Raw genomic sequence first — 274,080 nt, forward strand, 5'->3', positions numbered from 1 at the left:
AGGCACCTTGGACTACTTTTCGAGAGTGCTGGCTACATCGTGGATTATATATATATATATATATATATATATATATATATATATATATATATATATATATATATATATATATATATATATATATAGTCAATTAAAATAAATATATTAATAAAAGTTACTTATTAATTCGAAGATGTCTTTGGCATTTTTACTTTCTTTCTTCATTTTAATCCAGTCATATTTTTTATAATGTATATATATTTTTAAACTAGCCATAAATCACAGAGTCATATACTAGAAACATTGGCGCTTTCAGAACTTTGGAGAATAGACCTATAGCTGCATTATATGAGGATTACAAACGGCCAACCAGAGGCAAAAGTGTATTAGCATCAGACACTGGAGAAATGATTTCTCCTTATTCTTTGCTGATAATTACTAGAATTTTTGCATTGGTGGGAAGAGCATTATAGGAACAAATTAAAATGGCAAAAAGACCCATGACGTTTTGCAATTTTCAAGTAGAAGGCTGAGTAAGGTTCCAGACTGATGCACATTGTCAACATACAGCATGCATGTATATTGTATTTTCCAACATTTTTAGTTGAGAGCCCATTACAGATATTGTTGAACAATCAACACGACTCCTATGTACACCACTGACATGGTGGCTCTTTAAAATTGCAGATATCAATTGCCCAGGACATTCAAACAAACAAGAAGGTGACTATTATGGCTTTATTCTCATTAGGAGACAAAATGTAAAACAAGCAGCATACAGGCAGTGTGAAATGGAGTATGATAGGCTCTAAGACTAAGGGAGACTCCGCTGATATACTGGAAGCAATAGCAGAAAATATTGATTCAGAAGGCAGATACTTGGAGAACATGGACCAACATAGTGTGGGCTTCCTAATTGACTTTAATCGTTTATACTGGCAGTAATACATGTGTTAACTCATTGGGTTGAGACATCTTGTAAGATAACAGGACTGAGGCACAGAGTCAGCTGTTAGGAAGTGCAAAAAACAAACAAACAAAAAGTGCGTGTGTTGAAAAATAAATACTATTAAATAATTCCCAGTGTCTCCTGCAAAAGATGTGACCAAGATCTCTACTGTATTTCTTCTATTTAACCATATCCTTAAGGGCACAGTTCCCTCTTGGGATACATAAAAGAACTAGAAGTTATTTGCTCTTTAGTGCCACCATGCTAATACCATCAATGGACAGGTGATCCAGGGATATAACATTTGAGTTGACAGATCACACAGAATGGTTTTAAGACTGACTGGCTTGGAGTACCTGGGGAAATTTTTGTTCTTGGAAATACTTTTCCCCCCCTATATAGGCACCCGAGGGCCGCCTAAATCTACCAACCTAGGCACAAGCCCATTGAGTGCATATCTGATAAATATATATAGCCCTGATAGTGTCTATAAACTGGACAGTCAAGCCATAGTTGCATAACGGGAGCAATTACATGGGTCTATAAAAGCTGTCACTCCATACCGAGTCAGCAGACTGTGAGATGGGAACATAGGGGACTGAGTCAGCAGCTTATTGTCTTGTGTGTGGAGTTATCAGGAGGGCCTGTCCGACGATATTTGATCAAAAAATGTCCAGATATCTATTTGACAGGTTTAAAAACACCTTCAGATAAGGCCCACGCTGGTGCATTGATGTGCCTCTGTAAGGGTAAAGCTAAACTGGAGATTTTAATCAGATTTTGTGGGTATGATTTTATCTCATCTTGCCATGCAACATCACGCAACACTGCGCAATAGCAAAAGTCGGATCAGATAAAGTGAGATGGTGTAGTTTGTTAATGCATCTACATCTGACAGTTAATATATTTCAATAGAAAATTTGGTCAGACACCATCAGATTTTATCACGTCGTATGTAGAGGCCACATGCTGCATTCCCATCCAACAGTCGTGTTGCGTTGGATGGAAACATTTCCATGTAGTTTACACATCAGATTTTTGTATCAGTCCCATTATATATATTTTTTTCTTTTTATTTATTGTCTTTTCCAGTCCGATTATATTTTGACCCCTTCAACTGTAGGATGTGTTTTTTAGGGTAGGACTACACGGACGTTTTCGGCGAGATCCGATGTGACGTGACGAAACACCAGCGTCAAATCGCATGTGAAGAAAATAAGGTAAGCGAATGCATTGTTGGATGAAGTCACAGCATTGATCTGAACGCGACATGACAGTCGGACACAGATCCTGCACGCTGCGTCTGCATCCGACAGCTGTGTCGCGTCTCTTACCTTATTTCCGTTGCATGCAATTTGACGCCATTGTTTTGTCGCAGCGCGTTGGATTTCGCCAAAAACGCCCATGTAGTCCTACCCTCAATCTGACACCATCCAAGAAAATCCCCTGCGGAGTTTAGCTCTAATCCCACAGTATGATCTGATCGTTTGCCCTTGTGCAAAAGATTAGGTCAGTTTGATATGCTGGTGCATGGACAGCCACGTCCAAAGATCTTATGAATGTATGGCCAGCTTTATGCTGCAACTTTGTCAACTATCTGTTGAGGGACCCTTCCCTTGCTCACGGGATAACTTGGCTGTCTGTCAGAGGCCTTTATAAGACCCATAATTTTAAGATTTTTGACTTTGCCACTGTGGCATTCATGGGTGTGCCTGGTGCCAGAGGATATTTCCTTTTCTTTTACTCAGTTGCATTTTCTGCATTCTTATAGTGTCAGGGGGCACTGGGAGGATAATCGTTCTGGGCCTGGTTGCTTTTAAGTATTAAGTGGACCTTGGCCTGCTTCCTGGAATATCCGGGCCCCCCATGATTCGCCAAAGTAGGAGCCGAAGCCTTTTTTTTTTAAACCCCTGCCCACCAATTTTTTTTTTACTTTATGGGGGGGGGGCTTGCCCACAAATGTCTATTTTTAAACTTGTACTGATTTTTTTTTTTAACTTATTGGGGGGCCTGGACTCCTAGGCAACCTGGCCGGTCACAATCCCCACAGGTCTCTTGGGAGAATTTAGACTCACAGCTTAAAGGACAATTCACCTTCAGTAGCAAGACTGTAATAACTGGAAAAAAAACACAGAAAAGTGTTCAAACTTTTGTAATGAACATGGTAATTAGGGGTGTGGCCACAAAAAAGGGTGTGGTCAAAAAATTTGCCGCGCTGCATACGGCAACTCTTTTTGTCCCTTTTTTATTTCCAAAATGTTGGGAGGTATGGGTAGAGTATGAGGCAGAGAAGGTATGTGCCTTGCACCCCCCCAGCTTTGTGCCCTAGGCAGGGGCCTACCAGGTCTGGACTGGGTTTTAAAATAGGCACTGGCATTTCAAGTACATAGAGGCCCAAACAGCCCTCCCCATGCCCAATAAATAGTGACTGTATATGGCATCGTAAAGCAGCCCCTCTGGCATTTACCAGAACCCACAGATTGCCAGTCCGGGCCTACTCTGCCTACACTTAGTTCCAGCCCTGGTGGAAGTGGCCTGGTTATCAATGATTTTTTTAACTTGTGGGTGGGGGGGGCAGAGGTCTGGCCAAGGGCAGTGTAACCATAAGAAAGCAGACCATGGAAACCACTGGGGCCAGGGCCACCATCAGGTGGGGGACAGGGAGGACAAGTGTCCTGGGCCCGGGCATGAAGGGGGGCCCGGCAGTGCTACACTTTTGAAAGAGCCGGGTCCCCCTTCCGAGTGCCGAAGATTTGCGGCTATTTTTGAATCCGAACAGCCGAAAATGCGGAAGTGCCTAACTCCTGAAACGATGAAAAGACTCGAAGCCACGTAAATGGCCGAAGCCTAAGTCCCGAAGCAGCAAAAAGACCCGAAGTCACAAAAACAGCCAAAATTGAAGTTCTGAAGCGGCGAAAAGACCCAAAGTAACGAAAGGAGTCGAAGTTGAAGTCCTGAAGCCATGAGTTCAATTCTACTGAACACCAATTTGTGTTTTTTATCCCCTGGCCACCAAAGTATTATTTTAATATATTTAATAAGCCCCTGCCACCAATGTTTTTTAAAAAAATGTTTTTTAGGGCCCCAATTTTTTTAACTTGTAAAGAGGGGCCTGGCGCCAATGTTTTTTTAAAACATATTTTTTTGGGGAGCCCTGTCGCCAATGTTTTTTTTTTTAAACTGATAAGGGGGCCCTGACAATCAATAGCTTTATATAACTTGTGTGTGTGGTAGGGTTAGGGTTGCCACTTTTTATAAAAATCTCTACCGGCTGGTGGAGGGGGCGGGAATAAAAGAGCGGGCCCTGGCTGCAAAGGGGCGGGTCGCGACAATTAAGGGGGTGGATTCATGGCGCGTGATTGGCTGGGCCAGTCGTGACGTCAATGGGGGCGGGGTCACAGCGCGCGTTTGGACTCAAGCCAGCAGCAAAAAGGTAAGTTTTTACTATGCTGGAAGCAGGCCACGGGCATTTGTTTGATGTATTACAAATTTACCAGCAGCTACATTGCCGGTAAATTTGTAATACCGGCCTTTGCTGGTGTTTTACCGGCTAGGCCGGTAAAATACCGGCCAGGTGGCAACACTAGGTAGGGTTGCTACCTTTATGTCTGGCTGAAACTGGGTGGGCGGGTCCGTGATGTCAGTGGGCGGGGCTATGGCTCGGCGATCAGTGATTGGCCGATCGCCATGTCAATCAAGGGAATCCTGCCCGGTTTTCCTTATTTGGAAAACCGGTCAGGAAGTAAAGACCCGGGCAGCCCCAGGTCAAAACCGGACAGGTGGCAACCCTAGTGTGTGGGGGGTTCATTTTTTAGCGCAGATGTCTGTGTGGTCTTTTAACTGTAATGTGGAGTGGGTGGGGTCTGGGCAGGGCTCGGGCACCAGGGTGGGCCCCGAAAATGTTGTTTTACGGGGCCGTGATTTCTAATAGCGGCCCTTACTGGGGCCCAATAAGGAGCTCACACAGGGAGGCACTAATAGTTTTAGAATATGTTTACGAAGTCTTATTCACAAAGTTAAGGGGGCGAGGTCCTATAATGGCTTAGTTGTGTGGCACAGCAAATGCTTGGGTCACTGGTGGGGAAATATATTCGACTATACTATGATGCATTGCTGAAGAACAAATATACACTACATGTTAAACAGCAACAATATATTTGCCATTGGTAGAATTGTACGTGGAACGGCTGTCCTTGAAGTGAACAACCCGAATAGTGTAACGTGACTGAAATGTGTCCCGGGGCTGAGGAGGCGGAGCTTCTGTTTATTAGGAGTTGTGGGCCTGGCTCGTGCCTCGGTGTGAGTCTCCGCCTCCAGGGCTGCTTGGCTCAGTTCAAATCCAGTAGGAAGTCTTGTTTTGCACAGAGTCTTCAGCTGGGCGGGAACGCGGGGAGACGCACTGACAGCCATGGCTTTTGTATTCACTGCCATTAGGGTCCTCCTCGGGCTCTTCTTTGGCCTCAGCGGGGTGGTGAAAGTGACGGACCAGATATCGGCCGATGTGTACAATCAGATGGTGAGTGCGCTGAGGAGCTGCATCTGACACACTGTATGGCCCTGTATCTGGCACACTGTATGGCCCTGTATCTGACACACTGTATGGCCCTGTATCTGGCACACTGTATGGCCCTGCATCTGGCACACTATGGCCCTGCTGCATCTGACACGGGCGCGCATTAACCTCTTCACTGCTGACGCTCATATTCCTGGAACCTATTTAGCCCTCACTCGGTCACTCCAATCATTTATGGCTTATTAGGCAGTTGCTTTTCAAAGAAAAAGTGCAATGTGTAAACATTAGGTTTCTTTTGTTGCCCTCCCCTGTCAAATTTCAGTGTTATTTTATATCCCGATAATGTGGCATCCACTCGCTACATTGGAATCTTTCTTTTATAAAATAGGACATTTATTGCCAAGAAACTTAGGGGTCGATTTACTAAACACCGAATTTGCGTTAGCGTCCGATTCGCTCGCTTCGCAGGCGTAGATTTGCCAGGACAACGCTAATACATTAAAATCTGAAGTTGCGTCCAGGGCGCCGAACGCTAGCGAAGTTGTGCTAGCGTTACTGCAGCAAGCAAAGCGAAGTTGTGCTAGTGTTAGCTAATTTGCATACGGCGGGAAGTTAAAGTACAATGGACGTATAGGTTTTGGCAAATACATTACACTACACAAGCCTGGGAATAGAGTTGTTATATTGCCCTACACAGGAGCCCACTGTATAGCGTGTTTTGGGACTTAGAAACATTTTTCAACTATTTTTTGAGGAAGTCCTATCTACTCTATTACACTCTGCCTGGTCTGAGGTGGCGAAGACAACTCTGGCGCAAGAGGTAAAATCCGCATCTTATTGAATTTGCCTAGTTACATCCCTTCGCCAGAGTGCAACTTCGCCAGGCATGAGGGAGCGAATTACAGCTAGAGTCTATATCCTTTGATAGCGAAGTTACGCCTGTGCCCGTTAGTAAATCGGCAAAGTAACGAAATGACGTCACGCTGGTGAATCTTCGCTAACGTTAGTCAGTTCGCCCTTTAGTAAATCTGCCCCTTAGTTGGTTCTTGAGCAGAGAACACCAGATGGGGTTGTAGGAAAATATATCTATGTAATACATAAAAGCCATGAATATCTTGTAAATGATAGCCTTATAAACGGTGAGTAGTTATGGCATCCGTTTGTCACATGACTCACTAAAACTTGTGTACTATAATAAATAAAGTGCCCCTTGTTGTAAAATATGAGGATATTAGAAGTAACCTCGGAGTTCCATGACCTGTATAAAAGCACTCGGGCCTTGGGCCTTGTCCTTTATATGGTCATGGATCTTCCCGGTGACTTATAATATTCTTATATTTTACAATAGGGGGCACTTTATTCACTATATAATATAAATTGGCACCCGATCAAAATTTTCCATCCAGCCCAAACAACGTGGCAACTGATATCCAAGTCTTCTGGCGATATCGGTTGGCTCTTTTCCCACCATACACACACCAAATATCATATGAAAATTTGTTTTGTACGATACTATCTGTGCGTCTATGGCCATCTTTAGATCTACCAGGCAGCTGTTATCTTGTGTTAGGGAGCTCGTTACTCGTTACCTTCCCATTGTTCTGTTGTTAGGCTGCTGGAGGGGAAAGGGAGGGGGGATGATTTTGCACCAACTTGCAGTAAAGAGTGACTGACGTTTATCAGAGCACAAGTCGCATCACTTGGGGCAGCTGAAAACTGACAATATGTCTAGCCCCATGTCAGATTTCAAAATTAATTATAAAAAAAAAAATAATTTGCTCTTTTGAGAAACGGATTTCTGTGCAGTTTTTTTCCCATGACAGTATCCCTTTAGGGTAAGGATACACGGGAAGATTTGTCGCCCGCGGTTTTAAAAAGTGAGTCGCTGCGACAAGTCTATCGTTTTGTCTCAACACACAACCAAATGAAAGACGCCAGCTACTATGTACACTGCGTGATTTGGAATCTCCTGTAGCTCCAAAGCGCCCTTTTTGGAACGATTTGTCAGAAATAGCATGTACATAGAGAAATACTGAAATTTCCTAGACGCGCACACACATACAGATAAGTAGCCGTGATAGTATTCAAATTCTTACGCGTGCATAATGACGTATGCAAGTAAGGACGCCAGTAAAGGCCACGGCGGGAACACCCTTCAGCTCATGTTCCATAATGAAGACGTGGAGACAATAACGCCGAGACAACACAACGAGGACAACTCAGAGAACAATACTACTTCCGTTTACTGCTTGGGAGCAGCAAGTAGCGCAACGAACCATGGGATACAAATCGATCCGTGCCAAAAGTCGCTCGAAATCTTCCGTGCCAAAAAGACGATCTTCTTGTTGCTGCGACTTGCTTTTTAAAAACGTGGGCAACGAATCTTCCAGTGTGTCCTTACCCTTAAAGTAGAAAGCGTGCAGTTTTCTCTCAGAAATCTCATCCAGGAGTAATGGAATATGATTCTGGGGTGCAATTTTGTGCTTTGGGTGGTTGCTGTGGCATATGGGACATTTTGAACGCCACTGCCATTAGCTTGAAAATAGTGGTGATCCAAATTCCCCTCTCCACCTGTCACCACTCCCCATAGATATGGAAAATGCACATGTAGTGGTGACAGGAGGGCCTCCTCACTTTGGCAACTGTCTTGCACTACTAGTTTCAAAAGCAAAAACACAAACAGCCACCATTCTTTGATAAATGTCAGTGGATGTGCTTCCTGCAAATATCTCCTTTTTTCCTATGTGATTCCATCAGTTCCAAGGTGTTTTTACCTGATCCTTTCACAAAATCTCTGTATGACCAATGTAGGACACTGTAGAAATTGGAATAAAGATGCAGCTTTTGACAGCAGGGACAGTGACTCTAATGGGGTAATATAATAAAAATTTGTAACAAAAAATATTCTCAATGCGAAGTTATGCATTTGTGCGAACAAATTTTCCATTTGCGCAAATTTTATATAGCTTTTGCAAACCCGGAAACTGTTTAGCGACCACTTCCAACAATGGAAGAAGATTAACGAATTTTATAGTTTGTCCCAGTGCACAGCAAATGTAAAAAAATGTTGTTATGTTTGCTCCAAAAGATTACGACACCTTCTTAAAATTGGGCAATGCGCAATCAAAATTTGCATTGCAATCACAGTTTAAGGAAGAATATTGCATTGCTAAATGCAATTTTTTATTTTTAATTGTGTAAATTGTTTTGCTCTTTGTGACATTTATTACATTGCCCCATTAAAGTGCTTACTTGGTACACACTGTTTCTTTGCTTGTTATAGATATGTGGGGATCAATAAACACTGTACAGAAACGGGCATTACGAAAAGTGTAACGTCTGTGTATTTTGTGTAAGCAAGCAGCACATCTGACTCTTGAGAAGCACTTTTGATATGAGAAGTTGTAGGGTAGGACTACTGGGATGTTTTCAGCGCGATCCGACACGCTGCGACAAAACGCATGCAGCAAATCGCATGCGACGGAAATAAGAGACAGAAATGTCGGATGAAGTCGCAGCATTGATCCGACTTGACACAACTGTTGGATGCAGACGCTGCACACTGTGTCTGCATCCGACAGTTGCGTCGGATCAACGCTGCGACTTCATCCGACATTTCTAACGCTTACCTTATTTCCGACGAATGCGATTTGTCACATGCTTTTTGTCGCAGCGCGTCGTGTCGTGCCAAAAATGTCAGTCTAGTCCTACCCTATTGCGCTAAAATGTAGCCCCTACCAGCTAGAGCACTGAATGGGGTGTGTCAGTAAAACATAGCTATTGGCTCTAACCCTTTCTGCACTTACACCACTGATAGTCAGACTGATAGTCTGTAGGAGAAAAACTTGTTTTAGCCTCATTTAGCACTGACTGCCGTGTCCTTCTAGTGAATATTTAGCAAAGGATAGATTTCATTTCTGGTTATCTACATCATTTATAGCTGTTGATAAATGATGTGTGTCATCATAGGGCCCTAAGCTCGTTAGCAGTCTCTAATTGGAATCAGATCATTGTGGAGAGATGGTCTAAAGTTCAACAACAAATCAGATAACCACAGGGGCAGTTTGCTCCAGTTCTAGTAACCTACAGCAACCTAAAAGATATGTGATTTGATACAGCAGATGATTAAATAATATCTGCTTAAAGCAGTGTTGGACTGGGGTGGCTGGGGCCCAGTCTGGGAGCACCACAACCCCTCCATGCTCCACGCCACATTTTATACACTTAATTTCTTTCCTAACGCAGTCGATGGGGGAGTGCCGCAATTCTTGATGCAATTCTGACATCTCTTCTACAGTGTTCCATTTGGGAAGTTTTGTGCTGGGGTCATATGTTGACGTTCTTAATTTCCTCATACCTGATATTCATATTGCATCAACTTGTATTTTAGATTTTGTGGCCATTAAAGGGGATCTATAGTTGAAATCTATAATCTTTCTTAGGCTTTCTATTTGTAATTGCAATGCATTTTTTTACTGGTTTTGATGCTCTAATAGCCGTTACCTTGCTTCTCAATGTATTCTCCCGCAATCTGCTCAGTTCACTTGTACCGAAACCTTAAGGCCAGCAACCATCTCTTCGGCCTGACCCGCCCACCCACCAATAAAAAAACAGTAGGCGTTCTCCAGCACGATCCCATTGCGCTTGCTCGTTGGAATGCTAGACGCGCATACATAGGGCTGGTAGTGAGGAGACCCACACATTGACCTGTCATCTTTAAAAATAACCGCCTACTGTTTTTTATTGGTGGGTGGGAGAGTCGGGCAGAAGAGACGGCCGCTGGCCGTGAAGGTTTTCTGTACTAGTGAACTGAGCAGATTGTGGGGGAATACATTGAGAGGCAAGGTAACGGTTATTAGAGCATCAAAACCGGTAAAAAAAATGCATTGCAATTACAAATTTTAGCGCAATAGGGTATTTAGATTATAAGATTATAGATTTTGACCATAGATCCCCTTTAAAGGAGAAGGAAAGTCGTTTAGCACTTACTTACCTGAAACCCCGGGCCGATGCTCCTATCAGCAGAAAACTGCACCGGGCCGGGGTTATACCAGTGAGCACCACGGAGTGATCCTCTTCTGGCTATTTCTTTCTTCAAATTTCCCGGGGCAGATGTATACACCGTAGAATGAAAAAGCTGACTTTTAAGTTAAAGTTTGGCTTTTCTCTCTAATGCACAGCCGCAGCCATGCGAAGAAAGAAGAAGCCAGAAGTGGATCGCTCCGTGGCCGGTGCAGTTTTCTGCTGATAGGAGCACCAGCCGGGGTTTCAGGTAAGTAAATACATTCACTTGGGGTGCCTGACATTTGGCACCCCCAAGTGCTGAACAACTTTCCTTCTCCTTTAAAGCTTTTGGGTCAAACAAGTAATTACCTTTTGGTTTTAACAAGTCAACAAGAATATTGTCCCAGTTTGAATATCTTTTTATTGGTGCAGCCACATAGGAACGCCATCAGGATATTATTCCACAAACCAAATGCCGGCCTTGCCCACACTGCACTAGTTTATCGCTTTAGAAAGCCAAGTGCCTTTGTGCTGGAAGCCTAGTGAGACAAACAGTGCTAAGGTCACAGCTAATACTGGAACTTGGGACTGAACTTTATCAATTTAGTGTTTTGAAATTTGCAGAACTAAAGCCAATTTGCTTCAAAATGCTTTTACAAACACTAAAGTAGAGAACCGGCACAACATCAGTCATGTGGAAACCAGAGGAAATTACATCATAAAAGGGGAGATATGGGGTTCTGCTTACTTTACCCATAAGTCCCAAACACTGGAGAGAGGGCCAAAATATTTTGTAAACGAGAGAAGCACCCTTTAGTCCATTGTGCCAAACATGAAAATCGAAATAGGGGCTGACAAACCTGTGTGCGTCTGAATGAATACATATATTTTGGATGCCACAAATGCTTCCCCATTCTACACGCTGGTGTTGTTAAATGTCTCTGTTTACCAGCCTTCCAGAATGAACAACAACAATAGGGATGTGCCTAGAAGCTACAATAATACGTGTTCTGGTTAGAGAATAGCATAGCCATCTGTTAGCAACACATTACTGTCCTGTGCCTCCCCCATACTTGATATATTTTGGTGCTGTCATTGATCTCCAGGGCTTATTTTACTCCACCCACAGATTTTCCTTTTCCATTCTTCACATTGCTATAGCTTAGATAGAATTTGAAGAGGCCGTGCACGCAGCATCCCCTTGTGGCTAGTAATATACGGTACATGTAAATAATACACACTTTATTATTGATTGTCCTTAACAGCACAAAAGAACTGCAACCTTGGGTTTGTTCAGAACATGTGCATAAACACTATCTAAAGTTCCAGATATAAATTTTGTGTTTTTTACCTGATTCCACAGACTGAAAGGAAACCAATGATAGTCTGTCATGTGTTAAATCTTTCCACTCTTTGAACCTTGTACCAGGTAAGAAATCTGGTGTGAGGGTGCCCCCTTCATGTCTGTGGCCATATCATTTTAATTTTCAACTAAGAATAGGCCCTGCTACAAAATTCAGTTTTTACAAAGTTGGTCCTAAATTTGTCTTCTGGAAAGACATTCTAGGATTTTCTAATTTGGTAGGATTTGCTTTTATTCAGCACCATTAGAGGGATCAGGCCAGGCTTGCTGTTGATGTTCATGTCCCACAGGTAATCCCCAAACTGTTGCCACAAAGTAGAAAACACAGAATTGTTAACAATCTTATTGTTTCTTTAAAATTAAGGTTTACTTGGAACCAGGGGCCCAAGACGAAACCATGGAAAACAGCCCCAGACAGTAATTTATCCTCTACCTAACTTTACTGTTGGCATATTCATTTTGGCAAGTAGTGTTCTTGCTTCTGTAAAACTCAGACAAGCCCACCAGACCTCTAGACAGTGATGTACTATTTATCATTCCAGAGAATTAATTGTACTGCTCCAGAACACAGTTAGGATCCAACCCGTACTGCAGTTGAGCAGGCATTCAAGGACCAAACCTTCAGACAGACATTTAAAAGGAATATGTAATTTTATTCGGTACTTATGGCATAGCGTTACTCGTTTCATATATCCAAAGACACTTAATCATAGGCTAAACATACAAACATTACACAGCATATTGAAAAGAACCTCCACCAATGGAAAGACAGACTTAATAAACAGTTACCAATTAGAAATGAAATCAGAAAACGCCAATAGATGAAGCTATAGAGGGGTCATCTTTATACCATTCCTGGTGACACTGATATTGTGCATGATGATGCTTAGCTTGGGTGCATCTGCTCACCCATAAAAACCCATGCTTCTCAGGAATAGGTCTTGTGATGGTGTTGCTTACAAAAAAAATTGGAACTTGCCAATGTTTTAACAAGAAATTGAAGGTGATGTCTGTACTACTTAACAGTGAACTAAACCCTAAAAATTAATATGGCTAAAAATGCCATATTTTATATACTGAATTTATTGCACCAGCCTAAACTTTCAGCTTCTCAATCGCAGCAATGATCCAGGACTTCAGACTTGTCACAGGCGGTCACCATCTTGTAAAGTATATGCGACACTCACATGCTCAGTGGGCTCTGAGAAGCTAAGCTTAGGGCTGTTTTAAATTATCAAGCAAAAAATGAGGTTGACCTGTATTATAAGCTGATGCTACAGGGCTGATTACTACATTCTAATGCTAATTGCACTGGTTTCTAGTCTGATATGTAGTAATTATATGTATTAATTACTAATCAGCCTTATATTGTGACATTTATATGATATATATGCAGCATCTTGTGCATAGTAAGTGACAGCAGCACAGAGCATGTGCAATGAATCAGCAGAAAAGTAGATGGGGAGCTACAGGGGCATCTTTTGAGGCACAGATCTTTACTGCTAAAGGGTTGTGGTTGCCTTGGGCAGGTACAGAAACCCAAAGTATAATGTACAACATTTCTCGCCTACTTCTTTAGTTAGGCTTAGTTGTCATAATTGTTATTCAACAGAGCAGGAACCCCTACTTCCCCTTTTCATCTTTTATTTTTCTGACCATGTTTCTTTTCTCTTGTAGAAAACCCAGTTTATACAGTTTGCTGACGTTTTCCCCCTAAAAGACTTTGGGTACAAGCCAGACCCAGACCAGTATCTGTTGGTCGTGGGCTGGGTGGAGTTGGTGGCTGGAATCCTGTTAGCTTTTGGACCACAGATCCTGCAGGAGATCAGCAACTTTGTGTTGTGCATCATTATGATTGGTGAGATATGTTTGTATAGCCCTTGTTCCTTTGTGCACCATCCTTATATCACACTGTGTTTTGTTCAAATGTTATCTGACTTGGGCTACAGTAAGACTTTTAGTGGCATTCATCAATGGATAATTTGCTGCCTTGCTAGGTTACAATTACAAAATTCTGCAGTAGGGGTGCTGATGAGGAACAAACAGTTCACTACCTTTTGGGACACTATAATATCTTGTTCAGGTGACATTAAGCTAATGCTTTTTCTGAACTGACTTTGGTTGTTTTCCATGTAAATGCTGTTTTGATGATATAGCTTAGAGCAAAGGTAGGATCTTTGAGCTCCTCCAGTTGATGCTGAAGTACAATTCTGTCTGACAGATAATGGATACCATTTTTGCACCCAAAGGCGTGTAATGTGGTGTTATTTTCCTTACATCTCTAGCTCTTCATCACCGAATGTGTGGAAAGGAAATCTATAACACGAAAAGTAGCATTCAGTAGCAGATATGTATGGAAAGAAAGAATTAGACTTACATTCTAGTAATTGTCATCTCTATAATTTCATAGCCTGTCCAACATTGTAAACTATGTTTGTGTAATTGCTTCCCACAGGTGCCATTTATACCCTCCTAGTACTGAAGGAACCTCTTGCTATGTGTGCCCCTGCAACTGTCTGCCTTGGGCTCCTCCTCTTACTGACTGTGAGAGGGCATGGCAGCAGACCAAAATCCAAGTCTGAGTGAAACATCTCTCTGACCAGCGAGGGACCAATTCTCATGCACACAAAGTTTACAGTCTTGTGTTAATGTGTGGGAAGTTTTTAAGTGGATTTGTTGCTAGGTGACAAAAGCTTGCCTGCAAAAGGATATCCATGATTGCCTTATCTCTGCAACGTGTGAATCCCTGCAGACTTTCTATTGATTGTACATATGCACCACGGCTGAAGTCTCACCATCTGTTTCAGGTTTCTCTAACAGATATGAGGCTAGGAGTGCTCTCTGCAGTCATTTTTATAATAGGGAGAAAATAGAACCGTTTATCTTGTGCTTTCTTTCCCTGTGTTCCTTGCTTGGAGCTCTAGAAACCACTGTGGTTTTCTAACAATAAAAGAGTACTCCAGAAGTGACCCTTCATTTCCTTCTTTATTTGTATAAAGGATTACCAATTTTACAGCCTTATTACCCCTACCTGTTTTATCTAGATATAGACAAATTAACTTAGTAAAGATGATGATTGCTCATACAGTAATGGGAAGCGGGAAAAAACATATATATTGTGTTTATGTGCATTTTTAAAAACACAATTAAGCCAGTTATATTCTATTGATGTCAAGTGCAAGAAAATGCAGTATGCTGCGTGTTAACAAATGCAATGAGATGCAAATTGAGTACAAGGCAACTCTGAACACTCCTGGTTGAACACATGAGTACAACCAGGCAGAATATAATGTAATTAATTAGCGAATGTGTTTAGGTTTGCTCATACCTGCGTCTCAAACATATAAAAAAAAACATAAACAAAAAACACGTGTGTAAGAGCCCTAATTTTTTTTCTGAAACCCTTTGCTGAGGGATATAATAAAGCTAGTATGTGTGCCAATTACAACTGGGATTTTATAGTCATAATTCTTCTAAAAGGGGTTGTTCACCTTCAGACACTTTTTCCAGTTCAGTTGGTTTCAGGTAGTTTTACCAGAAATAAAGACTTTTTCCGATTACTTTCTATTTGTGACCTATTTTCTAATATTGAAGTGTAAAAGTATTATTTTTCACCTTCTTATGTCTTTATAAAACAACTTGAGGGTGGGGTGATTTGCTTTTCTAAATTGATACATTTAGTTGATATATTTCATATCTTTGTCCCTGCTGAGCGGAATCCCTGAGTTTTATTAAAGGCAGCTGTTAGAATTGATACAATAGTTGGTAATATTGCACAGATACTGCTGAGAAATGTATCAACTAAAGGTAGAAAATTGTAACAGTTCTGAATCTGCTCCTGGATTACTGAGCTGCCAGACTGAACCACCACAGACATAAATATTAAACTTTACATTTAAATGTTGGAAAAATTATAAAAAAAAAAGATAGCAATTGGCAAACAAAACTGAAAAAAGTGTTTGGAAGGGAACACCCCTTAAAGCGAGACTTCACAACACAATGCTTGGATATGCCAACATACTTGCAGAAATAAACAGACTTTTACTAAACAATAATTGAGAGATTTTATTCATTTCCACAAACTGATGCACTGATGCAAGTGATAAGCTTGCAACCTCTTGTGTCATCTTCTCATAACCCTTCATTAGAGATGCTTACATGTTTTTTTTTTAATGAAATTAAAAAGTTATTTTTAAAGACTAAGGGAGTAAGCTTTTCTTTTTTTTGGTAACCTTTTCTTACTCTTTAAAACAATCTTAAATACTATCTCAAAATAAATGTTCCGGTGGCATACTGTGATAGGAAAACTTTCAGATTAAAGGGCATGTTCACCTTTATTACAGTTTTTAAAAAGAAATAAGATATTGCCATTTAAATGATATTTACAACTTGGTTTAATTAAAAAGAAATTGACGGTCCCCTTAGTCACTGCTTTGAGGGGGAGCAGACTCAAAGTTTTTGATCTTTGGGGAAAATCACAAGAAGCAAAAAGAGTACAAGAAATACAGATCTTACCAATGTGAAATGGCAAGAGCTATATTCTACATATTTCTGGTGAACAATCTGAAACCAAATGCATTGAAAAAGTGTTTGGAAGGTAAACCCCTTTAAAAGGGTTGTTATCATCAACATAGTTGTAGGGGCTGATTCACTAACTTCGAGTGAAGGATTCGAAGTAAAACAACTTCGAATTTTGAAGTTTTTTTTGGGCTACTTCGACCATCGAATGGGCTACTTCGACCTATGACTTCGAATCGAAGGATTCGTAGTAAAAATCGTTCGACTATTCGATCATTCGATAGTCAAAGTACTGTCTCTTTAAAAAAAACTTCGCCCCCTAGTTCGCCATCTAAAAGCTACTGAAGTCAATGTTAGCCTATGGGGAAGGTCCCCATAGGCTTGCCTAACTTTTTTTGATCGAAGGATATTCCTTCGATCGTTCTATTAAAATCCTTCGAATTGTTAGATTCGAAGGATTTAATCGTTCGATCGAAGGAATTATCCTTTGATCGTTCGATCGAACTATCTGCGCTAAATCCTTCGACTTCGATATTCGAAGTCGAAGGATTTTAATTCCTAGTCGAATATCGAGGGTTAATTAACCCTCAATATTCGACCCTTAGTGAATCGGCCCCGTAGTGTACACTGTGGAAACATTTACTTCTGAAAACCTTTTCCATGCTTATTTGCTATAAGGATGTGCATATCCTGTTGATTTTGTGACATTTCCCCTCCTATCTGCAAAGAAATAGCAATCATGTCTGTCATTAATCATGGTTTATACATATTCACTTAGAATAAGAGCAGGCGCCTCACAAGACAAAACCAGAGTTCATGCATGTTCTCCCTGTGTCTGTGTGGGTTTCAGTGAGTCAAGTAGTTAGTGATTGACAGATTTCTCCTGCTCTATGGTGAGATTGGACACAGAAGGAGAACTCAATGCTTACGAGGGAATTCTGTGAGCAAAGGAAGCAAGGACCTGCAGACAGCAAGTAGGGCAGAAACAAAAGCAGTAACAATTTTTTGCAATGTTTGCACGTATTTTTTTTAGTGATTTTAACAGGTGGCGTAATAAGCACTTACGGGCCTCCCTGTCAAAATTCTTTGAAGGGGCCGGTGCGCATAGTAACACAGTCCCCCACCCCCACCCTGTTGCTTGAGCGTGCACATCCATCCAATGTGGCACGCGCGCAAAATTTTCTTTTAGAGAGTGCCGGAGGGAGGATTTTAGTGCACAAGTCAGTATACATTTGTCCTGCAGCAAGAACAATGGAGAGAGGAGGGGAATTTGAGAGTTACAGTTCCAATAGAAGTTTATGATGAGTTCCCATGACCAGCATTTGTCTGTAAGTAGAAGCACAGTTGGGAAAGGAATTGATTCACTTGAATTATCCACATTGAGATATTATAAACACAGAGAGAAGGTTGAATTTTTATGAAAATGTATTTCTCTGAACCACAAATGCCATGAAAGTTATTAACAGATCCAAAATTTAAAAAGTATGACTGAAAAAAAAAAATGAGCTAAAAAATATGAATACCTCGAAACACTAATAATTCACATTTTTCGGACAATTACTAGCAAAAAAAATCTGAAAACCTCTAAAATAGTGATGGGCGAATAAATTTGGCAGGCATGGATTTGCCGTGAATTTCCGTGTTTCGTCACCTACAAATGATTTTGCGAAACTGCGTCTAAAATTCGCTGCTGAAAAATTTGCCGCAACAAAGAAAAACCTTTCATCTGCCGAAATTGTTGCGCACCTAAAAATTGTTGCGCGTCAGAATTATTCGGACACCCATTGACTTGATTTTGATTTGGACAAAATAGTCGCTCATATAAAAGTTGTTGCTCGCATCAAAAATTGTCGCACTTAAAATTATTTTGATGCCCATTTCGTGAATTATTCGGCAAAGTGAAATGGGACCGATTCACCCATCATTACTCTAAAATTGATTAAAAATGGTCTCATAGGATCAGTGCAGCTCCCACTGACATACATTGGACCGTGACAACTTTTTGTTGTTTATACACTTAGGGGCCGATTCATCAAGAGTCGAATATCGAGGGTTAATTAACCCTCCATATTCGACTGGGAACTAAAATTGTCGACTTCGAATATCGAAGTCGAACGATTTTGCGCAAATCCTGCGATCGATCGATTCGAAGGATTTGAATCCAACGATCGAAGGAAAATCCTTCGATCAAAAAATCACAGGCAAGCCTATGGGGACCTTCCCCATAGGCTAACATTGACTTCGGTAGGTTTTATCTACCGAAGTAGGTGGTCGAAGTATTTTTTAAAGAGACAGTACTTCGATTATCGAATGGTCGAATAGTCGAACGATTTTTACTTCGAATCGTTCGAATCGTTCGACTTCGATCGAATTTAACGAATTCGATGGTCGAAGTACCCAAAAAATACTTCGAAATTCGAAGTACCCAAAAAATACTTCGAAATTCGAAGTTTTTTACATTCGAATTCTTCACTCGAATTTTGTAAATCTGCCCCTTAATGAGTCTAACATTTTTAGAGTTAGATTTATAGAAAAATGTTTAGAGATTCGTTGAAAAAAAAAAGATATTTGAATATTAGTAAACAGGCCCCAAAGAGGCTTATTTCATTTTACTGTTTTAAGCAATTATGTGGTTAAATGGTGATCACTGATGAATAATGGCATGTCGCACTGGGGTGATTTGAGATTGTTTGGTAACAGTATTATACTATATTATCTTTTTTCATTTCATTATTTTATTCTTTACACTATCTATACCCCACGAGACCTTTTCTGGGAGGGCTACAACAGAAAATGGCACTCCAGATTTTGTTCAGCTATAACTAACCCCAGCTGATTCCAGCTTGAGCCAGAAAAATGTAATGCACTACTGAAGCATCATGGTTGAGTTGTTTGCAGTAGGAAATAATGTTAGTTTGAGAAAGCACACTTACCACCATCTCAAAAAATTAATAAATAAATAAAACTATGTATATTTGTGTGTGTGAACAGAGATAAAATGTAAAATAAGTTCCTTCACTGCAGAACCATTGACATGATAAAATTTGTCTTTCTTGAGATAAAGGGTAGGGTTTGGTGTCTAAATTGTTTAGTTTGATCCTGAGACCTGTGATGTACTATATATTCTGGTGTTTGCTTGTGCCACTGCTACTCCCGAAGATTGAGAGTGACATAAAGACAAGCAAGAGTAGAATTATTATCTCTTACAAATATAGATTAATACATGTGTATCTTCGTCTGTCTTTTCTGTTAGGTCTATGATTGACTGGAGTCCCAGTTTGCTTCGTAAATAAAAAAGAAAATTTCCTAGGGAATTTCAAGATCTCCACATTTATTCCACAGCTATTTGATCAAATAGGGAAGGCATGTGTCTTCACCAAGTAAAAGTAAAGTAAAGACATGCATACTAATCCATATGAATGAAAATTTGCTTTTAGAAACCATTGAAAGAGTTTTCAGTCTTTGCTAATGGCATTTGGCATTTGTTATGCCCCTGTTTTTATTATGTTTTAAATTATTCTTTCTATTGTCTTCCTGATCATTATGTTGGCATTTATCTTAAAGTTAAGATGTTTCTCAAAAACTGTTTGATGAGCCATCAGTCACATGTCACCACTGTGTTGAAATGTAAAACAAACACATATTTGCTTAACAAAGGTGCTTTACATCACTTCCAAAGTCTCTGCAGATTGGGAGGATCTAGGAGACCACAATTTCTTTGGGACAAAGTGATGCATTTGGGGATAGAGTCAAGAGGCTAAAAAAAAAAAATCAGATCGGAGTTTAGTTCTCCTTTAAAAATGTATTTATGTTACTTGTTGTCAACTGTTTTACAAACATGGCTTATTTGATAATCTAACTATCAACATAATCTAACATATATCATGGTACCTAAGATTTTACTATCTCCAACAAAGGTAAATAATTTGTATCCACATTTTTTGAAAGGAATTGTATAAAAAAAAACCTAAGAATCCAAATATGCTTCTCTTCACCTATCAACTTTGGGCAGAGTAAATCTTCAAACTAGTTCCTGGAACTCTATATTTGAAGTTGTATATCCTTTTTATTTCACAAGATGAATAGTAGATTTTCTTTCAATGTTAGAATTAGCCTTGAAAAATTCCTTACAGTCAGCCATTCCTTTCATTGGCAGTGGTGTGTGTCTTTGGGGTGTAATTTGAGTTGTGTCAACAGTAACAGAGAACCTGGTCCTCTCTTTTTAATTGGAATCTATAAATCTATGTTATATGCCCCAAGCTATAAAATATAAAATGCACTACTAGTATTTAAAGGGGATAACCACCTAATTAAACAAAAAATACAAAGCATTTTTTCCAATATACATTAATTGAATGCAGTGTTGTTTGATAGCAAAGGTGCACACTATGTAACGTACGGTGTCCCAAACCCAGAACAAACCCCAAGGTCTCGGCTCACTCTTTTGCCTATAACCATGCCTTTTGCTTTAGAAGTAGCCCTCCACTAATCAGATACCGCCAGGTCTTAATGCAAGGTCACAGGCCCGGTCAAAAACCAACATAACGCAAAGGTAGCCAAAATACAAACAAAGGTCAGGACAAGCAGCAGACTTGGGATGATCAGGGACAGGCAAGGTCAAGGAACAAGATCAGGACACTAAACTATGGACTCCAGGGACTATGGAGATAGACCTACGTTGGGCAGCGTGTATTTTGCCGCAGCCCCTTTAAATACTTTAATTTTGCTCACGTCAAACCCGGAAGATGCGCCCACACGCTTCATTTACCGTTTGGCAAGCAAAGGGAGCGGATGCAGCTGGTGTCCCCACTGCACGACCACAGGACCATCAGGTATTCTCACAGTTTAGAAATCTATGATATATGCCCACTGAGAGATAAAATGCAATACAAGTATTTAAAGGGGATAACCAACTAATTAAAAAAAATTCTAGGCTTTTTTTCCCATTATACATTTTTTTCAATATACAATGACATTGACTGAACTGGGGCCTTCTGCCTAATTTCCTTTTAGCCCACTGCAGCCTCATGCCCTATTGTTAATCTTGATATAATCTTTTAGACACTATGGAGCACATAAAACTATTCGCTGCAAGGGAACACAGGAGTAACACCACAGAAAAATATAGGAGCAAACCCAGAATTTATAACGTTGTTTAGCTATGAGAGACCCACACAAACACTAGTGCAGATCCATCAGATGCCATTTAATTTACAATATTTCAGGACTACTGCATGCGGCAGAAACCCTGTGCAAATACAGGGAAACATACATAATCTATAAAAATGATGCCCTACTCAGAACTTAAACTCAAAGCCCTAGTTATGTGAGGCAATGATGTGGGGGCAGACCCACTCTAAGCATACGCAAAACCAAACAAACTGAGAAATTAGTGCTAATTAGTGTGTTAACATGTATAATGAAACTGTAATGAATTAAGTTAGTGGAGGACTGGCCAGATCTGGGATGACCTTGAGGTAATTAGCCAAATTAAATATAGTGTGATATATGGCCAAAGAATCCCCAAAATAATCTCAATATGTCAACATATTGATGAGGGATCGCCATTTGTGTCTTAAAGGAAAAGTTCAGTGTAAATAGATAGCCCTTGTAAAATAAATAGTGTTCTGGCTATTGTGTTAGACATCTAGTCACTGCAGCCATTTTTGGCTAACTAACTACATTAGAAACATTTTTTATTTGCACAGCCTATTTACCTAGTTTTTTTTATACTGAAGCATTGTGATCCATCCACACCAGACAGGGAAAATATTGTCATTTTCTCTATTAAAGAGTTATATTTATATGAAAACTAACAAATAGCAATTATAATGCATTAACTATGTATGAAAATTAATTTTGAGTTTCGAATTTGGAGATGTAAAGCACATTAATGTCTCTGTCAACAGAACAAAATTCTTTGGTTTATTCATTAAAGGGGTGGTTCACCTGTAAAGTAAATTTTATTATGTTATAGGACGGCCAATTCTAAGCAACTTTTCAATTTTGAATTTTTTTTTTATAGTTTTATAGTTATTTGCAGTGGCGTAACTAGATATTACTGGGCTCCACAGCAAATTATTTTTCAGGCCCACAAAATGTTTAGAGGTTGACTTGTTTCTCCAATATTTATTGAAATTGTATATGAATTAGGGCCTCATGGGGCCCCTATACTTCCTGGGCCCCCCTGCAGCCGCAGGGTCTGCTTCCTCTATAGTTACGCCCCTGGTTATTTGCCTTTCTCTTCTGACTCTTTGCAGCTTTCAAACGGGGGGGTCACTGACAAATGCTTTGTAAGGATTTAAATGTATTGTTATTGTTACTTTTTATTACTGATCCTTCTATTCTGGCCCTCTCCTATTCATATTCCAGTCTCTTATTCAAATCAATGCTTGGTTGCTAGGGTAATTTGGACCCTAGTTACTGGATTGCTTCAGATGCAAATCGAAGAGCTGCTGAATAAAAAGCTAAATAACTCAAAAACCTTCAATAATAAAAAATTAAAACCAGTTGCACATTTTCATAGAATATCACTCTCTACATCATACTAAAAGTTATCTCAAAGGTGGACAACCCCTTTAAATGCCGCAGTAAAAAAAAAAACATACAAGAAACAGATACTTATTCCACATGAACATTGGCAGATTGTATAATATGTTTTATACTTCATCATTATGCTGATTTACTGTGTATAAATCATTTTTTATGATCCCAAACACTATTCATGTATTATGGATGTCAGTCGGTTTCTTTTAGGACTTTTCATAAATATGATCAATAGAAAGAAATAACGTGTTACTATATAGGGAAATGTTCTAAAATATTTTAGGGAAACATTCAGTTATCACTTTATAAAATCATGATCATTAACATAGAAGCGACAGAGAAAATGAGATTTCACACAGAAGAAAAAGCAGACCAGAATCAGCGCAGTACTTATTTATCATCACAATAGTAATTTACCATGAAACGATTATTACGTTTCCACAGATATACAAGTTGACCAGAAAAATTATAACATAAGCTCAAACAAAAGCCAATATGGTACAAATAAGTGAAATAGTATAATGTGGTATGATTTTCTTGTGCAATATTAAAGGAACAGTAACACAAAAAAAATAATTGTTAAAATAGTGATTAAAGTGTTAATTTAGAAAGAATTACAACAACCCATTCCAGTAAGCCACAGTGTGATAAATTTCTGCATCCAGTTTTTGATGTATTCATTATTACACTGGCATTATGGGAAAACATTGCTCTGTAAATAAAAAATGGTGATACGTATGTGCTTCTGTGTCTTCCACTTTCCACTTGACTGCTATATAATGATCTTACAGAACAAGGTGCCAGAAATATAAATATATAGTCCACACTGCAATGGCTTAATAAACCAAACTGCCTCCATAGTCTCCTCTTCCACAGAGAATGTCTCTATATGACATACATGCTGCTGATTCTGTGTAATTGAATCATTGAATGAGGCATGTTCCAAATAATAGCAGTGTTCAAAATAATAATAGTTTGTTCAAAATAATAGCAGTGTGGAGTTCAATTAGTGAGGTCATTTATTCTGTGAAAAAACAGGTGTCATTTATGGCCCTTATTTAAGGAAGGAAGGCAAATATTGTACATGCTGGTTATAGTGCATTTCTCTCTGAAAATCTGAGAAAATGGGTCGTTCCAGACATTGTTCAGAAGAACAGCGTACTTTGATCAAAAAATTGATTGGAGGGGGGAAAACATATAAAGAATTGCAGAAAATTAGGCTGAGGCTGCTCAGCTAAAATGACTTCAAATGCTTTAAAATTGCATTCAAACCCTAAAAGATGTGGGAAAAAAATGAAAAACTACCATTTGAATGTATAGAAGAATAGCCAAAATGGTAAAGACTCAGGCAATGATCAGCTCCAGGAAGATCAAAGAAGGTCTAAAGTTACCTGTGAGCAGGGCCGGACTGGGAATAAAAAGCAGCCTGGGCAAAAAAATCAAAGCAGCCCACATGTAAACATGTGATGGTCTCGTACTCATCTACTCATATATTGGGGTAAAACTGCAAAAAAGCTGCCTTTCTCACTTAAGTGTAATTAATGTAAAATATGTTAAAGATTCTGCTGCCTGAGCCTTTATGTGGTCAAAGAACTTCAGTGACTTCTAATATCCTTATCATTTACAATAGGGGGTACATTATCCCTTATAATACATGAGTGATACTCAGAGTTCCCTGTATAACTCAGCCTGCAGCCTTGTGTCTTTATATGGTCACAGAACAACCCCTTAGTGACTTCTTTTCGGGAAGTTCAATGACACTAAGGTTTGGCCACTAGTAAGCCTAGGTACTTGAGCGTGTTTACCTTCTTAATTATCTTGGGAGCAGCTCCCCCTTGAACTAAATATAAAGCGGCCCCTTGGGCATTTGCCCGTACGGACAGATTGCCAGTCCGGGCCTGGTCAAAAGCATTACAGGTATGGGACCTATTATTCAGAATGCTCGGGACCTGGGTAATGGAACTTTCCATAATCTGGATCTTCATACCTTAAATCTACTAATCATGTAAACATTAAATAAACCCAAGAGGCTGGTTTTGTTTCCAAAAAGGATTAATTATATCTTAGTTGGGATCAAGTACAAGATAGTGTTTTATTATTACAGAGAAAAGGAAATCATTTTTAAAAATTTGGATTATTTGGATAAAATGGATAAAATGGAGTCTATAGGAGACGACCATGCCATAATTCGGAGCTTTCTGGATAAAGGATACCATATCTGAAATATTTTATTTGGACATAAGGCTAAAATAAAATGATCCTGTTGTTATAACTATTGCTTATGACATTTTGAGAGACTTACATTATTTGTATGACATGAATCATGAGCATATACACTTAAGTGGGGGTGAGGGTCATTTGTGACTTTATGTTCCTCATGCTTATCCTCTTGCTTACTTTGCTTATAATTTAGATTGGGGTATTCTAAGTTCTATGGCACTATACTCCTTATTTGACGTACTTTTATTTATACTGGCAAGGCATTTTAACATTAACTGTTTCTGTATTGTGGCGGTTCTGTGGCACCAGAGCAGAGAAAATATAGTGGATATATTGTTTACGTGTGGCAGGTTGGCTTACTCACTCGTTCCAGCTGCAGTTTTCACTATTCTGGTAATAGAAGGTTGCAGCGTGAGCCGTGTTAGGGCCAGATTGGGATCCATACGTCTATGAGACATGGTTACCTTCAGTGCAGGGACGTGCTTGGGACACGCATAGATGGAAAATACACACAACTGAGGGCCCAGCGCTAGGTGCCGCCGATATCTCCTGTACTCCCTCTGCATGTGAGCGCATAAGCGCGCATACACGCTTGTGAGTTTTTTCAGCAGGAGCGGGTCCGGCCCCCCAGTGGCAAACTATTGAGCATCTCCTGTGCGTGCATGCGCGCGCATCCACGCGCATCCACGCTTGCAGGTTTTTCGGTTACAAGAGGGAGTGCAGGAGCGGTCTGGGCTGGTGGGGCCTAAAAGAGCCTGGGTCCACCGGCCCAATGCGACCCTGTGCGAGCGGCCCACTTGAACTAACTATGCAGCGGCCCCTCGGGCATTTGCCCGTATGGACAGATTGCCAGACCGGGCCTACCTGTGAGTAATGTTACAATTAGAAGACACCTATGTGAAGCCAAGCTGTCGGCAAGAAGCCCCCACAAAATTCCATTGTTGAAAAGACATGCTGAAGAGGTTGCAATATGCCAAAGAACACATTGACTGGCCTATAGAGAAATGGCACATTTTGTAAATGTTCTTTTTAGGTCTAGGGGCCGCAGACAGTTTGTCAGACGACCCCAAAACACTGAATTCAAGCCACAGTACTCTGTGAAACATGGTGGTGCAAGCCTCATGATATGGGAAGCTACTCATACTGTGGCGTTGGGCCTATTTATCGCATACCAGGGATCATGGATCAGTTTCAATACAACAAAATTCCTGAAGAGGTCATGTTGCCTTATGTTGAAGAGGAAATGCCCTTGAAATGGATGTTTCGCAAGACAATGACCGCAAACACACCAGTAAATGTGCAAAATCTTGGTTCCAGACCAACAAGATTGATATTATGGAGTGACCAGCCCAATCCCTGGACCTTAATCCAATAGAAAACATGTGGGATGACATCAAAAATGCTGTTTATAAGTCAAAACCAAGAAATACAGAAGAATTGTGGAATGTAACAGGTGCCAGAAGTTGGTCGACTCCATGCAACACAGATGTGCAGCAGCTCTCAGAAACACTGGTTATACAACTAAATATTAGTTCAGTGATTCAAAGGAAAGCAAAATCTTGAAACATTTTTCAGTTTATACAGTGAATGTTTGAGTTTGTAAAGAATGCAGACACTACTATTTTTTGGAACAGCCTAATTTTCCCGTTTCTTCACTTTCTGTAAAGAAATATAACAAATTTGATAAATGTTTTTTCATGTTTTGATTTGGAATAGAATGTGTAGTGCTCCTAATGCATTTGTGTGTTAGCTTTATAAACTTTTTTAAACACGCTGCTATTATTATGAACACAACTATATATATATATATAATGTATAATGTAAAAGCCATGAATATCCTGTAAATTACAGTATATCCTTATCTTATCTCTTAGTGATGTCATCAGTTATAAATGTGGCTTAGTGATATAGTTTTTGTCATAAGACTCACTAAAACTTGTGTTTCATAATAAATAAAGTACCCCTTGTTGGAAAATATGAGGATATTAGATGTAACCTCTGAGTTTGGCCATATATCTGTGTGATACAGAAGGAGATTGGATATAACCAGTGAACAGATCTTCATTATAGGACACTAAAACACAGTCTCCTTACAACATATGAGCCAGAAACCTTTGGAAAAGATATACTTCTGCTAGTACTTATCTTAACATGTACAGTAAACATGTAACACAAGATTTGCATATTTAAATAATGATGGCTCTTGGCTTCTGATATTGGTATGGTAGTCAAACATCATATTGAATTTAGCACCCCCCTGATCAGATCAGATGGTCAGATGAACAACTGTGGAGCAGACAGTAGTCTCTGTAGTGGTGGATAAACACAGATCAGACAGGGGAAGCCAAATCAAATGTGAAACTTTCAGATGGCAGTAAGCAATGTTAGACAATAAGGCAGCATGTGGACATAATAAATATAAAACATATCAACACTAGCATCAACTATAAGTTCTTGTTGAAGAAGCCAAACTGTTATAGTAACTAGTCCTGGTAGGTGAAATAGTCTCCCTTTAAAGCTAATACAATTGACTACCTTAAATAATTAGGGGGAAACATTTACAGCTAGCCGCAATGAATCTTAAAATAATAGCCATAGACCAATCTCATGTTCCCATCCCCCCATGTTGATTCTCCTGATATCTTAATTCAGCTGTACAGTATTTCTGAACTACAGACACAATGCAATACTGCTGCCTCTCCTCTTTAGGCAAGCTCAACTAGACAGGTATACATCTATTGATGCATGTCCACAACAAGAAATGTCTGTGGAAATTAAATCAGGATTAAAGGCAAAGCATCGTTCTACCATCATTCAATATGAAGGGTTGTTTACTGGCACTAATGTATGCAGGGTCAATTCAAGAGATTCTCCTGGGACCTGTTTACTCACTGCTGCACAATATACAGAGTACAAGAGGTCATGCTTTTAAGGCTAGTAGAAAAGATGTTCACTTTCAATAAAGGAAAGGTTTCTTCATTATGAGAAGCAAAATGTCAGGGTTGGCATTGGAAGCAACACTCAGTGATTTCACAAATGATTGGCAGATTTTTGGAGTGCTAGGGCCCCCAGAATGATTCTAAACATGGGGCTGCAGCTCCTGGTTCATGGAGATATGTGAGCACTATGATAGAGTATGAAGTCGGTTACTCCTAAAAATGCTAATTCTGCCTCTTTGCAGAAAAAATGTATAATGCTTTAAAATCAAGGGGGGGAATTGTGTTCTGAGATTGTGTTGTGTGTGGTGCCGTCAAGTGTTCTTTAACTTGCTTGAATTTAAAAAAAATAAACTGGTATGAATTTGATGGACATGAGCAGGAATTACGTACATCATTCATACCTATGACAATCTTATGGTTAAAAAACATGTTTAAAATATCAATAGGAATCTTTTTTTTAATGAATCATATTGCTACTAAACCATAACTAATCAAGCCATGGACTGAATTGATCAGGTTGAAATGGTATTGATGAGCCTTGAGCAGGAAGTTCAAAAAAATCGTTCACAGACAGGTTATTCCATTTATTCTACCAAATCCACTATTCCACTATTAGGGAACAACAATGTTTTAAGGCTGTGGTTTTCTAAATTGACATTAAAGCCTTTCCCTCCAATAGTGCATATCTTAGAATATACTCACAGGGCCACTGGCAGATCAATATGCAGGTGAGGGATTTGACATATCAAGCTGTGATGCTGAATGATCCTGTAAGAACACACGCATGCGTTCCGTTCAGCGCGGGCGCGGTAATGCGCGCCGGCGCGTGACGCGGACGCCGGCGACGGTCGCGGACGCGACGGTCGCGGGCGCAGGAACGTAGGCGGAAACGCCTGTGACGGACGCGCTGACGTCAGTTCCGCGACGTCAGCGTGAGGACGCTAGTTTGGCGCCAAAAGATATGCATTTAAACCAGATCCAGACTGACATGCATTGCCTGGTTATTAGGTTTATTACTGAAACCCTAGCATCTCTTACTTCTTGAATTGCCTGTTGTGACCCTGCCTGAACCTGGACTACGATTTCTGCTGCCTGCCTCGACTCTTCTGCCTGTCTTATCGTTACGAACCTCGCTGCCTGCCCTGACCTCGGACTTCTTGACTACGGCTTTGTCTCATCCTCTGTACCGCGTTTGATAGTCTCATTGGCTACTCTCCACAACCCTGCTCCCTGTTCCACTCCAGGTGGGTAGTGGTTGTGTGAGGCGCTTGTGAGTTCAAGATCTTCAGCTCCAGCTCCTTCTCCGCCTGGATCACACCGGTAAGCCTGACAGATCCAACAGTGCTCCTGTGTGGACCTCAAAGGGATATTTAAAAGAGCTGTCTGGAATAAAAACTGCAACTGTAATGTTTAAGTTATAACACATAAGGCAGAAAAATGAAAGCTTATCTTTCGCTTACTTGTGGCCGTGGACAATTATAGAACCAATCACATGGCATAGTCAAACTGCATGATACAGTATATGGCTCAACATATCAGAATCACCTTTGTGGCAGAAGTTAAAGTTGTTCCCTTTATACAATTATTGCAAGGTATCACAGAGTTATGCTAGGGGAGGCTATGACATTTGTAGTTGGTCAGCCATCTGATTGGCTGCTAGGGATCACTAGATTTTTTTCAATTACTTTACCCCCTAAATATCAACAGCAGGATGCATTTATTAAACTGTCTCAAAGTTGTCTCCAACAACTAGTAAAATGCCCATCCATTCACTTTTCTTATCCCATACAGATCCCCTCAACCATCTGCTGAGTCACTCACCTTACCACCTTTTCTATCAATACACAACATTTTTGCCAGAATCCTTCTGCTGCTCTCTTAAAAAGAGAGAGCTGGCACTTCTACTTTTCTTGCCGTTCCTAGTTCTGGAAATATATTACCTTATTTCATACTAAAAGGAAGATTCCCTTAGATATAACGTTTCTTCAGAAAATCAAATCCTAACTTCACTACACTAAACCCACATACATATGATATACTAAAATTGTATAAGTGTACATAGTTCTAGATAAATAAAATTAAACATGAATCCACCATTTGCCGTCTGTGATCTCATTGTGCATATGTAGAGTATGTGCTGGGACAGAAAAAGAAGTTGGTGAGTTCTGAGAATAGGGACTTTCAAAAAGAAGGTCAGTTGAACCTTGCAAGAAATATTTTCTCAAAGGAGAAGGAAAGGGTTGATCACTAGGGACTGCTAATTTGTTACGCCAACCTCCAACTCCTATTTGCAGAAAAATACCCCTTCCCACAGTATTATCTTGGCAAGCGATGCAAAAAGGATCTCAGGGAAAGACAGAAGACACAGAATGGTGCTCACTAGGAGAGTACCCCAGGCCAGCACACATTCAGCATGCACATTTAAACAATGGTGGTGCTTAACAAATGTGAATCCCTCCAGTGATTGTGCCTTTCCTTCTTTTTTAAAGGACAACAAAAATTGCCTCCCCCAGAAAAGATCCCTCCAAAACCACATCTAACGTTCTACCTGTAGCTTGCCCTGTGCAAAGCAGCACTGTGGGTTTCAAAGCTGCCATGTTTTGCCATGTTCATGTATGATGTTCTTAGTTGTAGTGTAGTGTGCACATACATGTATGTCAGCGATCAATTCCAAAGATATTGCACATAAAACGTGATGCAGCCAAACACAGCAGCCATCAACCCCATTTTACAATGTGAATAGTTGGGTGAGTATAATCTGCCAAAGTTGTCATCTGGATCTTTGATACTTTTTTTATCTACACCCTAAAGGCCTCCACCATTTATAGTTTTTGAAGTCATTGAGATTCTACTCATAGCAGCAAGGCACAATGGGAACATTCTCATACATCTAAAATGCAAGAAAAAAATCATCTCCCAAATTTAGTAAACCTAGACCTCATAGTTATAGGGGCTTGACAGAAACACTGCATACATTTGGAGAACAAATCAAAGCATACAACTAGGCAGAAGTAAAGCTAAAGAATGTATGTGAAAAAAACATGAACATGAGCAATAAATTGCCCTGAAAACATTCATTTTACACCAGTAAAAAGAGCATATGTTACGGAACTGAGAAAAGATGAGAGCCATGAGGATAACTCAACAGAATTAAATGCTTTAGTTATGAGTAGAGGCTAGAAAAACTAGAATTGTTTCAATCAAAAACATGTACAAGCAAGTTCATATGTCCCATGTAAACTAAAGATAAGCCAGCAGCTTGGTGAAATACTTTGCAATGCCTTCCCAGGTCAATTATAACTATGAGTTCTGTATAAAATATAACAGTGATGCTTGTATGCATCAAAGGGCATACAAGCATCAGAGGCATATGGGATGATTTAGCAAGTTGACACGTGTAGTGAGGGAAAAGCATGTCAGTCACATAAAAATGAGCTGGAGAGAGTGCAGAGACGTGCAACTAAATTGGTTAGAGGGATGGAAGACTTAAATTATGAGGGTAGACTGTCATGGTTGGGGTTGTTTTCTATGGAAAAAAGGTGCTTGTGAGGGGACATGATTACACTTTACAAGTACATTAGAGGACATTATAGACAAATAGCAGGGGACCTTTTTACCCATAAAGTGGATCACCGTACCAGAGGCCACCCCTTTAGACTAGAAGAAAAGAACTTTCATTTGAAGCAACGTAGGGGGTTCTTCACAGTCAGGACAGTGAGGTTGTGGAATGCACTGCCGGGTGATGTTGTGATGGCTGATTCTGTTAATGCCTTTAAGAATGGCTTGGATAATTTCTTGGACAGACAGAGTATCAAAGGCTATTTTGATACTAAACTCTATAGTTAGTATAGATATGGATATATATAATTTATGTGAAAGTATGGAGGGGTGTGTGTATGGATGCTGGGTTTTTATTTGTAGGGGTTGAACTTGATGAACTTTGTCTTTTTTCAACCTGATTTAACTGATGTAATGTGTTAAGACATGTTAAGGTATTAGCATAGTAAAGTATGCCATTATACACAGGGAAGGTCCATATTTTTGCTTAACTTTGTCACATACCTGCTTTTAGTCCTGGCATCAGTGCAAGCATGCTATCCAATAAGTGCACTCCATCAGTGTTACCCAAATACCAACACTGGGTTGATAAAATATGTATATTGTTTTAGTATAGTGTCGTACAGTAAAAGACGGACATGACAGCTTGTTAATGTTAACAAGCATTGCCTGGTATTAATGTTGCAAATGATCTTAACTGTCAATCATATATTGCCTCCCTCACCTCTATACCACTTGCATAGCAATAACTTTCCATTCTGCACTCCAATTTTCCATTCCACTCCTAATTTTCCTCTCTCTGCTGTAACATAGTCTGTGTATGGGCCCATACATACACTCCTTGCATATAAATGAGATTTTGAGATGACTCAAAGCTTGCCTTGAGTTCAGCTCCCATAAATGTGCCTATCTTCTTGCTGTGATTGTAGACTCCAAAGGAAACTAGGAATAGCAAAGGAATAGCAAGATCTTTGATCCCCTTTACAGTTTGCATTGAGATCATTTCAGCATGATTTTAAATCATTCTAGCATGATTTCTTTTAAAAATATGATAGCTTACATGAAATATTAGGGGTCATTTATTTCATGGAAGGCGGGGTGAAATGTGCAAAAAAAGGGGCAAATCACCCCCCTTTTTTGCACTTTGCCTTTCAAGTGAGTCCAATTGATGCATTTCCTTTTGTTATATTTCAAAGCTAAAGACATGCAGCTACCCTCATGAATACAGAGCTTTGTGCATTCTGCAGGACTGGATTCATGGTGGGGGTGGGCAAGGTGTAAGCAAGTACTGTATGTACCCCTCCCATCCACTAACTTGTGCATCACTCAGACATGTATATTAGCAGCTGCAATTATAATATAGGCTGAAATAAAGCCTTATACTGCCCTAAGGATATGGCTGTCCTGCGCTCACTGATGCAACGCTCTGCAGCGTGCAAGATTTTTTTATTCAGCACAATGTGTAGACCGCAACCAAACCCTGGACAGGAGTGCACGCTTGCACCCCCAGTGCTATTTCAAATCTGTAACCATTTTTTAGGCAGATTTGTTCAGGTTATTCATTGTAGTCAGATAGTGCTTGTGCACTTCAGTTTTCAAGTGCCGCAGATTTCTCTATTGGATTGGATTGGATTCAGAGCTTTGAAGGAACCACTGAATTACATTGTAAACTCACACAATGCAGACAGATAAGCCTAATTCAATTTAGCAACTCAAGAAACCAGGCAGTTTCTAGTGAAATTAACCATTTTGTTATAGGTTCAAACACTGTATGGACCATGGCACAGGAGTACAAATCATGTCCCACCCCATTGCATACCAATACAGTATCTTTGGAAAGCAACATTTACCATGATTTTTCTGGATATCATAGATGGCCAGACAGGATTAATTATAAAAAATTCCCTTTTGCCAAAAGACTGTGGAAATATAATAAACAAATGGAATATAATAACTGGTATAGGAAAAATGGTTGTTGAGTCTGGTTGTTGAAATCAGCTCACTAGTTCCTAAACAGTCTGGCATTACCAAAACAGGTCCATGAATATCTCCATAGTTTATAGATTTAAATCTAGTTAGTGCCCAAAGTAATTTGGCAGTATGTGGAAAAATGTGATCTAGGTAAAAGCAATACAAAGGGAATTTACTGCTCAGAAAACTTGTTGTTGTAGGAAGCTACCATCAAATAGACTTCAAGAGTCAGCCATTGCAATAGATTTTCAACTCCCTGGGAAAAGAGAAGCTATCTTCTTAACTTTGTTTCAAAAAGCATCTCTGTCCTATGACTAAAACAGATTTCTCCGCCACTGCGAGAATGAACTCTGCAATATGTTCAGAGAACTAGCACTTATTTTGCAGGTTTTAATATCAAGCCATATGGCTGCCTTGTTCTACATTAGAAAGAGATTTAATGGCTACTTCAGTTCAAAGTCCTCATAAAATTAAGAAACGGCTGTTTAATTAAAATGCTTTGTTCAGACCTTCACCATGAGCTAAAACCTTGTCCTTATTCTTCCATTACATTTCCACATGGACTATTCATCGTTGAATACACAGGACAACTTCAAATGTCAGCATTTCAAATCTTCTCAGCTCATACAATGAACAATTCAGTTTTTTAAGGAAGGCTCTAAAAGGATGGTGTGTAAAAGCAAAGTTAATATGATGCACAAAAGCAGAACACTTCCAGGTCTTGCATCACTTCAAAAAAGAAGAATTGCCTCTTTTTAGGCCAGTTCAGTGTTTATATTATGGCTCTTAGATATAAAAGGATTAATAGGTAGTTATCCTTTTCTCTTAGTACTCTTTCCAAGCTGTTGGCCTGGCCCTACTGAGGGGTTTGGAGCAGGCTGGCTCACTCTGAATACCAATTACAGTAAGATTTGGTGCGAAGGTCTCCTAGATACAGGGCTGCCATCAGGGGGGGACAGGGGGGACAAGCGTACCGGGCCCGGGCATGAAGGGGGGCCCGGCAGCGCTGCATTTTTTGAAGATCCGGGCCCCCCTTACGAGCGCCCGAGCCGTACGTCTTGCCTCTTGCGTGCCGAATGTGGAAGTGCCGAAAAGCAAAAGCCGATGCGCCAAAAAGACCCGAAGTCACGGAAAAAGCTGAAGTCCCGAAGTCACAAAGCGCCGAAAAGACCCGAAGTTACGAAAACACCCGAAGCCGAAGTCCTGAAGCGTTGAAAAGACCCGAAGTCACGAAAGGAGGCGAAGTTGAAGTACTGAAGCCATGAGTTCAATCCTACTGAACACCAGTTTGTGTTTGTTTTTTTTTAATCCCCTGGCCACCAATGTATTATTTTAATATTCTATAGGCCCCTGCCACCAATCTTTTTTTTAAAACTTTTTTTTTGGGGCCCCAATTTTTTTTTTAACTCGTAAGGGGCCTCTTGCCACCATTGTTTTTTTTTTGTTTTTTTTTTGTTTTTTTTTTAAAAAAAAAATGAATTTTTTTTTTGGTGGCCCCAAATTTTTTTAACTTGTAAGGGGGCCCCTGCCACCAGTTTTTTTTTCAAATTTTTTTTTGGGGCCCCAATTTGTTTTTAACTTGTAAGGGGGCCCCTGCCACCAGTTTTTTTTTTTTTTTCAAAAAAATTTTTTTTTTTTTTTCAAATTTTTTTTGGGGCCCCAATTTGTTTTTAACTTATAAGGGGGCCCCTGCCGCCAATGTTTTTTTTTTCAAAAAAAAATTATTTTTTTTTCAAATTTTTTTTTGGGGCCCCAATTTGTTTTTAACTTATAAGGGGGCCCCTGCCACCAATGTTTGTTTATTTTTTTTTGTTGGGGCCCCAAGTTTTTTTTAACTTATAAGGGGGCCACTGCCACCTTTTTAAAAAAAAAAAAAATTTTTTTTTTTTTTGGGGCCCCAATTTTTTACAAGGGGGCCCTGACCATCAATAGCTTTTTACAACTTGTGTGGGGGGGTTACTTTTTTAGCGCTGATGTCTGTGTGGTCTTTTAACTGCTATGTGGAGTGGGCGGGATATGGGGTGGAGCTTGGTCGTCAGTGTGGGCGGGGCCCAGGGGGCCCCAAAAATTTTGTTGTACGGGGCCCCGTGATTTCTAATGGCGGCCCTGCCTAGATACATTTAAAAGCCCAGCATGAAGGACAGTTAGATGTTGGGAGAATACTGATATTTTTCCAACGTGTTTGATTTTAAATTTGATCTGGGAGGGGGAGTGAGTCATTTTCCCATGTGCAGTGAGCCCTGGCAGATTCCAGATTTGGCCAGAATCTGTTGCGCAAGGAGTATAAAAAGCTGATCTGCCATGGGCTCAGGGTCAATCTACTTCCTATTCACTCCAGAATGGAGTGAGTCTTTTCGGGTGGGGTCTTTGCAGACTATGAATAGAAACCACATGGGTGGTAATGCCCTTGGTGGGCTCGGGGATAACAGGACCCTGATAATCATTTGGAGCTTGGAGGCAGCAGAGAGAGTAAAGGAGCAGTCTGGTAATGGATTCCTGTGAAAGAGGCTGGGATGTGCTCACACTCCAGATAAGTGTTGGAGCTGGCTTGAAAATCCTGGGAGACGCTGTGGATACATGTCCCAGTTCTATGTGAGACCTCAGTGAGTTTTGGTCTGAGGAAAGGGTCTTGAAAGGCTCCAGTGTTGTCCATATGCCTGCTATGTGGGAGCAACTACCTCTGTACAACAAGAGAGGTATTTGAAGCAGGTAGTGCTACCTGGGGTAAAGAGCTCTTGGGACTATGTGTCCACCAGGAGTGGAGTGTGGGACTGTGTCCTGGGCAGAGACTGTGCCAGGAGCTGAAAGACCACATGGTTACCCCAGGGCAGGGTTTATAATGTTTAAATTGCTTGTAAAGTAATCTTACCTTTTCTTTATTCCAATATAAAGTTCTATATTGTTTGCAGCACCAGTGATTATTGTTTCCTAGTGGGGCCACCCATAGGTATATCCCCGGATCCCACTAGGTGGAAGCACTGCCAAAGCACAATGGGGATTCAGGACCTGTGCACGGTAAGATATTAATGATTACATCCTATAATACACATGGTGTCAAAATAGGGTTATATTTTTTATTCAGCCAGGTTATGAAAAGATCATGTATGAGCCCAGGCTTAATAAACAGCAATCTCCTTGCAGATAGTGCCTAAGATGGAATCAACTCAGGACCCAGTGTACATGGAGTTATACTCCCTATATTTATTTAATTTGCCGCTGGCTTCAGAATAACATAGATATAGGAATACACAAACAAAGTTTAGCACTTATGCTCATTACAATGTGGAGAGGGAGGTCACGCAATCTGTTTGTGGCGTCACACAAGGCATTATAATAGTTAGTTGTGAGAAGAGGGCCAAAGCATCATAGCACAGCTGTAGTTTCATAGGAAGCAGATGGACAAGAATGTACAGTTAGGTCCATAAATCTTTGGACAAAAAAACTTTTTTTTCTAATTTTGGTTCTGTACATCACCACAATGATTTTTAAATGAAACAACTCAGATGCAGTTGAACTGCAGACTTTCAACTTTAATTCAGTGGGTTGAACAAAAAGATTGCATAAAAATGTGAGGAACTAAAGCCTTTTTTTAAACACAATCACTTCATTTCAGGGGCTCAAAAGCAATTGGACAATTGACTCAAAGGTTATTTCATGGGCAGGTGTGGGCAATTCCTTTGTTATGTCATTATCAATAAAGCAGATAAAAGCCCTGGAGTTGATTTGAGGGGGGGGTGCTTATATGTGGAAGATTTTGCTGTGAACAAACAACATGCCTTCAACGGAGCTCTCCATGCAGGTGAAACAAGTCATCCTTAAGCAGGGGCGATCCTGGCCCCTCCTCTGCCTGAGGCATCAGCATTTGCTGCTGCCCCCCCGTATATTCACTCTTAAAGTACCAGGAGCAGCATTTTTGCTGCCCCTGATACCTAGTGGGGCGCTGCCGCATGAGGCGACAGCCTCAACTCGCCTCATTGGCGAAGCACCCCTGTCCTTAAGCTGCAAAAACAGAAAAAACACATCCGAGAAATTGCTACAATAATAAGAGTGGCAAAATCTACAGTTTGGTACATCCTGAGAAAGAAAGCACTGGTGAACTCAGCAATGCAAAAAGACCTGGACGTCCACAGAAGACAGCATTGGTGGATTATCGCAGAATCATTTCCATGGTGAAGAGAAACCCCTTCACAACAGCCAAACAAGTGAACAAAACTCTCCAGGAGGTTCTTCCATAAAGAGAAGACTGCATGAAAGTAAATACAGAGGGAGCACTGCAAGGTGCAAGCCACTCATAAGCATCAAGAATAGAAAGGCTAGATTGGACTTTGCTAAAAAACATCTAAAAAAGCCAGCACAGTTCTGGAAAAACATTCTTTGGACAGATGAAAACAAGATTAACCTCTACCAGAATGATAAAGGTATGGAGACACATGAAACAGCTCATGATCCAAAGCATACCACATCATCTGTAAAACATGGCGGTGTGATGGCGGCAGTGTGATGGCCCTGGGACACTAGTGTTTATCCATGATGTGACACAGGAGAGAAGCAGCCGAATTAATTCTGAGGTGTTCAGAGACACTGTCTGCTCAAATCCAGCTAAATGCAGTCAAATTGATTGGCAGACGTTTCATAATACAGATGGACAATGACTCAAAACATACAGCCAAAGCAACCCAGAAGTTTAATAAAGTAAAGAAGTGGAAAATTCTTAAATGGTCAAGTCAGTCACCTGATCTGAACCCAATTAAGCATGCATTTCACTTGTTTAAGACTAAACTTCAGACAGAAAGGCCCACAAACAAACAGCAACTGAAAGCCGCCGTAGTAAAGGCCTGGCAGAGCATTAAAAAGGAGGAAACCCAGAATCTGGTGATGTCCAGGAGTTCAAGACTTCAGTCTAACATTGCCAGCAAATTGTTTTCAACCAAGTCTTAAAAATTAACATTTTATATTCAGTTTTTTAATTTGTCCAATTGCTTTTGAGCCCCTGAAATGAAGTCACTGGGGGTCATTTATCAACACTGGGCAAATTTGCCCATGGGCAGCAACCCATGGCAACCAATCAGATTGCTGCATTCATTTTTCTACTTGCAGCTGGCTTTAAAAAGCTAATCACTGATTGGTTGCTATAGGTAACTGCCCATGGGCAAATTTGTTTGTGTTAAAAAAAGGCTTTAGTTCCTCACATTTTTATAAATAAAAAACTCTAGAATAAAAAAAAAGCATTTGCCCAATGGCAAGTGAAGGCCAAATAGCCCCAATAATAAGAGCCAAAAATAACTAGATAGGTGGGTGAATAAAGAAAAATAAAGGTAGCAGCAAGAGGAAACCTGGAATAATGAATAATGTATTCCCAACACCAGCTCTAAAAGATGGAATTCAAATGTTCAAGGTAAATTAATTAAAGGTACTGACTTTCTGGATTAAAGTTTAAGTGTAGCTGCTACATATGGATTTGTTGGAAGGTCTGAAGAATACAAAACATAAACATACACTATAATCAATGGCTTATAATAATCGCATGCTAATGTTTGTCCTTTGGTTACCGTGCTGCATTTTTATTACTGAACCTCTCTAAATAGGGCCGATGACGCATGTTCCTTTTTAGAATGGGAGGGGGACAAAGCATTCAAAATTCACCCCCTACAACATCACCTGAAAGCACTGGTGCCTATTCTTGACAGACAACTATCTCTCAGAAAAGCTGACGTGTTTTCAATCAATAATCACCTGTCAAGAAAGTGCACCAGCATTTTCAGTCTATTGGATTCGATTTGACCTTAAACTTTATGTCCCATTCACATGGAGCTATAAACCCCCTGGTTGATAAAACAATTGAAATCACTCTACGTGCCATTAACATAGGACTAAATAACATATATTGTGTCTTAAATCCCAGATCTCAAAATTACATGCCTGCAACAAATGTAATGCCACAAACAACACGTTTCATCTGTGCATTCATAAATATGATTAATTCTGGTCACATATTTCCTTCATCGGGAATCTAGGTTTGAGTACTGTGCAATAAAGAAATGTATTCTCTCTTGGCTATAGATGTTTTATTTTGACAGTAAGAGAGAGAAGAAGTTGCGCGCGACTGAATTAAATCTTATAAAGAAATTCAGAGATCCCTCTAGGTTATGGATGTTTTATTTTAACAATGAAAGAGAGGAAAGTTTGCCTGCAATTGGAGTAAATCTGAACAAGCAGATGGCTTTTATATGAATTTTGGTCTATGGAAGGCTCATGGATTAGAGGAAAAACAACTTTTAATACAAAAATCTCTATTAAAAGGGGAGCTGTCACCTGAAGAAATAATTCCAAACCCTGTGATGTTAGTCATATTAACAAAATAAACTTCACTTAGCCTATATAATCTATTTAAACCTTGTTTATTTTAGTCTTACAATTCACAATCACAGCAAGAAGGCAGGAAGGTGAGGAGGTGAGTAGATGAAGAATAATAGTACAGAAAGTGGGCCCCTGATCTAAGGTTTTTTGGTGGGCCCCTGGTGTCCCAGTCCGACACTGTACTAGTCTGCTTGAGGTCTCCAATTTCTCTCAGAACTGTGCTTTCCACAGCTGCACCCTAGGCTGTGTATACTCTGCTTACCCTGATTTCCTCTTTCTCTGTAATAATAATACAGTACCTTGAACCTCGATCCAAACTTAGATATAATTAATCCTTATTGGAAGCAAAGCCAGCCTGTTGGGTTTAATTAATGTTTAAATGATTACACTCAAATTTAAGGTATGACAATCTAAATTACGGAAAGATCCCTTATCCTGAAAACCCCAGGTCCCAAACATTCTGGATTAAAGGGATTCTGGATTAAAGGGTCTATACCTGTATAAATTATATATTAGAAGGGGCTTTGGGGATATCAATAGCCTTTTCTTACAATCAATAACTTACTCTAGTACCTTCTTTGCTTGATGTTACCATCTTTTTCACTTACCTGAAATGATGCCTAAAGGGCACAAAACGTATTTTATTTATTTAATTACATTTATGTAATTTAAGTAAACAAAAAAGATGACTACAAGGGCCCTCAGTGATAATTTCATTTCTGCTTTGATATCAAAAGGGGGCCAATGTTTGCGTAATATATTTTCATGATGGTGTCCTTAGGTTTATATGAGCTGATTTTAGTACACACTTCATATTTCCAATAGGTTAAGTAGTCTATCCACTTTTTCAGGAGCCTGCGTAGTTTAGAAAGCCATGTTCCATTTCACTTCATATAAGAAATGAAACTGAACTGGAACTGGGTGCCATCAAACCCTCCCCTTACATTTCATGATGGCAGGTTAAACAACAACTATGTACCAACCATTTCCAAACCTAAAAAGATTATCTTATTGCAAGGTTAAAAAAAACTTTTTTAGCATGGCTGGAGAAAAGGGGGCTCCAAACAATGCAGGAAGACTGGGGCATCCTCTTAGAGGGATCAGCTGGATTCTGAAAGTTGCAGTTCAAAAACAGATAAAGCCAGCACAGTGTGCATTCCCGATTTATATATGGAAAGTATCTCAGAATGGTTACACAACAGTATATATATTTTTATCCACATTATTCCCCTCTAGGAGCTTATCTGATGTGTGAAGCCCTTTTCACATTATTCCCTATATGCCCAAAGTCACCCCTGTTTGTTACAGTGGAAGATAGCCTGTCAAACAAATTACACTGGACGTGCAGTTTTTATGAAGGGTATTTACATTTGAGTGTACAAGCATTCAGCCAAGTAGCACAGAAAGAAAATGACAGTAATTGTTGTATGACTTTGGCAGAGTAGACATGCTATATGATCATATAGTGCTATAGCTGTAGAGAACATGCTAATTGGCAAGTGCATCTCTGGGGACTAGAAGTTTTCAGTGATGATCCTATACTACCCATTAAATATATATCAATATAAATCATACATCATAGTAGACGAAACATATAAGATGCAGCATGTATTATGCATGTACTTTGTGATTGATGTCACCAAATTCATTCATTGCATATTCCTACACAAGGATGGCTGCAGATATACTAAAAGTGCCATGCAAGATAACATATTTTAGGGAAATTAAACCCTCCCCAACAGCACACTTAAAAAGTAGGAATCCCAAATCTATTTTTTAGTCAATAGATTATATTTTATGACATATATATATAGTTACCATGAAATTCTGGCTTGCTGATATTATACTGCAAGAAAATGGACAGGTTGTTGTGGAGGCCTTTTAATAAAGGTTACATTTAAGTGGTTTTAGAGGTTTTTGAAACCACGATGAAACTCTGTTTCTTTAAAACCACAAATACCATAAAAAATTTGAGTATAAAAATACAAACAATAATATAAAAAACGCAAAAAAAAAAAATGTCTCTAAAAACTCTAATATTTGAGGGTTTCAGATAATTATTAGGGGGAAAAAATCTGGAAACCTCTAAAGCTCCCCATAGACGCGACGATTCTTCTTGCCGAACGACTGATTTTAGGGAAGTCCGACCAATCCTTTGAAATTATCGTGCGGTTAGTGGGATTCGAACGATCGACTATCTTACGATTTTTCGGCCGACATCTGTCAGGAAATTGATCAGCCAGGTTAAAAAATCTTTGTCGGTCCCAGTGCAATCTATATATGTTTGCCGGGCCAAGCAGGCAGCTCCACTTTGTTTTCCTGGCAAATTGGTCTTTTTAGTTGATGGTCAGTTCGTACGATCGTTCTGAGAAAATCGTGGTCTCACAATGAGGATCGGATCTTTTAAAAATCTCAACATCTATGGCCAGCTTTAAAGCTCCAAAAGATTATGCCACCATCAAGCATGTTCACAATGCGCAATTAAGATTTATAATGCAATAAAAGCCTAATGAAGAGTATTACATTGCAGCATGCAAATTTTTATTCACAAATTTGTTCTCTTTGTGAATTGTATTACATTTACCCCTTAGAGATATAAAGAGGTAAAAAAAAACGTTAATTTTTAGAGAAAAAATATGATTTGTGAAAGAAATAGAAATCCAAATTTTAGTAAATCAGTCCCATAATGCTAAAAAAATTATTTACGGTTTTCAGCTCCAATCAAAGGTACAATAAACAGGGAACATTGAGGCTTATTTATTAAAGGTTGGATTTTAGTGGTTTTAGAGGTTTTTGAAGCCACGACTGTCATTGAATTTACTTAAAGATCCAAATATAAAAAGAGTGAATGAAAAAAAGCGCTTAATAATGCGGTAAAAAATTTGAATACCTCGTAATATCTATGAGTTTTTAACTCCTAGTGAAAAAAAATATGAAAACCTGTAAAAGTCCGATTTGATTTAAAGTCGTCCAATCAGATCAGCGCAGCTCCCACTGACTTCTAAAGGACCTCGACAACTTTTACTTGGCAAAGTTTTGCATTAGAGCTTTCGTGGTTTATACACTTACTACATCTCAAATTCTCAGAGTTTTTAAGACAAAACCACAAGTTTCTCGAGATTCATTTCCATTTCGTTCATGCAAGCCTCAAGGAGCTGAAAATGGTTTTGTCAAGGAATATTGAATCAATAATCAAGGCCCAACCTTGATGGACTACAACTTTCAATGCTCCTATAAAAATGCTGTATGTACAGTATGTTTGTGGAAAATCACAAGAAACTTTTCCTGTGCCATTAGACGTAGCCTCCCCAAACATAATAATCATGCTCAGCTTATTACTATATCTGTATATTTTGAACGTTAACTACAATTTTTGTGGAAAAAATGATCTAAAAATGTGATTTAAAAACGAGCTTTTAAAACTTGAATTTTCAAGATTTATTTATTCAAAAAATCTTGAAAATGTAAACGAAAAGCTCCCCCACATAAAACCTACTGGGATGCTTTAGAAGTCAGTGAATCTTTTTCCAGTTTAATATTTTTTTATGTTCGAGTTAAAAAAAATACAGGAAAACACAGTTGAATGAGGTTTTTTTCCTCTTTCTTTTCACCTATAATGTACCTAAAAACCACCTTGTATCCTCACCTTTCCTCTGTCTATATAATCAGTGCAAATTCTCATCTGTCTGTAGTTCTGTGATGCCTCCAGGAATATGATTAATGCTACACAATACAGTTACTTTTAAGAAATTATGTCTGGACTTGATCAGGCCACAAAGGACTATCTTTAGCAGAACAAGCTTGTTTTTCTCAAGTTATACTTATTATAGCACAAAATATCAGAATAAAGTTTTGCAAGACTAATTTTTCCTGGCTTTTGAGAAACTATTTGGGGGATATTGCCATTATAATGAATGTAGGCATCAATCTAAGAATATGTTTTTTATCTCATTTTACTTTCAAATGACTCTAAGAAATGGCAATTTAAAAAAAAAAAGAATATTTATCGAAGTTTAATACTGAAAGCTCTGTTTGGATGCTGCTATGCTATAAAAAAAAAAACAGCATTTAGGATGATAAATCCACCTTTATGTAATTTATTCTCTCAAAAGTAATATCTTCTTGTTTGCCAGTGATATGAGACTTCATTGTTATTCTAATATCATTCAGCACACAGTCACATTTCTCTACTCAGTTCTATTCCTGTCCCTGAAGGTACATGGTTGGCAGATGGGACAATAAAGAGTGAAGATAACTTAAAGGGGATGTAAACCCTCTGTAAAATGTTACATTTCACCCTCTCATTCTTAGACATAGTCAGATGCAAGATGTTTCACCAAGGGAAAGGCTGCTTATGAATCAATATTGCTTGTATTTGACGTAAAGAAATTATGATGCTGTTTTGGTTTCCTGATATTGCACTATAATCAGACATAAAAGAGGAGGACACTTGCTATTAAGATGATCAATGAAGTAATCTCATTATCATCCTGTTGATTGAAATACCTTATTTCCCCCTCAAATGAACTGAGAATCCTAGAGGTTCACACAAAAATATGTAACTCTGGATGTTTTATTATTACAGAAAAAAGGTAATCTTTTGATTAATATGAAGTGTATGGGAGATGGCTCATATAAGGGATCCCATACATGTACAAAAAAGAATTATATTTTTAACTTATTCGTTTAATTGGCTTCTTTTTACTTAGTTGTAGTACTTGACTATAAAACACATTTTAGGTCACATTAATATAATAATATATATATATATATATATACATCCAATATACATCCAATATTTAGCAATAGTTTCAATAAAATCTAGAAGTGTAAATATCTTTTGTTCATCCAAAATCTCACCCTAACTAGCCTTAAGTTTGGGACCCCAGCCACTGCTCCTGGCCTTTTAAATGTCGTGTAGTATTGTGGGCAGATATGCACAATACTGCATGTTCAAGGGCTGGACTATAACAAAATAAAAATGTCACATGGAAATGTCTGACTTATTCTGACTTATTCTGAAATACAGGTACGGAATCTGTTATCTGGAAAACTGTTATCCAGCTCTGAAAGCTCTGAATTGCATGTCTCCCATAAACTCCATTTAATCCAAACAATTGCAATTCCTTCGATCTAGGATTAATTGTACTAAAGTATATTTAATCCTAGATGGAAGTAAAACAACCCTATTGGATTTATGTACTGTTTAAATTATTATTGAGTGGACTTAAGATATGGAAATTATGGAAAGATCTGTTATCTGGAAAACCCCAGGTCCAATATCTGTGCTGAGCTACAGAATAATGTGGCCTAAAAAAGTACATAGCTGTCCTACAGCAGCTTCAACCTTTTTTACCCGTGAGCCACACATAAATGTAAAAAGAGTTGGGGAGCAACACAAAAATTAATATGTTGTTGAAGGTGCCAAATAAAGACTGTGATTGGCCATTTGGTAGCCCCTATGTAGTCTGGCAACCTACAGGAGGCTGTATTTGGCAGTGCACCTGGTTTCCATGCAACTAGAGTTTGAATTCAAGCCAGGAATTCAAAATAAGCTCATATTTTAAGCCCACTGGGTGCAACATCCATTTGTTGGTGAGCAACATGTTGCTCACAAGCCACTGGTTTGGGACGACTGCACTACAGCATGCTAGCAGCTTTATTAGTTCTAGTGCAGTCAAACTAATGAAATTAAATCTTGGAGTCTTTACTAACGGACATATTTATCGCAAATTAAATACATCTTAATGATTGCTAAGAATGTTTCATTGCTTATCAGTTATCAAATTTGAATAATATTAGGGTTGATTCCACAAAAAAATACTCAATATAGCTGGACGAAAATGTTTACAACCTATTAAAGTGTGCAAATTACTATCAACACAATGCAATAGTAGTTTTCTGTTGCTTGCATTAATTGTTATATTTTTCAATTTACAGAAGAAATATTTGGTTCAAGATTTGAATATGGAATATCTGGAATTTTGGAGGTCACAACAGCCATTAAAAGTATATGAAAATGTAGGGATGTGAAATAGTTAAGCTTTTTGTCTGCCCTGTAGGAGGGAGGAGTTGCTATTTAGTTCTGAGATGTTATGGGGTATTCTTCTCCTTAGCATAATGGCAGGTGGGAAGATTTGTGGTCTGTAGTTAAACAAAGCAAATTGTCAGTGGGAAAAAATGTGAAGCTTAGTTTTTCAAAGTCACCAGTTTCCCACTGGTAATTTACTTTGCTACTGCTGGGAAAGCAATTTCGGGAGATTTGTCATCAGCGCAGATTTAAAGGGGTGGTTCCCCTTTAAGTTAACCTTAGTATGTTATAGAATGGCCAATTTTAAATTTTCAATTGACCTTAATTTTTTCTTTTTTTATAGTTTTTGAATTATCTTCCTTTTTATTTTTCCTTCTTCTTCTTCTGAGTGTTTTTAGCTTTCAAATGTGGTGACACTGACCCAATCTAAAAGCAAATGCTCTGTAAAGCTAAAAATGTATAATTATTGCTACTTTTAATTACTCATATTTCCATTCAGGGCCTCTCTTATTCGTATTCCAGTCTCTTATTCATGTAAATGCATGGTTGTTAGGGTAATTTAGACCCTAGCAACTAGATTGCTGAAATTGCAAATTAGGGAGCTACTGAATAAAAAGCTAAATAATTCAAAAACACATACATATAATAACAAACTAAAACCAATTGCAAATTGTCTAAATTGCAAATCTCTCTACATCATACTAAAAGTTAACTGGTGGTGAACAACCCTTTAACTGAATGCAACAAATATCCCTATCTGACATCACCCGTACATGATAAATGGGGTGGGATCACCATGCCTCACGAGGAAACTACGGACGACTTAGCTGATATGCTAATATGCTAAACCATAATTTAAAGGATAACTTGGCTTCATAAAATTCAAATAATTTTATTAATAACTGTTAAGAAACAATTGCACCCAACTAATTTATTCACCCTGAAAGTTCTACAGCAAAATCCACTAACTCAGCAAGAGCCCATCCTAAGAACAATAGTCACATGTAAGCTTGGTCTGCAGGAAGTTGCCAATCAACTGGCAGAGTTGAGAGTTGATAAAACGGTAAACCCATATTACCCCCTGTCTGAGAGACACAGAGCACAACACTCCATTTATTATTAGTCTTAAAATAATAACATCAATGGAGTTACTTTGGATGTCCGGGCCCCCCAGGCCTCGCTCCCATGAAGTTGCAGGTCACTAATGATAGGCAAATTTATTCGCCAGGCATGAATTCACAGAGAATTTACACATTTTGCCCACGAATGTTTCCGTGAAACTGCGATGAAAAATCGGTGGCGAAAAATTTGCAGTGACAAAAAAAATGGTTGCGTCAAAATTGCAGCTCAAGTCAATATTTTGTGCATCAAAATTATTTTGATGCTCACTGACTTCAATGCGTTTTGTGAATTTTTCACCGTTTAGTGAATTTTTGACCTGTTTCGCGAATTTTTCAGCGAAGCAAAATGGGACAGATTCACCCATCACTACAGGTCACCTGTAGGGTGGTAGGCAGACGGTTTGTAAAGGGCAGAGTAAGACTGAGATACAAAATAGGGAGACCCAACCCCCCCCCCTACAGACCCAATAAATAGGGAGGGTCTATGGCATCTTTCACCTGTCCCTTTGGTATTTGCTGGAATCCAAAGATTGCCAGTCCAGCCTGATTATGGGGTGATTGTGGTTAAAGTTGAGGGAGGAGGGGTTAGATGTGGGAGAGCCCTGGAGGTCTGGTTCTCAGGTGGGTCCTTGGGTCTGCAAAGCAACACCAATCTTATTTAATGGTGAGCATCCTGGCTAACACACATGGGGGCACATTTACTTAGCTTGATTGAACGATTAGAAGGAAAAATACTTTGAATTTCTAACTTTTTTTTGTCTACTTCGACCATCAAATTGGCTAGTTCGACCCTTGACTACGACTTTGACTTCGAATCGAACGATTCAAACTAAAAACCGTTCGACTATTCTGCCTTTCGATAGTAGAAGTACTGTCTCTTTATAAAAAACTTCCACCACCTACTTCGCCACCTAAAACCTACCGAGCATCAATGTTAGCCTATGGGAAAGGTCCCCATAGGCTTTCCTAGGTTTTTCTGATCGCAGGAAAATCGTTTGATCGATGGATTAAAATCCTTCAAATTGTTTGATTCAAAGGATTTAATCGTTCGATCAAAGGATTTTCCCTTCGATCGTACAAACGAAGGAAATGCGATAAATCCTTCGACTTTGAGATTCGAAGTCGAATGATTTTACTTCGACGGTCGAATATCGAGGGTTAATTAACCCTCGATATTCGACCCTAAGTATAAGTATAAGCATTTTCATACAAATCCGTCACTTCAGCTTTTATCACTAGTAGGTTCCTGGCAATGAATACCTAAAATACTGTAATTGTATCTACTGTAACAGGTCTTCAATTGTATTTTGCTGCCATGGGACTGAGAAAATGTATTATATTATGTCATTCTGAGTCAGGATCTCTAGCATAAATCTGGTCAAGCCACTTTCATACTGATATTTTCAATTATTTTATAATACATTTTTCAACTTTTGCATGTGCTTAGGGGAGTTTCTTTAAAAGAAAGGGAATATTTATGAAAAGCTTCCCTGAGACATAATTCATGAAGGGAGCCTTCTGAAGATAGGCATGTTGCCAACTAAGAAGCATATTTAAAATGTTCTCTAAAAACACAACTTTAGAATAAAATGTACATTGCAATTTGGATGCCATGGTATGTCATGTAAAATCACACAATTGAAAAAGCTATGTAATGATTTTATGGGCATGTGAAACCAAGTATAAAAATAAAAAAATGTTTTAATTGTTTATGCCAGGTCTAGAGTGGTGTAAAACAATGGCATAATTTTATGCATTATTCTGACACAAAAAGATATGCTCCTTTATAAAATGTACAGATTAGCTCTTTGTAATGAATTATGTCTGTGATGGTGATGCATCCTATTAATTGATGCAGGACAATTACTGAATGTTATACATATGACATGTATTTTACACCACCTTTTATAAATTTTTTGGTGTAAAATATTTTATTCCCCTTTCTAAAACTTCCCCCAAACCCTCAGGCAATAGGGTGCATTCACATTGCCCCAAGCAGTGATCAAGGTGCAAAAAAACAATTGGCCAGTTTTTTGCACTTTGGCCACTATGTGAGGCACTGTGCAAATAGCCTCAGGCCTCTGTGCTGCGTTTCAGATCACAGCGACCTACACATTGCAAATAGATTAGAGTGTGGCCTGTGTTAGGGCTTGCTTAACTCTAAAGGAGACTTCATCTTCTCCCCTCCCCCCACCTGCCCCTAACATGAGCTTCATTTGCATGACCAAGTTAAGGTGGCCATACACGGGCCGATAAAAGCTGCCGACAGACCGTGTCGGCAGCTTATTGGCCCGTGTATGGGGGCCCCCGACGGGCTTCCCCGATCGAGATCTGGCCGAAAGTCGGCCAGATCTCGATCGGATGGGATTAAAAATCCCGTCGGATCGCGGCCGCATCTGTTCGTTGATGCGGTCCCGCGATCCGACCGCCCGTTTGGCGAACGCTAGGATCCGATCGTTGGGCCCTAGGGCCCACGATCGGATCAGCCCGATATTGCTCACCTCAAGGTGGGCATATCGGAGGGAGATCCGCTCGTTTGGCGACATCGCCAAACGAGCGGATCTATCCGTGTATGGCCACCTTTAGAGAGCAGCATGAGGCTCATCCAGAGCTCTGTGCAAAGAGCAACAACCATGGGGGGTGCAAGCGCTTTTAGATGAGCACTAAGGGGCATGCTATTGCACTCAGGGGCGATCCTGGCCCCTCTGCCGTCTGAGGCAGCAGAAGTTGCTGCTCCCCCCCCCCCCCGAAAATTCGTTCTTAAAGTACCAGGAGCAGCATTTTTGCTGCCCCTGGTACCTAGTGTGGCGCTGCCGACTGAGGCGACAGCCTCAACTCGCCTCGTTGGCGAAGCACCCCTGATTGCACTTGTAAATGACCCCTAATATGTGTACCAATTATTGCATTTTACTCCCATCCAAGGACAGCAATGAACATAATTCCATATTCCACTTAGTATTCTTTTCTAGTAATTAATTTTCCTTATGTGATTACCAAACTTATTGCAGAGAATATGGTTACAAGGCTCTGTACAAAATGAACACTTACTACCTTTATTCCACATGCACAGGTATATTACTTGAATGGACACTTTTATGGTTACCTTTTATGTCTGAAACTATAAATATGCCCTGTCCCAAAGGAATAGTTTGTTGAAGTCTCTGTATCAGTACTTATTACTACTATTAATTATTTACCCCTGGCCCTTTCATAAAATCACCTTTACAGTATTTTCCCCTGTTAAATCAGTTTCATACTGCATATTCAAAAATCTACTTGATGTTTCATTATTTCATTTAATTCAGTCTGAAATACAGGGATTTCCCCCCATAAGCATATAAAAGAAGCAATGCAACCATACTGTCACAATCAGTACTCAATCTCCCTCCTTTTACTTTCAAGTACTACCCACAAACTCCTTTGTTGCCAATGACTTCTCTTTTCAAAGGGTTTTATTAGATCCGTAAAGAGAGGAGATTTTTGTTTTTGGGTGGGGGAAGTGCTCTGCTGTTCGCTTGCATTGAAAAAAGGGTGCTGTTCACCTCAGTGGTGCTGAAAGACATTGGGCTGTAGCAGGCAGAACAGTTTCTGCAATGCAAGAAGATTCTGCCTGCAGATAGAAACATCTCCAGATTCCAGCATCTTTCCACTTGTTACTGTCACGCCACTGACACTCTTAGGGCAGGAATTTGCTAAATTAAGGCTAATGACTCAGTAGTAAATGGAAACACCCAACTTTGAATCCATCTGTGCTACCAGATTGCAGATGCCTTTGTCAGCAAAGACAATCACATGTTTGCTGAGGTTTAAAGAAAAAACAATCGCAAAGGTGATACTTTTTCCACCTCATTGTAGGGTATGTAAAAGTGTTTTTTGCTATTATGGTTATTTGGTAATGACCGAAATCAGATGTTTAAAGCTGACATTTATTAATTAAAAATAATATATTTCCTAATTCTACAACAAAAACTCCACACTGGGCAAAAAGGTAATTTTCTCATATTTCAGCTCCAGGGTAACAAAATGAATGATCTCCACCATATTGATAGGAGTATTGGCAAACATCATATCAGTTAAATAAATTAAGTCACATTCATATATCTATTTAGTATCAGCTAATCTGAAAATAAACAATGTGAGAAACAACCATATATTATATAGAGAGAAAAAATGGATGTCGTGATCAATATTTGTTAGCTCCTAAATATTGAGAAAATAAATAAAATGACAGTGAAAAAAATAAATACACAAAGGGAAACATAGAGCTCCAAGGCCTGACAAATAACACCAGCAAAGTCTTAACCATTAACCTCTCTGAAGAGAGAGCCAAAGTACACTAGAGCTGAAAAATTAAAGTCAATTTTATAAACCAAACAGAAAGCAGTGAAATCCAATATTATAAGTGTGTTTGTAATCCTTTGCTAGATCAATAGGAGAAAGACTTCACCATGTGTGGAAAGAACTGCTGAACCTTCTTGAAGTAGCTTTAGAGTATGTGTATATATATATATCTATATATATATCTATATATATAGAGATATATATATATATATGCACAAATGTGATTAGTTTATATAGAATATTTCTATAATACAAGCAAATCTGTGCATCTGTGCTTCTGCTAGAGCTAATTTATAGTTGGAATTGACTTAGTGGAGGAAATTCCGTAAATAGTAGGTGAAGGGGTGGGGGTATTTGGGTGATCTGATAAAACCTGATGGTCTCATGTGGACTGCTTGCTCTCTCTCTCTCTCTCTGTACAGTCAATTAGTGTTAATTATGCAGATCTCTTGAGCCCAAGTGCATATTCAGGAAAGCGATAACTCAACCAACATCTTCATGCTTCATTCCACAACAGTGTGAGGAAAGTGCAGGCAGCTTTGTTTAGGGAGAAACTTGTGCTGCACAATTAAACGTACCAGCTCTGCATACAGAAGGGATGGAATCAAAGCACTTGTGTTCTTTCTATCACAAATAGAATATTTTCCATGCTCTTTTCAACACATTTTCATCTTTGTAACGTTGTAAATCAAAATAATTAGAAATATGTTAATCAATAACTTTAAACAGGTGAGCATGTACAATTAAAATGTAATTGCTTCAATGCAAAAGCATAATGCAGGAATTTCACTGTACTTGTCTAAGCATGCTGGAATTTGAGTGCTGGGTTCCATCAAAAGTATGTTTATTTAATTTGACCTTGCATCATCTTTTGGCCTGGTTAGAATATGGATACTTCAGCTTAAAATTTATATAATTTTCAGCTTTTGGTATTATAAAAGGGTGTACATGCTTTTTAAAATGCTCCTATTGTACTCCGCAGCTGTTTAAAGAAAGTGGAGCAAATGTTTTTACAAACTTAACATACAATTTAAAATCACTACATCAGCCATCTTGCTGTTATCTAATCTATATGGACTATTGACTAGCAGCACAAATTACCCTGTTTTTAACTCATAATACCATATTTCTACCTACCATTCCATATATGTGTTGCAGAAAAAAACTATGTACAATGCAACTTGTGCTATACGGTGCTAGATTGTTCCATCTGTCACTAGCTGTGTTACTATGGGCTTCTGTGCATACAGACTCAATAATGGCACATGCATACGGGCTGAAGTAGGAGTATCTATTGGCCCAAAACGCAAAGTGGGCAGTCTTAGCAAAGGCAACCAGCAAGGGAAAGCAGGGTTCTCAGTGGAGTATCCTAATGCTTTTATAGAAAAGTGGGAAAAGTGTTGCTTTAAAAATGTAACTCTGACTTTGCTGAATTGTAGCTAATATGAGTAAGCTGTGGGATACAGTTAGCAACTGTGAGTAAACCATAGCTGAGCAATGATATTAACATCCCCTTTATGGAGGAACCGTGAAATCCATATTTGGTTCAACAAATTCACATTTCCCCCACTTCAGAATAATTTTTTTTGAGTGATTTCAGACTGAAAGATATGTGATCCAAACAAACACATAAGGGCAAATTCACAAAAGCGCGAAGCGGCTAAAGCTAGCGCAAATTCGCCAGCGTGACGGCATTTCGTTACTTCGATGATTTACTGATGGGCGATGGCGTAAATTCGCTAGCGGAGTGGACCTACTCTAGCGCTACTTCGCACCCTTACGCCAGGCGATTTGCTCTATGGCGAAGGGAATAACTACGCGAATTCACTAACTTGCACATTTTACTGAACGTTACCGCCAGACTTGCCTTCGCCACCTCAGACCAGGCGAGGTGCAATAGAGTAGATAGGAATTGCTTCAAAAAAAGTTGAAATTTTTTCTAAGTCCCAAAAAACGCTGAGTCTTTTTTAAGGGTGATAGGCTGATAAATTTTTTTGGGGGCACCCTCCTTCCCCCCTACATTTCCTAACATATGGCACCTCAACTATACAGTGGGCACATGTATAGGGCAAAATAAGAACTCTATTTTATTTTATGAAGCTTTCCCAGGCTTGTGTAGTGGAATGTATTTGCTGCTATATATACGTCCATTGTACTTTAACTTGGAGCCCTATGCAAATTAGGCATCGCTAGCGTAACTTCATTTAACTTGACAAATTAACGCTAGCGCAACTTCGCTACCTTTCGCCTCCCTGAGCGCAACTTCGTATTTTAGTGAATTAGCAGCGCCCTGGTGAAGTGTGATGAAATGCGGCAAAGGCTGCACTAGAGCAACTCCACAGGTTAGTGAATTTGCCCCATAGTGTGGTATAAAGTCATCAGTGTGACACAGTGCAGCAGCACCAGTGCCTGACACACTCCTCGTATGGGTTAAAGTAGATCACATTCCTTGAAGTCAGAGATCTGAGCAGAGAGCAAGACTATGACATACAGATGGCAGCATAAAGAGCAGCTGGGGGCACTTCACCAGTTAATAACTCTACAAAACAGAGTCGTTCTTATGCTTGGGAAAAGTACAGCCTCATGTACACTGTTGTGTTGTATGCAGTACTCCATCCTGGTCAGAGCCAGAACCGACAATTTTAGAAAAACATCCTAATCTTCTTTAAAATTTTTAGCACTGGTGCTGCCAGATTTTGACAGCACTATATTGACAGCAGATAAAACACTGTTGCTGTTACAATTCTGATACAAGTGAGTTCCATATTGATAATCGCTAAAAAGACCTAATACGAGAGCCTTCCTGAGCAATCCCAGCAGATTCAAGCACTGCAGCTGCCCAAACAAAACAAGCAGACACTGCTTATCACAGAGAATATGTTCCTCTACATATCCCATATAGTTACTGAGTGGGAAGTGTGTGCTTATGAGTGCTTTGGTAAAAAAAAAAATCAATATGTTCACTCATTCCCCAGCAGTTGTTTTCATTGGCAGTAGGCGACTATACTGAAATCTGTTCTGCTTTTTCTTTTGCATCATTTGACCTTATTGATCCCCCCCCTGCTGTAATATCATTGTCATCATTAATAATTTCATTATTAATATTTTTTTTTCAGCCTCAGAGTTGTCATAGTTTTTTCTAATGTTTTGATTGAGAGAACAAAGGCTTAATGCTACAATTTTTCTTTTTCCTTTTGCTGCCTGACTATTGTCTTCTGTAAGGGATAAAGTCTATTCACCTCTTTTGTTCCATGTCACTAAATGAAGGAATGCTTGGAGAAACTGACCTAAACTTCATTATACGTCAATTGAGAAATGGTCATATGATTCTAATTGTGTAAATAATCTACCCTTTCCTTAAATTTCCACTGTATTATCCTCTGTCTTTCTATCTTATTCTATTTCTCTTTCTCTCTCTCTTTTTAAAGATTCTTCACATCCCTTAGTAACAGTGACTCTTCCTTGACAACAGGGAGCTTCCACGTAACACTTTTCGACAAACCAAACAGGCAGAAAATAGCTTCAATTTATGACGTAAGGAACCTCTCTGCTATGTGTATGAATCCCCTGCCTGAAGTTTAACCCATTTCTGCTAAAGGATCCTGCAGTGTTTTTGTAAATCCTGTCTAAAAAAAGATATGTTTGTATTTGCTAAGAAGTGGATAAAATCAAATAAATGAATCACTGTTGGTTAAGTCATCTTTAGAATAGAGGGATTGTGAGACAATCCCTCTATATTATGTAAGAATGGCTTCTTTCCATGCAATAGGAGGGCATTGCTTTCTTTTAGGGATAATCATATTTATGATAGAGAAGAATGAGTGCTTAGCAGAGCTATTAAGCCTGTATTTTAAAGGGATACTGTCATGGGAAAAAAAAAATTCAAAATGCATCAGTTAATAGTGCTGCTCCAGCAGAATTCTGCACTGAAATCCATTTCTCAAAAGAGCAAACAGATTTTTTTATATTCAATTTTGAAATCTGACATGGGGCTAGATATTTTGTCAATTTCCCAGCTGCCCCTGATCATGTGACTTGTGCCTGCACTTTAGGAGAGAAATGCTTTCTGGCAGGCTGCTGTTTTTTCTTCTCAATGTAACTGAATGTATCTTAGTGGGACATGGGTTTTTATTATTGAGTTGTTCTTAGATCTACCAGGCAGCTGTTATCTTGTGTTAGAGAGCGGTTATCTGGTTACCTTCCCATTGTTCTTTTGTTTGGCTGCTGAGGGGGGGGGGAAGAGAGGGGGTTGATATCACTCCAACTTGCAGTATAGCAGTAAAGAGTGATTGAAGTTTATCACTGGGGCAGCTGGGAAATTGACAATATGTCTAGTTCCATGCCAGATTTCAAAATTGAATATAAAAAAATCTGTTTGCTTTTTTGAGAAATGGATTTCCCATGACAGTATCCCTTTAAGGTGATTTGCCTGCAAAATTGAATTCGGAAACCACACTGACGCCATGTGCCAAAAGTGAAGTTCTCCATCCTACTAAATATCAAGGACAGTGTCTACCTGCAGATCTCCGATTTTATAATGAACACCAGCTCCAAGTGTCCTAAACAGCCTTTGTTTGTAAATGACGGCAAAGTTGAGGACCTAGATGATTGATAAGCAAATACATGCCAAAATGAATCAAAATCCTAATACTGTAAATATCCAATATCTTTGTAGATTAATTTGTTGCTGTTGGTAAATAATCTTGTCATTATCTTTTGAGATGTTTGATAGACTTTTTAGAAGGTGCAGAGGGTCAGGCACATATTGAATGGATGAAAACTGGTGCCGAGCTTTGTCTCTTAACAAACAGCTTAACACCATTGCCAATACTTGCTCTGTGGTGTATAAAAGAAAAATGAAGATGCATCATTGAGCTTTGTCATTTCACATCAGTTCTCCTGTCTCTCTCCATTGCCCCTCATTAACCAGGGCCACGGATATCATTTGTACAGTAGGTGACTTGCAAAAGTCACATCTAACAATCATTTCTTCTAGGAGAGGAAGCTCAGGCTGCTGTTACAGGGAAAGTGAGGGGCAATGTTCTTGGGTGTTGTACAATTGGGTTAACAGTTTTTCAGTATAGGTGCAGTATACTACAGTATACTTTGTGTCTAATGCCCAGTATCAGTGGCATAACCTGTTAAGACACCTATGCCGTCAGTCAACTCCTGAAAAGTTGTTTATAACTTATAGGTTGCTGCCGGCTCCTAAAAAGAAACAAGTACTGAACAATGTACAGCTAGTGCCAGTCCAATAGTGTTTTTATCTGAGCACTGCCTGCTAGTCTTAAAGGGGTTGTTCACCTTTGAGATAACTTTTACTATTATGTAGAACAGTGATCCCCAACATGTTTGCTCTCCAAACCCCTTGGATGTTGCTCCCAGGAGTACTGCCAAACAGAGCCTCAATGTAGGTTGGCAATCCACATAGGGGCTGCAAAATGGCCAATCACAGCCATTATTTGGCACCCTAGGGACATTTCTCATGCTAGTGTTGCTCCCCAACTCCTTTTACTTTACTTTACAACCCCTGAATGTTGCTCACAGGTTCTAAAGGTTGGGGATCCTCAATATATTAGTACCTGCGAAAAGGAAAGACTGATATCTTCAGTTAGCCTCTGCCATTCCTCTTGACAGTATGGTCCTATATAAATTGCAATGACCTCTTAAGTAAAGGTCAATTGCAACAGAACAATTCTGAGCATATGTCAAATGAAAGCGACCTCCTGACTGCAGTTTATCAGGAAACAATTTGTCCATATAATACAGTGGGACATTGACCTCTATTTTATTGTTAATACAATCACCCTGTCTGTCATTGCCCTAAAAGTTCATGCATAGGCGATCCTCCCCTATAGACTAACCACATTGAAAGCATTTTGTATTGCATAATATGTAGAATGCTGTTTTAATACATGAGAAGCAAATTCAGCAAAACAAGTTGAGCAAAATGTAATATATAAGCAAGAAAGGTACCAGCTCACAGCAGATCTAACAAACTCTATGAAATGCTAAAGTCTAATTGGCTTAGCTCCATGCAGGCTGTTGTTCCTAGGGAAAAAGAAAAAAATGAGAGTGCGCGTGTATTCAGTTTGAAATAAATTGTCATATATGATAGTCTTATACCACAGATGAGACGATGAAGGTCATAGACCACTTACACAAGCATGATATTAGATTAATAGTCCTGAAAGCCAAAGACATATAAGGTGGGATGCATGTATAGAATGCTATGGTTATTTGTTCTTGCTCTATTACATTAAAGGCCATATTTATCAAAGGTCGAGTGATAGTTTTTTTAATACCTCGAATTAACACAAATGACCTCGAAACTCAAATGGTATCTTATTTAAGAAAAAATTCAAATGTCTATAATTCGATTGAATAGGAACGGCCCGAAAACTTGATTCAAAACGAATTTTTGCGAATCTCGAATCAAGGTTTTCTCCGAAAAAACTTGAATGTCAGGAAGGCTATGAACATCTTTCAATGGCTCAATGGACCTCGGCTATTGACTTCTACATGAACTCTGCAGGCTTTAGGTGGCGTATCGAATTCTAGTTGTTCCCAGGGTCGAGGTGTGATAAATCTTGAATTCAAACTCAAATTCGAGTTTGGATTATTTCCAACTTAAATTTGTGATTTTTGACTGGGAACAATAATATGCCTGTTGAATGGAAGGTTTTATCAATCAAAAAGGAAAATGACAAAAAGTTATTTCAAATACAAGAGAAATTGTGATTCCAGGAGAGCAATTTCATTACCCTGTCTAGTTTTCCTCAAGACTGGCTGAGCCTGCTCTGGACTCCCCTAGGACAGTCAAAATCTCTGCTATACACTGCCATGATGAACCATTGGGCAGGGAGGCAATTTGGGTAATGCCCAAATTACACATATTTACTCATATTTACATCTGCAAGAGCATGTTCATTTGCACAGAAGCAAATAATGAATAATAGTGTTGTCCTTTTCATACATTCTCTGGGACTTTAAGGTGTTTATGATAAGTAATGCTCTGGATCTGAAGAGTCTGTTTTTACAATGCATCCTAGAATAACAGCTCCATCTCCTCCTTTGTTAAGGGCGAAGATACACAGAGCTACTAGTAGCAGCTACAAAATGCCAAAACAATACCCTGACATAGACAATACTTAGAATTGCCTCTGCTAAAATGCACGTAGTTTCTTAGCAAAGCCAATTATAACTATTGTCTATTTTGTAGCTGTGACAATAGCTGCTACTAGTAGCTCTGTGTGTCTTCACCCAAAAGTTACTCAGTTATCAACTGAAGATTTTTGATGGTGCACAGTTGTCCAAAGTGACACTTTTTTGGTCCTTCAGAAAAAAACCCCATTGGGTTCTCAATGACACTTTCCATAGATTAACAGTATCCTTATACTGGTAATGTTATAGAAAGGCTGGCCATTTATGTTAGGATTTTTTACACTGCTTATTATTTCATACAGAGCGATATCACCTGAGCACTTAAGTGCGTCACTCTCAAACTAATCCTGGAAATGATGTGTAAATGAAGTGCAAATCCAACTTCATCAGCTTTAACATGTCATTTGCAGTTGTGTCAAGCCTAACTCCCCTTGGTGACTGCAACTAATGGAATCATGGAAAAAAAACAACTCTGTATTGCACACAGTATTCATGGCAACATTATTAAGAGCAACAAGGCAAAAGAACTAGGACAAGAAATGGATTAGCTAGTTAGATAGTAATAGTGCCACAGGTTGCTCTGCTCCTTGACATGGGCATCCTCAGGAAATTTTCCATAGTGGGGCTGGCCAGACTTGAGCTGGCCATCCTTTGAAAGATCTAGTCTTTTGGAGAGGTTGCCAAACAAGCAGATGTTTCCCCCAAATGCAGGCCTTCTGGTGAGGATCACATCAACGAGCCAATATTTAAACCTGCCCAATCAATAATGTTTTTAGCCAGATTTTAGTCAGGCAGGCCTATTGGAAGTGCCCATACAAGGGCCAATAATCTTCTGACTTGGTCTGGACTAAATTGGCAGCTTTTTAATAATTCTGTTTGGCCATCTTAAACCTGTATACACTGAAGGAATTTCCAAATTGTGGAAATGCTGTTTAAGTAGAATGTGTTAATAATAAAAATGTGTTGCACTATGCATAACACAATAATAAGTGATATCTTTGGGGAAAAGGGGCTCTAACCTTAGGAATGGAATAGGAGTATTCATTGTGATTAATGTAATGTAATGTAATGTGATTAATATAAATATCAGGGGGCACAGCAGGTACAGCTGTATTGGGCCCAGCGGGTTTTTAAGCTTTAAGGGGGGCCCGGCCATGTTATACTTCCTGGATTCGCCGTTCCCCCCTTGCGTCGCAAAGAGAGCCGAATCCCGCTGCTGCCGCTGGAATCAGATGAACGGATCCGAAAAGCCCTTACTAAAAGGAGCCGAAAGCCACCATCAAAACGAGCTGAAAGCCACCGAAATGAGATGAAAACTGCCGAAATGAGCCAAAACCTGCCGAAAGGACACGAAAGCGCATAAAGAACCTAAAAGTTGCTGAATGTAGCTGAAGAAGAGGAGCATGAAGGTAAGGATCTTTAAAGGTAAGTTCTTCTGAACACCAATGGTCATTTTTTTTAAACCCCTGACCACCAATGTTTCTTATTTAACTTTTATGGGGGACCCTGGCCACCAATGTTTTTTTTTCCAACTTATAGGGGGGCCCTAGCCACCAATGTCTTTTTATAACTTGTGGGGGGCCTGGCCACCCATGATTTTTTATAACTTGTGGGGGGAGGGTCGGGCCACCAATGGTATTTATCTTGTGGGGGGGGCAGTCCACCAATGTTTTTTAATTTACCTTGTGAAACGGTGGCCTGGCCACCAATGGTTTTTTAACTTGTAGGGAAGCACTGACCAACAATGGCTTTTTTGTAACTTGTGGGGGGTTTACTGTTTTAGCTCTGATGAATATGAGGCCTTTTTACTATGGGGTGGGTGGGATCTGGGGAGGGGCTTTGGGCCAGGCTGGGGACCAGGGGGCCCAGAAAATTTTGTCGTACGGAACCCTGTGATTTCTGATGGCGGCCCTATATATATAAGCCATAGATCTACAGAAAACAGAATTAATAACATTACATTGTCTGTAGTTCATCTGTACTCAGCAAAGTACCCAGCTTCCCTATACTTTTTGATGAGCAGCAACTCCCAGATTAAGGTGAAAACCAGGTGGAAGTAGGTAGGACTTCAGATCCACAGAAATCAGAAACACTTACATTGTATTGCATCGAGGCACCCTGTGATACTGTACACATTACAGATAGAGGACCCTTTGTGCCTAAAAAAAGGTTTTTGAGCTAAAAGATTGCTGCACTGTTCCGGCTACGGACCGACTACTTATCAGAGAGCATTTTTTAACATATAAAAGGGAGGTGAATTTCCTTTAGGGTTAGTTCACACAAGGAGATTCGGGGAGATTCTGTCGCCTGGGGACTAATCGCCTATTCTTCTGGGCGACAATCTCCCCGAACTGCCTCTGCGTGTCTTACCATCCCCTATAATGAAAAGTCGTCTGCGCTAAAGCACACTCTGCGCTTGGTTTTCCGAAGCCGCCCAAAGTTTCCTCGTGAGGCAACTTTCCTCGTGTGTGCTTTACCGCAGGTGACTTTTTGGGGAGATTGTCGCCCAGAAGAAGAGGCGATTAGTCACCAGGTGACAAAATCTCCCCAAATCTCCTTGTATGAACTAACCCGTAGAGAGCTTTTTGCTTTTAAATATGCATACTGAGTGTATCAAAGTGCATGTATTGCATGTATATGCAGTTTTTTTAATGCTATGAAGTTTTTGTGAGCTCTTTCTCTATTATTTTTTATTAAGAACGCATGTTGAACACACAAAAATGTCAAAATAATACAGCAAAAATCCAGGCAGAGTAAGAAGAAACCATTTAGCTAACATACGTTTGGGTGCACTCAAACCTGCATCTCATATGCAAAACACAAAAATACCCTATGTGTAAGATCCCATCAGATATCAACACCTGATTTTGTGGCAGCTGGAACTAATATAATTCCAAAATGGGCCCTGTACCCATCACCCCCTAGCCCCACTGCCAGATTTAATCGCTATGTGTCCTGTGGCTAGGGTTGCCATCTTTTGTGGGAAAAAATACCGGCCTTTTTAGATATTGATATTTCTGCCCTATCAATAACATTGGCATCAAGCACCATTTTTATCGGCTGGCCCAGTAAAATACCGGACTGGGATGCCAGGGGCCCACCAGAAAACCTTAGACCATGGGCCCATTCTCCAAGCTAATTTTCTTCCACTTCTCAAACTTTTTATTTTCTTAGTACTTTTCTTTACATGATATGCTCTATCCATCGATTTTGCCCCTTTGTTTCCATAAAGAATTAAGGAATGAACATTAAATTGCTTAGAACCATAAGGGCCTTCTGACACCTGGGCCCACTGGGAGTTTTCCTGGTATCCTGGTGGGCCAGTACGACACTTGGTGGCAACCCTACCTGCGGCAACTAGGGGAGGGAATTATTTTAAATTTTATTCAAAAAAATCGTTTTGTTTATATACTGTAGGCACCAGAGGGCCACACCCTAGGCACAGGCCACTGGGGGCTTATATATAAATATGGCCCTGCTCCTAACCTGAAAAAATACAGAGAAGCTCAGAATGGGATTTGGTGAGTTCCTTTGGTACAGTAAGCACCCCTCTCTAATTAGCACACGCATTGCACAATACAGTCCAGATGATGGGCTGAGGCCAAGTGGCTGCCCTTGCCACTTGGGTGCCTGTGAATGAAACAGGGCAACTACACAAGACATCATGTGACCAGGCTGTGGATCAATATTTAGAATAAAGTATCAGGCAGCAGCAGCCAGAGAGACCAGCACTGTGATCAGCATAGAGTCAGCTGTAACATCTTTAAATGAGAACCAGAGACACTTGCCTGTGCCCTGCCTAAGGCAAAAACTCCATGGGTTACAAGTGCTCCTTCTTGTGGACACCTAAGCTCCCTGGTCCCTATAATGAGTGTGGGGAGATTTTAGGTAGCAGAACAACATAAAGCTATGACAGTGTATTCCTCTGCAGTGCTCCCCTCCTTCTTCTTCTGCTTCTTCGCCTCACCATCCACCGTCCTTTGTTCTGCTACCTCTTTCTATGACTATTAGTCTCCTTTCTACAGACACTGCTCCTTATCTTGCTTCACTACTATCCCTGCTCTCCTGCACTGCAGCACAGCCCCACATCTCCTCCCCCATGTAGTCTCCCTCCCCATGTAGTCTCCCCCTCCCTCCCTCCCTCCCTCCCATCTCGGGGAAGAGACGCTCTGCCCAACTTTCAGCCTGTGCCAAACCAACGGAGTTCTTACTCCGATATACAATATATCTCCAGAAAAATCCCTGGCAACCTCCTGCCACGGTGAAGATGTGCTGCACCCAGGATCTGCTGCAGGAGCTGCTGGAGTGAGGAGGTGAGTGTGATGCTGATGGGAGAGGCTGGAAGCCTGCACATCCTTTCTTTGCTTTACAGCGCCGTGTTGGGGACTGCTTTCTGGGTGAGCACCTATGCTGCCTCCCTTTCATCTTACACCCCTACATTTCTTTCTATTCCTTCCTGCTGTTCCAGGGAGCTGCTGTGTGCATGGTTATCCGGCCTTGCAGCTCTAATTGGAATGGTTGTGGGATCACTATAGAGAAGCACAGATAGATCATGTGTTTATTAATAATAACAGCTGTTGGATTTCCCCCCAAAACTCTTAATAGTTTAACCTGATGCACAGAAGTAGTGCCACTATTGTTATCATACAACTAGGTCTGGGGGGGATTCAGTTTGCCTATTTTGGATAGACATGTGAAGCATGGACTGGACTGGTACTGTACCCTTTGTGCAGCCACTCATGCTGGCTGTCATATGAGATCTTAAAGTGTCAGTGACCAAGTAGTTGTCTGCTAGGAAGCTAATGAGGAGGGGGAAATGTAGTTGTGTTAAAACATGTAAGTATGTATGTGGCTCTGTATATGTATGATAAACGAGAGGCATAGATATGTATTCTAATGTAGAAATATAGAAATGGAGGGTCACTGATTTAAAAGGATCACCTTATTTAATCTTTTCATCCATCCACTTGCACTGATGATGTATGCATGCATGCACCTTGCTAGCTCCGTGATCATTTGCATCAGTATTCTGAGATGCAGCGCTCACATCAGCACCGTATTCATTATAGATGCAAGATACATCCGGTTACCAGTGAAGATTACATCTCTGGCATGCAGATAGTTAAATGATAGCAAGGGAAGGCTACCGTTGTTTTACACTGTTACAGCTGTAAGTGCTACTTTGTTTGTTTTGTGTGTGTCACGAGCAACAAGAGCTCAAGTGCTTTCTTGATATTTCATGACATTTTCCTGCACAGGTCTCAGCGCTAGAGGAATAAAATCGTTGCATTTCACCTGCAGAACTTGCACTTTAATGTATACTAGGGGGGAAGCACTGGAAGTATTTATTAGCAGAATAATTTAAACCACAGTTCAACTTAATGTGCCCCCCCATTATGTAACTGCTTGTTTAAGAATCTAGGTCAGGAGTGCCCATACCTTACTAATGCGGGGTCTACTTTAAGTGATGTTGACCCATTATGATCTACATCCATAATAGCATTGTTAGCATTCTGTTCCATGGAAAATATTACTTTATTATATTGATTTATGAGAGAATTTACATTGCTATATTTAACAACTATTTCTTAGGTAACCTTAAAATAATAAATATCTTAATGAAAAGCATGAAATAGGAGGGTGATTTAGACAAGCTGTTTGTGGACAGAGATCTACTGAGATCTACTGATCACCAGATCTACTGATCACCAGCTAAAAGTCTACTGGTAGATCCCGATCTACATTTTGGGCACCCCCTAGGCTTTAAGAGAAAAGGCTCTTGCTTTTTTTTCTTTATCCCCAGTTTATTAATGAGCATAAAAGAGGGTGTGCAATGTTTTTAGCAAACCTCAGAAATTGGTCTTTGGCACAAGATAGTATAAAATATTTTGCCAGCTCTATGTGTCTGTTGCATTCTCTGCCCCCTGCCCTTTCCAGCAGTAACTGCAGGCTCTGCAGTATATGCCACCTAGCTCACGACCCAAGTTCTGCAGAGCAAGGGTTACAGAGAACATAGCTCTCTCTCTGAATATTGGGAGTCATCTGAGGTAACAGCAGGTTGCTGCTGTTGCTTTAAAGAGGTACTGCAAAGTTTATGCAGCTTTTGGGAAAGTGATTTTTGGCATGGGATACACTGTCTTAAATAACGTATGAGCCCCTTCTGTTTTTATTTTTTTTTTACATTTGTCACCATTTTTAACTTTACTGTGCAGTATGAAACAGATGACATCCCACAATGTTTTCATCCTCTCTTCCTGCCTGTCATTCAGCAGAACATGAAATAACAATCCAAAGATTTCCCCCAGCCATCAGCTGGCACAATCCCAGGGGTCTAAATGCCATTTAGCTGCACAGGTCTGAACTTTGAAAACACTCATGTTCTGTTTTTGTTGTGAGTTACCTTTTCATGACCGTATTTAACAATGATTGACTATTTGCTTTGTATCAGCAAATGTTTGTAACATTATCAATTTTTAAGTTATGTATAAAAATGCCAATAAATTCCATTTTCCAACTCGGACCCTTTAAACCCTCAATAGATTTCTAGAAATATTCTAGATTATCCCCCCCCCCCCGTGTCACTTTTTCACCCCTTCTCATACTCTCATACATGGTGCTATTCAGGACCTAGTCATTATTGTACTATTGATCTGGGCATTTGATGTGAACAGTGACAAGCTTGGGGAGAATGCAGTGGAGGAAGAATGTGAGGTGACAGATGCTGTGCTTGGTCCCATATGAACTGCAGACATGCCTCCTCCTTTCCACCACAGCTGCTCTGTCAGAATGATGGCTTGGATCTCCGTTTTGTATTGCAGTCACTTACAGCTTCAGTTGAGGGGGAACCCTTTTAGTGCTCCCGGGTGCATATAACTGATGAAAATTGACCAGGTCTCTGCAAAATAACACCTGTTTGTGTGTCTTGCCATGGTTCTGGTTATTATGATACATACAGTCCTGATGTTACCTGTTTCATGTTTCAGCATTTATATGTGCAGTTTTGATGGTTTATACTCATACTATATGTTAATCAACCAAAGGACTTGAGGTATGGCCAGAACATGAAGTTAATGACTGCTGCATTTTTCTGTAAATAAAAAATTATTTATTAGGTCTAAGTATCAAAGCAATTATAGAAGTAGTGGGTGCCTGACTGATGCACTGACTATGTTCTCAAAGGTCCGTCCGGTCTACATGATGGGATTTTCAGTTAGATTAAATCATTTGTATTGAATGAATAGCGTGACTGCTGCACCACAGCAGGCCATTCGATGTAGAGCAGCAATCTGTGTCGTGACACAGCCTTTCAGAATGAAAACTTATGACTGTTGCCCCCTGTTGTCGTGTCCTGCAGAATAAGATATGGCTGTTTGAGAAATTGGTGGGGCTGCATAATCCATAAGTAGTAAGTGGTAGGGACACCAGCACAGCTGAAGAGTATTTGAAATAGGTGCATTAATGTGATTAGTGCAAGCAGTTCTTCTGCTCTCTGAAAATACCCTCTACTTGATACATAGGTTAGGTTATGTGGGACATTTAAAGGTGACAATTGCATCAATATAATTAAATGCATACATCTCACAAGGCTTTATCTGGCAATTAGCAGAGCAATGGTGGCAGTATAAAGGAATCCTTTAAAGAGGGATCATACTTTTAGCTAAATTAAGAGCTACTGATAAATCAGTTACATATAGTGAAATACTTCCTTTAAAGAAACCTCCAAAAAGCATTTAGACTGTTTTTAAGACAAAATTGTTTTTGATTTTAAGAACAAATATGCTTCCCCCCTAAACTTGAATAGTCACACTTGACAACTTTAAGAAGCAAAGCATTTTAAATAGATTTTTTTGTACGGAGAAACCTGATATTCAGAAAGCTCATAAACGAAATTTTAAGCAAATAATTGTTATTTAAAGAGAAAAAAAAAAGATTTGCTTTTTCTGAAACAGTTAAACAATACCTTGTACTTAATGGTAGCTAAGCTGCATGAATCCATATTGGTGGCAAAACAAAAATGTTTAAATGTTTTTTAGTAGACAAATGCCCAAAAAAATCCTCCTTTTCCAGAAATTTTGGTTAACAGATCCCAATTTTTTCAAGTTGGCTTAACGTAGCTTTGTTGATTCTATATGTAATGTGTAAACAATATAGATTTTGGTAGCCTGTCCAAGGCAGAAGTTGAAACATCTAATTAACTTCTGCATAAACTGGAAAATGTGCAATTTGGAATTGACAGCAGAAATGTTGATATTAATTCATAGTAAATTCTGTCTGTTTTTTGTTATATTTAGCAAACTTTATGATTTTGCTTTGTACTACTGGCACATAATAAATAAAATAATGAATACATTCATTTTTGAAATGATGGCATTACTGTTTGCACCTTGGCTTTGGGTTTAAATAAGATGGAAAGGATTCAAAGCATGACTAATAAAAAGCCTAGAATGGGTTAAAAACAAGCAACATTTTTTATGAGACATTCTGCAGGTCAAATAGAGGACTTGATGAAGCCTGCAGTATCTTAAAGTATTTAGCATTTTGATGATAATTTAATGCATGCTGTTTTCTTAATATCTTGCAGTGCTGTCTTGATCATTGTTCCAAGGCTGAGTTAAAAACATTTAGACAAAATTGATATGAAAGTCCTGGGCCAAGTAGAATACACCTACTTTTACTTAGAGTAAGGCTAAGGGCAGACGGGTAGATTCGGGGAGATTTAGTTGCCTGGCAAATAATCGCCTTTTCTGCGGGGTGACAATGTCCCTGAACTGCCATCCACCTACTTGAATGAGAAAACCCTAGCTCAATGCACTCGTGGCGCTTCAATTTCCGTTTAGGCGATTTCGGAAATAGAAGCACCGCGAGTGCATTGCGCTGGCGTTTTCTCATTCAAGCAGGAAGAAGGCAGTTCAGGGAGATTGTTGCCCCGCAGAAGAGGCGATTAGTCACCAGGCGACTAAACCTCCCCAAATCTGCCCATATGCCCCTACCCTGCATGTGTCTGTTTTCAAGACAGGGAAAGCAGAGAAACCAACCAGGTTAGGGTGAGACAGGCTAAAAGGAGCTAAAAACCCCTTCACAATGCAAGATATGTGGTATAAAGCCTTCTTAACACAGAAGGTATTTACATGCCTCATGCTACACACATAGCACTGCCTTCATACCAAAAATTGATTTTAACTCTCAGTTAAATGAAAACTATACCCCCCAAACAATGTAGGTCTCTATTAGAAGATACTGAGTAAAACAGCTCATGTGTAAAACCCTGCTTCATGTAAATGAACCATTATCATAATAATATACTTTTTTAGTAGTATGTGCCATTGGGTAATCATAAATAGAAAATTGCCATTTTAAAAAATAAGGGCCGCCCCCATAAGATCGTACGATTTACTGTGCACACATACAAACCCCATGTAAGGTCACATGAGCCAATTAACAGACAGAGTTCTGCCTTTTGCTTCCTCACTTCTTCCTGTTACAGTTAGAGCTGTAGTATTTCTGGTCAGGTGATCTCTGAGGCAGCACAGATAGAGTCACGAAATGGTGGTTCAAGGCAAGAGATGTAAAAGGGCAATATTTATGTAAATATATATTCCAGTTTGGTAAGATTCTTTAATATGTCATTCAATTTGATATAAACTATCTGTTGCTTAAGTGTTCATTTTGGGGGTATAGTTTTCCTTTAAGGCATTATGGGCGGAGACATGCAAATCACATGCACACACAAGCTATAAAAAGCCATTAGTGGTCAGGACCTCAAGTTAAGAAAAAAACATTGGCGTCACAGGGTCCCACATAAAAGTTTTTTTTAAAAAACAATGGTGGTCAGGCCCACGAACAGATCAGCCCGATATAGTCCACTTTAATATGGTCATATCTGGGAGAGATCCGCTCATTTGGCGACATCGCCAAACAAGTGGACTTCTACGTCTAAGGCCACGTTAAAAGCGTGCAAATCTGCAATGCTTTTCTTACGTGCTATTGACTATGCACAATGGAATCAAATGGTCTAAAAATTACTGCATAGCCATAGCATGTTATGTTATGTAAAGTCTCTTAATTAAAATGCTACTAACATTAAATATTCATAGAAGAACGAACCCAGAATGGCAACTAAATTAGAAAAGGGGATAAAGGATTTCAGTTATGAACTTTTGAAGACAGGAAGTCCACATCTTTTGCAATAAATAAATATTTACCAAAGGCTCTATCCATTCACACTTTAACAATGATCCAAGTATAGGAGAAGGAAGAGTTTCGGGTTCGATATTGAACCTGAAACATGTTGGGTTTACCACTGCCTGGAATAAAAAGTTGTTTGCAGTAATACTGCTGGAGTTCCTCTTCCTTCTCCTATACTTGGATCATTTGCAGCAGTTGCAGCAGAGAGCAACTATTAAGGAATTGGACGCATACCATTTGGAAAGCTGTGCTAACCACCATCCCCCTCTTCTATTTGGACACTTTAACAATACACTGGAACCAAAGTTACCTAGGATTCTTTTATCTCGGGCACTTTTGTGACAGTGACAGAGCTGATTAGGTTTACACAAACTTGTTCATACTAACCAGCCACCAGTATGTTGCCATTCCCGTTTTTCATTTAAGAGATGATTTCAATTTGTTTCCCCTGGCAAAGCAGTTCATTTTTAACTTAAATTAATTTTGAACCAATTTCTTCAACCAATAACCAATGTTTTCTGTTAGAGATTACTTACATTTGCACTGTTTCCCTTGACAACACTTCTCAGTTCTAACTTGGAATTCATTTTGAACCAATTTCTTGCATTGTGCATCAGAGGGAATTACATCATCCAATGGCATTTTGTGCATTCCAACTAGTGTGATCAATAAATTCACACTCCACTTCACATTACTTATATAGTGTTGTGAGCTTGCGCATTACAATAGATACCATAAATATAAATTCAGAAGTGAACACGTTTAATGGGTGTACTCAAGTATCTATGTGGCAGCTTATTGCTGTGCATTGACTGAATAAGAACATTTGTTATAAAATATTGTCACTGAAACAAAAGTTTTCCATGATGAATATCTTAAATCTGTCATTAGACAAGGAGGCATATTGTGACCTGACACAGGGGGCCTTGACTGGATGAAAATGTTGGAAATATCTGGGGATTTATTTTCATTCCCTGAAATGGCTCATGTTGCAAGTAGCACAATTCTAGCATAGGGTAATGGTATAGGTTCTGTAATGACTATTGCACACAGATTTGTTTGGTCTATGCTATGTTATAGTGGTGATCAACACATACAGACTTTCTGTAGGTGGTTTTCCATAGACTACTACGGCAAGTCATTCTCAGAGATCTATTTCTAGTAACCAGGTCTGGACTGGGATTCAAAATAGGTCCTGTCATTTCAAGTACAAAGAAACCCAAACAGCTCCCTACTAGCCGATAGCCCACTAAATAGCAACTGTCTATGACAGGGGACCCCAAGCTTTTTTTTTTACCTGTGAGTCACATTCAACTGTAAAGAGAGTTGGGGAGCAACCCAAGCATGGGAAATGTTCCTGTGGTCCCACATTAGGGCTCTGATTGGCATTCTACAGGAGGCTCTGTTTGGCAGTACACCTGGTTTTTATACAACCAATTCCAATTCCAAGCTTGGAATTCAAAAATAAGCACCTTCTATGAGGCCCCTTGAAACAACAGCTAAGGCATTGGTGAGCAACATGTTGCTCACGAGCCACTGGTTGAGGATCAACCAGCCTACTAGTAACCCACAGCAATCTGTTGATACTTTTATTTCAAACTGTGCTGTCACTGCATCATTAGATGTATTGTGAGTGTGATGATGACATTTTGAGGCTAAAACTAAACACATTAGTTATTGAAGATAGATTGCAGAACAGATGTGTTTGATATGAGAAAATATTACATCTTTCTCGTTCCTCATAATATTCCATTAACGTTTGCCCCCCAAAAATTGCATTGGTGAATCTATTGTGTTAAGGAAGTGCAGAACCCCAGACTACACCATTTGGGTGAACAGAGAGTCCACACAATATCAGTGCTCCCAAAAGAAAATATTCATCTATTATACATTTTTGAGAACATTGTCTCAGAGAATGTTGCAGTATGTCACAAGAGTGTTAGAAAACTAGACCTCCTAAACAGCCATACCCAGCCCGGACCATAAGAAACACACAAACCTCCGAAGCAGCACTAGTGTCCAGGGTCAGAATGGGCCGTCGGGATACCAGCCCAGACCTGCATCCCTGATCTGCTGCCCCAAAAAATCAATGATGTACATGTGTGCCCTGAAGTTTGGAACCTGATGGGCCCCCAATGCTCCAGTCAAACCCTGCTAGTGTCTGATTCTGTGGGTCAAATTCTGCAGTGTCTAATGATCCAGTTTACTGTGAGACCTCTGTAATTGCCTCCACATTCAGGGTGGCAGTAGCTACAGGGTTCCCCCATGTAAATAGGCACATTCACGATTCATCAGAAGAGGCAGGACAAACGAAATGTCACAACCATGCAGAAGTGCAAGGAGCATTTTAGACAAAATTATCTGTATAGAATAGCTTCAGTGTGTGCTCATTTTAGCATGCCTGCACTTGTGGTTGCACCATATATGAAGTTTGTATGGAGTATAAAATATCATAACATATTGACTATTTCTGTGGTTAACTCCTGTTAAAGAAATGTTTGTGTCTTTATAAATATTACAGGGCATTTTTGGAAGCAATAAGAATAGGTTTGCTTCCTTCTGAGACTGTCCTTCGAATCTGAAGGTGGGTATTACATAAAGATGTGCCTAGGAAAGTGTAACTTTATTGCATTATGCTGACAGTGTATATTCAACTATCTTTTTAAAAAAAAAAAAAAAATTACTTTCAAAATTGGATTTATGGAGTTGTTTGTGGGCAATGCTGTGATCTAGGGTTTAGCGTCTCAAGATCCACTGGCAGATCAGTCTATAGATCAGTATCCACTCTCAGTGTCAGTGGCACATCATGATGTATCCATGGTAACCAGCTGATTGCAGGATGCTGGACAGCTGTGCTACTCATCAAAGTCCTTCCATGCTGGCTTGCATCTGTATTGCAGCTGTTCAGTGTGCAAAGAATGGGTGAAAGCTTTTCTTCAAATATTATGAACTGTGTTGGCTCTTCCTCCTGCAGCCTGCTAGAAAAGGGTTAAGATTCTGTCGCTACATGTTTTTTTCATGCAGGGAGCTGGCAGGAGAAATCTTAATGCCTCTACAGTCTTGTTTTAGCAGTTCTATATGTGGATTGCTAGCAGGGGTTGTTTAACACTACAGTACATGCATTGGAATTGATCTCCATATGGTGTTAACCCATCTCCTGCTTACGAGCCAGCCAGCTGAAACAACCTTTCATGTAGAGAGCTGAGAGGGGAACATGTCATTCTCTTATACAATATGGAGATCACAGGTTTCCAAGCCAATCCTTGATTTTCAGTTGCAGCTGTTGTCACCTGGATATGCTTGTAGCAGTATAGGCAGATCGACCAGGAACATGGTGGGGGGAATCTCTCTGTATTGGCCATTCAGTTACCCATCCACATATTCTGCTGTGGGAATCTCCAGAAAACAAATACTGTTGGTGAGTCTTAAAGGGATACTGTCATGGGAAAAAAAAAAAAATTCAAAATGAATCAGTTAATAGTGCTGCTCCGGCAGAATTCTGCACTGAAATCCATTTCTCAAAAGAGCAAACAGATTTTTTTATATTCAATTTTGAAATCTGACATGGGGCTAGACATATTGTCAATTTCCCAGCTGCGCTCTGATAAACTTCAATCACTCTTTACTGCTGTACTGCAAGTTGGAGTGATATCACCCCCCTCCCTTTTCCCCACCAGCAGCCAAACAAAAGAACAATGGGAAGGTAACCAGATAGCAGCTCCCTAACACAAGATAACAGCTGCCTAAGAACAACACTCAAGAACAACACTCAATAGTAAAAACCCATGTCTCACTGAGACACATTCAGTTACATTGAGAAGGAAAAACAGCAGCCTGCCAGAAAGCATTTCTCTCCTAAAGTGCAGGCACAAGTCACATGACATGGGGCAGCTGGGAAATTGACAAAATGTCTAGCCCCATGTTAGATTTCAAAATTGAATATAAAAAAATCTGTTTGCTCTTTTGAGAAATGGATTTCAGTGCAGAATTCTGCTGGAGTAGCACTATTAACTGATGCGTTTTGAAAAAAACATGTTTTCCGATGACAGGATCCCTTTAAGGTGACCATAGACGTTACAATTTCGATCTTTCCTGGAAAAAATCTTTCCAGGAATGATTGTTCCTTTCAGTACAGAGGTGTAGAGCTGAATCATCAGAACTACAGGTAGAAACAATAGAATTTTGCCTGTATCTGATGATTCAGCACTAACATTGGCCGATGTTTGGGTGTCTTCAAACGAACCCCATCAAAATTTTCCACCTGGGCAGAAAGTCTTCTGCCGATGCCAAGTGCTCGTCTCCCACCATACATGCACCGAATATTGTATGAAAATTACTTTTGTACAGTATTATCTGTGCTGCTATGGACACCTTTAGGGATTGGCTTGAGTTAAAGAGAGGGACTAGGGTTATTACCTGGTTATTATATTACCAAACTTGCTAGTAACAATCTTGCTCTTTGTCAGTGTTATAAATGGATGTCAGATGTTGTGGCAGACTGTGTATCCTAATTCATTCCTAATTAGCTATTGAGCTTTTTGGCTGCATATGCGCCTGGCTAAAACAGGGGTGAAGGGCAGCCCTATATATAAAATCCAGGAATGAGGTGCACACCGGGAACCTTTTTAAATAGGTAAAAAATTCTTAATCTTTATTTAATCCATAGTTAAAAATACAGGTCATGGGCACAGACAGAAACGTTGGCCTGTGTTTTTAACTATGGACTAAATAAAGATTAAGAATTTTTTTACCTATTTAAAAAGGTTCCCGGTGTGCACCACATTCCTGGATTTTTTATCGATTTTTGTAGTGTAGCGCCTAGGTCATATATACGTTTATAATGGTGTGCTGAACTCTTTTTGGATCAAATGAGTATATATATATATATATATATATATGTAGTCTGGCTAAAGTGCTTCATATACTATTCATAGTCATTCTGTTTACTGCACATTCAAGGTATTTAAGGTGCCGCCTCTAAAAAACACTAGTGGGTCTGCGCTCTCCTAATTAGCTATTGAGCTTGTTGGCTGCATATGCGCCTGGCTAAAACAGGGGTGAAGGGCAGCTCTGCACAAAAAAAAAGTATATATATATATATATATATATATATATATATATATATATATATATATATATATATATATATATATATATATATATATATATATATATATTCAAGGTATTTAAGGTGCCGCCTCTAAAAAAACACTAGTGGGTCTGCACTCTTGTGCAAAATAGCAGTACTTCATTTCTCTTAATTATAGGCAATTCCTTTTTACAGGTTATATGTATGGGCTTCCCCTTTCTAGGCTTGCTGCTGGGAACGCTCTTATCATAAATAAAATTCCAAGAATCTGTGCCTGCATTATAAATGTTAAGGGCTTCTCTGAAACATGGTTGGCATGGTAACGTCTGTAGTTTATCTGGGGTGGAAGGTCCATAGAGCACCAAGAGAAGGGAGAGTGGTGCATCACTTTGAAGCATGGAGCTCTCTGGATGTCCTGCAGAGAAAGACAACTGGGCATTGCTTCGGCGTTATTATACATTAATGCCAGTGCTTGACAGAAAAGGTTTAGCTCAAGGTGGCAGCACAAAGATCTTTTTTTTCACCTTGTAATGTACACCTTGGTTTTATAGATGCTCTTGTTATGCCGGTGCCATGATAAAAGTGGTATAAATCTGTTTATCCTGACGATGCTTCCAGTATGCGCAGTATTAATTAACATTTCAGTTGTAACAAAGGTAATACTCCAGTCAATTATGGCTAACGAGTTTATCATCAAGAACACTTTCCTGATTCCCAGTGAAATAAATGTATGCACCTCTGTGCTTAATCCTGTGGATAAATGCTTCCCAACAGAACCGTCAATCAGGTAGAAAATGTGAAGGGTCATTATTCTTTTCTTATCATCCTATTTACCATTAATCCTAGCCATTTATGTTGTAATACGGATTTATTGCTGATTTTTATCTCATGTATTCAGGTCTAATTCATTATTATAATTTAATGTTGCCACCCCCAAAAGTCATTACTGAAGAGTCATAACATTCTGTATGGGACATAGAGCTTATTATTATCATTTTAATTAATCTGCAGATGACCAAAATATCTGTTTCATCAACTGGCAGCACAGCTGAATAGTAATTATTGTTATGAGGTGCCTATGCAAAGAGGTCTTCCATATTCCCTGTTAATACAATGTTCATAAATAATATCTATATATATAGAAGAAGTTGCACTCGCAGGTCTTACGATCAAACAAGCTTTTTATTATAAATCGTTCACTAACGTTTCAGCTGTTGAGAAAGGCTGGAGCAACAGCCGAAATATTAGCGAATGATTTATAATAAAAAGCTTGTTTGATCGTAAGATCTGCTGTCACGACCGGCACCCAATACCAGAACAAGTGCCAAGCACCCTGTTCTCGGCTCGGCTTCACTAGTAGTGTGACCACCGTTGGGCTTCGGGAGGAGCCCTCAGCTTACTTGGGTGCCACCTGGACTTAACGAGGGGTGCAAGGCGAGATGTTCTGGCTGGCGAAGGGGCACAGCAGTTAGCAGAGTCTTTTGGGCCGAAGGTCACGGTACAAATGGAGCAGGCAAGAGAATCATCAGACAGGCTGGGTCGAGGCAGGCAGATATCAAGAATCGTCAGGCAGGCAAGGGTCAAACCGTGTTGTCAATCAAGGGGTTAAGCAGGAAGAGTTGTCGTAGGCAGGCGAGGGTCAGGATACAGAATGCAGAGTAGTCAGGGAACAGGCTGGGTCAAACACGGGTAATCAGACAGACAAGATACAGATCAGATGCACAAGGCTCAGGAAACCACTAGAAACAAGTTCTATCATGGGCAAGGGGCTGTACACTGAATGGGCCTTAAATAGCTTTCAAAATTGGCACCAAAATGTGCGCAAAAACGCGCTGGCGCAAACACGCCAGCGCGCCTGCGCCTTTAAGAGGCGCACAGACGTGCCGCGCGCGCCTTAGAAACAACATGGCGCTGGAGCTAAATACCATGCGCCGGCCGTCCCCGCTGATGGCACGCACAGGTAATTTTCTTACATCTGCAAGTGCAACATCTTCCATGTGGTGTATGGAATTTGGATAGTGGTATGCACCCAGGCACTATTGAGACTTTAATCGTGAGTGTGGATATTTGAAAGGATTGTATATATATATATATTAAGTTTCTTAAAGTTTCAGGTACAGGTTCATCCACAGGTGAATGTATACTGATTGCTCTGATACTTTTATTCACATTTCTTTTTATGCACATGAATGAAAAACACACAGTGACGGACTGGCCCACCTGGCTAGCAGGAAAACTCCCGGCTTGCTCAGGTGTGAGTGGGCCCTCTTGCTTCTAAACATTTAGGGGCAAATTCACTAAGATTCGTAGTTGCGCCAGGTGCAACTTCGCTGCGCTTTGCCGCACTTCGCCAGGCGTAGTTACGCCAGCGCTCCGCAAATTCACTAAAATTTTGCGCACTAAAAAGTTGCGCACAGGGGTAGCGTAAGGTTGCGAAGTTGTGCTAGCGTTGATTCGCTAAGTGAAGCGAAGTTACGCTAGCGAAGGTTAATTTGCATACGGCGCCAAATTCAAATTTCAATGGATGAATACGTATCAGCACTACAAATGCCTAGAAAACCTTCAAAACATCAAATAAAAATTTTATTTTGCTCTACACATGTGCCCACTGTATAGGTAAGTTGCCATGAGTCAGGAAATGTAGAGGGGAAGGAGGGGAGCCCTAAAAATTTTTTCGATCTTTTTCAGCCTATCACCCATAATGTAGAAAACACGCCAGCGTTTTTTGGGACTTAGAAAAAATTTTGACTTTTTTTGAAGTAATCCCTATCTACTCTATTGCGCTTCGCCTGGTCTGAGGTGGCGAAGGAAGTCTAGCGTAAAAGGTAGCGTTCAGTACACTGCGCGCGTTAGTGAATTTGCGTAGTTACGTCCGTAGCGAAAATTCGCCAGGCGTAAGGGTGCGAAGTAACACTAGCGAATCTACGCCAGCGTTCGTTAGTGAATTTGCGAAGTAACGAAAAAAGCCCAACGCTAGCAAATTGACGCTAGCGTTCGGCGCTTCAACGCTTAGTGATTTTGCCTCTTAGTCTATTTCATGGTCATTCCCTATTTCTTTATGGGAAAACATTATTAATAAAGGAAGACTATAGTAGGTAAAAATTAGGTGAATAAAGAGGTTGAGTGAGGAAAGGAGGAATAATAATTTGGAAAGTGGGCCCACAATCTAAGGTTTTCTGATGGGCCCCTGACATCCCAGTCCGACACTGTTCCTACACATGAGAATATGGTATCATGCAGATGCAAATGCAAGTAAAATACATACAGATGGAGCAGCTTTTACCAGCAATTCTTTCTACCACTGTTTCTGCACCCAGTGTTTGCCAAGGTAGACACCCTGCATTGACATTATCAGTGTGCCTAATGTTGAAGAAACAATTTGGATAATATCAATGACTGATCTATCTGTGATTAATAATCATGATGTTCTTTGTCATCAATGTTTGCATTTATGAGTAAATATTATCATTGTTGTGTTTCATCACAGTGCAGTGTGATATACTATACAAACCATTGTAGAAAATTTGTTACAGTTGATTTCAGTGTTTCAGAAAGTTTTTGAGCACAAAAATTTGGTAGATTATTGGGTTGTTTGCAACAAGGTAAATAAGATTAATGTAGCAATAGAACATTAATTACAACAGCAGGTAACAATGTTATCCGATAACCCTTTATCTGATATTTAGTTATTCCAGCAACCCATGAAATCCTAATAACTTTTAAAAACGTATTTCTACATGTGATTTGCTACATGTTGAGCACTACATGATTGTAAGCATAAGTGGAATTATGGATATTCAAGACATGTATTCATTAGTGGATGAGTGCTTCCTAGGAGGTCAAGTCCACTAGCATCTATAGGACGTTATAGTTTTGCCCAGGTTTTTGTTTTTCTCTAATTTACAGAACTATTGTAAAATCCTTCCAGCTGTCATGAAATCTCATTGACACACACAGCTGCTCAGATTATGACTGAGGCCTGCTGGGAAAGAAATGATTGCAATCAAATATTTAAATGGGGTGGGTTTTTATTTAACCTAATCATCTGCCAATATTAGACTCTTTGCACATTACTCTAAGCTGATTCATGCTGAATATAGATTCTTAGAGGTGCAATTTATTCCATGCACAGTATGTGAGGTAGATCAATTAATACATTTCTGTGCTGCTTTGTATATTAAAAGGATTAACAGCTAAAGACTATCTCACCCTATTAATTGTGTTTGTGTGCTCCAGTCCAGTCTGGACACCTTTGTTTCTCTGACTTCTGTGCTGTCAGACACAGGCAAATACCTTGGTTGCCAGCTACTTTCCAGGTTTATATTGGTATTGTAGAACTGGTGCTCTTAGCCCCCACTTTTTTTCAAAAGAAAGTGGAAGAATAATATTTTAGATTGTTTCCAGTTAGATGTAAGATACAGCAATATGACTCCTCTCCCTGGGCTATGCATGTTTATATATATATATATTTGTAGGTTAATGTAATTATCAGAGTTAGCAGAAAAACACCCTGAACTGTTATTTAGCCATTGCATGTAATTTATGTCTTCCTTATGTAGAGCTACTCCTTATCCTCTGATTATTCGAGCACAGTGAGCCCTTGTGCCATGGCGCTGCCCCTGAAATTGCGCTGCCCTAGGCCCGGGCCTATGGTATAAACCATCTCCAGGTCAAATTATGGGCTACTGCTCGCACCATGAAATAGCACATAGATTTTGTAATTGTCAGTAAGGATGTAAGTAAACAGTGTTAGAAATATCCATTTCCTCGCAAGAACTATTACTTTTTCAGTATGTTGGGGATTCATAGATGCAAGGTATAATACATATGACAGTTATGTATTTATCTTCTTTGTCAAACTTCTATACTTGCAAAGATATATAGACCCAATCTGCTTATTGGGTAGTATTCCTTTTCATTCTTATTGAGCTGTTGCATCATCTGTACAACTGTCTGTTTTCAATAAATCCTAAAAGGAAGATTCAGAAAGGACAGGTGTGTGGCATCAACTTGCTGTTAGGGGGCATAAGAGACAATACCGTATTTCCCTAAGGATTTAGTTTAGTTATAGGATAAGAAAACCCTTAAAATAAGTGAATGTAAAATTGATAAGGGTGCTATTCTAATTACTTTTGTAATTTACATTCATTATTTATTTCATTATTTCATTATTTATTCCTTTTTAATTCCAAGTAGTCAACTTAATTCCAAGTAGTCATCTTCCTTGACTACTTGGTGGTCAGAATGGTCGGAAAATGAGCAGCAGGTGGTGCCGTTATACTAAAATTCATTCATGTTAACAGTATATGTATCCCTTAATATCTGGGAATGAAAATAAAATTATTACAAAAGTGCGTAGAATGGCACTCTCATCAATTTTACATTCACTGGTGAACTATAACTTTAGAAAATACAGGACCAGCATTATTCTATCTCCCAATCAGGTGATTAAATATACATATACACATAACTGTGAATAGTTACAACATATACATAAATAATATTATATAATACCAGCCAACATGGTTTATTGTAGATGTATATAATGTTTACCCTATGTAAGTAGTTGTTCCTTAATTTACAAAGCTCAGCTGTTCAGAGGAGTTTCTCTTTACCATGATTCAGGACATCCCAATCCCTTTTCATTACCAGGGTTATGTATCCAATTAATTTACTTTTATAGACTTTAACTAATAGTACTTTTCTAGGTTACCTTTAATTTAACATGTTTATGTGTTTCTCATGGGGCCACAATGGTGTTAATTTAAACTCCGGGGTTCTGTCTCGCTCTAATTTTAAGGGGCAGATTTATCAAAGGTCAAATTTCGAAGTGAAATACACTTCGAAATTCGACCATCGAATGGCTATACTTTGAAGTTTTTTTACCGAATTTGACCGTTTTGTGGTCGAAGTAAACCGTTCGATCGAACGATTTTACTTTGACTACAAAAAACGTAGAAAAATGCATTAGAAGGTCCACATAGCACTTCGGCAGGTTTCGGCGAACTATTGAAGTCAAAGTTTTTTTAAAGAGACAGTACTTATCGAATATTCAAACTATTTTACTTCAAATCGAATTCGAAGTAAATTCGAAGTTGTAGTATCCTATTCGATGGTCGAAGTATCCAAAAAATTACTTTGAATTTTTTTACTTTGAAAATTCCCTTGAATCCACTTCGACCCTTGATAAATCTGCCCCTTTGTGTTTTCCTTTTTACTGCATACTCTTTGGGCAGAATGGAGCTCACCTGTTAAATCAACTTGCCAGCCAAGCACCAAATATGAACCCATACAGTTAACAATTGTAAGTAACAAATACAATTTTGATACGACAGTTGGAGATGACCATTCATTTGTAGGTTTGTCTGGCCAGAAAAGTCGAGTGCTCTTTGTTTTACTGATCTTCTCCTTTCAGATGTAACAACACAACTATGATTTAATTTCATAAAATGACTTGCACTGTAACTGGCTATGATAAGGGCACCCTGAGTGCAATAAACATTATGGTGAAAAGAGCATGTACACCTTCTTGATTTTTGTGCTTCTTGTGGGGATGGTTGCTAAGGAGATTTCAGGAGACCTCTGCTGGTCCGGATTTTGAGGGAGATTCCCCTAACAGGCCTGCCATTAAACTGTCACATGTTACATTTACACTAATGAGATTTGGTGGTGAAACATGCTTACTGAGGCATTATATACTATTTAAACGGAATATTGCCCTGATAGCTTCTGTAATATTTCTGTAGACAGAAGCATATTCCTGATTAAATTTCTCTGTGCGCTGCCTGTATATGGAGTTGTGCTGGACAGCATCAGAACCGGATGTGACTGCACTACATTATTCTAAATGCACACTAACCATTGTATAAATGATCATTTAGTCTAATGAAAAAAAAAAAAAATATATATATATATATTTATACATATATTTCACTCTGATACCGGCACTCTCGATAACTGCGGTAAGTATGCCTGGTTGCAGAGACAGCAAAATAAACGAAATATATCGAGAAGAATCCGCACTCACAGGTCTTACTAATTAAAATTTAAGTTTTTGTAGAGAAGTTGTTCCTTAATTTACAAAGCTCAGCCATTCAGTGGAGTTTCTCTTTACTATGATTCAGGCCCCTGATTGAGGGGTGCAGGCGGTGGTGAGCTTCCCATAGAGAGTTGCCTACCCTGTATTGGGACCCGAGAACCACCACTTGGGGATTGTCAGCATGCATGAACGAGGCCTCAGATGGTGGGTAATATAGAGGCTTCTGCATTGATATGCTCCACCATCTATGTTGAGAATGATAGTTCTGCAATGGACAACTCCTTTTCCGTTTTCTCCCTGTAAGTGGAACATTAGCTGGCCACCTCGGTGAGGAGTGTTGCTACCTGAACTACCTCACTGGAAACATAATAAACCGGTGTGTTTCGCTCGATTTTCGCTGTTTACCAAGTAAGTAGCGATGAGCGGTTTGCCTACTACTACACCTCTGAAAGTTCTAACTACTCACTATTTGCCGATACTTATTAAACTGAACTGTGACTTTCTGCCTACGAGTGGTGATTGAAACCCCCAGGAGTCGACCAGAGCTGGGGCAAGTGACTTGCTGCATACTCTTTCAGACTGCATATTTACCATAGACTTTCTGAACTATTTACCTCTGGATTGAACTTTGGACACTATGAGGTTAACAACTGGTGTATATTCATTTTTTTTCATTTGTAGTTTTTTACATATTTTATTTTTTCCTTTTTATTTCTCTTTATCTTTATTTGATCTAAACCATACTCTGTGGAGACAGGGGCCCACACCCTAACAATTAATACTTGTTTGTGGCTTACACAATTTTGTCTGTTTGGGTAACTCTCTAGTTAGGATATTATATATATTAATTGACATGGTTGGGTGTTTACACACAAGGGAGATTCCTATGCAAGTTTTGCACTTCCACTAACTAAAGAGAATTTAGCAAGTTGGGATGGGCTATTAAGTTATCGCATATAGTATGTAATATGAATAGCACGGTGAATAATAATTGTTGTTTATTAATTCAATTATTACTATGGGTTTTTCACTTTTTATACATTCATTATTTTATTAAAATGGGTTACAGAATATCACTGGTTTTGATTTTTAGTGTCTAACACACCAGAGGGGGTATGTTACATGTCCCAGCAATTCAATTAGTTCCCCATAGGTTAGTAATAGTGAGGCAAGGTTCAACATTAGCATAAATAAAATAAGAGCGAGAAAGAACCCCGGAGTTTAAATTAACACCATTGTGGCCCCATGAGAAACACATAAATATGTTAAATTAAAGGTAACCTAGAAAAGTACTATTAGTTAAAGTCTATAAAAGTAAATTAATTGGATACAAAACCCTGGTAATGAAAAGGGATTGGGATGTCCTGAATCATTAATCATGAATCAGCTTTGTAAATTAAGGAACAACTACTCAGAGAGTGACTAAATAGCAACAATGTTTAGAAAAGTTATAATATAGATACATCTGAGTTTGCTTTTTTGTCTTTTTTTAAATTAATGTTACTAAGGGATGAATTATATTAAGTTATTATTGACTGATATGTTTTTAATTTTTGGGGATTTATTGTATTCACAATGAGAGCCTGAATGGGTGGTCGCTCCATTATGATGATGACTATATGTCACTGATGATGCTGCTGTTTCCTGCCAAATATACAGATTTAAGGCATTGTTCATTGTTTATGTGACACTTTGAGAAAGGCCGTGGGTCGGCCGAAACGTCAGACTGTGTTTTAAAAATAAAACTTAAATTTTAATTAGTAAGATTAGTGCGGATTCTTCTGGATATATATATATATATATATATATATATATATATATAAAACCCTCCTGCTGGTATTATGTAATGCTGTTTGAATTTGGGTTCATCCCCATTTGTCAAATGAACCCTTAGCATAAACCAAGGTAAGCAGAGAAACAACTCTGGTTATGATGAGCAGGACTAGATTTGAAAGACATGCAGTTTAAAGCCTTCTGATCTCAAAAGGTATTTCATGTCTCATTCTACAAGTGTTGCTTTAAATCCAAAAGAAAGCATGGGTCAGAGCTTAAATGTATATACATAAGCCATATATTATAAAGCAAAGAATTTCATCATTGCACCTAAGGAAGTGGGTCACCTGTTAAAAACATTAAAGGCAATAACCTAAATGCAACAGTTTGCTTCTACCCTGTATCTAAACATTAATACCTCTCATACTCCAGCTGTGCCATACCATGCATCCTTGTGCTTTCACCACCTCCTTTCCTCTGGTTATACTGTCTAATGGAGTGGCAGACAATACCTTCTCATATTGACATAGTAATCACATGCCTATAATTAAGGACCAGGACTGTCTTAAAGGAGAACTAAACCCTTAAAATTAATGTGGCTAAAAATTTTATATTTTATTAACTGAACTTATTGCCTAAAGTGTGAGCTTCTCAATAGCTGATACTAAATAGCAGCAATGATCCAGGACTTCATACTTTTTACCATCTTGGAAAGTGTCTGCAACACTCACATGCTCATTGGAGAAGCTGTTGAGAAGCTAAGCTTAGGGGTTGTCACAAATTATGAAGCAGAAAATGAGGTTGGTCTGTAATATAAGCCGATGCTACAGGGCTGATTATTAAATTCTGATGCTAGTTGCACTGGTTTCTGTGCTGTCATGTAGTAATTATCTGTATTAATTACTAATCAGCCTTATATTGTGACATTTCTATGTGTACTGTATATTGTGAGTGGATCCCTAAGCTCAGTAAGTGACATCAGCACAGAGCATGTGCTGTGAATCAGCAGAAAAGAAGATAGGGAGCTACTGGGGCATCTTCAGAGACACAAATCTTTACTGCTAAAGGGTTGTGGTTGCCTTGGGCTGGAACAGAAGCCCAGAACATAATGTTCAAAATTCCTAGCTACTTCTTTAATTAAGCTTTAGTTGTCCTTTAAACACATTGCGCATATATGGATCCTACATGCCTGTTATTATTTTCGTCCTGCAATAAAAAGTACATTTTAAGAAAAGGTGATCGGAGATGCAACCGATTTTTAATATTCTTTGGTTAAATATTTTGATTGAAAGCAGTGTAGGAATATAATGCGAGCTTAAAAAATGAAGTAAGTGGTGTTCTATACATTGCTATAAAAACCATAGTTCCATGAATATCTAGTCACAACAAAATTCTCACTAATTTGCCTTTAAACTAGGCATCCAGGAATATAAAAGAATGATAATTGTTTGCAGATCTCACCCTAATTGGCCTACAAACTGTCCCACAGTTACAGCTTCAGGCCTCCCTAGGGTGCCAGACCCACACTTTAGTAACCATTGGTCTAAGGGGCACATAGAATAATTTCATCCTCACAGGGATAGTCTCAGCAATTAAAACAATGCACTTACTCGCCAGCAGCCATTTCTATTGCAGTAGAATGCAAAACACTTTGTCCATGATACTATAAAAAAAAATCTACTGAGCGTGTATTACTGTATAAACCCTAAGTCAGCATTCTACTGCTATAACTGCCCCTATCTTTTTAGTGTAATGTGATATCCTGAAGAATATTATCAGCACAGACGCAGGCAGCCTGCAGACACTCTACTAAATCATATCTGATTCCAAATGTTTTACTCAATAGTGCAGCTAGGGACAAGAGAAAAAAAAAACTATCCTTATGATTTTTTTGTGTTTGCTAAAAGAATCACCCACAATCCCATCTGTTAAAACTATTAGATACATAAATGAAATGCAAGAAATGTTACACCAGGTCAATAAATCCATCTACTGGATCTACTATTCTAAAAAAATAAATAAATTAAAAAAAATGTAAAAAAACCCATAAAGCACAAATCTTACAAAATTCTGATGCTGGTGCTGATTTACAAACATTGGTGAACGCAAACGGTCTGCTACTGTGATTTTTTCCCCAGCATTTTTAAACTGGTGTAAAACTTGGAAACTGACCTGTAATCCTCTACCTGTCAACAAGATAGACTGTTTACTGATGAGTTAGTTAATAGCATTAATATAGAGGGAGTACCATATCTCCCATCATTTGAAAAATGGAAAGGAGGACAAAAAGATCTGCCGTGTGTAGCACTGTAAACATTTTTACCATGCCCATTTTATGGCCACCCCACTAAATTACAATGTCCATTTTACCAAATTGGGCAGGTTATAAAAGTTTTTAACATATTTTTGGAAGTTTTAGGGCCATGTCTCAGTTCTCCCAATAGACTTGCTTTTCTTAAATAGTTACAATTTTATATTTGCTTATCTTAAATTGTTACACATGTATCTAAGTGCAAGTCCTGAGTATTCTGGGCTCTCTGTTTCAGAAATGTATCTTTTCTGGTGTCAGTGCAGGAGATCAGAGAAAACTCTGGACATTTTGAGCTGTCATGGTCAGTGCCAATGAATGAATTGAATGAATAAACCGAATGTTAAAAAGTGTCAACTTGCAAAGCACTATTTCCAGGGAATCACTCACTGGCTGCTGAAAGGGTTACATTATCTTTTAGAGTGTTATAGAGGGACCTATACATTTGGAATGCAATCTTCTTTTTGCATTGTTTTTGATTTATTAGCCTTCCATCTTTGTATTTTTCAGAAGTTAGCATCTGGCTTACCCAACAGCCAAGCCTAAGAACAAAAAAAATAGCCTTTGTTTACATGGTGTAAACGGCAACAACCAGTATAAAGAAATACTGTGTCCATTGGTACACAACTCTCCCTCAAAGTGTACTCTCGCTGTCATCCTACATACAGTAAATGGCCACAGTCTATTATTATCCCCTGCTGTTGTGCCTCCTGACCCTGCAAACCTCCTTAGTATATTTAGTCACTCAACTTTTCAGCACACACAGAGGTGTAAACTGGGACAGCCATAATAGAATTAGTGTCCAAAGAGCTTGGTGCAAGTCATGAACAAAACTCATGGAGCCCAGAAATACTGCCAGGTACAATTTATCAGAGTAGGTACAATGGGCACATTGGTTCTTGCTGCAAGTTGCTAGTAGCATATATAAGTGCAAGTACCTTTTTGAATAGTGTAAATGTGCAGTTAGCTTTGTGTCAGTTCTAGTACTTTGCATCGATTGTAAATAAGCCCTTTTATATAACAGAATAAGTTTGTCTTGGAGACCAAGAGCTCACATATCTGTGTATTTCTAACAGTGGTTTACCATTCATAAACCACTGGGTTTGAAGGTGTTCCCCAAGCCATTCAGTTGGATTGAAATTACCTTACTGATCAAGCACTACTTATGTGACCAGGAGAGGTTCTTAAGATATTGATTCATCATTAGAATTGTTGCTCACATCAGTACAGGGCCAAGTTGAAGAGTGAAGAGAATTACAAAAAGTTACAGCATCTGAGATCCTCCAGGACCCTGAACTATAGGTAGATAGATAGAAGAGGTACATGTCTAGTATTCCACCCCCACCTTTGTGCTCTTGGCATGTCCCCTCTTCTGCCTATCCATAGTACTTTCCCTGGCTTGTATAGTGATGGTTATATGTTTAATTCAAGTTAGGGCACCACTGTCAAGGAGTTTTATAATATAGTTTGGTGCCTGTGTGAGTTTGTTCCCAAACATATACAGGTAGATTAAATGGTTTCTGTTATGATTTTTTGAGTGTATTTTTTTCAAGTTGTAATATTGGTGTGTAGGCGCCACCTCAGGTCATTTTGCCTGGTCATGTGCTTTCAGAAAGAGCCAGCACTTTAGGATGGAACTGCTTTCTGGCAGGCTGTTGTTCCTCCTACTCAATGTAACTGAGTGTGTCTCAGTGGGACCTGGATTTTACTATTGAGTGCTATTCTTAGATCTACCAGGCAACTGTTATCTTGTGTTTTCAAACACAAGTGTTATCAAAGGACATAGAGTACCCAACTCCTTTGGAAACAGGGTTGCCATCTACCTAATAGAATCAAGTCAATAGTAGTGACACACTTACACTATACCGCTTGTTGAAGCGTCAGTTGCACAGCTGTGTTCCTCTCTGCAAAGGTATATTTACACAGTATTGCAATAAATCCAGCAGCACTCCGATAAGTGAATCAAGTATGTATTTGCGCCACTAGCCACGCGACGTTTCGCTATTTAAGGAAGACAAGCATGAAAATACATTCATGGACCAGACATTTGTCATATAAAGAAGTCAGTAGAGTTGTTGGGTAGAATGGGGACCATCATACTGTATTTGGCGGTTTACCACAGAATTTTAGTTAGACTGTTCTGCCCAATGTATAAATCTCCTACTTCAAACCAATGCTTGGGCTACAAAAATATACATTAATAGTATACTCTGACTTAGGTGGGCTTTATAATAAGCATTATGGTTATAAACCTGATTTCCTGTTTACAGCAATGCAACGAGCTGCAGAGAGGGAACTCTGTTTATAACAAACTGAAAAGATGCCAGGCTCTGCTGTAGAACTATGCACAGAATAACCCCACATACATACATTGTAGAACAAAATATTATTGAAATTGACCTAAGGGAAATCAGGCTTGGAATTCTGGGATGCCTGGAGTTTTTTTTACTATAATATATTGTCTTGAGACTTTGAGATTCTTTACTATAAGATATTCTCTTGAGACATTGAGATATTCTCTGGTGAAATAGGGGCATATTTAATAATGGGAAACAATTTAAATTACGATCAATAATACAAATTTTCACATCAGCAGTTTACTAAAAAGGTTATAAGTTTTGGTGATGATTTTTTGATGGTGTAAATTGTATGCAAAAATTCACCACTGTTTTTTTCCCATACAAATGTAGTACTGAACATTCTTTAGAGAATTTATGCCATAAAGAAATGACGTATGTGGTATGTAAGCATGGAGGATGTGACTTAGACAATGAGATGCACAAGTGGCTGCTCTATAATGGTAGCTTGTAAAAATTGTCTATAACTCATGGTCCATTTATTCTGCAAGTTTTATTTCACCAAAACTAAGACAACTCCCATGTTTACTAAAGGTGTCAAATGTGAGATGTGTCAAATTTGAGATAAGCCCCAGTACTTAAGCCTTAGACTTGCAGATTGTAGCCTTGTATCCAATGAACAATCAAACATCTCAATCTTCTGACCTGCAAACAACCATTCAGATTGAATATAGTAGTAAAAGAACAAATCATACAATGTTTTGGCCATGGCAGCAATCGTACAAAGGTATGTCCGAGAAATACTAGTTACAGTCACCCATTGATCTCATTAGTCATGGTACGAAAAATGACGGGACAATCCACATGGTCTAAAGCTCTTACGAACCTTGGATTTACACAACTTTGTGTCTATGGCCAGCTCTATGCAAGTGTTACATCTAGTTCAGTGTCATCTAAGGATTGTGTCCTTTGGTGCTCATTTTAGCCAAATGCATAATCTTCTATAAATGTTACTGTAGATAATGCATAATTCAGTCACCTCCTTGTGTCTGTGAGTGACAGATATTCCCTAGGCCTCAGGTAACAGATTTTTGCTTTTAAGCTCTATGGGGCAGGGATCAGTAGTGAGAAACCCTGTGTACAGCTTGCATAGTATGCTCCCTGCAGCAGTTGTTGACATGCAGCTTTCCTTGACCTCGACCTGGTATGTTAGTGTTTTATATCCTTGCTCTAATGCAGTCACATACACACTACTCTTTCCTCATCAGTCATTATTTACTATCACTAGGCTTCTTTTCTAACTGACACATTCCATTAATCTTATGGTGCGAGTAACAATTTAATTGAAAGTGGAAGAAAGCTAAACATTGTTTATACATACAGTATATTTCCCATTTAAATATTCTGTGCCGTTATACAGCAGTGTGCACAATCATCAGTGTTAGATTTCTTGGCAGGTTGCTTGAATTTATCAGTAACATTAAAACATCTGTATCCTGTGTTATCCATCTTGTGCTGCTTGGGGATTATTTCCTTACACTGAATATTGCTTTCAATTTGTGTAAGTTGCTTTCTTGCGTTTAGGACTCATTACCAGAAAGAAGAAAGCACAAGGGCTGAGATTGGATGAAATATTGATTGAAGAATGGCTGTGGGCTCCTAAGGAGCTCTTAATTATTCAGAAAGACTTTAAAAATAAAATTGTAAGCTATTTCTGAGTCTATATCCATCACAATTTGATTGTATTTTTTGGACAGGAGCTGAGAAAACAGCTGGGATTGTGGTAATTAAGAAGATATTGGCAGGCACCATATACTAGTTCATTGTCTGTCCATTGAACTTTTATTAACCCCTCTTTCACCAGCAGTGTCGGACTGGCCCACCGGGATACCAGGAAAACTCCCGGTGGGCCCAGGTGTCTAATAATAGATTGTAGTATGAAAATAAAAGAGACTCAGAGAATAGAGGTTGAGTGAGGAGAGGAAAAATAATAATACTAAGAGTGGGCCCCTGATCTAAGATTAATTGGTGGGCCCCTGGTCAAAGGTTTTTCGGTGGGCCCCTGGTGTCCCAGTCCAGCACTGTTCACCAGCCAGCAGCTGATGTGTTTATTTTATATTGTATTTTAAAATCTCCTTTATGACACACTAGGCTCTTTGTTGCCCCTCTCCTGGGGGTGTCAAAGCATAAAAAAAATACCTCGCCATCCAAATGCATTGAAATTGCTTGCGACTATGATGGTTTGCAGCATGTAAAGTGTTTTACATTCACAGATTTCAATTTATATGGATGGAAATCAGCCACTATGTTACCAGAAGGAGTGAGGTTGGCAACTAAGAACACTGGGGGTCATTTATCAACACTGGGCAAATTTGCCCATGGCCAGTAACTCATGGCAACCAGTCAAATAGCTGCATTCATTGTTCTACTTGCAGCTGGCTTTAAAAAGCCCAGTCCGACCCTGTGGGGAACCCTGGCACTACAAGCACCTTAAAAGGGGTGGTAATCCCAGGATCCATAGCAGGATGCATCAATATGTGCAACAGACGTCCGGCAAAAAAAAGAATGTGCACAATAATGCTGTTTTAACATTGTGCTCTGCACATAACAAATGCTTCCTTTTTGTTTTGGTTTAGGCAATATTCTTATAATTTGCACAGTAAATGGCAACTAGATTTAATTCCTCTTCAAATTCCGATTTATGTTTATAGAAAAAAATCCTATTCTCCACTTCTGCTACAATTTAATAAATACAATTTTTTCCCTTCTCCTAATATTAAAATGACAGGTGCACATAATTTCTTTCAGGTGTATAGGTATTTGCTTGAACTCCTGCACATGTAAGGGATGCTGTTTCCAGCTCAGTAACTTTTTATTCTTAGTATTGTGTGATTTTGCAGCTGTTGCCCTACATAAAGGAATGTTGCTATTTCTGTAGCATTAAAGGACCACAAGCTGTGCATTACTGGCTCCAGAGAAGCACCAGACTGCGGAACAGCTATTAATTGCTATTCTGACGTCCTTTTTATAATTTACCTCTATTTACTCTCTATGTGATACTTGTAATTTCTACTAGAAGTGTTTCTGTCGAGTTCTAAAGCCAGAGAGGTGTGTGTAGAATTCTGTGTCCTGTGTGCTGCCACTGATGTCAATACTCCAACACCGTTACTTTGTTCAGCACTGGTATAGCGTTACCAGATTGTCTGGCGAATTGGTGACCCTTCTAAGAATTCAATTAACAATGCTACATTATTTGCAAATGCACGGAATTTAAATTAAATGCAATCAATTTGCAGTCAGTACAGCCCTAGAAGTGTCACATATTCTCAGTCTCATGGGTATATTCTAAATGAGGGTCTGGAAACTTAGGTTCCAGAGTTGGCTTGAAGGACTGCAATTATTAGGCCTGTGGCAACAATATCATGTCATTTGTTTATAGAGTAGAAATTATTGTACACCATATCTTGTACCAAAGTTATTATGATATTAGAAGTAAGCAAGTAACCTCTAAATAGGCAACTGAGTTGCTCTATAATAAGAACAGAGAAACAGAAAATCTCTTTGAGTTCTAATATTTTGAGTTCTATTAGTTAATGCGTGGTCTCTGGTTTTAAATGTAAGTTAGAAATACTTTTTTGAGTCGGTCTGTTAATCTCTTTCATGCATAATGGTTTGCTTTCTCCACTTTGAAGCTTTACAGAGAAGGAAAGTAGCTATGGGTGCTTGAGTTTTATAACATTTAGGGTTGCACTCCCCTGCCATGCTACCAGGAGTACACTAGTAGGTTCCTTATTTTTGCATGAACTTTTACTTACTGCAGCATGTCACTGCTAAATATTTAGAACAGTGTGTACTGATACAATACAGTAATTTGACCTACCTGACTGTCCCAAATGCATGCATAGCTGCACCTCCACATTCTGATGGCCAGCATTCCGGGTCCAGCCAGGAGCTGGAAGAGGTGTTAGGGGATTAACCATGTATGCAATCTTACCGACAACTGTGATTCGTGAGTCCCACGGATCCAGAGAGTCAAATAAAAGTGTAGTACACAAATAATTGCATCTGAAAGAAGACTATGAAGGGTTTTATGATGCTTACAGAAAGTCCAGCATTCTGGTCTTCTCACCTAACCTTGAAGTTTGTTTGAAATAGGGCCATTGCATGGATAAGCCTCACTGTGTGTATGTATATGTGATACATATGGGATATCCCAGAAAATGGTGTGTTTATTAAACAAATTATATTCTCCTCTGAGATCTTGATAGTAACTGTGTGTACATCTTTGTATATGTGTGTGTGTACATGAGTATGTGAGGTGCTGGGGGGAGCTTGTGTGTTTATATATCTTGTTATATGGTGGATTTGTACATAATAGGATACTTATAGTATTTACTTTCTGCTTCTCTGGTGGGATCAATCTGACACTGCTAACGCATAAACATATTCAATGTTAACACCCAGTTCTGTTTTCAGCTTCCCATAGTGATCTCAGCATGGTTTGGGAATTACAGCGGAAGTGTGTATGTTTAAGACGTGTGATGTGTGTCAGTGCTGATCTGTGTTCCCCCGCATCCCCGAAAAGAACTAGCTGAGCAGCTCAGACCCACGTCCTTACTCACCACTAATTGTTGTCAGTTGTCACGGTAACCACTTGTTTCAGAGAGACCCGGTTCACCCCTCTCTTATCTATTCTCCCATGCATTCCCTCTATAGAGAAGCAGATTGCAGATTTTCTTCAAGGACATGAGGTCTCTAATATTAGCGATATTGTACAGAAAATGAAGAATAAATGGAGGGCTGCAGTTACAGAAGAGGGGGTCTTGACAATGCTGAAAGCCTAGGAATCTGTCTGAAAAGGGACAATTACATAAATCAGGTATGTCCAACCTACAGCCCCCTACTGCAATTGTGAGCACCTATGAGGGCCTTCCAAAATGAGCATGTGCCTTAAATACAATGTCATCTTTGCCCTCAATTCAAACTGAGCTGACATCCATTTATTCTTACCTACTGCCCTATTACTGTCTGTGCCTCGTCTCCCTTGTATGATATAGTCACTTGAAATAGCTGCTTCAGTTGTTGCTCTGCTTTTACCCTTTTCCTCATTTTTGCCCTTTCATACTGTTTTCATACTTTTTGTTCTTCATCATCTGAGTATACCATATTCCACATCTTTTGTGAAATGTCTGGTTCTGTTCCTCATCTGAGTTCTGGTGTCCTTTTCATGTCCAGCTATTTATTGTAGCTGTGTTGGCTTTCCTCATCTTTCCATACAACTGTTTGAATGATATCTATTATCTCTTTCAATGAGATTATTTAGTGACATGCTGTGATTGATATGTGCCTGGAAGTATAGCAATGAGAGGTTTACAACTTTTTATATTTCTGTAACCTTTTTATTTGCTATGGGCCCCAGCAACTCTTGCTCTTTAAAGGGGCTTGGGTCCAAGAAGAAGGAAAATCCATACAATGTTCTATGACATTGGTGTCCAACTGGAGACCATTGGACTGGATGCGGCCAAAAGTAATTTTTAATTGGCTTAAGCATATAGAGGGATCTCAAAAGCTATTAAGCATGATATGGTCTTAACTGTTGTTTCTCAGATAACTGGCATACTTTGGGGAAAGGTTGGACAGCACTGTCCTGACAATAATCTATGGAGTTGGAAGAAAGAATAATTTGGTGAAAGTCTTCATTTAATGGAGAAATTCATGGAATGTTAAAGGTGTAAAAATCTGCACAACATAAAACAGAAACAGCCAGGTCATTAGTGTAAATGAATTAGAAATCGTTTTTTTCTTATGGTGCATAATATTCAGAGCTGAGAAAGTACAGTGACATTGTGATGTTATAACATTGGTTAAATATCCTCACTTTGACACCCAGGACATGTGCCCTGTCTTCCAAACAAGGTTTGGCAGCTCATTCCCAGGATCCTTCCTTCCACGCGCCTCTCTCCCGGTGTTTGTTTGTTTTGCATTCAGTCGGCACTTCATTTATATACAGCTTTGTGTTCCCAAATTAGCTTCATTCAACGAGAAAGTCTGGCTGCTGCCACCTCTCCTGGCACATTCCCCCTCCTCTCTCTCATTTTCATGTTATTCTTTCTCTCTATTTCTCTGGCCCATTTTTGATGTTCTCAGAATCTGCATTCCCAGTATCTGTAACAGCTACATTTCACATTCATTAGTATGTCCTTTCTAATCTGCTTGGAAAGGCTTGATGGAATCTCCCCTTTCTTCTTTTCTACCTTTCTGTGATATTCCTCTGGTATCCCATTACATGTATCTTCCTTTTTAATTGATTTTGTAGTTGCCTTTTCTCCTGTATTGTGTTTTTGCACATAAATTTTAGAGGGCGTTTTTACACAGTGTCATTTAGGTTAATATTAAGTGACGTAGGGAACAATGCTAGAGAAAAAAGTACATCCCAGGCAAGAGCAGCTCTCCATTAATTATAGCAGACCCTGTCCAGAGTGCTGAAGCTCTCTGTAGGCCAGCTGTTTAGAATCTGATGCCTTTAGTTCAGCACCAGTTTGTACCACTGAAATATAAACAAATTAAAAAAATATGTATTTTTTATTTTTCAGAGTTATTTATATTTAAACAATATGACATAAAATGTAGATGAGGGAGAAATGTGGGTTTATTTATGAGCATAGATGAAATGGATGAATTAAGCATAAAGGTCTTAATGATTTTTAGCTTGAGAGTACTAGTCAGGTTTCCAATTCTATTCTTTAATAGGTGATACAGTTCTAATGCTCATTGGTTTTATTAATTTATTGTGCCATAAAATGTATGGGAAAGAGACCGGGAATGACCGATAAGTATATTATTGACCTGTCCGTTGAAAATGAGTGAACTTGAACTTTGGACAAGCCTGATGAAAAAAACTTGGCTGTATTTATCATTTTATATGTATTTTCATTTATCTTGAGTCAGAGAACTCTGCTTTATTTGTTTCCCCTGTTTCTTACACTTACTTTTTTGCTTGTTTATTTCTGCTTATTTATTACCTATGATCACTACTTGTTACTTATGTATTTTCAGTGACTCTTCCTTTGCTTGCTGTATAATATTAATGAAGTCATATAATATCAATGAGCATACTGTATGCATTTCTTTGATGTATATCTTTGTTTGATTGTCCCTGAGGAAGGTCAGATTAGCTGACTGAAACATTGGAATAAATCAATATATCAGACTTTTAATGTAAGTCCTAAGAGTGCAGTGATCTTTGCTTTGACTGTTCTTTACTTGCACCAAGGCACCTACCTTATAAAGGTTTGCTTCTGACTGTTCTATATATTCCTGATATGACTTAAACCAACAGCCTTGTTATTAATGTCAGGCATACTCTGGAAGAATCAAAGCGGCCTACTGATTTTATATCTTATATTATTTTGGTGTATCACTGCTTGGTGCAAGACTGAGTGCATCAAAGGAGAAGAGCTGGAAGTGTAGCGGTAATACTGTACAGTCATATATGATGCCACATATATGTCTATTTCCACAAGCCATCAGGTATCTTAACTCCCAAGGACTGAACTGAATATATTCATAAGGAACTGAAATGTCCACTTTGCCCAGCATGACCGTGTACTAGAGTTGTTGTGTAGCACCGGGGGGTTCTGGAGGAACGTCATTTTATTTCTACTATTTACTGTATTTACTGTATATGGCTGAAATGACAATAAAATCCACTTGACTTGACTTGACTTGCCATGGCTCTTGCACTGTTCTTTGCCCAGTCTAATAATAACACTTACACGTCCAATGCCTTCAGCAGATCTCTGTATTGTATAGATGGAACACAAATATCTAAAGCACCTATAGCCCTCTTTAAATGTATTTTATTACAGAGACTCTGCCTCGAACCTATGCAATTATGGACATCTTTATTGCAATTAGCTGTCTGCTGTCACTTTAAACCTATATGCCAGTGGAAGCTGTTTCGATTCCCATCTTTTCCTCCTTACTATTTATCTATCTCATTAGGTTTTTTGGTGTTCCCCTTCAGCCTCCACTCCCTGTATATTTGCCTTGCATAGATCTGTCCAAAGACTTTTGTCCCTTTCTCTTCTATATTCTTCTCCTTTCCATACATTTCTCGTATCCCCATTTTTTTAAACATTACTTACTTTTCTACTATTGCCTACATCTTTCCTCTACCTCCCTCCTTCCATCTTCCTGTCTCTCATCTCTGTGTATCTTCTCCCACTGCTGCCTTGTTCTGTCTGTATCCTAGCAACACATCTGCACATCTGCAGCAGAAGAAGAATTCTGTGGTACCTGCTCTCCCCCTCCCACTTTACTCCTGGATGATCCCTGCCACTGTTTTTTATAAGCCTCTTTACCAGTAAAGAGCTAAACTACATGCTATTTTAACTCCTGCCTTAGAATGATGCAAATCTCACTATGCTGTGATTTCACCAGTGCCAATCAAATTTGCCCTTACACAGCTGAATATGTGTGTGCTGTCAGAGCTTAGTCAGGGTTAATGGCAGTAAAGGCTATAGTAGCACAGTCTGTAGGTGAAAGTATTAGTGCTTTATTAACAGCGTGATAAGTCATTGCATGATGGAGAACTGAGCATATGCTGTAAAACAGGTATACATTTCACCGGGTGTTCATACTGTAAAATTGACTGAGAAGTGTAAAATATCAGGTTATCTACAAACATTGTCATGGAGTTAATAGGACTTGAATATCACAACTGATTTGAATGTGATTTGTTGGTGCTAACTGTTCTATTTGCACACATTGCACATTCTAGGGCCATTTAAGGAGTGCAGCAGTCTTTCACAACAGGAGGGCTTGAAGGACTTTTTGTTGTTGAACTAATGAGATACTAAAATCTTCATATGCCGACGGGTTTTCTGCCAGTTCTCTGTAAGCTGAGGTAGAATTTACACTTTACCCCCTTGTGATGCTTATTTGATAACTGTAATATTTGCTCATTCTCTCTGTAAGGTTGATTGATTGTGCTCATTTGGTAGAATTCTCTCCCAGAGATACTGGTGTTATTAGAAGGCCTGGGGCATTTTGCTGCCCGTTCTTCACCTACAGATTCCCCTTTGTGAAATCACTACATCAGCAGCATGCCTCGGCTCCTTCCCACCTGACTTTAATCGTCATTTAACTGGAACAGAGCAACTCCGGTACTGTTCTATTGATTAACTTTTATCAGGATTAATGCAATCATTTTTTAAATAAATGATTTACACATGGGATGTAATAAAAATGAATCTACAAAACAACCAGATTCTAAAATGTAAAACTGGCACAGCATTTATCAGCATAATTATGTATTCCCTTTAGCTCATGCCATCTTCTGGTGTCGGCCCTTTGCTATTTTTTAAGTAAAGTATAGGTTTCTTATAAGGGTTTATATCAGGTTTTGTTTTGTCCCAAATGTAATCAGGAGAATGTAAACCTTTTTCATTATATTTGGAACTGCCCTCACATTACTCTAGTTTGGCAAAAAGAAAGAGATTTTATTAATGCTAAGTTGAAAATAAATCTAACTATATCTCCAGTTTATGCCCTTTTGAATATTGGTACCCCTTCTTTTGCTTTGAGCAAACATTGTAAATCTGATCCTGTTTTGATCTCAAACTCAATTTTACGATTTATGGCGGCTATAAAGAAGGCCCTATTTCTATTCTGGATTTCAGAGTCTACCCCATCCTTACAATTTTTTTTTAGTACATCTAAAGCAGTTATGCTGGCAAGAGGCCATAACAATTAAATTTGAAGAACCACACATTAAAACTACGTTTTCTAATAATTGGTCTCTTTATTTTGATCAAATAGACTCTAAACACAAATCTAATATTGCTATTACGGATTTAACTATCCTAATGTCTGGGCAACATAATTAACTCAGTGTCAAAAAAGTTTGTGTTTTTGTAACTCCACCATGCAAGGTTTAGGTTTGTTTTGGTTATGTGCTGCTTTTGTTAGTTTATACATTAGATCTGGTAACTAAACATTATTATATCCGTCATATGTACTCTTATTTGAGGCAAGTATAATCCTCATGTTTTCACAATTGTATTATTCCTTTGTGGTGGAAACAGCACGTTAAATGCATTCAAATAGTTTAATCATACTCAATTTACGCTGTGTAAAAGTATTTCTGTATGTTTTGGAAAATCCAATAAAAATGTTGAAAAAGTAAAGTATAGGTGAAGAGTTCCATCTGTTTATGCATGCAGTGCTTTTTGCACCAGTTCGCACCACATACTATGGTGGCGGCACATGGGTAGGACTTGGACATCCCCTACTAGACCACTACTATTCCTCAAGGGAGCCCTGAACTTATCAATAACTTCATGTTCCCTCTGAGTTGGACTGACAGAATCTTCAAGTTTCTCTTTACCACACTGTTAACTGACATAAGAAGAGGGGTTTCATTGCTGTTTATGTGATCACTGATCAGCTCTATAAAATGCATATCGGGGACGTTATTCATCAAAGTCCGAATTTTTCTGATTATTTTAAACACAAAAGTCCAACCAAACTAGAATCCACGATTGGACCTTATTTATTAATCGGATCAGGGACAAACTAAAAAATCTAGTGAAAATCTGAATCGTGCAATATTTTTGGGGTTTTTACCTGAATCACTCAATTTTTCCGATTTTTGCCCAAAAGTCTGAAATACAGTAGTATGATTTTCGGGCTAATTCCAGCGCAGACCACAGAAACTTCCAAATAGGATAGGGACCTTTCCCATCGACTTATATACAATTCGGTAGGTATGATATGCCGCATTTTGGGATTTTGACTTGTCCCATCCACAGGGTATTTATAAAAATAAATAAATCTTGAAAAATTTGCTTTTTTACACTAAAACTTCGGATTTTAAAACTTTTTTTTTTTTTCCTGTTTTATTCAGCAGCTCTCCAGTTTGGAATTTCAGCATATATTTAGTTGCTAGGGTCTTGTTTGCATAGCAACCAGAAAGTGGTTTGAGTGAGAGACTGGAAAATGACTGGTTCAAAGCTGGACAGAAGCAAAAGAAGAAGGTTTTCTATTAAAGATAAACTCAGCCCTGCACCTAGCATAAGGCTACCACCCTGCCCCCTTCCTAATGGCATCACTTCTACTTTAAAACTGTGTCACCAGTGGGTTTGGTTATGTATAGTTTTTTGATGTTTTTGAGGTATGTTAGCATTAAAGGTTTCAGATAGACTATTTAACCTTTCCAAGCCCCATCAAAACAAATCTTGCAAGTCCCATAATTGCAGTTTAATCCCTCACCCTTGTGGGCTATCACGATTTGACTTTGCTCTGAGATGGAGCATCAGCCCCTCTCTGCTGTTTATTGGTTTAGAACATTATGGACACTGTGTTTGGTAATAAGGCATTTGGTACCTATTTAGATGGGGTTACTTTGACAAGAGAATAAAGAAAGACCTCTTTACAAAAGCTTGTTCTAGGGAAATAATGTAACTTGGGCACAAGGCCAAGTGATATCATAACCTGGAGCAGTGTGTTATTGTCAGTATTACAGCAGATTATTAATTTAATCAATTAAATAATCGGCACCACTGCTGACATTAAGATAGTGCTCCAGGCTCTAAGCTGATGTCATTTGGCCTGGTGTCTGAGTGACATAATTTTGTTTCTGGTTTACAAATGACTCCCAGAGTGGCCCTCATTTATGAATCAGAACTTAATTTGATGCTAATTCTAGATCTCCCATGGTGCCTCAGGACATATTACTGTCATTCCTGCTTGTGCTTTTATAAGTTTAAAAATCAGGTCCAAATGTGTTAAAATCAACAGCATAGAAACTGAAAAAAAGCATTAATGTAGAGCAATCCACATATGCATGGTATGACCGAAATTAGGTAGGAGTAAGGCAAGTGACATATATATATATATATATATATATATATATATATATATATATATATATATATATATATATATATATATATATATATATATATATATATATATATATAGTCCAAACGAGTATGGAACGCACACCATAAGTGGAATCCAAATGCTGGGTGCCAGTCTGTAAAGTCATAAAGTCATACAAATATCCCATCGGTGACGGCACTCCACAAAAAAATCAAGATACACAGGTCATCTAGTCATTTTAGAGGTTTATTGGTGGACCACCGTTTCGATTCCGTACTGGAATCTTCGTCAGGGTGAGAACAGTGCCAGAACACAAACAGCCAGTTTAAAGTATGGAATCGAAACGTTGGTCCACCAATAAACCTCTAAAATGACTAGATGACCTGTGTAAGCCGTCACCAATGGGACATTATATATATATATATATATATATATATATATATAAAAATATCCCATCGGTGACGGTATATATATATATATATACTGTATATAGTCTATATCCCCAACACACTGTCAGAAATCCCCTCATCTGTGAGTGAATTGTATGAGGTTGAATGACTTCTGTTTTCAGTGTCTTACCATATCCGTTTATTAGCACTACTAACCCATGTGGACCAAATTCATACTGACATTTCAGAGACTCCGAGCTTATTTGCAATGTGTGGACAGTGTTCAAAGCTTTCTGTATTAAGGAGTGGGTACATGGGTCCAGGGCCGGACTGGGAGTAAAAAGCAGCCCGGGCAAAAAAACCAAATCAGCCCACATGTAAACCCGCAAAGGTCTTGTACTCATCCACTTGTTTAGGACCCCTGTAGCATTGGAATCCTGGCGCCCATCACCTCCATGGGCAGCAACCCCCCAACATCACTGGAATACCACATTATTGATCATTAGGGATCCACTATTTTGGATTCAAATCAGTGGTTGCTAGGGTAATTTGGACTCTAGTTACCATATTGATTATGATGCAAATTGAAGAGCTGCTGAATAAAAAGCTAAATAACTCAAAAACTTTCAAAAATAAAAAATGAAGACCAATTACAAATTGTCTCAGAATATCCCTCTCTAAATCATAGTAACAGTTCATTTAAAGGTGAACAACCCCTTTTAAGTTAACTTTCAGTATGTTATAGGATGGCTCATTCTAATAAACTTTTCAATTGACATCAATTTTTTTCTCCTTTATAGTTTTTTAATTATTTGCTTTCTTTTTCTGACTCTTTCTAGTTTTCATATAGGGGTCACTGACCCCATCTAAAAAACAAATGCACTGTAAGGCTACAAATGTATTGTTATTGTTACTTTTTATTCCTCAACTTTGTATTCATGCCTCTTCTATTCATATTCCAGTCTCTTATTCAAATCAATACATGGTTGCTAGGGGAATTTGGGCCTTAGCAAACAGATGGCTGAAATTGCAAACTGGAGAGCTGCTGAATAAAAAGCTAAATAACTCAAAAACCACAAATAATAAACAGTTAATTTAAAGGTAAACAGCCCCTACCCTATATTGGAGCCTTGGATCCTAGCCTGTCCCCTCCCCCAGTATTAATATGCCCCTCCAATAAAAACAAGTCCCTGTGTCCCTCATATCAATATTCCTCTACATACTAATCCCTGAGCCCCTCTGTCCCTATATATAGATTATAACCGCCCCTCATTATTACACTGCCCCTCTCTCCCCCACACACTAATATGCCCCTTCAATAGTAACAGCTACCAGGGCTCTCCCGTGCACCCCAGTCTCCCCTCAGTATCGCTCATACCCACCAGTACCTGCTCCATTCACCTCTCCACGTCACCCGTCACGTGATGCTATTAGGATTTCCCATAGCTAAGAGACACAGGGAGATCCGTTCAACCAATGGAAGCTAGGCTGTTGATGACGCGCAATAGCAAGCCACGGCCAATGGCTAACCAAGGGTGGTAACCGACTACCTTAAGATTGACGTGTCTATTCGCCTATGTATGCTGTCAGAAGGCGGGTGCTTATCGCTGGTTGGTTGAATGCTGCTTGACAGGGCAGAGACGTCGACGTAGTGGGTGGGAGCGGTAGAAAGCTGCAGCTCGACGCATCCCCATCCCTTTCTTTGTTTATTAGCGATCCCTTGCCTATTGTCCGGGTATCAGCAGAGAAGGCAAGGACAAGAGGTGTGTCATGTGGAAACAGCAGTCATTAGTGTGGGAGAGACACTGCAGCACCATTTCAAATTAGGATCAGGAGCGAGCGGCCCACTTGAATTAAATATAACGCGGCCCCTCGGGCAATTGCCCGAACAGACAAATTGCCAGTCCGGGCCTGCATGGGTCTCCTTTTGGACCACTTAGCTTACAATTCATGTAAACCCCAAATACTCAACCTTGCATCTACACTATCTACTGTACATTGAATTTCAAATAATATTTTGAGTCCCAGATTATCAATTTTATCAGATCTCCCTGTAAGCATGATATTTGTTGTTATACTTTTGATTTGATGGCACAATTGCTGGACACAATTTTGATGGCCTTTTTAAAGTAATTATCAAAGACTCTCAATAGTGCTTAGACCTAGCTATAAACATTTTTACCTATACTATATAACAGAAAGAAGCTTGACTGGCATGTGCCCTCTGTACACAATAGACCTTACAGATACCTTACATTGCTAACAAGTAACATATCCATCATCTTAAAAAAGAAGGAAAGTTACTGAGGCAGATTATTGTCAATAGATTTGCCACAATAGAGCAAGTTAGAACACTATATTTATTCTGTAGAATGCTTTACCATATCAGAGTAAACAGCTCTAGGAGCTCTATCTGTTTGTTTAGGATAGCATCTGCCATATTAGCATGGTGTGACATCACTTTCTGCCTGAGTCTCTCCTGCTCGCTCAAAGCTCTGGGCTCAAATTACAGCAGGGAGGGGGGAAAAGGCTGGGGGAGAAGGAGAGAGGCGCAAACTGAGCATGCTCAAGCCCTAGCCCTGGAAGTTTATGCTGAAGGCAGGAATTCTGATACAGAAGCCCATGTATACACAATAGAAGGAAAGAAATGCTGTGTTTCTTTTGACAGAGGACTCAGAGCAGCATTACTTTGAGGGTTTACTGGTGTATTTATATAGACCTTTCTGATAAAGCTTGCTTTGTTTTAACCGTCAATATTTTGTCACTTTTTTAGCAGTTAAAACTGTAGTTGGATATCAGTACAGTAGTTGTAGTAGCCACTTGCTGTATATTGTTTTGACACAGTAATGGCTCATAGGGAACTATATTAAAAACTTTGCAAACCCTTCATAAAGCAATAAAGCACACACACAGTCCCATGTATTAGCTACAGAGTGTGACCAACACTGCATGTTAATGGGGGATAAATCATCAGATTTCACAATAGGAGCACCTTATGCCGCATACACGGCAATGGTTGTCATCCTTTTTTTGGTTAAATCCTCCCCTTGAACGGACAGTCTTTTTATGACCCCCTTAGCTTATATAATGAATAAAGTACCCCCTCTTGTAAATTATTAGGATATTATAAGTTACTGAGGAGTTTCATGATCATATAAAAACACGAGGCCGAGGTTACTTCTAATATCCTCATATTTTGCAACAGGGGGTACTTTATTTATTATAATACACAAGTTTCAGTGAGTCTTGTGACAGAAATGACATCACTACTGTTGTCAAATCTGTTCACCCCAAATCTCACCCTAAGGGGCTGATTTACTAAAATTCATATTTTTTTTCACAAATCGTATTTTTTCTCAAAGAATTTGTGTTTTCAACCTTTAATTAAAAGGCCTCCCACTTTCACCATAACCGACCCTATGAAAAAGCCCCATCTGTCAATGCCCCAGGTTCCCCCAGGATTGCCTTCCCCATAGTTTGGGAACCACTGCCTTCTGGATTATGCAACTTCTGGTTTGACTTCAGTCAATTACTGATGCCTTCTCATCCTGAGTCTGTTATATTATTGCTAACATTGTTTGTGATGAGCAAATTTGCAGCTCTTCACTTCGGTCAAAATATTACAAAACAATGGAAAAGCTTGTGAAACAGAATTTCTTTTCCAAAATGCATTCAAATTAATGGAAAGGCAAAATCAAATTGACATTAAGGTATTTCTAGCTTTGTAAAGATATAGAAATTGTCCTACTTTTTGGAAACGCTCCCTTCCACTATGCTACAACTGTTCTTCATAGAAAGGCCAGTTTTCAAATTGTCACATTCTTCTACACACAGCAGTCAGACAGCCTCTTAAATAGATGTGGAGAGGGCTGTAGAGGGCTTTTCAGGTTTTATTGTGTGAAGACCCCATGATTGCAGTGTACACTTTCTGCTTTAGTATTACACTGCTCAGTAGATCCTCCTAAAGATGTACCTATAATACATGTCATTCTTTTAATCTTTTAAATTAGAGAAATGGAGGCAACGCCAGTGATCAGAAATACAATGCAGTTCTGATTATCCGCACAGACAGAGAATGATGACTTGCTGTCTAGTGGAAAGTGATCTGACAGCAGATTACCAGGCAGGCTGGGACTTTGCACTATTCCTAAATGTGTGAGTGATCATAACGTTGCATTGAAAGGGCAAGGCAAAATATTATCCTTATGCAGGGGTTTGATGTTGCTACAAATCCCACATCCCTCAACTCTGTATGGGCAACAGTGATACAATGAAAAGGTATAATTAAATTCCTTGCAGAGTCAGGCAGTGGCCAATATTGTGCTCTAGGTAGTGCTGAGTTTGTAGGTCTGCCAGTTAATGAGCTGCAGAAAACATGGACCTCTGTCAATCACCAATCTCACTATGTGAGTCTTGGGCCATATCACACTTTGTTGTGGGAAATAGCTATTATCTGGGGAAATCAGGCTACCTTTTACTTGCTCTCCATAAAGAGAACATACAGCCTCCCACAATTTTACTTTCTGTGTTTGCATTGTAAGTGCTTTATTCCAATTGTTTTTTTTCCCTATAGAATGTTCTGTATAGGCGTTTGTTTGTAGATGCTTTCTCCTTGTAGCTAGTTTCTGTTGGTTCTTTTATTCATTACACATGCAGAAAGGATTCTCCAATCAGCATTCACAACAGAAGTAGGGACATTGCTTGGAACCCAAGGTAAGGTATGTAATCCCTTCAGCACTTAAGTAAATCAACAGAATGGTGTAGGCTTGTAATAAGTAGGTGAGTGCTACATGCTTGCATGGAAGTAGGATAAAGAGGGTTGAGGCAGCTACTGCAAATAAATACAAATACTTATACTAAAATATTAATTTGAAAAAGTGCATTGGGAGAATTAAGTGTAGATATGTCTGTGAAGGTGAATGAGTTATTTAAATCTGCTGCTGAAACATAAATAAAATCCTGTGTACTTTGGGAATTATTACAAGCTAACAAGGCAGAAATCTCCTTGGCTCATGTAGCAATAGTGCCAGGCTCCCCCAACTGCCGTGTCTTTTCAGCAGAAAGGCTCAGATTAAAGGATTAGTGGTCAGTTTTTATGCTTTCCAGATCCAACTCTCTTTTATAGCTTCTTATTTGAAATAAACAAAATGGGCAAAGGGGGAGAGAAAGGCTGAATGAGCATGTAAGACTGTAATATTCTGCTTTCATTGGAAGCTTTCATCTTGCTGTACAATTGCCATACAGACAACAAATGGATTAGCATTGGGACCCACAAACTGATGATGACACATAGCCAGTGAGGCAACAAAACCAAATGGCAGAGATAAAAAGGCAACCTGACCATGTGCATAGAATGCATTAATACATTAATAAATTATACACTTTTATTGCTATCATCTAAAGATCATCTAAAGACATCAAGGGAAAACAAATAACTGAAACCTCCACTCCTCTAGATAACCAACAAAATTGCTTCATGCGAAAATCATGTTAAAGCCATCACTAGATTCAATAAAATAAATAAAGGAACAGTCTGCTCTGCTATAGCCACTAACACCTAATTTAAAGGGACTGTATACTTCCTTGTTCATTATGAGCTCAAGAAATAGGGCTTGGACTGAGCATACTTTTTAACTATTGTCTTAATCACAAACAAATCTAGGGTTTTTGTTATTTCTTGAGCTAAATTGAGCAAAGAGGGAAACTGAAGCTATTCCATGCCTGGTCCTTGTGAGTTGGTTAGTTAGATTACCAGTGTACAACCCCCTCGAATTTATCCTTTGTTGTGACTGTTTTGTAAGCAGGAACCATTATATGGAAATATTACCTGTGCACTGTGTAATAGAATAAAGTGGGGCGAAGAAATCCTAATGCTTACATTTTTTTCTATAGTTTGGTGAATTCTTGTCTAAGCAGCTGACCATATTAACTGTTTAAGGCCTAGATTACATATACAGTTTCTCTGCCCAATAGCTCTCCTTGCTGCCTGTCAGTCAGGAATTTTTTGACTTGAAATTTGCACATTCTCATATGTCCATGAATATTTCTCTGCCAGCTGAAATACTGACAAACATGAAAAAATTGTAAACGTGTACATGTGTATACTGTGTCCCTTAAAGGACATGTAAAGCCTACATTTACCTACCATGTGGGCATGTCTTCCCCACCTAAGCCACATTATTTGTACTGTATATACCAACTCTATTTACCAGCGCCATCACATTTTCCTAAAACAAATAGCACCTTTCACCCGGCAGACATTTTCCCTGTGACAAGTCATCAGTAACACTGGCATCTGCAAACAAGACATGTATGCTGTAAAGTTCATGCAATGCAAAATGCAGGTTTACACAGGCACAACATACTTTGATAAAAAGTTCTGCCGGGGTTAAGCACTGTAATGGTTAAGCTGAGCTTAGGAGAGGCAGTTAGGAGAGAAAAAATAGGATCCGACAGCTAGTTTCTATGGGAGCCAGCAATGCTATCCCTTCATTGGCTTTTAGACTGGAGGGCGTGTTTAGTAATCTGACCTGAGAAGAACTGAACATGCTCACTAGCCAACAGCCAAAGTAAATTCCCTAGGAAAGGGCCAGAGTGGGTTAGAGGAGTAGAAGGAATTCTAAGTGATTAAGGGGATACTGCAGCCTTACTGTTAATCTTTAATAACCAGAGTTATATTTCAAAGAGGCTGTTCAATGATTAAATATTTGATTTAAATGTCCTTTAAAGGAGAACTAAACTCCCTCTAGTAACAAAAGCCCCCCTTAACTGCCTGTTGTCGCCCTCCTCCCCTCTCCCACCCCATTGCATTATTCAAAAACGTACCCCTGCAGAGCAGTGCAGTGGAGTTCCTCTGCACCATCTTCTGCCATTCATATTCTTTCAGGTATCTCGGCCAACACGAAGCCTGCAGGAGCACGCACAGTTGGACCTAGTCAGGAATTGGCTTCAACTGTGCTTTCCCTGAGGCTCAGTGTCGGCAATGAGACCGGAAGAGAATGTGAATGGGCAGAAGTTGTTGCCCAGGAACACTGCTGCACTGCTCTGCATTTTAGGGTCAGGCTTTTTTTCCAGGGGCACCTTTTTGACTAATGCACAGTGTGGGGAGGGAGAAGGAAGAATTGGTAAAGAAGTAGGCTAGAAATGTTGTATATTATGTTTCGTGCTTCTGTATCAGCCCACGGCAACTACAGCAAATAAAAACAGTACACACCCCTTTAGACTAGAAGAAAAGAACTTTCATTTGAAGCAACGTAGAGGGTTCTTCACAGTCAGGACAGTGAGGTTGTGGAATGCACTGCCGGGTGATGTTGTGATGGCTGATTCAGTTAATGCCTTTAAGAATGGCTTGGATGATTTTTTGGACAGACATAATATTAAAGGCTATTGTGATACTAAACTCTATAGTTAATATAGGTATGGGTATATAGAATTTTAATTAAAAGTAGGGAGGGGTGTGTGTAGGGATGCTGGGTTTTCATTTGGAGGGGTTGAACTTGATGGACTTTGTCTTTTTTCAACCCAATTTAACTATGTAACTATGTAACATTGAATATAAATGTCACAATATACTGTAAGGCTGATTAGTAATTAATACAGATAATTACTACATGACAGCACATATACCAGTGCAGTTAGCATCATAATTTAATAATCAGCCTTGTAGCATGAGCCTATATTACAGACAAACCTCATTTTTTGCTTGATCATTGGCAGCGACCCCTAAGCTTAAGTTCTCAACAGCTGCTCAGAGCCCACTGAGCATGTGAGTGTCACTTTCCAAGATGGTGACTCCCTGTGACAACTATCTGAATCATTTCTTCTATTGAGAAGCTGAAACTTTAGGTTGGTGCAATAAGTTCAGTATATAAAATATGTCATTTTTAGCCACATCCATTTTTAGGGGTAGTTTTCCTTCAAGCCCATGAAATCATATCACAAAGTAGTTATATTTACTGTTTATGAAATTACCCTTTTTTGTTTTTACTGAAGATATTGTGTCAATGGGCATATCTCACTGTTGATACTGACTGCTTTGAAATAATGTATGTGATAAATATAATAAATAAATATGTGATCCGTTTATCTGTAAAAAGGCCTACATTTAATTGATGGATAGTGCGCAAAGTCTACATGGTTAGTACAATGAATTCAGTAATAGATTGATGTGCACACTAATAGAGTGGCACAGCTAGTGTTATCAAGAGCTCAGTGTATCTTATCTAAACACATCCTTACACCAGAAAACCTTAGGGGTCATTAAAGTGTAGGGCAGGGTGCATTTGTTTTGCAATTTGTGCCCTGCCATTTACATATCCAAATGACATTGGGCTTAAAATGGAGCTCAAATACCTGCATTGCAAACTTGAATACAGCAATGCCTGTGTTTGGCAGCACTGTATTTATGAGGAGTGGCTAGGGGAGGCATGTAGGTGTTCTCCAGTGATGTAACTAGATATTACTGGGCCCCACTGCAAATTAATTTTAGGGCTCCCAACATATACAGAGTTTGTCCTGTTTTATCAATACATGTTGAAATTGTTTTTAGGGGCTCATGGGGCCCCTATACCTCCTGGGCCCCCCTGCAGCCGCAGGGTCTGCTTCCTCTGTAGGGACACCCTGTTGTTCTCCCTTCCACCCCCTACCTGTCAATTAAACTACACAACATTCAAGTTAGGGAGCATTGGCAGGCGCAGCACAGAGCCACGTACTTACCAAGTGCTGGGTTGGTTTTAAGGTAATGAAAAGATCATGTACGGGTGTCCTGCACTTGTAAAACAAATATGTTTGCTTCAGAAACACTACTATAGTTCATATAAACAAGCTGCTGTGTAGATGGTGGAAATTGAAAAAAAGGCTATATGGCACAGGTTAAATAGCGGATAACAGATAACACCATTATGTTCTACAGAGCTTATCCGCTATCTGCTGTGTAACCTGAACCATTTCTCCTTTGAATGGCTGCCCCCATTGCTACACAGCACCTTATTTATATAAACAACAGTAGTGTTTCTGAAGCAAACACAGCAGTTCTTCCAGTGCAGGGAAACACTGAATTATATGTTTGTTACTTTAAAACAATTTAATGTTTTGATGTTACTGTTCCTTTCTAGCAGAGTGACTGGGGTCTGAAAGGGGCAGTCTTGAAGTATTACCATTTTGATAAAGAAGTCTGGAAGGGATTTGAAGTCTCAGGGATTTTCACTAACACAGGTTTAGCACAGTAAATTATATCAACCAATTATGAATTAACTTTACCATGCCCAATGCAATTAGAAACATTAAAGACGATGACTTAAATTTGCATTAATTGCATTATTAATTGCATTATTGAAAAAAAAATCTTTTTTGGTTCTGTGGTTTCATTCAAACAATGTAGGGCCCATGGCACTTTTTTTTTAAATAATAACATTCTCAGTATACTACTGAAAGTATTTTTTGCTTGCTTGTTTCTATTCTCTGCACTATTGGTTTTGACTCTTGAAACAATTTAGCAAATTTCATCTGATTAACAGAGCAGTAATGAATCATGCAATGCTTTGTGGCAGTTTGGTTGGGGGAGAGCCGGCTTGATTCAAGGCTCTGAATGGACAGTACAGAAAGGGAAAAACAAATACTGTTTGCAGATGTACAAATAACTTTTAAACCTGTAAAAAACGTTTAAATAATGAACAGCGCAAAAAGAAAAAGTGGGGGGTGAAATTTGCCTTTTACAAAGTACAGTATTGTTGAAACTACCTTGACTTCTCTGTCTTGACTTATGAATATTTTTAACCTCAGTAACATACAACTCCCTATTGAATGCTTTCTTCTCTCAACTTGCTACAATTTTGATGGCATTTTCACTGATTACTTATACCTTACAGCAACCTTCACAGAACCTGGTATATCCTTCTTTTGCTTTCAGTACCTTGTTATCAAGGACTTCCCTAGATCTCCATTTATCCATTGTTCTGCATATGACAGGTTGTGTAGCCAAGGGATGGATGTGTCTCTCGGAAATATTCATTTTTTGACTTCAGGGCTCTAGTTTTTTTGCTTCTTATAAGAGGGGTGGGAGTAAGGGCCGGGAGGGGGGGGGAGTCCTATGTGTGTCTGCATTTCTATACCTGCATTCTCATTTGTATTCCAAGAATACACTAGACTGCAGGCACCTGCCAAGACTTCAGCTTTCAAAAGCTAAGACCTCTCATCCCAGCTCGGAACAGAAGCACACATCCTTAGGGCTTGAGATAAGGCAGAGAATGATTTAACCCTACTATGTCCTTTGTTGGATACTCATTTTAAAAGGGTTTTATTGATCGCCTTAAGCGATCAAGCATGATGTGATGCATGGTTTTCTAGCTCTACTTTTGTTTCCTAATGTATGCATTAAGTAAAATACAAATGCAGAAGGAAGTAAAACAAATGCAGTGGCTGGAAGTGAATACATATGTGTGGAATAGCAAGAAACAGATCTAATCCTGGGCTACAGCAGTGGGGAATTGATTATCACAGCTATGATAAACTGACTTTGTGCTGTGCATTTTCAGGATTTAGCAAGGACTGCAGTAAGCAAAGCAACCCGGAGTTTGCAGGATCCTCTTGTCTTAAGCTTTTAACAGTCTCATTCTTACCTTGCCTTCAGAAATAGCTCTTTGAATGATTAAGTGTTACAGACTCACCTCAGTTCGCTGTGTATGCTGCCATAACATTGTTAAAATTCAATCCTTTGTTAGATTGTCAGCAGTACATCTGCAAACATGGCACAGTATTACATTACATCACAGTACAGCGTCTATTCAGTTTTTCCTCCATATCTTTATGATTTTTGGTTGTGAGCATAGTCTGCTGTTTTCCCATTAGGGCTTGCAATCTTCAGTGTATTCAGAGGAAACTAAACAGATTGGGTTTTATTTTTAATAGGTCAATTAAAACTCAACTTTTATTAGTCTCACTAAAAAGATCACGCTACAAAAACACACCATTGGGGATCCCCCTCAATGAAGCTGGACCATGTCCATAAAAATACACACAACTTAAAAACACATAGGATGGACAAGTGGGTAAATAGTGAGCTGATATACGTTCAGCCACTATCTATACAGGTGTAGTCAATGATAGGGTATATATGAATTAACCCCTTGCTCTTGTCTATATACAAACAAATAGTAAGACACCCAGTATTAATTCTGGTAACTAGTAGTTAGCTCCAGGATGCCAGGAATGAATGGCACTACCACTTAGCAAAAGAGTAATAATTGTGCCATTTGATAACCAAACATCAAGGTTTGCTCCAGAAATTATACTACCCAGTAAGTAGCCTGGTCATTAGCTCAACCAGCCCGCCCAGACCACCCTTCCATTAGTTTCCCAGAGTGAATCTGCCTAGCTACGTAGGGAGCAAGTGGGAGTTGGTCCCCCACTGTCCACATATGCCACCCAACGCGTTTCACCGGCTTCTTCAGGGGCATTATGCCTCAATAGATACATTATGCCTCAATAGATACATTTGTTTGCGGGTGCACTGCTACTTTGTATTATATTTTTTTGTTACTCTATAAGTATGCATTTATTTTTTATAGGTCAGAAGGTATACATGAAAAGTTTTTTTTTATGTGCAGTAGGAATCAGGAGTATGCAGCATATGGATCCTGCACAAGTATTCTGTTTTGTGCTTTGTGCACAGGAAAACATTCTTGCCTACAAGTAGCCTTAGGCAAAGGAGTAATACTGCTGTGGGCAGGTTGCAGGAATTTATTAATCTTTTTAAAAAATGAATATAAACGGAAAATCTTCTTAGGAAATGTTTTTTAATTTTTGTGCTAGCAAAAGTAGTGGCTTTAACTTGAGAGTACAGTATGTGTGGCACCATTGTGCTAAAAAATTGCCTGCATTAGTCTTTTTGAAAAATCTTTATATTTGTATATTTGTTGTAGAAGAGCTATAATCCTTACAAAAATCTGCAGTCTTTGTGGGAAACTTCAGCTACTGCCCACTGCCTACACTGGAATGCTGCAGATAGATCACTGGTCACATGATCAGTGGATGTTTGAAGGATGTTTATAAGTTAAATCAAATAAACATCACATTTTTTGGCTTAATTGCTCTCCAAAATTATGAAATACAGTATTGCCAAGTACACAATGCTTGAGAAAGACTCACTTCCACAAACACTTGCGGGGGATTGTGATATATTTCATTAGCACTAAAAATGTTCGAAAATACCTTTGTGAACTGATTATAGCCATCAACAACTTCATCCCAATGTTGCCGAACAAATTGCTTTTGTGACCGTGCGCGGTGTATGTCATAAAATTCCACAACTGCAAAACGTTTTTTGCAGCAAAATATTTAATGAAACTCCAGAGCAGGTGTTAACACTAACCTTTGCTTAGTGATAATTTTATATTAAACATTCACAAAATGCCATTTTAAATAATGCTTATGATTTTTAATTGCATTCACCCTTTAGAATCTTCTCTATGACTGATGTTCTGGGTATACTTCTAATTTTGGGTAAAAACTTGGATATTATTGAGAAAGTTAAACATTTAACGAGGTAAAGCTGTAAACTTTTGGGGGCCAAATACGTGCTGGGGCTTTAAAGTCCAATATTTTGTATAATTCAGTAAGTTAGAGGGGCACACAACTACACACATATTTTGTTTGCTGGAATTTGATTCCGAAAGTTGGTTGGAGGAGGGGATAATTGGTTTTGCAGGGCCAACTGTTTATTTTGTGACCCTATTAATCGCAAGGCAGAAGGCAGTGCCAGTGAATGCAGCAGTCAGGGAGATGTTGCAAATCCATGCACACTGTACCAACGATTTAAAATAGCTGAGTTTTATCAGCTTTGTCTCTGTATTCAACTCTTGTCTTAGAAAGTTTACATTGTGTCAACACTTGCTTACTGGGCATGAAGTCAAATAGAATCAACTAACCCCTTTTCTGAAGTTCTCACATGTAACCATGTTTTTTTACTCAACTGTTTCCACAAACTGCTTGTTCTTAGAGTTTCACTAAATCTTCTTATAACCAAGAGAGAATATTAAATATACTAGGAGCTATGAATATTTTATTTAGAAACATTTCCAGTGATGTTTATGAATCCATTAAAATAACACAGAATTTATAATGCAGGATTCTCAACCCCATGCAGTTTGAGGCATGTTTGACTTCCAAGTATGCCTTCTATTGATCTGAAGAAACACTATTTAATGCTTTAAACTTCTCCCTTAAGATGGCCATAGATGTGCAGATTTTATCCTATGTCCCATGAACGATCGTGCGTTATTAGCTCCCGACCTGCAACTAACCATTCAGAATAAATAAAGTAGTAAAAAGAACAAATCAGATGATGTTCTGTCCATGAAATGACAGCAATCGTATGAAAGTTATGTCTGACAAATAGTAGTGACAGTCCTCATTGATATCGTCAGATAGGTAATTCATGCTTGGGCTATTATCAGTAGCCAACAGAAATCTTCTAACCTGTCCGATTGACTATGACTGATATCCATGGTACGAAAAATGTCAAAACAATCCACACACGGTCTGAAAATTGTATGAACCTTTGTTTCATTGCGTCTATGGCCAACTTTAGGCATCTCAGTTTCTATATATTACTGTTATATATTACTATATATTTATTATAAGTAATGCTGCTAATGCAGTTCATCCCTCTGATTCCCTTTATATAATCAGGGACATAAATTGATGTCCCCAGTACCCTAACATTTTCTGCCTCGCAGTTCCAAGTCCCAACTCTGTATTTAGGGCAAACTCTGCTCATGTTTGATTCCCTTAGAACAGGCACAGGTTAAGGGAGCCCTGATGTTGGAATAATTGATGTATTTAATCTTTCCAGGTCTGTTCCCTTTCTGGGTTCTCTATTGTTGTCATCTGCTGGTTGGGGGGGGGTTCTAGGTGTCTTTACTTATTTCCATTCTTTCCCGGTTAAATAACATCTGGAAAAGAGATCTCTGATGGTAAGATGAATGTTTTACTCTACTCCTTAGCATTGATTTTCCTTTTTTTTCTGTTGTTATCTATTGTTGCACAGTTAAACTGTTAATTGTTTTAACCCCAAAACAGTTTTCCCCCACAATTTAATGCTAAGCAATTTTGCAATATAAATTAATTACACATTTTCAGTGGATGTACACTTATTTATAAATGTAATTTCAATTGAAAGCAATGTTTATCCCTTCTCTGGGTCTGAATGCAACTGGAGTTGGGTCTACTATGGTCCTTTTAATCAGCTTTAGTTATCTGGCTTGCAACATCGAGTTAGAAAATTTAAACAGACAGATGCTTCTTTAAATAAAAACTAATATGTAATTAATGTATATTAGAAAGTTGTTCATAATTACATTTTCACTATTCAAAAAATAGTTTTCCAAGAGCATGAATGAACATTATGTAAAGATATCTAGTGCTTTCATTTTCAAGATCCCTTGGTCCTTGTTTGACCATTAATCTGGTTCCGCCCCTCTGCTTCCATTAGAAGGACCCTCAACAAAAATGTAACAACACCCCTATGCCACCGTGAGGTGGCTTTTTTGAGCTGCTGCACTCCCCACGCTCACCTTTCTAGAGCCGGAAGAGGTCCAGGGGTTCCACATTGCTAGTGCAGAGAGTGCAATTGCAAATAAAACACTGTACATAATACTTCCTCTCCCATTTTGACCCATAATACATTAGGTGTGCAGTGATGGGAGCAATTAAAAATGGGTTCTTCTTAGAAACGTGTTTGTTCCAGTACAACTGATACATGACAGATAACAATGCTCCCGTTTCAGGGACTTAAGGCTTTTTCCTGGAAATCCAGAGGTCCCCTGACTCATGCATGTTGCTGAGCATGATATGAAAAGTGTACAGAAATTTAATTATTGTACATAGAGGGAAGTCCCACTTGGCTTTGGATTTGTAATTAACTGACTTGTATTTCCAGCCTGCATTTAAGATTGCCTTAATTTGGAGTTTGAAAGGTAAGCAATCTAGAAAAATGCTTTAGGTTGTGCTAATATTATGCATTTATGTCTCGGAAATGCTGTTATTGGCATACAAAAACCTAACCATATGCCTTTGGCTTAATACAGACAAAGCATTTCTGGCTCAAGTATTTACCACAAACATACAGCTGCAAGTTTTCTCCATTGAAATAAATGGTCTATCATGTGTACTAAATGCAACAAGCAATCTGCCAGTCACTCCTAGAATATTTAGGAAAGAGGCAAATCTTCAGCATACTCGAGTAGAAGGGATTAAGGGAGAACTCTTTATACATCATAGCTCCTCTGCAGAGCCCCCCTTTTATCCCTTTCCCCTATACATAATCATAGGCAAGGCAACATAGCTGGGTTGGTGGCAGCTATGCCTGACTGTTTGAGTGTCCCCAGCATTCTGGCAACATTCACCCACCTGGAGCATGTGCAGATGGAGCCAATCTGGTCCTGTCTTCATTCGTGCTACCCCCAGCAGGGGACCTGTGATGTACAAAGTTCTTTAGTTCTCCTTTAAAGGTGATATTGCAAGTACAGTTTGATATACCTCGGAGGTTTTGTATTTAGATGATTTTTATCAAAAGGATCTATTAAACTGGGATACTCTTTCTACCATATAGCTATATGCCTATGGACCCCAACTGTCAGTTCCGGGCCAAGCCGACCACCGCCACCGCGCTCCCCGAATGCAGTGTGCACACACATGCGCAGAGCGCTGGAGGGGAGGGCAGGGTAGATCGCCAGAGGGGAGAGGGAGAAGAAAAAGCCAGAGGGGAGGGGCCGGAGGGGAAGGGAGAGGAAATCGCCGGAGGGGAGGGCAGGGGAGATTGCCGGAGTGAATCCCCCCCAGAACTATTCAGCAGTTGGGGTTGCCAGAATGAAGGCAACTATGCAGATTTAAAATGTCTGGAGAAAGCAAAGTGTTTCTTTATAGACAAATGAACACAATATAAAAAATTCTGCTGTAGAATGACCTGGAATGTATTCTAAATGCCCTATTTTTATAGACCTTGCTAAATTCCTGGTCAAAGTCATTATGGAGTACCCAAAAATGTTTCTCCTTAGTGAGTAACGCTAGCAATTCTGCCCACTGTAGCCCTGATAATATGTTTAATTGAAAAAAAGTGCCCCCCCCTTGGGATATTGGCTCCTAGGGATGGCACATCAGAAACTTAAAAACTCAGTATTTCTTTAAGTGGACATGGATTTAGAAATGCATATCAAATTTTATAGATTTGATCACTTGCTACTAACTGTGACTTCAGGGGAAACATTAGGTCCATAGATATTCTACTTGCTGGTGTCTAGTGTTATTATGAGTTAAATATGTGTGTGTAAGAATGGCAAATTTATTGCCTTGATTTACCAGCTGATTCCAGACAAGATTGATTTACACTATAGGTACTGAGCTAATGGTATTACTTTATTAGCTTTGCTGTTTGGCCATTATTTACAATTAATAACTCTGGACTGGCAATCTGCAAAATAGAAACATACATACCTGTATACTTTACATGGCGTAACTCAAAAGCCAGACTTGATTTTAGCCTTGAGGATTTGACTGTTATTGGGTATACCCTATTTTTTGCGTTTGTGACTGCAATAAGACTGCAATGAGAATGATTATATGACACAAATATCAATAGGCTTTTTTGTTTTGGGTACACTAGTAACAGTTCCCTAGCTGAGACCTATGGGAAATGGCTATCAATGTAATTAATGAGTTGCCTGAGTCAAAAGCCAAGGCATTGATTAAACTGTAAGCTATTGGGTGTGATTACTATTGTGATTGCTAACACGGTTTCTATTCTTGTACCAAATCATTCTTTGGATAATTAATGACTGCCTTTAAGGAACAGGTTAATGTATCTGTAAAGGCAGGTTGGAAACCTTCAGCTCTTTCTGTGAATTAGAACAATACAACATAACCACATTACATAAAGCAAATTCTAGAGGAATAATACATTTTACATGGGTCAAATGATTTTTCCAGGAGAGAGCCAAAAATGCCTCTGAAACTGACACCATTTTGCCTTAGAAGGAACAGCATTGTACTATGAGCATTATTATCACAGCTTTGGGCAGCCATTGAAAGCTAAAAAAAGGACAAAAAGCACAGGATACACAGCAGATAACGGATAAGCTCTGTAGTAAACAATGGGATTCTACACAGTTTATCTGTTATCTACTATCTACTATCTACTGCCCCCATGGCTACACAGCAGCTTGTTTATATAAATTATAGTTGTGTTTCTGAAGCCAACACAGCTGTTTCACCAGGGCAGGCAACAGAATTTTATATAGTCATTCCTTTAAAACCCTTTTTTAGATGTAACTGCTTCTTTAAAGTGTCCATAAGCAAAGGAAGTTTATTGTATATTCAGTGGCGGAACTACCAGGGGTGCAAGGGGTGCGATTTCACTGGAACACACCCCTCCTCAGGGCCTGATGGAGGTTTGTGCTTCTGGAGGGGGCCTGGCTGCACGCGCTGCACCTGGGCCCCGCGTTACTGTGTATGTTCACTTTGTGCTAATAGCACAAAGTGAATCTGTTTGCATGGTGTAAGTTGGCATGAAAGTTGAATATGACAATTGAAAGAACAGGCGTCAGCAAAGCATATTTTTGACAGTGTCTATAAAATAAGCCTTCCTCACATAGGTCATGGATTCTTTTGTACTAGACAATATGTGTGATCAAAGCAACTATAAAACCCACAGGCACTGTGCATTAAAAACCCATTATTGTCTAGTTTGTGCTCCTGTAGAAAATGCAGGTAGTGCAAAAGTGGAAGGGGGGTGGATATAGAGTAGTCATGCACACATCAGCAGTTCCACTAATTCTACAATGTGGGGGTATTTTAGACAACAGCTCCCATAATTTATTTTGCGGAGTATCTAGCAGAAATCTAAAGCAACTGGACTTCTCTGGCATCCCAGTGGCTTCTTCAGTTCAACTGAGTGGTAGGGTAATGCCCCAAGCATTTACATAGTAACATAGCAACATAGTAAGTTACGTTGAAAAAAGACACATGTCCATCAAGCTCAACCTTTTTACTTTTTTAACCTGCCTATCTGCCAGTTGCCAGCCTTAAATACAGTCACCAAGATCCAATCACAATAATTCCATTGAACTCAATGCACATGACTGGAAGTTTGAATTGTTGTCAAACTGCTGGAGTAAAGATGTCAAAGCGTACATTGCTTACAAGGGTGTTGCTGCCCCCATCTGTTAAGGGGTGGTTATTCCAGTTTGGCATAAACCTCACACCTCTTTCAGATCATCTGTCTTCTCAGTCCAGAATACGCACATTCTTGTCTTAAAAGGAGTGTCCCTTTTCCTTCAGATGTAGATAGACTGCAGAGTTTTGCCCCGAGGAGTTAGCCCTCTAATGTTGGACCATACTCTTACTGAGTGGTTGTTTGGTCTCACCAATGTATAGATCCAAGCACTCTTTGCCACACTGGACCACATAGACCACATTACTTTTAATGTGCTTTGTTGTTAGGTTTTTTTTTTACGTATACCAGTGTCTGTCTCTGGGTGTTGCACAGGAATGTGATTTACACATTGTTGTGATTTCTTTTTGTTAAAAATTCTCCTGTTTCCCAGATATTCCAGCCACATGTGGAATGACTATATTGTTTTGCCTGCTATGCCCCTTTCCTCTGTGTGTTGGTCTAGTGTTTTTGCTTGATCTTGATGCAGATTTGATAAAAGTTCTGCCTGGGTATCCACAAGTTTTCAAAGCTTCTTTCTGTCCTTAGGCTCGGCAATGGTACACCCAATGATGTAGAGTTCTTGTAACACCCAGTATATGTTCCAGAGGGTGGTGGGAATCAAACAGCAAATACTGATCAGTATGAGTGTGCTTCCTCCCACTCTAATAAATATTGTGTTGTCCAGACAGTTTGTTGTCTTTTACACCTTCCCTTGTAAACTCCCTGGAACCTCATGTGCTACAATTTTGACCCAGGTATCATATACTCTACATATCTGAACCAATGTGTTTAAGGCTTTCGCTTCCACTTTTTTCCTGTAATGGTTAGCTGTGATGGGAGACACAAGTGAATCCATGGCCTAACCATATTTTTTTAATAACAAACATTCTTTTCCGTGAAGTAAGTGGTGTTGACATAGGTCCATCAAGAGATACACTGGGCTTGGGTTCAGCTTTGCTCTCCTACAGAGGGTGATTCTTTTTATTTCAGCCATTTCAATTGCCTTGGTTGTGAGTATATAAGTAGTGATGGACAAAAAATCAACAGCGTCGAAAAAAAGTGGGCATGCGTCGTGCACATAAACATTGTCACGTTTCAAAATTATTGGGACGCCCATTTGACTTCAATGCGTTTAGCAAATTTTTTGCTGTTTCGCAAATTTCGTGGGAAATTCGAGAATTTTTCAGCAAAGCAAATTCGCATATCACTATATACAGGGCTGGTCCTATCACATGTGGGGCCCAATTGGGACCATGTTGGCGGGGCCCCTAGACAAAGTGTTGCTGGCTACTGACACACCAAGTATTTAGGAAAATAAGGGCATACAGGCACAAAATAGAAAGGAAAGGGGCAGACAAGGTAACATAATAGGGGCACACAGGGTAAGAGAGAGAGGGAGGAAATAGGAGAGTGGACTGGGCCAATTAGTTTGGGGCAGGCTGGGCCGATTCAGCTTGGGAGCAGGCTTGGTTGGATTGGGGGCAGGCAGGGCCTAGCAAGGTTGGAGGAAAGCTGGGCCTATGAGAGTTGGGGGCAGGCTAGACCTATGGATTTGGGGATGGGCTGGACTCTCAAAGTTGGGGGCAGGCCAGGCAGCATCATGTGCTGAGGGAAATATTATCTGTGCTGCCCTGTGGTGCGGGGCCCCCAGAGGTGCGGGGCCCAATTGGGCCCAATTGGTCCAATTGGCCTAAGGCCGGCCCTGACTATATATCAGTAAATAGAGATGTAATATCATAGAACACTATTGTCTCATCAGTCTGCAGTTTTACCTCATGATCATTGTTGACAGGGACTATGGAGCTCAGGATGTGGTATTCTGCGTTACCAACTAAGGGTGCTAAGATGTTGGCCAGGGATTTGTGATGTTGGAAATTGTTTATGCTACTGACAATTGACTCAGTGGGATTCTTCCTTGTGTATCTTAGGGAGTCCATGTAGGCATGAAGTGGTTCTACCTGGGTTACAACAGCAATAGAAAGCTGGACTGATGACATTATCTGAAAATGTTGCAAGCAGTTTATAACCTTTTTCTTTTCGTTGCTAGTAGTATTGTCTCATGTGTTCCTTACCACCTACAACTCCCTTTATCTGCTAGTAGGATAGTGACACTTGGATCCTTGGCAAGTAATGCAAAGCATTCCTCCCAAGTGATGGGCGAATCTGACCAATTTCGTTGATGAAATGGCAAAAAATTTGCCAAATACATTAAAGTGTACGGGTGACAAATTTATTTTCACCCATTGGAGTCTATAGGCGTCTTTTTCGTGCTGAAACCTGGAGAACAATTTTGCTCAGAACTATTCCTCCCCTTTTAACTGGATATTTTCAACCTCCCTTATAGTTATTGTTACTCCACCATTGCTTGGATATTTTTAAAATGCAAGTGTGAATTTAAAAAAATAGAAGTAGAAAAAATTTAAAGATATAAAAATACTTGTGTTTTTTGCATCTTTTTACCCAAATTCAATTCTTTAATCATAATAAACCTGCCTCCCTGTGTCATTTCCTTCAACACTGAATTATTTTTCCCAGAAAGCACTGTAATGTTAACTAACCAAAGATTAGCAGCACTCCTGTACTATTCCATAAAAACACTAACCTAATTTTAAAAACATTAGTTATTACCATATCACTGTAAATGTAGGCTATTCTCACAATATAGAAGCAAATTAAATCCCTTTATTTTGGCCACACTGCAATAAAAAAGTGAGAGCTTGCAATTCCACAAAATTAAAGAAAAAAATTGATTTCTTGAAATTCTCTGTATCTCTGAGATATTAAGATATGAGCTAAAGTCTAATCTAGAAGCATAAAAATATATTTGATGAATGTGGATGGATGTAGAAAGCCGTGTACCCAGAGGCAAACATGCTTGCTTCTAATAACGTTTTCCTTAAACCATTACAAACCACTGCAAGGCCCAAATGTGTGAGGTCTGTCTCATATGAAGATTGATTGACCTCAAGAAATTTGTTTTAGAGAAAGATACAAGCTGAAATTGGAAAATGTATTGGGTATGTGTACAACAAGAGCCATGAGCAAGAGAGAGAGCTATTATGTATACCTGTTGGAAGCTTTGATAAGGCAAATTCAAATTTCATAAACATATATGTTTAAAGTCCTACAACCTGTGAGGATATTACTTGAGGATATTGAATGTTCAGCCTAGTATTGTAAACTGTTACTTGCAATCTATCTTTCTGACTACCAATGATAAATGTAATGTTGGAGGGTTTTACATTCTGGCAATAAAGAAAGATGCATTATTGTACAAGAATGATGTGATGCCTTTGTTCTTTGTTCTTCTCTCACAAATATTACAACGTTCTGCAGCATAATCAGTAAGGTGTGATGCCACCAATGATATCAAGAAATTCCTTTTGCTAGTAATAAATTATATGATCCTGGTTTGTAGATTGCCTCTTGGTTGATAAAGTCAGTAGTGGAACAGGTATTGTTAAATGGAAGGTTTTTTTAACTAAGAAGGAATGTGTTTACATTTGGGAACCATATTTTTTGACAGTGACATGTTTTTTTGTTCATGCAGTTTCTATAGCTAACATTTTGTATGCTTCTATTCTTTAAATATATTGCTTAGAGAAGTGAGCATAAACTGAATACAAATTTTACCTACAGTATGCAGAATCCTGCCCTGTTTACCTATTTTGGAATACCAGTTTTGACCCTGGCAGCCCTTCTGATAGCCTGGCTGTCCAAGTCGAAACTGGACAGGTGGCAACACTAAGTTCCAGAGACCTCCTACTGATGTCCACACATCCTGCCCCACCCCTGGCAGGATGTGCGGATGTAGGTGTGCGTGTACAACGCATTGCGTACATGTTGCCTCCTTCCACCTTCGGCTCAGGGGCCCACCAGGGTTTCTCCCAGTGTCCCGCCAGCCCAATCTGACCCTGATACTAACTGTTTGTTTCTGAAACTGTTGGGATCCTTCATCAAGGAATGTGAAACATGAAACCTTCCAGATGTTCAATCAGACTTTCCATTATTCTCAGGATGCTGAAGGTTGGTGGGTTTGTAGCCTTGAACCAGAGCAATCTAAGCTCTGCCCCCCAACCACAGCTCTAAGCAAATTAAGCCAGGCAGAGAACCATTAAAGCATTATAATGGGAGGACAAGGGGCCTGTGGATGTCCAATTTTCACTCTTGGTGAATTCCAAAACAATTGTGTTATCTCTTTCTCAGTATCCTTATGTTTTCCAAATACTCTCCTGACATTCTTAATATGATCACCCATTTAATAACGTAATTAATCGATTCAGTTGTTTTCAATTTAATTGCCTGAGCATCTATCATTGTGCTAATGCCCCATTGATTGCTTTGAACTATCAATAGAAGTAATCTTGTGTATGTAAATGTTCTGTGACCACCAACTGCCTCATGTTGAAATTAATCTGTTAAGGTAGAAGTACAAACTGCTGCACTTCAAAACAGATCTTTTTTAAGGTGGCCATACACGATAAGATCCTCTCATATAGGTTGCCAAACAAGTGGATCTTTCCCCCGATATGCCCACCAATGGCAGGGCGATATCAGGTTGATCTAAACGTTCGGCTTTAGGATTACAACAAAGAGAATGGGTGTCAATGGGACAAGGACCACATCAACTAGCCGATGCGGTCCTCTATCGCCAGAAAAATCAAACCTCCCCGATCAATATCATGGCCAGATATCCATCGGGAAGTCCCCGTTGGAAGCCCCATACACTGGCAGATAAGCTAACGAATCAGTCTAAAGGACCAATATTGGCAGCTTTAATCTGACAGTGTATGGCCACCTTTACTCATCAGTTCACATGTTACCGGATCCTGTGCATTCACTTCACAGTCAACTGGATCATTTGTGATTAACTTAATGAGATAATGTATTCTAGCCTATACACAACTGATGAAAGTATACATCCATGTGTTCATAATGACCATTTTATCACAAGTAGATGCTAAGAATTGTGCTTCATTTGTTGAATTAAATTTCAGGAGCCAACTTTTGCTGTGACTTTTACTGCACTGGAACGAAAGCAAAACATTCTGTCTTTTCGAATTTTGTACAAAATTGCATGACACCCTTTGTTTGTTATTTGAAAAAAAAAATGAAAATTAAAGTAGCTTCATCATATTCTTTAGGTTTCTACTTAAATCTACTTACTGGGTACCTTCAATTGAAGAAAGAGGACTCTAAACAGAGTTTAGCTATGTCTTTTATTGTAGTCTGTCCAACTGAGTTTCTTGGCTGCCAAAAGATAAACTAGCACACCCAGATTTAATAGAATATGCTTGCTGGGCAGAGGGTCTATTAAGGGCAATGTCACATGGGGAGATTTGTTGCTTGTGGTTAAATTGTGCCGCAATTGCTGCAAGTAAAACTTAGCACTCACATTGTTCTGGCTTAATTGTGGAAAAATGCAAAGCAGTCCTGCATTTAATGAAAGAGTACAATAGATCTGTTTCATGCATACAGCATATTTGGGTTAATGGTGTCTTTAATATCAGCAACTTTTTGTTAAACACTTCTTTTACAATTTATACTCCAAAATGTTTCACCTCCTGCTTTTCTTATTTGAATGTGCAGCTATTCACAAAGCATTAGACAAATTACATTATATTATGGCAATATTGTAGCTGGAGTAAATGTTATAAAAAGCATAAATCTGCCAAAAATCTGTGCATTGGATTGTAGTAGCAGTCCCTACAGTCTCTTATTATTTAATAAAAGTATACATCTTACGGCAAACTATCTAATGAATGGTCATTATATATGTATGGTATGTATACTGCACACAGAAAAGGGCTAGGAGTAACAAACACTGATTTTCCATGCTATTGAAGAGATATGGACACGGACCCATTTTGCTGGAGCATTTTTAAAGAATGCCCTATTTTTAGAGCTATTCACTTCACTAGGAAAAAGCAGAAAGAATCCTGAATTCTGAAGCTCCTTAGTTATTCAGGTTTTAAAGTTTGCCAGCCAAAAGGAGAGCACTCTGAAGAAAAAAGCCAACTCTTGAATAAATCAGTTCTAAGGTACAAGGAACATTAAAAGGTGTCAGTGTCCTTTTAATTAAGCTGTATCATACATGAGTTTGGCACATTGTCAATTTAGATGGTAACTGTTGCATATACTTAATTAGTTTGCAACATTGTATGAGTTTGAGCACCAGGATAAAAACCGATACACACCACTCACTGATGTGCAAAGATGTTATATTACTTCACTATGATAGTGTGGGTACTAAAAACATTTTTATCATTAAAAAATATTTTTATCATTGAATATATAGTGAATAAAGTACCCCCTCTTGTAAAATATAAGGATATTATAAGTTACCGAGGAGTTTCATGACCATATAAAAACACGAGGCCGAAGGCCGAGTGTTTTTATACAGGTCATGGAACTCCGAGGTAACTTCTAATATCCTCATATTTTACAACTGGGGGTACTTTATTTATTATAATACACAAGTTTTAGTAAGTCATGTGACAGAAATGACATCACTACTCACCGTTTATAACTGATGACATCACTACTCACCGTTTATAAGGATATAATTTACAGGATATTCATGGCTTTTGTGTATTATATATATACACACACACACACACACACACACACACACACACACACACACACACACACACACACACACACACACACACACACACACACACACACACACACACACACACACACACACACACACACACACACACACACACACACACACACACACACACACACACACACATATATATTTGGACATTTTATAAGCAATAAGCTGTATTAACTAATTGTGTACAATACACATTGCTCACTGAATCAGGTGAATTACATATATGACACTTGTGGGTGTGATGACTAAGGGTGGGGGTGTTTCAGTAATTTTGTTGTGTGCATATCCTGACGATGGTCCCTAGAGGATAGAAACGCGTAGATGTCTGAAGTTGTTGTGATGCAGTAAAGCATTATATTTGCTTCAATCAGTTTTTTGCTGTGAGTACTTTCTTTTCACAGACTATATATATATATATATATATATATATATATATATATATATATATATATATATATATATATATATATATATATATATATATATATATATCTGGAAACAGGCGAGCACACACAGGTCTTAATTGAAAAACAAAAGGTGTTTATTAAACAAAAAACTGACGTTTCGGCTAGCACTCTAGCCTTTCTCAAAGTTTCACTTTGAGAAAGGCTAGAGTGCTAGCCGAAACGTCAGTTTTTTGTTTAATAAATTGAGAAAGGCTAGAGTGCTAGCCGAAACGTCAGTTTTTTGTTTAATAAACACCTTTTGTTTTTCAATTAAGACCTGTGTGTGCTCGCCTGTTTCCAGATATACATTACTATTTTGCTGTTAGCACCCAGGCAACAAGACTTTTTAAACGAGCTGTGCTGGCTTTTTTTGCTCTTTATATATATATATATATATATATATATATATACAGACAAAATAGTCCATAGTTTCTTTTCAGATAAAGAGATTATAATATATCCTACTTCTTTAATGGCACGTTAATGTGTATTTTTTGGCAGAGCATTGACTTTAACTGAATCAATGCTATAAACAGCTGCCCTACATAACAGTATTACCTATCACCTTTGCCAGCAGATTGAACTGGCACACTTATTGCTTACTAAACGTTTCTGCATGTCTCCTGACATCCTACTCACATTGTACGTTTTTTTTTAAAACAGCGACCCTGGTCACTTAAACCTTTTCCATCTGCTCATTCCCTTCCCAGAGAATTAATTATATTAAAAGAATTTGTTGCGGTTGCCTCATTCTTAGATTGCTTCCATCAAAAAGTGAGGGATTAGAAACAGACTTTGGTAAATGTCTTATCAAGTATTGTAACTACCAGTGAGAGTTTATTTGACATGCATGTTGTTATATTCAACATGTAAGTATAAATCGTCATAGTATAAGATATAGGGGCTGATTTATTAAAGAAACGCACAATCTGCCATTTTCTACTCATTTTGCAACATTTGTACTCCAAATATCCACCAGCCTCACTTCAGGGAGAATTCTGTACCCATTTTGTACTAATTTTAGTAATTGTAAAGGAGCCCTATGTGTTAGGTCTGACCACTGTTGAACGACCAGCTGGTAGAAGTCTATATACAGAAAAACCCTGAAAACTCCCTTGAATGACTGGGAAATTAGTAGAAGCCATAGTAAGAGGAATGAAAATAGGGTTATGAGGAAAAATAATAAAAACTGATACACGTTTCAGACCGGGTCCAAAATACAGACCTATGGCCAGGAAAATGGTAAACAAAGGCAGAGTCTGGAACAGGCCGAATGGTCAGGGCTGGCGGCAGATAAGGAGAGTCCAGTAAAAAGGCCAAGGTCAGGGGCAGACTGAATGCAGAGAAAAGTCTAAGAAACAGGCCAAAGTCAAACACCAGGAGACCCAACAGGCTTCTCATGCTGTTATTAACCAGTGAGGATTACTTAATTCTTTAAGATATGGTATAGAACCTGTTATCCAGAATGCTTAGAATATGGGGTCTTTTCGAAAAGGGATCTTTCTATAATAATGGATCTTTCCATTATAATGGATCCCATACCTGTACTATCAAACATGTTTTTTCCTCCACTAAGGAATAATTGCATCTTAGTTAGAATCAAGTACAAGGAACTGTTTTATTATCACTGAGAAAAACGAAATAATTACATTTTTTTTTAATTATTAATGGAGTCTATGGGAGAAAACCTTCATGTAATTTGGACCTTTCTGATTAATGATTTGATCAGATAATGCATACCATACCTGTATTGCCTTTGCTGATAAATGAGGTAAGACTATACCTTCCATGATGCCATCACTGGTGGATATGGGTGCTGAGATCAAAGCCAACTATCTATTACTTAATAATTCATAAATTAATGGTGGCCAGAATTTAGCCTTTTACTAACTTGCTGATGTCCTTCGTGGAGTTTTACTTGGGTGGGTTATATTTATATAAAAAACAAATGATAATACACCTGTTGATCTGACAGTCAGATGGTATTTGAGTCTATATGCATGGTGTGGTTGTTTAATCTTAAGCCACCTTAAGTCCCTGTATCTCAGCAGGTTTGCAGATGCCCCTTGCTGTTCCTTGTCTAATTACACCTCTCAGGGTGGAACGCCTCACTAGCTGACAGCTGGTTGTCTTCAAGAAGTGTTACAGAGATGATTACTTTGATTACTAGCAGAAATCCATGATGCAACTCAGAGCTCTGATGTTGTGCAGTACCACATTTGATAGGCCTGAAACTGCAGCATCTAAAGAGTTAAGAATAAGAGTTTTGCAGTATAAAGGTCTACTATAGAGACTGTCTCCGTAGCTAAATTATCTTTCCTATCTCACTTTTAATGAAGCTGGCAAATGATTTAATTTTGTGTTTTCCCTCCTACTTATGGAAAGACAAGGGCCTTGATACACAGCTGTGGTGCAACAGCAGCTTCCAGCCTGCAAAATGATTTAAAAACCTCAAACACTGACATGGCTTTTTGGTTCAGCACAAGTTTTTTTTTTTTTTTTTTTTCTTTCTCCCTCCATATATTTTCCTCTCTTGGGTCAATATCTCTGCCCCCATGACGGGGGCCACGTTTGTATTCTGTCTCAGGGTAACTGTTCAGCACACCAGTGCGGGCCTCAGCTTTGGGCAATCGTTGGGACTTGTTGCCACCCTAGATCCCGTAGGAGGGACTGTTTTTTAGCAGATATCTAGGGACTGAGCCCCTGTTTAGGTTCTTAAGTGTTATGGGTATTAGACTCGCTCAAGTTTGGGGGGTGAGTAGGGTGGGATGGGTATGTAGTATTGTTGGGTTTATGTTTCAATGTGTTACGCAGACTACTCACTGTATGTTGACTGATGTACTATGTATACTGAATGTGCTTGCTATGATTTTCCATTGGCTTTGTGTGACGGGATGGACACTTCGTTTGGCCTAGCATATAACCGTTTCTGTGAGTTATGGCTTACCCATCCTATTAGTTAACATATATGTGCCGCCGCCATTCGCAGTGTCGATCCTGGACCTAATGGTGACTAAGCTTTCTGAATTCCCCCCAGCCCACTCTGTATCCTTGGGGATTTTATTTGCTGTTTAAATCCTTCTTTGGACAAACTAGGCCCCGACCCCCGCACTCTGACTAGCCTTACCTCATGGGCAGAGGCCCTGCACCTAACTGACCCCTGGAGATGGAAACATCCATCTCAAAGAGAATTCTCTTGTCACTCCACAACCCACAAGACCTTTTCGAGAATTGATCTGGCCCTTGTCTCCGTGGAACTCTTGCCCATTATTGACCGGGTCAAGTATCTACCCCAGGCCCTCTCTGACCATTCCCCGTTGCAACTCACTTTAGGGTGGAACCCTGCGGCCACTGATAGACTGTGGCGGCTGAGCCCTCTTTGGCTCAAAAACAATACTGTGGCCGATGCTAATGCCCAAGCTTATGGGGATTATTGGACCTGTAATGTGGGTTCTGCCCCCCAACAAACATTATGGGATGCTTCCAAAGCAGTTATGCGTGGTGCTCTCATGGGGGCCATATCACAAGCTAGAAATGCTACTTTAGAACGAGTCTCTGCTGCGGAATACGATCTCCAGCAAGCTCTCTCTATACACACTCTGGACCCTACCCCTGCTAATTACACTGATCTGTTGAAGGCTCAAACTACCCTTTCTCAGGCCTCTATTTCCCTCACCAGGAAAGCCCTTCTCTATTAGAATCAACACATTTTTGACCAAAGTGACAAAAATAGCAGACTTCTGGCGTTTCTGGCCAAGCAACACACTGCACCCTCGGCGGTTTCACGCATCGTCCTAGACGATGGCTCAGTGGTCACGGAACCTAGGCTCATAACACAAGAATTTGCTACCTTCTACCGAAATCTCTACACCACCACGGCACTGTATTCCAAAGCCCAACTCCAGCATTTCTTAGATTCCGTCCCCATACCATCGCTTTCCCTTACCGATCAAGCTTTTCTAGACGCACCTATCACTCCCCAGGAGGTCAAGGATGCCATCGCCTCACTGCCCCCTAATAAGACGCCAGGGCCGGATGGCCTCCCTCCCGACTGGTACAAAGCCCTTTCCGACCAAATAGTTCCCAAATACCTTGACACTCTTCAATCTGCTTTTGATAGTAACTCATTGCCCCCCTCATTCAATGAAGCCCTTATAGTAGTTATCCCTAAACCAGGTAAAGACACTACCCGATGCTCTTCCTACCGCCCTATTTCCCTGCTTAACACGGATGCCAAACTCTTAGCTAAAATACTTTCCTCCCGCCTTCAACGGGTGGTCCCAGACCTGATCCACCCTGACCAATCTGGCTTTATGCCTGGGCGCTCCACCAACATCAACCTGCGCAGACTCTTTACCAACCTACAAATTACTCATGTGGAGGCAGGCACCAGAGTTGTAGCCTCCCTAGACTCTGCTAAGGCTTTTGATTCGGTGGAGTGGGACTTCTTGTGGGAGGTTTTGGCCCGTTTTGGGTTTGGACCCCGATGTTTAACTTGGATCAAGCTCCTTTACAAGAACCCCATGGCGTGAGTTAGAGTTAATGGCCTCATATCACCCCCTTTTGCATTAACGAGAGGTACGAGACAGGGTTGCCCCCTTTCCCCGGCCCTATTCGCCCTTGCGATTGAACCTTTGGTGATACTGATCAGGCAGTCCCCTCGGATAAAAGGCTTAACCTTCGGCACTATATGAGAAAAAATCTCTCTATTTGCTGATGATCTTCTCATTTACCTGGCCGACCCTAACGACTCCCTTACCGCCCTTTTAGACCTGGTCAACCGATTTGGCTCTTTCTCTGGCTTGCGGGTGAATTGGGACAAGTCTGTTCTCTTCCCCATTGACCCTGACCAACCTCGACCTTTGACAGCCGAGACCCCCCTAGTGTGGGCCACTCAGTTCAAATACCTTGGCGTGACAATCCAGGCAGATGTTTCCAAGTATGTCTCCCTCAACTTGGACCCCCTTCTCACCAATCTGACCACCACACTAACCCGTTGGACGAAGTTACCTTTATCTCTATGGGGCCGAGTCAATCTTATTAAAATGATTTATCTTCCCAAAATCCTTTACTTGCTCCATAATGCACCCATATACCTCCCTAAACACTACTTCAAGCGTCTAAACCAGATCATGATCCCCTTCCTTTGGAATAATAAAACACCCAGAATTGCTTGGACCCGGTTATGTGCCCCGTGTGAGGAGGGGGGCCTGGCTCTCCCCAACTTCTATCTATATTATCTGGCTTCACAACTCTACTACCTGCACTGGTGCTTTCATCCGGACCCGTACAACCCAAACTCGCAGCTACAGGCTCTCCTAGTAGCCTCCTGGGAAGGTCTCCGACATTTTCCATACCGTTCCCTTAGGGATTACAGTCCCCTGCCAACTACTTTGACCACCCCTCACAAATCTTGGCAGGTAGCCCTTAAAATTTTGGGCCATGCTCCCCCGTTACTGTCCCCAAACCTACCTTTGTGGGGTAACTCATACCTACCTCACTTCAGATATCTCCCGGATTTCATATTTTGGCCTGACAGTGACATTAAATGCTTACAAGATCTTTTTGATCCCCAGGTGTTTCCCACATATTGTGCTCTTCAGCGTAAGACCCACCCGACGCCACTTTTGTTATTTCAATACCTTCAGCTTAGGCATGCTTTTTACTCCCAATTTGGTACCCTTGCCCCCCAACAGTCCGCCCTGGCCATAGAGGAAACCCTCCGTGACCCTAGCCCTTCCAAATTGGTGTCCCGGCTATACCACCGACTTCTACTCTCTGGACCTAAACCCTTTCTGATTACTCAAGAATGGTGGACTGATAAAATTACGGGTCTTACACAGGAGGACTGGGAGGAGGCGATAGATAATGTGTACGCCGGCCTTATCTCTCTCAAGGATAAGTTGGTCCAATATAAAATTTTCCACCATGTGTATATAACCCCGGTACGTCTCAAGCAAATGGGCCGAATCCCCCTTGACATTTGTCCGAGGTGTCAGCAACCAGACGCAGACTTCTTCCACCTACTATGGGAATGTCGACTGATTTTACACTTCTGGACGCGAGTGGTTAACTTTCTAGCTGATAACCTTGACTTCCCGAGGGTTATCACCCCATCCGTTTGTCTGTTGGGGGTCTTAGAAGACCTGGTCCCGGCCAAATACCCCAGAATTGCCTTTCGTATCCTCCTTTTCTACGCAAAGAAAACTGTTGCAATGCACTGGATGGGTAACCTACCACCTTCTCTTAGAGCGTGGGTGCAGCTGGTTAACAGGGGCTCGCCTACGAAATTTGACAAAATATGGGGCTCATGGGCTGATATAGATCTGAACCTCCCTGACTGAACGGTAGTTGTGCAGGCCGTCTGGGTCATACTAGAGGTGGTTCCACTCATCCTATATCCTCGATGAGGTCCCTTGGGTGTTCGATGATCCCAGTAGTCCATTATTGTCTCATAGCAATGTTTATTTTATGGTACTTGTAGTTGACTTGTACGGTTGTTCACCTTCAATGTACAAATCTTATGAAACCACTAACAATGCTCTCAATGTGTTAGAAAAACCATTTTCCATAACAAAAAGTAAAAATGCCAATGTAAAAGCTAATTTCTATACCTATTAACTCAGTCCTTCTCCTGTCTCTCTGACCAGTTTTCTGAAGTGATGGGAGTGGCCTATTTTGAACCTGACACACCAGGAACTTCCTATATGATGAATATATATAATTTACCTAGGAAAACAATACCTTTTTTAAGTGTTTAAGTGTTCCACTTCTGGAACAAGATTTAGAGCTCTAAATACCAAAAAATGAAAAAGTTATATTTTTCATGATATAGGGATCTATACCAGAAAATGATTTTACTTTATGCACAAAAATTCAACTCATTTGGAAAGCCTCAAGCTCATACAAATAGTCAGCTGCTGAATAATGATTTTTTATGAGGTAAATACACAAAATAATACATGCCCCCCCCCCAAATAATATATTTCTGGAAAGTACAAGTGTCATCTCCCATAGTATTCATTATAATGCAATAATTAAAATTTTTAAAAATGATTTCCCTTTTCTCTGTAATAATAAAACAGTCGCTTGTACTTGATCCCAACTAAGATATAATTAATCCTTATTGGAAGCAAAACCAGCCTATTAGGTTTATTTAATGTTTATATGATTTTCTAGTAGACTTAAGGTATGAAGATCCAAATTATGGAAAGATCCATTATCCATAAAACTCCAGGTCCCGAGCACCTCGATCCCCCCCATCTGCACAGTTGAAGTCTCTGCAGCACACAGCCCACACTCCCCCTCCCTCTCACAAACTTGTAACAGTTTCTCTTCAGTACCTGAATGCTGCTCAAATTCCCCAGCACAGCCCAGCACAGGAAGCAGTGGCAGATTAACAGCAGACATAGCCAATAGGAGTTAAGTTAGCTGCCAGTACAATGTGTGATGTCATATAAGGAAGAGGAAGTGAGCACTGTAGTGTTTTGGGGGGTCAGTGACCCCCTCCCAGTACAGGGTCTGTGTGGAACTGAAGGATTAGTGCAGGGACACTTCTGAGGTGAATATCTCTTGAACTGTACTTTTTCTGTTAACTATTTCTATGGAAAAGTTAGTTCTATTCATATGAACTGTTAGATTTGTCAATTTGTTACAAAGGTGAACAACCCCTTTAAATGTCTGAACATCAGAGTTATGGAAATATCAATAAAAAGGTCATTATGGAAGTGAAGGTACTGAGTGGTATAGGTATTTCCTGCTATGGTGTATAAACGTATTTATAAAAGGCTATATACACAAACTTACAAAACTATAGTGCATTGATGGAACAATGTAACTGGCTGGGGCAAACAGTACTTTGTAAAAGATACATAAAGGGATACTGTCATGGGAAATTTTTTTTCAGTTAATAGTGCTGCTCCAACAGAATTCTGCACTGAAATCCATTCTTAAAAGAGCAGAAGAACAGTTTTTTTTATATTTAATTTTGAAATCTGACATGGGACTAGACATATTGCCAATTTCCCAGCTGCCCCAAGTCATGTGACTTGTGATCTGCTAAACTTCAGTCACTCTTTACTGCTGTACTGCAAGTTGGAGTAATATGACCCCCTCCCTTTCCCCCCCCAGTAGCCTAACAAAAGAACAATGGGAAGGTAACCAGATAGCAGCTCCCTAACACAAGATAACAGCTGCCTGGTAGATCTAAGAACAACAATAAATAGTAAAATCCAGGTTACACTGCAACACATACAGTTACATTGAGTAGGAGAAACAACAGCCTGCCTGAAAGAAGTTCCATCTTAAAGTGCTGGCTCTTTCTGAAAGCACGTGACCAGGCAAAATGACCTGACATGGCTGCCTACATACCAATATTATAAATAAAAAAATACACTTGCTGGTTCAGGAATGAAATTTTATATTGTAAAGTGAATTATTTGCAGTGTAAACAGTGTAATTTAGAAATAAAACTACATTATAAAAAAATCATGACAGAATCTCTTTAAGTAAAGCTTGTGAAAGCCACAGAGAGTGTGCTATTTTGTGCAGTTAGTTTTAACTTTGCATCTCTGTGGTGGTTCCCAATCAGTTGCTATAAGGCACAGAAGTGATAAAGGAATGTAATATTTTACAAAAGGGACAAGCTTAATGCCTTGGTAGCTGTCCATTACCATTGCATTTGCTAAGTGTTTGTATGAGCATGAAGTTGCTGCTCCAGAATTAATTTCTTATTTCTACTATGATAAAAAGCCATCCAGTAAGGGGTTATATACACCTACAGTATATACACCTAAGATACAGTATTTCTGCTTAAAGAAGAGGTGTTCTGTATTACATAGCACAAGCAAAGACATGATTCGTTGATGCAGAGCTCTGTTCAAACATGTTATTATATAGAGAGAGATACATAAACATTTGTACCCCATTCATTTAGGTTTGCATTAAAAAAGTACGTTTCCTTGGTGTCTTTCTAAATATAGTACATATCTGTGTCTTCCTTCTTGATATAACCATCCTCAGTCTTTCCTTCCATTCTGCATTATCAGGGTTAAACACCTGGTGTCGGGTTGTGGTTCTGGGCTCCTGTAAGCGTGATATTTACCCTAGGAACATTGCGTCTCGGGGAGGAGATGCTCCTCCGCCTGAATGTTAATAGGCTGAGACGAGCATTTCATTAACTAGCAGTGCTGCATTGCAGGATTTCACTAGCTACAGTCCAAACTTTCCACCGCTAAAGCTTCAAATATGTTTTGATTTTCTGATGATCAAACAGCGAAGGTTCTGTTTTTCTATCAGCCAAATGTAGACTAATGAATCTCTGATCAGTAAACGCAATGGGCATCATTTACTTGAATACATTGTAGATGATTTTGTACAAAAGATATCCGTGCTATATGCTGTTTTTGTCCTATTAAGTGTTTATGGATGATTCTATATAACAATGAATGATAACTGCCTGACATTAGGGCTAACTGACTGTTTTATCAGGTAAATGTAAACACAGTTTGTTCAGGCACAGGAAGCCTATCTTTATGCTGGGCGGTTGGCCCTGATTGCCTATGACTTTCGTCTGTACAGGAGCAAAGTGGGATCAGGTCTTTTGTTTGGATTGCTACAAAACTCTGAGCTGGAAGCCATGTGTGCTCTACATTGTACTAAGTACAATAAATAAAATTAATTCATTAAGCATTGTACGGTGTAGTTTTTCCAGAATGGAAGGGGGCAATAAAATATTAGGGGTTAGATAGCAGGGCGAGTTGCAGATCAACTCATATCTGACACTATTGTTTCCAGTTGTCAAGTCCTTGATTGAAAGTGTAGTTGGTGGAACAGACCAAGGTAGACGCAGAGCTTTGCTGCAAAAAATCCTTTTATTCACACAACATGTTTCGAGCAAAAATGCCCTTTGTCAAAGGGCATTTTTGCTCGAAACATGTTGTGTGAATAAAAGGATTTTTTGCAGCAAAGCTCTGCGTCTACCTTGGTCTGTTCCACCAACTACACTTTCAATTGAATGCTAGTACCAAGGACGAGGTACAGGAACTGACCATAAAGTTTACAAAAATTGAGGGGAGAAATACCACATCCAGTGGAAACAAAGAAGCTGTCAAGTCCTTGATGTCATTATCAGCATTTGATGTGTGAGTGATGTGTATGCCCAAGTGAATGCGTATGCGCTGCTGTGAATGCCGCAGGCCTATGTGGGAGTCCAGGAGCTACACCAGACTCATTTGCAGAAGATGTGTTAAATAAGTGCAATTACACAAAGTCCAGTTGGTGTCATTTCTAGCATTCAGCGTTCAAGTGACAAGTGCACCAAATTCTTTCAGCCCAAATACACTGTGGTGACAGGAACTTCTGGGGGAATTCTAGAGCTACTGCTTGGTTCAAAGGTGGCGGTAGCCCCAGTGTTCCCTGCATCACTATGTGCATCTGCACAACTATACATAAGTGCAAAGAGTGCTTTTTGATACTCCTTTAGCTTTTAAGGAGAACTAAACCCTTGCCCCCTCCACAGCCCGCAGCAGATATTATTATATTATTCAGAAATTCCCCTGTTTTCTAATCCTTGTCTGTCATTTCAGATACAGATATTGTGGGAGCATGCACAGTAGAACATAGATTGAACTGCGCATGCTCCTCCAAGATCTGTGTTGCCGCTCTAGAGAAAAGGATCAGAAGCAGACAGAAGATGGAGCCTTCGAACTCCGCTGCACAACAATTTATAGCAGGTCACCAGACAGGGGCATTTCTGAAAAGAATACCTATTGAGAGGTGGGAGCTTGGAGGGGGGGGGCAGTGGAGGGGGTTGGAGGGGGCAAGGGTTTAATTCTCCTTTAATTAATGTTTTTTTTGCACGACTGAACTGACTGTAGGGAAATTTGTGCAGCAGCGACTGTGCTATAATTGGCCTCAACAATCCACTTTCCTCAACATCACTGGGGTCAGTTACATCCTCAAGTACAGTTTGTCAAGTACAATTTTAGACTCAACAGGCATGCTTTGTACCCACAATTCACCATTCACCCCCCCCCAGAATCCCAGCATCAAGTACAGTTATCACTTAAGGTGCAAATCTGCTATGTCTATTGCCGCAGCCCACACTTGGAACCCTAGACTACCAGCACCTTTTTATCCTGCATCGGTGTACACACGCTAAATGAGAAGAGGCAATATTGATGCAGTGGGAACCACATGGAAGTGAATAGTGATGCAATGGAAATCACACATTGATACAGATGCCTTAGTGAACTCTGTTAATGTGTGCTCTCCATTACGCCCCATTTTGGAACACCCCACAATCTTGGGTGCGTTCTCAAATTGTCCCTATTGTGTATGCAAATTTTTTCTTGATTCCCTTCTGGGCTTATACTGAATTTTTATCAGGGTAAGCAACCACACTATTATTCTGAATAATAATATCAATTTTGAAAATTCTCCACAGAAGGCAAACGCGACAGCCCCATCTATTGATTTGTGCAAGCAGAGAGCTATGAGCCTCACTGTTTTAGTGCATCAGTTTGAAATATTGTCTGTATCAGAGTATACTTTGCCTTACCAGTAATATACATAGCAGTGACACGAGCACAAAAAAGAGCTACAGATTTCAGTCGACTGTGTCAAGCATACGGTCTGCTCCATGTGAAATAAGATGATTGTATGTTGGCATTACTTTGCTCCATCCATATAAATTTTCAAATATATACTGTATATATAATAAACTCTTGTTTTGACCATCTGACCCTGTTTGTTGCTTGGTCAGGTTGGGCCTTGCTCATACACAGTCCTGAACTCTTTGGATAAATTCAGATCTGTGCATTCACCAAGCTTTACCTGGTTCGAAGGATTTCTTGGAACATGGGAGAAGATGGTGACCTTGATCCTTGAGTAACGATATGACACCCCTAGTACCTGCATTTGGCACTTTTTTGTTTTTATGGAAACCAGAGAATTTAAATACAGTATAATGCTGTTTTGTACAATATGCTGTGTTTATTTTTAATTAGAAGTCTATGAATATTGCAGGGTTTTAGGCTGCTAGCAGTTGCACTATATTTAATCTCCGTGTTTATGCCATTATTTAACTATGTGCATATACAGTATCTAGGATAGTATACTTAAATTGCAAAGCCAGTGATTTAATGACAACGCCTCTTACAACAAATGCAGAAAATGCACTAATTAAACAAGGCGGCTCTGTAGTATATTTAAACAGAGTATTAATACACTATAAGGCATATATATGATGATTATTATTAATTTGACTGGAATGGTAAATAACATTTAGCTGAACTATAACAAATTGGAAATATGTAGTGTCTACTCTTGTGCATTACTAAATCACCATTACTGTGAAGAACTAAGGCATATAAATCCCATTACATTACTTTATGTAATTATGGATGTTCAAGATGGCTACCCTCTGGTGCATTCAGGGTTGCCATGGTGACTGTGTTAAATTCTCGAAGGTCTATGCGCATTTTCTCTCAACTCCATTTGTATAGTCTAGTCCTTGTCACTGAATTAAATGAATATGCCTTTGCCATCAGGCAAATGCGACCTCTGGTGTCCTTTCCATTGTTAGGAGGCTGCATTTCGGGTCATGTTTGGAATAGTTGGAACTATAAACATAATGAAACTGCCCTGCGTATATCCCTTGATAACTGTACATGATCACAATGAGGGGAATTATAATTGCTCACCTCACTTTTCAAATGTTAATGGGAGAAGTTATGTGTTTTTTGCCATTAAATTACCTCAGGCAAAATGTACTGGAACTTTTCAGCGCACCCTTACTCATTCAACAATAATGAAGGGACATTTGTCAGTCCTAATGTGTTAGTGGTTCTAATAATAGCTGCTCAATATGGCTGCCCTCTGGTGGATCAACAGCTCTTTTGACAAAATTGTAATAAATAGTCCTGTGGATCATTTTTCCTAACTCAGTTCGGGCAATTTTGATCAGAAGCAAATGAATGACCATTTGGAGTTTATAGCCTTTGCACAAAAGCATATTCATTTACCTGAATACATGAAAAGGAAAAGGCAAGCATTCTTAATCCACAGTCAGGAGACTGCATTTCTGTGCGCATGTCAGATATCTAAAGATAACTGCAATGGGGATATAAACTAGTAATTAAGATTTTCCTTCATTTGGGTTTTTTTAGTATCATATTTCATATCATCATTAATGTTCCTCATTGGTTCAACAGCATCAATGTATGGCATACTGTATATTTTGTTAAGTCCATTTTCAAAATAGCCAGTGAGGTTTCATTTTTACAACCTCTATTCAATGCATTCCCTTATCTACCATTCTCCCTCCCTCCCTAGATCTGTTGCTGCATCTGTGCGTTATTCTTTCCTGTCTATTCTCATTCTCCTCTCGCTCTGTCTCTCTCTCTGTCTGTCTAGCTCGTGACAGGGGATCCCGCATGTTGTGTGACTGGAGCTCTGCAGACCATGAAGTCAGCGGGATGTTAGACTCCATCTCAGCGCGGTAAGAAAAGCTGAGCTTATTTCACCCTCTGGCTTTTCTTAATATCCTTCTCTCAAGAAAAACAAATTAGAAAATCAGAAAGCAGTGCTACAGCCCAGGCATTAAGGTCCCCTATCTATATGAAGAGGAATGCAGAATGGGCAGTTTCATTTGTTGCATTGAGATGTTTGGAAGTTAGCAATAATAAACTGTTCATGTTATTCATCCTTGTAAAGAATTAGATAATGTTCATTGTGTGTCTCCATTGCAGTCACTGAATTGCAGTTCTCATCATCACTGCTGTGGGTTTCTGGCAGGTCTGGACTGAGAATTAAAATAGGCCCTGCCATTTCAGGTACACAGAGGCCCAAACAGCCCCACAAGCCCACTAAATAATGACTTTCTATGGCACCTTATAGCAGCCCCTTTGGCATTTGCCAGAACCCACAGATTGCCAGTCGGGGCCTAGTTTCTGGGAGTTATAGGTTAAAGTAATAATTAACATTTGCACATCTCGCTGAGGAGGTCAATACTATTTTACCATCTTTGCAACTCTGGATAACTTTGCAGAAAGTAAAACAAAATATTGTTGGACGCTAAAATCCTTCAGTGACTAACATTGCTCGTAAAGACCAGATGTCAGTGTCTTGAATGGTAATAAAGTCCTATGCCAACTGGCATCACTGGCATTGAACTGTCAGTGAGTGCAAAATAAGAGCAGCATCTTTGATTGTCTTCACACTCTCTAAATGTATTGTTGGTCAATACAGCTAATTATTTGGTGCTCCTCAAAAGTCCTGCCAGAACCTAATGTTACTGATCTTGCTTATTGGTAAAACCAGAACAGTGTACAATACATGATGGGAGGAATATACATGTGACGTTTGTGCCAGTAATTGCAAAGGAATGTTGCATGGTGATGATTTTAGGAGGACCACGAGGAGACATTGGAACTTTTATTTATCTAAGTTTGCACACAGAGGTGCGTCAGTACCTTCAATACTGCCTGTATTTTCTGCAAATAGGTAGTGGTATCAGTGCTAGTATGTAATAGTACACACACACAAGTACAGGCATCTTTTCTGACATGTTCTTTCCAGGGATTTATAAATTATTAAACTATTTTATTTAATTAAATGCATAAAAGCTTGTTAGCATTGGCACAGTGCATATTACAACTACTGACCTGTTTTGTACTTGTGAGTGTGTAAAATTACCCATTGCAAGGAGGTGGGACTAATAGTGACATGTGATCATTTAGATCAAATCGGTGAGCTCCACACTAGCAACGAGAAAAAATTCTAGTATGTTATAGTGCGGGTTTATGTGTAAACCATGTTGCAGGAATGATACTGCCTATATGAATTTATGGGACTCTGTGGGACACATATAGGGGTATATTTATCAAAGAGTGAAGTTTAACCACAGTACGCAGAGTGAAATACCGCCTCTCTTATCATCCTTTGAAAAAAAAAAAATCCCATAGAGATGAATGGAAAGAGGCGGTATTTCACCACTGGACTGTGGTGAGATCTCTAACTTCACTTTTTGATAAATATACCCCTATAGTATTTATTTGCATATGGTTGTTTTCCCATAAACGCTGTGCAAATTGCCAATAGCGGTTTAGCTGTATGTTGTGCACAAACATTTGCAAGGCCACTGTGTGTGGTCATTGTGCATGAATATAGCAGGGACAGTAAATTTGTGTTATTAAAAAAGCCCAGTTTGCGCAAACTGTTTAGCTTATATTTTTCTGCACCACCAAATTTGTGGTGTGGCTTGAACACAGGACAATGTCTCTGTGTGCATTTTGCGATTATGGATCCTTTTCTTTCACAATTCCCTATTAAAAAAAAAAAGAAAAAAGAAGACCAATTGAAAAAAAAATGAAGACCAATTGCAGTTTGTCTTATAACACCACAATCTACATGAGACTACAATTAGCATAATATTGGTCAAGAATATATTAATCCTTGGATCAGGTTCCAAAAATGGGACAGAAAGAGAAGGCATCTGGGGAGCAGATAAAGTGATTGCATTTTACTGTGATAAATGCTGTACTTCTAAAGCTATAATATGTTTACCTGCTTTTCAGTACACTTCTCTGCTGGAAAGAACTTTCAATTTTAGCACTGCCATCTGTATTAATAATTCACAGACCTTGGCATAATGTATGAACATTAGCTATGCTTACATTGAGTTTTGGTCAGAGCACACGGTGGCAGCCGTCCTTACTTCTAGAACATAGTTATATATTTTCGTTGGTCAGTATGTAAATGAATTCACATAATTTAGTATATACACAGGAGTGATCCTGGGACTGCTTCTTCCTAAGGCAGCAACCCTGATGCCACCCCCCCATCCAGTTCCACTAAACGTTATCATCGGGAGCAGGTCAAAGGTCACTAATGCAGTGGTCTCACATTACCTCATGGCAGGAGTAGCCCTATATATACCAAATCATGTTTTAAACCAAGAGAAATAGAATAATAGTTGTCAATGGAAACATATGCACAGTGTGAATACTATTTCTGCAAATAGTGTCTGCTTTGTGCAAACTATTTAGCTTTTAGCACCTAAGCAATGTACAATACATAGCAACCTGTGCACTAGTGGAAAAAAGGTAGTGCATTTTATAGTTTGCACAAGTGCAAAGTGCATGTAAGAAAACTTTTATATGAGAAAGTTATTTTTGTGCCAAAATACTCCACCTTTAAATTTGCTTTGGGCGCACACAGTACACAGTGTAATTACAGTTTAATATTACTTCTGGAAATCAACATTTTTTTCTTATTTGTGGAAGTATTTTTCCATTTAAGACTTTTATTATATTTCCCTGTGGGGCCTGTTCTATGCTATGAAGCATATGGCTGTTATGGAAAATCCGTATCAAGTCTTAATACTGGAAATGTTTCTATTCAGAAACATTTAATTGGCTAGTTACTGGTATACCTGCCTTCTTGCTGAGTTTTTCTTGTATTTGTAAGGGCATGAGATTTTGTTATAAGAGCTCTGCATAGAGCCTTTGCTCTAGAATGGTTGGTACCAAGCCTTAAGTATCACTTCAATGACAAAGATTGTAGAAAAAGTGCCATTGCTCTCTGACTGTCTGTGACTTAGAAAACTGAGATGTCTGCACTCTCAAAGAGCAGTGTGCTTTTCTGCTGTGCGATGCTTACTAAGTAAGGGTTCCTGTGTATCTTTATTATGTTTAATTTCTAACATCAGTGCATTTTTTTCTTCACAGAGTAGATGCAGGTCTACAGGTTGCTGGTCTGCCGGTTGTGGGTCAGGTTGTGGGTCTAAACTATATTTCTTCTCTTATATTATCTATAGTTTTTTCTGCTCCACCCACTTCTGATGATGTCACTTCTGGCTTGCAGCAATATCACTTCTTATTTAACTCTTATTCTCTCTTTAACTCTTATTTTAACTCGTTTGAAGTCTATGGGAAAAAAACTGGAACTGAATTTAGAGAAAAGTTTTTTCTCCTCTAATTGAATCTTCTCCATGAGTTTTCACATGATAAATAGCAAAATAACCTTTTCTTACTGAATTGAATCCGGTCTGTTGGTTCAAACACAGGACTCTAGTTTAGGGATCCTTATACAGGATATTATTTATTGGGTACCACCAACTCTTGTAGTAGAACTGTTCAAACCTAAAGTAGTAACGTAAGTGTGTTCCAGGTGTCTGACAAAGTGTGTCTGACAAAATGTTGATTTCTGGCTTCAAGTTTCTCTCTCCTTAACAAACTTGTCAGTTTGTGCAGTGACCCGTAAGCACCAAAAGCATAGTAAATTTGGAGCTATTTGTCAGAAGGAACATTGCTCCCTTGTTGATGGAATGAATGAGATAAGCACAGTTATCTGATCTAACTGTTTGGCAGTCCCATAAAAGACTAGATCAGGTGAGTGGACACTTCATAATTTGGGAGGATGGTCTTTATATATATATATATATATGGTAGAGTCCTTCATTGGGCCGGGTAACTATGGTCTGCCGGTAAAAAAGAAACCTGCATGTTACATGTTACAAGTATGGGGCTTTTCAGGTCTATGGGTTGTGGGTCATGTCACGGCTCCCAATAACTTTAACTTTGTTAAACTTTTTTTCCATGTTGTTTTCCTGTTTCTGTACCTCCTGCCCACTTCTGATGACATTATTTCCAGTTTGAAGCTACAGTAATTTAATGGTGGTCTGCAGGTTGTAGATAAGACAGTTGCGGTTCAGACAGAGCTGTCAACCAGGAGGGAGTTTGCCCAAAGACCAACTGTGGCGCAAGCAGCATTCCCCAAAATTTTGTTTGTAAAGCTGGTGATGAAATTGCACTTATCTAGCTGTCACAAGTGACATCACTGTGAATGCACACCTGCTTGCCTGAAGCCACTGATTGTTCAGTGCACATGTGCAGAAGTTCTGTTGATATCACTGAATATTTGCTGTGCATGTGCATGCTGAAGTTCACAGACAAACTGAAAATTCCAGGGACAATGACTTAAGGTGACACAGGAGGCTGGGTGAGGTTGTCCAGTTTGCATAACTTCCAAATTAGGGGGAGTTGACAGCTATGGTAGTGGGTACAAATGCAGTTTGCATGGCGGGTCTGGGTTTCAGGAATATAACCCGTGCTTACCGAGCTAACTGAGCTTACCAACATATCATACTGGCATGATTGTGGTTGTTTAGACTGTTAACTTAGGTAACTAAGTTTGCTTGATTGAAGTATCAATTTGTTCCACAAGATCAGTGCATCTAGGTATCTTGTCAGTTGTATTAAGACATGGTCAGTTGTTTGAGGTTTGATGCCAAAAAAAAAATCACATATAGACTATAATACAAGGGTCTTGCTGCACCTGTCTTTATAGAAACCATGTCATATGATGATTAGTATTAAGCCTATTGTTTCCATGGTAATGGGTTGGTATCTGTTTGTTGTCTCTTGGCTCTATTCAGAGTTGAATTGGAAATTTCAAGCAGTTATATGACTGCTATATGTTCTATATATAGCAGCTATATATATATATATATATATATATATATATATATATATATATATATATATATATTATAGAGAGAGGGTTATAAAATAATTATTGATGAGAAACTATTATCAGGTACAACTGCTGGGGAGGCACTGAGAATATTGACAACATGAATGCAGATGGGACAGTACAGAGCCTGGTTTCTGGGTTAGTTTGTCTTCTGATTGTGACCCACAGTGTCTTAATTGGCCCTGCAAGAACGGTTCACATGCTTGGCCTCAGACGAGTGCAGAATAGAAGGCACTTGGGCTTATTAAGCCTGGGCAAATTTGCCCCAGGCAGTAACTACTAAGTGAATAGTACTTTTCAGCAGCTACGGATAGAGCAATAACATCAACATGTTCATAGGTTGCCATGGGTTACTGCCCTGTTGTTAACTCGAATTTTTCGAGATTTATTAAAGCGTGATACTGCAAAAAGCTTGAATCTGAAAACCCTGCATCTCAGACCTGTTGAGGTCATATATAAGGCAATGGCAGAGGTCCCTATCCCAATTGGATGTTCTCATGAGTAAAGCCCAAAAAAATTTGAGAGATTTGGGTTTTCACTCAAGTTTTCCCGTAATCCCATTAATTTGGGTTATTTTATTATTAAATAAGGTCAAACTGAGAATGGGCGCTTGGTCATGGTTTTTTAAAATAAAATATTAGATACATTTGGATTTTAGTAAATAGCCCCCTTAGTGTTTTACCCTCACCCTTCTCTTTCCCTCAAACTCCCCTCTCTGTCTATAATATCTCTCTGGCTCACTCTATATATTTGTATAGAAATATCTATAATATTATAGTATATATTTTTGCACCTCACCCTCCTCCCCTGCTCCTGTCCTGTAACTACCTTGTTTTTGGATGACTCTTATCTTTTAACCCTTCTGCCACTCTGGGAACAATGCAGCGTTCCTCTAGATTAAAATAGATTGTATAAACATAGATTCTATACTAGTGACATTTTGTTTTGCACAACCTCTTCCTGCTGTTGTTACTCTACTTTATGTATAGAAGAACCCCCATTTTACATTTTTTCAGGGGACCAGAAAAAATAGTATAAAATCAGGAAAATGTATTATGCATTATATATTGCTCGGACCACACAAAAATGGTATAAAATATATGAAAACGTACAATTCGGTTATGTAAAATGGAGGCTTCACTTGTATGTATCCAGCTGTAACTAGAACTCTACAGGGAATAATATTCTGCAAACCGCTGGCTATTTTCAAGAAAGTAGAAAATACCACACTGTACAGTTACTACTTTTATATTTATAGAAAAGCTGTTGTTAAATAAAAATATGGGTGTAAGTAAATTGTGTAATATGTTTTCTTCCTTGCCCCCCCCCCGGAAAACTTTCTGCAGACGCCCATGCTGCCCACATGTCAGATTTAAAGGCCTACTAGTAAATACTGGTAAATAGAGCATTAGAGGGATTATTATTTGATTGCCTTATATACAGTATTTATACATAGTTATCATATCACCCCTTAAGCTCCTCTTCTCCAATATGAACAACCCCAACTTGGCCAGTCTTTTCTCATAGCTATTTTTCAGCTCAGTTGCCTTTTCTCTGTACCCTCGAATTCAATCATGTCCCGTTTGAGTGTTGGAAACCAAAACTGTATATCATATTCCAGATCTTAGGGGCTTTAACAGTGCTCTGTACAGTGAAGAATAACCCCCTGCTCTCGCAAATCTATGCCCCTTTTAATACAGCTCAAGACCTTATATGCCATTGAGGCTGCTGACTGGCATTGCTTGCTACAGCCAACTTTATAATGTACAAGGTCTAGTGCAGTCCCATTAAGGGTATAAGTGACTTGGATATTTTTAGACTTTACATTTATCAACATTGAATCTCACGTGCCAGTTAGCCTTTCAGATTGCCAGTTTGTCAAGATTCTGCTGCAAGGATGCCACATTCTGGATGGAATTAATTGGGCTGCATAGTTTTATGTCATCTGCAAACACTGGTTTATTACTTACAATACCCTGCCCTAAGTCATTAATGAACGAGTTACATAAAAGTGATCTCAATACAGAGTCCTGAGGGACCCCACTAAGAACCTTAATCCAAATAGAGAATGTACCAACAACTACCCTATGTACCTGATCCTGTAGCCTGTTTCCTATCCATATGCAGACAGCCTCATTAAAAGGATTCTGCCACGGGAAAACATGTTTTATTCAAATGCAACAGTTAATAGTGCTGTGCCAGCAGAATACTGCACTGAGATTAGTTTTTCATTTCATTTTGAAATCCGACAGGGGGGTATACATATTGTCAGTTTCCCAGTTGCCCCCAGTCATGTGACTTGTGCTCTGATAAACTTAAGTCACTCTTTACTTCATTTACCATATCCTGTGTCAGCCAACGACTAGTTTGAGGTGAACGAACAGTGCAGCTATGAGGTGTGTCTGGGAACTCTGACTATTATATTATATCTATTGTATATACTGAAGAAAATAACTAAAAGAAAGAAACTGATTTATCACATTTGCCTTTTTAGCATCTGTTACAACCATACTGGTAACATTATTTGAAGGAGCCACACTCTCAATCTGCACCTTTTTACTTAATATACTTAAAAAAAGTTTTACGTTTAGTCTTAGCCTCTGCCGCAATTTACTCCTCTCTTTCTATCTTTGTCTTCTAAATTGCTGTTTTACAACATTTATTATAGTGTTTATATTCATTAAATGCAGTTTCTGTCCCCACCGACCTTTTTTTAAAAATGCCTTTTCTATTCATTTCTATGCTATTCATTCTTGGTGCTTCTACATTTACTTCTTAAAAGAAAACTATACCCCCAAAATGAATACTTAAGCAACAGTTTATATGAAATGAAGTGGCATATTAAAGAATCTTATCAAACTGGAATATATATTTAATTAAATATTGCCCTTTTACATCTTTTCCCTTGAGCCCCCATAATATGATATTCTCTGGGCTGCCTCAGAGATCACCTGACCAGAAATACTGGAGGTCTAGCTGTAACAGGAAGAAGTGTGGGAGCAAAAGTCAGAACTTTTTCTGTTAATTGGCTCATGTAACCTAAAATGTATGGTTTGTTTGGCTGGTTTGTGCGCACCGTAAATTGTAAGATCCCAGGGGGCGGCCTTTATTTCTTAAAATGGTAATTTCCTATTTAGAGTTTTCCAATGGCACATATTATTACATTTTTTTATGAAAATGGTTTATTTACATGAGGGTTTTACATATGAGCTGTTTTATGCAATACATTTGTATAGAGAGCTACATAGTTTGGGGGTGTAGTTTTCCTTTAAGGGTATAAATTGAGAACAGTAATGATTTAATATCATTTTAAATGATGTGTTTTTAACAGAAAACATAATGCCACAATCTATGCTCTGAAGGGCAACGCTTTTTAGGAGCTAAAGTTTGTTTTTCTGAAATTCAGTGTTTTTGTTGCCCGAGTGTATATTTGCTTTTTGCACCAGACATTAAATGAGATCACATTATGGTAACTATTACCCAGGGGTTTGCTATACGTTTGGGTCATTAGAGATCACTAGATCCAGTATAGCATGGTTTCTGGTTGGCTCCTTAACAACCTGTGCCATAACGTTTTCATGCAACAAGTTTATAAACTCATGTTTATTAACTGTCCTGACAGTACTGTTGCTCCAGTCAATATCTGAGTAATTAAAATCCCCCATTATCATTACTAGTCCCAAACTAGCAGCTTTTTCTATTTGCATCAGGAACTTATACTATTCCTCCTTACTTACTTAAGCGGTCTATAGCATACCCCTACAATTAATATGAGTCCCAAAGCTGCCCTTTGACTACCACAGTGAGCAATTTCTGCAAAGTAAAATGGCAGTACATACCACTCAGCACTGAACCCAGATTCTGTGTGGTTGGAACTTGCTTATTTATTTTGAATCTTCCCATTACAGGTAAACATGCCACTGTGCACAGAGAACCTGCTGTCTCAATCCTCTCCATCTACACCCACAAACCTAGGGACAGAGAGTTCTGGTGCTCAGAAGGGTTAAATTAGTATAGATGAACAAATCTCTTCTGTTTACCCCTATTGATTGATCATCCTCATTAGTGGTTAGTAGAGGAGCTGGAATCAGCAAATGTAATTGCTCACATCCAGCAGTTATTCACCGGCACCATTAAAATATCCACTGAGGCTGGCAAGGGCAGTCTGCAATTCTAAGAGCTCAAAAATGCTTACAGAAAAAAATCCTTTAGAAGTGATATATGCACAATTACGAGATTTTTTTTAATATTAAGTCTGCTTCTCATTTTCTGCCACATGGCTACGATTGTATACTAAGCTTCATGGGAGGCTTGCTTGTTCATGCAAGTGTTACAGTTATGATGTTACCCTTAGACAAACAGACAACAAATCAAACCATGTCAGTTTTATTTTCAGCTATGACAGAACTAGCTTAGGCACTGGCAGGTATGTATGCCAACTTATATAACATACATGCTGAGGTGTGCCATTATGAAGGGCTGGAAGTTCACATCTCATACCCCTCCCAATAACCATATGCAGGTTATTCTCACCTTTCTTTTTTATACTCTGCATTTTATTAGTCAGTTTTCCAGTTCTTTCATCAACAATAGTATACAGATCTTACAAGATTTACTATATAACAAAAAGGAATAGAAAATGGAAAGAGAGAAAAAGAGGATGGAAGTATATAGAGGCGAGAAGGGTGGAACGTGAGGGGATGAGGATAGGATTGAGGGCCCAAGGAAAGGTCAGAATGGATAAAAAAAAGTATATGGTGCAAAGGTATGGTGAGGCAGTAAGAGAAAAAGGCAAGCTTGAGGTTGTTGTCAATGAGCGTGCTATTTTTTATTGTAAGTGTTCAGACTTCCATTAGGGGAGATATCGAGCAAAGACCCCAACCCTTTTTACCCATGAAAAAAGCCTGGAATTAAAACATAAACACCTGCTTTAAGGGTGTCATCCAAGGAGCTGAGGAGCAATATGTTGCTCACAAGCTACTGCTCTAGGGTTCTAGGGTTATAGGTAGTCGCTAATACCTGAATGTTGGGAATGGAGGAGGTATATTCAATTACTTTATGCTCGAAAAGCACTCAAAAAGACGATCCATTGTTGTTGAAATTTGTTAATGGCTAAGGCTGACATTTTCTCATAATGTGAGTGTCTGTTAATTAGGGCAACTATTTCAGAGCTGGATTTGTGTCTGTTTTCCATTTTTTTTGGCAGTAGGAATCTTGCTGCTCTTATGATATGGAAAATGATAGGTCATTTGATATATTTCAGATTTAAAAAAGCCAACTGTGGTGTTAGGGGATGATTGAGGCCAGTGACAGTGTGTATAATTCATAAACAGCTCTCCAGCGCTTCACAATTCTGGGGTATTCTCACCTTTCATCAGGGCTGGAACTAGGGATAGGCAGAGTAGGCACATGCCTAAGGCGCAAAGCTGGGGGGGGCAGGCACATTCCTTCATATCTCCACTCTGGTCCCCTCTCGCCGCTCTGGCTTGTGAGTCTGTTGTTTTTGCGCACGTGCGTCTTTTTTGACGTGTACGTGCTTGCACCCTATGGGCGCTTACAACCTTTCATTTTGAGAGTACCCAGTTATCTAAGGCAGTGCTGTCCAATTTCTATGGTACCGAGGGCCGGAATTTTTCTAATCTACATGGTGGAGGGCCGATAACGGAAACCAGTGTTAGCCACTCCTTGTTTTTTAGACCACACCCACTTTAAACCACACCCATGTTACCGCAAGACCATGTCCACATTAATAGCACACCAAAAAAACAAATGGTTGGTGCTCACTGAATGGATCAGGGGCAGAACTAGGGGCTGTCTAGGATGTCATCATTGAGGGGCGCACTTTTAAGGGGATTTTTTTCGTTTTTTAATTTTTTGGTTTTTTTCAAGCGTTTATTTAATAATTTGTTTCAGTAATCATAGTCACCCAGTTGGGTGGAATCCATCTCCTTCACCTTCTCCCTCTTGCCGGCAAGTAATAGCTCCTTCTGTGCGGTGCAGCGCAACGTGCATACACTCGTCAATGACGTCACTTATGTGTTGGGTGACAGAGAGAGGCAGAGAGCTGGTCGCCTGCTTGGTGTGGCTCTCGCTGCTCTCAGCCTTGCACAGTTGCACTGAACTGAAGACTTTCTTTCTATTACTGTAAAGTGTGAAGCTTCCTGCTGACACAGCCAGGTACAGATTTGCGGGCCATATGTTTGCTGTTGCTGCTGGGCGCTGGCACAGGTACATAAATACTTGGGGGCAATATGATGTGATCAGATTTATTTTTGGCTGCTGCTGACACAGGTAAAGATTGGGGGCAATATGATGGCTGCAGGAGGGCTGTATAATGGATGGCTGCTGAGCTTGCTTGCTCTCTTTATTTAAAAACCATCATGTCTAGGGTGCCAAACTACCTTGTGCCTGCCCTGGCAAGGATGTCACTCATATGTGAAAAAGTTAAGTCATATTAAGACATACCCATAAATTAAACACCTTAGGGGCCACTAACAATAATTTTCAATTGCTAACAAACCCCCAGAACAAATACCAAAGTATGACACACACAGTGACACAGGGAGCATATGGAAGGCAGAACAGAGCAGGAGACAGGAATCAGGACCAGTCTAATATTTACTTCATACAGTGATACAGTGCTGGTGCCCCATTAGCATTTTGAATAAAGTGTGAACAGGTGAACAATGTGGCAGTTTCAGTCTGGGTCTCAGGTATGAACAGTACAGGCCTTTAGGGGAGTGAACAATAGAGGTGTCACAAGTGTGAACAATACAGGGGGATTACAGTGTAAATTTGAGGGGCCAATTAATCTGTGTAGTGATACATTTTAAAGATTACATATGGTAAACAGACACAGCAGGCAGACTTTGATGTGGAGGGCCATATAAGGGGGGGGTTGCGGGCCGCCAGTTGGACAGCCCTGATCTAAGGGATAGTGGTCATGTGCTACATGTCTTTAATCACTTCAAATGGCAATACAATTTCAAGTGGGCTTCAGTTTATGTTACCTCACAATAACACAATAATTTTTATTTTGGAATCTATTTCATTTTTACTCACACATAATTCTTTCTCCAGAAATACTGCCTCCAATATTGCAGCACCACTATGGGTGTGAAATGTGCCCCCTCCTTTGCTAACCTGTACCTCGGTTGGTGGGAGGGTAAGGTCATATTTATTGACTCCAACATATATAAAAAATCCATTATCTATTATGGCCGCTACATAAACGATAAGCTTCTGGTTTGGTCAGGTACTGAGTCACTATTTAATTAATTAATTTCCTTTATTAATGAAAAAATTTGAATTGAAATATTTTACCTTTGAATTCAATACACAAACATTGGATTTCCTTGATATTACACTTGTTTCCGATAATCATCAAGTCTTAACCACACATATATATATATATATATAGAAAAAGTTGTATGGGCAACACAATATTGCATGCATTGCACAAGTCATCCCATCCAAATCACCTAATTAAACGCATACCATATAGTCAGTTCTCACGACTCTTCCTTTGATGATTTTGTAGTACATTTGCATGACAGACTACTCAAAAGAGGCTATGTTTTAAAAAATTTAATAATGGCCTTTTCAAAAGCCATGCCTGTAGAACGACATAACTTTTTCAAAAAATATAAAACTAAAGGTACATACATAATGTATTTCAGGTGACTGTCCCTGGTGTTTTTTTAATTTATTTCACATGAAGCGTGTGCTGGAGGACATGAATAACTGTCTGTGTTCAGAAACAAATTTGCTTGGCCAAGTCGTTGGCTCTTTTCAGATGGCACTTTAAAAGGAACACAGCATTGGGTAAAATGGCACAACTGTATTTAAATGCAAAACATAAAACTAAAACCTAAAATAATTTATAAAACTAAACTAAATAAAACTAAAACCTAATATAATTTATATGGCAATGATACTTGTCATGTAATAGACCTTAAACCTCTCCCAGGGCCATTTTAATAAATAGGCAAAAGCAGGGGCAATTCTTGCTCCTAAGCACCCGAAGGAGATCCGAGGGGTGGGAGATCAGTCGAAAAAGTTGAATTTCCAGTTTATTATCAGGGAAAAAGGAATTAAAGGAAAGGAAAGAGTCAAAATATCACCCCTGTTAAAATTTCTCTGAGGGGCCAACCAATGCGATATTTGCTCTGGGCGCACTAATGCCTTATAAAACTCTTCTTATAGTTGTCTGTATATACTAATAGAGAGGAGATGCAATCATGCACTATACCTACTGTGGCAACAAAAAGCACAAATGAAAGAAGCATACAGAACCCCTTTATAATACTATAAAAAAGTTTAACAAATAATATCCTTTTTTTCTAGGCACAAATTAGCTAATATTTTTTTAATCTCATACTACAGAAATTCCTGCTGTATGTGAAATATGCCATCCTATAGCGTTAATTGCCATGCTAAGATGATTCTCACTTCTTACTGTTACAGATTCAAACCTTATAATAACAGTCTGCACAGTTAAAAGAAATACATCTATTTCGGTATCCTATTTCTTCTGCAATAAACTAGCAGTTCTGTACAACAATCTCACTATATAAAATTTTTATGTTCAGGAGGATGTTGTTTTGTCTGGTTAGGCTACAACAAGGAATTTTCCATTGGAGAACTTCTAATTATATATAATATATAGCAGGTGGTGTCCATTTGGGGAGGTTAAGGTGCCTTTTCCTCAAGTTTTTTCCCTATGCCTGTTTTAAATTTTATGTTCTTCAATAGCCATTACTCAGTTGCAATCCAAGAACAAGTTTGATCTGATTATCTTTAATTTTACATTCTACATGCCTTGTAAGAAGTTGTCCTTGCATTAATTCTCACATACTGCTGTATCTGAAACATACTGTATCTTTTGCCTTCCAGTATTTTCTGGTGCAGAAAAGCACTGTATTAACTGTCTGCCTAGTTGTTTTGCACCTTGTGTCTGATTTTTAATCTGGCACCAAAGCTCAAGTCGACCTCAAGAGAGCAAGGGGTTAGAGGCAAACGAAGGTTAATATTTTGGCAGGGTGTTTGGGGGACACCCTGTCTTTTTTTTTTACAGTGGCCAGGGTTGTCAAAAAAAATAAGAAATGAAAAAATAAAAATTGAAGAAGATGGGCCAGAATTCCCATATTTCTAATTGCTTATCAAAGGGCTTCAGTATAGTCTCTAAGTGTTCATTGTTACAGTTGTGTGTTTCAGTACAAAGTAACTATTAATCAAGAATCTCTTGCTTTTGTCTTCCATGCATATTCCTCATGTACGAACTACCAGTTTTTAATTGAAATTGCTTTCTTTAGTATTAAATTGCATAATTTCTCTTTAAGCTGGTCAACTTTCAGAATAATAAAGACAGAGTCATTTCCCATCATAAGGTCCTTAAAGGACCAGAAATGTAAATTTGAATTGCTATATATTCTTGTGCATGCAAAAACTTTATTTTATTTAGTATCATGTTTGCTATCAGCTCTGGTTCCTGCAGATATATTTTATTTAAGTTAAGACCTCTCAAGGTCTATTATACGCAATGGCACTTTTGATAATACATACAGTACACATGATTTGGTGGGAAAATGGCAATAAAGGAAACTACAGCTAAATTAAGAAATATGATTTCTAGAAAACATGGAGAATTAAACTGAGACTCATTAAACATAATGTATTAATACATAAATAGCATTTCCATTTTCTGTCATGATTAAGGCCTTCAAGCAATTTATTTTCATAAGGGTGGCAGGATAGAGATTATCATCTGTTACCATTTTTATGGCAAACCTACCATTAATCACTATGTTATCAAGTTAGTCATTTGTAATTAGGGGGCTATTCTTCCACTGTACAGAGCACTGGTAAGGCCCCATCTAGAATGTGCTGTACAGTTTTGGTCTCCAGTGCTCAAATAGGACATTATTTAAATAGAGAGGGTCCAGAGAAAGGCAAATAAGATGATTTTTATGGTATGCTGTTTATGCAGTACAAGATTCAAAATACTTGTTGTATTCAGTTTTAGCTAGTCTTGTGACAATATATCTGAATTTCACTGCCAGACATTGGCATCTGTTAGGACACTGGTCTTTACTGTAACATTTGAATCAAATCATGTCTCTCATCAGTAACGGAACTACTTGGCACAGACCCAGGGTGCAGGCTATTCAGCCGGGCCCCCCACCCATGTCCAGAAGCAGAGATCATAGCGAATTCACAAGCGTGCGGGTCCTGAGGGTGTGCGTACCCTGGTGCAGTCACAACCCCCGGTAGTTCGTCACTATCTCTCATAAAGCACATTGTAACAACTGTTACTAAAACATATGTCATGGGGTTTATTATTTATTATTAAATATAATGCTAAAACCAAGCCAGGATTGACAATTATATTACATAAGCATACTTAGCTCCTTTAAGAGATAATGCTGATTGTATTTAAGCTACATTTGACAATTCAACAATAGGCTATGTCACAAAACAGTTACAGATAGAAAACATAGAGGGCATGGTAATAAAAGGATGATATAAGCCTAATCATCTGTGGGAACCAATTAACAGGTAGCATTTACTGGTCCCTGGTTGAAAGCAAACCACTGATTGGTTGCTATTGGTTACTACATCCGGGCAAACTTTGCACAGTTTATTACGTTTCTCCATTAATTAAGATGCACACATATTAGCCTTTGAAGCTCTGTTGCTCTGGGATTGGTTCCTCCCTGGGTTTAATCGGAATTAAGTATTATGTGCCCTTTGTGTGTTTGAGGGTTTTCCTCACTTTCTCTAAAAACATACTGACATATTAAAAGTGTGTGTGTTTATGTGTGTGGAAATGAATCAGGAAAATTAAATTGAAAGCTGTACTGGGCCGTGAATGCTTCAGTTCTTTCAATAAAGTGCAGTGTAATATGTTAGCACTATAATAATGCTATGTTAGTTAAGTGCCTTTCTTAAAAGAACTTAATGCTTCAAACCAATTAACAGCATGAACATCCAAAAGCATCACATCCAACTATCCATTGCCCCTGAGAACTGGCAGGTTATTTGTGTATGGCCAAACCCAAAAGGTTTTAAAAGGAGATTAATAATTAAACCACTGACACTGTTTGACTATGATCAAACTGATGTTTAATCATTAAAATGTAATCTTTTAGAATTCTTATATATGTTGGGGTAATGCTACAGCACATAAGTGCTACCCAGTGACCACACTGAAATCACACTGAAGTCTATATAACAGGGTGACTAATAACTTTTTTTGTTGCGAGATGATTCATGAAACTGCCATCCGCAAAGGAAGCCAACAGACCATTATGAGATAATGACGTTAGGTGATGTACACAATCGTTTCTTGCTTATTACTTTTCATGATATAACTGGAGAGCAAATATTTCACATTCTGTCTTTTATCTCATTATCCTGAACCTTGTTCATTCTTTTAAAACAAGAGTATTTCATATCTAATTAGTTTACTACTGGGAATAATTAACTGTATTCTAAAAACCTTGTTTGAAAAGCAGCAATTAGAGGATTTGATGTAGGTGTTTGAAACTGAGTCTTGAAATATGACATATAAATTATATACCTTATTCCTGACTAATTTATGATCACTCCATTTTAATGCTCTCTATTCTCTTGCTGTCTTAGGTAATCCCAGAAAGATGGGAAGGGCAAAAAAGATGCCGCTTCTTCAGTATTAACAGGATGAAAGGATATCATGGAGAAGGCAACCAATCACAGCCTCCATGTCACTGCATCCCCGAAACACGAGAAAGAGCACTGGAGTTTTCTCATCACTGCTCTGACCTCCGCAAGTCCTACCCTTGCAGCGCCTCTGAGTCTTGTTCCCTGGACCTTCACTATTACCCTCTTTCTAGGAGTGCTGGTGTGACCTCAGATTGCCCTGGTGGTGCTCTGAGCATGCCAGAACCTCGGTCGTCCAGTGGTGGTACATACCCCAGAATGCACCACAACCCCCAGCAGTTCGACTGTGATGATTGTATGGCTGCCCTCGCGCACAACTCCAGCAAGATCAACCGCCTACCACCAACCCTGCTGGACCAGTTTGAAAAGCAGCTGCCTCTGCATCATGATGGCTTCCATACCCTCCAGTATCAGCGTACCAGCACCACAGAGCAGCGTAGTGAGAGCCCAAGTCGCATTCGTCACCTTGTGCACTCTGTCCAGAAGCTTTTTGCCAAATCCCACTCCCTGGAGACACCCTCAAAAAGGGAATTCAATGGCACCCGGTATGAGGGACGTGGTGGGGATGGCTATCAGCACTCTCAACCTCGGCACAGCAAGAGAAGCAAGAGCAAAGACCGCAAGTCAGAATCCAAGCATCGGTCGAAAGTGGCAGGGTGGTGGAGCTCTGATGACAACCTTGACAGTGACAGCAGTTTCTTGGTGTCAGCTCGTCATGCCATGGAGCATGGAGCTCCCTTTGGAGTGGACACTCCTGAAAGTGCCTTCAGAGACTTGACCTTGAAGAGTTTAAAGGGTGGAGGGGGAGAAGGCAAGTGCCTGGCCTGCGCTGGGGTGTCTATGTCACTGGATGGGCAGACACTAAAGAGGAGTACATGGCACACCATGACTGTCAGCCAGGCAAGGGAGGCCTATACAAGCTCAGGGGGCCACCACCAAGACAAGATGCTGATGCTTCAGGAAGGCAAGGGGAAGGAACGAGGCTATCATTACTTACAGGTATGAAACAATAGTGTTAGTGCTCATAATAGAAACTTTATTGCACCAGTTGTAAGCCCTCTTGATATGCAGCCTTTTCACAAGCAGTACTGCAAATGGAATAGAGTTGTAGCTATAATCCATTCGCGAGAAATATCGTGAATATGGTGAGAATGAGAAAATTTTAAACGTGTGGTGGCAGTATTATTTATCAAGGGGGTTATTTACTAAACTCAGATTTTTTTATGGGAAAACCACAATTTTTAGTTGAAAAAAACCCTAACATTTTTGTGATTTATTAAACCCTGATGCTGTTAAAAGTTGGAATAAAAAAGTACTCCATCTCAAACCTCTCCATCTGCCATCTCAATGGCAGATGTTCCATTTACAATTGGAAGATAACATGATCTGCCGTGGGTTTCGTACACTAATCCGATTAATTTGAGGTTTTCAGCCGATAGTCTGGAGTTTTCGGGCGTCAGATTTTTTTCTAGTAAATTTATTGATAAATGCAGTAAAAATGTGCACGGGAGTTTGGTCAAAGTAGTTTTAAGAAAATTTTGGGATTTTTGTAATTAACTCCCCTAGTGTTTCCTTGCTTATAGTCAAGGGTACAAGTGATATTGCAATATAAAAATCAGGTAATTTATTAACTTTTTTAAACTCAACACCACTGGCTTTATAAAGAGTGTACTAACTTGGTGGCTAGTAGTGCCAAGCATACATGTTGTTATTGGTGACTGCATTGAGTCAATTAAGATGTAAGAGGCAATGCTTCTCATGCTATGATCAATTTTATCAGGAGACAGTTGACTTGCCTTTATACTGTATATTTAAAGAGTGGGAGGAAACCAGAGTGCCCAGAAGAAACCCAATCAAATCAGTTGCAGCTAGTGCCATGGCTGGAGTCAAACCTTGGATTCAAGCACTACAAGGCAGTAATACTAAACACTGCACCATGCTCTCCATGACATGCAATAGAAGGGTGTGGGTAAGGCAGAACTAATGCAAATAAACAAACCTAATGCCGTTATGCCTGTGTATTGTTTCTGACCAGTTTATGCTTGTTGTTACCATTACTGACTGCACACAATGTAGTGTTTAAAGTAAAAGGAAAGCCCCCAAAACATAATTTACCAAGTGGTAGTGCTCATAAGCCCTTATATTTTTTCTGTCCAAAAGAAGCTTTTTAGCAGTATTGGCGTTTCAACGTATTGCTTTGTTGCTGTGAATATGGCGCCATCTTGGATCTAGCTACATCACTCACCTTCCCTGCTTTGCATGTTTTGCTTATGTGTCGCCAACACCAGTTGCTGAACACTAGATATGAACTCATCAAGAAGCAGAGTGTCATCAAGGAGGAAGATTTCTCTGCGCAGGTCTGAAAATAACATTGTGCGCTTACACTATGTATATTCCCAAGTCTTACAAAGTATAAATAGGCAGAAGTGACTTCTTTCAAACTCTTAGAAAAACATGTTTCCTATAGCAGCTCCTGGGAGGGCTATGTTTAAAGGTATAGGTTTGTCTAGAATGGATACTGTATATTCATATCTGTCCTTTCTTTGGGGCACATTTGCTAAAGGTGTAAACTGTGTTTTTTTGGTAAAAATTTGCCAAAATGACAATTCACCAATTTACTAAAAGCCAAAGAGGACAATTTGATAGCGAAAAAGCTCAGCACTAGAAAACTTTTGCACTGTTTCGCCAAATTAATTTTTCGCTCCGGTGAATGATAGTTAATCTGCAATAATAAAGACATACATATGACCTGTATGTACCTGCCATATTTTAATTGATGTAAGCGTAGTATTTTAATAAGGTTAGGAAGAAAGAAATGCTAGAGAAAAATTGCAAGAAACTTTCACGGTGACTCATTTTCACTAGCGAAAGTACGCCAGTGTTTATTTGCTTCGGCGACTATTTTTGCATTATGATGAGAAAGTGTAGTGAATTAATGTCTGACATAGTTGTGCAAAGTATGGTGAAGCTTTCCGAATTGATAATTCGAATGTAAGTAAATTTTCCCCTTTGCCCCTTAAACTTGGATCACTGTTTTTTAGAATGGTATAGATGCATCTATCAGTGTGGTTGCAAAACTGGTGTTCTAAAATTTTAGGTGGCTTTGTTGCTTGTAGCAACAACAACTGAAAGTTGTTGCAATAGTACCAATACTCTTAAAAGAAAAAAATAATATAGCATTCTTTTAAATACAAGAGTCATAGCAGGAAGTAAGGTTGGAAAGGGATAGTATTTAAGGTTAGGTAAAAAGGAAGTAGCCTTTGATAGACAAGGATGCGCATCCCATTCACCCACCTGGTTGAGGGGGAGGATATTTCAGTGTACATTCATATTCAGTCACTGCTTTTACTTGCTAGGGATAGGGACTAAACCCTATTTTTTTTACACTCGTGCTCCAGCGGTGAGTGTGAGTGATCCCAGGATTGTGGTCATTTATCTTTTGTCCTGTTACATCCCATTTTTGAGGAGCAGTAGTGGCTGGTATATGGATTGCCATAACAGGTACACAGAAGTTACAGAAGTGTAATAATTTATATACACGGTTAAATAAATATTAGTCAATTCTAGTTAAAATCACCCTTTGAAAGGTATGCAGACTCAGCGGCTAAGTAGACCCTCTATATACTGTGCTCTATATACTGAGCTCCAAAGAGGCTATTGTGCTGGCAGTGCTAACCATAAAATTCCCATTAACTGAAATAAGCTGCCTTTTCTTTCACCATCAACATGAAGCCACAGTTTGCAGAAGTGTATGAAGAATTGTGAAGTTCTGTTAATCCACAGTAAAAGCTTCTCTTCTTTTATCATGAATTTGAATTTTTCAAAATTTATTTCCATCAAAACCCACAAATTTCGAACCACCAGCTTGAATTTGAATGTGAGATTTATCACACCTCGACCCTGGAAAAAGTTGTAATATATTTGAATATTTGCCACCTAAAACCTGTAAGTCAGAGATCCGTTGAACCATTTGACGATGTTACTTGCCTTCCTGACGTTCAACTTTTTTTTCAGAGGAAAACTCGATTTGAAGTCAATTCAAATTCGATTCTAATTTTCGGATCTTTCGTATTCGATCGGATATTAGACTCTAACTTTGAAATTCGACCTTTGATAAATCTGCCCCCAAGTAATGCTTCTTTGGGTGATGGCAAAATGGCACTTTGTCGTCATGAGGAAATCAAAACACTGTGCCTGGTAATTCCTTGCTATTGGGAACTGCTTAGGTAAAACATATGAATCATATAATTGGTTGAAATTGCCTTCTTCTGAAATTTGGTGCAATTCCCGCAGTTCCCAATGGCAAGGTATTTTCCGGTGCTTTATAATTCAGCAGGGGGTTCCTATGGGTGCATTAATTAAATCAAAACTATACCCATGAACAATATAGGTCTCTATAAAAATATATCCATAAAATAGCTTATCTAAATAAACTATTTTCATACAAACATACTTTTTTTGGAGTGTGTTCCATTGGGTAAACCAAGATAGAAAATTGCCATTTTAAGACAGTGGACACAACAAACCATATACAGTATGTTAGGTCACATGACAGACAAAGTTCTGTCTTTTGCTTCCACGTTTCTACCTATTACAGATAGAGCTGCAGTATTTCGGGTCAGGTGATCTCTGAGGCAGCACAGAGAAAATCATAAAATGGGGCCTCATACACTGGGCTTTTGAATGTAGATATACAACTAAATGTAAGTATATAAATTCCCAACCGATGTTTATGGACACATTGGCAAGTTAACCTAGGTTCTTTTGAAAAATCAACCTTCTTTTTAAAAGCAAACAGACCAGTGCTGCAGAGCTAATTTCATTTCAATTGCATACTGCAAACTTTACTTGCTGCAGTGCATACACTTAGTACACTATGTAGTCATCAGACGTGCAGCTTATGGAATTTATAGGTGTTTATTTTAATATTTATATGGAATATTTAGCTTTGGATTACCAAAACTAGGTTTCACCCATGTCCTTGTTTCCTGAGCTCTTATTTTAGAATAGTTTAGTGATAGGTAAATAAGTGTAAGGTGAGGTAAGTGATATTTAATATTTTTGACACATTTCTGAGAAAACAGTGCTGATAGAGACTCATAAGTTTTAGCAATCTTGAGCCATGGAGATCGAGGCAACGTGCTTGCATCTCCATCATCACACTGGGCCATAATGTTGGTGTGATGTGATTTTTCGTTGTCAAAATAAAATTAAATAGCCAACAGACCTGGGTTCAAATTTTGATTGCAAATCTTAATAATTAAGTTATTGTGTGCACTTTATTTTGTGACATTTCTTGATATTATGGTTTCTGATTCCCTGTCTGATCCTAATCATCCAAAATGCTGCCTGCCCTGATCTTTCCTGAATATTGACTTTGAGGCTGTTTAACCCAATGGATACCATGATATTGGACTTTGGCCTGTCCCTCTGAGTCAAGCTTTCTCCTAAGTGCTTACTTCCTGGTTCTCAACATCTTGTAGGCCTGACAATGACAAATCATCGACAAAACAGGGCAAATAATGTACCATTAAAGGGGTTGTTCACCTTTAAATTAAGTTTTAGCATGATGTAGAGAGTGGTATCCTGAAAACATTTGAAAACGGTTTTTACTTTTTATTATTTGCGGTTTTTGAGTTATTTAGCTTTTTATTCAGCAGCTCTCCAGTTTGCAATTCCAGCAATCTGGTTTCTAGGGTCCAAATTACCCTAAAAAACATGCACTAATTTGAATAAGAGACTGGTGTATTAATAGGACAGAGAAAAAAGTAATACAAAGTAGCACTAACAATAAATTTGTAGCCTTACAGGGCCCAGGGCGGCGCTAGGACCATGCAGTGGCGGTGGTGGACGGGCGCACAAGAAGCGGCCAGGCCTGCATATTGCAGCAAGTGGTTACTTATATTTTGAAGTAGTGGTATATTTTATTTTAAAGTGGACCTGTCACCCAGACACAAAAAGCTGTATAATAAAAGTAATTTTCAAATTAAACATGAAATCCAATTTCTATTTTTTATTAAAGCATTCATAGCTTTGTAAGCTCATTTAAAAATCTCAGCTGTTAAAAATCTCAGCTGTCAATCAAATATTGTCTGCCCCTCCTCTATGCCTTAAGCATAGAGGCGGGGCAGATAATTACTTTCACTTTCTATTCAGCACTTCCTAGATATCACTGCTCTCCACACATTCCCCCGTTCTCTTCACCATTTAATTGTGTAGCCAGGGCATGGGGATGGACATTGGGTCCCCCATTTTGGTGCACAAACAAGATTCTGAGATAATACAAGGCTTGCCTTAATACCAGTATCAACAAAATGGCTCCTGCCTGCTTGCTATAATTATGAATTCCCAGACTGAAGGAAACAATATTCAAATAATGTATATAGTGTAATTAAAGTTCATTTTGCTTAACTAATGTGATAAAATAGGATTTTGAATAATCTTTTTTGGTGATGGGTCCCCTTTAAAATTGCTGATGTTGATGCCATTCTTGAACCCACTTTTTATAGTCAAGCCTGGCTCAGTAATGGGTAGCTGGCAGCCATAGCACCAGTGACTCATTTATAAGTGTACACTAGAAGGCATAACTATCAGAATCAGCTGTGTGTTACTTTTAAATCTGTGTAAGTGTATACAGTAATTTGTTCTTGGCTTAAAATTTGTAATGCTGGCAAGGAAAATATTTGATAACAAAATCTTAGCTACATGCAATTTCTAACATAGCACCTTGTCCATAACATAATTTACCTGACAGGGAATGAGAAGGTGTTTTTCTTATAATGATATCTTTACTAGTAATTGGGCTAGTAATAAGGTATGCTGCTACACATCTTTATATTTCAAATTAGTGCTGTGGATTTACGCTGTAAAGGAACATTAACACAAAACAATGAACGTTTTAAAGTGATTAAAATATAATGTACTGTTGCCCTACATTGATAAAACTAGTAGGTCTGCTTCAAAAACAGAACTATAGTTTATATAAACAAACTTTGGTATAACCAATGGGGACAGTTATTCAAGGCTCATATAGGGAACAGGGAGGGGGTTTATGTAGGGTAGGGGGGTAGGGGTTTTTATTAGCAAGGGTTTGGTTCTCCTAAAGGAGTGGTTCACCTTCAAGTTAACTTTTAAGCATGTTATCAGATGGCCTTAGCAAAGTTTTAACTGGTCTTCATTTTTTAAAGTTTTTTTTAAAGTTTTTGAATTATTTGTCTACATCTTTTTATTACTTATCTTTCTATTCAGGCCCTCCCATATTCGTGTTTCTGTCTCTCTTACAAACCACTTCCTAGTTGCTAAGTTAAATTGGTCCCTAGCAACAGATAGCTGCTGAAATTCCAAACTAAAATGCTGCTGCACAAATAACTAAACAATTCAATAACCACACATAATAAACAAATGTCTCAGAATAGCATTCTCTACATCATTCTAAAAGTGATTCTAAAAAGGAATAACTCCCTTAAGCAATTAAAGTTTAGAGAGGGCAGGGATTTTTATCACAAGCTTTTGAATAATGATGGAAAGGGAACCAGGGGTAGCGCTGGACTGGATCCACTGGATCCCAAACTCTAATTAGAACATCACCTAGAATGTTGCAAACTTCAGTTTCTGAATAAAACCACTAATCTAATCATCTACTGTTGTCGTAAACAAATGATATGGATCCAGTACATAGCTCTACTTATTAGAATCATTCAAATAAGGGCTTTAAGAACAAAGTGAGCAACATCGGGTACAATAAGTAGGAGCAGTACAATCACAGATGCAGTGGTAAATTAACTGATTCCTGAGCAAGTGTGTTTAGCAATTAAATGATTCCACCTGCTCCTCAACTGATAAACTATTGGTGTTACTCAAGGACCATGGTTGAAAAACAATGTCTAAAGTCACTTGTTCTCATACCTCCCTTGTGATACCCCAAGGGGGAACAGCAATAAGACAAACATATCTGTCAGAATTAGGCAATCCCTTGAGGTTCCTCCTGTGCTTTGCAGATAACCAAATAGTACTGTATATCCTGTTGAGGAACGATGAGGACATGCTGAAAACCACATTTACATTGAGTTATTATATATTTTATTTCTCCATCAGCTTTTTGGACAGTTGGCATGTACACTCCTGGTTGTTACAATAAATTCCATACCATTTTGAACCTGAGATTGGGTTGAGGTCTCAGATCCTTGTGGGCATTTCTTGCAGCCTTTCAAATGGCCCCTGCTTGTTATGCATTCATATTTGCAATTAATAATTTATCGTTTGTGGCTTGGCTTCTGATTCAGCCTGTCAGAGTTTTTGCTCCAAAGGCCTACATAATGCAAATCATTTACAAGAGGGAGGTAAAGAGCGCTGTGCTTAATGTTGAGTGATGAACAGATTAATCATTATTCATATATAATGCAATCAATGTATATGAAATATGCAAAATGAAATATATTATGCAAACTATATACAATAATCACAAACAGAAAGCTATTTAAAATTTCTCACTTTATACTTCACTATACTGAAATTCACACTTGAGCCTGGCTATAGTAACATGATTGAGACTTTTAAGAAAAATCTAATTTTCCTCTTCACTGATCTAAGCTAAAGCAAACAGATTTCCTTTAAAAAAAAGATATTAAGGATTTAGGAAACAGCGTTTTCCCTTGAATTGTGAATTTGGAGCTGTACAATTTTTGCTGATAATCGTGTATGAAGATTTATTTATTGACTAGTAAATATTATGTAGTTTGCCTTAAAGGGATCCTGCCATCAAAAAACATGTTTTTTTCAATATACATCAGTTAATAGTGCTACTCCAGCAGAATTCTGCACTGAAATCCATTTCTCAAAAGAGCAAACAGATTTTTTTATATTCAATTTTGAAATCTGACATGGGGCTAGACATTTTGTCAATTTCCCAGCTGCCCCTGGTCATGTGACTTGTGCCTGCACTTTAGGAAAGAAATGCTTTCTGGCAGGCTGCTGTTTTTCCTTTTCAATGTAACTGAATGTGTCTCAGTGGGACATGGGTTTTTACTATTGAGTGTTGTTCTTAGATCTACCAGGCAGCTGTTATCTTGTGTTAGGGAGCTGTTATCTGGTTACCTTCCCATTGTTCTTTTGTTTGGATGCTGGGGGGGAAAGGGAGGGGGGTGATATCACTCCAATTTGCAGTACAGCAGTAAAGAGTGATTGAAGTTCATCAGAGCACAAGTCACATGACTTGGGGCAGCTGGGAAATTGACAATATGTCTAGCCCCATGTCAGATTTCAAAATTGAATATAAAAAAATCTGTTTGCTCTTTTGAGAAATGGATTTCAGTGCAGAATTCTGCTGGAGCAGCACTATTAACTGATTCATTTTGAAAAAAATTTTTTTTCCCATGACAGTATCCCTTTAATAACATGTATACAGCACCATATCCATTATACATCAACAAGAAATCAACATATTTGCATCCCTTTTGTTTTGAATTTCTCATTTGATTCTGAAAGGCTTTGTCAGGGTTGGAGAGCCATGGAATTGGACAGAGTTATATGAGAGATTCCTTAATATTGTTTAATACATCACTATCATTGTATAATCGTTTGACTACTCCAAAGTTGTGAGCAAATTTTAGCCCAAAAAGTAAAATAGGCTACAGTGCTAGTAAGAAATTGACCTGGGATCAGCTTCTGGTTTCCATAGCACTTCCAAATGATCACATATTTGTATATTAGGGGTACCAAATCTATATATAAATGAAAGGTTCCATGATGTGTTCTTTTTAATCATACTTGCGGGAAATTCTTCTTCCTACAGGTCATTTTTTCTGCAGGATTTAACAATGTACTCTGTGGAATAAAAGCCACTTGCTGTCTGTTTAAAGTAAAAAAGATGTGATTCAAACATGAAATGCAAACAAAATTGTATAAGCAGCATATGAGGATAATGTGTGGCATTATCAATGAGTATTGATGAGGATTCTCAGTGGGTTCTGTTTCAAACAGCATGCTTTGAAAATGACACATTACCATCTAAGATGAAAAAAAAATTCTCTAAAGTAATGGAGAAAAAGAATTATGTATAAACAGTTTAGAGACCACTGACCCGTGTCATGTTTTGGTGCACTGAGATATTTTCATTTTTCAGCAGGATTTATTGGTGCTAGAGGCTTGTCATGAGTGGATTGGCTGACCTATATGCCAACAACAGCAGATCATCCTAGCTAATTTGGCAAGTTTGCAGACGGATTCTGCAGCATCTGCTCATTGGGCCAATATATATTGTGAACATTTCCCACTGAAGCTTTTTGTCTGAAAGCATCGAGCAGTGCTGATGAATTCTGTATACTTGGTTAAAAATCCTCACTGTGTTAAATGAACAGTAACAACAAAAAATGAAAGTATTTTAAAGTAAATAGACTATAATGTACTGTTGCCCTGCACTGGTAAAACTGATCTGTTTGCTTCAGAAACACTACTATAGTTCATATAAACAAGCTGCTGTGTTGAGATGGCAGAAATTTAAAAAGGCTACAGTATATGGCACAGGTTAAATAGTAGATAACAAATAACACCATTAGACAGACAGAGCTTATCTGCTATCTGCTGTGTAGCCTGAGCCTTTTCTACTTTGAATGGCTGCCCCCGTAGCTACACAGCAGATTATTTATATAAACAATAGTAGTGTTTCTGAAGCAAACACATCAGTTTTACCAGTGCAGGGCAACACTGCATTATATTTTTATTGCTTAAAAGCACTTTCATTTTCTTAAGTTACTGTTTCTTTAAGTGGTTTATTGTGAGGAAAGCCAGAGCACAGGCCCAGCATTGAGATCCAGTGAATTCTCGCTTCACCCACCAGCTCATGCTGTATATGAATGCACCTATCTTGTGAGCTGTTGGAAATAAATCTCTCATTTACATTTGTGTCTCTGATATGAGATATAAGGAACTTGTTATGTCTTTGTGCCAAAGAAGTCTAAAACACAAGGCAGAACTTGGAGCAGTTTTTTTTCACAAAAATGAAAATAAGATCTTTCAAAGTCACATGCTGCATAGAAATATTCATATGTATGTAACGAAATGAAGTGGTTTGTGTCTATTTGGCTGACTGTTTCCATTTTTGTGTACAGGTTCCACCAGATGAATGGGGGGGTTACCCAGCACCAGGCAAAGAAGGAGAGATCCCATGTAGGAGAATGAGAAGTGGCAGCTATATTAAAGCCATGGGGGACGACGACAGTGGAGACTCTGACACCAGCACCAAAATGTCTCCCAAGGGTGCTACCAGGCGGGAGAGGTATCGCCGATCTTCAAGTGTCGACCATCCCAGAACCAAGTATGAAACTCATTATAGATCTCTTTCATTTTCTGCCCTCACTTCCTCAGTCTTATTTACTTATTTGCTGTGACATAACATTTACCTGCAACTTAGTTTTATACAGGTTGCTGATAGCTGAGGTTGAAGGCAAATTTAATATAAAAACTGCTGTTGAGTGGTGAGTGGGATTCTTATTCTATGGGTCCCTGTGCTGTTTGACGCTGGTCTCTATGATCTCCTAGTACAGGTATGGGATCCTTTATCCGGAAAGACAATCTACCATAGACTCCATTATAATCAAATAATCCAAATTTTAAAAAATGATTTCCTTTTTCTCAGTAATAATAAAACAATACCTTGTACTTGATCCAAAGTAAGATTTAATTAATCCTTATTGGAGGCAAAACCAGCTTATTGGGTTTATTTCATGTTTACATGATTTTAGGGTAGACTTTAGGTATGAAGATCCGTTATCTTGAAAACCCCAGCTCCCAAGCATTCTGTATACAGGTCCCATACCTGTACAGTAAAAATTTACTCCCCAACAAATTTATGGGTCACAAAGATGCCTCACGAGGAAACTTCGGACGACTTCGGAAAACGAAGTGCTCCGAGTACCATCCCGCCTATGATTTTCATTCTAGCCAGTGGGAAGGCAGGAGAAGGCAGGTCGGGGACATTAGTCGCCCCCGAAGAAGAGGAGATTCGTCACTGGGCGACTAATCTCCCAGAATCTGCCTGTGTGTCTCTGCCCTTAGGGGGGCTTTGTTTATTTCCAACATATTTAATGACAAGCTGTAACAAAGAAAACTATAACCCATGAATTCATTTTTATCATGCAATCCTCTTTTATGCTCCACTACATTTTATTAATTGGATCTGTTATCATTCTGGAAAATATCACAGGTATGGGAAGTGAGTGACTCTAACACATAAATAAAGACATAAATATAGTTAGGGAATTGCAGAGTGTTTTTATTTTTTATATGGAGCAAGGTGCGATTGCAACCAGACCAGGAGAAGAAATGCTGCTTAATAAGCACTAATGAGTCATGATCTTGTACCCCTTAATGCTCCAGGCTTCTTGCCCCAGTCTGTTGTAGAAATGCCCACCAGCTCATACTGAATTGTGTTTCTAAATTATTGTGGTTTCTATTTGGCCAAATATCAAGTGATTACGTTGTAGTTGCCTTAGAGTAGGAGGATTTTATTAAATTGGATATTTGATTTGCTTAATGTTTTCCCTGCTACTCTGTGCATTACTGATTAATATTATATTAATCAATAAAAGTGAATTAGTACTATTAGTGAGCAATGAAATGAAATGAAATATACAGGTATGGGATTTGCTATCAGGAAAGTGGTTATCCATCCCCAAATTATGGAAAGGCCATCTCCCATAGACTCAATTATAATAAAAAAATCCACTTTTTGAAAGAAGATTTCATTTTTCCCTGTAATAATAAAACAGTAGCTTGTACTTGATCCCAACTAAAATATAATAAACCCTTATTGGAAACAAAACCAGCCTATTGGGTTTATTTAATGTTTACATGGTTTTCTAATAGACTTAAGGTATGAAGATCCAAATTAAGGAAATATGTGTTATATGGAAACCCCCAGGTCCACAGAGCATTTTGTATTATAGGTCTCATACCTCTATATTTGTATTTGTCGTATTTTGTTTATGGTTTATAAACTGAATTTGTCAAAAAAATTCCTCAATTAGTGGCTAGACTGCACTTTTGCATTGGCCCAATTACACTGATTTTACATATTTTAAACATTTGGGCCTTTTTTAGATATACATTTCATGCATTTGTAATTATATATGTGTGGTTGTTCTGTGCATTTTGCAATGGATCACCATAGCGAAGGATGATTTAGCCTATGTAGCAGTGTTTGTAGTAGTTGCAGTATGAGTTGGCCATAAAATCACCAATTCACACCAGCACATGTAACAAATTGGTAACAGACTACATATTTTCCCCATATGATATTGTCGTTCCAGAAATTGTTAAAAGACCATATTTAGACCTTTGTTGTCTGGTTGCTGCCAAATTGGTCCGTAATCCTTGGATCTGCTCAAACATACTGACTTTTTAACCAGTAGATATGCCAGCATATTGCGTTTGGCACACTCTTAAATGAATTTACTTAAAGGACAAGTACATTTTTTCGTTTACTTTTTCCCTGGCCCAGTGAATAAAATAGTGGAGCACACCCATCTTATCTGATTTTCTAGTTATTCCTTGGCAGATGTAGCGGACTGTGCATAGTTTTTGAATTCTAAAAAACACAGGTGTAGAAAAGCCAAGCCACATCCCTGTGTGCCATTGGCTTGCCCTAAAACTTTCCAAGTAAACTCAAAAAGTGAGTTAGTTAAACAAGCCTCAAAAGTCTATATTTCAGTTATAATGCCCCATACCAGTTTACAAGATGGAAATTAAAAAAAAACAATATATTTGCATTGAGATTTTATATTTCCATGATGTTCCTTCTGACACAACATATGATACTTCATTTTATTTTCGCACATGAAAAATTGCAGGATGCAAAGACCTGGTTCAAGAAAAAGGGCTTTTATCATGTTAGCCAGTATTTTTGCACTAAATGGCATAAAGAGGTTGGCATAAATAGGTTGGCATAATGTGATACCTTTAATGGCTAACTATACAGTCATATGAAAAACTTTGGGAACCCCTCTCAGCCTGCATAATAATTTACTCCACTTACAACAAAAAAGATAACAGCGGTCTTTCATTTCCCAGGAACATCTGAGTACTGTGGTGTTTTCTGTGAAGCAGTATGAAGTTTTATGAAATTAAATCAAATGTGAAAAACTGGCTGTGCAAAAATTTGGGCACCCTTGTAATTTGAATGCAAGTTACTGCTCAATACTGATTACTGGCAACACCAAATTGGTTGGATTAGCTTGTTAAGCCTTGAACGTCATAGGCATGTGTGTCCAATCACGAGAAAAGGTATTTAAGGTGGCCAATTGCAAGTTGTGCTTCTGTTTGACTCTTCTCTGTAGAGTGACAGCATGGGATCCTCAAAGCAACTTTCAAAAGATCTGAAAACAAAGATTGCTCAGTATCATGGTTTAGGGGAAGGCTATAAAAAGCTATCTCAGAGGTTTAAACTGTCAGTTTCAACTGTAAAGAATGTAATCAGGAAATGGAAGGCCACAGGCACAGTTACAGGAGCAGCATATGCGGAGGTTTGTGAGTGGTTACAGACAACCCAAAGATCACCTCCAAAGACCTGCAAGAACATCTTACTGCAAATGGTGTATCTGTACATCGTTCTACAATTCAGCGAAATTTGCACAATGAACATCTGTGTGACAGGGTGATGAGAAAGAAGCCCTTTCTGTACTCACGCCATAAACAGAATTGCTTGTTGTATGCAAAAGCTCATTTAGACAAGCCACAGTCATTTTGGAACAAAGTGCTTTGGACTGATGAGACAAAAATTTAGTTATTTGGTCATAACAAAAAGCTCTCTACTACAGAAATAAAACATAATACTGTCACATGAATAGTCTAAATGTTGTGGAAGAAGAACACCGCATTCCAAGAAAAACACCTGCTACCTACTGTCAAATTTGGTGGAGGTTCCATCATGCTGTGGGGCTGTGTGGCTAGTTTAGGGACTGGGGCCCTTGTTAAAGTTAAGGGTCGGATGAATTCAACCCAATATCAACAAATTCTTCAGGATAATGTTCAAGCATCAGTCACAAAGTTGAAGTTACGCAGGGGCTGGATATTCTAACAAGACAATGACCCTTAACACACTTCGGAATCTACTATTGCATTTATGCAGAGGGAAAAGTACAATATTCTGGAATGGCCAGCATAGTCCCCCGACTTGAATATCATTGAAAATCTATGGAATGATTTGAAGCAGGCTGTCCATGCTCGGCAGCCTTTAAATTTAACTGAACTGGAGAGATTTTGTATGGACGAATGTTCAAAAATACCACCATCCAGAATCCAGACACTCATCAAAGGCTATAGGAGGCGTCTAGAGGCTGTTACATTTGCAAAAGGAGGCTCAACTAAGTATTGATGTAATATCTCTGTTGGGGTGCCCACATTTATGCACCTGTCTAATTTTGTTATGATGCATATTGCATATTTTCTGTTAATCCAATAAACTTTATGTCACTGCTGAAATAGTACTGTTTCCATACGTCATTTTATATTTTAAAATGGAAGTTGCTACTTTGAAAACTCAGGCAATGATAAACAAAACTCTAAAGAATTAAAAGGGGTTCCCAAACTTTTTCACATGACTGTATTTAATGATGTTTAATAATCATCATCACTTATGTAAGTAGTGCACACATGTTGCACAGAACTTAGCAATTATTTTTGTACAAACAGGTAATATTTCTATATATTGGGTATCACATTTATGCCACTCCATGTAATGCAATCGCTAGCAACCTGTCCTTGAAAATCTGGTCATCTTCTAGGTAACTTAAATCCCTGGAACTTTTAAAATTGCAAACTGACACAGGACAAGCCTGGGTGTCTCCTTGTTGGTGCGTTAAAAGACTGAATACCTGGTATACTATTGGGTGAATAACTTCAGTTTGTGCCACTAGGAAAATAAATATTCCACACAGGGTAAAAGGTAAACCTCTAAATATATATGTAAATTTTAAGAGCTCTCTAATACAGAAATCAAACATAATACAATGAATAATCTTAGGGGCACATTTACTTAGCTCGAGTGAAGGATTAGAATAAAAAAATACTTCAAATTTCAAAGTATTTTTTTGGCTACTTCGACCATCGAATTGGCTACTTCGACTACGACTTTGACTTCAAATCAATTGATTCGAACTAAAAATCGTTAGACTATTCGACCATTCGATAGTTGAAGTACTGTCTCTTTAAAAAAAACTTCAACCACCTATTTCACCACCTAAAACCTACCGAGCACCAATGTTAGCCTATGGGAAAGGTCCCCATAGGCTTTCCTAGCTTTTTTTGATAGAAGGAAAAATCGTTCGATCGATGGATTAAAATCCTTCGAATCATTCGATTCGAAGGATTTAATCGTTCGATCGAATGATTTTTCCTACGATCGTTCGATCTAAGGAAATGCAGTAAATCCTTCAACTTCGATATTCGAAGTCGAAGGATTTTATTTTGACCATCGAATATCGAGAGTTAATTAACCCTCGATATTCGACCCATGGTAAATGTGCCCCTAAATGTTGTATTGCCAGCATCAGTTCATTATAAATACTTCTACCTGTTATCCAAAATGCTCATGTCCTGGGGTTTTCTGGATAATGGATCTTCTCATAAATTGGATCTTTATACCTTAAGTCTACTAGAAAATCATGTAAACATTAAATAACCCCAATAGGGTGATTTTGCTTCCAGTAAGGATTAATTATATCTTAGTTTAGAACAAATACAAGGTACTGTTTTATTCTTACAGGAACTGTTTTATTCTTACAGAAAAAGGAAATCATTTTTAAACATATGGATTATTTGAATAAAATGGAGTCTATGGGAGATCAGTAATTCATTTCTAGATAAAGGGTTTTTGGATAATGGTCCCATACCTGTACTTTTTGCTAGATGTGGCAGTTGCATCCTCTGTAGTAACAGCTTCCATCTACTGTGGGAGTGCTCTTTCAGAGGATGGACAGTAGTGATGTGCGGGCTGACCCGATACCCGCGGGAACCGCGGTGCGGGCGGGTTTGGGTCCACCTCGCAGTGCTCCTCGCCACCTTCAAATGCCGGCATCTGACTTACGGGTTCCTGTTTTATACTCTTGCGTCTGCTTGCCCTGCCCCTTTTGTGATGTCATTGTGACATCATCGGCAGGGCGGGTCGGCGTGGGTCTATAAAAGGACCCCCGGAAGCGGGTGTGGGCGTGCATGGGTCATTGCAGGGCAGGTTAGGGTCGGGTGTGGGTTAGGGAAACCCTGACCCGCACATCACTAATGGACAGCCCTATTAAAGAATTGTTGCCTAAGCCTCTCTTTCTATGGTGCGTTCCTTCAGTTGAGTGATTACTTGGGGTTTTATACTCCTTCAGCCAGTACAGTATCTCATTTTTGTTGCTGCTTTAATATGGGTACAATCTCAGTTCACATGTCTGCCTATCTGCTTGGTCCTTGTTCCATGTGTTCTTTTCTTTCATGCCACTACAATTTCTATCAGCCCCATCACCGATGGCCATGTTAATGGATAAACCCATAAAATGACTGCCATGTGTACAAACCCTAAGAATTCAACTTCCTATTTTTAACAAGAAGTTTGGCTTTTATATAATATTTTTTATAATATTCTCTACACTCTCAAAACCCCAGGTAAGGTGGATGAGTAGCTAAGAATGGCAGTGGCAGGGAGTTCAGTAGCTTGAGGTGGATCCTCATCAGCAGAAATCTCTACATTATTCCAGGCTCTTCCAAACTGCTCTGGGGTCCCCTTACCTTTTTTCTATTCAGATCAACACAACTCCCTCAACATATATGACATCTGTTATCAGCCACTGATGTGAGGGTGGGTGGCATCTACCACTACTAAGATATTCCCTAGAGTTAGAATGTGGGAAGTGTGAAACATCTGCTATAAAATAAACTAAAATGTACATATGGCATGTTATGAATAAGACAGCAAAACTTTGTTTTATATTTTCAGAGCAACATCTTTCTCCAACATTTAATTGAATCTCATTGGGGATTAGTAAAAACTGGCTCCAAAGTTGGATGGCAAATGGTCATTGGATGGCTTACTAACAAACCCTCCCCCCTTAATAAGCATTACTTAAAAATGATGTGCTTTATTAAAGCTCATATACTCATATTCTTCTACCAAAGAAAATGTAAAAATAGACAAATATAGTAGTATGACGACTTTCCCTTTTTCTGTATTGCTCAAATTCCTTTCTTCCTTGAATATCAAGAGGTACATTTGGTGGGTGCATTTAATTCAGCACCCTCGTACATTATTCAGTTTAATTTCAGTTGCAGTTCTCCGAAACTGTTAGCTCTGTGCCAGGGATGGATAGATACTGTAGCTAAATATAGGAGGTGCTTCATCAAGATTGATTTTCTGTATACTTGGTGATACAGTGACAGATAAATTATAGCTGAGGGAATACCACAAAGCTATTCACTAGAGAGGGTTACTACTTTTAATAAGATTAAACATCTAAATATGCTTCCACTATACCATATTGAGGGAATCAAAAATATATATATTATAACATTTTTCTTAAAATACATTAGCAAATTAATTCTAATAAGTCTTGTTTAGTCTAAGTGATAAGAGTTTGTTGAATGTATTACCTCTGTCCCTAAAATGCAAGCATATTTCAATTACTTACATTTCTTTTCAGGCCCACTTTTGTTCTTTTGTTTTAGTTCAACTGTTGCCAGGTTACTCAAGTAACTAATGTTCCCTCTCAGTTTACTTTCCTCTACACATCCAAATGATGACACTAGCACAACCAACTGTGAAATATTTAGAAAATATATTACACTCACACATAATGAATGCATGAACCAATTACAAGTACAGACAAAGTGCATATTGAAAATGGCTGCACACAAAGAATTCAAATGATGTGTGCATATATAATTAAACACATTTGACTACATTGCATTTTAGTTCTCAGTTTGTTGTATTATTAATTGTATATTATGTACAACCTCCCTTTCTTGTGACATCATTGTACATATTCATCCCAACTTTCTAATGTTTTTTTTGTCTATTCTAAAACTTCTGTTCCCCTTTTTAATATATATTCCATATTCCTATCTATGTTCTTACCTGCTTTTACTCCTTGTCTGCATTCCATGCTCTCTACCTGCAAACTGCTCAGCCAAATAACCTTTAGTCCATTTCCTTTACTTATCTTAATTCCACCATAGTTAAGCCACAGCCCACCCTCGTCCCAACCTTAATTTTGCAACAGCTAAGCCCAGGGCTGCTCCTGCCATGAGACAGTGAGTGGCTAGTTACAAGGGGTGGCTAAAAGCCTCCTCTTGTAACTTTAAGAGCCGAATTTCCGGGTTTTAACCCAGAAATTCGGTTCCGCTAGTGCAGAGAGCCTAATTGCGCTCAACGCACTAGCAATGCTACCCCCCTTTGACTCGCTCTGATGCTGATTTCTAAACATGGAGCAGGAGGGGGTTGGGCATCTGGGCTGCTGCCTCGGGTGGCAGCAGCCCCAGAATTGCCACTTGCTAAGCCACAACCCAATCTCTTCATTGTCCTTATTCCCCCACAGCTAAACTACAGCTCAACCTCTTCCCTATCTCAATCCCACCACAGTGAAGCCAAAGCCCACCCTCATCCCCATCTTAAAGGAACAAGTGTTTTGAACTAATGAAAATATAATTACAATGCTGCACTGGTAAAACTCTCATGTTTGCTTCAGAAATACTACTATAGTTGATATAAACAAACTGCTGTCTAGCCATGGAGGCAGCCATTCAAGCTGGAAAAGGAGAAAAGGCACAGGATAGCAAGAGATAAACTCTTTAGTACACAATGGGATTGTTTAGAACTTATCTGTTATCTACTGTGTATCCCATGCTTGAATGGCTGCCCCCATGGCCACACAGCAGATTGTTTATATAAACTATAGTTGTGTTTGTGAAGCAAACCCACCATTTTTACCAATGCAGGGCAAAAGTACATTATATATTCAATTGTTTTTAAAAACTTTTTCTGGTGTTACTGTTCTTTTAATTCTATCACAGATAAGCCACAGGCAACCGTCTTCCCTATCTTAATTCCTTAACAGTCATGCCACAGCTTGACTTTAATTCCCCTTAGATTGTAAGCTCTTGTGATCACATCTCTATTATGCTTTGTTTATTTGTTAAATTATTACAAGATGCCTGTTTGTTATTCATTACTGTCATTCTATAAATAAATTATGATTATAAGTCAGAACCTACTCTTTTCCCAATAATAATTAATCAATAGCAAAGCCACAGCCCACTATTTTCCAGCCTTCACTTTGTTGCTCAGTCACTGTCTAGTCATTTTCTTTTTTCAGTTTAAAACGAAGGGAGAAATGTCGCAATAGGGAGCTGCATCTTCACATTAAGGGGCAGATTTATCAAGGATCGAAGTGAAAATTAGAATTTGAAAAAAATTCAGCTATTCGAATATCAAAATTTATCATGTATTGTCTCTTTAAAACTTCGACCATTCATCATCTTAAACCTGCCAAATTGCTGTTTTAGCCTATGGGGGACCTCCTAGAACCTATTTGGAGTCATTTGGTGGACTTTGAAAAATCAAAATTTTTTGGGGCAAATCCTTCGATTTGAATTCGATCGAATGTGGTAAAACTTCTATTCGAACGATTCAAATACAGCCTATTCACCCGAAGTTAAAAACTTAGATTTTTTTAAATAAATTTCGAATGGTCTTTTTTTACTCGAGTTTAATAAAACTCCCTTCACCTCGAAATTCGACCGTTGATAAATCTGCCCGTAAGTATCACTACCTGTTAAAAGGGAATCTTTCAAGGACTGGATGTTCTTTCTGCTTGAAAGGAACTGATATGACCCAGGGTGGGGGAATATGGTTATCTCTAAAGTGTAGGTAGAGAGTGGCAAAGTTTTATTAAAAAATAAAATAATTTTCTTTATTTAGAAGTACTTCTCTGGTTAAACTTTTGAAAAATGCTCTAGATCTGCTCTAGATCTATAGCTTTTATATAAGGAATTTTACATTAATGCTCACCATATAAGTGATGTCACGTGTATGCCTTACTTGATTTTCTGTAAGTATTAGAGGGCAAGCTTTTTTCCTTCACATTATATCAGACCTCCCAACTGTCCCTTTTTTAGAGGGACAGTCCCATTTTTGACAGCTCAACCCGCAGTCCCTCATTTGTACTGGAAAGTCCCATTTTTCTCTGCATCGAACAGCCAAAAAAAGAAACAAAGTTTATAACTTAATTGGCTTTTGGCAGAGAGTCCAGAACAGCCACAGTAGAAGATAAGATACTTTTGTATCAATTTCTAGATAAGCAAATAATTAATTGTAACAATATAAGATGACAGGTCCCTTGGGAAAAGTTAGACTCACAGCATAAAGGGCAATTCACCTTCATTAGCAAAACTGTAATAACTGAAAAAAAAACCACAGAAATATGTTCAAACTTTCATAACCTGCCAAATTTTGTAAAATGAACATGGTAATTATGGGTGTGGCCACAAAATTGGGCGTGGTCAAAAACATTTCGCTGCGCTATGCACGTCAACTTTTTTGTCCCTCTTTTTATTTCCAAAATGTTGGGAGGTATGGTAAATAAGATACAGGTTGTTGCTGGTTATATAGATGAAACAAATGGCTTTGTTTGCATGAACTAGTTCCCTCTTCTCACTCTTTATTAGGTTTCCATGTAAGCGATATTCTGACTCATGTCTCTGTAACTGTCCCAGCTGCTGCACTCCACCCAAAATCCATCCTAAGGGACGGGGCTATGGTCTCTCCATCACGGGTCAGGTAAGATGCAAAAATGCTTGGTTTATTTAGGAATGTTGCCTGAAGTTGGATGGAATGTTAGCATAATGCATGAAGGCAAAACATTTGCCTGCCTAATTTGCATTTGAAAAAAATAATACTTCGATTTAGGAACTAATTAAAGGGACAATAATGCTAAAAAAAATCAGCACTTATGTAAAACAGCACAAGGCCTATTTATCAACAGTTTGCTATTGGTATTGAAACGTCTCTCTGGCTTTTAAAACAACTTCAATTAACGCAAAATGCTGTCGAAAAGCATTTGCAACTGATAAAATTGACCTTCGAGGCCTAGGTGTGAGGGTGCAGCCTCTTTTCTGGCAAAGTAGAGATAGAAAGACATATCACTGCTCAATAAACAAGAACATCTATTTGCTGAATATACTTTGTGTCTTTGTTTTGTATGGAAAAAAAAAGTAGTTCCAAAAGCTATTCCTGCCTTGTCATGAAGCAAAATATGCCGGCACAGTTATGAAAGATCACATGGGGGAATCCAGGAGATTTTTCAGCAATTCATCAGAATGTGTTGGACTGATTTGGGCAGCTGAACACATTGTTTTCTGTGGGATATTAATCCTTGGTGTATTGCAGTTCAGCTCAAACACAGAGCTCTAAAAATGACATTTGAGGATAAAGGATACAAACAATTGTTTTTTATGCTTGATCGTTCCAGCACAGAAAAGACTTTGTTATATCTTTAATGATCATGGATTTTTTATAGATTCAAATTTGCCAAGCATTACATATAATTACCAAATCTATTATTATATTTATTCTTGTACTATAACCCAAACAAAACATTTCATGGTGGTTAAAGCCGGCACAAAGTCGGCTTCTTGTTTAGTAACTCTCATTTTAAATGATTGGTAAAAAGACATAAACAACGTTCACACCGATTTTTCTGTTACTTTTTCTGTTACTATTTAGCTGTTACTAACTTACTATCGAACAATGGAAAAAATGGAAATGGAAAAGTTTGTTTATGGGGTTGTTCACCTTTAAGTTAACTTTTAGTATGATGTAGAGATTGATATTATGACACAAATTGCAATTGGTTTTCATTTTTTATTATTTGTGTTTTTTTTAGCTATTCAGCAGCTCTCCAGTTAGTAAATTCAGCAATCTGGTTGCTAGGGTTCAAATTACCCTAGCAGCCATGCATTGATTTGAACGAGAGACTGGAATATGAATAGGTGAGAGCCTGAATAGAAGGATGAGTAATAAAAAGTAGCAAAAACAAAGCATTTGTTTTTAAATGGGGTCAGTGACTACCATATGAAAGCTGGAAACAGTCAGAAGAAGGAAAATAATCAAACAGTAATAAAAAAAGAAATAATGAAGACCAGTTGAAAAGTTGCTTAGAATTGGCCAATCTATAACACACTTAAGAGTTATCTTAATGGTGAATCATTCCTTATCCCATAATAGATCGTTTTTACATAAGTGCTCTTTCGTTTTGGGATATTATTGCCTCTTTCAATAATAAGCTTTCTGCAAATGGATGATTATACAGTTCAGCCCTGATAGCATGTGAATTCAAATGGTATTATGGAAAAACAAATCCATCGCTGCAACTAGGGATGGCCGAATTTGACCCGTTTCGTTTCGACAAAAATTCGCCGCCGACGAAATATCACCGATATTTTTTTGAAGCACGACACCATACAAGTCTATGGGCGTCATTTCCATGGCGAAACAAGGCGACAAAAATTCGCCATCCCTAGCTTCAACATAATACCATGCCTAGAATCTTCAGTGTTTTGTCCTACTGGTACTAATACAGAAAGGCACTTTCACAAATGAAAGCATGTATCCATCTGTCAGTCTGTCTGTCTGTGTGTCTCTCTTCATATCTATCCCTAGTCCCACCCCTATCACTTGAATGCTTCCCAACAAAAACAGAATTTTTTTGATGACGTGACGTCAGAAGTGCATTATGCCAATGCGCTATATATGACATGTCCTAGCACTGGCGTGGTGCAATTTATAGAAAAAAAAATACTGTTACCCCAACCGGAGTGCAAACTCTATTAGTCTGCATTTTTGGTTGGGGATAATATATTTGCCCAACAGGTGCCCTTTAAATGGGAACTATCTCAAATATGAAAATATATTATACGTTTCAACATACAAAAATGACAAACTTTCTAAATATAATCAATTGTAAATTCTGACCTGTTTCAGAAATAATCAAGTTACTCTTCACTCTACTGCGCTCAGTATCTGCAGCCCTTGTGGGGTCTTTATTTTTCCTAGAAGATGTATTAGAGCTCATTGTATTAAAATTAACAGACATCATGTCTCTCTACATGCAGGATTTGTACCGAAGTCAGTTATTTTGATCAATTTTGTTTGTGCTGGAGTCAGTTATCTGAGTAAGCTGTAACACATCTGCTAGAAAAAGGAGTCCCCCCTAAAAGATATATTGGATCTAACTGTCAATGGAAACCCAACTCCTGCAAGAAGACAGAATGAAGAGAGACAGATGCTGAGAGGAGAGGAGTGAAGAGTAACTTGATTATTTCAAAATTTGTAATTGATTATATTTAGAAAGTTTCTTATTTCAGTATTCTGAAGCTTGTATTAAATTTTCATTTTCACAGCAGTTTCCCTTTAATTGGATGTCAGTACCCAGGCATTGTAGGAATGTGTATATATATTTATATATATATATATATATATATATATATATATATATATATATATATATATATATATATACAGGACCGCCATCAGAAATCGCAGGGCCCCATACGACAAAATTTCCTGGGCCCCCTGGGCTGTACCCACCCAAAACAAATTGGTGGCCAGGCCCCCCCCCCACATTATGAGAAAATTGGTGGCCAGGGCCCCTTAAACATCCTTGCTATCCCAAAGTCAGCAGCTCTCAGAAAGATGGGGGGCCCAGTTAATCAAGTAAGTGTGGCGTGGCCGGGCCCCCTCTAACCCTCTGTCCCCGCCTGATGGCTGCCCTGTATATATATATATATATATATATATATATATATATATATATATATATATATATATATAGTCCAATCGTGGAGCGCACACCATGAGATATATGGTTACCTGGGTGCCAGTCTAAATATAAAAAATAAAGTAAATCTTTCCCTCCAATAAGGAACCGAAACGTAGGATTACAATAAACCATCATGGTTTCACTTTATTGTATTGTGTTGCAATTTTTCCTGCGAGTGCCGTCACCTCTGGATTTACTATTTATATATTTACATGTATATTTACATATATATATATATAGAGCAGTCAGATGATGCACCAGCTGCATTTTTTCAGTCTCTGAGACAATGCAAAGCGACAGAGGTAAAATTACAAATATTCAGTTCTAGGGAATATGGAATATAGGGAATATGTCTCTAGGAATCTATATAACACATTGCTAATACATGGCTTTGACCGTAACATTCTGCACAGTCTGTATCTCATACAATTGTATTGTATGCATGTATAGCATGTATCCTATAGATTTCTTTCCTAGACAAATCCTATATTTTTAGACATGCGAAAAACAGCTCCTTTTCCTCTTTAATTTGCTAGTGGACCAAACATTTGAAGAGAGCCCTGTTGCTAGCTCTTTTAGCTTTGATGCACAACCTTTTTTTCGGGACACAATCACAAGTATTTGCTGCCATCCCAAATATTTAGAGTTCCCATGCGTACATAGAAGAGGAAGCCAAGCAATATTCCAGGTACATGTAGGGCGTATTTATGGTATTTATTAAAACTCAAATTTCTCATTATTTTAAAAATAAAAATTGGACCTACCTCCCAACCACGATTTGGCTTAATTTACTATAAAATCCAAATGAAAATTGTATGTGCGGAAAAGTCCTAACAAAATCACGCATACTGCAAATCTTTGAATTGACGACCAAAAAATGTTTTTCAAGTTTTCAAAAAAAAAAACCAAAAAAAAACAGCTTCAAACAGCATGAAACCCCTGAACATCTTCCAAATGTTAAAGGGGCATCTGACATTGACTTTTACATGTCTTTGCCAGGTTTTAGCTGTATTTTTTTTAGATTTGGATGTTCAATAACATTACAGCTTAGTAAATCTGGAAAGTTTTTTTCCCTCTACAAATTCAGATTTTTTCCCCCTAAAAAACTTGACTATAGAAATTTAAAGCTTAATACATAGACCCCATAATTATCATGATATAAGTGAGTAAACATAGTAACATAGTAAGTTAGGCTGAAAAAAAGACACGTCAATCAAGTCTATGCAGTATATAACCTGCCTAACTGCTAGTTGGTCCAAAAGCAAAAGTTGGATCAACCAGTCAGAATGATATTATCTCCAGCATTTGTGTGTATTTTGCTACTGATTAGATTGGTTATCACAGTCTGATGCAACCAAATAAGTCTTAATTGGATCAGACAGAAAACCAGTTTACCTGCAGACCCATAGGCTCATTCAGGATCACTATACACTAGTGTATAGTAATTTGCGCCATTTCCCGCGAAATTCGCGAAACGGCATCTCGGTTTTTAACATTTTTTTTAACGCCGTTGAATTTTCACAGCCGTTTTGCGAATTTATTCACCGGCAGTGAATCGCGCAATTTTGCCGCAAATTTGCGCCTGGTGAATAAATTCGCCTATCACTATACACTTTTTGGCATTCTGTAAATGTATCCAACCCATAGGCTTTCTGGTTTTAGTGTGGCTCAGAGCCTGACAATTTGATAAATCACCAGAATACCTAACAGAGTATGTACATACCCAGATTTGGTTGGCTTGTCCAGTTTTGTACTTCCTGTCCAGCTATTTTTGTCATCTTGGAGGCAGTTTGAACCAAACCATGGAAGTCAGCAAATTGCTTTAAAAGATGATTAGCAAACAAAGTCCATTAGACCATTATTAGACCATTATTTATATACTTTAAAGCCCTCACATTGTTGGCTCAGTAATTCCTTCCTTAATTGTGGTTCATACATGTGTTTCTCTGATAACGTCAGATCTGTTGTGTTTCAACCAGTGTGCTGTTTTTGATATATGTTTGGAGACACACAAATTCATTCATGATACTGCCAGCATTTGCCATAGCAGTCATTTTCATATTTACTTGGAATGTGTCTGCACATAGGGAAGGGCATTGTGATGGACACTCTTCTATTGTGCAGTCTTTAAGCAAATGACAATAGTCATTTACATAGTTATGCAAAGTTTGCCTAATCATGTTCCAAAAGACCACATTTCCCATGTCTATTGTGCCATGCCTTCTGCTGGCTTTTTGTAACTAGAGCAGATTTATGGAAGGTTGTAACATTTGAGGTTTATACTGCCAGTAAAGCCTTCATAGATGATAGTGAAAAAAGAAATATGGGGAAATATATAACTGTTTTTTATCACTTTCCTTTCATATCATTTTCAGCACTATAATTCCTGCATCTGGCACACAGCATATAGCAACCAGTCAAAACCCTGCAGTTATAGATTTGGATATACAAAATGGTTGGAAAAATTGGATAATGCTACATTGCATTACATTATAACTTTTGAGAACCTTTTTAAATTGTCAAATATATATAAATCAAAATAATGCCAGACTCTGGACTTCTAATATTTACAAAAATGAAAAAAAAGGAAACTAACCAGTGTTAATATCTAAAAATATACACTCTGGTAACAACATTAAAAATACATAAATAAACATTAGGGAGCATGGACGTTAGGGAGCTAAATGTGTGGCTAAAGTCTTAGGGGCATATTTATCAAGGGTTGAATTTCGAATTTGAAAAACTTCAAAATTCAAATACAAAAAAACCAACCGAAATTAAGTTGAAGTTTTTTTTTGGCCGAATTGGTCAATTTTCAAAAAAAAACAAAAACTTACATTTTTCAATGTCCACCTATTGACCCCATAGGCTAAAACATCAATTTGGCAGGTTTAAGATGGCAAATGGTTGAAGTCGAATTTTTAATGAGACAGCAAAGTTCAATATTCGAATTTTTGATTTTTTTTTTCGAATTTGGATTATTCAAATAATAGCTATTTAAAAAATAGCTCGAAATTTGAATTTTTTTCAATTCAAAAATTCACCTTGACTTTTGATAAATCTGCCCCTAAGTGTAGGAAGGAAAGGTTTGGGTTCCTAGAGCACTGAGCTGATTTTTCAAAGGGTACAATCTATATAGTCATCATGGATTGCACCTCAATGGAAGGGGGTTCACTGTGCTAGTCGAAAGAATGACTAAGAGGTAGGAGAAGTGTTTAAACTAGGCAATGAGGGGGTGAGCTAAGGAATTATGGGGAAGCTAGGGTAGACTGGGCAGTGGGATTAGTAAGGGGTCATTGGAGAGAAGTGAGTGAGGCATATGGTTAACCAGCTAAGGAGATTTTTCTGTTACAAGAAAAACAGACTATAGTAACTTTAAGAGGCACATTTATAAAGGGTTGAATTTCGAATTCATGTGAGTTTTTTTAAACTCCCCTAAACTCCCATCAATTTGAAATTCAACTAGTCAAAATGTATTAATAAAACCAAATTTTTTAAACTCGAACGAATTTAAACAACCCAAATCGATTTTGATTCGAATTATAAAAACTCAATTCGAATTTAAAAAACTCAATCTGAGTAAAGGAACGCTACTAACATCACCAAATTGATCCATGGACTTCTCCCATTGACTTATATAGTAATTTGGCAGGTTTTAGGTGGCGAATAGTTACATTTGAGGTTCTTAATGGGCCAGAGTATGATAAATTTTGAAATTTGAATCAAAATTAAAATTCGAAGAGCGTTTGGATAATTCACAATCTGAATTGTAGAGTTTTGAGCAAAAAAAAATTTGACTATTCGAATTTTCACTAGACCCTTCATAAATCTGGCCCTTAATGTAATTTTCCTTTATAATAATATAAATATCAGAGGAAAAGTAGTAACCTCCACTGTATACTGGCAAATGCACGGAGTTTATCAGGTAAATTGGGAGACCTAGGAGCAGATTTATCAAGGGTCGAATTTCGAAGTGGAAAATACTTCAAAATTCGACCATCGAATAGAATCCTCCTACATTCGAAGTCGGAGGATTTTATTCATCGTACAATCATATTCCAATCGTACTCCGATCGTACTTCAAATTGTATGATTTGAAAGATTTTATCGTATGATTGTACGATTTTCATCCCAGGGTACTAGAGAACTACCTGAAGGATAGATTACAAAGAGTGGTGGCAAATGGAACAACAGTGTTGTTAGTGGAGCACCGCAGGGCTCCGTACTTGGTCCTTCGCTTTTCAACTTGTTTATTAATGACCTGGAGGTGGGCATTGAAAGTACTGTTTCTGTTTTTTGCTGATGATACTAAATTTTGCAGAACTATAGGTTCCATGCAGGATGCTGCCACTTTGCAGAGTGATTTGAATACATTGAAAAACTGGGCAGCAAACTGGAAAATGAGGTTTAATGTTGATAAATGCAAGGTTATGCACTTTGGCAAAAATAATATAAATGCATGTTATACACTAAATGGCAGTGTGTTGGGAGTTTCCTTAAATGAGAAGGATCTAGGGTTTTTTATTGTGATGGAAGAATTTATTCGCCAGGAGCGGATTCGCGGCAAATTTCCTGAGTTTCACCGCCAGCGTATAAATTTGCGAAATTGCCGCGAAAATTTGCCAGCGTCAAAATATATTTGACACCAGCGACAATTCTGATGCTGGCGACAATTCTAGGCACCCATTGACTTTAATGGGCCTCAGAATTGTCACTAGAGTGAGAATTGTTGCCAGCGTCAGAATTGTCGCTGGCGTCAAAAATCGAATGGGAGAAATTCACCCATCACTAGTTTTTTGTAGATAACAAGTTGTCTAATTCTCGGCAGTGTCATTCGGTGGCATAAAAAAGGGCATTAACTCAAGGGATGAAATACAATTATGTCTCTATATTGGTCCCTCGTGAGGCCTCATCTGGAGTATTCAGTGCAGTTTTGGATTCCAGTCCTTAAGAGGGATATAAATGAGCTGGAGAGAGTGCAGAGACGTGCAACTAAATTGGTTAAGGGGATGGAAGATTTAAATTATGAGGGTAGAATGTTACGGTTGGGGTTGTTGTCTTTGGAGAAAAGATGTTTGCGAAGGTACATGATTACTCAGTACATTAGAGGACATTATAGACAGCTAGTGGGAGATCTAATTTGTTCCATTAAATGTATCACCGCACCAGAGGCCCCCCCTTCAGACTAGAAGAAAAGAATTTTCATTTGAAGCAGTGTAGGGAGTTCTTCACAGTGATGACAGTGAGGTTGTGGAATGCACTGCCAGGTGATGCTGTGACACCTGGTGTGTGGGTATGACTGCTGGGTTTCATTTGGAGGGTTTGAACTTGATGGACTTTGGTCTTTTTTTAACCCAACCTAACTATATAACTATATAACTATGTAACATTCTACAAGCGTAGGATCCATAATCCAGAAAACACTTATAAAGAACATCCAAATGACGGGAAGGCCACCTCCCATAGATTTCCTTTGAATAAAATAATTCAAATTATTTCCTTAGGATAGGATCCCTTATCCGGAAACCCGATATCCAGAAAGCTCCGAATTACGGAATGGCTCCATTCTATCCAAATAATCCAAATTTCTAAAAATGATTTCCTTTTTTTCTGTAATAACAAAACAGTAGCTTGTACTTGATCCCAACTAAGATATAATTAATCCTTATTGGAAGCAAAACCAGGACATTGAGTTTATTTAATGTTTAATTGAATTTCCAGTAGACTTAAGGCATGAGGACACAAATTACGGAAAGATCTGTTATCCGGAAAACCCCAAGGCCCGAGCATTCTGGATAACAGGTCCCATACCTGTACTTGATCCCAGCTAAGATATCATTAATCCTTATTGGAGGTAAAACAGCCCTTTTGTTTATATAAGATTTAAATAATTTTTAAGTAGACTAAGGTATGGAGATTCAAGTTATAGAAAGATCCCTTATCTGGAAAATCCAGCTTCTGAGCATTCTGGATAACAGGTCCCATACCTGTAGTAGCTACAGTATTATTAAGTGACCCATTACAGAATCAACCTTATTATGTTTTAAATTGAGACACCTGTTCTGTTTGTCATTTGCTAAACACCTGTAAAAATATAGGCTCAAATTGGAACAGTAAGAAGAGTAAAGACGTAAAAAACATACTGTTGTAACCTAGCATGATATGTGTGTCCTTGGTTTGTGTGTGAGCACAATGCCTCATAAAAGCCAGAGGAATAGGGGGGGATGGCAGTGTTTCAGTATCGGCACATATTACTAGAACAACTTTTTCTATTTTAAAAAAAAACTTTTTTATTCACAAACAAATCTAATATTTTATATAGAAACCTGCAAGATTCATGGATATACAGTCGTTTCCCTTTAAAACATTTGCTATGAATCTAGAAAATTCTCAAAATGTCGTTACGGCTGTGCACGTTATTTTCTTTCCGTTAACTTTTTTTATTTATGATTCTAAAATCCATAAATGTAAAAGTAATTTTTATTGAACAAAGGATATCACTGCCTCTAATGTTACTGCATCATAATTTCAACTTTTATTGCTGAGACTGATATTCTTGCTCCCTACCTTTTTATAGCCCTTTTATAGCACAGATACAGCCTAATAGTTCAGAGCCATATTTCCAAACTTGCAAATATAAGTGCAGCGCACCTTGTAGCCTGTCTTGCCCTAAACAGGTTGTTTTCTCTGTTTAGCTTCAAAAATAGGCTCACTATCAGCTACTTCTGATCAAATGACATCTTGTTATAGTTGGTATTGCAACAAAATTTTCAATGTTTTTTTTCACCTTTCAAACACTCAGATTTTTTTGTTTTCAGATTCTTTTTTCATTTGCTTCCTATGTTTTATTTTTTATTGTTTTTATAAAATTGAAGTTGAATGTTCCTGTCTGGTTTTTTTCAGTCTAGTAGCTCAGTGATCCAGGTGCTGATTCTGAACTGTTACAATTTGTTGCATTAGTTGACACATTTCTCAGCAGCATCTGCGGAATATTAGCGGAATATATGCGGAGTTATTGTATCAATTCTAACAGCTGCCTTTAAGAAAACTTTGAAATTCTGCTCAGCAGGGCCAAAGATTAGTAATGGGCGAATTTGGGCCACTTTGTTGAAAAATTCCCGCAAAATTTGCAAAACGGCAAAAAATTCGCAAAACGGCACCGGCGTCTCGTTTTGGACGTCAGCGTCCATTTTTTTGGACGCCAGCATAAAAAAAACCAGACACCGGCATCCAATTTTTTTTACACCGGCGAATTTTCGCTGCGTTTTCGCAAATTTATTTGATGCAAATTTGCGCCGGGAGAATAAATTCAACACATCACTACCAAAGATAAGATATATTTTAAATAATGTATTGATTTAAAACAGTTACAGAATCGGTGAACCACCCCCCTCCAAGAGCCGCTTCAGAAAGACACAAGGTGAAAAATTAAACTTTAGACTTCAATTTTAGAAAAATGTTCACAAATATTAAAACAATATATATTTTTTTTTATATCTGGTGAAGTGAAAAAAAAGTGTTTGAAGCTGAACAGTCCCTTTAAAAAAAAAAAAAAAAAGAGGATCAGACATTGTTTTCTGTTTTTTGCTATGAAGCTCCATATAATTTCACAAGTAGTCCATGGGCATCCAAAAATGGAAACTGGGAGAATTGGTGGTAAAATATTTCAGAATAATGCTGTATATTGGCAGAATGCTTCCTGAATGTATATTTCTTCTTCTTTCAGTTAAAAGGGGAGCTGAACCATCAGTCCGGGGCCATGTGTGAGTCAGTTTTTAGTGAGATGGAATCTCACGCTGTCGAAGCCTTGGATCTCCCTGGCTGTTTCCGAATGCGCAGTCACAGCTACCTCCGTGCCATCCAGGCTGGCTGTTCCCAGGATGACGATTGCATCTCTCTTTTCTCTGTGTCCGCTCCTTCAGGACATGCTCTTGCCAGCAACATCCTAAAGCCCAACACTTGTAAGTCTAGTTTTTTTTTTCACTTATTGCTGTGCACTAACTGCGGGATCATGTTAATACCAATGTGTCTTGTCTCTGTGCATTCATTTCCAACAAAAGCTGTTCTAATTTGCCCTGTCTTTCTGTTTTCACTTCTATATCACTCCTCTCTCTTTTGCACTGTATCAATGTACAGTATCTCTAAAAGTACAGCGCATCACACACATCTAGTCACTAGTTTTCTATTACCTTGCTAAGGCTTTCTGAAACCTCTTTAGTACTTACATGTAGGATGGAACTGCAGTTGTGGATCAACATTTTATTTGAAGGTTTGTCTTGTAAAGACAGTATGTAATAGAGATATCGATAATAGGCCCTGTTGTCTTATGAATGATGTGATTCCTTTCTGTCAGCCTGAAAGTCACTGACACGATTTATCAGACACTGAATATAAAAATATCAGTACCTTGCTATATTGATAGAAGGGCGTAGAATACTATAGAATACGTGTCAGTTTTCAGAAAATGAAGAATGCTAAAGAATGTAGTAAATGTATAGCGTTGGATGTCAAGAGTTGATTAAACTTTGCTAAGAGGCACTCATCAGTCAGTGCTTTACAAATTTCATTTATGGGTAAAGACATTGTGAAGCACAAACACCTCCTGCCTGGCTTCTTTGGTTGCTGATGGGCTACAATTGAGCTCCCTTTAGTCATTACTTGGCCTGTTCTTACTGGTAGAAAAGTATGGTCTATAATATCTTGTGCACATTTTGTAGTTTATGTAGAACCTTAACCAGGAACTGGTTATTAAAGGGATGCTGTCATGATTTTTATTCTGTAGTTTTTATTTCTATATTACATTGTTTATACTGCAAATAATTCACTCTACTACATAAAAATGTATTCCTGGACCAATTAGTTGCAATATTGGTGTGCAGGTAGCCATCTCAGGTAATTTTGCCTGGTCACATGCTTTCAGAAAGATCCAGCACTTCATGATGGAACTGCTTTCAGACAGGTTGTTTCTTCTACTCAATGTAACTGAATGTGTCTCAGTGGGACATGGGTTTTTACTATTGAGTGTTGTTCTTATATCTACCAGGCAGCTGTTATTTTGTCTCAGGGAGCTGTTATCTGATAACCTCCCCATTGTTCTGTTGTTAGGCTGCTGGGGGGAGGACGTTGATATCATTACAACTTGCAGTGCCGCAGTAAAGAGTGATTGAAGTTTATCAGAGCACAATGACTGTGCTCACATGACTGGGGGCACCTTGGAAACTTACAATATGTCTAACCCCCATGTCAAATTTCAAAATTGACATAATACCTTTAACTGTTATTGGGCATGAACTGACAAATTAGAGCAGACAAAAGTCTGCCCTGAAGATAGAACCAGAATGAGGGTGGACAGCACAAAATGAACATTAGATATTTTTCCCCACAAGCAGGATTGTATGTTTATCAGTTGTTAGATGGTTCCACTGCAAATATTAAAACTTAAGTTTTAAAAGTTACGTAATTATTGTGTGCACACAGGGTGAAAAACTAACAGCAAGGGCTGCACGTACTGGCTACAGGTTACTTTTTAATGTAATAATTCACAAAACAATCCTTTTCCTCCATATTTTTTATTTTTTATTTTTTCCTTACAATTGCTTTGAGTCTAAGTTTGGCACGAAACATTGGATGACACAATTATAGTGTGAATTGTGAAGCACAGTGGTTTTAAATAGACACCAAGGGGGTCAGCAAGAAAGTGTTTAAAAATACTACACTATATGAAATTTATTTCTGTTATTCTCCCTCCCCAAATTTATTTGGAGGAATACAGCGACTTTACATTTGGAAGAATTTTGTTTTTTAACGTTGAAGGATTGGAGGTTGTGCTGGTGATTTTTTTTTAAATAGTGAATCTGAATTACTGTCACACGCTAAACCACAATATACAGGAAGAATGGCTGCTGATAAAATTGACTACAGTATGTGAATGTGATAGCAACCTGAGATTATAAAGTGCACTGGGGCAGGATATATAATCTCTATAAAGGGCTGCAGCAGTGACGTAACTATAGAGGAAGCAGGCCCAGCGCTCACGGGGGACTGGGAAAATGGGGCTCAGACCACAGGGTCTACTTCCTCTATAGCCTTCAAATTCCCCTCCCCATCACTCTTTTTCTTCTTCCTTAACTAATGCACTCACACCTGTGCGAGTTTACGAGGAGGGGGGTTTGCAAACGGCAGCATATGTTGCAGCATATGTTGGGGCAAGAATAATAATTATGCATACATACATTTGACCCTGGCTTTCTTGTTTCAAACAGAGTGCATCAAGTGCATCAATCCAGAGGAAAAGCATGAAATTGCAAACATCACTAAATTCTACATATACTTAGAGGTAGTTTAAAAAAAAGCCACAGTAGTTATTTTCAGGACTGATGCTGCAAAGTTAGTTATGCCCTTTTTGCCTTGCTGTTAATAATGATGCTTTGTTTATCATGGAAGAAACAGAGCATTTGAGAAAATACTGAAAAAAAGATATATTTGTTTTTATAGTTTTTTGGGCAGTACATACTTCCGATGTGCCTACTGTGTAAATCTACAATTATGTACTGGGCACAGACTGTGAAATTATACTAAACATATTTCCAAAACCGGTTTGTCAACAACAGTCAGGGCCGGATTTACGTAGCGGACGCCCCTAGGCCCACTGCCGTTTGTCGCCCCTGTCCTCTCCCCTTTATTCGTGCAAACTTTCTTCATTGGGATGGGAGCAATGGGGATTGGTGCATGGGAAATTCTTAATACTATTGTATCTCCTGCGCATCCACAGTTTTTCTGAACCAATGTGGGTGTGGTTAGGCATCATGCAGCCCCCTAAAATCCTGCTACCCTAGGCCCGGCCTTGGTGACCTTTCCACAAATCCGGGCCTAACAACAGTAGTATATTTCCTTAATATGTCCCATGTATGTATATATATATTTATTTATACAGCGCTGATTGTGCACATAGCACTGTACAGTAGAATAGTATATTAATGGAAAAGACAGGTATCAATACAATAATAACATATAAATAAATACAAATTACAGTTATATTTAAGGCCAAGTAAGAAGATTCCTGTCCCACAGTGATTACTCTGTTTCATATAATATTATTTGAATTACAAAACACTGGCATTAGAAACAACAGTGACAATGATGTATATGGTATAATAAAACCAAATATCAGAAAAAAACAGGCTTTCATGACTTTCAATGGCAAAAATGCAATATGCAAAATGGTGACAGAATCACCTTTGTGTGCAAGGCTAAGAATTTTATTTTTATTGTCCATAAAATCAGGCATAACAGCAATGTCATAATGGAGTATGTATACCACAAAGTGGAGATACCCAGTTTTTAGAGCTAGGATCATGTTTTCATGTAATAGCACCATGCTATACCATAACAATTATGCTAGCCTTGATTTTTCTAGGTTGCATTGGCACTTGATATTTGATTTTGCTAGATGGCAATTGTAAACTATTAAAAGAAAACCATACCTAAGCAACAGATAGTTTATATCATATTAAGTGGCATATTAAAGAGTCTTACCAAACTGGAATATATAGTTAAGTAAATATTGCCCTTTTAGATCGCTTGCCTTGAACCCCCTTTCTCTAACTGAGAAGTGTTGAAGCAAAAGACAGAACTCTGTCTGTTAATTGGCTCATGTGACCTAAGAAGTATAGTTAGTTTGGTTTGTTTGTGTGCACAGAGAATCGTACGATCCCAGGGGGCGGCCCTTATTTTTTAAAATGGCAATTTTCTATTTACCCAATGGCACATACTACTAGAAAAGTATATTATTATGAAAATTGTTTGTTTACATGAAGCAGGGTTTTACTTATGAGCTTTTTTATGCAATATCTTTTTATAGCGACCTACATTGTTTGGGGGTATAGTTTCCCTTTAAGGTGCTATTCTAATGAACTCTATGTACAAAGCAAGCCTTGAAGGCAGCACGGTACCTGCAATTTATAAGATAGTTCATCACACTCACTAATTTTCACTATTACTAACAGGGCTGGATTTACATAGTGGGCACTCTTAGCCCACTGCCGTTTGTTGCCCCTGTCCCCTCCCCTTTATTCGTGCAAATTTTCATCATCTGGACCAGAGCAATGGGTATTGTTTCTCCAGCGCATCCCCAGTGTTTTTGAACCAATGTGGGTGTGGTTGGGCAGCATGCCGCCCCCTAAAATCCTGCCGCCCTCGGCCCGGGCCTTGGTGGCCTTTCCACAAATCTGGGCCTGATTACTAAAAGCATGGTGATCATTCAGGTATACAAGGAAGCAATGTACCTATATCATGCATATGGCACAGTATGTGACAATTTTGTGAAATCACTAAACTGGTAGAAGTACATGTTCCTGGCTCTAATGGAAGCTCACTAGTCTGTAGTATGTATCTGAATGAATTTAAAAGTAGTCTAGAGAAGTACTGTGAACTAGGTGTCCATAGCTATAATGGGACTTCATTAGCCAATCCTTGGTAGAGAAGGACTTAGGGGGGACTTGTGGATAGACGAAAAGGTTAAACTCAAAGGATTTGTGTATTTTTTAAACCTAAATTACTATGTAGGCCTCAGCAGCATTTTATCATACTGATTATACCAGTTTTCTGTTGAAGGTGATATTTATGTCCAGTAATCCACATGGGGGTTGATAGTTTTGGGGATATGAGAATAATGTCAAAATACATCACAGTATGTTTTCCAGCTTCTGGTAAAACCCTTGTAATTGTATTTAAGAAATTAATGGAAGACTGGATATCAATGGATTATGAGTGATATAGCTTCACTGTACATGACAATCCCTGATGGGCGTTGACGTATCAAGGAGAATATTAATAAAAATATCAGTGCATATCTACTGATTAAAATGAATCATATCATAATTCATATGCTTAACACACAGTCGAAACTCTTTATCCAATAACCAAACGATCTTTTCCTCTGTATATTATTAAAAGAAGACATTTAATAGGAATGTGAAGTCAGATTCATATTCATGGTGACAGTTATCAGCTAGCATTTTGCACACAAAAACATAACAAGAAAAAAGTATTTGCTGAAATGAGATAGAAGAGTACTACCTTGTGGCTATGATTGTGATTGATATAAAGGCAGCAATAATGTTAGAATCAGTTAGATTAGATCACTAAATCATTTTTGGTTTAAAGAGTGATGTTATTGAACAGTACCATGGTGGGGAGTACATTTGCTTCATCATTTAGCACTTTGTTTATGGGGTACTGTTAAGTCAATGAGCATGGTATAAGGAACATGTAGATATGTAGATATGTGGCTGAAAGGAGCACGCATACACACTGTTTTATGTATTTATTATGGCAATTTACTACTCACAGATTTAATTATAACACTAACACTATAACACTTTTGATCAAACAATAAACTGTAACCGTAGTGTTTGGCTTACCTCTTTCAAAATCCCAAGGTGAAATATAGATATGGAATTAAGCACTGACTGTGAAGAACCACCATACTGTGTAGTTGTAGGCTTCATTGATTACAGTACATGCTGGTGTGCTCTGCATGACTGAACATATAACTGGCTTCTTATATAAATACATATAAAATATATTTTACACAACAAAATAAAAGAATTGGTTCTCAGGATATTTCTGTAGTGTACCAGGTACACAAACGTATATTTCAAGTTGGATTTTATCTGCCACGTCTTCCTGTTTTATGTCCTTCTCACTGATCTATAAAGCTTTAGAAATGAAGAAAGCTTTAGAAATTCTCCAGCAAAGTTTGGAGAAAGTAAAGTTGTTGTCAAAGTAGTAATGAAAATGTTAATTTAGAAAAAAAATAAAAAATTATCACAGGTAATAAAATATCGTCCTTGTCTCGTTTTGCCAAATACAAGTTCTTCATTTTCTCACAGGAAATTAGGTTTTGCCCATTCTGCACTGGCAAATTAATTTTAACTTTATTTTAGCTAAAGTGAGTGACAAAGATCTTTATTAAATGGCAAGTTGAGCAAAAATCAGTGAAACTAAAGAACAATTGGAGACGTGACAATGTACAAATTATCATCACTTTTGAAGTATTCTGGTTTAAAAATACAACCGTAAGGAATTGACATTTACTAATTGAGGGCCGGGGAGGAGTATAAATGTAATTTTTTATTGAATACATTTGTATTTCAGGATATCAAAAATGAAAAACTTGCAACCTTGGCAAATCAATTCAAGGTTTGTATTTATGAATTTTACAACAAACATTAAACAATAATGTTTCCACAGTCTGTTGCAATGATTCCTTTTCTAACACATGCAACAATTTTTGTCCAGTTCAGAAGTAAAGTACAATTATGGGGTCCCCACGGTTAAACCCTAACCTTATATTCTACTGGCTACTCCCAGACAGCAGGAAAATAGGGTCAGACTTTCAGCTGTTATCCTGGCTATTTGCCAAGTGTTTGGTTCTTAGAGCCGCTATTGGGGTAACCTCATTTATAAGGCGAGAACCTTAACCCAACATGTTTTCAATTCAAGGGCACTGCCAGATAAGGTGTATGCAGTTTGCTACTGGGGCACTGCATTTTGGGCACTGGGATGAGCCTCGCCTGTTTGTGTGAGATAATTGAAGTGGGGTTAGATGGATATGATTTAGGATTTTAAACTGGATTAATCTGTCTCTAATAGAGACCAGTTAGTCATAGGCCCTATTGGTTGCCTCTACCCAGTAATCGTCATCTTATTCTGGGATGTCTCTGCACCAGTCTGTTCCTGCTGAGTTAAATGTGGGTTTAATGGTGGATAGGAGCAGAGAGTACAGTGGGGTAGCAAGTTTTTAGGTGCAGGCAGGCCGGAGAGCCAATTCTAGGTTGGTGGTTGCAGACCGTATGATATTCCCATGGAATTGTGTTCAGACCGTCTGTCTCAACTGGAAGTATGAGATCCAGGGGAAAGCCTCTTGGGTCTGAGCATGTTTTATCTCGTTCCTGGGGAGAATGTCTCCATCGTTAAGTAGGTCCCCTAGTGTATGCAAGACAATTGTAGCCAGATTCTGTACTCTAGTATGGTCTGGAGGTGCGGCAATATACCCCATAGGGGTAGATGAGGTGTTACTAGGGATGACATTAGGCTGCATACTTTGAGTTATGCCAACCATGCCTTGTATGGTGTGTGTATCACTGGATGTTCAGTGTGGAGGTCTGAACGTTTGCAGAAGGGTATATATCTATGAGATTCTAACGAGCTTGCTAATGTGGCCTGGAGCAGGAAGTTGGGGTTAGATGGGTCTGGGCTAAGTCACCATTGGATATAATAGATTTTTGCTGCTGGTAAGTAGAGCTACCAGTGTGGAAAACCTAGGCCCCCTTTACTCACTGGAGCCCTGAGCTTAGCTCTGGCAAACCTGGGTGGTTTGTTTGCCCATAGGAAGACTGTTTGAGTGGCATCCAGGGAGGCAAAAATGGTGCAGGGAGTGAAAACAGGAGTTAGAAAAATTGGGGAGGAGTACCATTTTGAGTAAGTTGATCCTGCCCCATATTGAGATGAGTAGATTTGCCCATATTTTCATATTTTAGTTTTTTTTTCATGATGCAGATGATTGGTTGGAGGGTATGAAGTTGTCCAAGTCCTGATCCCAAGGTACTTGAAAAAGTCCACCCACACTAGAGGGGTTGGGGTAATGTCTGGATTTCTCCCAGTTAATCTCCAGGCCTGAGTACTGCCTAAACTGGCCCACAGTACACTGGACTGCCTGAAGGTAGTCTCCTGGGCTATCTAGTAATAACAAGACTTCATCCACATATACAGTAGGTATATACGCTCTTTCACTTTCTCCAGGTGGAAACCTGTGATGTTATCTGCCTGGCGGATCAGAATTGCTAGCAGCTCTATGGCCAGGGCAAACAGAAGTGGAGATGGAGGGCACCCTTGCCGGGTACTCTGCACAGATTAAAGGTTGGTGACGAGTATTTGTTAGCCCTGACTGTTTCAACTGGCTGTTTATATAACAGCTTCTCTCATTGAATGAAATGGTCCTCAAGGCCAATTTTTCTTAGGACTTCCCAGAGGTATGCCCAATCTACTGAGTCAAAGGCCTTAGCTGCATCCAGGGACAGTACTATTAATGAACCCTGGTTGCTATGTTTTGCAAATAGGTTAGTGTACAGTCTGAGAATATTTTCACTATGGGACCCGTTAGGCATAAATAGATTTCCTCTATGACCTGTTTAAGTCAGCTAGCCAGTATCTTTGCAAGTACCTTGGAATCGGTGTTAAGAAAGAAGATGGGCTGATTTGACTCGCAATTGATAGGGTCTTTCTCCTCTTTTGGAATAACAATTATTAACACCTCATTAAAAGAGGGGTCTGTTTCAATTGCATTCATCAGGGTGTTATGTAACCAGGGTGAAAGGATTTCACTGGAGACTTTATAACAATCTAGTGGGAGTCCATCTGAGCTGGGTGTTTTGTTAGGTATGTCCACCAGAGAAATGGGAGCATTCAAGAGGGCAGCCAACTGTGGGAAGTGCATACTGGCAAATAGGGTTTAGTAGTATGCTGCAAAGGCTTCAGCTATCTGGGAGGGCTTGTGACCGTGACACCCGATGGGGAAGTCATTTTTGGGATAGTGTTGGGCAGGGTTTGGGATCTGGAGAGATAGGCTAAGATTTTCACATTTTTCTTGTCAAAAGTTCTCTGTGGCATACATCAGCCTCTTTTTTTAGTCATTTTCATCCTGGCCTTCTCCAGTGCTGTCTGTGCAGCTCTAAAGGCACTGAGTGTAGCAGCCCCTGTATTTCCTATGTAGTGCTTTTTTGCTTCCACTGGATTTCTCTGCTTCTCCTCTAGCTCTTATTGCTGAAGTCAATGCCCCCCCCCCTCATTGTGGCTTTACAAGCTTACCACACTGTTACCATGCTTGCAATTCCAGGATTTATATCCCAGAACTCTGTAGAGCATTGTAATTTGCTTCCCTAATGTTGAATTGTGACAGCCAAATAGGGCTAAGGAGCCAGAGTTGTTCCCCTGGGCTTTGGATAAGGGCAAGATTTACCAACAGTGGGGAGCGGTCTGACAAGGCTCTGGGCAAATACTCTGCTGAGGCCATCCAGGGCAGTAGATGTACTAAGGCCAAGGCTAAGTCAATTCGGGACAGGGTATGATAGTTTGCTAAGAATACTTGCTTGTCTGGGTTTTTCCAGCACCAAAGATCCGTGAGATTCATGGCCTGGACCCATAAGGGGAACTTTAGTGTGATATGTAGGCCCGGGGTCAGTTTGTCAGGCAAAGGATTTATGAGGGTGTAGAAGTTTCCCATAAGAAGCATCGGGGCAGGTGGGAAGTTTGCTGTTTTACCCATTATGGTGTCCAATAGATTGCAGTCAAAGGGGGAGCATATGATCAGAGATTGATTAACAATCTTGTATGCCATGTGTAAATACTGACGGTAGTGGTCTGTCCAACAATTCAAATTGCACACCTTTACAGATCAGTATGGAAGTGCCTCTAGCATTGGAAGAGAAGGTGGCATGGTATGTGTATGCAGCCCATGGTCTCCTTAGTGCAATAAGTCTTTGACCCATTAGGTGCGTTTCTTGGAGGAGGAGGACATCTGGGGCATATTTCTTGATATAGTCAAACATTAAAGCTCTCTTGAACTTGGATTTCAATCCTCTGATATTACAAGAAAGGAGTCTAAGTGTGCCCCCCATCATGTGTTTCTGTATATGTTGTTGTAGGGATTATCAGATCTAAAGTATACATTGGATTCCTTGTTGTGGCCACCAAGTTGGGAACCATAATACACCTTATAAGCCAGCCTGAGTCCTAAGCTTTGCTGGGTAGAGCATACCATACTGCATGTTTGCTTCTCATAGGCGTCTTCTGACTGCCGTAAAGGTTACAGGCTGCCTCTGGACTTCTGCCGAATCAGGGAACATGGACACCTTTTTTCCCTCCACCATAATGTCCCGGCTTTGTCGAGTTGCTCACAGTATGGAGTTACAACTTCTTAAATTGAGCAGTCGTATCAGAAAGAGCATAGGAGGGGTTCACAGAGGGGGACTCTTACCTTGCACTCTGTGGGCTTGTTCTACTGTGTAAAAGAGCAAGAAGGAGACTGAGGGGAAGGATTCTTTCATTGCGTTTAGCAGGAGCTTTGTCATGGTTTCAGGCTGTGGGAGGGAGAGTCTGCTGTTACCACAAGGCTGTCTTGGGAGCAACTCTGGGGGGGGGGGCTTGCCTGGCATACGGCAGGGCATACCCACTACTGGCACTGCTGGGGGTTACTGTGGAAGGAACTGGCTTTTGGGTACTTCCCCCACTCACTAAGGGCTAGGTGGCACTCTCTCCCTGCTGCTTTGCCCATTGGCTTCCTGGCTGACCGTCTAATTTAATGCGGCTGGGTGTGGCAACAGATCCGGTCCGGCTGCGGGAGTGCGTCTACTCGAGGCCGCGGCTTCCATCATGGACTTGGCCTCAGTCAGATCTTCGGCTCCAGTGGAGCTAAATGGCTGGTTCTAGCTTCAATCAGCTGGGCTAGGGATTCAGATGAGGATTTGCCTGTGGTCTTGTATTGGGGACCCTGGGAGCGCCTTGAAAATGCGCCCTTGCTGCTCCTCAGTTGGCCACGCCCCCTGTCAAACAATTAATTTCACTTAATTTAATGCCTCCAAACATTTCAGAGAAGTGTGCAGATTTAAACCTGATATTTTTGTCTTGAATATTAAGCAGGTTGCAAGGGATAATGTAGATAAGTGAGATTTTTGATTCACCAAATTTTTCTTCAGGGGGATTGTATATTCAGTTACATACCCTCAAGTGTTTTATGAGGGATTCATTTATTGAGATGGTGCTGACTGATAGGAGAAATAGTTTTGCTGGATTTTAAAGCAATGTCATAAACAGGCCTGGATTTGCGACAAGGCCACAAAGGCCCAGGCCTAGGGTGGCATAAATTAAGGTGCACTATGCCGCCCAGCTGCAGGAGTAATTTGCTTGATTCCAGGGCACTAGCAACTAGGTGCTAGTGCTCCAGTACTAATAGATTGCATGTGAGCGATTTTATGGTTATAAAAAGAAAAATAGAGGGTGGGGTTAACCGATGCCATTCCGTGGCTATCAATACTGATGACTAGTCAGGTTGGGTGAGTTGGGAGTAGGTAAGTTAAAGGAGAACCAAACCCTTTTTATTAAAATCTCCTACCCCCCTACACTACATAGACCCCCCTTCCTGCTCCCCTCAGCATATATGTTATCCTGGGTAAATGACCCTAACTCTTTACTTACCCCTCATTGCAGATTCAGGCATCGGCACAATCTTCTCTTTGGTAATTTTCGGGTCTTCTTACGTCGCTTTGGCAATTTCCATGACTTTCTGCGCATGCTCAGTTGTTCTAGACCAGAAATTTTCGCAAACTAATACGCTCACTTCCCAAAGATTACCGAATAGAAGATGGCGCCCGTTAACTCTGATGCTCTGAATCTGCAACGATAGGTAAGTAAAGAGTTAGGGACATTTACCTAGGGTAACACCTAGGCTGGGAGGGAGCAGGGAGGGGGTCTATGTAGGGTAGGGGGATAGGGGATTTTAATAAAAAGGGTTTGGTTCTCCTTTAAGATCTGGTGTAGATGACCTTTTTGTCAACCTACACTTCGCTAGTCCCAAGTGGTGGGGTTCAGGAAGGATGGACAGAGGTCTTTGAAGGGGACCAAGGTATTTAACCAGTCTTTTGTTCTCCTATAAGTATTTGTAGAAATAAGGGCCTGATTTACAATATATTGAAATGGGGAATACAGAAAGATTTCCAGCAGACTGATTTCTTTTGTGATTCATCAAAATTTTCCTGATGTAAAGAAATTTTTAAATTAATTGACACATTTATCATCATACCTGCATCTGTTATGCAAATAATACATACAATTACCAGATATCCCTGCCATAATAAGTGTGCAAAGTAAAGTAACATGGTATTATGTAGATACTTTATCCTCTGCAGAGCCCACTGTTTGCTGCTTGGATTTTGATTTCCCTGTGGGGTAAACTGGGCCATTTCACTTGTGTTTGAATCAGTAGAAAGAAAAACAATAGGCTTCTAAATATAATTGTGAGAACTGAATCACACAGAGTCCTAGTCAGCATTCTGTAAATTCACGTCTCTAGGTCAACCAAGCATGCACTGTGAGGCCAGGTTATTTCAGCTTTTTTTAACTTGAGGCTAATACATGGATTTCTATAGAAGTATTTGTGCAAGGCACAGCATATAACTTTCAGTTTGTTGGATGTGTTCTCAAATGCATGCCAGCCTTGTGTTACGACATAAATTCATAAAAAATACTACAGGTATGGTATCCCTTATCTGGAAACCTGTTATCCAGAAAACTCCAGAATTACATGAAGACCATCTTACATAAAGTTACATAAAGAAAATACTTATACGTTTTTACGTTTTTTTTCTCTGTAATAATGAAACAGTACCATGTACTTGCTAGTAACTAAGCTTCATGATTTGCATTTACTTAATGTTTACATTATTTTTAAGAGACTTAAGGCGAACTGATCTAAATTACAGAATGTCTTACCTGGAAAACACCAGGTCCCAAGCATTCCAGATAACTGATAATAAAACTGTGTTATTATCTTATATTTATATAGTGCTGACATACCAATATTCAGAAGCATTTGATAGAGATTATACAGTGTTCACATCAGTCCCTGCCCCAGTTGAGCTTCCCATTACATTAGGATTTGCACTCACTATGGTCAATATTTATAAGAAGCCTGTATGATTTTAGACTGTGGGAGTAAACAGGAATACCCAGAGGCAACCCATGTAGACACGGGAAGAACAAACTGCTACCATATATTACAAAAATGGCATATATTATCAGTAATTTTTGGAACTTGGTAGTTTTAGACTGTGTGTCTGTGTAATGTGGGCCCAGCCCCCCACTTTTTCTCGTTTTTTTAATTTTTATTGTTCGTGTTTATTTGGAAAACTTGAAAACTTTGTCTGACAGTCAGGATAGTTTTCATGAATACAATGGAATTTTCATTAAATAAATCATGCCCTAAGCCAGTGATCCCTAACCAGTGGCTCACAAGCACCATGCTGCTCACTGAACCCTTGAATGTTTCTCCCAGTGGCTTATTTTTTAAGTCTGATTTTGAGGAAGTTTGAACTGCATAAAACTAGATGTACTGCCCAACAAAGCCTCCTGTAGTCTGCTTGTTTATATAGGAAAGACCAAGGGGTAAATTTATCAAAGAGTGAAGTTCCGCCACTAGAGTGAAATTCCGCAGCTCACAATTTATTTCTATGGGATTTATCAATGGGTGAAAGTGAAAGTTCACCCTTTGATAAATACGCTTTTAAAAATCCCATAGAAATGAATGGAAAGTGGCGGAATTTCACTCTAGTGGCGAAATTTCACTATTAACTCCACTCTTTGATAAATATACCCCCTAGTCTTTGGTCTTTATATATATATATATATATATATATATATATATATATATATATATATATATATATATATAAAGACCAAAGACCTTAGTTGACACCCGTTGGACTTCTTTCATACCTGTGTTGCTCCCCAACTCGTTTTACATTTAAAGGTGGCTCATGGGTAAAAAAAGGTTGAAGATCCCTGCCCTAAGCTTTTGGCTAGACCAGGCATGTCCAAAGTCAGGCCCGAGGGCCAATTGTGGCCCATTTTGAAATGTACACCAGCCCTCAGCCTCCATCATTAAATGAATAATAATTTGGCCCCCAGCACAGTGCAATCAGGAATCGCATAGCCGTAATATTTGGTCACATTAGTGAAATGATCTGCCACTAGATCTATACTGCAGCCTGTGTGTTGAAGGTGTTAGCAATAGACACGTAATGGGGCGTAGTGACGCGCGGCTCTCGCATACTTCTTATAGACGATCGTTTCACTAATCATGTGCCCAAATATTACTGCTATGGCTCTGCGATTTCTTGTTTAAATGAGGCACAGAGAATAAGTCCAAACAGACTCCACTTCTCCACTTCCTAAACACCGTGTACGAGTCCATCTCCAGAAGTGAACGAGTCTGATCACAAGCTAGCTATCTCGTCATGGAGGTCAGGCTGAACGGTCGGCCCCCACACATTTTCACCTCACCAAATATGGCCATCGTTGCAAAAAGTTTGGACACCCCTGGACTACACCATTTGGATAAACTTAATTCAGGCTAAGCTGGCCATCCATCCCCATCCCACTGTGATCCGCCTCATTTCAGGACTTCAGTCCTCATGGAGAATTGACCCCCGTGGATTGTCCCTGTCTGGCAAAATAAAACCAGGGTTCAGCCTGCAATGCATCTTCTTACAGGTAGGGGGCACAGGAGAGAGCTAGCAGCAACAGAAGTAGATAGAAGAACGAGGAAGCAGAAGAGTTGTGACAGCAGGGTTATACAGATTGAATTTCCCGCCCCATACTAGGTCCTGCTGGGCTGGGGAGAGTGAGTAATAAGTGTTTGTGCTTATTTCGACTTGGCAGACACTTTAGAAATCCTAGTGGCTTGCTGCAGTCCCTACTACCACCACCATAGCTGTCACTGCAGACAGAGAATGCCAGTAAGATTCAGAACAACTACTCAGCTTTTTTACTCTTAACTTAGTGTTTTCTCAGTCTGCATTCCCACTTTTCTTATCTTGCAGGAATTTATCTTTCTCCTCTTTTTATACTACAGGGACACCATTAACTATTTCCTTGCCTTAATTAGCCATTTAGCATTTTAATATTGTAAATGGAATTGCCACTGTATCATCCTACTGTGAGTTCTAGGGGTATTTATACATATAATTGCAACTGTGCCATCTTACTATGAGATCTGGAGGTATTATACATGAAATTGCTTTCGTGCCATCCTGCTGTGAGTTCTGGGGGTATTATACATGGAATTGCCTTTGTGTCATTCCGCTTTGAGTTCTGGGGATATTATACATGGAATTGCCTTTGTGCCATCCTGCTGTGAGTTTTGGGGGTATTATACATGGAATTGCCTCTGTGCCATCCTGCTGTGAGTTCTGAGGGTATTATACATTAAATTGCCTCTGTGCCATCCCACTGCAAGTTCTGGGGGTATTATACATGCAATTGCCTTTGTGCCATCCTGCTGTGATTTCTGGGGGTATTATACAAGGAATTGCCTTTGTGCCATCCTGCTTTGAATTCTGGGGTATTATACATGGAATTGCCAATGCATTCATTTATATATTCACGAGGGTGTATTTGTAAAATGGGGAGTGGTTATTGGAGTGTGTGTCTGGCAAAGGGTGTAGTCCAAAATTTTTGCTGCGGTGCTCTACTTGCGCCAACATCTTTTCCCTTGTCCCCAGATTTCACTCTGAAAATCTGGCCGCCTTAAAGGAGAAGGAAAGGTTAAAACTAAGTTAGCCTTATCAGAAAGGTCCATCTAAATTTACCAGTAAACCCCCAAAGTAATGCTGCTCTGAGTCCCCTGTCAAAACAAACACTGCATTTCTTTCCTTCTATTGTGTACACATGGACTTCTGTATCAGACTTCCTGCCTTCAGCTTAAACCTCATTGCCCTGGGCAAGAGCATGCTCAGTTTGCTCCTCTCCCCCCACCTCCTCCCTTCTCTACTGTAATCTGAGCCCAGAGCAGGGAGAGACTCAGGCAGGAAGTGATGTCACACCATGTCAATACTGCAGCTCCTATCCTAAACAAACAGTAAGTTTCTAGAGCGTTTTACTCAGATATGGTAAAACATTCTACAGAATAAATATAGCATTCCAGCTTGCACTATTGCAGCTAATCTAATGGCAATAAAATGCCTCTGTAGCTTTCCTTCTCCTTTAATTAAGGCCCATGTATAGTCCCTCTAATTCCTTGGGTTTTATTATGGCATTGGAGACCTCTATTATCCCTATAAAGAGTCATTCAAATCTTAGAAGCAATATTGGTATCTCTCTGCATGTGTTTGTTGGGGAGGGATTAATTTTCACACTTTTGATGTAACAACAGATTAGTTCACTAGTGTTTCCCAAACTATAAAGCATGCTTCTAGTTCTTTAACCCAAACCAGGTTTAATTAAGATGAACTTTCACAGCACCATGAATACATTTTATTTTGTAAATAAAAAAAATTTTAGCATGAAAAAAACAGCTTGTGTGTGTGTGGCAGCAAAAACAAACAGCATGATAAGCCAGTTAGGGCTGGATTTTGTACATATAAGTCACAGAAAAATCAGTATTCTTGTGGGGTTAATTTGCCAGCTCATTTCTAATGCCTGCAATGCCTCTGATCGTTCTTCTTAGCAGATGCCACTGCCATGCTGATTCCCAGCACTGCCTACTCTTCATGGAGCCTGCGCTTCAATGAATTTTAAGCAGTGTGCAAATCAGGTCGTGTTTAGGTTGGGAGTGAAGGAACAGGAATCCAATTTCAGATATAAGTGTGCATTAAGCATTCATGGATGAACCATGAGTTACTGGCAATGCTCTCCAAACTTCTCCTCATCTGAAGTCTCCATTCACGTGGGCTAAGGGAGACACAGAGCCAATAGTAGTCAGCTACTAATGTATCAGGCAATTTCTGCACAGTGTCTAAAGAGACTGAAATTCATATTGCTCATATTAGAGCATAATATAATAGTCACATAAGTACATGTAAAGATGTCAATGTGGTGTAAGGATATAACTGTACTACAGGCTCTGCTTTTCAGCAATCTGGGGGAAATGCTTTTAAATTGCACTCAGTACTTTCTTGCCAGAAGGCTGTAATTTGCTTTCAATAAAGAAAATATTATTATATATTTTATATCATGATGATTACATAGAAAAGTAGTCTAAATACCCTTTTTCATACCCCAAATAATGTATCTATAATTATGTATGGAAATCCCATATACTAATTTATCTGTGTTACTGTTACTGTATGCTGTTTTATATACTCTAGGCTTCTACCTCAAACTTTGTATGAATCTGTAATATTTTATTTTATACAACTATACTTAGTCTATTATACGTGAGTATTGTTAGTATTTTTAACAGAACACATTAAAATTGTACAGCAGTGTGCATTAATACCAATTTATCAGCAATCATTATCGATCCATCTATCAGAGTTACTGTTTTGTAGAAAAAGGGTCCCTTATAAATGTCCCTCAAATAGCCCTGTTTGATGCTTATTTTATTAGCATCCATTATAATATTTTAATTAGTGCTGGACTGGCCAATTTGTTTATAAAGGCAAAGAGCTCCTCAAATGTATAAAGAAGAATATATAAATTCTCTCAATAGGTGGACACTTTAATTCTGACTGTCATTAAATCATACATCACGCCACTCACTGCATCAGTAATTAAGTTATCACAGCTCTTAATTCAAGTAATTTAAGAGTACCAGACTGGCTCATGACACATAGGTTGGTTAGAAACTGCTCCTTGTAGTTGGCTAGAAAAAGGTTTCATACCAAACTAACTACAAGAAGTAGGAACAACTTATGTCCCTCTGTGACCTAGATCCCATTAGTCTAGGAAATGTTTCTTATAAGTATTCATCAATTTCCACCATTGTAGCATTATTTATCTGTCAGCATTCTGCTTTTCTATGCTAGTCTGTTCTGTCTGCTCTGTACTGTCCAAAAAAAAACTTTGTTCCTATGTTTGTCTTTGAATCACTCCAGATTTATATATTAAATCCTTAAGCAAAGATGAGCTAGCCACATGGTTTTATTTGATTTTGATACTGCAAACTTTGAATAAATGCCTGAAATTTTTGATTATGCTTAATGCCACTAATGCTGAAAAAAACTTTCAGTACAGATTAGGGGTAATATAGTAAAAGTCAAAATGTTTGCCCCAGAACTAATAATCAATAATAATCAATCAGCAGCTAGCATCTACTTTTCATGTGAAAGCATGTTGGTGTTGGTTACTCAAGCTCGTCCAAACTGAAATGTCAACTGACTGGGGGTGGACATTTGGTAAAACAGCCAGTGACTTAATTCACTTATGTCCTATCTTGGTCTGGAGTGCTTCTTTAAAAAGTTCACGGGACGAAGATCTTTTTCCCAGAGTTAATGATTGCAATCATTCAGGTGTGCCAAACCTCAGTGAATGTATATCTCCTTCTCCTTTAATAACACCCCTTAAGCTCCTCCTTTAAGGAATGACTATTGACTACTCCAACAGGCCCATTCAAATTTGTGAATTTCCATAAGTCAAGTCAGACAATACACTTCAATCAGATAAATCCAGGATGTCAGGATTGTGATCCTACAGCAGTTGTGGGACTATAGGTCCCATGACGTGTCCTTGATTCTACCTACAGAGCAAATAACATTAATTTGGGTATAGCAGGTAATGTTGAATATATGAACATGTTTTTTCAGCATTGGATGGATTCATTGAATATTATTAATGTATTTGAATTGAAATATAAATAATAATGTATATTTATGTGGAAATGTGTCTAGAAAAACTAAAAACACAAGCAAAACATAGCAAGTTCTTTGCATTCATTTGTTGTATACCAAAGTGCCATATTTTCATTTAAAGTCAGGGACACAACAAGTTCATTTGGTGCAGGAATTTTAGATAAAATCACCCATGTGCTTCCCTCTTTACTGACACATAGGATGCCAGATTCAGCTGATCATGTGCCCCTTACAAGAAGAGATCCTATTCTAAGTGATAGGGAAATGCAGCACTTCTCTAAAACTTCAACAAAATTGTCTTTGCCCTCCCTGCTGAAAAAAATACATAAACAATATTATCCCATTGATCCCCCACTTCCCAAATATAAAACAAGAGAGCCCCAGCTGTGAACACAGATCCAGCGGCCTCGGCTATGCATGATGTACCAACAGTCTCAACACAAGACATTGGGTGCCTGGACCTTCGGCGAGACTTAAAGAGAAGCTTCCCCATCAGGGCTGCCAGGAGGGGCCACCCTGCTCATTATATCCTTCCCTGTAAGAGGGGAAGGGATTCCTCCTTTCTTGCATGTTGTGCAGAATGGTGGGTGAGCTGGAAGGCATCAAAGCTGATCCAGGTAAGCTCAATGGACTTAAATATAATGCATTTTACTCAGGGATATATCTGTAGTTTATGCAAGAGCAGAGTATGAGTAATATGCCAGTTCAGTGCCAGCAAAATTCAGAATGCAGTGCCCAGCCCTATAGGGTGTGCATAGGAGGACTCTTTCAAAATTATCTGAAGAATGTGTTAGAAATCAAAAATCAAGGAGAATTTTAAATGGCCACTAAAATACATTTTTAATTACACCCATATGCTTCACAACTCCACACACTATCTATTAATTAAAAAAATAATTTACTATTTATTCTCCCGTGTATAGGTGTAGTTCAATATATCTCATTTACTTAGGTATGCATTGATCACTATAACTTGTCTTTTAGTAGAGATTTCTAGTGCCGATGATCAGCAATATATTAGATGTAATATTGCTGTACTTTCAATTTGAAGATGTGAGATGCATATATGATGCCAGAAATCCCAGCCAACACAACTCCTCCAGGCAGCCCTCTTCTTTAGCTTCTGCTGAAGGTCCTGCACTTCAAGATCCATAGCCGAGGCCCACTCTCCTATTTCCATTTTATTCTGGCTTCTGTAGGCAACGGCAGGGGCTAAAGTCAGAGCAGTACAGGCACCTGCACAAGGGAAAAGTCTGCATCAAATCCACGCTTCTTCCATGTCTGTCCTGAGCATGATCATGTGATATACGTTGCTGTGCTGCAGGCCATGAAGACAGTAGGTGCGACCATTTCTGCATGGGTTTCCATTTGGCTCAAAAAAAGTACAGGTCTTTAAAAATGGAACTGAAGATATGAAAAAATAGTTATATGAAAACTCTTCTCTAAAATTGGAGATGGATGTATATTTTTTGGGAGCATCAGTGTATCTATTAATAAAATCTGACAATGAATTAAATACCTGGAATAGAAAACCTTTATTCAAGAGCCAACTGGCAACCATTGCCCATAATCAGATGATATTTTTTGGTATGGATTTTTAAAAGTTTTTATTTAATGTTCTACTATATTTTGCTTTTCATCTTAGCCCAATTACATATTGTACATTTCATTGAGCTCTGAATTTGCTGCAGACTTGTGCAGGGTTAATTTTGCTGTCACTAGTTTTTTACTTCCACAAACAATTATCTACTCTAAACACCTAGCACTCAACACCAACGTTTAGCTTGAGAGAATAATTCACATAATTATCTCCAGAAAGAAAAATGTAAAAGGGGTCTTTGTTAGAATTAATAGATCAGAAAAGCTTGATATTTATAAAATTGTAGTTTTTGCAATGCATCACTTTATCCTTAAACATAGTATCTTTATTTTACAGCATCATCATTGCCAAATCAAAGGTCCCCCATGCGGTCAGCACTATCACCACCTCAAAGAAGTGGCACCTTGGTTACCTATAGCACTACATCAGTGGAGGGAGATACTGAAGACCAGGAGATTGAAAACAGAAGGTGCCAAGGAATGATTATCAACCCATACCTAGAGCACTGGTCCCCAGCAAAAGAGGAAGTGAGAGTTTCTCTCACTGTAGGGAGGCAAATAAAGCAGTCTTTCAGGCGTGTGTCCCCTGGACCTCTAGCTTCCTCAACTGAGGATCCTCTCTGCTACTTGTCTGCACATACTGGTTGGGGGGATGAGAGTGATTCAGACATCCCACCATCTGATAGAGTTCCAGAGTCAGCAGATTCTACTCAGTCTGAGAGAGATGGTGGTAGTCAGCAAACTGATTTAGGCTCCCTTCGAGGTGGAATGGTGTGGCCTTTGCTTCAGGATAACAGAAAAGATGTAGAAGGAGAGGAAGACCATCAACTAGCATCTTCTCAGCGCAGTGAACACAGTTGTAATGAATCCCTCCTTTCCTCTGAGTACCCCGAAGGTGACCAGGCATCCAGTGCCACAATGCCAAGGAGACTTGGTCGTCCTCGTGCTAAAGATGACAGAAGAGCTCGTTGGAGGGCTAGCCTCCATCGCCTACTGCAATTAGAAAAGTTGAGAGATCAATTGTACCGCCAAGAGCTTGCCTTGAAAGAGGAGGAGATGACCCGTCAAAAGGAAGAACGAGCAAGAGACAGAGAGCTTCATCGGCAACTCTTGGGTGTACTTGGTGACATCCGAGATGAGCTGAGGAAAAGAAGACAGGAACGTGTACTCGCCCAAGAGGGGCAGGCTTCAGAAGGCAGGGGAACACCATGTAGTGGTACCACCACAACTGCAAGGAGGGCTCGGGGAGGCTTGTCACGCCCAAGAGGAACCAGAATTTCCTCAGTATCTGCCACACTCCCATGTTCTTTTGCTCAGTTCTTTCTGCAGGATCCAAGAACTGGGTCTTCTATGCCAAGCACTATTGCCAGGGGCTGCAGTGAGAACCCCACCTGGGCCGGTAGTCGACTTATTGGCCCCCTGCGCAGGCGGGGACAGCCTCGTGGCCGTCCCCGTGTACACCCTAAACAAGTGGTTGGGGATGCTCATGGATAATGCTGCACTGGCTTTTTTCATGTTTTACAACAATAAATAAGATGCTGAAGCGATTCATTAAATGTGTCTTTATTTTTATTGCTTTTTGCTTACTGTTAAAAATTAAAAATTTTTTCCCTTTTGTAGCTTTCTTTATGTGGTGTGGCTGATCCAGCTGAAAATTAAAGATATTGGCCATTATATAGATGAAGGGGCTCTCACAGAGGCTCTCATAGAGGTCTTGGTTTTATTCAAAATTTGAGTTCTTGCCCTTGGCTATTTGCCTGTGGCCATTATTTTATTATTTTTGAATTGCAGACACTATTGTGGTTATGTAATAAAATATGCAACATTTGCTACAGGTGTAGTCACCTATAGCAACCAATTGGCAGCTAGCACTTACTGGTCACTTGTTTGAAAGCAAACATCTCATTAGTTGTTATGGGTTACTGCACCAGGGCAAAGGTTGGACATTTTATTACATATGAGGGTATGTTGAATTGGTAAGATCTATGCAGCAATGGAGTCCTGGTCAAAGTGGGCAAATGAGGGCCCCTGTATGAGGGAAAAAAATGATAAATGATGTCCAACCTGCCATCCTCTAACTGCCTTTGACTGTCAGTAGCTTCTGGGTGATATGACTCACCAGTTGTTAGAGGTTTACAATTTTTGTCACACTTTAAAATAATCCTTGTAAATTTAAAAAACTTTCTCTTCCACCATGGGACCCAGGTAAAATGCCTTCTACATCCCCTTTGTTAAAACCAACAATAAATGTACATAAGGGTATGTTTATTAATAAGCAACACAAATAATTGTTTCTATTTGTTATATTATATATAATATATGTATAGAATTATTATTAATTCTAGCAACAATAACCATCACTAACCTCCTGGCATGGTGATACCTTGTTTTTATACTGCAACAAACAAGCAAAACATGGTTGTTGGATGTTCAGCAGAACATCTTGCTAACATGGCTGTCTATACACTGAGCTAAAAATGGAAGAGTGCTTTGGACAACTATGAATTTGCTGAGAGGAGGAAATTCTGTTACATGGTCACAGGAGGATACCATGGGGCAAATTCACTAACATTCTTAGTTTCACCAGGCGCAACTTCGCCGCACTTCGCCAGGCGTAGTTTCGCCAGCGCTCCGCAAATTCACTAAAATCCGAAGTTGCGCTCAGGGGTAGCGTAAGGTTGCAAAGTTGCGCTAGCATTGATTCGCTATGTAAAGCGAAGTTATGCTAGCGAAGGCTAATTTGCATATGGCGCGAAATTCAAATTTCAATGGAGGAATACGTATCAGCACTACAAATGCCTAGAAAACCTTCAAATCAGCAAATAAAAATTTTATTTTGCCCTACACATGTGCCCACTGTCTAGGTAAGTTGCCATGAGTCAGGAAATGTAGGGGGGAAGGAGGGGAGCCCCAAAAAATTTTTCGATCTTTTTCAGCCTATCACCCATAATGTAGAAAACACGCCAGCGTTTTTTGGGACTTAGAAAAAATTTTGACTTTTTTTTTCAAACAATCCCTATCTACTCTATTGCGCTTCTCCAGGTCTGAGGTGGCGAAGGAAGTCTAGCGTAAAAGGTAGCATTCAGTACACTGCGCAAGTTAGTGAATTTGCGTAGTTACGTCGCTTGCGAAAATTCGCCAGGCGTAAGGGTGCGAAGTAACACTAGCGAAACTACGCCAGCGTTCGTTAGTGAATTTGCGCAGTAACGAAAATGCCAAACGCTAGCGAATTAACGCTAGCGTTCGGCGCTTAGTGAATTTGCCCCCATATACCTTCCAAGTGATTTTTTTTATGTCTCGGGCATTCAAGGACACAAATATTGAACATTTGTATTTTCATATATTCTAATATAACACTACCACATATTTAAGGTCTTTATTAAATATGGAGGGCAAAGAAGGGCAACTAATCTGGTAATGGGTATGAAATATCTTTGTTCTGAAAAACGTCTGGCCAAGTTGGTTTTGTTTGCTTTGGAAAATAGGCACTTAAGGGGAGATATGTTAACTGTGTATAAATATATTAGGAGGCCATATAATATTATCAAATGCTTCATTTACCAGTGGGTCCTTCCTTCAGATACAGAGGCATCCATTTAGATTTTATGGATTGTATGGGTTCTTAAAGAAGAAACTGGGCAGGTATAAGCATGGAAATGGGATATCTAAAAAAGTTTTGTAACTTCATTTTAATTAACCAGAAGTGCCTCAGTATTTCCATGGTTAATTTGAGCAAATGCAACCATTTTCTCTTTGAAAGGGCTCCTAACAATATACCACTGATTAAAAACACAAATCTGCTAAAGATGGTCAGAATCAATATGTATTGTTACAAGGAAATGAGCTGGCAATCTAAATTATTTGACCTTTTTCCAATTTTTAAAACCTCACCGACTAGCATACAGCTTGCGCCTCAGTCTTGAATTCCTCATTTCCCAGCGGGTGCAAGGACATTCAGTTGCCAGCTGAGGCCCTTAGAAGCAGTTAATTACAATTATCTGATAAATCAACAATGCCCTTCACAAATCTTTTGGGCTGTAATAGTCTGTGCTTATATAATCATTGTACAGCTACTTGTTCTCGACATAAGAAGTGCCCAGAAAGACTGGGGTTCTCAGTTAATGGAAAGGATTTCGTAAATCAGCTTTGCCCAACTTGCCGCTTGAATTCCTACCATTGACTGTGGGAGGTATGCTTGTGAATGAAGTCCAGCAATCACAACTTTTTTCTGTGTTTGCTCCTGGTATTCAACCCCCTTTTTGATTTCTAGACCACATACTGTAACTGTACAAATGGCAAACTGGGGTGAAGGAGAACAGATTACATCATTGACTGGAAACTGGAAGCCCACCAGAAAAATTCCCAGCTTTATCTTAGCAGCTGAAGGCTCATCAGTGGGTTAAATGATTACAACATGTCAAAAGATAATTTAAAGGGATACTGTCATGGGAAAAAAAAATTTTTTTCAAAATGAATCAGTGGGTTAAATGATTACATCATGTCAAAAGATAATTTATAGGGATACTGTCATGGGAAAAAAAAATCAGTTAATGGTGCTGCTCCAGCAGAATTTTTCACTGAAATCCATTTCTCAAAAGAGCAAACAGATTTTTTTATATTCAATTTTGAAATCTGACATGGGGCTAGACATTTTGTCAATTTCCCAGCTGCCCCTGGTCATGTGACTTGTGCCTGCACTTTAGGAGAGAAATGCTTTATGGCAGGCCGCTGTTTTTCCTTCTCAATGTAACTGAATGTGTCTCAGTGGGACATGGGTTTTTACTATTAAGTGTTGTTCTTAGATCTACCAGGCAGCAGTTATCTTGTGTTAGGGGGCTGTTTCTGGTTCTGGTTACCTTCCCATTGTTCTTTTGTTTGGCTGCTGGGGGGGAAAAGGGAGGGGGTGATATCACTCCAACTTGCAGTACAGCAGTAAAGAGTGATTGAAGTTTATCAGATGACTTGGGGCAGCTGGGAAATTGACAATATGTCTAGCCCCATGTCAGATTTCAAAATTGAATATAAAAACATCTGTTTGCTCTTTTGAGAAATGGATTTCAGTGCAGAATTCTGCTGGAGCAGCACCATTAACTGATTCATTTTGGAAAAATTTTTTCCCCCATGACAGTATCCCTTTAATGTTCACAACCTTCAGATTTTTTTTAAGTTCCTGTCTAAAATGCCACTCATTCAAACATTACAATGCCACTTACTTGTAGCCTCAGCTGTGTTTTGCAGCATTATTTTCTGATTAGTACATAAAGGGAATCATTATAATGCTTGGAAATTTGCTATAGGTCTAGCAAGTCACAGTAAATTATCAGATGTCTGCCTTTAGTAGTATACCATAAAATGCTGCATGGCAATTTGTTGCTCTTGTTGTTTAGCCTTGGAAAAGTTTTTGCATCTATTTATTACCCCTGAAAGAGCAGAAAGAGCATGAACCAGATCCTATATGCTGCAGAGTAAGTAACTGAGTCAAGATAAGGTAAGATACAAGAACAGTGAATGGTTTAATAGTTTATCCCTTACGTGTTTATCTGTACTAAACCCTGTGCATTCTTCAATAGCGGTTTTCTTTTGAAGATAGCATCTTTATTTAATGCACCAGCTCAGAATATAGAGTATGCTATTCTGCAGAATGTTAAATGGCTCAGATGAAGCATCCCATCGTAATACTGCATTGACCTCGCCCTAAATCTCTTACTCACAGGACACCGGAGCATCTTGAGAAATCAGTGGCTTTCTCTTCTAATTCATTTCTTTGTTTGTGTCCGTTCAACATCTTGGTGCCCGCAATATAAATATACAGAGATGCAGGAGACAATGAAATATCTGCAGTGCTCAGTAATACACAGTTGGCTGCACCCAGATGCACTGCCACTGGCCCTGTTTAGGAGATGGGAATACATAAGACAGCAGAGGTTCCAGAATGCAGTGTTTATCACAAGTTAAGTCAAAGTAAAATAAAATTAGGTTGACATGGTGTTGCAGTTTACTTACACTATATAAATTTAAATGTTGTTCCCTTGGAATTCACATCACAGCAAGCAGGTGGGTGCCATATGGTGGACACTGTTATTAAGCAAAAAGTTTTGTGTCACTCCAAATTTAGTGAATGTGCCAGAATGGGGGACCTAATGCCCATGCTTATTCACTGGCTGCAGAATTAAATGATGAGGAGGGAGGGGGGTTGTGAGGAATGCAGAAACATATAGAAAGTGCTGAATAGAAAGTGAAAATAATTGACTGCCCCACCTATATGCCTGAGGCACAGAGGCAGGCCAGACAACATATGATTGACAGCTCATATTTATGAATACATTTATATCAGTAACGAATGTTTTAATAAAGAAATAATTTGGGTTTCATTTTTACTTGCAAAGGACCATTTTTATGTGTCTTTTTATGTGTGGGTAAGAGGTTCCCTTTAAGGATGCGGTAGCTGATCATGTGTAACACTCTTGTTAACCCTCAGATGGGGCCCTTTCTTACATGGAAAAGGAGTAAACCCAGAGATGTGGTGCACTGATCACTAAGCAAACACTTCTGGACATGTGATCATCTTAAACACTATAAACTTTGTGTAACAATTGCCAATCAATACCACAATACATGTTCATTGTACAATATTCTTGGCATTGATTCCATATTTCTCTTAGGTGTGTTCACTTTCAGGAAAATTTCACTCTTTCCAGAGAAAATTATCAGTCTCTAACCTCTCAATCAATCTTGGAATTCAATAATAAATACACATGGGGCTCTTGTAATTCTGATCCTTAACTGCCTTTATGTTCCACAATCTGTAACAGGGTAACTGTCACTGTATAAGTGGTCAGACCTCATTCAATGGTTTCTAACTCAGGCTTACTATTCATTGGGATCTCCTACTGAAGGCTCTGGAATATGTCCCTTTCTTCCCATAGCCAATCCTTGATTGGCTTTATACCAATATGCATAATGAAAATTTGCTTACAACAGTAAACCAACCAATGTTAAGCAACTATTTGCTGTAGCTATTGCAGAGCTAAGCCCCCCTGGAACCTTTTATCTACATGATGGAACTTTAAGTTCTGATGAATTGCCAAAGGTTGCTTACAGCTTTAAACCTAATTATTAAAAAGCAGTAAAATTACACAAAACGCTCTGTGTTAAGTGTTTCAAGAGAATGACATTTATTACAGTTATTCATGTCTTTGCATTGTTGATTGCAAAGACAATGCTATTATTCCTAAACTAATTTATTTTAATGTGACAACATGATGATCTACAAAACAAAATCCTTTTTATTTGCTATGTGTAACTGCCCTAGTGCAATTTAGCACTGATGTGTAGTAAATAAGCCCTTGTAAATGCATTTTGGGTACAAGAAGTTAAAACAATGACAGGGGATGGATAGGGAATTGAAGGTAGATAAGAAATGAGAAAAATTTCCTGTGCCGGGTGCAGAAAGGCACTGCTTTTTAGCTATAAATCTCTATCTGGCACAGTGACCCAATGCCTTATTTGTCTGCCATGTGTTATGTAACAGTACGCTCAGTGCTTGTCTATTTCTTGTATATGGCATGCGGTCAACCCATACCTGCCTTCAGTAGACTGTCCACACATTATAGTTGTTATAACCCTTCTCCCAAGTCCCAGCCTGCATTTTTCAGTGAACCGAGGCACTAAACATACAGTATGCATCACAGCCATCATGGTCACAAAGCAAAAGTGTGTAAATACATTTATTTGGATGGAAAATGAACAGATATATACATGTGATTTAAGCTGCAAAAACTATCACAGAAATATGTAACCTTTTTTAACCCAAAGTTCTTTGTAAACATTACTACCGCTATAAAATTTAGCTGAAATGCAACTTGACAGAAAACACTTTCCTCTTTATAATACCAATGGTTTAGTCTCTTTATATATAATTTCTTTGCTATATGACTATCAGTGATGCTGCACTGCATTTATTGCTTTTATTTGACCCATAGCTTAAAATATGTGGTGATTGCGTTTATACATACTTTCCACCCTCAAAGAGAAATATAAACAATCTCATTCTCCCAGTGTAACATTTTGGTAACCTCTGGCTTACAGTCTGTTTGCTGTATGTAATGCACAGACATTATAAATATTGGGTTGCAGCAGAACTGAGATTGGTCCCCTGGAACCTGTTCTGCTGTCTTTTTCTTTTCTTATCCCTATATCTAATATATTGTTACTAAAGCATTTATTTATGTATTACGTATTAAGACTGAGGCATATATTTACAAATGACTTCACAAATTAACAACTCTATTGGCGATCATTGTCTCGGGTCTCTTGTCTGTAATTACTTGTGCTTTATCACTTTGCCTTAGGTAGAATAAGGAGGCAATGTTAATACTATGGTAATGTTCTTTAGATAATTTAATGATCAAGTCTTTATGTCACAGCGGGAAAGTTATGTGAATAATATAGTATAGCAATATATAACTGTTATTTATAAGGAATAATATTTATATGCAAGGCCAAGTCACAGGCCTGGGAACACCAAACAGGCTCTTATTAATAACATGTTCTGTTCACTTTCAAATCAATCACTCCTGCATTTTAAGAAATAATATACTTTCAACTGTAAATTGTGAAGGATATCAGAAGGTGCCTTGGAATTCTGTGATCCATATAAATTAACTTGTGGTTTTGTGCCTTTTTATGGCAATGCCATTTCTTAGTGATTCATATATAATCTTAATTAATAATGAATATATCATCTATATGCTATTTATAATTTGCAGCAAGGATACATTATTGGTTATATAAAACAATTGATTATTTAACTGAAAGCTATATATGCTACTGTATAATTCCCTACTCGTTTGTATACTGTAGTTTTATTCCTGGGAATTAATATGCTATGGGGTAATTTAGTAACATAAGTGCTAATTTGCACCAGTCAAGTTTCCAGAAACAATTGATAAACAGTTGGTTTTGACCAGTTATTTGCTGCAGTGATGTGATTATTTTGTTTGCATTAACATCTCCTCTGATTTCCTGGTTGCACCTACTCATACAACTGACTTGCTGTTTCAGGCCAAACAAACCCATAGGCCATAATGGGTACATTTATTGGTCAAGGGATCAGAGATACTATTTACCAGTTCTCGTTGCAAGATGTTGATGACAACATAGCTTCATAATAGCTTCATAATAAAAAAGTCATTCCAGTAAGTTAAGGCAATTTTTTTATTACTGGTATAAAGATAAATGATCTGGTGTCTTTAGTTTTAACAAGCGGCCTCAGTCAGCCAGTGCTTCACTTTTGCTGTTCCCCGTGTGCAGCAGGAGCTGATCAGAAGCAAGTATGCTCATAGCTATGTGTAAAGTCTTTGGCCACTGCCTAAGTTTCTTGAGTAACTTGGGTAGGGCTCGCTGGTTGTTAGAGTTGAAGACACCGGATTGTTTATATTTACAGCTGTAAGAAAAAAAATAAAGCATGTATATTGGAAACTTCCTTGTTTTGAGAGATTCTTTTAGAATCCCGTAACTATTAGGATGACTTTACATCCCCTTTAAAATTCCATATGAGCCAAAGGACATTAAGGGGCCGATTCACTAACTTCGAGTGAAGGATTCGAAGTTAAAAAACTTCGAATTTCGAAGTTTTTTTTGGGCTACTTCGACCATCGAATGGGCTACTTCGACCATCGAATGGGCTACTTCGACCTTCAACTACGACTACGACTTCGAATCGAAGGATTCGAAGTAAAAATCATTCGACTATTCGACCATTCGATAGTCGAAGTACTGTCTCTTTAAAAAAAACTTCGACCCCCTAGTTTGCCATCTAAAAGCAACCGAAGTCAATGTTAGCCTATGGGGAAGGTCCCCATAGGCTTGGCTAACTTTTTTTGATCGAAGGATATTCCTTCGATCGTTGGATTTAAATCCTTCGATCGAAGGAATTATCCTTCGATTGTTCGATCGAACTATCTGCGATAAATCCTTCGACTTCGATATTCGAAGTCGAAGGATTTTAATTCCTAGTCGAATATCGAGGGTTAATTAACCCTCGATATTCGACCCTTAGTGAATCGGCCCCTTATGGTTGTTCTCTGAGCTATTTTTTAAGGAATCATAAAATCAAGGTTGGTAGGATACACTGTTCCAAGCTGATTTAATTTTTCAGTTTATGTGTTCATTTATGTTGTCATGTTTATTTATTAGCTGGGTTGTACAATGGTTCAGTCATTGCACAGCATTGCTGTGCTTGTAATATACATTCCTTCTTGATTTGCCCTTCATTGTTCTCTTGCCTCTGGGTCTGAGTCACTGTGCTATAGACTTACCCCTTATTAGACAAGTCATTCAAGGGGAGTCATTCTTCACAAAAGTCCCAAAGCTCTCTCAAAATGCGTTGGACTTGATCCTTCTACATCAATCTTTTCATGCAAAGTGGAGATAGATGAGATGGCAGTGCTACATTAATGGCTTCACTGAAGAGAAAAGACGGACAACTTCCTCTGCATGGGTGAAGTACCTTGAAATTCTACTTCCATGGTTTTGAGATGTCAATATAGAAGAACCACAAGCTGGAAATAAAGTATAAGAATATACTGTATGTTCTCTGTCCATTAAATATTGAAAATGAAATATTTCTTCTCTACACTAAATTTAAGCTGCTGCCTCAACTTAATCATTTTAATAACTAAATCCTCCTAACAAGCAGTGCCTTATTGTTTGTATTAAATGTAAGGGCTTCAGTTAGGTGTTGGAGAACTAGAGGGAAGAAAGACATCCCCAGAGAAGAGATCAGAGAAGCATCATTAGTATAATTTAAAATGTGCTGCTGTAGGTTTGAAATAGTACAGCAGCAATGTAGATTGATATAGGTTAATCTGGAATGACACTTTTTTAGGGGCCTTAGTTAATTCTTTAGCGCTCAGGTTTTAAACTCGCATTGGATAGTTATGGCCAAAGGAAGGAAGTGCTTCAGGAAATGTAATTTTGGGGAATTTACTTTCTCCTGATTATAATTTCATCTTGTTCCACACTGTATAAACTATTATCCTCTGTGAAGGGAAGGGCTGTCAGAGCAATAATATAGTCGGGAGCAAATATGTGACAATTGGGCAGTGTGGATGAAGCAGTACTGTCCCACGAAGTGGGGTTTATTGCTGTCTTTATCTTGAGACTAAACCACCCATAGGGTAACCACAGCAGCCTATGTCTTAGTTAGAGCACAATACAAAAATATGCATATGTCTGCTGCAAAGAATCCAGCCTAAGTTCTTCCTCTTACATGTCCAGAACCAACGTTTTGTATGCTTTTATGCATGCTTGCAATAGATGAAATTGCTGACAAAGTGCACATAATTGAACAGATGAAAGGCAATGAATGCCTTGAGGCTCCCAAAAGAAAAACACGAGGACAACAGACTAGGCAAATATTATAGTTATATGTATATAGGTATGGTGATAAATTGATAACAGAAAATATAAAATTGCCAGGAAAGAAAATCCCTGTAGCTATAAACAAGAGATCCAAATCACCAGCAGCCAGATTATACTAGTTTATGCTTAGAGATTGGCAGAATCAGATGTATCTGTGATTGGGTGAGAAGAAATGAGTTAAGGCAGGGGAAAGCTGGGCTGGGGTGGAGAAAGAGAAGGATGTTATGTCAGGGAAGAAGAGTTCACTTCCTTATCTTCTGAACAGGTAGAAACATCCCATCCTCCCCTTTTTGCATATTTTGTGAAATGTCAGTAGTTTTTTCTTCTTTATGTTCCTAAATTATCTGTCAATAGTCGAATGTGGATGTTCGTGCATGCACTGTTATATTGTGATTTCAGTACGGTTATACAATATAAATGTGAGAGTCTACATGGTATCATTCATGCAGGGGTGATCCAGGGGCCCCCTCTCCCGCTTAAAAATCAGCATCGGAGTGGGCATAGGAGGGCAGCATCGCTAATGCATTGAGCGCAATAGAGCTCTATGCACTAGCCGAATTTCGGCTATTAAAGTTACAATGGTGGCTTTTTTGCTGCCCATTGTATATGGCCGCTTGATGCCTCTTGCCTCATGGCAGGAGCGCCCCTGTATTCATTTTAAATGAATGTTAAATGAATGTGAAATGCTTGATCCAGGGAATGTTGCCCATAGACTTCAATGCATTTCTTCGAAGTTTCGCAAATTTTTGGTGAAGAAAAAAACAGGTCAGATTCGCCCATCACTACTCAAGAGCATAGTAGTGATCTCTTATGGAATTCTGGCTTTGAATATTGACTTGGGTTAGGCAGACAAGGTCCTATTTAGTTGATAAAATGTGAATAAATGCTGTGGCCCTTTTACACCATTTCTGACTCCTGGTGTTTCATTAAGGTATGTAAGAGTGGGATGGCTGAAAGCTAAGGGTCAATTGAGGAGTCCCCTTGTCAAGTTTGCTTACTTGTCATTTTTACTGCTAATTCCATTAATCTGCTATTTAAAGGGGTAGTTCACATCTATAGTAACTTTTAATATCATATAGACCATAATATTTTGAGACAATTTGCAAATAGTCTTCATTTATATATATATAATAATATGGACCAGTACTCGCTTCAATTTAATTTGTAGATGTAGATGGATCAGCACTCTCTCAGCATGAATCATTAAATATTCATGGTGAAACACATTACGATCCAATGTTTCGGTCCCATCTGGACCTTTTTCAAGGATTAAATAGGCTCCCAGGTGGGAAGAAATGATGGATTGTAATGTGTTTCACCATAAATAATAAAATTGGAATGATTCATGCTGAGAGAGTGCTGATCCTTCTACACAATATACATTATACTTTGATCCTGCATGCATGAACTTCTTGGATCTTTCCACTTGTGAATTTCTACAAATACCTGTTTGCTAGGGTCCATCCTAGCAACCAGGTAGTGGTAATAAAAAGTAACAATAATAATAAAATTATAGCCTCAGTGACTCCCCCCTACTTTTTAAAAGCTGGAAAGAAGAAGAGGGCAAATAATACTATAAATCTATGAGAATAGGACATACCATAACATATTAAAAGGTAAAGTAATTAAAATGTGAATCATGCCTTCAAATATTGATCACTACCCGTGTTCTTTGGTAATGCAGAATTCTGCCAGAAGTTTAATATACAGCACATTCCCAGTTCCTAACAGTGGTAAGAAAGTATGAGCAAGCAACATGTTTATAGTGTCAAGCAAAATTCACAACGTTTTGGGGACTGGCTCCTTCATCAGGTTATGTGGCAGTCATTAATTACAGCCCTTAAGTAACCTAAAGGCCCTCCCACCAAGGAAAAAAAATGAAAAAAAATCAATCAATCTGATAAATAAAGTAAGGTACAAAAATACTAGAAACCTAATAAAAAGGGTAAGGTATACTATCCATACTAATAAATAAGTTTACCTCTCCCTTGAAGTTAATCAATTTTGAAGTTATCTGTAAGGTGAAAAGATACAATGAAAATAATTTTAATTAATATAGATACAAAGTAACCACTTTTTTAGTCTATATGGAGGAATTTAATCGAGGAATGTACCATATTGAAATATTCTAAAAAACAGTCCAGCTCAACTTGTGTACCTGTCCAAATAAAAAAGGTATCGTCGGCAAATCTCATATATGAATGAATGTGTCCTGAAAAATCAGTATTATTAAATATAAAAGTTTGCTCGAAATAATCCACATAAATGTTGGCATAGCCATGGTGCAACCTTGTATCTGTAAATACAATACAACAAACCAGAATAAATCTGATTGGGTACCATTTATCTCTACATATGACACTAATTCTAAAGTCATTAAAAACAATATCCTTAAACACTGGGTGATATTAAAAAACAATCCCAAAGTTGGGAGACTGTTTTCTGCCCCTCCAATTTTCTCTTACAAAAGAGTTAGGAATATTGGAGACATGATTAGGTACAAGAAAGGTAGTAATCAACCAGAAAAGGCACCTCCTGGGACTTACCCTTGCCACAATTACGGACATTGTATTAGCATCATAAAAGGGGACTATGTTACACATCCCAGCAAGGGTACACAACATCACACAAAGGGATTCCACACATGCAACTCCCCGAATGTGATTTATTGCATTAAATCTGCATGCGGAATGGCCTATATTGATCAAACAAGCAGACCAATGAAAACACACCTCAATGAACACAAATCCACTATACGTTATTTCCAACCTACAGTGGAGGAGAAAAATACATCTAATAAATACATGAAACATGAAACCACACCGGCGAAACACTTTTTTGAGAAACAACATAGAATATCACCATTACGGTGGCAAATTTTAGAGAAAGTGGTGGTTAATGGTGGACAGAGTTTGAAACAAAAACTGCTACAACCTGAAAGTAATTGTATTTGGTTACTGCAAACACAAATGCCAAGGGGACTAAATGAAGAGTTCAGCTTGTCATGTTACTTATAAAACCACTGATATCTGAATATCGGTTACAGTGTATCTGTGTCATGTATCCATATAGACCAAAACAGTTGTTACTTTGTATCTGTATTAATTAAAATGATTTTCATTGTATCTTTTCACCTTACAGATACTGTAACTTCTAAATTGAAATACTCCAAGGGAGAGGTAAACTTATTTATTAGTAGGGATAGTATACCATACCCTGTTTATTAGGTTTTTAGTATTTTTGGACCCTTCTTTATTTTTCAGATTGATTTTTGCCTTGAAATATGGAGTTTTGTATGTACTGTATATGGACTTTCTGTTAAAGGACATTTTCTGTTTTTTGATATGTTTTTTTTTCTTTTTTTCCTTGGTGGGAGAGCCTTTAGATTATTTAAGGGCTGTAATTAATGACTGCCACATCACCTGGCGAAGGGGCCAACCCCGGAACATTGGGAATTTTGCTTGACACAATAAACACATAGGGGTGAACCCCCTGTTGCAAGTGCTACTGTGTGCCGGTACCTCGTTTGTTCATTCCATTTGATTCAGGGGAGGGCCGTCTCCCTAGAGGACTGAGCACCAGGCTACAGAAGTAAAGGAGGGCCAGAGAGTGCGTGCAAGTTTTGCTTTGCTCAGTGACTGGATGTCTAACAGAGCAGAACACAACTTCCTGCTTCCTGCTTTTCTCTAACTCTGAGTTAGTCAGTGACTTGAAGGGGGGTCATATGGGACATAACTGTTCAGTGAGTTTGCAATTGATCCTTAGCATGCAGATTCAAAAGCAAACAGTAATGACCCACGTGCCCCCTCCAAGTCACAGAAAATAGTGTTCTGGCTATTATGTTAGACATCCAGTCACTCCAGCCTTTATACATTATATTTTTGCCAAACTAACCATATTGAAAACATTTTTATTTTGCACAGCCTATTTACCAGATTTTATTTTTATACTGGAAAATTCCTTTAAGTAAATTAGAGGAAAGCTGATCTGGGCCTCCTGGGACATTTCTCAGTAGCTAAATAGCAAAACATATGTTTATCTCTGTGCATGTAATGTATAGTAGGTGCATGTATAGTATAACATCATCAAGTCAAGGGGCTATGACTATATAACACAAGGTATAGTGTGGCCAAAGTGCAATGTTAACACTTGTGGGGGAAATATAATAAAAGTTGGTAATGGAAAAAATATTTGCAGTGTGAAAAGTTATGCCTTATGAGCAAACAATTTTTTTTTGCGTGGATTTAATATAGCATTTGCAAATCCGGAAACTGTTTAGCGATCACTTCCTACAGTGGAAGAAAGTTTGCAAATTTAATTGTTTGCATCATTGTGCAGTGAATTCAATAAAACTTCTTACTGAAAAAGTTATGTTTGCTCCAAAAGTTTACGACACTTTCAAGCATTTCTTAAAATTCACAGTGCAATAACCGTTCAAAGAAGATTATTACATTGCCAAATGCAAATTTTTATTCTTATTTGTGCAAATTATTTTTCTCTTTGAAACTTTTATTCCCCCATTATGGTTGCTGCAGGTCCCCACCACCAAGGCTGGCCCTGCTAAACATAAATGTATTGAAAATGTGTAACTTCACCAAATCAATGAGGGCCAGATACACCCAGATTGTTGTTCTTTCCTGCTTTATAAGGACTTAAACCACCTATTGCTGAATCAAATCTAATAAAATAGCATTTTGGCTTTTCAACTTTGACTCTATGCTTTCCTAACTGTGGTCCAGCTGGGACCTAGCGGAACACTCCAGCATACAGGTGATATTTACAAACCATCACACCCATTTCCCAGATGATGATTAAAATCCTGTATTCTCATTTTCACTTCATAGTAATACATATCCCTAACATTCGGTGTGTGCGCAACCTTGAAGTTTGAAAGACCTTACTATATTATAATTTCTTCTAAATGATGTGATTATTTTTTTACTGCAGCCTTCAGTTACCGCAAAGCTCCACCACCCATCCCACCTAGGCTCCTCTCCAAGCCCCTCATCTCAGTGACAGCCCAAAGTAGCACAGAATCTACCCATGAAACTTTTCTGCACAATGAGCCTACACGATTGCCTTGGTCCAAGGATACTAAGGGCCACTGCAACTCCAGTGAGAGCCTGGATGGAACTAAGTCCAGGGGACTGTCTTTGGATCTGGCAACTGCCCAGCACAGAGCTTCACCCAAACCTCCCACTGTGATCAGCAAAGTTCTGCCATTGCAGGAAGAACTGAAAGGAGCTCTCAGGCAGAGAAAATGGCGCCCTTCCATTGGAGTGCAGGTACCTCTTTTTCATGAATATCAGAACTACTACACAATGCTCAAGTTTCAATTAGATATTTGAAATAGTATGGCTTGTAGAATGAATAGTGATCTGCATGCTTCTTGTAGTGAAAAACCTTTCTGGGCATATTGTAAAATCTTTGGAGGGTAAGTACCAATATTAAAAGGCATTAGGGATGAGCAAATGTTTTCACCATGTATGGTTTTGCAAGGAAAATTTGCCACATGGTGAGTTTCATGATGTAGACAAAATAGTCGCATATAATATTATCGTCCCCTTTCCTTCCACATTAAGCAATGAGATTTAAGCAGTTGGGATTTGAGCACCCAGATATAATCTGGTGGTCGTGTTTATTAGTTGTGCCTGTGCCAGTACGCCAGTAATATATAAACTTTAGATAAGAGTTACATATATGAAGACTTGGATTTTATTGGTTTATTGGTTTTAGAGGTTTTTGAAACCAAAACTAAACTCACAAACTCTAAAATAATGGTTGTCAATGAATTTATTAATAGATCTGAATATAAAAAGTGTGAACTAAAAAAACGCTGGACAATGCACTAAAAAAAAAACAAATACATTGAAAACCTCAAAAAAATTTTTTTGGACTCTACCTCTAACATTCTTAATGGATTAAAAATGGTCTTATAGGATCAGGGCTGCTCCCACTGACCTCTATAGCACCTTGAAAACTTTTACTTGGCAAAGTTGAGAAATGTTTTGAAATCAAGGAAAACCTCGAGATTCGTGGAAAAAAAATTCAATTGTTAGTAAATTGGCCCCTTAGTGTAGTAATGCCATTACCAGTCCACCAGAGATAATAACAGAAGTCACAGACATTTTTTAAGAAATTGGCAACATGGAAGCCTTTTTTTCTATTGAAAAAGCAGTTGTAGCATAGTGGATATGAGGTCCAATAGGTATTTGTTCTGAACCATAAGTATTTGTTCTGAACATATAGTTTTCTTTTACGGCTCATTCACCAGTTGACCTATATTTAATACAGGTTGAGAACATCTCAGATTCTGAGACAGAAGGAAAAAGCCGGAGAGAGTTTCACTCGATTGGAGTACAAGTAGAAGATGACAGAAGGTGCATTTTTCTGTTGTGTAGAATTGATAAGTTTGAAAATCAAATGACGTTTGATCAGAATTCCATCATTTTGAGCTGCTCAATAATAATCTTTTCATATTGCATTATATATTACTTGACAACAACAAAAACTATTCTTTCTCTCCTCTTCTCCCATGTGCACGCTTTCCTCATTTCCCCCTCCACCAAGGTTTCTCCAACTATCCACCCCTACTCTTTCCACCCCTACTGTTTTCAATCTCTCCCTTCTCTACATTTTCCCTCTCTTTTACAGCTCTCCCATACACATATTTCCACAACTATCCACCCCTACTCTTTCCACCCCTATCCTTTTCTATCTCTCCCTTCTCGACATTTCCCCTCTCTCTTGAATCTCTCCCACACACGTTTCCCCAAATATCTTCCCTTACTCTTTCCAATCTCTCCCTTCCCTACATTTCCACTCTCTTTTACAGCTCTCCCATACACGTTCTCCCAACTATCCTTCTGTACTCTTTCCAATCCCTGCTTCTCCTACACTTCCACTCTTTTTCTCAGCTCTTCCATACCCATGGTTTCCCAACCTATCCTCCTACTGTTTCAAATCTCTCCCTACCCTTAATTTTCCTTCTCTTCCCAACTCTTCCATATCCATAGTGTCTACCTATCCAACCTCACTGTTTCAATCTCTCCCTCTCCCAACCAAATCTCCCTTCTCTTTTTCCAGCTCTCCCATACCCATGGTTTTCCCAACTATCCACCCCACCTGATTCCAATCTCTCCCTCTCCTAAATCTCCCTTCTCTTTTTCCAGCCCTCCCATAGCCATGGTTTCCCCACCTCTACTGTTTCCAGTCTCTCATTACCCTAAATACCCCTTCTCTTTCCCAGCTCTCCTACACCCATTATTTCCCTATATACCTTTATTCTTTCCAAACTCTCAGTTTCCTATACTTTCCCTCTCTTTCCCAGACTATTCACTCTTACTCTTAAACCAAATTCTTCTTCTCCTACACTTCTCTCTTTCCCACCCACACATTCCTCACATATCCACCACTATTGTTTCCAATCTCTCCCTCTTTTTCTACCTATCCTTTCCTTCCCTATTTCTCCCACCTGAGCTCTTTTTACTCACTCCCTTTCTCTCTTTCCTCATTCCTAGTTGGGCATTGCATAATCACACAATGACTAGAAGTAAGTGGTCCCACTAAACCCTCAAAACTCTAGGACTGTAAAAATACATATTTAAATTGTACATCAGTTAGGGTCCCACAGACCCTTAACATTTCTGCCCCCACAGTCACAGGAAGTCCTTCCGTTATAATCAAAGGAAAATAAACACTATGATCCCTTTGGAAACCTCTTGATTTTTTAACCTTTAAATAAATTGCCAATATGCCATTATGTGTAAAGCCATATTGTGATTCACAGCTCAGTGTAATTAAAATCAAAGCACGCAATGCAATCACACAATAGGCAATCATTTACATGAAGCAAATATATGCATGTAATCATAATAGTGCATGGGATAATGACATAATGCAAATGAATAATGGGGCTGGTGCTTAAATGTAGTACAATTTAATCATGCTACAAAGAGGGTATGTGGCGAGATGCAGCGCATTACAAAAGAATGTAGAGAGAGAGATTAAACAAGTCATAGATATACAGATCCATATACCAATATAAAAAGAAAGCAAATTATATTGAGATCAGTAAAATACCACATAGCTATGAGACATGGTGACACTCGGCACAATAGGGATGCATAATATTTATATATTTTTCTTTATTATATTACTGGCTCAAGGATAAATGAAATCACACAGTCAGTAGCTGGAAGCGAATAGAAAAGAATAGAGAAATTAAACCTTGTACAGCAGTCCTGTTTCGTGACAGACGGGTGTAAGTAAAGAGGATGACAGGCTGCTGAGTTCATTGTATCCAGACTGTTTCCATGGGATATTTTCCTAATCAGGTCTCTTTGATACCCTATTGCTATTCTTACAGCAAACCTCTGGTATGTATTACCGTGGCAACAGACCAACCAGAGAGGATGCTGGGTAAAAACTAATTAGGGTTGTGGTATAGCTGCAGTACGTTAATAAAAACTGCCCATCGAATGAGCAGAAAAAGGGGCAGGGATAAAGCAGAACACAATTCCTCCATACAAAATGCAACCCCTGTACTATCTGAGGGCATGGCTAAGGTGCATTTATTATCACTAAAATAAATATACAGCAGCCTGAGCTTGATTACCAGACAGAATCACACTAAATATTGTTTTGTAAGGAAACAAGGATACTGCAGAACCAAATTCAACAATCAAACTCTCGTATACTAATAGAGCAATGGTTTATTTAATAGTTCATTCACCCCACCAAGATATTCATGTGAAGATAGTATCACACACCATATATTAACAAAGCACACAAAAAAAGCATTGTAGATATACACAATCTGCTTTCACCATGAGCAACCATAGGCTTATACACCATAAGAATTGTATGCTGATGTTTACTTTGTCGAATGCCTTAAATAAAATATATACAGTATGCGCATACACCATGCATAGATGAAAAGAAAATATTGGAAAACGAAATGCTTCATATACACTTACCGTATATTATGCATCCAAAAATGTAACTTCAGGTCATTGGTATGGTGGATCCTGCCACCTAGTGAAATTTGTAGAGATAGCATTTATATAGCAAGCAGCCATTGTCCTCTGTTGCAGTGTAGACAGAGAACCTTCAAGACTGTTATAGGAATATGGAACATGTAGATCTGCAGTATCCACAGAGTATTGCTATTTTTTTTTCAGTTTTTTTACACGGCACAGTCAGATCTTGGAACATGAATCTGGAATTTATTTTTTTTTAATTCAAGATTCAAGTTTTATGCCCTAAACAATTAACTTCCCAGTGAGGATTAGGGTGTGCTCTAATTTGTCCCACAGTTCAGTATTCACATTTTGGGAGGTGTGGATCACTGTGCAGTACAGATATGGGACATGTTATCCAGAATGCTTGGGAAAAGGGCTCTTTCTGTAATTTGGATCTCTACACATTCGCTACTTAAAATTAAACATTAAATACACCCAATAGGAGAATAACGATTAATTCTATCTTAGTTGGGGTGAAGTACAACTGTTTTGTTATTACAGAGAAAAATAGAAATCATCGGAATTTTTTGATTACAATGGAGTCTATGGGAGACTGCCTTCCAGGGGCGCTCCACCAATGAGGCGAGTTGAGACACTCGCCTCAGGCGGCAGCGCCCCCCTGGTTACCAGGGGCGGCAAAAATGCCGCTCCTGGTAACTAAGAGCCGTATTTCCGGTTTTCAACCAGGAAATTCGGCTCTTCTAGTGCAGAGAGCGCAATTGCGCTCTCTGCACTAGCGTCGTGCAGCGCCCCGACCCCCTCCTGCGCAGAAAATGTGAGCGCCGTGAGGAGGGGTCGGGGCGGCATAAAGGCGCAGATCGGCGTTGCTGCCTTCCCATAATTTGGATCTTTCTGAATAACGAGTTTTTGGATAACAGATCCCATACCTGTACTATGATCATGCACAGATAACTTTTTTTTGGTTTTGCTGTTTTTATAATTAGTTGAACACTTTGGGGTCAATTTTTAAAGGTTGAGTTTTGTTTTCACTATATAACTTTATAACTTTACTCTGTTGAACACTCTCGCAAGTAACAGTTGCCTCATCACTGTTCCAGAACTGTAGGAATGAAGCCAGAGACATATACCAGCACGTCTATACATGTTATAGCTCTTTACCATCAATACCATTTACATAATTTTTGTAACAGCCCCATTGAAAATAAAAACTGTTTTCCTGAAATTCCTGCTGTTTTGCATACAACTAAATGATGAGCTTGATGTACAGTAGGTGATGTAGGTACCCTAGCTTTAAATGTTATTTGTAAAGGCAATTGCTATTGAAAGCAGCAAAAGTTGCTTAGAATTATGTTTCTTTTATTATGCAAACATTTTTTTTTTCGGTTGACGTCCTTTAAACGTAAACTTTTATTCACTGATATTGGATGGTGACAAGCATAAGCATAAAGCCACACCGTTTATTCCAAATGTATACTTCTGATACAAAACTTTTAAAAGGAAGGTTTTTTTTTAGTTCAGTTTTTTGAGTTATTTAGCTTTTTTTTTATTTATAAGCTCTCTAATTTGCAATTTCAGCAATCTGGTTGCTAGGGTCCAACTTACCCTAGCAACCATGCATTGATTTTAATATGAGACTAGAATATAAAAAGAAGAGGGCCTGCATAGGAAGATGAAAGAAATAAAAAAAAAGCAATAACAATGAATTTGTAGCTTTACAGAGCATTTGTTTTTAGATGGGGGTCAGTGAGGCCCATTTGAAAGCTGGAAAGAGTCATAAGAAGGCAAATAAAATGAAAAATGCAGGCAAATAGAAATGTTTCTTAGAGTTAGTCATTCTGTAACATACAAAAAGTTAACATAAAGACGAACTATCCCTTTAATAGCCATCAACTATCTTTCCAACAATCAGTGTCTGGGTATACAGTAATCCAACCCTGGATAGTGTCTGAAATAACTTACCTAATAGTGATTCTTAAAAACATACTTTTAAATGGAACTCCACCTAAGAACTAGTTTTGAATAAAGTAGTGTAATTTTAAGGCACTTTCTAATATACATTATTTAATCATTTTGGTGGATTTAAAGTTATTTGAAAATGGCATAGCTAGTGGAAGCAGTATCTAACAGTTTGTATTCACTGCACTTCTGCTTTTTACTCCTGAATGAATTTAGGACAAGCCAGCTTATTAACAGACCTATAGGGGGAGGGAATTTGGCTACAGTACATTATTTCAAAAGTCAGAACCAAAGATCATAAATGACAAAACAATTGTTGCTCTCAATAGCAATTATATTTACAAATGGCTTTAAAGTACTGATACAATTTGATATAGATTCTAATTAATTATTTTTTGTGACGCAGGAAATGCCTTTTAATGTACTCATTTATATCTATTTATTTTCATTATTTATAAAGCACCAGCACATTCCACAGTGTTGTTATTTAATATCTATATTATGTATAATGAAAGTTTTAAGAATTAAATAAAAATAGAGGGAAATTAAATATAAAATAGAGGTATGAGACCTGTTATCCAGAATGCTGGTGATGTGCTTTTTATGTAATTTTTCTGTAATTTAGATATTTATACTTTGTCAGCTACAAGAAGAAATGTATAATTGTATTTAAAAAATGTGAATTATTTTAGTCTATGGGATTTGGCCTTCCAGTAATTCTAAGCTTTTTCCTGTAATTCTAAGCAGGTTTCCTGATGACAATTCCCATGCCGGTATAAGGGTTTTAAAACCACCTTGGAGTTATGTGATTTGAATAAAAGCTCTGTATAAGTCTCTGTATAAATTCACCCTACATTTCTCCCAGTCTATCCTTGTATCAGTTCCTTATAACTGCTATCTCTATTAACGCCATACTGTATATCTCCACCATCTCCACATACCACATATAAATCCACCATCTGTTTTAACCTACTGTATCTCTCCATATAACTTCCCTTGAACTCCTCCGCCACTGTTAATTCACTCTTGTTTAAATCCTAAAGGAAAGCAAGATTTAAACGCTCTAACAGTGTGACTGCTGGGGTTCAAGCTGACCTTGAGTTAGAAGGGTTTCCAGGGCTCACAGTTCCCACAGAAGACAAGGGACTTCAGTTTGGGCGCTCCTTTCAGAGACACTCATCAGAGCCTTCGGACTCGAGCCAGCAGTACTCAGTGTACAAGACAGTGCACACCCAGGGCCAGTGGGCATACAGAGAGGACTATCAAATGCAGTATGATGCAGCAGAGGAGGCTCAGCAAGAGTCCTGGATGGACAGGGGCACTCAGATTCTTCCAGATTCTGGGAGAGCATCTCCTTGCCATCGTGATGGGGAATGGTTTATTAAGATGTTGCAAGCAGAGGTGGAAAGAATGGAAAGTTGGTGCCAGCAAATGGAGAGAGAGGCAGAAGAGTATGATCTCCCAGAAGAAAGTAAGTCTAAATTAGTGCCATTACAGAGAGTGGACATTTTTTATTTTGTTGTTGGTGGAGACAATGGTGTTATACCTAATGATTTCTGCTTCTCTATCCACATATCATTCCTAAACATGGATAAACTGTTTTGGTTAACAGTAGTTAAAAATCCCAAGATTCCTTTTTTTGCCACAGTTTTATGATTTATAGTGTTTCAATAGCCCCGTCCTCTAGTCATAAGGCAAAGGCCAAAAGGCTTTCTTTATTAGACTGCCCGAAAGCTACTAACCACTCCATGAAAGTACATTTTAAAAAAAATGTATGCATATTACAGAAAACAAAACAATGCTTTTGGACCCCAAATCTCAGGGTTTTTGTCAAGGAAATATGCCTGCATTTAGTTTCTGCATGCATCCCCTGAAGTGCCATGTGCAAAATCAATTTTTTCAATTTTCTGCTTTGACTTGTTGCTGAACCATTTGCGAGCAGTACTACACTAAATTGATGCACTGTTTGCTCCATCTAGTGCTGGACTTTGATTATTACTTTAATTGGTAGCGATACAGAGAATCCAGGATTCGGTTCAAGATTTGGCCAAGAACAGAATTGGAATCCAAAAATCACATTTTTTTTAAAAAAGGATTAAAGTTAAGGATTCAAGTTCAAGTTTAGAGTCAGTTTTAGTCCACATTTTTAAGAGACTTTGTTGCACAAAATTGTACAACAACATCCATAAAAAACTTTTGTTTAATCATGGTTTCAAGACTCCAGACAAGTAGAACTTTTCAAGCGGCCATGAGCCTTTTTAGAAGCTGGCTTGAATCTTAGTATAAATATGGTAAAATATAGGCTTTTTAAATATACTTTTCTTGGTTTTATACAATATTTACAATTATTGAATGGTGTTGATGAAGCAAGAGTCTTACACTTGCCATACATTTGACTAGCAGATCTATGGTCAGTCTGACGTCACATGTACTGGACCAGGCTGATCAAATTGTTTGGCTCCAAGGACCTGTAGCCCTATTCAACTACTGCAAGAAATCTAGCACTGACAGAAGGAGTTCCTGCTACAGGGGAGAGCTGGTACACAATGATTTGGTGTGCCTCCACCCAGGGCCAGGACAGACTGGGTGGTAAAATCTCTCCCTGGGAACTTCCATGATTTGCAGTTATACACACAGAGAAAAAGCAGATGGGTTTATTTGCAGGACATTATACTTTTAAATAATCGTGATACATATAGCCTGCCAGCCAGGAGCAACTTGACATACTAGATATGACAGTTTAATCTGTGAGCTGACAGTCACTTATGCAGCAGTTTCTTCAGAGTCCTAAGAAGAGCTCCATTTGGCTTTGCGCTTCAGTGCCCTAACAAGCGCCTCTTTTCCTTCCACACCATAAATAGAGTTTGCTTTTCTATCATTGGGGTTCCCTACTGACTTTTCACACACAGGACCTTGCAGTACCTTACTTTTACTCATTCACTGTTTCTGCACTTCCTCTACTGTATTGCCTTCCTGTATTGTCTCCCTCCTTGCACATAACACAGAGGAGAGACATCTATACATAGCTCACCTACAGGTTCTTTTATGAATAGTGGCAGGTGGAAACTGAAAAGCAAATACAAACCTATATGGCTGCATATCTAGTTCAGATACAAGCTAAAAGTACAAAGAAAATATAGACTTCTAGTTTGCAGAGATGTCAATTAATGCCAGGTCATGAGGGTGATAATGATCCTCTGTGGACATTTTTAAATCCTTATTTCATGTCACCATTTAGTGACGAGGGACTAGGTTAAAAAAAATCCAAGACTGGATAATTATGACCCAATTGACATGGGGTTAGTTGACATCTCTGACTATGTGAGGCTTGGACCTCAACTGGAGGAAATACAATTTCATATATATGAACATTTGCCTTATGATTTTAGATTCTAACACAGCTAGTGCAGTTTTCCTATTTAATCCCATGTATTATATGCTAATTGCACTGCAAGGTATTCACACAGTCAAGTGTAATCAAACAACCAAAAAAAAGGTATTTTGCTGCATTGCTTTTATCAGGGGGGCCCTCCCAACATAAAGACAGTTTACATATTCATTTATCTTCATTTTTCAACTGCATTGTCCTTTTTTTGCAAGCTGTACTGAAATTCTTTCGGTCTTTAATCTTGAAATTGTGTTGGGGTCTGTTTGCTTAATTGCAATGAAAAAACTTTCAGAAAAGAAATTCACCTTTTCTTATTAAACTGCATATTTTCAATTTGCTGGCATATTTTTGCTGACTTTCTAAATGCTGATAATATAAGATTTTTATTGAATCTGACATATTCCTTCCACCCTCTCTTCTCGTAGTCTTGGAGAAGATCCGCAGTGCGGTGGGAAGCTCCCAGCTCCTCATGTCTCAGAAAGTGCAGCAATTTTTCCGACTTTGTCAACAGAATATGGTAAGGGACTGGGATGGCTTTCAGTGTTTCTGACTATACTGTAACCTTGACATCAGCCTCTATCAGCAGTATATGACTAGTATTTGATAGGCCTGGCAATAGCTATTTATAGGTGTTCATATACTAAAATAATGGTTCTCCTTTGGAGGGAACCATTATGGAGAGACACAGGCACATGGGGGAGCATGAAATAATTGCAGGGAAAGTTGAATTGTCATGGGAGAAGGGTGTTGCTTTGTCCCTGTTGTTTAAGAGGGTAATGGTACAGAAGCCTTGCTCCATAAATGTCCTAATAATATTACATTTACACATGCCTCCCCCCTGTTCCCATAAGTATACTTCACTCCCATGACTATAGCATTTTTTCATAGTTTTCAAAAAAAGAATATTCTAACCTTTAATAACATAAAATACAAATTTCAAGTGTTTTTGCTGCTTCCTGTTTTTTGCAAGCTGCATCTCAGTGCTTGATTACCTATTTTCAGGACCCCACCTCTTTTCCACTGCCCACCTCTCAGGACCTAGCTGGATTTTGGGATCTTCTCCAACTTTCCTTTGAAGATGTGGGCATGAAATTTGCAGAACTGCAGCAGCTAAAGGAGAATGAGTGGAAACTGTTAGAATGCAAGGTAAGATACACACTGGGAAAAGGTCAAGTAATGGAACTGAATTGTTTCCTTTCCCTGACAGTCTATATTGTATCAGTGTTTTATGGCTTTGGTTAAATGCATTTCTATTTGCAGGAACATCTCTTACTTTTACAGTACATACATGCTCTAAGGAGCATGTAAGTAAAGTCAGAGATTTTTCTGCTACTGAAAGGGAATCTAACGTGTTTAAAACGACCAAGAGACATTTCAAAGAATATTAGGCATTTTGCTTGGGAGAAGTGCTAACTTATTACTTATTTTATTGGTTTTTATTAAATGAGCATCTTATTTCTGTTATTTTATTGTTTTTTATGGGGCCATCAATCTGCAGTATGTAATGATGCTAATTCTTGCAGAATATACTGATGTAAAAGTCATACAGTAGAACTCCCGCTTTATGTTTTTCAGATAACCAGAAAAAAATAGTGAAGAAATCAGGGAAAATGTAAAATCAGGGAATTGTGTTATGCATAATATATAGGTGGGACCACAAAACAATAAATGTAAAATGAGGGAAAACTTAAAATCAGGGGATGTTAAATTGAGGTTCCACTGTATAATAATGATGGTAAGGCAGAATAAAAGAAGTTATGTTTTGATGGAATAAAAGATCCAGATTGAATAAATATATTTAATGGAACACAGAGAAAGGGGAAGTGGGAAAATTATATCAACTCTACTCCCCTTCTTTTTGGCATAAGCCTTACATATCTTCTCATAAATCTGGTTCTGTGTCAGACAAAAACATAAGGCAGGCTAAGTAAATTTGTTGCATACTCCACATGCACTCAAGAAGGCTACAGTTCTAGTACAATCTGAAATAAATGTCATCCAGTGGAACAAAAGTTTGGAGTCTCAGAATTAGCTGTGAGCATTTCAGAACTCCAGGAGTTCAAACACACTTTGTTACAGACCTGTTCATAATTTCCCTCAGTGAATGCTGATAACAGCAACTCTTTCCTGTGAAAACAACCACTTATCCAGAAACATACAAGAATGCTTCTGAAGACCTTTTCTGTTGCATTTCATTGAATATGATGTGTCTTTGACATGTAGCATGCTCATTGCATACATGTGTTCAGTAGCAAAGACAGTTTTGTTTCCATTTGTTTCAAAGGAGGAAAAGAGGTTGCCCCCTCCGATACCAAAGAAGCCTCTCCGCCAGAAAATACATCCTGTTAAGGATCGCTCTTTGGATTCTGTTGATCGCCAGAGGCAAGAGGCCAGAAAAAGGCTACTGGCAGCTAAGCGGGCTGCCTCCTATCGACACAACTCTGCCACAGAGAGTGCTGACAGCATAGAGATTTACATCCCTGAAGCCCAGACCAGACTGTGAAGAGGACAATGTACACTAATCTTTTGTACGCTCTGTATATAATATTATACATATATATAGAGAAAATTTAGAGATTATTATAAGAACAACAAAAAAAAAACACTTAAAAAATGACCACAGCTGTGTAACTCTGGGGAGTCCCCTCTCACCCCACTTAAACCTCCCATCACCAAACACCCTCCCCTTTCAAGGGCAGAGCTAGATAAACCTCCAGTGCCTCTTGCACTGCTAGGGGTAAAGCTGTATGTACTGGTAAGGGCACCCCCTGGACAAAGGCAGCATGAGAAATGCCCATGCTGTTTGCTGAAGTGCGTAACTATGAGAATGGCCACTTATAAACACTGTGTCTAATTCCTTGTTTTACACGCCTCTACAGGTACATTTATTGAAATGTCTGTTTGTGTTATTAATCCTTTTACACCTAAAGTGTCAAAGTGATAGAAATATTTTTATTGGGATTTTGACATTGGATGGAAATGATTTGCTTACACGGTAGCGTGCTTTTTTTTGCTAGGAATCTTTAAGTGGGGTGGTATATCAAGCACCATAAACTTCCATGCGTTCACATCCATTGGGGGTGCATTCATTGTAAATGTCCCTGATTTAGATGGAACTCAACCTAAACTACTGCTAGTGTCAATCGCTATATTTATAACATTAGAAATATTTTTATTGGGATTTTGACATTGAATGAAAATGATTTGCTTACAAGACAGCGTGTTTTTGTTATCAACATTTTGGTTAGATGTTGTCTAACGGCACTAAAACCTTCCATCTTGTTGCATTCACATATATTGAGGGTGCAATCACTATATACGTTCCTGATTTAGATGGAACTCTACTTTAGCTGCTGCTGGTGTCAATTACTATATATATTTATATCCAGAGTAACAGGGATACATGTCATTGATAAAAAACGTATAGATACAAAGGACACTAATATTAAAATACATATCAATTTTATATGGGAAAAATATGTAAAACATTTGATGGATTTTATGTATTCTTCTATGTTTAAAAATCGTAAGAGTTTAAAGTTAATGTTCTGTTTTTTCATGCTGTTTTTTTCAGATACAGGTATGGGATACATTATCCATAAACCTGTTATCCAGAAAACTCAGAATTACAGTATGGCCTTCTCCAACAGACTCCATTTTATTCAGATAATGCAACTTTTAAAGTATGATTTCCTTTTTCTCTGTAATAATTAAACAGTACCTTGTACTTGATCCAAATGAGGATATAATTAATCCTTAAAGAAAGCAAAACCAGCCTGTTGGATTTATTTAATGTTTAAATGATTTTCTAGTAGACTTTAAGTATGAAGACCCAAATTACGGAAAGATCCATTATCCGGAATAACCCAGGCCCCGTGCATTCTGGATAATAGGTCCCATACCTGTATTCAGTGACTGTTAAAAAAACAGCACCTGTATTATCATGTATCTTAAGTTTGTTTAAGACATTGACATTTATTATACAAGACATATCAATCTTGGACTATCACTACATTCACATCTATGGAGTTTAAGTTTGTATTTTGACATTAGTGTTCTTTAAATGCCATAATTTCCATTGGTTTGAAATCAAGACCAATCTAATCAAAGCAGCTGTTCATAGTCTACATTTAGACTTTTGTTCACGCTGCATTTATGTTACAAGCATCCCCAAAATGTCTGCTTTTCTATTGATTCTCAAATCAGTGATTGCATCTCAGATGCCAAAAATATAAAAGTGTTTTAACCAAACAATTGTGCCACAAATTAGCATAAATGGAAATCTTACCAGTATGAAATCATTATATGAGCTACCAGGGACACAGGAAAGTCAGATACATTGGCATCAGAGAGAAAGAAATCTAGTTCTTGGTGTATTATGTTCCATTAAGGTTTTTTAATCTGCTTTCTTAAAAATGCTCACAGTATATTGCATATCTTGTGATTGTTAGAATTTTGAGTAATGAAATTCAAAATAACCCATTTTTCAGGTGGGCCACCAGTTCTAACCAGCCATAAGATATCTTTCTCTAGATATATACACTATATTCCTTAAAGGAGGGTTCCGATAAACAGCTTCAACAGATCAAGATGAGGCATTTGAAAAGATGGTCATCTGGAAGTTTTCACTTGTCTAACAGTACAATGTACTTATAGTTATCTAAGGGATTCTGTGGCCATGTAAGGTCTAAACCTTGGCGGAACGCGTACTCATCACCTGTAAGAGAATATTTCTTTGCGTCCATCTTAAAGGAGAACTAACCCCCCCCCGCGATGTTAAGTCGCCATTGGCCCCCCTCTACACAGTCTTACCACAGAATTCTGTCCCCTCTTGAAATAGTGACCGCACATGCAGAATGAGCGCAGTGGAGCTCACGTGCGCCATCTTCTTCTCTTTGGTAATCTTCGTGAAGAAAGCGGCGTAATGGGGAATGCGCAGTTGGAGCAATCTGGTTCTCGACAACTGCACATGCGCCGAAAGAGATGGAAATTGCCGAAGGGGAAGAAGAAGACAGGAAGATTACCGAAGAGAAGAACATGTGCCCGTGAGCTCCACTGCTCTCACTCTGCATGTGCATGGTAACTATTTCAAGAGGGGACAGAATTCTGGGGTAAGACTATGCCAATGGAGGGGGGCAGTGGGGACTTAACATTGTGGGAGGTTTAGTTATCCTTTATAAGGCCAAAGGCTAACTCAGCACCTGTGCATGGACACACACTAGCATGACTATCAAGGAGCAAGCACAAAGCATAATAGGAACCTGAGTGACTAAAAAAAATACTAAAAATATTCTTCTGTACTAGTTTGTTCTTCTTTTTACAAGTCTATTCTGTAAAGTACCACCAAATTATACACAGATTATAACTAGTTAGGTGTTACCACATATCTAGTTGCCTTAGGAATCCATTTAAAATCTGTACTGTAACTTACTGGAAGTTTTGCTCCCCATAGTAATGGGAAGATGTACATGTTCCATACATGACATTAGAAATGGTGTCCATGACATAATTATACAACTTTGTACGTGTCCTGTTGTGGGAATCTGCAGAATTATGGGCTTCTTGAGTTTTGTAGATTTTAGATGCTGCTGAGAATGGCAGGGATGAAATCACATTTTTTTTCACTCCTGAAACAGAATATGCCAACTTCAGTTCATCAAGGGTATTTTGACTATTACCACACTCACAGGAGATGAATAGACACACTCTTCTTCTTCTTCTTCTTCTAGCTGACCATTTGTTGCTCTTTGAAAAATATAAAAAAAGGATAACAACCAATAGAAAATGGATTTAAGAGCACTGATAAATAATTTAAAATGGGTTTAAAAAGCTACGAGGCTTAGTAGATTTTTCAGAAATGTTTTTTGTCATTTCTTTTACTAAGTGCCAACATATCCCATAGCACTGTATAATAGGATAACAGCCTGGAAAAACAGTAACTTTATTTCCACTCAGAACTATTGCTAGGTCCAATAGATAATAGAAGCTAAATAAGGGTTTTGGACATTGCACTGCAAATGTTTGCTTTTTGTTTTTTTTCCCAGACTGTTGTGTTTTTGCCTTAACTTTGGCAAATGTTTATAAAGATATGTAGCAGTGTGATCAAAACACTTTAAGACTATTCTCCAAACCAGGAAGGGAATACGTATCTGCAGGAAAAGTGATTTATTTATTCCGTTTTAAGAGACAAAAACAGAGGTGACAACTGTGACACAATGTCCTTACCAAAGTGAAGTCATGATGGATGTCAACTAATGGTTGTGTGCTTAGACTTCTTACAGAACAAACTGTTACATTGCATTTTCTAGCTGGTATCTTGTACAAAATAAGTTGTTTTATTTCCATGACCAACCATGTTATATCTGTTTCTAGCTATTTCTTCTTCACTTGCCTCACAACATCTTTGTTGAATGATTAATGAAGGAATCAAGAGAGATGGCAGATTCCATGGCCTTTGGGGAACCCTTGAGTTTAAAGGGCCATGCAAGGGATCCAGTGCTCCACACCACAATTGAACACATTATTTGCTGCACAGAATACGTTTTAATTAACTAAATATTGATCAAATATCCCACAGAGATTAATTTATTTTTTTTAATCCACAGAGATGATTTTATTCTGTGATCACTAGTATATTTACATTTCTTTCTCTGTAGCAGTATGGGTTCCCCCTTAGAACCTCTGGTATAATGCCACCATGTGGTAAAGGAAATTGAATACATCCAGTCTATGGGTTTTAGCTAATGCTGAGCTATATTAATCAATAGCTTACGTTCTTGAATGATCTACCAGTTGTATATGCTTCTAGTCTAACTCGGTGCTTTAAGCTTTTTTATATATGTATACAGGCTCCTAAGACTTTATATAGTACACTAGCAATTTTGTTATAATAAAATTCACAAGTTGGGTGAATATGTATATATATATATATATATATATATATATATATATATATATATATATATATATATATATATACAGTATATATATACAGCAACAAAAAAACCCACACCACCAGGTCTTTGTATCAGCTCGCTTACTTGAGTAGTTTTCAGGAACAGAGACGGCTCAAGTAAGCGAGCCGAAACGTTGAATACATCTTGACATTTATTCCTTTACAAAGACCTGGTGGTGCGTTTTTTTGTTGTTGCTGTAAATATGATTGATTTTTAACCAGCACGCAGGCAATGCGGCTACCGTTTACCATGTGCACCAGTCTGGACTATGTTTATATATATATATATATATATATATATATATATATATAATACACAAAAGCCATGGATATCTTGTAAATGATATCCTTATAAACGGTGAGTTCTGATGTCATCAGGTATAAACGATGAGTATTGATGTCATTTCTGTCACATGACTCACTGAAACTTATGTATTATATTAAATAAAGTACCCTCTGTTGCAAAATATATATATATATCTGGAAGAATCCTCACTCACAGGACTTAAAAATAAAGAATATGTTTTAACTTCTAAAATAGAACATTCTCTAAAATGGAATATTCTTTATTTTTAAGTCTTGTGAATGCGGATTCTTCTGGAGATATTGAGATTGTTTTGCTGTTTCTGCACCCAGGCACATTTACTGCTGTTATCGAGAATGCCGGTATCAGAGGGGAATATCTATATATTTATATATATAATACACAAAAGCCATGAATATTATAAATTATATCGTTATAAACGGTTCTTAGTGATGTAATTTTTGTCACATGACTCACTAAAACTTGTGTATTATAATAAATAAAGTACCCCGTGTTGGAAAATATTAGAAGTAACCTCGGAGTTCCATGACCTGTATATATGGTCATGGAAAACCTCTGTGACTTATAACATCACAACATAACATATATACTGTATACTGCACCTAGTTGCAAGTGTAAACTGAGGTCTTCATCTGGAGAATATGCAGGCTGAGGGATAGTCTAAACAAAGAAAACCTTCTTGTCTACAACAACATAGCATCCACAGTTCAGAGAAAAATGGAATCTGACCTGAGCTGATTTATTTACATGGTTTACTCCAAGACATTTATTCACTTGTATGTAATCGCAGAAGCCCTTTTAGTGAAGCAGATATGGAAATGCCCATCTCAACAGACCGCAGTTGAAAAGTAAATGCATAGAAGACACTTCTTTGAGCAGGTGGGTATTGCTGGTATTGCTCATGTACACTGAAGTTCACATTTTATGCCATAGAAACTAATGTTCTCTTTAATAATAAAATAAATAAATGGGAATTGGGTGTCTGTGGAGATGGTTTGTTATTGTGATTGGCTCTACCTAAGAAGAGTGAGACTATTACAAAGTCATGCTATCTCTCTTCTTTAGTAAGCCATTATCCATCAGTTTCAGCAGCACCATTTTATTCAGCATCTACCTCATGATCTCAGTCTTTCCCCTTTCACCTTTTAGGGTATGGCCTACTTGGTATTTTGATTGGAGCGGTGCAGGATCCATTTAATCACATTTTAACATTGCAGTCAGTTGATGTTAGAAAATGGAAAGGAGTAAGGCAGGAAGCCCTGTTAACTTTTATTTCTAGATTATTAAAAACAATAATTTGCTTATCATACCGTGGTTTGTCTTAAGTACCTTAAATTATACAAATAGAAGAGAAAACAAGAAAAACCATGCTAGTTTACCTAAAATGTATAAATCATACTCACACTACTATTTGAAGCAAAAGTAAAAAGGTAACTGCATACAGTCCATCTATGAAATGGAAGCTCCTGTTATTTGCATTCTGGAGATACTGCACTGCACTGTACCATGAATGCACGTGGTTCTTCGATTATTACTTGCTACTCATAATTCTATTTATTATTATAATAAATAATTCTATTTATTATAGCTTTATTATGCTCATGATTAGACTTGTTAATATTATTGCTGTTAATGCCTTTTTCTTACCTAATCTTTTTATGCTTCATTTTAAATGTTTCCATTTATCTTTGTTTAGTTGTCTAGAATGCGGAATGAGATTACCTCCTCGCCCTGATCCCTTCTTATATGTCATGCAGAATATAAGCTTTGTCACTACCATACAGACTTAGAAAGTATTGCTCGGCAATATTTTTGAAATTCTATGGTTGTAGAGGTGTTATACAATATAGGCAAACCCGATATATAGTTATATGTATTTATATAAATTCCATTTATAGATGCATTCTTACCTAATCCCATATATACTGTATGGGGAACAGACTGCCTGACGAATAAAGCTTGTCTATATATTTTTTTTTTGTTTTGTTTTAAATAGAGCTGGGATATTAACCCTTTCCAAACAAAATGGACCTGTAATGTATTGCTTTTCAGTGCATAAATTGCACACAGAATATGGAACCTTTTTTGATAATAGCAAGTGGGGTTGACTTTCAAAAAAGGCCAATGTGAAATTTAAAACAAGAGAAAGAATAAAGCCATTTTGAAAATAAATGTACCAAACATGGTCTCAGGTAAATTTGAGCTCAAGGTCAGGAATTACTGGAAGAGTTTGATTTCTCATGCTGGCTCTCACATGGATTCAAATTACTGGACTCAGCATATTGCTTAACATTAAGGTGTCTAGTGCTGGATAAGCCAATAAAAGTATACAGGACTCTCATGATTAGGACTTTCCATGTTGCACAGATTAAACCCTTTCTTTGAAATTTAACTGTAGCCAATTTTGCCAATGTTAAAGGCTTTATCCTTTTGAATGCTGCTTCCATTTTTGTCTTAGGTATAAGGGTATTTATTTTTTCTATGTGTATGAATGTGTGCCTCAAAAGGGCCAATATACAATATGATAAGAAAAGGATTTTGGGCCTGGAATAAAATATAAATATAAGATCTGAATCTGCACCTCCAGTCCCTTGATTTTGGACTGGGCTAGTTGGAACACAGTCTTTGGCTCCTTGTGTCTCTTACCTGCCATCTGAAATTAGAAACAACTGCTCTGGGATGGAATTAAGCCTAAAGAATTTCCATGTAAAAAAAACAGTAAACATTGCAGCAATACCTCTACAAAGATGTCACTTTAGAATTGTAATTACTATTGTATATTTATATTTACAAATTAATACTTGGTGACATTTTGCCATTTGTCAGTATTTATTCGGCTATCACCATATTCTTTCTTTTATTGGGGATCGAATGAAAAAATTTGACATAACTCCCAATTAGTGGTCAAAGTTCTTAGATGATACAGTTATTTCTAATAATAATAATAATAATAATAATAATAACATCCATTTACCTACAGGAGATTCAGTGACAGGAATGGGACATTAATGTTGACAAGTTTTTTTTGTTATATTACAACTTTTACAGTTATACAACCTTTCCAGCTGTCATTGTTTTATATGTAATTCTTTGCATTAGGACTTACTCTCTCTGTCCAGGTTGAAGAAGGAGGACAGGTAACTAGTGTAAGGGGAACAGCAGCATCTCTTTACAGGCTCATATGGCTTATATAATGACAGTTTGACCCTGGTGCAACCCTATTTACTACATTGATATTATACATTACACTGGGGTGTGAGCACCTATTGTAATTACCCTGTGTGTAACCAAGTGGTGTAGCTAGAAGTAACTTTTAGGCTAGACCATTTACTAAGCTCGAGTGAAGGATTCGATTGAAAAAAACTTAGAATTTCGAAGTATTTTTTTTGGTACTTCGACCATCGAATCGGCTACTACGACCTTCGACTTCGATTTGAATGATTCAAACTAAAAATCGTTCGACTATTCAACCATTCGATAGTCGAAGTTATGTGTCTTTAAAAAATACTTCAACTACGTACTTTGGCAGTTTAAACCTAATGAGGTACAGCCTATGGGGACCTTCCCCAGCACTTTTCTAGCCTTTTTTTGATCGAAGAAAAATCCTTCGATCGATCTCTTAAAATCGTTAGAATTGATTCAAAGGATTTTATTGATCGAACGATTTTTACTTCAATCGATCGCAGGATTTGCGCAAAATCCTTCGAATTCGATATTCGAAGGATATAAATTCGAGGGTCAAATTCGAGGGTTAATTAACCCTCGATATTCGACCCTTGATAAATGTGCCCCAAAGTTTTAAAAACGTAAAACATATGTACTCACCCCATTTAGTTTTTAGACTCTTTCGTAGCAGAAAATCTGTCAGGCAAAATGTCTAGGCAAACTGAATAAAGCATTCAAATTCAATTTCAGAACGAACCAGAAACCTGTAATGCAAATATACAGTACTGTAGCGCTTATTAGCACTAAATTAAAAATATTTCTTTATGTCACTTAATTATTGGTTTTAGACTATCCCTTCTGAATGAGATTATAAATTGCTTAACTAAATAAGATCTGTTATCTTATAAATGCTTAGTAATACTTTTTTTTACGCATTTATTTATGTTTTCTGGTCAAATTCTGTTTTTCATCTAATTTAGTTAATTTGGCTCATTTAGCTTTCTTCACCATAGAATTTGAGAAGTTTATTACATTGCTCCAAATACCTTTATCAGTTATACGTTTTGACAAGTAATATAGACTTTCCTATAAAGAAAATACACATGTAGGCATGTGAGCAACTTGTCCTAATATAATGTAAATGAAGGCACTGGATCTAATCTTTGTGCTTATACTGAATAAAGAGAAGGAAAGCTCCAAGTTTATTGCCAACAGATAAGCCACAATAGTGCAAGCTAGAATGCTATATTTATTTTGCAGAATGCTTTACCATACCTGATTAAACAGCTCTAGAAACTCTCTTTGTTTGTTTAGGATAGAAGCTGCCATATAAGCTTGGTGTGACATCACTTCCTGCCTTAGTCTCTCCCTGCTCACTTACAGCTCTGAGCTCAGATTACAGCAGCGATGGGAGGAGGGAGGGGGAGAGGAGCAAACTGAGCATGCTCAAGCCCTGCCCTGGAGGTTTATGCTGAAAACAGGAAGTCTGATACTGAAGCCCATGTACACAATAAAAGGAAAGAAATCCAGTGTTTCTTTTGACAGAGGACTCAGAGCAGGTTTACTGGTGTATTTATATAGACCTTTCTGATAAAGCTTACTTAGTTTTAGCCTTTCATTCTCCTATAAGGAGTAAATAGAACTTACAGAGAGCAACATAATCATGATTTTTCAAAAGTCAGCAAAAAATGTCAAAGGCATGTAGGTAAGAATGTTAAAGGATGTTATTCTTTTGGCAATTTTGTTGTTTCCTGTTTCACACTGCACTGTGAATATACCTTTTGGGACATGCTGTCCTCCATCTGCAAGATGGTCTGCAGCATCAGAACTCTTCATGTTATTTGTACTTATTGTCATAGACTAACTGTATCTTAGATGAGGAATGAGAACATTTAGCTAGTTTGTTTATTGTGCATTTCAGAAATTGCCATGCACATTGATCCAATTTAAATTATATCTGAAGTGAACTTGTGTCACAACAGAATTGATGGTATCTTGGACCCAAAATACTTTTAGCTAATGTAATATTGCATATGTGCTAAAACAGTGTGACTTTTCATTTTTACATGTCTGCCAAAAATACAGTTCATGTTTCTTGTGACACATATACATTGGAAAAGTGTCCGTTTTTAATTGATGAACATAAATCTCAGGTCATTTAATAGGAAAAAAAGCATGATTGTAGATAAGGTTAGTTTGTATTGGCAGCTTAAAAGTGTGTGTAATTGTATATACACACAAATACTTGAACCTTTAGACTGACTGTTAGATTGGTTCTCTAATTGTGAATCAGTGCTTAAAACAGTTTATAGTAGAGTGTAACTCAATTCATTTACACGCATAACCACATACAATAGTGATTCAACCAAGATAAAAGGCAGCATTTTCCAGGTCCTGCAGTGGTATTACAATTACAATAGTTCAGAATCATATAATAGTCTAGATTCACAAATGTTTGGTAGAGATACCATGAATCATTGATTAGTTTGTTCATGCGACTATAGGAATCCTAAGGGTAAGTAAATAGACGGTATATAAATACTGTATGTGTTCTATCAAGGGATCTTTAGAATTATTATTTGTCAGTCACGTGTTGCACTGCATTTGTCAGTTTTATCACCTATACACTGCAACAATGTCTATGGTAAACTAGCCATGATTGATAATAATAATAACATGACTAATTATTAATGGTATGTCACTCTATGAAAACTATTATTTGTATCTTGGACATGGGGTAAACAGACCATAGAAAGATGCATTCCCACAATACATGGAATATTTGGGAATTGGCCCGTTATCAGGTTAGTGGATATTGTAATAATCAGAGGCAAAGCTTGCTGCAGGTCTAACAAGCCATATCAGCCAATTAGCAACTATCACATCCTGTTCTGCTTTTTAAGAGCAACATATGATATTATGGTTTATTCAACTTAGAGCAAACTTTGCAATTATTACATTATTCCCTTTATATGTCATCCTCTTAAGGGTAATAGCACAAAGAGCACTTTAAATAGCACTCATTTCTACAGGAACACCTATAGGAGAAGTCAATGCAAGTCTATGGGTGGTGCCATGTTTATAAGTAGCTTAATAAAGCGGCACCAAGATGCCCAACTGCATCCCTCATAGACGTATGAAAATCACATAAAAGTGTTTGTTATCAAAACTGCCCAATGTGCTATCACCCTAAAGCTTCACAGTGGTAGATAAAATGAAAAACTGAAGATCTTCTTCAGGAAGTGTGTAATTTGAGCTCTCACTAGTCCCTATTATGGGAAGAAGCACTAAAGTATACTGGAACCCGTATATTGTGAGGTTCTCAGTATCACTGCATAATTCAACTTTTCTCTGCTTCCAAGCCACACCTTAGCCCTTAGCTATGTGCCTCATGGAATCTTCCACTCTTTTGGCTCTGTAAGACAATACAGTGACTGTGACATGTGGTTCTTTTTCATTGTAATGATTTAGCTGTAATGAAATAAAGAATTATTTGTTTAATGAAGCACATTCAAGACAATTGGATCTGATTCCTCACTGTTTATATATATCTCGGAGGAACAATTAAAAGAAACCTTTTAAATTTCCCCAAAGCCACTGGATTTCTTTTGCTTTTATACTGGAATATTTAAATTGAAACCAGTTGTTTACAAAAACAATGGATGAAAACACACAACACAAACAATAAGGGGAACATTAAGGAGAGAAAGGGTAATAGCAGCCAGATCAATTAATCTTAATTAAGATTTAGGGGGTTATTTATCAAGCCCTGAATATACGAACCTCAAATAATTTGTAGTTTTTGAAAAAAAAAAACAACTACGAATTATTCGAGATTTATTAAAGTCCGATGGGATAAAAACACTGAATCCAAAACCCCGGCATCTAAAAGCATCTAAAGGACATGTATCAGTCAAAGGGAAGGTCTCAGTGTCTGTGATGTCCATATTGATATCCAATGATTTCGGGGATTAGGAGCAAAAAAACTCTGAAAACTACGAAAAATTTTAGTTTTTGTGGAAAAATCCAAATAATACGGAGTTAAGGCCTTAAGGGGCTTGTAGATGCTATAGTGTCGTGGAGGATCAGAACACGGAGATCAGAGGCTGTTCCTTTGAATATATCAGTATATATTTTTGGCAGCGCTGTATTAATTAGCACCAGGTTTTGGAGGCATGTATATGTTCCCCCTCCTACCTGTTCCTTAACTTGTGCGTCATTCATACTTACAAGTTAGTAGGGATGTAGCGAACTGTTCGCCGCCGAACTAGTTCGCGCGAACTTCGACTGTTCGCGTCCGCCGCAAGTTCGCGAACGTCGCGCGACGTTCGCCAATAGGCGTTCGCGTCAAAATCGTTCGACCATTCGATCGCTAAAATCGAACGATTTTCGTTCGATTCGAACGAAAATCGTTTGATCGAACGATTAAAATCCTTCGATCGTTCGAATCGAACGATTTTCGGATGTTCGAAGTTCGCGAACAGTTCGCGAACTGTTCGCATTTTTTGCCGGTGTTCGCGAACGGCGTTCGCGAACACATACTCGGCGGTTCGCTACATCCCTACAAGTTAGGGAACAGTGACAAATGCAGGCTGCAACTGGTTGCAACAGCTTGTAAGGGCATGACTTATCTGTGCCCTGCACCTCGTGCTGGATTTTTTGAAATATGGTATGACATGCAGAGTGTAGCATGAGTTCTGTACATGAGCATTTTAGCCAAGCCACCCACTTAACATAATTTTTGACCACACCCTAATCTGCAGGGGTGAATTAATGCTTAGGCTACCCTAGGCTATAGCCTAGGGACCCAGAGCGATCAGGGGCCCATTTCTATTTACTTTTATTTTAATATCTATACATCTTTCTTCAGCTGAAAAATTGCTAACATGCATGCGTAATCAGAGGTAACAAGTGGAGCTGGTTGTTGCGAATGCACTGTTCTGTCACATCGGCTGTTAATGGCCTTCCCTTGCTGCATCTGGAGGAAACCTCAAGGCACATGCCTGCATGTGCCCACATGCTACTCATCCAGTGATCAGATCTGCAATTTGAACTAATATATTTAATTTTGATCTGCACTCATCCAGACCCAACAGTAGCCTAGAAGGGGGGCCTGTGTGGATGTAGTTTAGGGACCCTAAATGTCATTAATGTGCTACTGCCAAACTACCATCTCTGCAAACCCCAGCTGCTTTTACTATTTTCTTCCACCCATCATTTGTCTCTTCCAATCATCTAGCCTGGTCCCTCCCACCACTCTCTAAGTCTAGCCCCTTCTTTTCACTCAACAATACCCTCATTTAGACTCAGCCCACCCCATCTGCATCTGTTTTGACCCTTCCCCTATGCCAAACCTCTTTCTGGCACCTTGAAAAGTTTGGAAATATCTGGGATTTAATTCTCAACCTTCGTGTTATAAAGCAGCCACCCTAACCACTACATCGTTGAAGCTCCATACTTCAAAAACATTGGAAAACACTTTCTGTAAATAAGCATTTAGTCATTTGATTGTCTATGTGATAATACCAGCAACACCAGATCTTTTTTTAAATCAAATGCTAATGTGGTTAAGGTTAAAGATAAGGTTAGATCACACCCTACCTGCCTGCAGAGGGTGAGCTAATTGCCTCTTGTTCCCTTTTGTTACCTCTACCACAAAATAAAACAAAAAAGCAGAAAAAGGGGATCAATAGACCTTCTAATTCTGGAGGGAAAATATTTTAATTTCTCTTACAAGCAATAAACACTTAATTGGAAATGATAATAATATACAACTGTGACTCCTGAGTCACAGTTGTATATGTTCATCTGTATTTGTTATGATTTTGTATTTTTAAGAGTACTATACTTCAGTCATGAAACCCATGTAAACCATATTTAGGATAGAAAATAAAATCTCAAAATTGGCTTCCAGGAAAATCTACAATGGGAAGTAAGCCTTTTCCCCAAATCTCACCTAGTCACATCTAGGAAGGACAGACCACACTTTTTTTTTTTTAAGTGTAGTAGAGCATGAGAAAAAACCTTTTAGCCACAATCACTATTATGAGCCTGGACAATAACATGCAGCATAAAAGTATGGTACAGGAAAGTTTGGAAACACTGGAGCATGCCATCACGTGAAAATAATAAGGATAAAATTCCACAATATTTTTAGTTCAGAAAATATTGTTATTGCTAACTTTTTCTGTTCCTGTTGTCTTCTATAGAAACTCTCCAGTTTTTTCTTGCCAAGATTGTTCTGGTTACATTTTGTGTTTTTTTTCTTTAATAAATCCTGACGCTTCAAGGTTTCACATTTTCATGTTCAAATTTTTAACTACATTTTAATTGAATCGATAAAAAAGGCAACTGTTTTCTTTATGAATCTAAAAATAAAATTTAAATAAATGAAATACATTACAGACCCGTGGCATGGGGCCAAGTCCATGCCTAACATTCTTCATTATAAATGCACAGTGGAAACTTAATTTTACATCCCCTAATTTTAAGTTTTCCCTCATTTTATATTGTTATTTTGTGGTCCCTCTCATATATGATGCATAATACATTTCCCTGATTTTACATTTTCCTGGATTTTACACCATTTTTTTCTGGTCCCCTGAAAAACATAAAATGGCCTTTCTATTGTAGTTATAAAAGAAAAAACTGAAAAATTATTGTAAACATATCAGTCTTTCATTTATCACTCTTAGAACTCATAGAACCACACAAACTTTAAACTATACTATGGAGGTTAATTTTCAAAGTTCCAATTAGATTTCTTGCCATGATTCAATTTGTTTTGCACCAAAATTCACAAATTCAAATTATATTTCCAAAAACTATAATGTTTGGTATTTATTAAGCACAAAAAAACGTGAAAAACTCGAATGTAAAACGTTGCCATCTAAAAGCTTGCAAGTACATATAGAAATCAATGGGAGTTGTCCTAGGCAAAATTCAAGCTATTTTTTTTCCCGATATTTCCAATTTTTTGAGTTTTTTTGAGCTTGTAAACTCACAAATAATTTTTTTTAGTTTTTTCATGATTATATTCAATCAAGGTTTTTATATTCAGCTTTTTGATAAATAAAGACATTCAAATTTTTTAAATTTGTGAGTTTATTCGAAATAAAAAAAAGTAAAATCTCACAAATTAAATTTTTTAATATATAAGCCCTGCTATCTGTCTATATATCTTTATTTATTTTTTGTAACTTGTATTTTTATTGATGAACAAGAAAATAATAAATAATCATGAGCCATTCATAATAACACATGTCAACACAAGTAATGCTGAACAATAACAGGGTTCATGAGGCTCCATCAGTGTTATAGATTAATTAATAGGAAAAAGTAGAGGGCAAGGAAAGGGGGTAGGGTGATGGTAAAAAGATAGGGAAGGGAAGAAGGTAGGTGGAAAAGGAGAAAAAAGAAAAAAGAGTTGAGGGAAAATAAAATAATATAATAACAAAACAAGAACAGTCAGCCTAGGGTTTATGACATGACTAGAGCTAATATCAACAATATATATATAAGTTAAACTATGTTGTACCCTTTCCTGAGTTAACCTGGTGGCATTAATGCATTACTCTGTCAGACCTAGTGATGGGCGAATTTATTCGCCAGGCGCGAATTCGCGGCGAATTTGCACGATTCGCCGCCAGCGAATAAATTCGCGAAACACCCGCGAAAATTCGCGGAAAAATTAGCCGACGTCAAAACGACGTTTCGCAAATTTTTTGCCGAAGCGAAACGGCGCAAATTCGCCCATCACTAGTCAGACCCTCAAGCACCCAAATAGACCAGACCTGTAAATATTTGGGGGTTTTATTCTGCAAAAAAGCTATTCTTTCCTCAAAGAATCGATTGCTATTGACTCGGGTTATAACTTCAGTTATAACTTCAGATAAGGTTGGGGAGTCCATAGATTTCCATTTGGTTGCTATAGCTAGTCTTGTAGCCGCTAAAATCTGATTAACTAAGATCTGGCTTTCCTATAAGGTAAGTTAAAGGATCTCCAAGCAGATTAAGGGTTGTTACTTTGGTTAGTAAGTCCGCAATACTATCCCATAGTGTTTATAGTTTGGAACAGGACCAGAACGTGTGTATTAGTGTGACAACTTCTCCACATTGCCTCCAACACGTATTTGGGTGGTCTGGGAACAAAGCGTGTAGTTTATCCGGTGTGTGTTATACCATACCATAAGTACTTTATATATACTTTCTTTCTGCCTGGTGCAAGTGACCATTTTCTGGGCATTGGACCAGATTGTTGCGTGTTTTGGAGGGTTGTCCAGTGGCGAGTCCATCAAGAGTTTGTTGATCCTGGAAATTAGCCTTTTTGTGGTAGTCCCAGCCTGGCTAAGAGTTCAAATGGTAGAAGAGTTGCAGATTTTGCTTGCTGAATATATGGCTGCAAGAAGTGCCTGAGCTTAAAGTATTCAAATTGTTGAAATTGAGCAATTGGGGCTTTTTGACAGAGTTCTCCATATGCCAAGAGTCAGTTGGTGGGAGTCAGTAGGTCCTTGATCGTGTAGAGATTTGTGTTTTGCCACCTAGTGTAAAATCCCCTGGAAAAAAGTCCGGGTTCTTTAGGTAGATTGTGTTCAAAGGATAAACAGATTTTAAACTGAGCTTCGTTTTGAGATTATTCCATATTCCCAGAGTGTGTTCTGTCAATCACAGAAGGACAGATGAGAGAGTTGGTTGTTTGCTGGAGGACCATATTAGAGAGTAAAGATGATTCCCTAAGGCCTGTTCATTTTCAATATGGCCCCATATGGTATGGGGTTCCCAATCAGACCAAGCCAGTAGTTGTCAAAGGTGAGATGCCTCATAATACCTCTGTAGTGATGAAACACCAAGGCCCCTGATCTGGGTGGTCAAAGTTGCCTTAGGTATCCTATTATGTTTGTTTCCCCAGATGAACTTGTGTAGCGAGGCCTGGATATACTGAAAAGTTTTGCGGGGCAATGGAACAGGTAGCATCTCAAATAGGTACAGAAACTTGGGAAGAATGTTCATTTTCAGTGCAGCAATCCTCCCAAACCAGGACCGAGACTAAGCACTCCAATACTGTAAAGTGGTCTTCGTTTAGTTGATAAGTGGTACAAAGTTATAGTCAAACAGCTGATTGTATGAAGGGGTGATTTTTGTGACCAGATAGGTGATTAAGTTTGGGTTTCCAGTTGTATTTGAATTTAGATTGTAGAATTCCTGGGGTCATTTGGGTAGCTGAATTGGCAAGGCTTCTGTTTTGTTCAGATTCATTTTGTGTCATGACAGTCTACCATATACCTCCAATATTTTATGCAAAGATGGCAGAGTTAATAAAGGATTAGTGATGGTTAGTAAATAAGCACAGCTTAAATTGCTCCTGATTAACCTTTACCCCAGTAATATCTTTATTGTTTCTAATCACTGCTGCCAGAGGCTCTATACAAAGAGCATATAATAAAGGGGAGAGAGGGCACCCCTGCATTGTACCATTGGAGATTGATATAGGGCTGTGAGCTTGTCCTTGAAGTTTAAGGTATGTTTATGGAGTATTATATAAGCTTTTTAGTGCTGTTAAGGGGCCCCAATAGGTCTAAGTGTCGGAGAAGGGCAAATAGAAAAGGCCAGCTTAAACGATCAAACGCCTTTTCAACATCTAGGCTGAGTAGGAGCATTGGTTGTTTTTGCTCATGGGCAACTTCTAGAAGGTCAATTACCCTTTTGTATTATCCCACGCCTGTCGGCCCTGGATAAATTCTACCTGATCCTTGTGTATCAGGCGTGGAAGAATGGGAGTGAGACGGTTTGCAAGGATCTTGGAGAATAGTTTTAAATCAGAGTTTAGTAGGGCTATGGGCCTGTGAAAAACTTCACCATCTAAAAGCTTTCAAGTACATGTAGAAATTAATGGGTGTTGTCCTAGGCAAAATTCAAGCTATTTTTTTATTCGCGTTTATTTGAGATTGTAATCTCACGAATTAGAAATTTTTTAGTTTTTTTCACAAAAATCAAGGTTTTTGTATTCACATTTTTTAATAAATAAACAGACAGATTTTTTTAAAATTTGGAGTTTATTCGAAATAGTAAAAACTGTAAAACCTGACAAATGCGATTTTTGATAAATAAGCCCATATATATATATATATATTTATTATATTTATAATTGATTGTTGCAAAATCTCGGTGTTGCTGGTCTTTTTTTGAAAAATATACACTTGTTGTATCTTGTACCTGGGTATTGTTTTGAAGCAGAGCGCAGTTCGGCCCATAAATCTTTGGACAGCTTTGGACAACTGTTTTGTAATTTTGGTTCTGAACATTACCACAATGAATTATGAATAAAACAACTCAGATGCAGTTGAACTGCAGACTTTCAGCTTTAATTCAGTGGGTTGAAAAGATTGCATAAAAATGGGAGGAACTTAAGCCTTTTTTTAACACAATCACTTAATTTTAGGGGTTTGAAAGCAATTGGACAAATTAAAAAAACTGAAATAAATAATATTTTTAATACTTGGTTGAAAACCCTTTGCTGGCAATGGCAGCCTGAAGTTTTGAACTCATGGACATCACCAGATTCTTTGTTTCCTCCTTTTTAATGCTCTGCCAGGTCTTTACTGCAGCGGCTTTCAGTTGCTGTTTGTTTGTGGGCCTTTCTGTCCGAAGTTTAGTCTTCAACAAGTGAAATGCTGCTCAATTGGGTTCAGATCAGGTGACTGACTTGGCCATTCAAGAATATTCCACTTCTTTGCTTTAATAAACTCCTGGGTTGCTTTGGCTGTATGTTTTGGGTCATTGTCCATCTGTATTATTAAACACCTCCCAGTCAATTTGACTGCATTTAGCTGGATTTGAGCAGACAGTATGTCTCTGAACACCTCCGAATTCATTTCGCTGCTTCTGTCCTGTGTTACATCATGGATAAACACTAGTGTCCCAGTGCCACTGGCAGCCACGCACGCCCAAGCCATCACACTGCCTCCGCCATGTTTTATAGATGATGTGGTATGCTTTGGATCATGAGCTGTGCAGTGCACCCTCTGTATTTACTTTCATGCAGTCTTCTCTATATGGTAGACTTGGATATCGATACGCCTACCTCCTGGAGAGTGTTGTTCACTTGTTTGGCTGTTGTGAAGGGGTTTCTCTTCACCATGGAAATGATTCTGCGATCATCCACCACTGTTGTCTTCTGTGGACGTCCAGGTCTTTTTGCATTGCTGAGTTCACGAGTGCTTTCTTTCTCAGGATGTACCAAACTGTAGATTTTGCCACTCCTAAGGTAGCAATATCTCAGATGGGTTTTTTCTGTTTTTGAAGCTTAAGGATGGCTTGTTTCACCTGCATGGAGAGCTACTTTGACCGCATGTTGTTCCACATACAAGCACCCCTCTCAAATCAACTCCAGGGCCTTTATCTGCTTCATTGATAATGACATAACAAACGAATTGCCAACACCTACCCATGAAATAGCCTTTGAGTCAATGGTCCAATTCCTTTTGAGCCCCTGAAATTAATTGAAATGATTGTGTTAAAAAAATTATTGAAATGATTGTCTTAAAAAAAGGCTTTAGTTCCTCACATTTTTATGCAATAGTTGTGTTCAACCCACTGAATTAAAGCTGAAAGTCTGCAGTTCAACTGCATCTGAGTTGTTTCATTTAAAATTCATTGTGGTAATGTACAGAACCAAAATTTGAAAAAAAGTTGCCTCTGTCCAAAGATTTATGGGCCTAACTGTATATCCCTCCACTCCAGTGTGTGTGGGGGAGGGCCTCCATCTCTGTTCTGCACTTGGGCCATGGCTGTCGGGGGGAGGGGCAACCCACATGTCTCACTACTCCCCGCTGCTGGCTCTCCCAACCGGGACTGCTCAAATACTTGCCTGCTCTCTGCACCTGGACCTGCACGCCGCGCTCTTATGGTTGTTCCTGCATTCTTCCAACTCATTGGCATTGTGCAACCCCAGCTCTGCTTCTGCTTGTACTTCTTCTACAGGACCTTCTTCCCGCCTCCTCTCTCATCGATGGGCTCAGCCTCTCTGGTGGTTTTGTGCGCCTCATCTGACGGGTGACAGTCCGTGAAACCTCGCCCCCTCGGAATTAGATCCTAAACTGCTGGTGCAGCCATCCTGGGTCCTGCTGCGCAGCCACCTCCTGAAACCTCTTGACCTGGTCAAACTGCTTCCGGCTCCTCTCCATGGTAAGCACCGGACCAACTGTTTCTCTGTGCTGCCTAAAATGGAGTGGGAGCAGGAAACTCCTCGCACCCCCTTTTTAACCTAGCCTGCGTTATAGCCCGGTATATTTAAAACTACCAATCACCCACTCTGAGCTGGGAGGGACTTATGGGTGACCTCCAGCTCTGTCATGCCCCTGCTTTCCTATGCTGCGCTATGGGTCATTGGGTTACTCACAGTATAAAAGACACTGCTCTCACATTGCATACATGGGGCAGAATGATTCACACATTCAAGGTACAGTAGCAAAGCCTCTTCTTTCAGAGGACCTGGTTTCCAGCAGTGATATCTTATCAATCAATTTAATATTGACTAGAAAGGAACATATGACACTTTACAAATTAACTTAACATTGCTATAGTAATTAATTGCAGGTCTTGCAAGTTAAATTATACTGCAATCCAAGGGTTTGTGTTGGGTCATACAGTAATCCAAATTTTGATCTAAACTATAAAAAACAGGTAGTAGACTACCAATCCTGTGTTAGGATAATCTTTTTGGTATTTAACTATAGTCCACAAAGCACACTGTGCAAACTGTGTCCTAATGATAAGATCACTAACATGAAATATCCCAGTACAAAAAAATCCAGTATGTGCTTAACCTGATAATAGTAATAAGGAAAAGAAGAAGAGAAAAGGAACCTTGTTTTGTAACTGCATCAAACACTGATGCAGTTACAAAACAAGGTTCCTTTTCTCTTCTTCTTTTCCTTATTATAACTAACCGATACCTTGTGTGACTGTAGAGTCTGAGCATTCATTTATTATTGTAAGAGTTAACTTTTCTTCTAATATAACCTGATAATAGTGTGATAATGAATGTGACAAAAACAAATATGGCTATGGGACTTGTTATCCAGAATGCTCAGGAGTTTTCCAGATAAGCAATCTTTCCTCTGCAGCAGCGCCTAGCGAGGTGCGCCGTGATTGCAGGGAGAGAGGCAGCAGCCTTACTTGCTTACCCCCCCTATGCATCGCCTGGCTGTGACATAATCGCTAGGCACCGCTCATTACTAGCTGAGCTCGGGACAAGGGGAGCGCAGCATCACTTTCTGCCCCCCTCCCCTATGCAACGCCAGGTAGGGAAGCTTGGGGACAGCAGCATCCCATCCACCCACCGTCATTTTTAATTATGCAAAAAGCTTTTCTTTATGTTACTCTGTTAATGTATTATTATGTTAACTGTTCTGCAAAGAGATTGTCACAGCGGAATTTTTTTGATCCTTGCCTTAGCATTATGTGGAAAAGAATTGTTCTCACATGCCCATTACTCTTGTAATGGCTGGCATTGTTGTCCTTTGTTTTGAGCTGAAAATGATTATAGGATGTGTTTATAAAGGTGCAAGGTTTATTTGAATAAAACATGATAATAAAGCTGTGACCGTCCTTCATCCACAAGTTAACCTCTGAGTCTTTAATTGGACAATTCAATAAAGGGGGGGGTTGTGTTCTTCCTAATTTGGATCTTCATTGCTTAAGAAAATGATGTGAATGTTAAATAAACACAATAGGCTGGTTCTGCTTCTAATAAGGATAAATTATATCGTAGTTTGGATCACATACAATGTACTGTTTTATTATTACACAAAAAAAGCAAATTGTTTTAAAAAATGTGGAATTTTTGGGATAAAATTAAGTCAATGGGAAACAGCCTTTCTGTAATTTAGAACATTCTGGATATCGGGGTTCCAGATTACAGATCCTATACCTGTAACACATATTGAATTCAAAAGTAAAATAGCCCCAAATAGATTCCATGTTTTTATCTATACATTATTATGTACACAAAATGAAGGATACAGATCAAAGAACTGTCCAGAAGAGTTTGGTTCCATATATTCTATTTCATGGCACTGACCTGGTTAATAAATGTGACTTCCAGGTATAGGAAACTATTGAGCCAATTACCCACAATCCAGTGAGAAAGTTTAGGTTAATTTTGACTTTTACAGCTACAGTTAATCACGAGTGAAACATGTGCTAAAATGTTGTCAAATGCTTTGGAATCAATGAGAAGGTGAAATGGCATTGCAGTTAATGTGTTTTTTACCAGTACAATAGCATATATCTTGCCCTACTTTGTTAGAGACGCCTTTTCAACTGTGCTACAACTGCTCCTCATGGAAAAAAAGAGGTCTCCTATTAGTGATGTGTGGGTCATCAAAATAAGACCCGTACCCGACCCAAACCTGATCCCTCCCAACCCAGTAGTGATGTGAGGGACATCCCGACACCTGCGGGGCCCGTCTTCCTTAGATGATCTCCGTGACACGGGGGACCCTCATGTTGCTGGCTTCTGACAGCGGCAGCCTCTGTTTACAGCTGTTATGCTATTCCCTGCACCCTTTTATAACATCAGTGATGGCAGGTTGGGCGTGGGTCTATAAATAAAGAGGGATCAGGTCTGGGCCGGGTGTAGATTCTATTTATTTGACCCTCACATCACTACTACCTGACCCTGTGCGGCAGCTCTATTTATAGATCTGCGCTGACTCACCCATCTCTGATTTCAGGGCAGGCACACGGCTTTAAATTGAAGCTGCAGCTGTTAGAAGTCTGCAGTGTAACGTTGGAGAGTGCAAGAAGAGCTCAACCCATGTCCACCCACGACCTGGCAATCATCTGAAGAAGTTGACCCGAACCTGCCTGACCAGCGGGTGTCAGGCTGGCCCGTACATCACTATCTCCTATGTTACCTACTTGTTCTGAACTTGCTCTTCGACAGCTCTTTAGATAATTGCCGGAGGGTTCCGATCAGATTGCTTAATGTGGAAGACAACTGGCACAAAATAATGATGGCAATTTTATTTTAGTGCAGAAAAGCCTGCATTTTTTTCTCAACAAAACATATAGAAACACTAGCATGGATTCACACAAAAATCCACACCAGTAGTACCGCTAAATTAACTGTGAATCTGTGCCGCCAAAAGCCTAGCTCATCCATAGTTTCAGTGACACCTTTACAAAGATATAGCAAAGTCATCTTTTCCTATGATGCAATACCATGTTTAGATTATTTTTTTTCAATTTAGTGCAGGCAACAGGGATTTGCTCAGGTGAATAAATTATTGTTTGAATATTAATGAATCACTATAGGATTCTTGTAAAAATGTAAACATAAATCATAGTTTCTGCAGTGATTATACTGGCACAGCTAGTGTTAATATGCTAATTATCCATTTTTATGTATTATACTGTCAGATCTGCATTTAATATTCTGATTATTCATTTAATACCGGCATGACTGAATTATGTTTTGTTAAATGGGTGTGGTATTTGGGGGTGTGGCCAAAAGTGGGCGTGGTCGTACACAAAATTCGGCTCTCTACGCACGCCCAGTTTTTGGGGACCACCAGTCAGCTTTTTGCCCAGGGCCCACCAAGGCCTTAAAACGGCCCTTACAGAAGGATTCTGTTAAATCAATATACCGCTGAGTATGTTAAATTCTTAATCCCCGTTAACCCTCTTGTAAATTTATTAGTTTTCCCCATACTTTCTGCATATTCAAACATAATACATGATTAATATTTTCATAATTTTTATACTCCCTTTGCGGACATTTTTTCACTGTCAACTAACCTCCTACGTCTTTGAAATACCCTAGTAGGTAAACATTCATGAACACACATCCATGCTAATCCTTTTGTCATATAGTTAAATCTTTTTCACACACCTTCTTCCAAAACTTTTAATCTCATTTACCGTTAGCCCTCCCACTCCATCCATTTCTTCTCTATCACTCAAATTTTTTTTTACCTTTTTGTTTTCAATCCACTCATCCACCATTACCACCAAGTTATTTCTTCTAATGCACCCATCGATTCTCGTGTAAAACGAAGGAGTATTAAAGCATAAAAAAGATAACCCCTATTAACCGTCAGATACAACAGTCAGAAACAATAGAATTCAGCCTGTATCTGATGATTCAGCACTAACAGTGGCAGATGTTCATGTGCCTTCTATCAAAATTTTCTGGCCAGCCCGATTGCAGAGTCGACTGATATCCAAGTCTTTTGCCGATATTGGTTGGCTCATCTCCCACCATACACGCACCAAATATCATACGAAACAATATTATTCGTTTGTCTATGGCCACCTTTAGCACTTTCCGTATTCAAGAAAAAAGAGCAGAGATGTAAGGTTGGAGAATTCCAGTGTCAAACAAAAGCTGACCCCCTACTGTGCATGTTCACGTTATTTTCCAGGCAGCACTTGCTGTCTGAAAACAGAATTACAGTTACAGAATGTTTTCTCCCCCTGACACTGTAGTGAGATGATGTGAGATAACACGAGATAGAACACACTTTCCTAGATAGAACACTAGTTTTGTTTTGGGATAACTGTTGCGTTGCTTCATCTGTGCCAGTGCTTTGTAAATGGGAAGAAATAGCATTTCAATACAGGACAATACATGGTGGTCTTTCCTAGTGCTGTAGGCATTTGCTTGGTACAGCAGAATACAGAAGTGTATTTCTTAAGATATCCCTCCCCATCAAGGATTTATCATAATCCATTCAAATGTAAATGTAGCCTTATTACCAAGTACATACATTTTTCTTTATTGACACAATCTCACCTGAGCTCCTTCTTACACCAATTAGTTTGCCTACATTTTTTAGCTCCTCAAGTAGAACTTTATCCTTTCTACATGAGGAGACATCTTCTTCAGTCCAAGTGCCATGCTTTTTAATTGATGCCCCCTCCCCTAAATTCATCTTTGGAACAAGATCAGCACATGTACATTACAGAAACCATGAGTTGAGCCAGTATCAGATATGTTCTTGAACCCCCACCCCTTTAGCTTTTCCACCAGATTTTGCTGTACATCTTTACTGGCAAATGGGCAAGCATCTGGGGAAAATACCTACTAAAGGTGCCGCCCTAGGCAGTGGGTCATGGGTATCTTTAAGGCAAGATATAATCTAAACAACACTTTTGGGGTGATATCCCAATACTCTATGGTTTTTGAATCATAGATTGACAAAAAAACAACAAGCAGGGTTCCCTGGGCTTCAAATCTAACTAAGAGAATCTTTCATTTAAAGGAGAACTAAAGCTTAACTATAGCAGTAGGCTAGAAATGTTGTATATTATGTTTTAGGCTTCTGTACCAGCCCAAGGCAACCACAGCCCTTTAGTATGGAAGATCTGTGTCTCCAAAGATGCCCCAGTAGCTCCTCATCTTCTTTTCTGCTGATTCACTGCACATGTTCTGTGCTGCTGTCACTTAGTGAGCTTAGGGACACACTCACAATATATAACAGCAGATATAGAATAGAAATGTCACACTATAAGGCCCTGTAGTATCAGCTTATATTACAGGCCAACCTCATTTTCTGCTTGATAATTTATTACAACTACTAAGCTTAGCTTCTCGATTGCTGCTCAGAGCCCACTGAGCATGTGAGTGTCGCAGATACTTTACAAGATGGTGACCCCCTGTGACAAGTTTGAAATCCTGGATCATTGCTGCTACTGAGAAACTGAAACTTTAGGCTGGTGCAATGCGTTTTGTATATAAAAAAATGGCATTTTTAGACATTTCAGTTTTACGTTTTTTTTTCCCTTTAACTACTCTTCTCTTACTCTCTACACAGTGGTGGTGTTTCAGGGGAAGGCCAGTAGATGGCAATGAGGCAATACAATCAATAAGTTTTATAAAGCAGGTACCCAAGAGGAAGTGAACATCACAGATAGGGGAAAAATACTTGTTACTATAAAATCCTGTATTTTCATGAACTTGAGAATCCAGAGCTTCAATATGTATTCAACAATATATTTAAAATAGTTTATCCTAAAAACTTTGAAAAATAAATAGATAAAACAAGATTCAATTTTATTTGGAAATCTTAGGAACTAAAAAAAAAGAGGGGGTTAAAAAAATCTATGGTTGTAGTACTTATATTTGACCATAGGATGGCACAAGGTTCCAATGTAAAAAAAAATATATAGAAAATAATCTATAAAAAAAAAGAATTGTAGAGTGAACAGCTCCAGTTATGTTTATTAATCATCTTTTCTTATATGTAAAAATAGTTTAGAAACATTGATATCCAGCGACGGGCCTTAGGCAGCCTGGCCGGTCATAGAACCCAACAGGCGCACGTGAATAAAAAGACTCGATAAAAAATTACACCTGTGCAAAAGAAAAGCTACAGCGCGAAAGAGACAAGCACGCATGTGTTAAAATGGCCACACAGGCTGAGGATTGAGTTGCTGTGGATGCCTGACACAGTTTTCTGCCTGAGGGAGTGTAGGGAAAGGCTCCAGTGTGTGTTCCCTGTTTGATGTAGATGGTACTCAAGTGCCAAAGTTTTAGACTGGAAGCTAAGTTATACATGTGAGCACCCTCTAATATTTGTATGGGCTAGTGGAAGCCTTGCCTTTCCTTACAAATGGCATTTGCTGGATTTATGACTTGTATATATTGCTATGCAGAGGACATGCTATTTATATGTACTGGTCTTGAAATTGATCTGCATTTAATCTTGGTAATAATTTAGCCGTGTAAACCAAACGATAATGCTTACCTTTATAGAAAAATGATAGAGGCATGTCACTTTTTTGGATGTCACAGTTCCCTGGGGCAAAGATGTGTAGGGTTAAGTTCCACTGTGGTCTGAAAATCTCCACATGGTTCAAAATTCCCTGCTGTGGCCAGCTAAATGTTGGACCTAAATTGGATCTGGGAGGGGGGAGTGAGTCCTTTGTACCATGTATAGAGAGCTCTGACAGATTACAGATTTAGCCAGAAGGTGTTACTTTTGTGTGAGAACTATAAAAACTGAGCTGCCATGTTCTCAGTGCTTCTTAGAGTTTCACTTTGACCATGGGTGAAAGACCTGCAGCAAAGATGTGAGGGGCCTGAGGAATTTGAGACTCCCTGGAGGGCTTGGGGTAGGGGGCCCCAAGCCTAGTGAGCTCAACCATGGAGGGTCTAGAGCTTGAAGGCAGCAGAGAGACTATGACAGCAGCTGCCTGTGGATGGATGCTGATTTGAAAGGTAGCTTATGATGTGCTTGCACTTTGAATAGTGTTAGGAGCTGTGCCTTGAAGAATAAAGCGGGTTTGTCGTTCTCAGCTAGGAAGCCCAGCCTGAGGATTGAATCGCTGTGGATGCCTGACCCATCTGTGTGACTCCCTGGTGAGTGTTCTGCCTGAGGGAGAGTATTCCAGGCTCCAGTGTATGTCCCCTGTTTGAGAACAGGTGTTGTTTGTGTTTCTGCTACATGGGAGCAACTACCTCTGTCCATCTGAAGAGGTATTTGGGCAGGTAGAGTACCTGGGGAAAGTTAAGAGCTCTTCGAGGAGAGGGACTGTGACTATGATGGGACTGTGATGACTTACATCCTATAATAATAATAATAATAATAATAATACATGAAGGGGTTAAAATAGGGTTATAGAAGGTTTTTGTACTTCAAAACCAACAATTGGAAACTTCAGAAAGCTTAAAGCTGGCATGCTGTAAGTTTAATAGTGCCCCCCCCCCCAAGAAATAGCATCTAAATTTACCATTGTTTTTGCATGAAAAAAAGGCATTTATTAAAGGTGCTTGCCTCTAAAACTGCTCCTTGCATGTCACCAAAGTTTCGGTGAGCACCAGTTTCTTCCTTCCAAAAGTCATGAGTATGTTTACTTATTGACAAAGATGAACCCTGGAGCTACCACCCCTCAAGGCTGCAAAATGCTGCATTGAGGGCATAAAACATAGCAATTCTGCAGAAAATTGCATATTGCATAATGAAAAGCTTCAAGTAAATGGACCCTTGTGTGTTTCCCAGTGAAGTGGCTACAGGATGGGGATGAACAAGATTTTCATTGTCAGTACTGCTGTAATGAATACGTCCTTTGTCCAAAGCTGTAGGAACACTACTCTGCAGTTGTAGAGATGCTAAACCATGTTGCGGATTAATCTGGGTGCATCTTGGTTACGCCTGTCAAATCCCTGGTCCTCTTCTGAACTGGTCCCACCCATAATATGATAGCAGGTGATGGACTATTTATGCTTATATATGGTGATTAAATCTGCAATAAAAGATGGTGTGCATGATTCAAGTGTTCAAGTGTTTTAAGGGGCATCATTTTGGAAACACAAAACCCCATTCCTGTCCTATCAAGTATTTAACTTAACCTTCATGGTGCATTTCAGTCAGTGGGGCTCATTTATCAACACTGGGCAAATTTGCCCATGGGCAGCAACCCATGGCAACCAATCAGATTGCTGCATTAATTGTTCTACTTGCAGCTGGTTTCAAAAAGCTAATCACTGACTGGTTGCTATAGGTAACTGCCCATGGGAAAATTTGCCCAGTGTTGATAAATGAGCCCCAGTGTCTCAATTAGTAGACATATCTAAACTACTAGATATGGTTATGTTACTGACATCATAAGTGGGCGTGGTTATGTTACTGACATCATAAGTGGACGTGGTTATGTTACTGACTTCATCAGTATTAGAGACATACAGCAAAACCAATAGTGTGCGGATAATCAGTGATGTGCCGCCAATTGTCAGTCAAATTCAATTTAAGTGGCGTTATTGTGAAAAACAGGGAAAAATGCCCTGCACCTAAAGTGAATAAAAACAACAGAAGGGTCTCCCCGCGACCTTGATATAAGATCACAGATAACACCTTCCCTTACCTCCGTGGGTAGTAGGGCTGTCAGCCTCTTTGTGTTTATAATATATCACCTCCAATACAGGTACAGTAAAAACTTAACTAGATGCAGGACCTGTCAAATGTGCCCAAATCTGGTTAGCCCTTCTAGTTGCCTCAAGCGCTGTAAATCAGATATAGTACCACACTCGGTCCGCCCCATTCGCAGTCACCTGTAGTATGTCTCCTGTAGCACCACCAGATACATACCACGGCACCTGAGGTCATAACCATTCAGAGTCGTAACGGACTCAACTCGTGCAACTCCCACTGCTCTGCAGCTGGTATGCCCTTAACTTACTCCACACTCTGACCTATTTGGTGAAATTTGTGGACGATTTCCTACGGCCTATCGCGGATTCATATCTAGTACTCAATTGGCAGGCTTACATTACTGCTGGGGGGGGGCTTCAGGACCACCGGTCTACTGGACAGTGCAGAGGAGAACAGGCTTTAACCCTTCAACAATTCCTGTCTTGCAGGTCCTGCTTTACGTAACCCGAAACCCTGTCTTGGGCCGGCTTTCACTTGTAGCTAAACTGCACCTCCCAACGGAGAAAGAAAAAGTCCTGAAAAGACGGAAAAAACATTTTCAGTTATATTCTCAAACCACTCAACAGTATTTCAAAAACATTTTCTTAATTTGTTGTAACCACTCAATTGGCTAATTAATACTTTTCACATTATAACATTGTTATTTATAGAGACATCTAGTTTGTCCTGTACTCTCATCACGTGGCGAGACACAGTGTCTTTCGTATTACTTAATATGTCATTCAATGTGTCTATTAAATTGTAACATAATGTCCTGTTCAATCAGTTACAATGAAGATAAAGTTACCACCATCCAGGGAAAACAAATTAGCATCATATATTTGTAAATGACTCAAAAAATTATTGTGAAAAGAAAAAGAAAATAGAAAAAAATCAAAGAAGCGCAAAAACCCTGAGAGAATAAAAAATAATTGACAATTGATGAAGTAACATAACATAACCACGCCCACTTATGATGCCAGTAACATAACCACTCATTGTACGTGAGTAACTATCCATTGGCATTCTAAGTTTGTAGTGCAAAAAGTCCCCCAGCAGACAGTGTAACTGAGTAGTAAGACTAACAGTGCACTTACCTTTAACTCAGGAGCTCTAGTGAGAAAGCAGGGAGCTTTTAAGACCCAGCCCATTAACATACACCTGTACATCAATCACTGTTCTAAAGGTTGAATGGCAGCTATAGGCAATATTTGGCTACAATTTGTGTTTCATCTAAAGGCTGCTATTTTTTTTAAATAAAAGGGTAGCAAGGGGCCTGAGAGAAAACTGTGACTGGAGTAAGGCCATGTTTGGGAAAGTGCCATCAATGCTGTGTGGCCTGATTTCTAATGGAGAACTGTTTCTTCTCTGCATATAAACACCTGCTTTCCGACAATTTCAGAAGCTTCTTCTGTCCGAACCAAAATGCCAGTTAAATTTAAATCCTCTCAGTTTTTGAACTAGGACCCATGAGTGTTGTGTAATTAATGATATATATCAAAATGATGTGTGGAGTTTTCAATAAAAAAAAAAAATACTTGCAACTACATATGAGTTCTTTTCTATAAAATTGTTGCTATGTTTTTAACATGCAAGCTAATACGGTAGACATACGCTATGGTATGTCTATTGCAACCTGTAGTAATGTGCTGTGCTGAACTGCACCTTTTCACAGTTATGGCACTACCCTTTTTAACAGACATGCTCCTGAAACATTGTGTGGTTTCAGCATAATAAATACTGTAGTAAGAAACTAGTTCCCACTAGGAATGACTTTGTGTTTGCCAGTGGCCTAAGTGCAAGAAAGAGAGCTTGCACACATCTAGTAGCCCATAACAACCAATCTGCAGTTAATCTAGCAAACTTAAAATAGTTTACTACATTTATCCACTTTTATTATATTACTTGTATGTTTTGTGGGTTATGTAATAGAGCGTAGTCTATGGAGATTCTTATTCATCCAGGTTATGATATACAATATCTAGAGTTAAGTCGAATGCAACTGGACTTGACAAGGGGGCTCCTCAATTTGACCCTTTGCCTTATTATATACCTTAATGAAACCAGGAGACAGAGGTGGGTGTAAAATGGCCACAGCATTTATTCATATTTTATTAAATAAATAGGACCTTGCCAGCTTAACCCAAGGCAATATTCTAAAGCCAGAATTTAACAAGAGATCGATACTATGTTCTGCCGCCAACATGAGAGAAGTTCAGCAGCCCTGCTGCCGGACCTGCATCTGCAGTGTGTCGATGATAGGAAATCCAAGCAGGCTGCCCCTAGCACAAGTAGTAGTAGTATCTGTACCAATCAATCCACCGTGCAGTCACAGGAGAGAACCTCCTTTCTACCTATTCTAAATTTACCTGTGCAGTACTGTGGCAAGGTCCTACCGCTGCTGTGACAAATAAAACTTAAAATATAATATCATATGTGTACTGTTCTGATCCAGAGGAAGGCAAAAAACCCAGCCTGAAGCCAGTGCCAATTATGCTTCAAGAGGGAAAAAATTCCTTCCTGACCCCAATTGCGATCAGAAACATTCCCTGGATCAAGCTTTTCACATTAATTTAACATAAATAAATACAATACAGACTCTCACAATTATAATGCGTAAAGATACAGAAACCACAATATAACAGCGCTTTCATAAAAACATCCATATTCAGTTATTAATAGATAACATGAGAACATAAAGTAGAAAACTCCTGACATTTCACAAAATTTGCAAAATGGGGGAGGGTGGGTGGGATGTTTCTACCTGCTCAGAAGATAAGGAAGTGAACTGCTTCTTTCCCGACATCACAATCCTCTCTTACTCCGACCCTGGGCCTGGCCATCTCCTGCTTTAACTCATTCTTTCTCACCTAAACACAGCTACATGTTATTCTGCACATCTCTAACCTAGACCAGTATATTTTGGCTGCTGGTCATTTGGATCCCTTGTCATACAGCCCCTGCGCTTATTTCTCCACGGCTTTCCTTTTTTTTTCTTGAAAATGTTTCACCATTCAACCAAACAGCTTCTTCAGTTCAACTGAGGGGTAGCGAAATCCTCTGCCATGTAAACCCTTAAGGGTAGTAAAACCACAGACATCTATTCACAATGGTACCTTTGAACTTATTTAGTTGGTATTGGTTGAAACTAGACGTGTGAAAGTGTGATCCAGTCACAATTGTATCGTGATTCTCATATAGTCAGGTGTTAATTCTTTAACATGTCAATGCAGTTGTTTCAGCTGCTTTGTCACCTTGCAAACACAATTATGCTGGAATTATGGGGGGAAACAACACATTGTGGGTAAATATTATGGTAGTTGCATACAAAGTTTCCCGTTGCACACTGCACTGAGCCAATACTGCAGTTCTCTGTGCAATTCTTTTCATATCTAAGTTCTTTCTCAGGGTAAGTGTGGAGATCAAGTGAAGGGACTTACATGCTGTGTTACCTTAGTTATGGATTTTATAAACCACAACAACTCTGCGTTCCCTATGCGGCTGGGGGGGGCATGCCACCCCTAAAATTTTGCTGCCATAGGCCCTGGCCAAAAATCTGTGCCTGCCTCTATGGGTCAAAACGTATTGTATTTTTGATGTGATAAATTATTTTTTTAACCTGAGTATGTGGTCCCTAGTTGTTTATAGCAATAATGCTGTTGTCTGGCTGAATAGGTGACAGACCTGACCTAGTATCCAACAGCAAAACCAAAATCATAGCTATAGAATATAAAAACACTAACTATACAACAGAGCCGGACCTTTGCTCAGTTGTCACTCCCCTTCACCCCTACCTTCCCACTGGTGCCTATTCTGCCTACCCCTAGTTCCAGCCAAGCTATATAAAAACAAAAACAATATATCATTTCCCTTATGGGGGAAATGTAATAAAATTTGTAAAAGTATATTGACATAAGCACTTTAGGATTATTCATGTGCCCTTCAGTGCTCTAATATAGATTTAATCATATGTTCTGCCTAACACACGCTTGATAGTGGAACCGTCGCCAATTTGGCAAACTACTCTTAAGTCTTAAGTAAAAGTTTAGCAAAATAATAAACAATGAGAAAGGCTTATGTGCTTCTTCCTCAGTATGATTACTTAAAAGAATATTTATTCTACCCACCTGTCTCTATCATATTACAATTAAGTTTAAGGGAAACTGACACTTTATCATGTCTTCTGACAAATGTCTATGCTAGATATTAGGGCATAATTATCAAAGGGTAAATAAGCAGGTCATTGAATTCTCTAAAAAATAAGTTCCCCAAAACCTAATTTCATATTTCTGATTTTATTTTAACAAATGCCTGTTCTTTTTTCTTCTATGAAGAAGGCAACTGTGTTTGTCCATTTGCATTGGATGGCTTTTAAAAGAGTGAGGAGTGGGGCCTGTAGTTTAGGATCTTCTCCTAATAAATATTCCTTTTATGAATAACCATGATATGTATTTTACATTCTGTTTTTTTTTTGCAATTTGCTCAAAAGTTATTATGGCAGTAAACCATGTTACACACCAATTGAACTATTAATAATACAATAATAATAAATGTTTTTCATTGTTTTCTGGTACCTCGTATTTTTAACACCAAGTCATTCTTTAGATATTTATTTCTAAGTGATACATGTGCCACTGCAATGCAGAAGGAAAATCAGATGGTTATTTCAGAATTTCTTCTACTTGGATTTTCAAGACTGAGAAGATTTAAATATTTATTCTTTACCGCAATGTTTATCTTTTGTATGGAATCTATTAATAAATAATATATTCTTTAGAGATTGCAATACTGTCCATCAGTCCGTCTCTTCACTCCACGATGTACTTCTTTTTTCGGTAGCTCTCTATAGCAGAAATATTATTTACTACTTATATTTTTCCAACATTATTAAGGGGGAAATTTAGTAAACTAATTAGTTTTTTTTTAGTAAAAAAACAGAATTTAAAAAAGACACAAATTTTTTCGGAATTTATTATATCCTGAGGATGGAAACACTCTGAATCCAATCCATTGGTTCTTGGACGGCAGGCTTCATTACTACACCATCAGTTGTCCTTCAAATATGTGTTTTACAGTTTTGTAGTCCAAATGTATTTGATCATTATTATTGTGATACTGAGCCATTACTTAAACATTCCTGTTCTGATGTATCATTTGTGTTTTCCCATTTGTTTTCATCATCGTGACCTATGTCAGAATCTTATTTGACATCTTCAATATTTGCAACAATAATGGTAAGCAAAAGGTCTTCTCAACTTGTAGCTCCCATGTGGCTGTGGATCTATTATGGATCCCTAGTAATAATTTATGTTATTCCATCTATAGGAAACAAATGGAAATATAAAGAAGTTTTTATCTTTGCTTTATAAACTAGCAAATCCTCTCTTAAATCCTATTATATACAGTATCAGAAACCAGGAGATACGTGCAGCTATGCAAAAACATATCTGTAGGAAAAGAACAATGTACCGTATATTTAATTTGTACCAAAGAAATTACGGTAATGCAAAATGCACCAGTTATACTAAAGAGGGTGTTGTTATAAAAGGTGCAAAGCTTGCTACAGGTCTGGTAAACCATAGCAACCACTTACCAGGTTGTATTTACTGGTCGGCTGTTTGAAGGCAAGCATCTGATCACTGGTATACTTGATATAGGAATGTTGTTAATAAGGATAAATTAAATTTTTTTTTCCATATAAATAGTGTAACCCATTCAGATCAAGGTCTGGTTGTGTTCCCTTGCACCAGGTCTGAAGCTTTTGAGTCCACTTAAGATAATTTAACTAGATAATTTCTTTTGACATATACATAAACACAAATTATTAAATTATAGCTCATGCTTTCTGAAAGTTTCATATAATGCCAGGGGCACACCTTCACAATGACATGTTCCAATTTTAACAATTTGTTCTTGTTTAGGGCAGATCCCCTACCATCCAGTCATCATGCTTGTATATCTTTCCTTCTTAATGGAAAACCTATCTCAGCACAATAGCCGACCATACAATTCCTAAACTATTGGGACTATTAGTAAATTATTTCAGTTAAAACTAATGATGCTATTACCAGAAGACAGTAGATGGGGTTCTTTTTCATGTACAAGAAATGCAGAGAACCTGTTAAATGGAGTGATCTTCAACCCTTAAATGCAACTGCAGTTACTCTGTATTAACAACGTGCTGTTCCTAAGACACAAACCCTTTGGCCGCAAGCAAAGTCCTTTACATCTATATTAGCTTGAGGCTTATAATGTATTTTCCACAATTTCATATTTTCTATTTATATATATATTTATATTATTTAAAAAACAAAAACACTAGATATATATTGTAACCTTTGTTCTGATAACACACAGCTATGTCCAGTATAATACCCAGTAGGACAAAAAAACATAAATGAAGAACTGGCTATAGAATATGAACTTCAATGGAAATCTATATTGTGGATTCTATAGAAATACAATATTCCCTGAATTAAATTATGAAGTTTCTGTGGAGGACTTAATTGTCAAGTGCGGGTCAGTGAGTGTTTGTGTTCAGTTGCCCACATGTTTGCCCACAACTAGCTATTGAATTTAATTAATCGGATTAATTGCACTGCACTTTAGTTTGATAATCTAAGTTATGAGAATTATTGTTATAAAATTTGGGCTATAGAAGTATTACACTATTAACAATAATTAGGTGGTTAAAAACTATATTTTAAATGACCTTTGATACTTGATATTTTGGCTGCAAGTGGGGTACTTTCCTTTTAAAAAAATCCTTTTCAATATTCAGATCAGATATCAGTAAAAGTATGTGTATGTATGTGCAGTGCGGTTCATTTGAGGGGTTGAACCTGATGGCTTTTGGACCTTTTTTTTCAACCAACCTATTTATCTATGTAACATGCATGCATTGTTTACAGAAATGTATAAAAAAACTTATGGGAAACGCTCTTTTCAGGAAATCACACCCAAAACACCATGGAATATTTTTACAGTTGAATGCATGTGTGACCAGCACTGTTAGTGAGATGTAAGTTAATGAACAGACTGAAATAGACAAATAGAATCAGGGCGTGTGACTCTTGGCACTCCTTGTAACTCCTGACACCGGTGCATGTGAATGATTGAACCAAAACTAAAATAATTTTACAACTCCCTTCACTAAGACTAAGGGGGAAGATTTATTAAGGGTTGAATTTTAAATTTTTTATGGTCAAAACTGTCACATTCAACTAGGAAGTTATCCTAACTCTAATTTTTAAAAAAATTCTAATAAAATTTTTGAGATTTATCATACTCTGTCCCTTTAAGAATTTGACTATTTGCAGCGTAAACCTGCCAAATTGCTGTTTAAGTCAATGGGAGAGGTCCAGGGATCAATTTAGTGATTTTTGCAGCCTTCCTGACATTTGAGTTTTTTTGGATAAAAAACTCGAATCAAGTTTGATCGAATATGATTCCAGTTTTCGGGTCGTTTACATTTGTTGGAAAAATTTGATTTTATAAATAAATTTTGATTCGTCGAATTTCGAATTTATGGGAGTTTAGGTGAGTTTTAAAAAACATAAATTAAAAATGTGACCCTTTATAAATGTGCCTCTAAGACATTTTTAATGCAATGGCTTATCAGTCTGTGCCCCACTGGGACAATAAACCTTTCCAGGTTGTTTGCTTTATAGTAACACTATGTGCTGGAGGCAGGGATGTTTACATGCTGCCTAAAGGTGGCAATACACAGGGAGATCTGCTTGTTTGTCAATTTCGCCAAACGAGTGGCTCTTTCCCCAATATGCCCACATTGAGGTGGGCGATATCGGGCTGATCCAATCAAGCGCCCTAGGGCCCACCGATCGGATCAAAATGTTGCCTATAAGGCCACAGGTGGTCGGATCGCAGGACTGCATCCACGAACAGATGTGGCCATGATCTGACGGTATTTTTAACCCTGCCTGATCAACATCTGACCGACTTTCGGCCAGATATAGATCAGGGAGGTCCACATGCACAGGCCAATAAGCTGCCGACTTGGTCTGTCGCAGCTTTTATCAGCCCGTGTATATCCAGCTTAACACTCACCATCTAAATACAGTGTTGTTGAATACTGAGAGCACTGTATTCTGTTGAAGTTGCAGCAATTTCCTCTTTGTTATAAAAGACCCAGGAGATGCACCTTAGCTCAACCACTAGGCAGCATGCTGCTTAAGTTCTGCAACAAAAGCTTTATCTGAGTCCAAAAAGTTATTTTCAGGTCACATGACATAAATTAGCTCTTGTTATCTTTAGTTAGCTAATGTTTGTTATTGCTGAATCATGAACAATATCTTCAGATTTATAAAAAGATGTATTGATCATTGTTTGTCAGTGTTCAAAGAGCTGACCCCAATTAATCCTTTAATTAGGCTGATCAGATATAAGTGGCAAATACTTCTCACAAAGCTCTTTAGCTTGATAACTGAATTTAAATAAAATGAAATTTTAAAGACTATAAGTGGCAGGTGACTTTAAAAACATTTTATACACAATTAAATATAAATTCAGATCTTGCCAAAACGTCCTCATATTTTGTACAAAAAAAAAATTAATACATTTAGAAAATAGGTATACAGGAAGCCCAGATTAATTTTTATCTGTAATTCTATGTGCCCTTTGCATTCCAGTTTCAGGAAAACACAGTAGAATGAATTAGTAATATTATTTTTAATTTCTTTCACTTTGCTACCTAATTACGATATGAAAAGATTCCATGTATTGAATAGTTCATTGTATGCAAACTCAGTGTCAAACTGGGACACTAGGGGCCCACCAAAAAACTTTAGACCATGGGGCCCACTCTCAGTACTATTATTATTCCTCTCCTCACCCTAAGGCAAGGCTGCAGAATCTTTAGCATATTTTACATGAATTACACTCTTTATGCACATACATTTTTGCAGTTTTACCCTATATATATGAGTGGATGTGTACAAGTCAGACCATTGCTTGATTACATGTGGGCTGCTTTGATTTTTTTGCCTGGGCTGCTTTTTACTACCAGCCCGGCCCTGGTCAGAGGTAACAACTACATTACATCCGACGCAA

At 38.6% G+C, this 274,080-nt stretch overlaps 2 protein-coding genes across 4 annotated transcripts; both read left to right on the forward strand.

Annotated features, from left to right (window-relative positions):
- The first annotated feature begins 5,221 nt into the window (after nucleotides 1-5,221).
- On the forward strand, nucleotides 5,222-15,860 carry tmem35b.S (transmembrane protein 35B S homeolog). The gene is made up of 3 exons (XM_018249512.2): nucleotides 5,222-5,444; nucleotides 13,486-13,666; nucleotides 14,264-15,860. Exons 1-3 carry the CDS (start codon nucleotides 5,337-5,339, stop codon nucleotides 14,392-14,394), a joined length of 420 nt encoding a protein of 139 aa, XP_018105001.1. The 5' UTR covers nucleotides 5,222-5,336; the 3' UTR covers nucleotides 14,395-15,860.
- A 46,777-nt stretch (nucleotides 15,861-62,637) lies between these two features.
- dlgap3.S (discs, large homolog-associated protein 3 S homeolog) lies at nucleotides 62,638-236,870 on the forward strand. Of its 3 annotated transcripts, none has more exons than XM_041583988.1 (12): nucleotides 62,638-62,887; nucleotides 91,982-92,144; nucleotides 155,000-156,055; nucleotides 166,162-166,367; nucleotides 176,747-176,858; nucleotides 187,625-187,859; nucleotides 224,271-224,608; nucleotides 225,618-225,703; nucleotides 231,307-231,734; nucleotides 234,077-234,168; nucleotides 234,654-234,797; nucleotides 235,936-236,870. In XM_041583988.1, the coding sequence occupies exons 2-12, from the start codon at nucleotides 92,058-92,060 to the stop codon at nucleotides 236,152-236,154; spliced, it is 3,003 nt and encodes a 1,000-aa protein (XP_041439922.1). In that variant the 5' UTR covers nucleotides 62,638-62,887; nucleotides 91,982-92,057; the 3' UTR covers nucleotides 236,155-236,870. The 3 variants fall into 3 exon arrangements, with proteins under 3 accessions (XP_041439922.1, XP_018105002.1, XP_041439923.1); XM_041583989.1 differs by lacking the exon at nucleotides 91,982-92,144 and adding an exon at nucleotides 138,236-138,320 and having other exon boundaries at nucleotides 62,640-62,887; XM_018249513.2 differs by lacking the exon at nucleotides 91,982-92,144 and having other exon boundaries at nucleotides 62,639-62,887.
- Nucleotides 236,871-274,080: the final 37,210 nt, after the last annotated feature.

Source organism: Xenopus laevis, chromosome 2S (assembly GCF_017654675.1).
Source record: "Xenopus laevis strain J_2021 chromosome 2S, Xenopus_laevis_v10.1, whole genome shotgun sequence".
Classification (NCBI taxonomy): domain Eukaryota; kingdom Metazoa; phylum Chordata; class Amphibia; order Anura; family Pipidae; genus Xenopus; species Xenopus laevis.

What these genes read in the sequence shown, in the direction of transcription:
- tmem35b.S (XM_018249512.2), top strand. Translation starts at nt 5,337, where the DNA reads ATGGCTTTTGTATTCACTGCCATTAGGGTCCTCCTCGGGCTCTTCTTT. An exon ending in CCGATGTGTACAATCAGATG is followed by an intron (nt 5,445 to 13,485) that starts GTGAGTGCGCTG and finishes TTTCTCTTGTAG; the next exon opens with AAAACCCAGTTTATACAGTT. An exon ending in GTTGTGCATCATTATGATTG is followed by an intron (nt 13,667 to 14,263) that starts GTGAGATATGTT and finishes TGCTTCCCACAG; the next exon opens with GTGCCATTTATACCCTCCTA.
- dlgap3.S (XM_041583988.1), top strand. Translation starts at nt 92,058, where the DNA reads ATGGAGGGCTGCAGTTACAGAAGAGGGGGTCTTGACAATGCTGAAAGC. An exon ending in GCCCTTCCATTGGAGTGCAG is followed by an intron (nt 224,609 to 225,617) that starts GTACCTCTTTTT and finishes TATTTAATACAG; the next exon opens with GTTGAGAACATCTCAGATTC. An exon ending in GACTTTGTCAACAGAATATG is followed by an intron (nt 234,169 to 234,653) that starts GTAAGGGACTGG and finishes ACCTATTTTCAG; the next exon opens with GACCCCACCTCTTTTCCACT.